Here is a 213677-nt window from a genome sequence, read left to right on the forward strand (position 1 = left end):
TTGAGGAGCTTGACAGAGGAGTCTGTGGAGGTGCAGTCGTTGGTGTAGAGAGAGTAAAGGAGAGGGGAGAGTACGCAGCCTTGCGGTGCTCCTATGCTGAGCGTCAGCGGGTCCAATATGTGCATTCCCAGCCTCACATGCTGCTTCCTGTCTATCAGGAATTTGGTGATCCACTGACAAAGGGGTTCAGGCACAGTTAACTGGGAGAGTTTGTAGTGTAATAGCTCTGGCACAATGGTGTTGAATGCAGAGCTAAAATTCACAAACAAAATCCTTGCATATGTCCCCTAGTGGTCTAGGTGCTGGAGGATGAAGTGCAGGCCTAGGTTGACTGCGTCAGCCACCGATCTATTGGCCCGGTATGCAAACTGCAGGGGGTCCAGCAGGGGGTTTGTGATATTTTCCAGGTGGGCCAGCACAAGTCTTTCAAGGGTCTTCATGATTACAGAGGTCAGTGCGACAGGTCTGTAGTCATTAAGACCAGTAATCCTTGGCTTTTTGGTTACAGGAACAATAGTGGAGACTTTGAAGCAGGCAGGGACGGTGCAGGTTTGCAGGGACTGGTTGAAAATGTCTGTGTAGACCGGTGAGGGAGCTTGAGGGAAGAGGGGGAAACATTGTCCGATCCTGGAGATGTAATAATATTGACAACATTTGCTGTAGACTCTTGCAACCTTCTATAGATGCACCGTGGAAAGTATACTGTTGGGTTGCATCGCATTAATAAATACGGTGTTAAAATAAGCATTGGAACATAGACAATTGCGGGCCAACTGGATGCATAGCACATTCAGTCATGCTGCAACTGAACAATGCTGCCCAGTCATCAGAAGCCGTGAAATATGGGAGAGTGAAAAGTACACAGTAGAGGACCAGGCCCTTCACCCCACAATGTCTGTGCCAGATATGATGACAAGAGCAACTCTTAATTGCCTGCACATAATCCATATCCATCCATTCCCTGCATATCCATGTGCCTATCTAAAAGGCTCTTAAATTGCATTATGGTATCTGCTTTTACCATCATCCCTGGCAGCATGTATAAAGGCACCCACTACTCCCTGGCTGCTCTGTCCGTGGTCTGGTCCCAGGTCTCAGGTCTATCCAGTAGTTGGTCTGGTGAGAACTGTATGCTCTCCCTCCCTGTGTCTGCCACTCCCCGTCCCTTATGCCCATTATATATACACCACCCTGTGCATCTAATGACCGCCCCAAGTGTCCAAAATAATACGGCAAGATATATCTAGACAAAATAATATAATATGCCAACAGTAGCTAGTCTAAACATAAATGACTCCAACACACCAGCGTATATATATCTACGTATATAACAAAATAATTACCAATAAACATTAAAAGGAGCTATAAAAACTTCACACATAATTTTTAAAAAAGGTATGTCCTATGTGTTGGCATTTAAACTACTTTAGTGATTCTTCAATCTTCTTCTATTCCTTATCTTTAGGGCCACCAGTCTTTGCTGTACCTAGGTCTCAGCTTCTTGGAGCAGACATTTCTTTGTTATCGGTCTTTCCAAGATGTTGTTCTTAGTCTGAGGTCGAACTGTGCGCAGAAGACCTTGTGCATCTGGTATGGTCTCCAGTATTCTGCCCATTAGCCTTGTGGTGCAGTGGAATCAGCCACCACAACAATGTCACCTGGAGCAAAGTTTCTTTATAACTTTGACCACCATTGTCATTCTTGGATTAGAGGCAAGTATTCTTGTGTCCACTGTTTCCAAAAGAGATCTGCCATATGTTGCACTTGTCTCCATCTGCGTTTAATGTGTAGTTCTTCCTTTACAAAGCGTCTAGGTGGTCAGATTGGCTTTGTTTTCAACAGAAGAAGATGTTTGATGCGAGTGCTTCCACTCTTGGATCATCAGAACTCTTGATAATGGGTCGATCATTTAAAATTGCCTCAACTTCACAAATTAAAGTTTGCAATCCTTCATCGTCCAGAACTTGTTGCTAAGAACAGAGTGCAGCATATTTCAAACCAAGCGGATCAATTGTTCCCAAACACCGCCGTGATGGGATCCTGCTGGAGGGTTAAAGTACCACCTTATCCCTCGCTGAAGCATAGCACTCTGGATCTTGTCCTGGTTCAAGCCATTGAGTGCTTCTCGCAATTCACTTTCCGCTACGATAAAATTTGTGCCATTATCTGATCTTGAAGATGAAACTTGACCTCGTCGACAGATGAATCTTCCTAATTCATGGATGCAGGAGTCTGTGTCAAGTGTAGATGCAACTTCAAGATGTACTGCCCTGCTTGCCATGCAGGTGAAGATTACATCATACCTTTTAACAAGACTTTGTCCTCTCTTGATCTCTATAGGATAGAAGTAGTCTACTCCTACATCTGTAAATGGAGGCTTGTCTGGTAGAATCCTCTCCAGGGGCAAGTCTTTCATTTTTTCTTCTCCAACTCTTCTCTGCTGCTGTTTACACACAACACAGTCTGTAATGATCTTTCTTGCAGCAGAGTTAGCTTTGATAATCCAGTATCTTTCACGGAGGCGAGACAGCATATGATTTCTTCCTCCATGTCCGAGCTGTTCATGGATATGACATAACAGTAGGTGTTGATATGTGAAGGTCCTTCGAGAGAATAACAGGATGTTTGGCGTCTTCAGGCATCGCTAGTCTATTCAGGCGACCACCTACTCTCAGAAGTCCATCATCCAGCACCGGATCTAGTTTGTACAAATGACTGCTTCTTTTGACACCATTTCTACCAGCTTCTAATACAGATAGCTCTTCTTTGAATCTTGTCTTGGACTGTAAGAGATGACTACGCTTTCTGCTTGGACAAGATCTTCAGGACATAAACATTGTCCGCGGAATGTTGCTTTAAAGACTTGCATCTCCTTTTCAACCTTTTCCTCTAGTTTGCCAGGATCTTTTTCAAAGCTATTCACAGCAGTCTGAATCTCCTTTCTTCTTCGAGTCAGCTGCAAGTGTTGTCTTTACTTTAAGAAGCCAAGCTACAGCAGTCTTCAGATTCCTCCATGATGAGAAATAGGTGATCAGAGAGCTTGTAGGGTTCAATAGATATTTGACAATGACGTTCATTGTGATGTCTTGCTTGATTTCTGGATCATTGGCAGAGATTGCAGATTCCAAGTGAGGTTTTGGCCATCCTCTGCCTGGCCTACAGGGAAACTGGTCCCTTGTTCCATCTCTTACAGCTTAAGAAGCGGTCTGCTGCTAGTCCTCTAGAGGCTTCATCTGCAGGATTTCCCTTTGTGCTAACATATCTCCATTGTGATACATTAGTTGCATCCCTTACAAAAGAGACCCTGTTTGCTGCAAATGTTTGGAAGCGTTTGGTTTCGTTGTTGATGTACTTAAGCACTGTTGTGCTATTGGTCCAGAAGATGGATTTGTCCAATTGAAGCTGTAATTCTTTTTGCAGCATTGTGTCAACTATGACAGTTAGGACTGCAGCTGTAAGCTCCATTCTGGGAATCATCATTTGTTTTAATGGTGCCATTCTGAATTTTTCCATTATGAATGCAGCATGCACTTCTTTGGTATCGTTCTCCAGTCTTAGATATGAAACAGTACCGTAGCCACTTTCGCTGGAGTCTGAAAAGTGGTGCAGCTGTGCATATCTGATTTGACCAAAGCTTGTAGGCTTCATGCACCGGTCCACTTTAAACTCTGCCATCTTGTTGAGATCTGCTAGCCATTCTGTCCATCGCTGAGAGAAAGTTTGGGGTATGTTTTCATCCCATCCAAGTTTTTTCTTAAAGAGCTCCTGCATAGTCAGTTTGGCTGGCAGAGTAAATGGTGCTAGAAATCCTAAAGGGTGGTATATAGAGTCGACCACGGACAGGATGCCACGTCTAGTGTATGGTTGTTCCTGTGCAGCAATTCTGAACTTGTCAACGCACCAGTGCGATCCCAGTGCTCTTTCCATTGGCAGATTGTCTTTGTCCAAGTCCAACTCCTTGGTCTCTTTGGCTGTTTTCTTATGGAATGGATGCCAATACAGCATGGCTGTTGCTGATCCACTTGGACAGCATGAATCCTCCCATTTGGCAGAGGGCAGTCAGGTCTCTTACCATTTGAACTGCTTCCTGTTCTGAAAGCATGGATTTTAAACAATCATCCACATAGAAGTTGTTCTTTACTTTGTTTGTCACCTCTGCTGGAAAGTGAGCTTTGTTGGCTTCAGCAGTTTTCCTCAATGCAAAGTTTACACAACTTGGTGACGACACGGCTCCACAAAGATGTACCTTCATCCGGTATTCCAAAAGATCTTGCTGCACATCACCCTCGGGCCACCACAGAAATCGCAGATTTGCTTTTCTGATACCTTGACCTGAAGAAACATTGCTTTGATGTCAGCCGTCAAAGCATCCGGTTCTTGTCTGAATCTGATGTGAACTCCAATGAGTGAGTTGGTGAGGTCTGGACCTTGCAGCAGTTGGCAGTTAAGTGATGTTCCTTTGAAGACTGCACCACAGTCAAAGACCACCCTTAAGGTTCCTTTCTTTGAGTGATACACCCCGTGATGAGGGATGTACCAGAGTTCTCCATCACTTCGATTCAGCTGGTCCACTGGTACCCTTTCAGCATAACCGTTGTCAATAATTTCTGTGAGGAAAGATGTATATTCATCATGAAATTTCTCATTCTTGCCAAACTTACGTTTCTACGTTTCAGGCTCTGGATGCGCTGCTCTGCAAAGCAATGGTTATTTGTCATGCTGGCGTTTTCTAGTTTGAAAGGTACGTCTAGACAATCGTGTCCCTCTATCATCCTTGCTGAGCGATTCACAATATCCAAGAACTTTACATCTTCTCTGGACATTTCCTCTGTTTCCTTGCTGGTTCTTTCACTGAAGTCGTGATTGTTCTGTTTGACCAGTAGCTCATCTAGGTTTACAATGGATATTCGATTGACAGCAGCAGCAGGGCAGCCTTTACATCCCTGCTGTCATTGTCTCTTCCCAGGGGACCATAGATGACCCATCCCAGTAGGGTCCTCACAGTGTATGGCCCATCCCCTTGACTGTTGACCGGCTCCCAAGGTTCCAATATCTTTGAAGCATTTGTCCCGATGAGTAGGTCAATGCCAGAGTCTATTACAGGAATCTTGACATCCTTCAAGTAAGGCTATTGTGTCAGGTCTTGTCTGGGAATGTTTAGCTGGGAAACAGGCATGGTCTTATTTGTGAACACATCAGATAGTTGAATAAAATCATCTTTGTCCAGACTAGATATTTCCAAACCTGAGATATGATGACTTGGTTCATGGTACGCAATAGTGGTCTTTTGTCCTGTAATGGTCCCTTGTTCCATTACAAGCTTTCTCATCAAGCTTTCTGTGCAAAAGGAAGATGAACTGCCGTGATCCAAAAATGCATATGTTTGCAACACTGTGCTCCCCTTGTGACTCTTTACTTGTACTGGTACAATGGAGAAGATGCAGGATGCAATATGCCCACACATATGAGGTGAGAGAACAGCATTACTCACAATTGGTTTCTTGTATGTTCTGGTTTCTTTTCTTTATCTTTTTGTTCAATGTGAAGTATTTCAGGATGATTTTGGTTGCACACATCACAAGTCAAACGACTCTTGCAGTCTTTGCTCATGTGTCCTATTTTCAAACATCCAAAACAGACTCCCTTCTTCAATAAGAAGTCATTTTTTTCTCTGTGCATTTTCTTCGTGAGCTGTGGACACTGCCCCAACGTGTGGCCACTTTTATTACAGAACAAACAAGAATCTCATAGAGCTAGTTCTCACTTAAGGTGTAATGGCAACTTTCGGACTTTTCCAGTGACTTATTTTCTACTTGCCATTACTGCACAGGAAGTAGGAGTGATCTTACCCAGACTTAATAGAACAGATCTTCCAGTCATTATTTCCATTTTAACCGGTTGTTTATTGAAGTAGTTGTACAAACAAGGAGATGAACATACCAGGCTTTACTTATTCCGCATACAAGTTGTAGCTGGCTGCTCTGTCTCTGGTCTGGTCCCAGGTCTGGTCCCAGATCTCAGGTCTGTCCAGTCGTTGGTCTGGTGAGAAATGTATGCTCTCCCTCCCCGTGTCTGCCACTCCCTATCCCTTATGCCCATATATATACACCACCCTGTACATCTAGTGACCGCCCCCAAGTGTCCAAAATAAATAGGCAAAATATATCTAGACAAAATAATATAATATGCCAACAGTAGCTAGTCTAAACATAAATGGCTTGCCTGCAGTCCGTCTGTCTTTTGTGTTTTTTGTTGTTTTTGTCTCAATTGTAGTGTTAATATGATGTAGTGTTGTATGTTATGTTTTGGGGGGGGGGTGGGAGGGAACGGGAACTGTAACTGTAACATTCTCTCTCCAGAACGGAGACGCGACCTTTGTTCTGTGCCGTGTCTCCGTTCCCGCTGCGGCCTACCACCGGCCATGCACCTGGGACCACCTGGGTCTCTGGTTCGCAGAGCCCGCGGTCCGGACTCACCACCTGCGGCGCTGGCTGCCTGCGAATGCTGCGGGAACGGCTGCGACTCGTCTCCGGAGGCTCCGGCGCGGGCCGCGTGGACGTCGGAAGCCCGCAGGCCCCTGGATGGGGGCCGACATCGGGAGCTCCGGCAGCGGCAGAGGCAACATGTTCGCCCGCCCCGAATCGCGGGGCTTGGGTCGGCCCGCCACGGACCTTTCACCATCCGGCGCGGCCTGAAATAGGCCGCGGGATTTTTTTCCACCGCCCAGCGGGGGCTTCAATATCGGGAGCCCCGACCGCCCCGACGTGGCAACTCCAACAGCCTGACCGCGGGACAAGACGGCAGGGAAGAGAAAAAGACATTCTGGCCTTCCATCACAGTGAGGAGGGACTGGAGGAGACTCACTGTGATGGATGTTTCTTTTTGTTTGGTGTTAGTTGTGATTGTATGTGTTATTGCATTTTTATTGATTAATCTTATTGGTCTTATTGTTCAACTGCGGGTAATGTTTCATTTTACTACACATTTATGTGTATGTAACAAATAAACGACTATTGACTATTGACTATTGACCTCTTATTCTTCCTATTGTATTCATCAATGGTCTGTTCACAGTTAAATGTCATCATTACTTGAAATAGTTCAAACAAAACACCAGAGGGCTACACTTGCCAAGGCTAAGATCTTAGTTTAGGTTACAGCATGGAAACTGGTGCGGCCCACCGAGTCCGCACCGACCATCAATCACCTGTTCCCACTAGTTCTACATTATTCCACTTTCTCTTCCACTCCCTACTCACTATGGGCAATCTACAGAGTCCAGTCAACTTACAAACTTTGGAATGTGGGAGGATACCGGAGCACCCGGAGAAAATCAATGCGGGAGAATGTGCAAACTCTACACAGACAGCACCCAAGGTCAGGATGGAACCTGGGTCTCTGGCTCTGTGAGGCAGGCAGCAGCTCTACCAGCTCTACGACTGTGAAGCGGCATATTATTTCCTAGCAAAACATTATCCTCTTCGTGCAGTTAGATTTTTTTAGAGATACAGCGCGGAAACAGGCCCTTCGGCCCACCGAGTCCGTGCCGCCCAGCGACCCCCGCACATTAACACTATCCTACGCACACTAGGGACAATTTTTACATTTACCCAGTCAATTAACCTACATACCTGTACGTCTTTGGAGTGTGGGAGGAAACCGAAGATCTCGGAGAAAACCCACGCAGGTCACGGGGAGAACGTACAAACTCCGTACAGACAGCGCCCTTAGTCAGGATCGAACCTGAGTCTTCGGCGCTGCATTCGCTGTAAGGCAGCAACTCTACCGCTGCGCCACCGTGCCGCAGTTTACATCTCGAATTTTCAGCTAGTAATCTACTTAATTCAGCTAGTAATCTTCATTTCTTGTAAGATTTAATGTTAAAGTTTATGACTGGGATTTATATCTCTTCATCGGGAACTCTCAAATTGTCAGCAGCGAAAGACTTGCTTTTGAAAAGTCGCCGGCAAATGGCAGTTAATTTGTGCGCACCAAGGGCGCACAAAGGGTCAGTTTCCATGCTATAAGCTCTCTATGATTCCACCTCTGACCCTTTAGTTCGCACAAAAAGGCATGAAATCCAACCATTACTAGAACCTGTTGTCAAGTTCAAAAACATGCTGAAGGCAAGAACCAGACCTGCTGTTTACTCAGCTGAGTACACATCTGAGACTCTTCACAGCTACGATTGGACACAAGAGACTGCAGATGCTGAAATCTTGAGCAAAATACGAAGTACTGGAAGAAAGGGGTGGGTTGGTGGCGCAGCGGTAGAGTAGCTGCCTTACAGCTCCAGAGACCAGGGTAAAATCCTGACCACAGATGCTGCCTGTATGGAGTTTGGACATTCTCCCCATGACCACATGGGTTTTTACAATCTGTTAAAAGGCACTGATCTCAGTGAGGAGTATTTTTTCAGTGAGGAGTATTTATCACACTGAATTTGCCTTGGTCCATTAACTGCTTTAATAGACATAGTTTAACAGACATAGTTCAATTAAAATGGATTTATTTCTGTGTTGAGACAGCATTGTGCATTGGCCCATGTATATCACTGGCAGTTATTCCTGCATCAGAGATGCAAATAGTATCTATTATTTGTAGATTCTGGCACGTTCCTCAAACGGTCGCTACTTTTCCTTCCTTCGCCTGGTTTCTTTATGGACTGCTATATGAATGACACGCATTCCTATAATCTTTCACATCCCAAATGTGTTCGACAGTCAATTAAACACATTTAAAGGACACAGAGTGCTGGAGTAACTCAGCAGGTCGGGCAGCATCTCTTGAGACCCAAAACATCACCTATCCCTGTACTCCAGAGATCTTCTTTGATGAGTGTCTTTTAACACAGTGTAAAAACCCAGTTACACACCGTGTTCCAGGCTTCATTTCTCCAGCTCTTGTTCCTCTGAAAACTAATATTGTGGGTGATGAGTCAATCGATACCAGTGGCCTAGTGCGTTGGCCAAGAAGAATTTTTACAGGGGGAAGCCAAGGGTGTAGTCAACTTTACACCCAGGTAGAATCCCCAAAGGGATCCCTGGATAACAGAATATTGATGGTATCCGAAGAAGGTTCTCTTCACAGATGCTGCCTGACCAGCTGAGTTCCTCCAGCACTTTTGTGTTTCGTTCAAAATTCCAGCATCTGCAGTTCCTTGGGTCTCCATTGAATCTAGTCCTTCTTTATAAGAGGGGCATGCTCCTGGAAATTGTTTAAAGCCAAACACATACTAAAGTTGTGAAAAATCTAATCCAGCCATTTGTTGTTCCCTACCATACTAAACCCAAGGCCAGGTTACTTTATGTGTAGGAGGGAACTGCAGATGTTGGTTTACACCAAAGATAGACACAAAATGCTGGAGTAACTCTTTTAGGTTCTAGCCTTGTACTCCACAGAAACATCAACATGGCTGAATTAACAGCACATTCATTTATAATCTGTATTTATGACTTGGATGAAGGCACTGGAGCCTCATTTGTAGACAGTATTTAGACAGGTTCGTGGATAATAAAAGTTTGGAGAGATATGGACCAAATGTGGGCAAATAGGACTAGCCCAGATGAGGTATCTTGGTCGGACAATTTGGGCCAAAGGGCCTGTTTTGATGCTGCATTGCTCCATAACAATGACAAAGATTGGCGAATTAGCAACTTATAAGAACACAAAGAACCGGTATATTGATATAAATAGATTAAGCGAGTGGACAAGAAATTGGTAAATGGCATTTAATGCGGGAGAAAGCGTGAATAAAAATAAATTGTCATTTGAATGAAGTGGGGCTAAAAAGTGTTGTACTATTAAGGGATCAGTACTGTAAAATAAACATTGCAGAGATAGCCAATGGAATGCATGCTTTTATTATAAAGGGATTTGAGTATAAAATACTGGGTCTATACATGGTTGTTTACGAGAATGAGTCATAGAGAACAGAGACAGGCCCTCTGGCACACCTGTTTCTACCTACCCTAATCACATTTACACACATTAGGTCTGTAGCCTGCTGTGCCTTGGTGATTCAAGTACTTGTTAACCATTGTGAGAGTGTCTGTCTCCACCTACTCTTCACACACTGAATTCCTAACTCCAAACACTCTGTTAAAAAAAATCCCCTCAAAACCTCCTACATTAAAGCAGTTCCCCGGGTGGCATAGTGGTGCAGCAGTAGAGCTTCTGCTTTACAGAGACCTAGGTTTGATCATGATTAAACATGTTGTTTATACATTCTCCCTCTGACCGCGTGGGTTTTCTCCGGGTGCTTCAGTTTCCTCCCATATTCCAAAGACGTGCAGGTTTGTAGGTTAATTGGCTTCTGTAAAGTTGTAAATTGTCCCTGGTGTGTAGGATAGAACTTGTGTATGGGTGATCGCTGGTCGGCGCAGACTTAGTGGGCCGAAGGGCCTGTTTCTGCGATATATCTCTAAACTAAACTAAACTAATCTGGCTTCCGTAAATTGCCCCTCGTGTGCAGGATGGAACTCGTGTGCAGTTGATCATTGGTTGATCCCATGAAACCCCACCATGAGAAGAGGATTTTTACTATTTACCCTATCTAACCCTCTCCTAGTTTATTATATTTCCACCAGGTCAGTCGACAAGCTCCTCAACTGTAGGGAAAGCAAACCCAGCCTATCCGATCCCTCCTTATGACCACAATGCGTCATTCCAGGCACTATCTTGGTGAATCTCCTCTGCATTTTCTCCAATGCATTCATATATTTCCAATAGTGTGGTACCAGAACTGCACACATACTCTAGCTGTAGCCCAAACAATGTTTTATAAAGCTGTAACATTACATCCCATCATTTATGTTCCGTGCCACAGCCAATAAAGGCAGCAACCGATATGCCTTCTCCAGCACCTTATCCATCTGTGCTGCCACATTCAAGGATCTATGTACTTGTAACCTAAGGTCGTGTAGGAAAATAACTGCAGATGCTGTTACAATCCAAAGGTATTTATTCACAAAATGCTGGAGTAACTCAGCGGGTCAGGCAGCATCTCAGGAGAGAAGGAATGGGTGACGTTTCATGTCCTTCTTCAGACTGATGTCAGGGGGGGCGGGACAAAGGAAGGATATAGGTGTAGGCAGGAAGATAGAGGGAGAACTGGGAAGGGGGAGGGGAAGAGAGGGACAGAGGAACTATCTAAAGTTGAAGAAGTCAATGTTCATACCGCTGGGCTGCAAGCTGCCCAAGCGAAATATGAGGTGCTGTTCCTCCAATTTCCAGTGGGCCTCACTATGGCACTGGAGGAGGACCATGACAGAAAGGTCAGACTGGGAGTGGGAGTTGAAGTGCTCAGCCACAGGGAGATCAGGTTGGTTAAGGCGGACTGACAGTAAGGTGTTGAGCGAAACGATCGCCGAGCCTGTGTTTGGTTTCGCCGATGTAAAGAAGTTGACATCTAGAGCAGCGGATACAATAGATGAGGTTGGAGGAGGTGCAGGTGAACCTCTGTCTCACCTGGAAAGACTGTTTGGGTCCTTGGATGGAGTTGAGGGGGGAGGTAAAGGGACAGGTGTTGCATCTCCTGCGGTTGCAGGGGAAAGTGCCCGGGGATGGGGTGGTTTGGATAGGAAGGGACGAGTGGACCAGGGAGTTACGGAGGGAATGGTCTCTGCGGAACGCAGAAAGGGGAGGGGACGGGAAGATGTGGCCAGTAGTGGGGTCCCGTTGGAGGTGACGGAAATGTTGGAGGATGATTTGTTGGATACGCTGGCTGATGGGGTGGAAGGTGAGAAAGAGGGGGATTCTGTCCTTGTTACGATTGGGGGGAGGGGGAGCAAGAGTGGAGCTGCGGGATATAGAAGAGGCCCTAGTGAGAGCCTCATCTATAATGGAAGAGGGGCCTCTGTTCATCAACACTCCCTTGGGTCCTACCATTTATTATGTCCTACCATGGTCTGCCTTCCCTAAACACATCACATTCCACTTACCACTGGAACTAAACATATTGGCAATGACTTTGTCCAAATCTTGAACATGAAACTGTGTGACATTAATATTACTTCTTGAGATACCACTGTTCTTTTATTCAGGAAAGGTTCACTTTTTATCTGAGTTTCTCAGCAAACTTAACTTGCAGTTCCTTCCTACACTCTTCATCTCTGGCCTTTGTCCAACCATCTACCTATCAAAAATCCCCCCCACTGATAGCCACCTATATCACTTGCCAGGCTTTGTCCGGCCCCTTTACAGCATTCTCTCTCCGGCCACAATCAGTCTGGAGAAAGGTTTCGACCTTAAACGTCACCTATTAATTTCTCCAGAGATGGTGCCCGACTTGCTGAGTTACTCCAGTACTTTATTTTCTATTTTGTAAACCTGCACCTGCATTTCCATGTATCACCAAGGAACTAATCATTGACTTCGGAAAAGTGAAGTCGGAAGACTGTGCCAATTTGTATTAGTATGTCAGCAGTGGAAATAGTTAGCAACCTCAAATTCCAGGGTGATAACATTGTAGATGACCTACCCTAGGCCCAGCACACAGATGATATCACAAAGAATTCACGGCTGTGCCTCTACTTCCTTAGAGGTTTACAGAAATTCAATATGTCGCCAAATACTCCACCATACTTTTACAGATTATGGTTAAAAGTATCGCAACTGGTTGCTTCATGGCCTGGTACGCCAATCCCAAAGCACAGTGGTGGTGAAGATGCTGGAGTCAATTATTAAAGAAGTAATAACGACGCATTTGGATAGCAGTAAAAGGATTGGTCCAAGTCAGCATGGATTTATGAAGGGGAAATTCTGCTTGACTAATCTAAGCTGCCATCAGTGACACTTACAGAGGAAGGTGCAAAAGTAAAGCCTGCAGCATCATGAGGGACTCCTCTCACCCCCTTCCAAGGTCTATTTGACCCGCTGCCTTCCGGAAGAAGGCTGAGAAGCATTAGCTGCAGAACCACCAGGTTCAGGAACTGCTTTTTCCCTCAGGCTGTTCGTCTACTGAACTGCCCCACCTGACTCGGTGGTGGTGGGGGGGGGGGGGGGGGGGGGGGGGGGGCGGTTAGCACCTCACCTTGCACTCTGCACTTTATAATCTCATTTAATGTGCAATTAATAATTTATCTGCTCTCATTAATGGTTTTAAATTCACCATTTACATGCTTTAAACTCTAGGTTAAATGCTTTACCTTTTACCGTTTACATGCTTTAATCCCCTGTCTATATGTATTGTATTGTATTGCACTGTCTAATTGTATTGTACTGTATCGTATTGCACTACACTGTCATCCCCTGTCGATATGTTTTGCATTTGTATTGCACTATGGCCCCCGGAGGCACTCTGTTTCGTCCCATTCGTTGCATGATCTTTAAGGAGTGGAATGACAAATAAACTTATATTTATCTATTTTATTTCTTCTGGAATTTTTTGAATATGTGACAAGTAAAATGGATGACGGAGAGCCAGTGGATGTAGTATATCTGGACTTTCAGAAAACCTTTGATAAGATCCCACACAGGAGATTAGTGGGAAAATTAGAGCACATGGTATTCTGGGGTAGGGTATTGACATGGATAGAGAATTGGTTGGCAGACAGGAAACAAAGAGTAGGAATAAACTGATCCCTGTCAGAATGGCAGGCAGTGGCGAGTGGAGTGCTGCAAGGCTCGGTGCTGGGGCCACAACAATTTACAATATATATTAATGATTTAGATGATAGGATTAAAAGTAACACTAGCAAATTTGCAAATGACACAAAGCTGGGTGGCAGTGTGAACTGCGAAGAGGATGCTAGGAGGTTGCAGGGTGACTTGGACAGGTGAGTGAGTGGGCAGATGCTTGGCAGATGCAGTATAATGTAGATAAATGTGAGGTTATCCACTTTGGTAGCAAGAACAAGGAGGCAGATTATTATCTCAATGGTGCCAGATTAGGAAAAAAGGAACGAGACCTGGGTGTCCTTGTACACCAGTCACTGAAAGTAAACATATATATCATAAGAAGATAACTGCAGATGCTGGTACAAATCGAAGGTATTTATTCACAGAATGCTGGAGTAACTCAGCAGGTCAGGCAGCATCTCGGGAGAGAAGGAATGTTTACTCAAAGTAAACATGCAGGTTTAGCAGGCAGTGAAGAAAGCTAATGGCATGTTGGCCTTCATAACGAGAGTATTTGAGTATAGGAGCAAAGAGGTCCTTCTGCAGTTGTACAGGGCCCTGGTGAGACCACATCTGGAGTATTGTGTGCAGTTTTGGTCTCCTAATTTGAGGAAGGACATCCTTGTAATTGAGGCAGTCCAGCGTAGATTCACGAGGTTAATCCCCAGGATGGCGGAACTGTGATATGAGGAAAGATTGGAAAGACTGGGCTTGTATTCACTGGAATTTAGAAGGATGAGAGGGGATCTTATAGAAACAGATAAAATTATAAAAGGATTTGACAAGCTAGATGCAGGGAAAATGTTCCCAATGTTGGAGGAGTCCAGAACCAGGGGGCTGAGTCTAAGAATAAAGGGGGCTGAGATGAGAAAAAACTTTTTCACCCAGAGAGTTGTGAATTTGTGGAATTCTCTGCCACAGAAGGCAGTAGAGGCCAATTCACTGGATGGATTTAAAAGAGAGTTAGACAGGGCTTTAGGGGCTAGCAGAATCAAAGGATATTGGGAGAAGGCAGGCACAGGTTAAAGGGCCTGCTGGCTCAAAGGGCCAAATGGTCTCCTCCTGCACGTATTTTCTATGTTTCTATGTTTCTATGAATGCAAGTGTAGTCCTCTCAGCCCGCTCCATCACGGGCACAGCTCTTCAAGAGGTGCAGCCACAAGAAGGCGGCATCTATCATCAAGGATCCCCACCATCCAGGCCACGCCTCTCCTTGATGCTACCACCGAGCAGGAGGTATAGAAACCCAAAGTCCACACCACTAGGCTCAGGAACAGCTACTTTCCATCACAAATCAACCTGTACGGGCAGCATGGTGGCGCAGTGTTAGTGTTGCTGCCTTACAGTGCCAGGGACCCGGGTTCGAACCTGACTACAGGTGTTGTCTGTACAGAGTTTGCATGTTCTCCCCGTGACCGGCCAGACTCAGTGGGTCGAAGAGCCTATTTTTGTGCTGTATCTCTAAACTAAACTACAAACTGAATCCAAGCAAGGAAACACCACCGACCGCCCTTTGCTCTTCTAATTGTGTTGTGCACCAATGTCTTGTAGCATTCTCTTCTTATTTTACTGACTCATATAATTTAAGTTTAATTTATGTTTCTGTGTTGCCTGAGTGTATGTGACTTGGCTATAAACAGGATTTCCATTGTACCTGTACCTCACCATACTTGTGCAAATGACAATAAACTCAATTTGACTTAATTTGACTAATCTACATGGTAATATTAGAAATGTCACCTAAAATACAACACTAAGTGTATTGTGTATTGAATGTACAGCATAGAATTAAGTCTAACTGGTCCGTGTGGTTATTTATGTACATGAGCCACCACCCATTCCCATTCATCCAACTCCAATCTTCAGTCCCATTATCTTTCGTTTCCGCATTAAAACTTGACAAAAACTTGACAAAAACACCAATTTGTCATTCTCCAATTGCCCTTGAGAAATTGCAGTGACCCTCTCCTGAATCAGTGCAGTCTTTCTGGCAAATGTGAGTCATAGAGCTATGCAGTACAGAAACAGGCCCTTCGGCCCGCTGAGTCTGTGCCAACCCACAAGAACCCATTTGCAACAGTTGTGTACCACAGTTTTTACCGCTCACCTACACACTGGAGACAATTGTACATAGGCGACAGAGACGGACGTGACTGTCGAAGAGTGAGGTGAAAAGGAGAGGAGAGGGAACCGGGGTCTGACCTACCACACCCTCGAGGTCAGCAGCAGGAGGTGTCCCGGGGAACAAAGGTGGACGGGAGGAGAACGCTGTGTCCAAGAAAGGCGATGGCTGGAGGCCCGCAGAAGCCTGGGGCTCGCCTGGGTTGGGGAATGCTGACAAGAACAAGAGCACAGACTGGAATTTGAAAATAGCGCCAAAACCTGGCACCTCTTGCATGCGGGCTTAGTAAACTATTTCTGTACACTTTGCTAATCGGGGATGTTGCTTCGGTATGGCAATACTTTATTGAACTGTGTGTAAGGAAGATTTTCACTGTGCGCATGCATATGTTACAAATAAAAGCACCATTGACCATTGAAGACAATTAATCTGTCCATTCCCTCCACAAGTGCTGCCTAACCCACTGAGTTTCTCCAGCACTTTGTACTTTTTGCCAATGAACAGAGATCGTTTGGCCTATTGCGGGTTGCCACTGTGTTCTGCTCATTCAATCCGTCAACAATTTGGCTTTCTTTTCCATCTCATACTGGCTGTGATTCCTTCCCTTGTTGAATATCCTCTTGCTTTTGCTGCCTCGGCACCCATGTGGCAGAAGGGTAGCAGGGTTTCCAAAGAACAATGAAACAGATGTAAAATAAATAGTTGGGACCCATTATCATTCACTGTGTAATGCTACTCGACTGATCCTCAGGGATGAGTTGCATTGTGAAATAGTTTTGGTTTCAATTAGCACTATCCTTATCTCACACCTTTTGTCTTTTCATCTCTGGCCTTTGTCCAATCATCTGCCTATCAAGCACCCCCCCCAACATCGGGAACATTTTTCCTGCATCTAGCTTGTCCAGTCCTTTTACAATTTTATACTTCTCTATACGATCCCCTCTCATCCTTTTAAACTCCAGTGAATACAAGCCCAGTCTTTCCAAACTTTCCTCATATGACAGTCCTGCCATCCCAGGGATTAACCTCGTGAACCTACGCTGCACTGCCTCAATAGCAAGGATGTCCTCCCTCAAATTAGGAGACCAAAACTGCACACAATACTCCAGATGTGGTCTCACCAAGGCCCGATACAACTGCAGAAGGACTTCTTTGCTCCTATACTCAAATCCTCCTGTTATGAAGGCCAACATACCATTAGCTTTCTTCACTGCCTGCTGTACCTGCACGCTTACTTTCAGTGACTGGTGTACGAGGACACCCAGGTCTCGTTGCACTTCCCCTTTACCTAATCTGACACCATTGAGATAATAATCTACCTCTTTGTTTTTGCCGCCAAAGTGGATAACCTCACATTTATCTCCATTATACTGCATTTGCCATGCATCTGCCCACTCACTCAACCTGTCCAAGTCACCCTGCAACCTCCTAACATCCTCTTCGCAGTTCACACTGCCACCCAGCTTTGTGTCATCTGCAAACTTGCTAGTGTTACTTCTAATTCCATCATCCAAATCATTAATATATATTGTAAATAGTTGCAGCCCCAGCACCGAGCCTTGCGGCACTCCACTCACCACTGCCTGCCATTCTGAAAAAGACCCATTTATTCCTACTCTTTGCTTCTTATAAGCCAACCAATTCTCTATCCATGTCAATACTCAACCCCCAAAACCATGTGCCAACATACCATTAGCTTTCTTCACTGCCTGCTGTACCTGCACGCTTACTTTCAGTGACTGGTGTACGAGGACACCCAGGTCTCGTTGCACTTCCCCTTTACCTAATCTGACACCATTGAGATAATAATCTACCTCTTTGTTTTTGCCGCCAAAGTGGATAACCTCACATTTATCTCCATTATACTGCATTTGCCATGCATCTGCCCACTCACTCAACCTGTCCAAGTCACCCTGCAACCTCCTAACATCCTCTTCGCAGTTCACACTGCCACCCAGCTTTGTGTCATCTGCAAACTTGCTAGTGTTACTTCTAATTCCATCATCCAAATCATTAATATATATTGTAAATAGTTGCAGCCCCAGCACCGAGCCTTGCGGCACTCCACTCACCACTGCCTGCCATTCTGAAAAAGACCCATTTATTCCTACTCTTTGCTTCTTATAAGCCAACCAATTCTCTATCCATGTCAATACTCAACCCCCAAAACCATGTGCTCTAATTTTGCTCACCAATCTCCCGTGTGGGACCTTATCAAAGGATTTCTGAAAGTCCAGATACACTACATCCACTGGCTTCATCCATTTTACTTGGCACATGCTCAAAAAATTCCAGAAGATTAGTCAAGCAGGATTTCCCCTTCATAAATCCATGCTGACTTGCACCAATCCTTTTACTGCTATCCAAATGCGCCGTTGTTACCTCCTTAATAATTGACCTCAGCATCTTCCCCACCACCGATGTCAGGCTAACTGGTCTATAATTCTCCCTTTTCTCTCTCTCGCTCCTTTCTTGAAAAGTGGGATGTTAAACATTTTAACTCCTCTTCCCATTCCCATGCTGACTTTTTTATCCTGGGCTTCCTCCACTGTCAAGAGTGAGGCCACTCGCAAATTGGAGGAGCAGCACCTCATATTTTGCTTGGGCAGCTTACAATCCAGTGGTATGAATTATGATTTCTCCAACTTCAAGTAAATCCTGCATTCCCTCCCCTCCCCTCTCCACCTATCACTTGTCATGCTTTGTCCTGCCCCTCCTCTGTTCCAGCTTTCTCCCCCCCGCCTCTCCCCATAATCAGTTTAAAGTAGGGTCTCAACCCGAAATGTCACATATCCATTTTCTCCAGAGATACTGCCTGACCCGCTGAGTTACTCCAGCACTTTGTTTAGAGCAAAATTTACTGTATGAATGTGCATCTTGTTGAGAGTGGAATAATCTTTAGCAAGCTCATTGTCTTTCCAGCTTAAATCAAAACCAGTTCGCAGATTCAGCAATTGTAGCCTATCAGGAACACTGAATGCTATTGCAAATAGGATCACAATGGTCTGTTTTACACATGCCCAGGTTCCAATAAACCGACCATTAGAAAAGGAAGGGTCGATAGGTGGCTCAGTGCAGGGAGTGATTATATGGTACTAATCAGAGCAAAGGGTTCAGGCTTCAATTGTAAACTTTAAGAGCAAAGAATCAGCACTTTTAGAGCTTTCATTAGTTTAGTTTAGTTTTGGAATCCAGGCCCTGTGGCCCACCCAGTCCATGCCGACTAGTTCTATGTTATCCCATTTTCACATCCACTCCCTTCACACAAGGGCAATTTTACAGAGGCCAATTAATCTACAAAACCACGCATCTTTGGGATGTGGGAGGAAACTGGAGCACCCAGAGGAAGATACTATCCTACAAACTAGGGACAATTTACAATTTTTACCAAAGCCTAAAAAATCTGTACGTCTTTGGGATGTGGGAGGAAACTGGAGCACCAGGAGGAAACTCACGCGGCCACAGGGAGAACGTGGTCAGTTTATTGGAACCTGGGCAAAAGTAAAACAGACCATTGAACAGGCCATCCATTAGAATTTATATACAAGCAGATCATTGCTTGCTGGTTGTCAGCAAGGTGTGTTATCAGTGCTGTCAATACAGTGTGAAGAGGTAAAGAGCATAAGCAGATAATGGAAGCAGATACCATAGTGGCATTTGTAATGCTTTTAGACAGGCAGGCACATGGATATGTAGGGAATGGGGGGATATGGATCACATACAGACAGAGGAGATTAACGTGGCATAATGTTCGATAAGAGAATAGTAGGAGTAGGCTGCTCCTGTAGCAACACTACACTCTGCACTTTGTTTATTTGTAACACTATGTTCTACACTCTACTTTCTCTTTTGCAGTGCCTGATGTTCCCATGTGCGGTATGATCTGCCCGGATAGCACGCAAAACACAATTTTTCACTGTAAGTTTGCGCAGGTGACAATAGTAAACCTATACAGATCAGACCACTTAGGCCTGCCCCGCCATTCACTATGATCATGGATGATCTGCCCAGGCCTCATCTCCTCTTCTGTGCCAGTTCCCATCCTCCTCATAGAGTCTACAACATGGAAATAGGTCCTTCGGCCCTACTAGTCCATGTCGATCAAGAGGCCCCATTCATACTAGTCCCATGTTCGGCCCATATCACTCTAAACCATTTTTATCCATGTACCTATCCAAATGGCTTGTAAATGTTGTTAACTACTTAACTACTTCCTCTGGCAGCTTGTTCCATATACCCACCTCCCTATGTGTGAAAAAGATATCCCAAAGGCGCACCAGTTTTGTACGTTTTGGCCTCTGTAAATTGCCTCGAGTGTGCAAAGGGAATAATGTAGAACTAGTGTGAATGCGTAATCGGTGGTCAGCATGGACATGTGAGCCATAGAGACTGTTTTCATGCTGTATCTCCAAGCTAAGTCTAATCCTTGACTCGGATTTGAGATGAGGACGTACTTTATGGACATAAATCTGTGGGGTTCACCAGTGCTCTAACAATGGCATCCCAATGGATTGCTATTTATATTAATATACTGGTGAGGCCACATTTTTGAGGATTGTATTCAGTTTTGGTCACCATAGGAAAGATGTTGTTATGCTGGAACGGATGCAGAGAAGATTTATGAGGATGTTGCCTGGATTCAAGGGCCTGAGCTATCGGGAGAGGTTGAGCAGGCTAATACATTGAAGGGCAGGAGGATGAGGGGTGATTTCATAGAAGTGTAGAAGATCATGGGGGGAATAGACAGGGGTAATGCACAGTCTCACCCAGAGTAGGGGAATCAAGAACCAGAGGAGATACGCTTAAGGTCAAGGGGGAAAAGATTTAATAGGAGCCTGACGAGCAACTTTTTTCACACAGGGGGTGGTGGGTGTATGGAATGAGCTGCCAGAGAAAATAATTGAGGCAGGTATGATCACAATGTTTAAAAGACATTTGGACAGGTGCATGGATAGAAAAGATTTAGAAGGATATGGGCCAAACGTGGGCAGGTGGGACTGGTGTAGATGGGGCACCTTGGTCAGTGTGGACAAGTTAGACCGAAGGGCCTGTTTCCGCGCTGTATGTGACTCTTGATATGATATGTTTACTGTTAGCTTATTAACTCTGTGATCTAATATTAAGATCTGCACATTTGCCTGCAATAAATCATTTATTTTGCAAGTGTTGAACAAATGCAGGAAACTCAACCATGTCTTTTAAATTAAATTTGCGATCACCTATTTGTTCGCACATAAATAATGTAAATGTATTTGCAACGTGAAAGAACAATTAAGCAGCATGTATATTGATTAACTGCCAGCCTTATGTTTTTATTCTGAATAAATGAAATCTCTCCAGTTTGCTTGTGAAATAGAATATCTGGAGATGCTTGATCACACAATCAGGTGCAGTTTAATCTTCTCACGGTGGGAAATGCCGAACTGCAGTTATAAATAGAGCCATAGAGTCGCACAGCACGGAAACAGGCCCTGCGGCCCAACTCATCCATGCTGACCAAGATGCCCCATTTGGGCTAGTCCCATCTATCTGCATTTGGCCCATATCCCTCTTAACCTTTCCGACCCATGTACCTGTCCAAATGTAGACTTTCGACTTGAGATCCTGTCAGGATTGAACCCGGATCTCTGGCGCTGTAAGGCAGCAACTCTATCGCTGCCCCACTGTGCACATCTTTTAAATATTGTTATAGTACCTGCCTCAACTATCTCCTCTAGCCAATTATTCCATGTACGTACCACCCTCTTATTGAATGACAGAGCAGGGCTGATGGTTGAATGACCTATTCTTACTTCCATGGTCTTCATGCAAGTGGTAAGATCACATGCAGTATGAAATGAGGCCCTTTGGCCCATGATGTCAATGCTATCCCTTTATAAGAACAACCCAAACTTAATTCCATGACCCCATTTTCCTCTTCTACCTTTCTCTGCACTAAAGAACTACCCAAATGCCCCGTAAACTGGATGGTCTCAGTTGCAATAATTGCCCTTGGTCAAACATTCAATAGTCCATATACCAGCTGTAGAATGAAATATCTCCGATATTGTACCCTCTACCTTGACAACATCAATAATTGAACCAAGCATCACAGAGTCCCCAGCCTGAGGAAGCATCTTGAATGCATTTGATCTTTCAAAAATCTTTGGAATATTAAATCAGCAAAATCTCCACAGTGTTTTCTCCTTATTAGAGTTCCCGGTACTAACAAGTTGAAGTTTCATGATATTTTTCAATGGATTTAATATAACAAGGCAATCAAGGATAACAACATCACACAGACCAGACTCCACACCGTGGACTCCATCCATTCCTTCTGCTTCCCGCTCCCATCAGGCAGAACGTACAGAAGCTTGAAAGTGCGCACTATGAAACTCAGGAACAGCTTCTTCCCCTCTGTTATCAGGCTTTAGAAGGTCATTCCATAGTATCGTAGGATACTGGCCAATTCACCTCTCCCATTGCAGACACTTGACATTGTCTCTGGAATTGGTGCGCTACAATGCTGAGAACTATATTCTTCACTCTGTATCTTCCCCTTTGCTATTGTACTTGAATTTGGCTTGATTGTACCTATGTATAATATCTGATTTGATTGGGTAGCATGCAAAATGAAGCTTTTTACTATACATTGGTAAACATAACAATAATAAACCTAAACCATCATCCAAAGTGTTCTCTATAAATATATTGTTGCTTCTGCTGATGATTTCTATACTATTGGCAGGGGCAAGAACAGGGATGGTGAAGTTGCTGCCATGGGAGCTGGCAGGCCATCGATGGCTGAATGGTTTCCCAACATGCCACAGAAATTCTGTGATCCGATGTAACCAACAAGCTAATATTTATATACGTTCACCTAACTACATTCCCTCCTTTCAAAAATTCTCACTTTTTTTCATTCACTTCCTTTATTAAAATTTCAATTCCATCTTTTCTTTCCCGAAATGTATTAATTCGATTAATCTCAATTAAACAACCCATTATGCTCATAGTTTCTGATGACTATTATTGTTTCGTAATTTACAGTTTGGAATTTTTTAGTGTTTCCTTTATCTACTTTGAACGGACCTCTCATAGGCTAAAGATGTATTCCCGATCCCCCAATCCACCTAGGTGTGGGTCTTGCACTTTTTTCCATCTGCCCTCACACTGCAGTTGTAGCATGATATTCTACATTCCGTTTCCTTTCTCCTTTTGCACTGTTGTACTCATGTACAGTTTGATTGTAGTCATGAATGGTATGATCTGACTGGATAGCATACAAAACAAAGTGTTTCCACTGTATCTCAGTACATATCTAGTTTAGAGACACAGCATAGAAACAGGCCCTTCGGCCCACCGAGTCCACACTGACCATTGATCACTCGTTCATACTATGTTATCTCACTTTCCCACTATGCGCACTAGAGGCAACTTACAGAGACCTGCCTGCGTTTGGCCCATATCAAAACCTATCTTTTCCATGCATCTGCCTAAATGTTTCTTAAACGTTGCGATAATCCCTGCCTCAACTACCTCCTCAGGCAGCTTGTTCCATACACCCAGCACCCTTTATGTAAAAAAGTTACCACTCAGGTTCCTATTAAATACTCCCCCCCCTCACCTTAAACCTATGTGGTCTGGTTCTTAATTCCCCTACTCTGGGCAAAAAAATGTGCATTTACCCCATTTATTCATCTCATGATTTTGTGATGCTGACCAGAGTTGTTCCTGAGAGCTGAACTTCGAAAAAGAAAAGCAGAATGCAGGAACTGCTCAGGGGAACAAGCAGCGTCCAAGGGGGATGGGGGGGGGGGGGGGAAGATGCACAGAGTTAATAACACAATGATGTTTATACACGCTGCTTGGACCCAGTCAGCAACTTCAAGGCATTGGAAAGAAAGCAGCCAAGAACAAAATGAGGTGAGTCCCAATGCCAACAGGACACGGAATGTTGCAGAAGGCTAGCCAAGAGTGGCACTACCTCCTGTTTCCCACAGGCTGTAGTGCCAGGATACACCTGGAGAACACAGTGGCACTTCATTACCGCAACACTGATTCTACGTTACCATTGATCCAGCAAATCGGGGAACCATGTCATCAGATCATTCGCTGCGGGTCAGTAAGCAATTAGAATTAGGCTGGAGGGGAGGAGGGTTGGGGGAGGGGGGGGGAGGGGAGTGCTGATTCATCCACTAAAGGTCACCCTGACTACAAGAATGGGTTTGAAAGAAGGGTAGAGGAGAGGTGGTGCTTGTTATGTTTGGTTTCTGCTGGAAAATGTCCTTGAGAGAAGGATTTGAGAAAAAAATAGGCACGCTTACCTGTAGAAATGAGAAACTGCAGAGGCTGGTTAATACCGAAAAGGACACAAAGTGCTGGAGTAACTCAGCGGGTCAGGCACCATCTCTGGAGAACATGGATAGATGACATTTCAGGTCAGGACCCTCCTTCAAACACATTAGCCTCATACTTCATAGAGTCATCGAATCATACAGCACGGAAACAGGCCCTGCAGCCCAAATTGCCCATGCCGACCAAGATGCCCCATCCAACAGCCCACGTTCGGCCAAATCCCTCTAAACCTTTCCTGTCCATGTACCCGTCCAAATGTCTATAAAATGCCGTTATAGTACCTGCCTCGTCTGCGAGCTTGTTCTATACGCCCACCACCCTCTGTGTGAGTCAAAGAAAGTGGAGGCACTGGCACGCCTCTTCGCGAGAGTCTGTGTCCCCAGTGTTTCTGCACTCCGCTCTCCCTCAGGTCCCAAGCCAAGAAGTCAACAGAACAATGGTAACGACATACCATCACTTTCACCGCACAGCACACTGATTAGGAATTGTGTGATCCTGACATCCATATTGAGAGTCAAATACAGGGTCCAGTAAATGTTTTCTCAGGTAATTTCCCCAGTGGATTACTTATAGCTTTCTCTCTTCTTCTCTTCCTCCCCTTCTCCCTCCCTCTCCCCCTCCCAGTATCTGTTTCTCTCTCTCACACACCCAAACATTCTCTCTGTCGCTCTCTCTGACTCTCCCTCTCTGTCTCTTTCAGTCTGTCTCTGTCTCTCTCTCTATATATATATGTCTGTGTGTCTCCCTGTCTCTCTCTTTCTCTCTCTGTAACCAATCATGGGTCTGTGATTAGCTTAATTTAGCTTTCATTGGAACAAAATGTTTGCATCAAAAGTCCCCACCATTTGCTCTGTTCCTGTAGATATTCCACAGAGCGATCCCATGAGGATACGGCAACTGTCTGATCTTTGGATATCAAGGAAATCAAGGAAACGTCAGTTTAGTTTATTGTCACGTGTACCGAGGTACAGTGAAAAGCTTTTGTTGCGTGGCATCCAGTCAGCGGAAAGATAATACATGATTACAATCAAGCCATTTACAGTGCATAGTTACATGATAAGGGAATAACGTTTAGTGCAAGGTAAAGCCAGTAAAGTCCAATCAAAGATAGTCCGAGGGTCACCAATGAGGTAGACCAGTCTGAAGAAGGGTCTCGACCCAAAACGTCACCCATTCCTTCTCTCCAGAGATGCTGCCTATCCAGCTGAGTTACTCCAGCTTTATGTGCCTATCTTCGGTTTAAACCAGCATCTGCAGTTCCTTCCTACACTGCTCACCACAATATTCAACCTCTCCTTGGCAAAGTCCGTGGTCCCTGCATGCTTCAAAAGATCCATCATTGTACCGGTGCCAAAGAATGCCTCTCCAGCGTGTTTAAATGACTACCGACCGGTGGCCCTCACCTCGGTTGTCATGAAATGCTTTGAGAGGCTAGTCAAGAAGCACATCTGCGCCCTCCTTCCTCGCAACATGGACCCACTACAGTTCGCATACCGTCCGAACAGGTCCACGGATGATGCGGTCTCCCAAGTTCTGCACACCGCTCTCTCTCATCTGGACAGCCAGGGGGGCTATGTGAGGATGCTGTTCATTGACTTTAGTTCAGCATTCAACACAATAGTCCCCAGCAGACTGGTTGAGAAGCTGCTGGAACTGGGGCTTAGCACCCCTCTGTGTGCCTGGGTCCTGGACTTTCTCACTGCCAGGCCCCAAGTGGTCAGGATGGGGGAACACACATCTAGCTCCCTCACCCTAAACATAGGATCCCCCCCAGGGCTGCGTCCTTAGCCCCCTACTGTACTCCCTGTACACACATGACTGTGGGGCCAGGTTCAGCTCAAACTCCATCATCAAGTTTGCTGATGACACTGTGGTGGTGGGCCGGATCTCCAACAACGATGAGAAGGCCTACCTGGAGGAGGTGGCTGATCTGGCACTCTGGTGTCAGGACAATAGCCTCCTCTTGAATGTCACTAAAACAAAGGAGCTGATTGTGGACTTCAGAAGGGCTAAACATCCAAGGACGTACACGCCACTGGAGATAGATGGGTCTACTGTGGATAGGGTGAGCAGTTTTAAATACTTGGGAGTCCGCATCACAGAGGATCTGACGTGGGCAACGCACATTGACGCACTGGTGGGTAAGGCTAAGCAGCGCCTTTACCACCTTAGACAATTGAGGAAATTCAGAGTGTCTCTGAGGATCCTTCATTGCTTCTACTCTGGGGCTGTAGAGAGCATCCTGTCCGGCAACATTACAGTCTGGTTTGGGAACAGCTCTGCCCAGGACAGGATGGCCCTGCAGAGAGTAGTGCGTTCGGCAGAACGCACCATGGGAACTACACTCATCCCCCTGCAGGACCTATACATCAGGAGGTGCAGATCCAGAGCAAGCAAGATCATGAGGGACCCCTGCCACCCCAGTAACGGACTGTTCCAGATGCTACGATCAGGCAAACGCCTCCGCTGTCACGCTGTGAAAACGGAGAGGATGAGACGGAGCTTCTTCCCACAGGCCATCAGGACTGTCAACTTTTATAACCCCAGAGACTAAATTTTTGTCGACACTAATAGTAACTTATTAACTTTATTTATATGCTGTAACTGTAATTCTTTTTTGTGCACAACCCGCAGGCATTGCCACTTTCATTTCACTGCACATCGTGTATGTGTATGTGACAAATAAATTTGACTTGACTTGAGATAGTAGCTCAGCACTGCTCTCTAGTTGTGGCAGGTTGATTCAGTTGCCTGATAATCCCGGATGTGGGATTCATACACATATTCAGGCACTAAAGCAAAAAACAATATATTTCCTCATCTCTGTTTTAAATGACTATGCTCTTATTTTAAATAATGCCCCTTAAAACATCTCGAATGACTTGTCCTGGGCCCGGCACATAGATGTAATCACAAAGTTGACAAGCCAGTGTCTCTACTTTCTTAGAAGTTTAAAGATATTCAGCATGTCTGCAAATTCACTGTAGAATGTATCCTGACTGGCCTGGTATGGTGATTCCAATGCATAGGAACACAAGAGGCTGCAGAGAGTGGTGGACTCAGCCCGGTCTATTTTAATATTGACTTTTTAATCCCTGGAGTGTAGGAAGCTACACAGTAACATTACAGACATATATAAAATCACGTGGGGCATTAATAAGGTGAACAGTCACAGTCTTTTCCCCAAGATAGGGGAATCTAAAACTAGAGGGCATGGGTTAAGGCCAGAGGGGAAAGATTTAAAAGGGACCTGAGGGGCAACATTTTCCAGAGATTGTGATAGAGGCAGATATCATTTTACCACTTAGACAAGTACACCAATGGCAAGGATTAGGAGGGATATGGGCCAGATGTGCTGAGGCCCATATCCCTCCAAACTAGGACTAACAAGGATTAGCTTGGTGAAGCAAGTTGATCAGCATGGATGAGTTGGGTCATAGAGTCATACAGCACGGAAACAGGCCCTTCGGCCCAACTCATCCATGCAAACCAAGATGCCGCATCTAAACTAGTCCTATTTGCCCATGTTTGGCCCATATCTCTCTAAACTTTTCCTATTATGATTAAACACACATTTTTATGTTTCAATTAAGTCAAAGAACAGATTTTGTTTTAAAAGTTTAATAACAAATTACCTTTTACTTAACCTAGTCTCTCATAGCTAATCCTCTCTATTTGAAGGAATGGATTCAGTGATCTTGCCCCAAGTCTAACTTCACAAATAGCCCACTATTGGATTGCAGAGAGGAATCTCCGATATATATTTGTGCAGAAGTATTGGACTCGTGCTTTTGATAAGGATAGCAAACTTCTACAAAAGTACCCAAAGCACTAGAGTAACTCAATGGGTCAAGGTGCATCTGAGGAGAACATGGATAGGTGATATTTTGGGTCGGGACCCTTCTTCAAACTGAATGTGCGAAGGGGGAAAATGAAAGCTGGAAAATGGAGGTCTACAAATAGAGGGGTGTCGGTAAATGCCGTCGTAGAGTGATAGGGTCAAGAACATGCCTGGCATTACTTTCTACCATCATTACCATACACTGTTTATTCCATGAGCTTTCTGCAAACAAGGAATTTTAATGTGCCCTGGTGAGTCTGATAATAAAACTAATCTGAATCTGAATCCACCAACACCTCAGGCAACTCACTCCACACTCCAACCACTGGATGACCTGATAAAAGTATATAAAATGATGAGAGGCATAGAAAGGGTAGACAAAGTGGAAATTCCAAAAGTGGAAATGTCATAGACTGGAGGGCATGGTTTTAAGGTGCAAAGGCCAAGGTTGAAAGGAGATGTCCGGGGCATGTTGTTAACACAGAGAGTGGTGGGTGCTTGGAACCTGCTGCCAGGGGTGGTGGTGGAGGCAGATATTGGTGTTTAAGAGGCTTTTAGATAGACACACGGATATGTGGGGAATGGAGGGATATGGATAACACACAGGCAGAGGAAATTGGTTTATCTTAGCATCATGTTCAGCATGGACATTGTGGGCTGAAGGGCCTGTTCCTGTGCTGTACTGCTCTATGTTCTATGTCCTCAATCCACAATGTGCACTGCAGGAACTTAGCAAGGCAATGTTGACCACCCCAACCACCTAGAACAAAGGCAGCTAGTACAGGGGCACATCACTGCCCAGATTGCCCTCAAAATTACCCACCATCCTGGCCAGGACACCTCAGGTGATGGTGATCCATGGAAGGATTCACCATCACAGAGTGTGTAGGAAGGAACTGCAGATGCTGGTTTATACCAAAGATGGACACAAAATACTGGAGTAACTCAGCAGGTCAGGCAGCATCTCTGGAGGAAAGGAATAGGTTGACGTTTCTGGTCAAAACCCTTTTTCAGACCCCGAGACTGAAGAAGGATTCCGGCCCAGAGCATCACCTATTCCTTTTCTTCAGAGATGCTGCCTGACTTGCAGAGTTAGTTTGTGTCTATCTTCACCATCATAGAGTTTAGTTTAGTTGAATTTAGTTTAGTTTAGATTTATAGAATGGAAACAGGTTCTTTCGGCTCACCGAGTCTACACCGACCATCGATCGCTCATTTGCACTGGTTCTATGTTATCCCACTTTCACATCCACTCCCTATACACTAGAAGCAATTTTAGAGGCCAATTAACCTACAAACCTGCAAGTCTTTGGGATGTGGGAGGAAACTGGAGCACCCAGGGGAAACTCATGCAGTCACAGGAAGAACATGCAAACTCCGCACAAACAGCACCCGAGGTCAGGATGGAACATGGGTCTCTGGCATTGTGAGGCAGCAGCTCGACCAGCTGCGCCACCATGCCGCCAATACATCGTCATCTTATTTCAAGCTGTCAAAATTCTCGGGCTTCAATATAATGTATGGATTTTGCATTACAGTTTCATGTCTTACTGTGCCTCCAGACCGCCACATATTTTATTGATTCTTCTCAGCAGCGGTGTGCAGAGTAAACAGAGTCATACATTATGAGGGAATATGCGTCAGTTCTATTGGCATCGACAGTGCAATGAATATCACAGTCCATCAGGCTGTCGAGACTCAGTGCTTCCCTGTAACTTATGCTTGCAGTCTGCCAAAGTTATAGCACCTGCCTGCTCAGCAACCACTGATGAATAGGTTGTCGGAGCAGAATTCGCTGGTGTCATACATTACGCAAACGGCCTTTCAGCGCAAATTGTCCACGCTGGGTGTCGAAACATGCTGCCAGTGATGGTGGTGAAGGCAGTTACCATAATGGTATCTAAGAGGGTTTTAGAGAGGCACAGATATGTAGGGAATGGAGGAATATGGATCACATGCAGGCAGTTAAGAGTTGCTCTTGTCATCATGTTCAGCACAGACATTGTGGGTCGAAGGGCCTGTTCCTGTGCTGTGTTGTTCTATTTTCTCTGCTTGAAGACGTGGCAAAGACTGAAAGGCTCATTACAGTCTGATAATATGCAGCATGCCTCAAAGCCTAGGAGTTGGGATGTGTAAATCACCTGGACAGCGCTCCTTCACTTGGCATAGGCATCATCGAGTTGCCTGTTTCTTTGGTGAGGTTTCAGTAATGTACAGTGACAGTGCACTAAATTCCATCTCAAACATTGATTGAACATATCCACTGAGGGTTTTGAATCTGCTGTTCGAGCAAATCAATTGCTTATTGCCTACTTGCACGCAACCAAATTATACAATGTCTGAGTCATGGGAAAGGGAAAAGTTCAAAGCAGATGTGCCTTAATTTACTTTACTTTAGAGATACAGCGCGGAAACAGGGCATTCGACCCACTGAGTCCACGCCGAACTGCGACCTTTCGGCCCACCGAGTCTGCACCAACCAGTGATCACCCATTACACTAGCGCTATCCAACATACTAGGAACAATTTACAATTTTACCAAAACCAAAAAGTCTTTGGAGTTTGGGAGGAAACTGGAGCACGCAGTCACGGGGAGAATGTACAAACTCCGCACAGACAGCAGCCAAGGTCAGGATCGAAGCCGGGTATCTGGCGCTATAAGGCAGCACTCTACCGCTGTGCCGCTGAGGAACTGAGTTACGGGGGGATGATTGAGCGGGTTTTTACTTTAATCATTGGAGTGCACGAGACAGAGGTATGTTCTTCTAGAGGTATAACGCTGTGTCTTTGCGGGGCAAATTTCATTACACAGAATGGTGGGTACATGGAACACGCTGCCAGGGGTGGTGGTGGAGACAGATACGATAGTGGAACCCATAGATAGGCACATGGATCTGCCTGGAATAGAGGGATATGGATCACATGCAGGCAGAGATCAGTTTAACGTGGTATCATGCCCAGCACAGACGACACTAGTTAGACACAGTGGCACAGCTGGTCGAGCCTCACAGTGCCAGAGACGCGGGTGCGATCCTGACCTCGGATGCTGCCTGAGTGTGGAGTTTACATGTTCTCCCCATGACCTAGAGGGTCTCCTCCGGGTGCTCCGAATTCCTCCCACATCCCAAAGACGTGCAGACCTGTAGATTGCCCTGTAAATTGCCCCTAGTTTGTAGGAATGGGATAAAATAGAACAAGTGTGAACGTGTGATCGATGGTCAGCATGGACTAGGTGGGCCGAATGGCCTGTTTCCATATTGTCTCTAAACCAAAAACAGATATTGTGGGTCGAAAGGCCTGTTTGTGTGCTGTAATGTTCTGCAGTGTTTGCGTGAGTGACCTTTTACGGACATGGAGCAGGGAACAGGAGGAACAGCTGGCAGCTTCGGTACATCGCTCCAGTGTGTGACTAACTGGATCATTGCTGCCAAACTGGCTTCAAGGATACAGGTGTCAGCTGTGGCTCAATGGACTCTTGAGAACTCTTGCATCATACAACATGGAAACAGGCCCTTTGGCCCACTAAGCGTGCCCTCCATCAACTGCCCAATTGAACCTATTTGACATTCATCCCACTTTCTTTTCTGCCTGCACATAATCCATGTGTAGAAATGAACTGCAGATGCTGGTTTATGAACTGAAATGAACTACACATGCTGGATGATAGACACAAAGTACTAGAGGCGTACCTTGAGGACACCTTGAGTCTGAAGAAGTCAAGTTGAGTTTATTTCCATCTGTGCAAGTATGGTGAGGTACAGGTACAATGGAAATCCTGTTTGCAGCAACAAGACAGACACATGGACTCAGAAAACACACAGAAACATAACTTATACTTAAATTATATGAGACAGTGAAATAAAAAAAGAATGCTACAAGACATTGGTGCACAACACAATTAGAAGAGCAGGATGTGGTCATGGTGTTCTCTTGCTGAGGTTGGAATCGGGTTGTACAGATTGGTTCAAGAAAGTGATGGAAAGTAGCTGTTCCTGAGCCAAGTGGCATTGACTTCGGGTTTCTGTACCTCCTGCTCAGTGGTAGCATCAAAGAGAGGCGTGGCCTGGATGGAGGGGATCCTTGATGGTAGATGCCGCCGCCTTGAGGCAGCACCTCTTGTAGATGCTTTTGATGGTGGGGAGGGCTGTGCCCGTGATAGACCGGGCTGAGAGGACTCCTCTCTTGCATTCCCTTGCTTTGGGATGCAACCAGTCGGGATATTTTCAACCATAATCTGTAAATGTATGGTGGAGTATTTGATGACATGTTGAATTTCTTTTCTGATGTCAATGATTAGTTCCTTGGTGATGCAGGTGCTGGTTTACAAAATAGAAAACAAATTGCTGGAGTAACTCAGTGGGTCAGGCAGCATCTCTGGAGAACGTGGATGAGTGATGTTTCAGGTTGGGACCCTTCAGACTGATTGTGGTTGGGAGGGGGGATAGAAAGCTGGAAGAGAGGTGGAGGTAGTTGGCAAGTGATAGGTAAATACTGGTGAGGGAGGTTTTTTGATAGGTAGACGGTTGGACTAAGGCCAGACATGAAGAGACAAAAGTGTGACATAACCAGTTTGTGTATGGCCTCACTCTCTCAATGGGGGAGGCCCAGGATAGAAAGGTCAGTGTGGGAATGGGTAGGGGAGTTAAAATGATTAGTTTAGAGATACTGAATGGAAACAGGCCCTTCGGCCCACCGGGTCCTTGACGACTAGTGATTACCCCGTACATTAACACTTTCCTAAGCACTAGGGACAATTTTTTTTACAACTTACTGAAGCCAATTAACCCTCAAACCTGTAAATCTTTGGATTGTGGGTGAAAACCGGAGCACCTGGAGAAAACCCACATGGCCACAGGAAGAACGTACAAACTCCGAACAGACAGCACCCGTAGTCAGGATCGAACCCACATCCCTGGCATGTATGACAGCGACTCTACCACTGCGCCACTGTACAACAAATGGTTTGAAACCAGGAGATCCAGCAGGCCTGGCGGATCTTACCTCACCACTCCTTGTCCTGGGTTTGCGGTCAAGGTCAGGATAGATTCGTATCTGATCGATTATACTGAACTTGGACTGGGGTCCAGAAAAGCAATTGAAAGTGTGGGGAGGTTTCTAGCAGTGCTGAAAGGTGTTGTGCTGTGTAGTCAGGGGACCTGGGATCAATCACTGTGACTCAAGGGGACATGGGATGAGGATGAGAACATCCTTTCAAGTCAGTAAGAAGGGCTGATGTGCGGCTGGGGGTTTTAATTGCAAAACAGTAAAGCTTAATGCCAGCTCAGCAATTGCAAGAAGCTGACAGAAGATAAGGGTAAGGAGAAAATACTCCAGCTGTCGCCCTGTGATTTAATAATTATCGAGTATCTGCCAGGATGCTGTGATCCAAAACCTCCCAGGCCGTCACAGATAATGAAACCGTTTACTACAAGTTGGAAATACGCAGTGGGTGAGAAGTCCATACCGACTGATTTATTTCCCCCTCATGGCTGCTGAATGGTTTGCTGAAACAAGGCACTGTAGATTTACACAAGAGACACAAAGTGCTGGAGTAACTCAGCGGGTCAGGCAGCAGCCCTGAAAACATGGATAGGTGACATTTCGGGTTGGGACCCCTCTTCAGACTGATGTGACTTGCAGTGTCTTTCCAGTATCTATTAATTTTTTTAAAACTTCAGGCTTCCAGTGCCTCTGCTACCTGAAATGTGGATTCCTTTGTTTATCATGGACAGGTTAACACATCAAGGAACATGTTGGGGTTTGGACTGATTCTCTCCTTTCTGTTCACGCAGTCTGCCCTTCGATTTATCTGGGGGAAAAAATGAAATACAAAATTAAAAAATACAGAAAACGCTCAGCAAGTCAGGCAGCATCTCTGGGAAAAAGAAATCTCTAATAAAGCGGCACTCCTTCCATACTTCTCTGTACGCCAAATTTATAATGTAGAAACAAGGAACTGCAAATGCTGGTTTACCAGGAAAAGATACAAAATGGTGGAGTAACTCAGCAGGTCAGGCAGCATCCATGAAGAACATAGATAGGCGGCGATTCAGGTCTGGACTCTTCCTTGTCACCTGAAACGTCACCGATCCATGTTCTCCAGGCAAGCTACCTGACCTGCTGAGTTACTCCACCATTTTGTGTCTTTCCAAGCCCAAGTTATATTTGAGTCACTAGATTGGTGCTCAGAGTCATAGTTATACAGCATGGAAACAGACCCTTCTGCCCAACGTCCATGCTGACCATGTTGCCTAACAGGAGGGCAAGGTTCAATGTCGACCTGCAGAGCACGGGCTGTGTGTCAGGTTTGAGATCATCCGTAAATGGAGGCAGTTGATAGAGTAGACAGATGAGGAGTTTAGGAGGTGATACACCCTATTCCTTCAAAGTTTGACCAAACAGGATCTTATTAAATAGTGCAATATGGTCAAGGACCACATAACCTACTCTTGCCTCTATTTCCTCATGTTATTATATGTGTAATTATGGGTTTAGAAATACAGCGTGGAAATACACCGTTGATCTTTATCAACGGGGCAGTGTGGAGAGAGTGTCCAGTTTCAAGTTTCTGGGCACTCACATTTCGGAGGACCTAACATGGTCCAATAACACTGCTGCGCTGGTCAAGAAGGCACAGTAACGACTGTTCTACCTAAGAACACTGAAGAAGTCTGGTCTACCCCAACGACATTCTACCGCTGCACCATAGAGAGCATCCTAACACATGGCATCCCTGTGTGGTACCTCAGCTGCATGGAGCCAGAGAGGAAAGCTCTTCAGCGGGTAGTCCATACTCAGAGGACCATCGGAACACAGCTACCAGCCTTGGAGGGCATCTACAACACACGATGCCTCAGAAAAGCCACCAGCATCCACAAAGACTCTTCACACCCCTGCAACAGTCTGTTCGAACTTCTACCATCGGGCAGACAATACAAGGCCTTCTATGCCCGCACCTCCAGACTCAGGAACAGCTTCATCCCCAGGGCCATAGCTGCTATGAACTGGTCCTGCTGAGCCGGATGGTCACATCGCACAGTGATCCGGCACAGATCTACTTGCACTTTATTCTGTTTTAAAACTGTTACAATTTGTTTCATTGGGTTGTTTAAATTAATACTGACTAGCTAATTAAATTATTGCATCGTATGGGAGGCGCATTCCCAATCTCGTTGTACCCCTGTACAATGACAATAAAGATATATTGTATTGTATTGTATTGAAACAGACCATTAGGCCCATTGAGTCCAGGATGACCATCGATCTTCTGTACACCAGTTCTATGTTATCCTACACGCTAGCGGCAATTTACAGAAGCCGATTAACCTGCAAACCCACACTTCTTTGCAGTATTGGAGTAAACCAGAGCACCCAGAGAATACCCATGCGGTCAAAGGGAAAATGTACAAACTCCGTACAGCCAACACCCTTAGTCAGGATCGAACCCAGAACTCTGGTGCAGTAAGGCAACAACCTAATTGTAGGCGAATTGCAGTGAATTGAGGCTGTTTGGAAGGTTGAAGTTGACATGTGCCATCACCAGTCTATCGAAACACTTTATGGTGGCGGATTAAATGCAAGCAGATAAGTGTTGGTCATACTTGGCACAGACATTGTGTGCTGAAGGGCTTGTTCTTGAGCTGCACTGTTCCATGTTCTAACTGTGCAGCCATTTATTTCATCACAGATTCGTGGCATATGTCTGTGGGAGGGATCACACCAGAAACACAGTATTTCAGCTCGAGCACAATGTTTAAACTTCTGTATCATTAACCAACATTTCTGACGCCATCTCAGTATCTCTCCCTACAATAATGGAAAATAGTTTAGTTTAGTTTATTGTCACTGAGGCACAGTGAAAAGCCTTTTGTTGCATGCTAATCAGTCAGCAGAAAGACAATACATGATTATCATCAAGTCATCCAAAGTGCACAGATACATGAAAAAGGGAAGACTGTTTAGTGCAAGATACAGTCCAGTAAAGTCCGATTAAAGATAGTCTGAGGCTATTCAATGAGGTAGGTAGTAGCTCAGGACTGCTCTCTTGTTGGTGATAAGATGGTTCAGTTGCCTGATAACAGCTGGGAAGCAACTGTCTATGTATCTGGAGGTGAGCATTTTCACACTTCTGTACCTATTGCCTGATGGGAGAAGAGGGAATGACTGCATTGAGACTGGTCCTTGGAGAGGCAACGTGAAGTGTAGATGGAGTCAATGGAAGGGACAGCATACTTGCCACAGCTTACTTCCAGAAAGGCAAACCAGTCCAACATCGAGACATTTTTGGCGATGGGAGCAGTTAGTTCTATGCTAAATACCCAACATTACATATGCCAAATATGTTCCAACAAACATATAAATTTGACATTTGGTTCATCAAACCTGTTTAATCTATTTGAAGAAGGATCCCGACCCAAAACGTCATCTTTTAGTTTAGTTTTAAAGGTACAGCATGGAAACAGGCCCATTTGCCCCACCGAGTCCACACCAACCATTGATCAACTGTACACTAGTTCCATCCTGCACACGAGGGACAATTTACGGAAGCCAATTAAACTACAAACTGCATGTCTTTGGAGTGTGGGAGGAAAGCGGAGCATTGGAGAAAACCCATGCGGTCACAGAGAGAACGTACAAACTCCGTACAGAGAGCATCCGTAATCAGGATCAAACCTGGCTGGGTCTCTCGCGCTGTTCGGCAGCATCTCTAACTCTGTGCCATGGTGCTGCTAAAATACATGTTCATCAAAGATGCTGCCTGACCCATTGACTTACCTCACTTTGTGTTCTTCTGTTTAGTTTGCATCAGTTTACAGATACATCATGCAAACAGGCCCTTCGGCCCATCGATCGCCAGTTCACTCATGTTATGTCACTCTCTCGTCCACCCCCTACCCACTACGAACAATTTACAAAGGCCAATTAACTTACATGCACATTTTTATTGCCATATCCCCTCATCCCCATTCCCCCTCACCACTCATTCCCATATCCCCTCATCCCCATAACCCCTTATATCCCATCCCCATATCTCATCCCTCATTCCCGTATCCCCCTCATCCCCATAACCCTTCAAATCCCATCCCTTATTCCCATATCCCCTCACTCCCATAATCCCTCATCCCCATATCTCATCCTTCATTCCCATATCCCCTCACTCCCATATCCCATCCCCATATCTCATCCCTCATTCCCATATCCCCTCATCCCCATAACCTCTTATATCCCATCCCCATATCTCATCGCCCATATCCCCTCACTCCCATATCCCCTCATCCCCATAACCCCCTCATCCCCATAACCCCCTAGATCCCATCCCATGGGGGTCACAGTTTAAGGATAAGTGGGGGAAGTCTTTTAGGACCGAGATGAGAACGTTTTTTTTCACACAGAGAGTGGTGAATCTGTGGAATTCTCTGCCACAGAAGGTAGTTGAGGCCAGTTCATTGGCTATATTTAAGAGGGAGTTAGATGTGGCCCTTGTGGCTAAAGGGATCAGGGAGTATGGAGAGAAGGCAGGTACAGGTTACTGAATTGGATGATCAGCCATGATCACATTGAATGGCGGTGCAGGCTCGAAGGGCCGAATGGCCTACTCCTGCACCTATTTTCTATGTTTCTATGTTTCTATTCCCATATCTCATCCCTCACCCCCCCCATCCCCTCACCCCCTTTCCCTCATCCTTCACCCCAATCCCCATCCTAATATCTCATATCTTATTCCTCATCCCATATCCCCCCACACCACCCCCCCCCCCCCCCACCACCACTTTCCCCAACATTTCGTATTCCACTCCCTCTGCTTCTCTTCCCCCCTCCCCTTTAAGGGGTAATGCTGCCCTCCGACGGATAAGGACGTTGCCTTTCAGAGCCGGGGGCGGGCGGACGGAAGGACGGCGCTCGGGCCCAGGCTGCGACTGCGGCGGCGGCGGCGGCGGCGGAGGCGGAGCAGCGCCATTTGTGGGGCTCTGAGGTGAGCGGCGTTTTTACCTTCCCCACCGGCCGCGGACACCCTGGAGCCGGACTCCGGCGCTCGTTCTCCCCCCCCTTGCCCTTCCTGCCCCTCCCGTCCTCGCCAATCTCACCCTCCGGCATCCTCCCCACCACAACCATCTTCCCCCTCCGCCCCCCTCTACACTCCTCACAACCCCTCTACCCTGTCACTCCCCGCCACCATTTTCCCCCTCTACCTGCCCCGCCTCTGCCCCTGTCCCCTCTACCTCACCCCTCTGCCCCTCTACCTCCCCCCCTCTACCTCCCCCTCTGTCCCTATCCCCTCTACCTCCCCCCTCTGTCCCTATCCCCTCTACCGCCCCCCTCTGCCCCTCTACCTCCCCCCTCTCTTCCTATCCCCTCTACCTCCCCCCTCTCTTCCTATCCTCTCTACCTCCCCCTCTCTTCCTATCCCCACTACCTCCCCCTCTCTTCCTATCCCCTCTACCTCCCCCCTCTCTTCCTATCCCCTCTACCTCCCCCCTCTGTCCCTATCCCCTCTACCTCCCCCCTCTGTCCCTATCCCCTCTACCTCCCCCCTCTGTCCCTATCCCCTCTACCGCCCCCCTCTGCCCCTCTACCTCCCCCCTCTCTTCCTATCCCCTCTACCTCCCCCCTCTCTTCCTATCCTCTCTACCTCCCCCTCTCTTCCTATCCCCTCTACCTCCCCCCTCTCTTCCTATCCTCTCTACCTCCCCCCTCTGTCTGTCTACCTCTGCCCCTCAAACTCCCCCCCCCCTCCTCTACCTCCCCCTCCTGCCCCTCTACTTCTCTGCCCCGGTACATCCCCCTGCCTCCTCCCTCTACCCCTGTCTCCCTCCCTAAAAGTCTGCTTCAAAATTGGATTTGACACTTTTGCTTTCTTACTGCACTTTATTTGTAGGTCTTTAAATATTTACCATATGTTGATTTTTCAGCGTTATTCAGCCTGATTTTAGTTTCCTTTTCTCTCTATATTTCTGCTAACACTTTTAAATTTGTACAATCTAATGTTCATAGAAACAGTACATCCTGTTTTTGCTTCATCCAGTAGTTCTGAAACATATTAATGTAAATGTTTTTGTTTGCAATAACTTTGCATCTGGTGGTGTTTGTACAGTAAAATGTTCCTTGAGGTTTTTTCTCAAGACCATTAATGGGTCAATAGACAATAGGTGCAGGGGGAGGCCATTCGGCCGTTCGAGCCAGCACCGCCATTCAATGTGATCATGGCTGATCATTCTCAATCAGTACCCCGTTCCTGCCTTCTCCCCATACCCCCTGACTCCGCTATCCTTAAGAGCTCTATCCAGCTCTCTCTTGAATGCATTCAGAGAATTGGCCTCCACTGCCTCTGAGGCAGAGAATTCCACAGATTCACAACTCTCTGACTGAAAACGTTTTTTCTCATCTCAGTTCTAAATGGCCTACCCCTTATTCTTAAACTGTGGCCCCTTGTTCTGGACTCCCCCAACATTGGGAACATGTTTCCTGCCTCTAACGTGTCCAACCCCTTAATAATCTTATACGTTTCGATAAGATCTCCTCTCATCCTTCTAAATTCCAGTGTATACAAGCCTAGTCGTTCCAGTCTTTCAACATATGAAAGTCCCGCCATTCCGGGAATTAACCTAGGAAACCTACGCTGCACGCCCTCAATAGCAAGAATATCCTTCCTCAAATTTGGAGACCAAAATTGCACACAGTATTCCAGGTGCGGCCTCACTAGGGCCCTGTACAACTGCAGAAGGACCTCTTTGCTCCTATACTCAACTCCTCTTGTTATGAAGGCCAACATTCCATTGGCTTTCTTCACTGCCTGCTGTACCTGCATGCTTCCTTTCAGTGACTGATGCACTAGGACACCCAGATCTCGTTGTACGTCCCCTGTTCCTAACTTGACACCATTCAGATAATACTCTGCCTTCCTATTCTTACCACCAAAGTGGATAACCTCACACTTATCCACATTAAACTGCATCTGCCATGCATCCGCCCACTCACACAACCTGTCCAAGTCACCCTGCAACCTCATAGCATCTTCCTCACAGTTCACACTACCACCCAGCTTTGTATCATCTGCAAATTTGCTAATGGTACTTTTAATCCCTTCATCCAAGTCATTAATGTATATTGTAAATAGCTGCGGTCCCAGCACCGAGCCTTGCGGTACTCCACTAGTTTCTGCCTGCCATTCTGAAAGGGACCCATTTATCCCCACTCTTTGCTTTCTGTCTGTCAACCAATTTTCTATCCATGTCAGTACCCTACCTCCAATACCATGTGCTCTAATTTTGCCCACTAATCTCCTATGTGGAACCTTGTCAAAGGCTTTCTGAAAGTCAAGGTACACCACATCCACCAGCTCTCCCCTGTCAATTTTCCTGTCAGTTTCTGCCTGCCATTCTGAAAGGGACCCATTTATCCCCACTCTTTGCTTTCTGTCTGTCAACCAATTTTCTATCCATGTCAGTACCCTACCTCCAATACCATGTGCTCTAATTTTGCCCACTAATCTCCTATGTGGAACCTTGTCAAAGGCTTTCTGAAAGTCAAGGTACACCACATCCACCAACTCTCCCCTGTCAATTTTCCTGGTTACATCCTCAAAGAATTCCAGAAGATTAGTCAAGCATGATTTCCCCTTCGTAAATCCATGCCGACTCGGAACAATCCTGTTACTACTATCCAAACGCTCCGCAATTTCGTCTTTTATAATTGACTCCAGCATCTTCCCCACCACTGATGTCAGACTAACTGGTCTATAATTTCCCGTTTTCTCTCTCCCTCCTTTCTTAAAAAGTGGGACAACATTAGCTACCCTCCAATCCACAGGAACTGATCCTGAATCTACAGAACATTGGAAAATGATCACCAATGCGTCCATAATTTCTAGCGCCACCTCCTTAAGTACTCTGGGATGCAGACCATCAGGCCCTGGGGATTTATCAGCCTTCAGTCCCATCAGTCTACCCAACACCATTTCCTGCCTAATGTGGATTTCCTTCAGTTCCTCCGTCACCCTAGGATCTCTGCCCACTAGAACATCTGGGAGATTGTTTGTATCTTCCTTAGTGAAGACAGATCCAAAGTACCGGTTCACTGGTTATTGTTGAGGCTTCAACTGCAGAATTCCTGTAGTGCTGGAAAAGCAAGCCAGACTTTTTGTCAGGAATATTTTGAGTCTGTTCTGCTTCAGGGTTGGGTGTCAATCTTCTTTTGGAAAGAACAAATAAATAAATCTATATCAATGGCAGTTTTGTGTTTTGTTATAAATTTATGGCCACAAATACAGTTAGAGATTTGGGTATTTGTGTGGCACTGCTCTAGGGGAATGAAGGTGTTGTTCCATTAGGATGTGCTTTTGCTAGAGAGCCCAGTTGGAATGGTCCAGTGAATAAAATATTTCGTTGAATGGGTGATGGTTCTGATGAGATTGTTCAGAGAAAGTATCAGGAGATTAGTGCAGACTGGTGAAGCAGATAATGATAGCCCATATTTATCAGGAAACGGCAAAGCATCAGAGTACCTCCAATTAGCTGGTGTAAGGGGGAAGATGGTAAAAGGGTAAAATTAAAGGCAGCGCTCCTCATCTGGGACATATGAGAATAAATCACTCTTGACTCTTGAAGTATCATTGGGACTATGGATGTACAGAATGACCTGCTGACCTCCCTGAAAGTAGCACTACAATAGATAGGGTGGTAGAGAAAGTGTAAGCTATGCTCGCCTTCATTAGTTGAGGGGCTGAGTGTAATAGACGAGAAGTCATGTTACAGCTGTATAACACTTTGTTATGCCACATTAGGAATATTGTGCACAGTTCTGGTTGCAAACTATAAGAGAGATGTGGAAGCTTTGAAGAGAGGGTGCAGTGAAGGTTCACCTGGATGTTGCCTGAATTGGAGTGTCTTAGCAGTTATGAGAGCATATGCTATCACATATTAGACATATGCATTAACAGGCAGTGGACAAAGGCATACAGATCATGTGCAGGAATATGGAATTATAGAACAGTAGAGCATGTTCTTATGACCTTTGGCCTATAATATTTGTGCTGGACATGATGCCAAATTAAAATAATCCCAGTGTAGGAAGGACTGCAGATGCTGATTTACGCTGAAGATAGACACAAATTGCTAGAGTAATTCAGCTGGTTAGGCAGCATCTCTGGAGAAAAGGAATAGGGACATTTTGGGTTGGAATACTTAAAAAAATAATTCTTTCTGTCTTAATTTCAGGAATTAAATTATTCATATCCTTCCATTCTCTGCATAATTATGTGCCTATCCAAAATCACCATTATCATATCTGCTTCCACCACCACCCCGACAACACTTTATCACTTTGCACAGAATAAAAACCTACCCTGCACTCCATATACTTTCTCCCTCTCACCTGAAAGCTATTTGACATTTCCATGCCTCTCACAATTTTATGAACCTCTATTGAGTCTCTTCTCAGCCTCTGACAATCCAGAGAAAACAATCCAAGTTTATTCAATCTCTCCTTAGAGCTAATACCCTCTAATCCAGGCAACGTCCCGATAAATTACTTCTGCACCCTCTCCAAGATTCCACATTCTTTCTGTAATCGAATTATTTAGATTGGTCAATGCAGACATGGTGTTTCAAAGGGCCTGTTCCTGTGATCTACTGCTGTATTCTTTGTATATTTGTGTTTAGCAAAGTACATTGAACAGCCCATATGGATACAGGCTGTACTGTGTAATGCAGAGGATTAATAATCTTGTACATGAGGGGCCTTCAGGGAAAGGGGCCTATGATGGAATTTTCAAGCCTAAAGTGTTTAATTGTCATATGTGCTGGGAGCAGAAGAATGAAATTTTTGTTGCAGCTTTACAGGCTCATTAACACAACAATCCAACAAGATAAATATATAATAAGCAATAATACAATAAATTATTAGTTATACTCGGTACCAGACCATAATAGTACAAGCCACGTTACGTATTGCAACCTACACGCTCAAAGTTCTGAGTAGTTCGGTGCTGAGGGAGGGTTGTGGTTAGGGTTGTGCAGGGTGGTTCAAAAGCTTGACGGTTGCTGGGAAGAAACTGTTCTTGAACTTGAAGGTTAACAGGGTTGACAGATGCATGAATAGGCAGGGGATAGATGGATTCAAGTCATGTGCAGACAGATGGAATTATAGAACAGTACAGCACAGGAACACCACCTTCAGTCTACTACATTCAGTCCAATTCGTGTTTGGAGGGTGGATCTTGAATCTAAGCTAAGGAAACTATGAACATATGCGATAAAGGTTGACTATGGCAGTTTGGGGAAACAATTTAAAGATATGGCAGTAAACAAACTTTGGCTAACAGGTGAAGGAACAAATACATAGTTTACACCAAACTGGAAATTCTTGATTAGTACAGGTGTCAGAGGTTATAGGGAGAAGTTAGGAGGGAGAGATAGATCAGACATGACTGAATGGCAGAGTAGACTTGATTGGCCAAATGGCCTAATTCTACTATTCCTTATGAAATGTAAACAGGTTTAAGCTAGAAAGAATGCAGGGATTTATGAGGGCGTTACCACGATTTGAGGGCTTGAGGTATAGGGAGAGGTTGGGCAAGGAATAATAGGATATTATTCCTTGTAGCGCACGAGGATAAGGAGTGATCTTATAGAGGTATATAAACATCATGAGGGGAACATATAGGGTAAATGCACAAAATCAAGAACCAGAGGATATGGATTTAAGGTGAGAGGGGAAAGATTTAATAGGAGCTGGCAACCTTTCACACAGAGTGGTGGGTAGATGGAACGAGCTGCTAGAGGAGGTAGTTGAAGCAGGTACTGTGGCAATATTTAAAAGGCATTTGGATAGATACATGGATCGGAAAGGTTTAGTAGAAATAGGGGGCAAATGGAGGCAGGTGGAACTAGGGTAGATAGGGCATCTTGGTCAGCATGAGCAAGTTGGGCCAAAGGGCCCTTTACCATGCTGAATGACTATGACTGCTGGAAATACAAAGGAGCTCAAACTATATCTGTGGGAAGCGAAATAGATAAAGTATCAGGTTGAAGATTTCCAGCATCTGCAATTTTTTGATTTTTGTTTGTAGCAAGTTGTCTGGCCCAATCTTGTACACTCTGAAGAAGGGTCTCGACCCGAAACGTCACCCATCCCTTCTCTCCAGAGATGCTGCCTGACTCGCTGAGTTACTCCAGCATTTTGTGTCTACCTTTGATTTAAACCAGCATCTGCAGTTTTCTTTCCTACACATCTTGTACACTCACCGTTGTCTGAAGTGAAAGTCCATGTGCCAACTTAAAAAATAACCGAGCCGTAGAACAGCAATCCGCATTTCATACCATTGCTAACAAATGGTTCCGCCATTGAATTTCTGAAACTTGGCAGAGGGTAACTTGAGTTGCAAATTCAAAGTGAGGAAAATATCATCAAAATGGAAAGTATGCAAAACAAAAAAAGAAGGATGTTGCTGGGTTTGAATGATAAGGAGAGGCTGCAGACACAGGATTGTTTCCCCCCCCCTATAGCATAGGTGGCTTAGGGATTACTTTATAGAGGTGTATAAAATCACTAAGGTGTATAGCCAGTCTTTTCTGCAGGGTAGCATAAAATTAGAGGGCATAGTTTGAAGGTGCACTACAGTGCTGAGAACTATATTCTGCACTCTCTATCTTCCTCTTTGTTCTACCTGTTGGACTTGAGTTTGAGGATGCGTGATGTTTCAGGTCGGGACCTTCTCGACTTGAAACGTCACCCATCTTTTTCTCCAGAGATGCTGCCTGACTCGTTGAGTTATTCCAGCACTCTGTGTCTATATCTTTGGTATAATCCAGCATCTGCAGTTTCTGCATAGTACTTGAGTTTGACGTGATTGTATTGATGTGCATATATAGTGATTTATAAACTAATTGGATAGCATGCCAAACAAAGCTTTTCATTGTACCTCGATACATGTGCCAACAATAAACCTAAACCCAAGGTGAGAGAAAGTATTTAAGAGGGGCAACCTTTTCACACAGAGGGTGGTGGGTGTATGAAGCAAGTTGCTAGAGGCAATGGTAGAGGTGGATACAATTACGCTTAAGACAGGTACGTGGATAGGAAATATTTGGAGGGATTTGAGCCAGGTGCAGGTAAAGTAGGGTTATCTTGGTTAGATGAATTGGCCCAAAGGGCCTGTGTCTGTGTGTAGGAAGGAACTGCAGATGCTGGTTTATACTGAAGATAGACACAAAATGCTGCAGTAACTCAGTGGGTCAGGCAGCATCTCTGGAGAAAAATAATAGGTGATGTTTTGGGTCAGAACCCTTCTTCGGACTGAAAATAGAACAGGCGGGGGATAAACTGGAGGCGAGGAAAGGGCAAAACAAATTATGGCAAGCAACAGATGACCTTAGGAAGGGTGGCACCCTTAATGGAATTGGCCTTTTCCCCTCCAAACCTTTCCTATCCATGAATCTGTCCATATGTCTTTTAAATGTTGGCATACCAGCTGTCTGAGCATAGAAAATAGCTGCAGGAGTAGGCCATTCAGCCCTTCGAGCCAGCATCGCCATTCAATATGATCACGGCTGACAATCCAAAATCAGTACCCTGTTCCTGCTTTCTCCACACAACCTCCTCTGGCTGCTCGTTCCATATACCCACCACCATCTGTGTGAAGAGTTCCTTCCCCCTCCCCCTCTCCGTATCTCAAAAGATTGAACAGTACTGCTATGTCTAGCCAAACACCCTTGAACCTGAGCTGAAAGCCACTCACACCCAGTCAGCTAATCACTCTAAACGTATCTGTCATTTCCCGTACATCTTGCCCATCCATTTTCACCCCATCCATTATCACTACCATCACTGGTTCTGCCAACATTTTGTCATCATTGTCCTCTGTAAGCATCGATAGAAAGTATTCCAGCCCCATGCCACATTTTGTAACACATCACCTTCTGTTTCTACGAGAAATTAGGCAGGTACTTTATTGCAAAGCTCTTTCAGCACAACAATGTCTGGACTGCTATCTTTCAAAAATGTTAAGCTAAATGCCCGGCTAATGGATAACGATGCTCTTCAAAGAACATCTAGTGTCCCTGGTGTTCTGGCTAAAATTTATCACTTAATCTGCTTATGTAGCTAGAAAAATGATCCGAGCAAATCTCATTCCTTTTTGTGCACCCTAAATTCAGGGTAACCTGGTTGTCGGGCTGCACTTGTGATATTAATGTACTTTTCAGAGTAAATGATACTACAATGCAGATCTTTGATTATCATGGTATCACAAAATGCTGGAGTAACTCAGCGGGTCAGGCAGCATCTCTGGAGAGAAGGAATGGGTGACGTTTCAGGTCGAGACCCTTCTTCAGACTGATGTCGGGGGGGCGGGACAAAGAAAGGATGTAGTTGGAGAAAGGAAGACAGTGGCAGAACTGGGAAGGGGAGGGGAAGAGAGGGACAGAGGAGCTATCTAAAGTTAGTGAAGTCAATGTTCATACCGCTAGGGTGTAATTTGATTATCACAGTCGTTAATAGTAGTTAATACTTATTTTTAGTGGGTGGCACAGTTGCGCAGCTGGTAGGGCCTCTGCCTCACAGCGCCAGAGACCCAAGTTTGATCCTGACTATGGGGGTGCTGTCTGTGTGGAGATTGCCCGTTCTCCCTGTGACCGCGTGGGTTTCCTCCTGGTGCACCGGTTTCCTCCCACACCCAAAGATGTGCGGGTTTGTAGGTTAATGGCTAATCTAGTGTTGGTCTGGGCTCGATGGACTGAAAGACCTGTTCCAATGCTGTATTTCTAAAACTAAAATCTGACGTTTTTAATTTTTCACTTGTAGTAAGTGACCAGTGATGTAAAGGAAAAAGAGGGACACAAAGTGCTAGAGTAACTCAGCAGGTCAGACAGCATCTCAAAGAATATGTTCTCCAGAGACGTTATCCAGTAATTGTCTACTTTAGATGTTATGCTGCAAGCTTGCATGCTGTATGTATGTTGCATTGTATATCCTATGGCTGCTCAAATGTTAAATTTTCACTTTAAGCCTGGTGTTACGGCCACCTAAATTTAGGAAACAACCTCGGGTATCCCGGTGCCTGAGGATGTATGGTAGATAATAGACAATAGATAATAGACAATAGACAATAGGTGCAGGAGTAGGCCATTCAGCCCTTCGAGCCAGCACCGCCATTCAATGCGATCATGGCTGATTACTCTCAATCAGTACCCCGTTCCTGCCTTCTCCCCATACCCCCTCACTCCGCTATCCTTAAGAGCTCTATCCAGCTCTCTCTTGAAAGCATCCAACGAACTGGCCTCCACTGCCTTCTGAGGCAGAGAATTCCACACCTTCACCACTCTCTGACTGAAAAAGTTCTTCCTCATCTCCGTTCTAAATGGCCTACCCCTTATTCTTAAACTGTGGCCCCTTGTTCTGGACTCCCCCAACATTGGGAACATGTTTCCTGCCTCTAATGTGTCCAATCCCCTAATTATCTTATATGTTTCAATAAGATCCCCCCTCATCCTTCTAAATTCCAGTGTATACAAGCCCAATCGCTCCAGCCTTTCAACATACGACAGTCCCGCCATTCCGGGATGATAATTCTCCCTGTCTCTAGGTATGATACAACAAAGAAGTGTTCTGATTCACAATGCCACCTCTCAATCTCCACCAGAGATGCTGCCTGACCCAGAGTTACTTCAGCACTTTGTGTTCTACACAAAATTCCAGCATCTGTAGTTCCCTGTGTCTACAGTTGAATATTGTCCAGCAAATGGCAAATGTTTGGGAGCCCTGGGTTTTATGCACATAACAGGGTGGCGCAGTGGTAGAGTTGCTGCCTCGCAGCACTAGAGACTCGGGTTCGATCCTAACTACGGGTGCTGTCTGTATGGAGTTTGAATGTTCTCCCTGTGACAGTTTGGGTTTTCTCCAGGTGCTCTGTTTTGTAGGTTATTTGGCTTCAGTAAAACAGTAAATTGTCCCAAGTGGTTTAGGATACTGCTAGTGCATCACAGGTCGGTGCGGATCCGGGCTGAAGGGCCTGTTTCCATGCTATATCTCTAAAGTTTAAAGTAAGCCGGAGATGGGTTCATAACATGTTGTGTGCAAGTTTGGCTGAAGAAAGGTCCCAACCCGAAATGTCACCTATGCGTTTTCTCCAGAAATGCTGCCTGACCGGCTGAGTTACTCTAGCACTGTAAATGGATATGCAAGGCATAAGCTACTGATTGATCCAACTGAAGAGTTATTATTCATAAATTCCAACAAGGTGTTTGGAGCCATTTACATAATAAAAACATTTCACTCTATTTTACATAAGCATAATAAAACATTCCACTCTCATAAGCAATGAGATATACAGGAAATAGCTGCGTGAAGCATACACACGTAGTTTTGTTTAGAGAAAACGCCATGCAAACCTGAGGTGGAAACTGGGCTACCAATTCCGTGTCGACCATCGATTTCCTTTACACTAGTTTTATCCTATACACTAGGGACAATTTGCAGAAGTCAATTAACCCACAAATCTGCATGTCTTTCAAATGTGGGAGGAAACCAAAGCGTCCGGAGGAAACCCACACAGTCACAGGGAGAACGTACAGACTCCATACAGACAGCACCTGTAGTCAGGATCGATCCTGGGTCTCTAGCGCAGTGAGGCAGCAACTCTACTGCTGAACCACAGTGCTGCCCCATTGGGTGGAACAGGAGTCTAAGTATGCCAGGCTACATGGAGGATGTGCTTTCTTTCCCAAAAGGCATCATTTGATCTTTTACGAAAATGGAACAGTTTCATGGTTATTATTACCGAAAACTCTTTCCTCCTTGGTTTTTAAAATCAACTTCATGCAATCTCCAGTAGCCAATATAGAATAAACTTGGCAGTACAGGTACCTCAAAGTTATTGATATTTTTTAAATTTGGCTTACGTGCATTGTTATAGCTATTAATGGTGACAAATCCTGCTAATGTTGTCTGTTGGACTGCTTCAACATATGCACAATGAGCAGTTGTAAGAGTTGCAAGATCTTAAATGGCTCAGGCTGCCAAAGGCAATGCTGCAAACTTCCCTTGATAACTAACGAGACAGAATGGCACAGTGGAGCAACAGTAGTGTTGCTGCCTCTCAGCGACAGAGACACAGCTTTATTCCTGACTATGGGTGCTATCTGTATGGAGTTTGCACGTTCCCCCTGTAACCAGGTGCGGTTCCACCGGGTGCTCTGATTTCCTCCCATATCCCAAAGGTGTGTAGGTTAATTGGCCTTCTGTAAGTTGCTCCTAGTGTGTAAGGTAGAACTGGGCGATCGATGGTGCAGACACGTTGGTCCGATGGGCCTGTTTCTATGCTGCATCTCTGAAGTAAACCAAACTAAAGGTTGCATAATCATGGTAATTTGATTGTATATTTTTACCAATTTCTGGTGAATGGATGGAAAATGTAACCAGTTAATTAATAAGTCAAGCCGAAGCAACTAGACCAATAGAGGACAACAAGGAATAAGAGCCAAGAAAGGAAATATTTAGGAAACTGCTTGATGCAGCAAGTTTGTGTAAGCTTGGAAAGAAATCTGCTCAATCTATCCAGTACAATGTGAGCCCATGAGGTGCATAATAGGACCACATTTTATATTTACCTGGATTTAGAATCAAAAAAGGCATAATTATGTACAACTAAATTAAGATGGTTTACTTTTCCCCCATTTATTTAGAGGTAATTTTTAAAGTACTCTATTCAAATACTTTTTTTTTAAAAATGGTATTGGGTAATTTGTAATAACAAGGAACCCAACAAGGATGCTGGTTTATCAAAGAAAGACACAATGTGCTGGAGTAATTCTGTGGGTCAGGCAGCATTTCTGGAGATGATGGAGAGGTAACGTTTTGGATCAGGTAGACGCAAAGAGTCTCTTGCCCAGAGTAGGGGAATCGAGAACCAGAGGACATGGGTTTAAGGTGAAGGGGAAAAGATTTAATAGGAATCTAAGGGATAACTTTTTTACTCAAAGGATGGTGGGTGTATGGAACGAGCAGCCAGAGGAGGTAGTTGAGGCAGAGACTATTGCAACGTTTAAGAAACAATTAGACAGGTACATGGATAGGACAGGTTTGGAGGACTAGTATAGATGGGACATGTTGGTCAGTGTGTGCAAGTTGGGCCGAATGGCCTGTTTCCATGCTGTTTGACTATAATATATGCGCACATATATACATTCATACACAAAAACAAACCATACTAGTAATTCTATATAACTTTTTGTTTTATTTATTTTGACCTTTTTTCTTTTTGTTTATTATATTGTTTACAGAGTACTCTGTTTACATATTTTGTTGTGCTGCTGCATGTAAGAATTTCATTATTCTGTCTGGGACATATGACAATAAAAATACTCTTGACTCTTGAACTGGTCCGATGAATAACATTGGGCTAATTTCTAGAATTGGAGAAAATGTGCTGTCCTCCAACCCATGTACTGACAGACTGCTGATCTGCTCTGCCCTTAGATTTGATGTTAAACCAAGGTCTCACCAGCTGGTTGAATCGGCATCATCTGAAGAGGAGGAAGTTCTAATGTCCTATCCATCAGGCAAATCAAGGTTAACTACTCGTGTCTTTCATTTGCTATTTGCAGGCCTTTGCTGTATGTGAAATAGCCAATGTATGCAACCATGCTGGAAAATATTGAGATTTACAAATTATTCACTGTGTGTTAATGCAAGATTTTACTGATGTAAAAACTTTGGTATTAGTCGTTTATGATGTTATTGAAATATTTATAAATATTTCATGGTTTCTTCATCTCTGCCTTGGGGCAAATGACGTTCTCGTAGTGTTGTTTTTCAGTTGTGTTGTATAGAATGAAATTAACACTTCCCACTATTTATAGCCCATGACTAATAGAAATGATTAATTGTCTACCTTCAGAAATTCACTGGTTAAGCTTACTAAACTGTATTTGGGAACGTGATTTTAAATAAGCTTCTGCTGGTATCGGCTAACAGTATTTTAAATTCAATGTAGATTTAGAAAATTATTTAGATGTAAAGGAATTTATTATTGTTTAAAGGAATAAAATAGTACCTTTTTAGCTAGGCAGGCTGTGACTAGTAAGGAACAAGAAGGATAGGTGGTTGAGACCTCTTATGCCATTTATATCAATGATTTGCTGTAGATGGTATAAGTGGAAGCGTGGTGGACTTCTGGTCCAGCAGAACGTGTAATCCAGCAAGGCTCTGGAACCAAGGGTGCCAGAAAATCAGTGGTGGAACTGTGCAATGTTATTACCGCCTAGTGAATGCAGTAGTCCAAAAGAATAATTAAAATTACTTGTATACTGTAACATTAAGTGTGGATTTGGTGTTTTTCCATTTCCTCTGTGCATTATTGCTCCCACTTCCCCCTGTCTTGCTTGGCTGCCTGACCTTGGAACAACAGGGAAACAGGCCCTGCAGCCCAACCTCTAATTACCAAGCAATCTAAGCTGGTCCCACCAGCCCATGTTTGACCCATGTTTCCCCCTCTTAATTAACCCCTTTGTCCTCTGAGTTTTAAATTTTTCAAAGTCCTCTGGTTTGCCGCTTCTGGCCAATTTACATGCCTCTTCGTTGGCTTTAACACTATCCTTGACTTCCCTCATCAGCCACGGTTGAGCCCCCTTCCCAGTTTTATTTTTTCGCCAGACAGGGATGAACAATTGTTGCAATTGTTGTTAAATCTTCACAATTGCATCTTCACCGTCAACCCATTAAGTATAATTTGCCTATAAGAAAATACCTGCAGATGCTGGTACAAATCGATTTATTCACAAAATGCTGGAGTAACTCAGCAGGTCAGGCAGCATCTCGGGAGAGTAGGAATGGGTGACGTTTCGGGTCGAGACCCTTCTTCAGACTGATTATATCAGTCAAAAGTATAATTTGCCAGTCTATCCTAGCCAATTCCCATCTCATTCCTTCAAAGTCTCCTTTATTCAAGTTCAGGACCCTAGTCTCTGAATTAACTGAATCACTCTCCATCCTAATGCAGAATTCCACCATGTTATGGTCACTGTTAACCAAGGGGCCTTGCACAACAAGATCGCTAACTAATCCTTCCTCATTACACAATACCCAGTCTAAGATGGCCTACCCTCTAGTCGGTTCCTCTATACATTGGTTTAAAAAACATACCCTATACATTCCAGGAAATCCTTCTCCTCAGCACTGTTACTAATTTGGTTGTCCCAATCTGTATATAGATTAAAGTCACCCACGATAACCACTGTACCTGTGCTACATGCATCCCTAATTTCCTGCCATGTCTCCGTAATTCCAACTATATCATATCCTTTGACTACTAACTGCACATTCAATTCATCCACCTTATTTCGAATGCTCCTCGCATTAAGGCACAAAGCTTTCAGATTAGTTTTTCTTATCTCCCTTCTACCTTTTGCTTCTGTCCTCCTTTTATGGCCCTCTGTCTCCTTGCATTGGGTCCCATCTCCTTGCCCTGTTAGTTTAAACGTGACCTTTCCTACACTCTCTTTCCCGTTAGCTGCACGGATACGCATCCACGTTGTTGACTCCACCCCTGCACCCCAAAACATCACCTATCTGTTTTTTCCAGAGATGCTGCCTGTCCCACTGAGTTATTCCAGTATTTGGGTCCTTATTTGGTATAAACCATCATCTGCAGTTCTTTTTTTAATTACATTTAGTATATCACCTGCTTTGAATATATGTAATATATATATGAAACAGTCATTTTACATTCAGAAGGATGTAATGAGGCATTTGGTTGTTAGCAGTGAATGCACAACATAAATTGTCCCTTATGTTCTTGTACAAATAATTTACATTGATTTTGCAATAGTGGAGACTAAGAAAGGAAAGAAGGGTAAGGGATTTGGAGCCTTTTCCTTTGTTAGACAAATGTGAAGCATACTAAGTGATTGGATGGCCAGATTTGTTTCAATTGCTGCTTATCACATTTGGAGATTTTATTTTTCTTCTATCCTTGCTGTCTATACTGCAATGTAGTTGAATCCTCATTTATTGTTTTGCGATATTGGGACAATCTTGCTTTGACATTTTCCCTTCGAGTACTCTTGTATCGCTCAGAGTTTACAACATGGGACTTGATACTTGAATAGGTCATTGCCATAGAAACAGGTCCTCATGCAAAGCACAAGAATATGTAGTAGGTAGCCCCTGGGAGCTGAAAGTACGCCTGAAGATGATGAATTATTGAGCTAATGTATTAGTGTGTCAGTTTGTCAGCTTGGAATTGGCTCTTGTATCCGCCAAAGCCCTCCAAACAACAAGATCCTGTGGCTGAAATTGTACAATGGCCTTCTGCTGCAGAGATAAGACTCTCCTTTGGTATTTGCTCCAAAGACTGCTATTTAATATGAAGATAGATAAATTATAGTCCATGCTTTAGGATTATGAATGCAACATGATTTTTAATGGTTTAAATAAAAGTGTAATGGCAGTTTCTATACCTTAAAGTCCAACTTTGATAGCCATTACTGCTCAGGGATGGAATGGAGGTATAGCTTACCCACACACCGCACTCTGAGATAACAAAAACGAATCTTCCAAACACTGTTTCTTGATTAATTGGTCTTTATTAAAGTAGCACAGATCAAAAAAGTAATTCATAACTTTTCGTTCTTATCAACTGTTTCTTCTTCAAACAATACAGTAAAGATCGTGTAGGAAAATAACTGCAGATGCTGGTACAAATCGAAGGTATCACAAAATGCTGGAGTAACTCAGCAGGTCCGGCAGCATCTCAGGAGAGAAGGAATGGGTGACATTTCGGGTCGAGACCATTCTTCAGACTGATGTCAGGGGGGCGGGACAAAGGAAGGATATAGGTGGAGACAGGAAGATAGAGGGAGAACTGGGAAGGGGGAGGTCTCAACCCAAAACATCACCTGTCCATGTTCTCCAAAGATGCTGCCTGACCCGCTGAGTTACTCCAGCGTTTCATGTTCAGATCATCAAAACCTAAATGTGTTCCTGGGATTCTATCACTGACCTGGACTTGGAGACAATCATTTTGGTTTATGCATTTAACAATGTTTTGTTTAGACTACAGTTCCTTCCTACAAATGGTGGAGTACTAAATATCTAATCTAGGCATATGTAGTTAAGCATTTTTAGATATTCTGCTGTTAATGTGAAATATTCAATTTTCCATCTCAAGGGAGTTATTAAGAATTTTTGATATAGTTCTTTAATAATGTTTTTGTGATGTGATCACATTCATACCTTGACTGTCAGACCCAATGACTGAAAACAAAATTGTAAGATTGCCAAGATAACTCAAATTTCCGTTAAAATCTTGTGCTATTGCACATACTGTACATGTTGCTTTTGACATTTTTTTCCTCAGCCCTGGTATATTTCAATATTTATATGTGACTGCTCTTTAAACTTGTATAATTGAGGGGCTGGCCAAACTGCTTCTAAACTCTGCCAAGGCTTCTGTTAAGCCATGAGCTCCAAGTTTTTATATTTTCTTGATGTTGCTTGCCTACTTTCAATCCGAATTGATTGAGAAAGAGGGAATGCTCGTGAAAAATGTTTCCATATTGCAGAGTGTCCTCTCTGTGTGATAACCAGCATCTCTTAAAATGATGGGAATCGAAAACAATTATGGGTGCTGGAAATGTGAAGTGAAAACAAAATGCTGGAAACATTCAGTAAGTCAGACAGCATCTCTTGAAAGGGAAACGTTTAACATTTGAGATCTAACTTGTTTGTTCTTGTTGCGTTACAGGGTTTTTGACCTGAATCTTTATCTCTGCTGCCTAACTTACATGTTTCTAGCATTGTCTGTTGTTTTTAATTAGAATGGTGAGTGGTCCCATGAACGCTATCAAACGTGGGAATCACAGATTCACTTGTCACAGGTGAAAACATTAGATTTTATAGATTTAGACTTTAGAGATGCAGCACGGAAACAGGCCCTTAGGCCCATTGAGTCCGTACTAACCAGTGAAACCCCGTATACTAACACTATCCTACACTCTAGGGACTATTTTTTACAACTTACAAAGTCAATTAACCTACAAACCTGTACGTCTTTGGAGTGTGGGAGGAAACCGAAGCACCAGGAGGAAACCCACGCACTCACAGGGAGAACTTTCCAATTCTTTGTACATGTTTTTGTAAACCAGCATCTGCTGTTCCTTGTATCTACTCCAAACTGGGCAAACATTGGTTTCCATGGGCTATCAACACTTATCAGGATTATATTCACATGAAATCTGTAATTTCACATGCTGTTCATCAGTTGATCTGGCTGTCTCTATCTTCAACCCTGACCCACTCCGTGTCAACTTCCTGCTGTTGGTTTCCTGCTCTCCGTTTTACTGTCTATATTACTTTGGTCTGCAAAGTCAACTGTTTCTTCACATGCTGATTGTTTTAGAGCTTTGTTTCAGATTTCCTAGATTTGTACAAGAGTTGACCCGTCTTGGGTTGAAAGGACCACTGGAAAAATTGCTCATAGGTCATAGGAGTAGAAGTACGCCATTCGGCCCATTGAGTCTACTCTGTCGTTCAATCATGGCTGATCTATCTTTCCCTCTCAACCCCATTCTCCTGCCTTCTCCCCATAAATTTTGACACCCGAAGAATCTGTCTTAGGCCATTGACTTGGCCTCCACATCTGTCTGTGGCAATGAATTTCCCAGATTCACCACCCTCTGACTAAAGAAATTCCTCCTCATCCACTTTCTAAAGGTACTTCCTTTTAGTCTGACGCTGTGCTCTCTGGTCCTGAACTCCCCCACTAGTGGAAACATCCTCTCCGCATCCACTCTATCCAGGCATTCCACTATTGGGTAAGTTTCAATTAAGTCCCCCCTCCTCCTCCTAAACTCCAGTGAGTACTGGCCCAGTGCCGTCAAATGCTTATACGTTAACCCAATCATCCCCAGCATCATTCCCGTAAACCTTCACCTTGGAATAAAAATATCAATGTGCACAATTTCTTCCCCTTACAAAGCAGAGAGGAAGGAAAAAAAAATAATACAGATTCATTCCTATGACTATTTTTTATTTGGGGAGAAAATCCCCCATCATTTGCAGAAACTGCTTCCTTTCACACACATGGTGCCCTGCCGCACCACTCCAAATGTGTTTTATTACAAATTGCATCACTGTGAACTTGAATGCCCATGGCATTGCCTCGTTCTGATTTAAAGGATCTGTGCAGCTTCTCTTGGGTGGAAATGAGCAGCTGCTTGCATTCTGGATTCAGAATAGTTCCCCCCGTTCTGTTTTTTAAAGTTTAATTGGCAGAGTGCATGCTGCCAGTTCTGCTCCGACTGCACTCTGCCAATTAAACTTTAAAAAACAGAACGGGGAGAACTATTTACAGAAAAGAGCTGCTGTTATGGCAGATTTTCAGCTTCCAAATCCTAAGGAAGCTTTGCTTGAATGATGGAAATGAAATATTTAAAGCATGCCTTTCAGGTGAGAGGGGCAAAGTTTAAAGGAGATGTGCGGGCAATCTTGTTTTTACAATAATTACCTATTGATTCCAAAGTGGCCCTGCTCTATTCTTATCTACTTGCTCTTTGTATACTTCTAGAACATCATTAGATGATATTTTTGTTCACCAGAAACATTTAAAATTTGGCAATAAATCAATCTTTATGAACAATTGGAATTTACATGATTTGCATCTGATTTACACATCTAGATGGTCAGAATAGTTTTTGGTGGAAATTTCAAATAGAGGGCATAGCTTAAGGTTAGACAAGAAAGATGAAAGGAGATGTGCAGGGATGTCTTCACAGGGAGTGGCGGGTGCGTGGAACGTGCTGCCAGGAGTGGTGGTTGAGGCAGATACAATAGTGGCGTTTAATAGACTTTTGGATCGACACGTGGGTATGCAGGGAATGGAGGGATGTGGATAATGTGCAGGCAGTTAAGTGATGGTCTTTACATTTATTTCAGATTTACAACATCAACAGTGTTTTGCTTTATGCGTGACATGCACTGATTTTCCAAGGACTTGCAGACTTGTTTGTAGACTTGTAAAACAGAATAACACTGAGGAACGTTAGTGGCATTTAAGACTTTAGTATAGGCATATGCACATGGAGGGATATGGGTTATGTGTAGGTAGAAAAGTGATGGCCTTGGCATCATGTTCGGCACAGATATTGTTGGCTGAAGGGCATGTTCTTGCATGGTACTGTTCTATGTTCTATTCAAAGATATCTGTCAATGTGCAGAAATTTTAAACACTGCAGGACCTTTTTTAAATTGGAACTTTTAAAAGACATTTTGGAAGCATTCGTTAAAAAGATTTCTGACCTAGCAGAAAAAATATTCGCTTTGAAGGTTCCAAAGATCTTGAAGTAATATAGTGATCATGTTTTATTCATGGATCACTTGATAGATTTATCTTTTGTACTTGAATTCCTCACAGGGCACTTTAAAAGTGTTGATTAAAGGAATAAATTGCTGATGTCCTGTGGAATAGCTTTATATTATTTCTTTGGGACAGAAGGCACAGTAGCGCAATGGTAGAGTTGCTGCCTTACTGCTCCAGAGAGCCGGGTTCAATCCCGACTATGGGTGCTGTCTGTACGGAATTTGTATGTTCTCCCTATGTCTGCATGAGTTATCTCCTGGTGCTCCGGTTTCCTCCTCCATTCCAAAGACGTGCAGGTTTGTAGGTTAATTGGCTTCTGTTAATTGTGCCAAGTGTGTAGGATAGAACTAGTTTGTAGGTGATCGTTGGTTGGTGCAGAATTGGGCCGAAGGGCCTGTTCCCACGTTATATCTCTAAACTAAGGTAGGTTTTTAGAAGAAAACCCCATGATTGGATATTGGTTTTGTTTTTGATACATTCTCACATGGGTGACCTAAGATAATCCTGGCTGGAATCTGGATAGTTGTCTAATACCAGTTGCCATTTTCATGATTTGAGTCGTAATTACAACTGACCACATTTATATGTAGCATAGTGATGCGGTTGGTAGAGCCGCTGCCATACAGTGCAGAGACCTGGGTTCGGTCCTGACCTCGGATGTTGTTTATATGAAACTTGCACGTTCTCCCTGTGACCACGTGAGTTTCTTCCGGCTGCTTTGGTTTCCTCCATCCCAAAGATACGCCGGCTTGTGGATCGATTGGCCTCTGTAAATTGCCCCTCGTGTGCTGGGAATGGATGAGAAAGAGGCATAACATAAAACTAATGTGATTGAGTGATGTAAAGGAGGGTTCCAACCCAAAATGGCACCTATGAACCAGATTTGACAAAGGAACTCACGGTAAAGGAACCGCTGGGAGGTAGTGACCATTATATGCTTAGTTTTAATCTGCATTTTGAGAGGGAGAAGGTTAAATCAGAAGTGTCAGTGTTGCAGTTGAACAAAGGGGATTATGAAGGCATGAGAGAGGAGCTGGTCAAGGTCGACTGGCAAAGGATCCGAGCAGGAATGACGGTGGAACAGCAATGGCAGGAATTTCTGGGATTAATCCAGAAGATGCAGGATTATTTCGTTCCAAAGAGGAAAAAAGATTCTAAGGGGAGCAAGAGGCAACTGTGACTGACAAGGGAAGTTAGGGATGGAATAAAACTAAAAGAAAAGATGTATAAATAGCAAAGATTAGCGGGAAGCCAGGAGGATTGGGAAACTTTCAAAGGACAACAAAAGGTAACAAAAAGGGCAATACAGGGTGAAAAGATGAAGTACGAGGGTAAGCTGGCCAAGAATATATAGTAAAAGCTTCTTTAGGTAAGTTGAGAAAAAGATTAGTAAATACAAATGTGGGTCCCTTGGAGGCAGAAACAGATGAAATTATTATGGGGAATAAGGAAATGGCAGAAGAGTTGAACAGGTACTTTGGTTCTGTCTTCACTAAGGAAGACACAAACAATCTCCCAGGTGTACTAGAGGATGGAGGATCTAGGGAGACAGGAACTGAAAGAAATTTGCATTAGGCGAGAAATAGTATTGGGTAGACTGATGGGGAGAAGGCAGGAACGGGGTACTGATTGAGTGATCAGCCATGATCGCATTGAATGGCGGTGCTGGCTCGAAGGGCTGAATGGCCTACTCCTGCACCTATTGTCTATTGTCTATTGTCTATTGACTGAAGGCTGAAAAATCCCCAGGGCCTGATGGTTTGCATCCCAGGGTGCACAAGGAGGTGGTTCTTGGGTAGAAATCGTGGACGCCTTGGTAATAATTTTCCAATATTCTATAGATTCAGAATCAGTTCCTGTGGATTGGAGGGTAGCTAATGTTATCCCACTCTTCAAGAAAGGAGGGAGAGAGAAAACAGGGAATTACAGACCAGTTATCCTGACATCGGTGGAAGGGAAGATGCTGGAGTCAATTATTAAAGAAGTAATAGCGGTACATTTGGTCGCAGTAAAAGGATTGGTCCAAGTCAGCATGGATTTATGAAGGGGCAATCCTGCTTGACTAACCTTCTGGAATTTTTTGAGGATGCTGAATAACCCGCTGAGTTACTCCAGCACTGTGTCTGGAGTTATTGGAGCTGTGAGGCAGCCCCTCTTTTGGCTACACCACTGTGTGCCTGAGCTTCCTGAATATTTTACATCCAGGATTATTCAATGCCCAATCCTGTTTCTTTCCAAAACCAAGTTTCTGTTATTGCCACTGCAATATATTCCCACATAGCTTTCTACAGGTGTTTCCACTAACTTCATTCACCACTCTCCTTGGATTTGTGTGATAACCCAAATGTAATTATTTCCATTTTCACTGATCTCTATAAAATTCTTATTCTGACCATTTTTTTCTCTCTGTTGATGTAAATTTATTCTGCCTCTTCTTGCTGGTGTGGTCTGCTCCTTCCTAATGCATTCCTCTTATCCTTGCACTATAATATTGCCCGTTTCTCCTTGCTTTTCTAAAGCCCTTAGGCCTACAGAGTACGCGCCGACCAGTGATCACCATCCACCAACACTCTCCTACACATAAGGGACAATTTACAATTTTACAAAAGCCAATTAACCTTCATACCTGTATGATTTTGGAGTGTGGTAGGAAACCAAAGCCCTCTAAGAAAACCCACGCGGTCATGGGGAGAACGTACAAACTCCACACAGACAGCAGCCATAAATAGGATCAAACCCGAGTCTCTGGCGCTGTAAAGCAGCAATTCTACTGCTGCGCCACTGTACAGCCTGGGTTATCCCTTCTGATTCTACCTTTTGGTTGCCTGCAGACTTGCCTAACTAGTTTGAATCACTTCTAATGACTCCAGGAACTAAATATTCAGGGTACACAACGTATAGAAAAGACAGACAGGTGGGCAGAGGGGGTGGAGTCGCTCTGTTGGTAAGGAATGATATTCACTCCCTTGCAAGGGGTGACATAGAATCAGGAGATGTAAAATCAGTATGGATAGAAATGAGGAATTGTAAGGGTAAAAAGACCCTAATGGGAGTTATCTACAGGCCCCCAAACAGTAGCCTCGACATAGGGTGCAAGTTAAATCAAGAGCTAAAATTGGCATGTCACAAATGTAATGCTACGGTGGTTATGGGAGATTTCAACATGCAGGTAGACTGGGAAAATCAGGTTGGTAATGGACCCCAGGAAAGAGAGTTTGTGGAGTGCCTCTGAGATGGATTCTTCGAACAGCTTGTACTGGAGCCTACCAGGGAGAAGGCAATTCTGGATTTAGTGTTGTGTAATGAACCTGATCTGATAAGGGAACTCGAGGTAAAAGAGCCATTAGGAGGCAGTGATCACAATATGATGTTTTACTCTACAAATTGAGAGGGAGAAGGGAAAATCGGAAGCGTCAGTATTACAGTATAGCAAAGGGGATTACAGAGGCATGAGGCAGGAGCTGGCCAGATTTGACTAGAAGGAGGCCTATAGCAGGGAAGACGGTGGAACAGCAATGGCAGGTATACCTGGGAATAATGCAGAAGTTGCAGGATCAATTTATCCCAAAGTGGAGGAAAGATTCTAAGAGGTAAGAGGCACCCGTGGCTGACAAGGGAAGTCAAGGACAGCATAAAAATAAAAGAGAAGAAGTATAACATAGCAAAGAAGAGTGGGGAAGCCAGAGGATTGGGATTCTTTTAAAGAGCAACGGAAGATAACTAAAAAGGCAATACGGGAAGAAAAGATGAGGTATGAGGGTAAGCTAGCCAATAATATAAAGGAGGATAGTAAAAGCTTTCTTAGGTATGTGAAGAGGAAAAAAATAGTCAAGGCAAATGTGGGTCCCTTGAAGACAGAAGCAGGGGAATTTATTATGGGGAAGAAGGAAATGGCAGACGAGTTGAACCGGTACTTTGGATCTGTCTTCACTAAGGAAGATACAAACAATTTCCCAGATGTTCTAGTGGCCAGAGATCCTAGGGTGACGGAGGAACTGAAGGAAATCCACATTAGACTGAAGGAAATCCACATTTGGCAGGAAATGGTGTTGGGTAGACCGATGGGACTGAAGGCTGATAAATCCCCAGGGCCTGATGGTCTGCATCCCAGGGTACTTAAGGAGGTGGCTCTAGAAATTATGGACGCATTAGTAATCATTTTCCAATGTTCTATAGATTCAGGATCAGTTCCTGTGGATTGGAGGGTAGCTGATGTTATCCCACTTTTTAAGAAAGGAGGGAGAGAGAAATTGGGAAATTATAGACCAGTTAGTCTGACATCAGTGGTGGGGAAGATGCTGGGGTCAATTATAAAAGACGAAATTGCAGAGCATTTGGATAGCAATAACAGGATCATTCCGAGTCAGCATGGATCTTATCGAAACATATAAGATTATTAAGGGGTTGGACACGTTAGAGGCAGGAAACATGTTCCTAATGTTGGGGAAGTCCAGAACCATGGGCCACAGTTTAAGAATAAGGTGTAGGCCATTTAGAACGGAGATGAGGAAAAACTTTTTCAGTCAGAGTTGTAAATCTGTGGAATTCTCTGCCTCAGAAGGCAGTGGAGGCCAATTTTCTGAATGCATTCAAGAGAAAGCTAGATACTCTTAAGGATAGCGGAGTCAGGGGGTATGGGGAGAAGGCAGGAATGGGGTACTGATTGAGAATGATCAGCCATGATCACATTGAATGGTGGTGCTGGCCCGAAGGGCGGAATGGCCTACTCCTGCACCTATTGTCTATTGTCCAACAAACTCTGGTGTGCGGATATTTTCTTGTGCAGTATCCCTTCCTGCAATCAGAACTGTAACCAAGCCAGAATAATGTAAAATACATTAACCTGAACAATTTAAATTTTGTCTTCCACTGACGCGTCAGCCACTTCCCCAGCCTGATTTCTCCAGAGAAGGTCGAGGTTTGCCCCTTCTCTAGTTGGGCAGTCATTGATTGATTGCAATCATTATCCTAAACACCTAACAAATGCCACCCTAACCAATGTCTTTGCCACCTTAAATGATTTGGCCATGTAGTGTGTGTACATATATGTAGAGTGTATGTATATGTAGTGTGTGTGTACATGTACATGAAACCATCTCTTATTGTAAAGAAGGGAGATCTACGATGGGCCTGCCTCACAAATTAAAATATTGCTGTAGAATTGATTTTTGAAATTAAAATACTCAATAACAGATAAATTATAATTGAAAGGATATAAAAGCACTGATTTTTGTGGGGGAAAAGTGCTATGTTTTCAACCAGATACACGTGGCCTCACAAAAGAACTTCCTTTATTCTCCAGGCCAGCCCTCCATTCTCTGCACTTCATTAACTTCACCTGTTCCAATACTTTACCTACGCCATGCACGGCTTATAAACCACTCTTGCCATAACTCGACATTAATTCTTCATCCCCAACTTCTCAAATTTTAGTATGCTTATGTTTCAGTCTACCATGGTAGTTTCTTATTGCCTGCTTCAGTACTCTGAATTCTCTCAAACACTCCCGTCCTCGGGCTTCCTGTTGCAATTATGCTGTTGACGTGGCTTGAGTTTCCCAGGATTCATGCCAGACTTTCTTTACATTTCCTTCTCTGCCCTTGGAGATTTTTTTTGTAGCCTATTTCTTTCACTGGGAGTTTGGACATTCCCTGCTAATCCTCTCTTGGTTCAATGGTACTTTATTGTTACATGATACAATTACATTTTCTTTTCTTACAATTCAGTGAAATCTTACTCTACATAAGCACAATCATGCCTAAGTATAAGAGTATAAGATTTGTAGATTACACTGAGGTAGTACACAAGAGTCACTACGTTTGGGTGGCGCAGTGGTGGAGTTGCTGGCTTACAGAGCCAGACACCGGGTTCAATCCTGACTATGGGTGCTGTCTGTAGGGAGTTTGTACGTTCTCCCAGTGACGGAGTGGGTTTTCTCCCACACTCCAAAGAAGTACAGGTTTGTAGGTTAATTGGCTTTGGTAAAAATCGTAAATCGTCCCTAGTGTGTAGGATACTGCTAGTGTACGGTGTGATCACTGGTCGGTGCAGACTCGGTGAGCCAAAAGACCTGTTTCGCTAAAGCTAAAGTTTGAGCAAAGTTTATAAAGACCTGTATCGTAAAAGCTAAAGTTTCCGGCATCTTCTTGTATTGTGTCCATTCATCCACTGGGCTTTAAACTGTGCTAACGGCATATTCATGTGGGTGGTGTAGATACCAGACAATGCTGGTCATCAAGATGTCCTATATTAAAGATATTGAATAATATTGTTGCCAAATCATTCTTTTGCTGTTTTTTTCCATACATTGAACCTGATGAAGTCTTTAATTATATTTACCAATGACAGGCACATTTGAAATTGGTGTATTACGATGGTAAAATGTATCTGGCTGTTGCTTTTGCATAGTTTTGTATTTTATTTTTGTATTCTATTTTTGTTTTGTACCTTCCTCCTCTAAGAAAATGAACCACTGGCCTCCCTTCCACTCTTGGCAGTTCCACCATCAATTTTCCCTGCCGGGGCTATATTTCTTAGGAAATCCATTTCAAGTTGAAAACTGATTTCACTGTGCATGGTCCACTAGTTGTTCATTATTTATATTTATATTGCTGATTAGGATATGAATATAAAGGGCGGCACAGTGGTGTAGCGGTAGCACTGCTACCATGCAGCGCCAAAGACCCAGGTTTAATTCTGATCTCGGGTGCTGCTTGTGTGGAGTTTGTACGTTTTCTCTGTGACTGCATGGGTTTTCTCCGGGTGCTCTGGTTTCATCCCATATTCCAAAGACTTGCAGGTTTATAGGTTAATTATCTTGTGTAAATTGTCCCTAGTGTGTAGGATAGAACTAGTGTACGGCCGATCACTGATCCGCACAAACAGTGGGCCGAAGGGCCTGTTTCCACATTGTATCTCTAAACTAAACTAAGCATGGTTGGTAAGCTTGTGGACGGCAGAAGGATTAGTGGTGTAGCACAGTGAAGAAACTTATGGGGATCTTGATTAACTGGGCCATTGGCCCAGGGATGCAGATGGAGTTTAGTTCAGATGGGTGCAAATCTCTACTGCGGGCAGGGAGGGGAGTGACAAGGGGGGTTGAGGAGGGATGGAGTGGGTGAGGGGAGGAGGGAAGGGATAAGGGGGGTTCAGGGGGAAGTGAGTGGGGGGAGGAGGGGGGGTTCAGGGGGTTGGAGTGGGTGGGAGGGGGAATGAGGGGGAGGGGGGGGGCGGAGAGGGTGCTCGACCAATGCAGGAGAGGTTTGTGTGGAAAGCTCTCCTTTGGGCCCAGCAACCCTACCAATCCATGGATCCGTTGGCGGCGAAAGCCACTTACATGTGCCCCGTGCGTGCAGCGCTGAGCGGCAAGGAACGGTGGTGACGGCCATCTTGTTGGACCCTCTGGCGCCGCGCTACACCACGAGAGGAAGGTCAGGCACGAGGCATGCTGGTCCTCCCGCTGGTTCTCCCGGGGGGGGGGGGAGCACATTTGTTAAAGTCAGTCTCCCCCCCCCCTCATTGGCTGTGACTCCCTGCCCCCCCTCCCTCATTGGCCGTCATTCGGGCGGGTCCCATTGTGATGTCACACGCTGAACATGGCAAGCAATGGGTTTAATAAGGTGATTTTTAAACTTTAAAATCTCTCTAACTTTAAAAATATAAGACCAATTTGAATGAAACTTGGATGAAACTGTCCCCAGGACAATGGTGAGTAAGGTGGTCCTAAATTTGACGTGCTATCATGTGTGTGTGGATGAAAACCACACACACAAACAGAACAAAAAAGCGCATTAGGAACGCAACACACAAGATACGCACACAGCACAAACAAGATGAGTTTTAGGGGTAGGTAGGTAGGTAGATAGATAGATAGTCTTGGTAAGACAAAACAGGCCAGGACTTGCGCAGTAATTGGTAGGGCCCTGGGGAGTGTCCAGGACAGAGACGGGTACAGGGCTTTAAATACATCGTTCTGCGATCAGAGCCACGCAGCAGAGGTGGAGGACATCGCCTGGCCAGACTGACCCCTGCAACACCAGCCCAGTACCACCACCAGGACAATAGGCCTTTATGGCAAAGTTTAAAAACCTTGAATGAAGGGTATAAAATAGTGCCTGAAATGCAGCGACTCTTGTATACTAACTCAGTTCGGTCTACTATTATACTCTTGTACTTAGTAAGATTGTACCTAATGTATAGTAAGATTGTCACTAAACTGTATACAACAAAATAATTTCACTGTGCTTGGGTATACCTGACAATAAAACACCATTGACTACATTAGGAGCTGATGATCACAATTGCTCTGCTTGCTTCCCGAAGCCTGAGGTGAGTTCACTCTTTTGGCTCCTTCAGTATAACTAAAAGCAGTGGCCATTACAACTTCTGGCACAAGCCCCGAAAGAACTGTCTGCGTGCTGGTCTGGTTTAACGAATTGGTGGGGTGGAATTACACTGAAATTTTCCATAATTCTTTTGCCTTCTCCAAAGAGAAACTCACTGGGAGAAGCAAATTGCTCTTTTAAAAGTATTTCACTATTTAACCTTTTACAGCATTCACTTCGCACACTTGGCAATATATTGCCAGTTTCATTTTTCAATTTTCCAAATATGTCCTAACATTTGTTACTTTCTGGGAACTTTTGATACTGTTGCTGAAAGTAAGCTGCATTTGAATGGATGTCAATTCCTAAGTTTAAAATGAGCATGTCCCAGGAAGTTATTTTGTTTTTGACATCAATCTTAATCTCGTCTCCGGCTGATAAGGTGGCAATTTAAAACTTTGTACCTCTTCATTACAAAATACATTACATCAGCAGAACAACCACCAGATGTTACAACATATTCACCCAGCAAACATCCAGGATATCACATCCGTTCGGATTTCGTAGAAAAGTATGTTGCTTATCAAGCTTGAATTAAATTCGGGTATAACCTTGAGTTGCAAAAATTCTACTCCAATAATAGCCAAAAGATAACGTAGTAGATGAGAGAAGAGATAAATGCAATCCCTTTTAGGGGTGGCACAGTGGCGCAATCCCTTTTAGGGGTGGCACAGTGGCGCAGCGGAAGAATTGCTGCCAGGTACAATCCTAACCGGGGGGCTGTCTGTTTGGTGTTTGTACATTCTCCCTGTGACCGCGTGGGTTTCCTCCCACATTCCAAAGATGTACAGTTCCAAAGATGTATAGGTTTGTAGATTAATTGGCTTCAGTAAAGATTGTAAAATGTCCTTAGTGTGTAGGATAGTGCTGGTGTATGCAGATTGCTGGTCGGTATGGACTCGATGGGCTGAAGGGGCTGTTTCCATGCTGAATCTCTATTAATAATAAATTATGATGTAGTCTGTGAAGCCCTTTTGACTCATTTATCCCCCCCCTCCCCTTTCCCCCCCTACCCCCTCCCCCCTCCCCCCCTGCACTTTAACTCCTCTCTCACCCGTGCCCCACTTGGAATTGCACCCATTTCCTCCTTCCACCACCCCCGTGCCCTCCCACCTGTATGCTTTCCTGTGGGTGCACAATTCGCAGCTCTTCCATCCACATCTCACTTTATTGTCTTTTCATCTCTGCCTTTTGTTCAACCATCTGCCAATCAATCCCCCCTATTCCCCCCCCCTCACCTATGTCCACATATCACTTGCCACGCTTTGTTTTCCCCCCAACTTTCTTCCAGTTTTCCCCCGCCTCCCCAACAATCCGTCTGAAGAAGGTTCCCAACCCGAAACATCATTTTCTCCAGAGATGCTGCCTGACCTGCTGAGTTACTCCAGTGCTTTGTTATTTTTTGTTTACATGCCCCATTTTGTTTGCCAGACAGAAAATACATGCTCTTTTTCTGAGACTTCTTTCCCGAGAACATTGATAATTTTTGTCACGGTTTTGGGGAAAAAAGGGATTTCCAATCTATTTCAGATTTGTCAGCAAAAACCTGAGAAAATTAGTCAATCAAAACAGCTAAATTTAGGAACTATTTTTTCCTTTTGTCGAATCAAGAAAACATATTTCAAAGTGGCAGTCAGTATAATTTATTGACAAGGTTTACAGGGATTTTTTTTTGCATATTTCATCAAACCAACAAAAATGAATCACTGGAATCTTGAGAAAATTACAAGGTGCTGGAGTAACTCGGCGGGTCAGGCCGCATCTCTGGAGAACATGGGTAGATGACATTTTGGGTCGGGATCCATCTTCTGACTCTAATGAAACAGTAATGCAGTATGGCGGCGCTGCCATAGCAGCTGCGGCTTACCTGCGGTCCATTTGTCTTTGTGTTTTTGTTGTTTTTTTGTCTTAATTGTAGTTGTGATGTGGTGTTTTTGTGTTTGTGTACTATGTGTGTATGTGGGGGGGAGGGGGGGAACTGTAAAATTGTAAATAGGTGTCCCTTCCGAACGAAGACCCGACCTTTGTTTTCTGGGCCGCGTCTCCGTTCCTGCTGCGGCCTACCATCGGCCCAACTCCTGGAGCTGTCGGCCTCCAGGGCTCCGGTTCGCAGAGCCCGCGGACCGGACTTACCATCACCGGAGCCGGCCGTCTTCGGAGGCTGCGGGAGCGGCTGCGACTCGCCTTAGGCTCGGGCCGCGTGGATGCCGACATCAGGAGCTCCGGCAGCGGCAGCGTGTTCGCCCGCCCCGGATCGCGGGGCTTGGGACGCGGACATTTCACCGTCCGGCGCGGCCTAAAATAGGCCGCGGGATATTTCTCTGCTGGGCGGGGGCTTCAATGTCGGGAGCCACGACCGCCACGACCGCCCCGACGTGCAGCGGCAGCGTGTTCACCCGCCCGGATCGGACTTATCATCGGCGGAGCCGGCCGTCTTCGGAGGCTGCGGGAGCGGCTGGGACTCGCCTTGGGTCGGCCCGCTGCGGATCGTCCGGCATGGCCTGCAACCATAACAACCTGACCGCGGGAGAAGACAGCAGGAGAAGGGAAAGACATTGTGGCCTTCCATCGCAGTGAGGAGAGGACTGGAGGAGACTCACTGTGATGGATGTTTCTTTGATGGATGTTTCTTTTTTTGTGTGTTTTTGGGGTTGTGTAATTTTAATGCCTATTTAATGCTTTTATTGTTGGACTGTGGGTGACTGAATTTCGTCCAATATTGGATGACAAATAAAGCTATCTTGAATCTTGAATCTTGAATCTTGAATCTTGAATCTTGAATCTTGAATCTTGAGTCATACAGCACAGAAACAGGCCTTCAGTGGTTCTTTATTTAATGGATAAATGGCCCAACATGTGCATGCCGACCAAGATGCCCCATCTACACTAGTCCCATCTGGCTGCATTTGGCCCATATCGATCTAAACCCCTATCTTTGTATCTGTCCAAATGTCTTTTAAATGTTGTAGTATCTGCCTCCTCTACCTCCTCTGACAACTTGTTCCATGTACGCACCACCCTCTGACTGAAAATGTTGCTCCACAGGTTCCTATTAAATCTTTCCCCACTCACCTTAAACCTATGTTCTCTGGTTTTTGATTTTCCCATCTCTGGGTAAAAGACTCTTCATTCACCCTACCTACCCCCCTCGTAGTCTTATTCATCTCTATAAGCTCACCTCTCATTCCTCTTGCGCTCCAAAGAAAAAAGTCCTAGTCTGCCCAATCTCTCCGTATAGCTCAGGCCCACCAGTCCTGGCAACATCCTCGTAAATCTTCTTACACTCTTACCAGCTTAACAACATCTTTCCTATAACAGGGTGACCAAAACTGAACACAAAACTGCAAACGTGGCATTGGACTATTTTTAAACATGGAGCATTTATGTGCACTTCAGTCATGTCCAAAGTTGAATGCTAAAATGGATGTTTCAGAATATATTTCCATTGCTGCATGCAAAATTCTAAAGCCCGAGGGGGATGTGACATAAGTGATGTTAGAGGAATGCAGCAAGAAAACGGAGCCTTCAGCCTAACACGATCACACTGACCATTTACACTAATGCTATACTGATCCAATTTTATTTTCCACACACTCCCATCACCCCTTTGGATTCTAGCAGTCGCGTACAGACGAGAGTCAATTTGCTGTAGCCAATTAACCTACCAACATGCACGTCTTTGTGGTGAGCGTGGAAACCGGAGCATCCAGGATCAATGCATTCCGTCATAGAAAGAATGTGCAGGCTCCACCGAGGGAATATCAGGATCAAACCTGGGTCTCATAGCTGTGCGGCAACAGCCTCCATTAGCTGTATCACTGTTTAAATTTGGTCCGTGCTGAAAATAGTATATTATGCCCTCGGCTTTGTCATTAACAGGGCTCGTTAACTGGCAAGCTGCTGATGTGTAATGTGATCTGCGTACATCATTGGGCCCGAATTGGGGGGGAAAATATACGGAAATAGAAGGGCTTTCCACCTCCACTTGTCAGGGCTCTCTTTAACCATTTTTGTTTTAGTTCAGTTTCTTATTGACACATGTACAGAGATGCAGTGAAAAGCATGTTCTGCTTGCTATAAAGTCTCTCAAAACATGTTCTGTGTGCTAACGAGTCTCTAACCAGTACTCGTAGTATACATGAGTACAGTAGATCCTCTTCTGGAACAGCATGCAGAGAGTCGCCACGATCCAGCGCCACCTTGCAGTTGCCCCAGGTCTCCGAGAAATCCGATCTTGGCCGAAGGAGAGATGCTGTGCCTTATTTTCTCAATTTTAGGGCTGGTGTACTGTCGGCCCAATGTCAATGAAGTAGGGGATGAAAGATATCTATTTTTCTATTTGTCAAACAAGTCAAGTTCCTTTGGGGTCGAGATGCGTCGCAGTGGAAGATTGAAACTGCGTCAATCCTCAGTAACCTGAGCCAAGCAGGGCTAGTGCTGACGTTTGACCGTCAGCCTGGCAGACTAATATAATCACGAGGGACTAAGATGTTTGTGCAGTTGGCTTCAAATAACCCTACAACCCTGTACTGGTGGTACATCCTCTGCAGGAGGGAGGAGTGCTTTGAACTGAATAGTTCTGTGGAATTTCTTTGGATAAACCCCAGAAGTATCAATGTGCATATTATCTAGGTTTAGAAGTCCATTTTTATTATCTGCTTGCAGCAGTTTGATCCAAGCCAGATCGGAGGTCAGTCAGTTTTGGTTTTGTTTTAGTTTAGAGATACAGTGTGGAAACAGGCCCTTCGGCCCACCAAGTCTGCACCAACCATCAATCACCCATACATGAGTTCTATGTTATCTCAGTTTTGCATCCTACACATTAGGGGCAATTTACAGAAGCCAATTAACCTACAAACCTGTACGTCTTTGGAGTGTGGGAGGAAACTGATGCACCCGGAGAAAACCCACGTGGTCACGAACAGACAGCATCTGTAGTTAGGATCAAACCCGGGTCTCTGGCTCTGTAAGGCGGCAACTCTACCGCTACACCACTGTGCCGCCCTTTCTCATATAATATTAACTCTCTTCATATTACTGTGGTGCCATTTTGGTGTTTTCTGTACTGTTCAAATCTCCCATTTGCCAAACCGTTCATCACCACTGCTGTGGATTATGGTTTTGTGAAATGCCTGTTTGCTGATGGGAGATCTGTTCCAACAATTGGACAATGAGTTGTGCATTTTAGGGAACATGACCACACATCCTGTTCTTAACAGGATCTTAATGTCAATACTGTTTGTGCATGCACAGGGGACATATTTTTCATTAAAATGCAGATTTTTTTTTAAACCTTTTTTCTGACGTCAAATTTATTGATTGATTGAAAGATACAGCATGAAAACAGGCCCTTCGTCCCGTCGAGTCCACATCGACCATCGATCACCTGTTCACACTTGTTCTACGTTATTCCATTTTCTCATCCACTCATACAATCATCCTACAAACCAGCACATCTTTGGGATGTGGGAGAAAACTGGAGCACCCAGAAGAAACCCACACGGTCACAGGGAGTACGTGCAAACTCCACACAGACGGCATCTGAGGTCAGGATCAAACCCAGGTCTCTGGCGCTGTGAGGCAGTGGCTCTACTGGCTATGTCATTGTGTTGCCTTGGATAATTACTTAGTTCTGAAACATGGTGCTGTGATGGCAATTAATTTAATTTCTTCAATAAATGGCAGTTTGTGGTGCACTTCTATTTAATCTCTCCTTCAGTAGCTGATGAGCCACCTAACCTGTATAACCATTACCCTGTAAGGCAGCTGTGACATGTGTAAGTTGTTCCTTCATGACGGAGAATGGCAGATTGTTTCTTCATTTCCTAAAGCACCTTACAATAATGGAGTGGTTTTGATGTGCAGATTTGAGATGCAGGGACAAGGAATCAAATGATGCGCAAATCTCCGTGTAATGTTAGATTAGAGAGCTAAATATTAAATTAAAGATGGGTTCAGGACTCCTCTTCCCTTTGAACCCATTAATGTGCCCACGTAATGGATCAGATGTGTCCCAAGTTTCCTGAGAAGGCGACATATCCTTGCTGCATTATTTGTACGTGATTATGTATATCAAGTCCTCTTTGAAAGATACTCTTTGGTCTGCCCGGAACGTGTTGGGCTCTCAGCAAAGCAAGATGTCCGTCAGGGAGTGTTGCCGACTGGCCCATTCCAGACTGCAGGAGTACGTGACAAGGGACTCGTTGAAGCTTGGTGCAAACAACACCCAGGTTCTGTGGGGGAGGACCACGGTCTAGGGTTCTATCGCTGCGGGACATTGGCGGGCAGAGTCTGGTGAGGACAGACCTCAAGGATAGGAGGAGATATCACCTCGGGACTGCATGAGTGGCAAGGGTGCTTTGTTTAATGAGAGTTTGCAACACTACCAAATATGACACTAATGAATGAATAGACGCTGAGAATGTGGGAAGAGTTTTTGCACTGTTCGTGTGTGTGTGTGTGTATGTTGATTATAGAATTTTAGACTTTAGAGATACTGTGCAGAAACAGGCCCTTCGGCCTACCGACTCCACGCCCACAAGCGATCACCCCGTACACTAGCACTATTCTATACACTAGGAACAATTTACAATTTTTACTGAAGCAAATCAACCTACAAACCTGAACGTCTTTGGAGTGTGGGTGGAAACTGGAGCACCCGGAGAAAACCCACGCAGTCACAGGGATAACATACAAACTCCGTACAGAGAGCACCCATAGTCAGGATCGAACACGAGTCTTTGGTGCTGTAAGGCAGCAACTTTACCTCTGCCCCACTGTGCCGCCCTTACACGGAGGCTCTATGATCTGAATAAAGTTTATTTTTAGGGAAAAAGTATTGTGGTGATGAGGCTTGGTGGCAATGGGTGCTTAGTCAGCAACCAGATCTGGGGAGAGGTCAGTTCATGAGACTGGGAAATGGGTTTTCATTTAAGTACATGGTTTTGATTTTCCACATGCCCTGGTCACCCTCAATATTTTCTATGGGTAACTCTGCTAAATGGTGTAGTCCTTCCGTTGAAAATGAGTTTTAGACTTTAAAGATGCAGCGCGGAAACATGCCCTTTGGCCCAAGGAGTCCGTGCCGACCAGCAGTCACCTCGTACACTCGCACTGTCCTACACATTAGGGACCATTTACAATTTTTACCGAAGCCAATTCACCTACAAACCTGCACGTCTTTGAAGTGTGGGAGGAAACCGGAGCACCCGGAGAAAACCCACGCGGTCACAAGGAGAACGTATAAACTCCATATAGATAGCACCTGCAGTCAGGACTGAACCCAGGTCACTGGCGCTGAGAGGCAGCAACTCTACCACTGTGCCACCCCATTAGTGTGACAAGTTAATGGGACGTGTTCATTTTGTTCTGCAAAGCTGATACTGCCTGTGAGCCAGTAAAGTGCATTGTACAGTATTGAGCAGTACATTACTGTTGGTCACTCTGACCTTGATCAACACGACTGTACGCCATGCTGCCACAAAGAGTAACATTTCCATCACGTGCTAGTTACTAATTAGCATATTTTTCTGGCCAGATTCCTTTGTGAAAAACTCATTCAAGTTATGGAAGTTCACAAATTGTGGAATGTCACAAAGGACTGAAAAACAAGTGTAAATGCTGAAGAAGGGTCCCGATCTGAAATGACACCTATCCATGTTCTCCAGAGGTGCTGCCTGACCCGCTGAGTTACTCCAGCACTTTGTGTCTATCCTTAGCACCTCATCAATACTTAACTTACTAAATTTGAAGTCATTTGTTGACACCTACTGCCAACCTTCATAGCTCAGGTTTTCACTGAGTTGGATCACCGGTTTAATTTGAAAACTTCTAAGTGGGAACTCTAATGGTTCACAAGTTATTTGCTCTCTTCTTTTTTTAAATATAAACCTGCATCTGTAGTTCCTTGTTTCAATATGTAAATGCCTGCGTACTTTTTAAAATAATTGTAAAGATCATGGCACTAAACCAACACTCCTCAATTCAAAAGTCCCCAAATAAAATATATTAGAATCATAGAATTGCTATGGCATGATTTTATTTTTTTTTTAATTTTTATTGTCACGTGTACTGAGGTACTTTGAAAAGCTCTATTTTGCATGCTGTCCAAACAGATCAGATTAAACTTTACATGAATACAATCAAGGCAAACTCAACTACAATAGGTAGACCAAAGGGGAAGATTCCGTGCAGATCAGTTCCATAGACAAGTCCAATGTCTGCAATGGGGTGAAGGAGAAACACAGTACACTAGCTTATGGAAGGACTGTTCAGAAGCTGTGGCACGGTACTGCAGCGGTAGAGTTGCTGCCTTGTAGCGCCAGAGACCCGGGTTCGATCCTGACGACTGGTGCTGACTACAGAGTTTGTACATTCTCTTTGTTTCCGCATGGGTTTTCCCCGGGTGCTCTGGTTTCCTCCCACACTCCAAAGGCGTGCAGGTTTGTAGGTTAATTGGCTTTGATAAAGATTGTAAATTGCCCTAGTGTGTAGGATAGTGTTAGTGTACAGGGGTGTTGGTCGGCGCGGACTCAGTGGGCTGAAGGGGCTGTTTCCGCACTGTATCTCTAAACTAAATTAAACAAAGCTAAACTCCAGCCATATGTTAGGAGAAAGCTCGACTGTGTTCAAGGGTGCAGCGTTCTCTGTGACTTTCGTATGAATAAAGGATTTGCTAAGTGTCTCAAATAACTGCACACTGCAGCACTTTGAATGACATGGTTTTCATAATGTAAGAGAAATGCTTAATGGCATTGCATGGTTTCTTAAGTTTAACATCAAGTTCAAAATTTATTTTCCCTTTCGTCATTCTACAGTTTCCTGACTATTGTTTGACCGGCTTTAACTGAGAAAGCAGCATGTTCACCTTGGATTCAACTGTCAGCTTTAGTTTAGTGTGGAGATACAGCAAAGGAACAGACCCTACAGCTCATCGTCTAAAGATAGACACAAAATGCTGGATTAACTCAGCGGTTCAGGCAGCATCGCTGGAGAAATGGATAGGTGACGTTTTGGGTTGGAGCCCTTCTTTAGGCCACTGACCATTCCATACTGACCATTGATCAACCGTTCAAATTAATTCTATTTTATCCCAATAATCTTGGGACTGGGTTTGTACTCTTTTTCCCTCAATGAAGTAGAACATAAATTTCACCTAACTGACAAAAAAAAAATGGTATTTAGCAATGTGAACACTTTTTTTCAACGTTTACTGGTGCAAGCATAGCCCAGAGGAAGTAGTGAAAAGTAGTTTTGTTTAGATAAAATATGGAAACAGGCCCTTCAGCCCACCGTGTCTATGCCGACCATCGATCACCCATTCATTGTAGTTCTATGTTATTCCATTCTCTCATCCACCTCCTATACATACGAGGCAATTTTTTTTCACTGAGGCCAGTTAACGGACAAACCCGCTTGTGTTTGGGATGTGGCAGGCAACCGGAGCACCCGGAGGAAACCCATGCAGACACAGGGAGAATGTGCGACCTCTGCAAAGACAGCACCCAAGGTCAGGATCAAACCTGTGTCTCTGGCACTATGCGGCAGCAGCTCTACGAGCTACACCACTATGCCGCCCTTGAGAAATGCAATTATAATTGAATAGGGAGAGGCCACAACAGGAGTGAGAGGATGCTGCTGTTGGAAGGGAAAATGCAGTCCATTTACCTGACTATCCTCTACATGGAACTTCTATGGAACTTTTTCCAGCTCTTGGGTCAATATAACAAGGCAAAGGTCCACAGGAATAGTAATGATCTCACAATCAATATTTGTAATATTCTTTCCAACAAGGAAACACACTTTAAATTCTGGCTTTGTCAACAAGAAGTTAAATTTATATAATACATTACAGGACAGTTCACAGAAATGTCAAGTGCATATTTAAGATGGAGGTCAATAGATTTTTAGATGCAGGGGAAGCAAAGGATATGTGGTTAATGCAGAAAATGGGATTGAAGTAAAAGATCAGCAATGGTCTAAGCAGCAGAGCAGATATAAAGGGCTGAATGGCCACCTGTTACTATTTGTGTTCTTTTAGTTCACCTCTCTATATTCCTACTTTTCTGTTACTTCACACTGGTGGAGAAGGAGGGTCATTAACAGCTTGTATTAGGAAAAATTAACAACATAAGTGCTAACTGGTTGCTTTTCAGAGTGGACAATAATAGACCATGGTGTTCTCCCAAGGGTCAGTGCTAGGACCACTGCTCCTGGATATGTGAATATAGAGTGATTACCGTTTACTATATTTGTACTGAATCTTTGTGAATCTCTGATTACATCCTCTGGTTAGGTTGCAAGTTTCAGACACCACTTTTTACAATGCACTGGAAGAGGTTGCAAAAGAGAATTACCAGAACTGTCCAAGGGATGGGGAGTCTTGAATAGAAGGCTGTATTGGTGAAACTGCATTCCACTTGTCCTTAAGGGAAGATTTGAGTGTACAAGAATGTGACAGTTTTATTAATATGTGGAAATATTATTTACATTAGTGGTGCAAGGACTGGGGACAGTTAAGGCTTTAGGTCTAAGGTTATTGAGTTGAAGATTTTTTAAAATGCAGTCATTGGTCTTGACCTGGAATACACACTATAAATAATAAGGCTCTGAGAGTATGGATGAATGGAAAGACCAAGGGGTGCATTAAATGGTGCCACAAAGGTGGTGACATAGGTTGGCAAAGAAGGTATTTGGCACATTTGCCTATATTACTCAAGGTATTGAGTGCAGAACTTGGAAAGTAATGTGGAAACATGAAACTGCAGATGCTGGTTTACATATAAAGACACAGAGTGTTAGAGTTACTCAGCATCTCTGAAGAACATGGATAAGTGACGTTTCGGTCGGAACCCTTCTTTAGACTGATTTTTGGGTCGGGACACTTCTTTAGACTGATGAAGGTCCCGACGAAGCAAGACCTATACATTTTCTCCAGCGATGTTGCCTGACCTGCTGAGTTATTCCAGCACTTTGTGTCTATAGTTGGGAAGGCATGTCGCATCTGTACAAAACGTTGGACAGGCCATATTTGGAGTACTGTGTGCAGTTCTGGTTGCCCTGCTATAGAACGAACCTCATTAATCTAGAACAATGGAAAATGGATAAACAGAAATGTTACTGGATCTGGTGGGCTTGAGATAAGCTAGGTCTTTTTTCCCTGGAGCATAGAAATCTGCGTGGTCACCCTGTTAGAGGCATATACAATCATAGGAGGCATAAATAAGGTAAACTAGATGGCCCGTTGGGTCCCGTTGTTACTCTGGGCGCACCGCCGTCGAGCCCGGGAATCCTCCCCCAACTGCGCACGTGCAGATACCAGGCCCGGCAACCCTCCCCCAACTGCAAAGGCGTGGCTGCCTTGCCCGGCCAACTGGAGTGCATTGCGCAGGCACGCTGCCGAGCCATTGAAACTCCTCCGGGGCCGAGGGGGGGAGAGGAAAGGGAAGAGGGAGCCACTCACCCCGGCCCCAGGCAGCCATCGCGGCGGACAGCAGCAGGAGAGCGGCTGCAAGGCGCTGCGCCACGTTTGTCCTGCTGGCGGCCATCTTCTTTGACCTTCTCTCTTCCGCTGTGCTGTACCACGGGAGGAAGGTCAGGCGGGGGTGAGCCGCCGCTAGGCACGGCAACCCTCCCCGTTGTGACGACGTATTAGAACAAAATGATGATCTCAAAATGGCGATCTCATATATGACCCGTTGGGTTCCCATTGTGACGCCGAACACGGAAGTATTAGATCAAAATGACTTGTCCCATTCACAGTATAAAGTTTATTAATGTTTATAAAGTGAATTACTTTAAAAATATAACAAAACGTGATGCCGCACACCACAAGTGAATGGTGAGTAAGGTTGCCCTAAAATTGTTTGTTACCCCCCCACCCTCCTCCCCTCCCCCTTAACCCCTCCCTCCCTGTTACGTCTTTTGATGATATCAATCCTGAAGGATATAGGATTGGCAAAGTGCTGACAGTAAAGTTGAAACTAACTTTCTGTGCAGCTAACAATGTAACATTTTGTTTTTAAAAATCTATCACTTTTTTAATCTTTTCCTTTGTATATCTGCTGGCCATTGGTTCCGTCCGGTAAATCCCACGAATCATACCAATTTCTCACTCGTTCTTGCTCGAGTGCCCAATTTATTGCGACTTTGGGAAATAAGTACCGGGATGGGAGGATCTCCAACTTGCTCAATGACTGGTCACCTGCCAGCGACCGTTTTTATAAATACTCTAATTTGCACTGAAACCATTCAGTCTGCCGGGAGTGAGCGCACAGGTGGATAAGCCATGGTTCCGGAGCTGGCACTGAAGGCCACGAAGAGGATGAAGATTGAAGTTGGAGCACCACCGAGAACTGTGGGGCAGATGAAGATCGACAACACGAGCCCACTGATGTCCTGAGTCCAACATATATGTTTTTTTAAGGCACCTTGCTGATGTCTGATTAAACGATAACACCTCAGTACTGGACGTTCACTTATAAACGGTTCACTGCATTTATTTTAAGTCAAGTAAGTAATTTTTTTGTGGAGGGAGTGGAACGGGAGGCATGGGATAAAACATGTATATTATCTTTAAAAATGGTACTCGCTTAGAGATTGAATTCAGGATGTACTAAAATGAAAAGGATTTGCCTTTTCAATTGGTTTTGCCTTTGTTAATACCTCTGAATTACATCCACTGAATCATCATGCCCCTTTTCAGGCAAACTAGATTTTCAAGTAGTCATTTATTCTGGTGGAATTCTATCCAGAGCCAAGTTGCAGTAGTTCCTATCCTCTGCTGATAAGATGGATGTTTTACCAACAGAGAAAAAAAAACATTCAGGTCACTCATTGTAAATCATCGTTCAAAGTGCCCAAATTCATACTTTTTGAGAAACTTCCATATGTCTTAACTGCTAAAAAGCTTTCCTGTTGTTTTGTTAAATAAACAAACAGGTGTTCAAGTCAAAGTGCATCAAGTATTTTACAAAATAAAGTGCAGGATGCATTTACTTAGCATAGAGAAGCTGTAAGTTGGATGACTACACACAAAATGCCGGAGTAACTCAGCGGGTCAGGGAGCATTTCTGGAGCAAAGGATGGGAGAGTTTTGGGTCAGGACCTTTCTTCAGCCTTTGTGGCTATCTTCAGCCTTTGTGGATATCTTCAGTATAAACCATCATCTGCAATTACTTCCTACATAGTTGGGTAACTACTGGTCTGTTTAACTCCAATGATCTGCATGTTTACAGTCAGAATTGGAAGCAAATTGTCATGTGTAATTTAGAGAATAAGTCTGAAGAGGGGCGACCTGAAACATCGCCCATCTATTCCCTCCACAGATGCTGCCTGAGCTTCTGACTTATTCTGACTTTGTATTTTACTGTATGATTTATTCCTGATTGGGAACTAAGCATAGTGTTGAAGGAAAGTAGAGAGTTTGGGAATGATCTATATATTTCCTGATATATCATGTAGTATAAAGTGTTATAAATTTCCTGAATGCTTGAAAGAATGGGAACAAGGAGAATCAATAGATTTCTGGTTGCATCTGCAGTTATTTTCTTATATACCAGCATCTGCAGTTATTTTCTTATACTATCTGGTTGTGAAGTGAATTGATGAACGTGGTTCTGTGTAAGAGAACACCGTTAATATAGACCAGTCATGAGGAATGGTGGAGCAGACCACATGGCGTACTTGGCTACTAATTGTTTTCTTGCGTTCTTGTAGAAAATGAGTGATTGGTGGCAGGGCATATTGAGAGGAGAACATTTTGTGGAAGAAGCATTACAATTTGGGGCTAGGAAATGGAAATGCAAGGACATTGAGGAACCTTTTAGAAAATGCAAAAGACATTTATCAGGATGTTGCTTGGAAAGAAGGGCTGTAATTTTAATGAGAGATTGGATAGGCTAAATGTATTCTCACTTGGGTACAGGAGGCTGTGGTGACATTGGGATTTATAAAATTATGTGGGTCATAGATAGGATATTTCCCCCCAGGGCAGGGAAGCCTAGAACTAGAGGGCACAGGCTCCGAGGGAAGAAATGTTAGGATTTAGAGATCCAAGAGTTAAAATTTACACTCAGAGGCCGGTGAATATCCGAAATGCATTGTCAAGGGAGATGGTGGAGGCAGCTACATTTATAATGTTTAAAAGGCATTTGCACAAGTACTTAGATAGGCATGTCTCCAATGACTCTGAAAACTTCTGCAGATGCACCATAGAAAGCATTTTGTCGGGTTGCATCGCGGCTTGGTTTGGGAACAGTTCTGCCTAAGACCACAAGAAATTGCAGTGTTGTAGATGTAGCCCAGTCCATCACACTGACCTGACTTCCCACCATTGACTCCATCTACATTTCATGCTGCCTTGGAAAAGCAGCCAACATAATCAAAGACTTGTCCCACTTTGGTCATTCCGTCATCTCCCTGCTCCCATCCAGCAGAATATACAGAAGCTTGAAAGCGTGCACTACCAGACTCAGGAGCAGCTTATCGGACTTCTGATCAGTCTTACCATAAGCTTGGGTACTGTCTAATTCGCATCTACTCCGTTGCGGACATTGGACTTTGTCTCTGGAACTGAAGCACCACAATGCCGAGAACTATATTCTGCACTGTGTATCTTCCCCTTTGCTCTACTTGTTGTACTTGAGTTTGGCTTGACTTTGTTAATGTATAGTATTATCTGATCTGATTTGATGCAAATGCATGCAAAACAAAGCTCGACATGTGAGAATAACAATAAACAGGACTAATGTAGGAAAAAGGGATTAGTGTAGATGCATCACGGTTGGTAGGGATGAGGTGGGCTGTGCAAGTGGCACAGTGGCGCTGCCGTGGAGTTGCTGCCTTACAGCGCTAGAGACCTGGGTTCGATCCTGACTACGGGAGCTGTCTGTACAGAGTTTGCATGTTCTCTCTGTGACTGCGTGGGTTTTCTCCATGTGCTCTGGTTTCCTCTTCACATATCCCAAAGACACGCAGGATTGTAGATGAATTGGATTCTGTAAATTGTAGGATAGAACTAGTGTACATGGTGATCGCTGGTCGGCACGGACTCTGTTTCCACGCTGCATACCCAAGGAAGTGAGTCTACATTTGTTTTTGTGTGGTTTAGAGATACAGCACGGAAACAGGCCCATCACCCCACCGAGTCTGTGCCGACCACCTTCAATTGCTGTTAAATGCAAAAATAGGAGATTGGCTCCCCTGAATGCTCATCAATTTTCACCGTGTACGGTGCAGGAATGAGCATCTTGGTTCATTTGGCCTGTGGTGTTCATGCTTCTCGGCGCTCACTAGATATCTGAGCCCAGAAATTAGGCTGAGATTCAAGCATTGACCCGGCTGTCTGCTTAACGGGCTGATAGATGAGTTTGCATATATAAATTTAAATCCCCTCGTTGAGTTATGGCTGCGCTATCAGTTACCATTTTTGGAAAACACTTTAAGCTGAGACCTGCCTGATTTCTCATGGGGAATGTATAAGACTGTAAAACATCGGAGCAGAACTTGGACATTCGGCCCATTGAGGCTGCTCCAGCATTCGATCATGGTTGATTCATTTTTCCCCTCAACCCCATTTCCCTGCCTTCTCCCTGTACCTTTTGACACCCTTACTAATCAAGAACCTGTCAATCTCTGCTTTAAAAATATCCAATGACTTGGCTTCCACTGCCGTCTTTGGCAATGAATTCCACAGATTCACCACTCTCTGGCTAAAGAAATTCCTCGTCATTTTCATTCTAAAGATACGCCTATTTTTCGAGGCTGTGCCCTCTGGTCATCTCCCACTCCTGGAAACATCCTTTCCACATGCACTCCATCAAGGCAATTATTCAGTAGATTTCAATGAGATTCCCCCTCATCCTAAACTCCAGCGAATACAGGCCCAGAGCTGTCAAACGCTTCATACATTAACCTAATCATCCCCAGGATCATTCTCATAGAACCCTTCCGGACCTTCTTCCATGCCAACACATCCTTTCTCAAATATGGTGCCCATAATTGTTCACTATATTCCAAATGTGGCCTGACCATTACCTTATGTAGAGAATCCCATGAAGTTATTTTGAAGTGCAGGGGGATTATCCCCTGTGATTGGGTCAATATTTATCCCTCAATTGGCATTTTAAAGAGAGGTTATTTAGTCATTATCACATTGCTGTTTGCTGGAGCTTATGCACTAATTTGCTGTCAGATCCTTAGGTTACAAAAAGCCACTACATTTCCAAAGTAATTCAAATTCTGCTAAATAGTTTAGAATGTTACGAGGGTTAAGAAAGGCATTATATAAAGACCTAATAGTACACATAATCTATTATGCACACTTAATGTACCTACTGTATATAGTGCATTTTTTGTTACATGTTTGTAAAAAACAATGCTGGCAGAACTCGGGTCAGGCAGCATCTGTGGAGAGAAAATGGACAGACGAGGTTTTGGGTTGGGACTTCACCTGTAAATTGAATGCTGTCAACATTTTCACTTCTATCTGTCAGTTTGACTTTCATTTTATCTCAACAATCTAATTTCACTTGTATTTATAACTTTTCTAGATAGGGTGGTACAGAAGGCATTTAGTATGCCTGCCTGCAATGCTAAGGGTATTGAATATAAGAGTCAGGAAGTCATGATGCAGCTCTATAATACTTTGTTTAGGCCACACTTGGAGTATAATGTGCAGTTCTGGTCGCCCCATTGCAGGACAGATGTGGAGGCGTTGGAGAGGGTGCAGAGGAGGTTTACCAGAATGCAAAATTAATTACAGGGTTTCAGCTTCAGAGAGAGGTTGGATAGACTGGAATTGTTTTCTCTGGAACGTCAGAGGTTAAGGGCAGATAATAGAAGTTTATAAAATGATGAGAGGCATAGATTGAGTAGACAGTCAGAACATTTTTCCCAGGGTGGAAATGCCCAATACAAGAGGGCATAGCTATAAGGTGAGAGGGGGAAAGTTTAACGGAGATGTGTGTGGCAAGGTTTTTTACACAGAGTAGTGGGGGCCTGGAACATGTTGCCAGGGATGGTGGTGGAGGCAGATCGGTTAGTGGTGTTTAACAGGCTTTTAGATAGGCACATGAAAGTGCAGTAAATAGAGGGATATGGATCATGTACAGGCAGATGAGACCAGTTTAACTTGGCATCATGTTTGGCACAAACATTGTGGGCTGAAGGGCCTGTCCTATGGTGTACTGTTATATATTATTCTATGTTCAAGCTGCATTTAACAGTTAGACATTTTTATTTACTTAGAAAAGTATTTTTTTATTTATTGTGTTGCATCTTATTTAATAATGTTAGTGATATTATTGTGCTTCCGACTCGAATTAGTTCCTTCATTTTAGTTCCTTTAGTCCTTTCCTGCAGAACAGTGGTTATTCTGAAGGGTCTGTTTAATGGGCTCATAGGGGCATTCTTCGAAACAGATGAGCTTGCATATATAAATTTAAATCCCCTCGCACTCTCGCAAAGTTGTACCTTCACCCTCCTTCCTCTGAGTAGTTTGTTCACGTGCTGCTGAGGCATGAGCGTAAGGATGTGCTGTCACTGCGTGTGTCAGAATCGGTGCAGCAGAAGGCTGGGGGTGAGAAAGATTGAGTGGGGAGTGGGGGCGGGGGGGTGGGAGAGAGATTATACGATTACAGTATTTCAAGATGAAACATCTTTCCATAGCAAAGCAGCTTTGAGTTTCAAAAGGGATCAATACAGCAATCTTGCCAACAACATGTTCTTTGTTCTGATCTAGGTGTGCACAGAGTGTATACCGAGATGGGGGTGAAGATTCGCCCGCAATGCTACTTCGACGTGGAAATAAACAGGGCTCCAGGTAAGATCTTTTTGTTTCCCTCTTTATTCCCAGCAAGTATTATTATCTTGATTAAATTTAGTCAATTTTGCATGTTGCTCATTCAACCATCTACAAATAGATCTTGTGATGTTTCCTGTTGTAATTCAGCCATGTGCTAAACTGCTTCATGTATATAAAATATTGTTAACTCGTGCTGAGTATATAAACTGCATTTATGCAGTACATAGACTGCATTTTCAAACACCTTAACCCCATGGACCAGTAAATGAATTGAACAGTGTTTGGCTTTTGTTAAATGATTCGCACTGACTTTGACACTAGTGCCCACTGATTTAACTAGTTGTATTAGGTCCTGTATCGGGGAACCAGTTACTGTGCAATGGCTTGCTGCCTCTAACATTGCTAAGTTGCAGCACGGGAAATAAATCCTTGTTTTAATCATATGATAACTCGTCCTAAGTTCTGGAGCTTTGACATCTCCCACAAAGTTGCAACTTCAGGTGAAAACCTGTGAAGAAAAGGTCAATTTAGATTGACATTCCTTACCTTTGCATTTAAAAACAAGTTTAAAAAACACAACTATTTTAGTTTTGGTTGTGTGATATTGTGCAAGATTCGTTATTTTGTTTTTTATCAACTTTGTTCCTCAGTTATTTACTGCACTTGAAGAGAAGATCAGAAGTAGAACTCTGGCAAGTAGCAGTTCAGAGCTGCCACTTCACTGCGCTAGATACCTGGGTTCGATCTTAACCTTGGGTTCTATCTGTGTGGAGTTTACATGTTCTCCCTGTGACCGCGTGGGTTTGCTCCGAGTGCTCCAGTTTCCTCCGACATCCCAAAGATGTGCGGGTTTGTAGGTTAATTGTCCCTCGTGTGTAAGGAGTGGATGAGAAAGTGGGATAACATGGAACTAGAGTGAACAGGTGATCGATGGTCCACGTGGACGTGGTGGGCCGAAGAACCCGTTTCCATGTTTTATCTTTCAATCATTCGGTAATCTTTTCTGTGTCCTTTTTGCCTTTTGCCATGAGCTATCTTCTCTCCACCGCACCCCCCCCCCCCCCCCCCCGCTTCAACAAAGATAGAAATGCATTCATTCTTCGAGTTTAGTTTAGAGATACACCGTGGAAACAGGCCCTTCGGCCCACCGATTGCATGCCGACCAATGGTCACCTGTGTACTAGCACTATCCTGCACACAAGGGACAATTTTTAGAAGCCAATTACCTACAAACCTGCACATCTTTGGAACGTGGGAGGAAACCGGAGCACCCGGAGAAAACCCACACGGTCACAGGGAGAACGTTCAGACAGCACCAAGTCAGGATCGAACCCGGGTCTATGGCGGGTCTATCTCTACCGCTGTGCCACTATGCTGCACTGACAGTTATTCTTTCTGAGTGAACTTAAACAGTCATGGGGAAAGGCAACCCTAATTCACCAATAGATGTACATTTTCCATTTGGAGCCACTGTACAATCAGCACAAAATTTTACTCTCGCTGAAAGAAAACAGTGCTAGAGTAACTCAGCAGGGCAGGCACCATCTGTTGAGAATATAGATAGGTGATGTTTCGGGTCAGGTCCCTTCTTTGGACTGATTGTAGTTGGGGAGAGAAAGCTGGCAAGAGGCGGGAGAAGGGGGACCAAGCTTGGCATGTGATGGGTGGATACAGGTGAGGAAGCATTTGATTGGCAGATGGGTGAACAAAGGCCAGAGATGAAAGGAAGAGAAAAGCTGAGATATGGAGAGAAGAGGCACAAAATATTAAGCCAGAGGAAGGGATATAGGTGGAAGGGGACAGGGGTCGGGGAAAGGGGGAGGGAGGGCGGGATAGTGGGAGAATAGCTCAAGGGCCTGAGCTATAGGGAGAGGTTGTGCAGACTGGGACTCAACTCCTTGGAGCGCAGGAGGATGAGGGGTGATCATATAGAGGTGTACAATATCATGAGAGGAATAGATCGGGTAGGCACAGAGCCTCTTGCCCAGAGTAGGAGATTCGAGAATCAGAGGACATGGTTTAAGGTGAGGGGGGAAAAATTCAATTGGAGCCTGAGTGGTAACTTTTTCACACAAAGGGCAGTGGCTATATGGAAGATGCTGCTGGAGGAAATAGCTGAGTCAGGTATTACTGCCACGTATAAGAAACACTTAGACAGCTACATGGATTGGACAAGTATAGAGGGATGTTGGTTGGTGTGAGCAAGTCGGGTCAAAGGGTCTGTTTTAGCGCTGTATGACTCTGACTCTAAATGGGTGCGCATCCAGGTGGAGCATAGGGAAGAGAGGAGGAAAAGAGGAGCGAGGAGGGTTGTTGTTGGTAAGTTACCTAAAAGTGGAGAATTCAGTGTTCATACCGTTGGGTTGTAAGCTACCACTAGTGTACACTCACTTGTTGGTTAGATCTACATCCCTGACTACATCAATGAAGTTAGCTCATGGAATTGTTGAGACCATCGTGCCTATTAACCAGTTACCTTGTCTTTCCCATTGCCTGGATGGTTTTTTTCCTCAACACAAATTTGAGATCAATCTTTTGAAAGCTTCTATTAACTCTCGCTTCGATCGGCCTTTTGCGCAGTTCCTTTGAAAGCACATATTCAGTGTTCAGCATCCTGGCACAGACTAGCTAAATGAGACTAAAAATTGATCCACGGCCTTTGTGGCCAGTATGGATTAGTATAGTTTAGAGATACAGCATGGAAACAGGCCCTTCAGCCCACTGCATCCACGTTGACATCTGTACTCTAGTTCTATCTTACACAATTTACAGAGGCCAGTAAATCTGAAAACTTGCACATCTTTGAAATGTGGGAGGAAACCGAAGCACCTGGAGGAAACCCACGGAGTCACAGGGAGAACATACAAACTCCGTCACTGCACCACTGTGCCGCCCGATGTACAGGTTCTAACTTTTTACCTTCATGGCAATTTGAAGTTTTCTTTTTAAACTTGGAGTTTGGCACTAGAGGACTTATAGAGGTAAATAGCTTCTCATCAGCATAGTAAACTTTCCTCAATCAATAACTTCAGTGAGTCTCAAATAATTTGCTTAATTGTATTCGTTGGTTCAATCCTGTTGGTTAATTTGTATGATTGACTTCAACTGAAATTTTGCATTCGGCATTCATACCATTAGGTTCTAAGCTACCCAAGCAGAATATGAGGTGCTGTTACTCCAATTTGCATGTGGCCTCACTCTGGGTATGGAGGAGGACAAAGGCCAGAGACAAAAACACCAAAAGTGTGAGATGAAGATCGAAGAGGTGGGAAATCTAAAACCAGAGAAGGAATATAGGTGGGAAATGTCGGGTGGGAAAGGGAGAAATGGAAAAAAAAGACACAACGTGCTGGAATAACTCAGCGGGTCAGGCAGCATCTCTGGAGAAAATGGATATGCAAAATCTTTATGGGAATGGGAATTAAAATGGTCAGCAACCGGGAGACTGTTCCTCAGTATACAGGAAACACCAAAAGCTTGATACTCCAGAACCTTTGGAATTTACTTAACTTAGGTGATCTCATGAGGGTAACATCACAAAACGGGTGCAGAAGAAGCAGTGGAACTTGACTGGGGGCAACTCTAGGCATATATTCGGTTTAAACCAGCGTCTGCAGTTCCTTCTTACACTTATGGGTTTGACCGCTAGGGTGCTATCGCGCTACAGCCTTAAAATTACAAACCACAGCCGAGATTCTGGTTTCAAAGAACTGCAGCTCGTATGCCCCTCTGGTGTATCTTCCTATTTAATCTATAACTGGATTGAATGGTTCTGATTCATTCCTTTTAGGGTAATAAAATTGATGGATTTTGTAAAAGCACTTTAAAATTTTGTACAGATAGAATTTATAAATATCACTTAGCATAAAAAGAGACTTCACCACATTGTCGTAGCTCTTAAATCGCCTGCCTTATCTTGCTTGGTTGTCTTGTTCTGCATTTCCATGTTATAAATCAACGTTCCAAAGAATTAAGTCTACCTTAATCCCCTCCATGCTCCCTTTAAAAAGGTCTTGTGACTGCTGAATAATGGCATGAATGAGGGAATTAATTTGAGACTGAAAAACCCGAATCAATGTCATTAGTCACATTCTGGGCATTAAATCCTGGAGTTCTGCAATTGTTTGTAGGTTCAGCTCCCTCGTGCTTCCGGGTTCAGTAATTGTCACCCTTTATTAATATTATCAACACTCACCGCTCGGACAAGAAATGGAAAGATGTTTCTGTAGTTATCCATAAGGTAACTGGGAGAAATTTGTAGTAGTTTCACAAATATCTTTTATCTGTTGGCATTGACTGATTTTTGTAAATCAAAAACAAATCTGCACAGTCAAATTGATTTGCCAGCTGGAGAAGACGGAATGAGACACTAAAAATCAATCAACGTGGCATGGGATTCAAGTGGACTGTGTTTCAGCCTCTCCCCATAACAACTTTCTAAAAATTCGAAATAGGAAATATTTTGAAATCTGGTGACTCTTAACATGCTGATCCCATATCAGTGTCTTCCCCATTGCTCTACCCATTTAATTTGATTTAATTGTATTTATAAGTAGTATTATCTGATCTGATGGCATGCAAAGCAAAGCTTTTCCCTGTACCTTGGTACATGACAATAATAAACCTAAGCCAAAAGAACCGTCTAATACAATCGCTCCACTCTTTTAAAACTTCACTTCTGGACAGCTTGATTATGTGTAGTATTATCTAATTTCATGGGATAACATGCAAACAAAAGTTCTTTACTGTATCTCGTTACAGGTGACAATAATATACCAATACCAATAAAAAAAGAGCTTTACTTGGGAAGAAGCAGTGATCTACATTAAGTCAAAATTGTTACATTCACTGGGATTATAAATGGTTTGCAAATTAGGAAACAATGACGTATGGATATCCAAATGTTTTATCCTTTCTGATCTTTATCAGAATATTCTGTAGGGTCATCAGCCTGAAATGTTAGTTCTGTCTTTCTCCTCAGATACTGCCGAACCTGCTGGGTATTTCCAGCAAAAAGCACCAAAAGCTTAGCTGGTCAGGCAGCATCTGCGGTAAGAAATGGTCAGATATATGGAACGAGGTGGCAGAGGAGGTAATGGAGGCAGATACTATAACAACATTGAGAAAGCACTTGGACAGGTAGATGGATAGGAAAGGGTTAGTGGAATATGGGCCAAACGCAGGCAAATGGGACTGGCTTAGATGAGGCATCTTGGTTGGCATGGACGAGTTTTCCCAAAAGGCCTGTTTCTGCATTCTTTGACTATGACCATTCTTCAGACTGGGTCTTACCAACATTGTTTTATTTCAGACTACCAGCACCTGCAGTATTTTCCTCTAAGGTAAAGTTGCTGATTTCTTATTTTTATTGCAGTTTGGTTTGAATAATGGAAAACTGAGCTCAGATGAGCTGTAGTTTAACACAGGTATAGTTCCTCCATTCAAATGAAAGCCATTCCATTTGTCAGTTGCTGCTTACTTGAGAACTGAGGAACCTTCTGAAGCTGAAGAAGTATTGACACAGCTGTGCAAGAAGAAGCAATTTATCAACAGAGTTTTAAAATATAAGTTAATCTTAAGCCAAATTGTAATGTGTGGCAAAAATATGCCTTGCATTCATGGAGTTTGATGGAAAATCAGTTAAGAAATAAAATTATGTGGGCTGGTGCATTATCACTGAGTTGAGTTTTCACTCAACACAATCTGCCCATCCCACCCTGGCCATCCCACCCTGGCCATTCCTTCTCCCTGCTCCCATGGGGTTGAGGGTACAGAAGCTTGAAAGTGTGCTCTACCAGATGTGGGAACAGCTTCTTTCCTCTCTGTTATCAGGATTCTGAACAGATATTCCATTAGGTAGGGCACTGTCTGATTCATCTCTACCCCATTGAAAACATTAGACTTTGTCTCTGGAACTGATGTAGTAAAATGCTGAGAAATATATTCTGCACTCTGTAACTTACTCTTTGTACCTGATTTTGAATTGATTGAGCGGTAGAGTTCCTGCTGTATATTTCCAGAGGCCCGGGTTCTATGAGCGGTATATCTGATCTGATTGGATAGCATGCAAAACAAAGCTTTTCACTGCACCTCGGTACACGTGACAATAATAAACCTAAACCTAAGCTGGTCACTGGTAGAGTCAGTGAAATCCACATCAGGGGCAACACAGTGGAGCAGCGGTAGAGTTCCTGCTGTATATTTCCAGAGGCCCGGGTTCAATCCCGACTACGGGTGCTGTCTGCACGGAGTTTGTATGTTCCTCCTGTGTAATCCTGTGTTAATTGACTGCTGTAAATTGTTCCTCATGTGTAGGATAGTGCTAGCGTACAGGATGATCACTGATCGGCATGGACAAGGTGGGCCGAAGGGCCTGTTTCCGCGCTGTATCTCTAAAAGTCTAAATCACAGACACTGGCCCATAGGGCCTAGTTTATCCATGCAGATCATATCATTAGATATTTATGCTAATCCCATTGGCCTTCAGCTGTGTAGTCATTCTAATGGACTTGCAGCCCCTTGTTCTCTCTGCTCCACAACATCCCCAGGCCCTTGTTGTTCACTGTGTATGTTCTCTATTGCTACCACATCCTTCCTGTGAAGCAGGAATTAGCAGTGTGCAAGTGCAACCTGGCCAATGTTTGAACAGCTGCCACATTACATCCCAACTGTTATACTTAATGCTCCAACCTATGAAGGCAAGCATATCCTTTTTCGTCTTTTTATTTAAAAATATATTTTTGCCATTGTAGATAGAAATATCCATCTGCTTGCCATTCTATGACTTGCTATCACACAGAACATAGAACAGTACATCACAGTACGGCCCACAATGTCTGTGCCAAACATGATCCCATGACCAAATTTTATCTACCTGCACATAATCCATATCCTTCCATTCCCTGCATATCCATGTGCCTATCCAAAAGTCTCTTAAATACCACAATTGTATCTGCCTCAACCACCACCCCCAGCAGTGCATTCCAGGCACCCACCACCTTATGTGTAAAAATAAAAACCTGTCCCGCACATCTCCTTTAAACTCTGTCTGTGGTGAATAACAAGATCCCTGCTGAGCATAATGTCAAAGCCATTTCTGCTCCTATGTCTTATGATCTTACAATCTCTTATTAAGTATCGTTGATAAGGCAGTAGACATGAAGAGCTGCTGCTGATTCTTTGGCGCTGTAAAAACAATAAACGAGTATTCGAGATATTCAAGATATTCAGTCACTTTCCTAATTGGATGTCTCCTTGTGTTAGGCATCTGTTTCTGTTTCTCAGTGAAGTGCTTTGGGAAGTGCCAAATAAATGCAATTGGAAAGTAAATGAATATCTGCTCCGACTAATTCTCCAGGCATGTGGTGAAATGTTTGCCAATTTCACCTCCAGCCTGATGATTTTATTGCCAGTTATGTATGTCCACTGATTACTCATCCTTCCATCCTGTTTCTCCTGGTTCACTGAACAAAACTGAATTTTGGCTTCCTCTATTATCTTCACTGCCGTAATGAGAGCAATTCCAGTTGCCCTTAGCAGCCATATAACTGAATTATTTGGTTTTAATAGACTGCAAATATCTCTGATTGTAAAAATTAGAAACTCTTGCTCTTACCTTTATGCTGTTGTGTATGGATGTGCTTGTCAATGGTCATTGGTGCTTTATTATCACGTGCAAATGCACAGGGATTTTTTTTTTTTTGCATATAGTTCAGTAAAGTATTGCCATATCTAAGCACAATCCCTGATGAGCAAATTGTACAGAAATAGTTTTCTGAGCCCACATGCAAAAGGCGCCAAGTTTTCAAAGGCTAGCCTGTGCTCTAGGTCTTATGAGATGTCTTTGGCACGACATCTACAGCTGCCTTCAAAAAGTTGTGCTAAGCCATTTGAACCAGTGAAACCGCAGGGAATGGAGGGATATGGATCAGGCAGTACTGTTTGCATGCTCTATCTCAAAGGTTAGTGGCTTTCTTTTAATTTTTTTCCAAAAGGTCAGGTGGGCTTCAAAACCAATTACTAGTAAAGGACATGTAGGAAGGAAGTGCAGATGCAAAGATAGACACAAAATACTGGAGTAACTCAGTGTGACAGGCAGCATTCTGGAGAGAACAAATGGGTGACGTTTCAAGTCAAGAAGTCTGCAGAAGTCTGAAGAAGACCTTAAATGTCACCCATTCCTTCTCTCCAGAGATGCTGCTTGTCTTGCTGAGTTACTCCTGCATTTTGTGTCTGTCTACTAGTAAAGTACATCGGAAGATGAAGCTATTCCACAAGAGTACAATTAACTGCTTTGGGGGTGGGTGGGAGAAGGTGGAGGAGGGAATGTTCTTTTTTTTAAAATGAGTTTTCCATCACTTTTTTATAAATCCCTCAATATCTTACGATTACTTTCCGCTGCAGTTTGTTCTTAAAACTGTTCTAACCAGAACTTATTGCTAATGTTTTTACAGATGTTTCGAATGGAACATGTGTCATAGAGTCAAACAGCATAGAAACAGGCCCTTCGGCCCATCTTGCCCATGCCAACCAACGTGCTCCATCTACGTCCCACTTGCCCTCATTCGGCCCATATCCCTTTAAACCTATACTATCCATGTACCTGTCTGAATGTTTTTTAAATGTTGTGATAGAACTTGCTTCAACTGTCTCCTCTGTCAACTTGTTCCATATATATATACCTCCCTTTATATTTAAAAAAAGTTGCCCTTCAGGTTCCTGTTAAAACACAGCCCCCTCATCTTAAACCTATGTCCTCTCGTTCATGATTCCCCTACTCTGGAATTGTGTGCATTTACCTTATCTATTCCTATTATGATCTTATACACCTCTCTCAGATTACCCATCATTCTCCTGCACTCCAAGCAATAAAGTCCTTACTCTGGGTGGGAAGATTTCAAAGCACACAGATTTAACGAGATTCCCCACAGATAGAATGTGACTTGCTGCTTACGGTGTGATTGATTGATCGATCGATTTATTTGATTGACTGAAAGAACAGCATGGAAACAGGCACTACGGCCCACTGATTCCAGACCAACCATCGATCACCTGCTCGTATTCGTTCTATATCATTCCACTTTCTCATCCACTAACTGCAAACTCGGGAAAACCTGCAAACACGCACGTCTTTGGGCTGCGACAAAATGGATAAATTTCCAGTCCTCTCTCAAACGTTAGGCACAAGAGTTTAGGAAATAAGCATTAAATATGATCAAGTGATATGGGATTATATTTCACATTTATTGTTCTTATTTTATTCAGTAGATAGGAAGCATCTGTGGAGAGAGAATAGTATATATTTTAGTGTTAAGTTATCGAAATGTTCATAGTCATTTGACCCGAGACATTAACTTTCTCTCTGATCCACTGCCTAATTCTCCCTATGTCCGTGTGGGTTTCCTCCTGCCTGCTCTAGTTTCCTCCCACATCTAAAGACGTGCGGTTTTGTAGGTTAATTAGATTACCTTTAGTGTGTAGGGAGTGAATGAGAAAGTGGGATAATATAGAATTAAGGGGCAGCACAGGATCAGCACAGTGGTGCAGAGTTGCTGCCTTACAGCGCCAGAGAACCGCGTTCGATTCTGACTACGCTGCTGTCTGCATGGAGTTTGTACGTTCTCCTTGTGACCTGTGGGTTTTCTCCAGGTACTCCGATTTCCTCCCACACTCCAAAGACATGCAGGTTTGTAGGCTAATTGGCTTGGTAAAATTGTTAAATTGCCCCTAGTGTGTGTAGGATAGTGGTTGTGCACGAGGTGATCGCTGGTCGGTGCCGAAGGGCCTGTTTCCATGCTGTGTCTCTAAACTAAGCTAAAGCAGATTGAAGTGAGCAGCGTGAGAGCAATGTGATCAGGCAGCTAACAACCGAGCATGCATGCACATAAATCACACTTAACAGATTCTCGAGTGAATTCTGTGCATGTCCAAATTTGTGGGTTGGAAGTGGGAAGAGGTATGGAGTTGCTGGTAAAATTATTAAAAATAGATTGCAGTGATTTAAAGGACTTTGGTTTGGCTGCATTTGGAATACTGTGTGCAGTTCTGGTCGCCCCGTTACAGGAAAGATATGGAGGCCTTTGAGAATAATGCTTTGATTTGAGGGTATTAGCTACAGGGAGAGGTTGGGCAGGTTGAAGAGTACCTGGAATGCACTGCCGGGGGTGGCGGTGGAGGCAGATTCAATAGTGGCATTTAAGAGACCTTTGGACTCTCCTCTCCCCTCCTCTCCCATCTTCTCCCCTCCTCTCCCCCCTACTCCATCCCCCTCCTCCCTCTCCCCTTCCCCCCCCCCCACTCCATCCCCCTCACCCCCCCCTTATCCTCCCCCTCCCTTCCACCCCCCTCCCTCCCCCTCCCTTCCTAGGAGAGAGATTTAAACTTTAAAATGTGAATAACTCAAAAAATATAACACTGATTTCAATGAAACTTCTTCCATTAGCACCAAAGGGACGATGGAGAGTAAGGTGGGCCTAAACTTTTTGCGCTATCGTGTACAGTTTTGGCTGTAGTTCAGGAACAAACAAAAACAAACGAGAGTTTTAGTATATAGATGGGTCATCAGCATGGAAGGAATTGCACAGATGGGGGTGTTTATTTTTGCCTTGTTCTCTTGCCTTTTTGTTGCAATGAACCTTGATAATGAAAACAGTGCAATGGCGTAGGAACCTAACAGATGAGCAAATGTGATACGCAGATATTTTTTTAAAAGCACAGACGGTTAAAAGAAACTAACATTTACTACTTTCATTTGGAAAGAATCTCTCACAATAGTGTTTGAAAAAGAACAGGCAAAAATGTATCCATCAACCAACAGTGGGCGGCGCTGGGCGGCAAGAGGCCCGGGTTCGATCGTGACTCTGGGTGCTGCTTGTATGATCTCCCTGTGGGTTTCCTCCCACATTCCAAGGAAGTGCAGGTTTATAGGTCAATTAGCTTCTGTAAACAGTTCCTGGTGTGTAGGATAGAACTAGTGTAAGGGGGATCGCTGGTCCGCTTGGGCTCGGTAGGCTAAAGGGCCTATTTCCACGCTGTATATCTAAAACTAAAATACATTGCTGATTTGCCAAGCTAATTACATCTGTTACACTTTATGTACAATGGCTATGAAATGTTTTTGTGATGTTTCGTCGCTGTCTATTTCATAATAAGTAAAAATTAAGTAAGGCTTTTGACCAATTCTAGGGGCTCTTCCCTGCTCTGGTTTTGACCAGCATCTTATCCATGGGAGCAATCAGTTCCATCGATCCTATTCCCAGTGTATTGCTGACCACATTCATTCTTGGCTCCTTTGCTGTGAACCTGCCACACAGTAAGCAGATTATTTTCCTTGGTTTGGTTGTGATCATCCATCTCCTCAATGACATGTTTTCATTATATCTAGCCTTACAAGTACCCATCATTCACCTCCACTGTTTTCAAACTCTGTGGTATATTGATTTCATTTAAATCAATGTCCATCTTTTCTGCAACTCCATCTTTCAGTCTCTCCAATTGACTTAACATTCCTGTCAGTCCTGAAGCAATGCAGGTTTAGTTTAATTTCAGGTTCCTATTACATATTTCCCCACTCACCTTAAACCTATGGTTCTTGATTCCACTACTCTGGGTAAAAGATTGTGCATTCACCCTATCTATTCCTCTCATGATCTTGTATACCTCTATAAGATCACCCCTCATCCTCCTGCGCTCCAAGGAATAAAGTCCCATCCCCGTGAAATTTGTAACCACGATAGTTGGAATGTTTTATTTTGGTTTGAAAATTAACTTTTTAATTCACAATGGATAGTTTCATCGATATTGAGAAAGATCCAGCACAACATCAACTCTTCATTTTAGGTGGGCCTACTTCACTGTGATGAAACGTTTAATACTTTAGTTTTTAGTTTTAGTTTTCAAGAAGATACAGCACAGAGACAGGCCTTTTGGCCTACCGAGTCCTTGCCGACCAGCGATACCAGTACACTACTACTAACCCTAACCCTACGCACTAGGGACAATTTACCATCTTTACCAAAGCCAATAAACCTACAAACCTGTGCATTGGAGTGTGGGAGGAAATCGGAGCACCCAGGGAAAACCCATTTGATCACGGGGAGAACGTACAAACTCCGTACAGACAGCACCCATAATCGATCGAACCCGGGTCTCTGGCGCTGTAAGGCAGTAACTCTACCGTTACACCATTATGCCGCGCCACTTGTCAGGAGTTATGGGGAGAAGGCAGGAGAATGGAGTTGAGAGGGAAAGATAGATCAGCCATGTTTGAATGGCAGAGTCGATTTGATGGGCCGAATGAACTAATTCTGCTCCTACAACTTATGAATTTGTCAAAGTATATTTGTAGAAAATCACACTTTAAATCCCATTCCTTTGCAGTCTGGTGCTTTTATTGGCACAAGAGCTACTCAATCTGATGACCCAAAAACATTTCAAAAACAATGCATGCTTTGACTCAACTAATTGTAGAGTGGATAAGCTGCATCAGTCATGAATTTATGGTATTCACTTAACAACCAATTATTTGTATTGTGAATGATTATGCCAAATATTTTTTACTCTTTCCATCACCCCACTCCTGCCTAATGGAAGCTTTTCACTGTACTGAAACGTTGATTACCATTTGTTGACAAATGTAGATCAAGAACCAGAGGACATGGGTTTAAAGTGAGGGGGGAAACATTTAATAGGAACCTGAGGGGCCACTTTTTTACACAAAGGGTGGTGGGTGTATGGAATGAGATGCCAGAGGAGGTAGTTGAGGCAGGTACTATCACAACGTTCAAAATACATTTGGGCAGGTACATGGATAGAACAGGTTTAGAAGGATATGAACGAAGGTAAGTGGAACAGTGTAGATGGGACATTTTGGTTAGAATGAGCAAGTTGGGCTGAAGGGCCTGTTTCTACGCTGTATGATTCTATGGTTACCTGTGTTAAGTTACAAGGTCACAGCAGACAATTACAGGTGGGGTAGGTAGTTGTAGCGCAGAAGGCATAAACAGACCAGATATTAATGCAGCACAGTGGGCCGGCGGTAACGTTGCTGCCTTACAGCACCAGAGACCTGGGTTTGATCCTCACTAAGTGTGCTATCTGTACGGACTTTGTAGGTTTTCCCTGTGACCTCGTGGGTTTTCTCCAAGTGCTCCATTTTCTTCTCACACTCCAAAAACATACAGGTTTGTAGATTAATTGGCTTCTGTAAATTGTATCTAGTTTGTATGATAGTGCTGGTGTAGGCGGTAATCACTGGTTGGCGTGGACTCGGTGAGCCGAAGGGCCTTTTTCCGTGCTGTATCTCTAAAGTAAAGAATGCTAATATACCTGTAGACAGCAGTTCAAGTGTTATATATACCTGGTGAGCTGTTAAATTCTAGTAGAAGATAAGACAGACTTGGATTGGGGTTTTTCTGGAGCATCAGAGCCTGAGGGGATGACCTGATATAATAAATGTATAAAATTATGAGGCATGGATACGATAGATAATCGGTCTTTATCCCAAGGTGGAAAGGTGTTTGTTGCAGCATGGTACAATTCTTGAAAGTTGCTTGAGGGAACAACAGGGTCAGGTATATCGCTGTGCCAGAGGCTATGGGAGTGCAAAACATTTAACAACACATTGAAGCATTTCCCTTGGCTTGTCACCTCTTGAGATGGAGTATTTATTTCTTTATTGTTTCCACTTCCTTTTGTCATGTATCTTCCTCCAGACAAGAAAGAGGCTAGAAATCTGTCCACAGACCTCTTCTCTATCAACAGCTTATGTAGCTTGAATAGATGTCTATCTTACTCCAACTCACTGCTGAGTAGGAATTAGTTTAGTTTAGAGATGCAGCATGGAAATAGGTCCTTCGGCCCACCGAGTCCGTGTCAACCATCACTCTAGAGTTATAACTCTAGTTATAGAGTCACACAGCGTGGAAACAGGCCCACCTGCCCATACTGACTAACATGGCCCACCTAAACTAGTCCCACCTGCCCACGCTCGACCCATATCCCTCTTGTTCCATGTTATGCGACTTTCACATCCACTCCATTAACAGCAATTTACAGAGGCCAATTAACCCACGTCTTTGGGATGTGAGAGGAAACCGGAGCACCCGAAGGAAACGCACGGGGTCACAGGGAGAACGTGCAAACTCCACGCATAGATAGCACCCGAGGTCAGAATTGAATGCGGGTCTCTGGCACTGTGAGGTAGCAGCTCTACCAACTGCACCACTGTTGAGGTAAAGCATTATTTGTTGGAGCTGCTGATTTTTGCCCTCTCCCCATCATGTGTGAACAGAAACCAGAATGTCATCCATCTATTTTAGTTCAAAGTTTAAAGTAAAGAATACTAATATCCCTATAGACAGCTATGTGTCGGGTTTACACGTTCTCCCCACAACTATTTTAGTTCTATTGTTTAGACGGTATTTAGTGATTAAATGGAAAACGCTCCAAAACAATAGGTTTTTGTAAACTCTACTGTCGAGCTTCATATTTTGTTTGCCGTAAGGTATAGCAATTGCAATATAACCATGGCTCATTCACACTGTTTGCTTTGTTAGCCCTTGTGTTAGAGGATCTGGGAATGGTTCCAAATAGAGGAGTTTGTACACCACAGGTCCTTTTTCCCGGTTTCATTAAACATGCTGCTTATGGAGTGGTAAAGTATACAGGATGTGAAAATCAGGAGCTTCTGATTTTTTTTTTGTCATATCAATGCTTCTGGATTAATTTTTAACTGTTAATAGTGCTTGAATCTTTCACTTTTGTTTCAATTAATTGCAGTTAAAGTGAGTACTTAATATGAAGGAAAATAGTGTAGGAATAGACTGACGGAAACCCTCAGTCTGAAGAAGGGTCTCGACCCGAAACGTCACCCATTCCTTCTCTCCTGAGATGCTGCCTGACCTGCTGAGTTACTCCAGCATTTTGTGAATAAATACCTTCGATTTGTACCAGCATCTGCAGTTATTTTCTTAAAATAGTGTATTAGTTTTTAAGAACATTAATTGTACTCATTTACATCAAAATACATTCATAATGGTGCAGCTGGTAGAGCCGCTGCCTCACAGCGCCAGATACTCTGCTTCGATCCTGACCTCAGGTGTTGTCTGTGTCGAGTTTACACATTCTCCCCGCGACCCCGTGGATTTACTCCACATGCTCCAGTTCCACACAACATGCTTGTTCTTTCATCAGTTTTGTTTTTATAGGACATAAACTGCTGAGGTAACTCAGCAGTCAGGAAGCATCTCTGGAGAAGATGGATAGGTGACACTTTGGGTTGGGAACCTTCTTCAGTCAGGGTTTCCTGGCACGAAACGTCACCATTCTACGTTCTCCAGCAATGCTGCCTGAGCCGCTGAGTTACTCCGGCACTTTGTCCTTTTGTGTAAACTAGCATCTGCATTTCTTATTTCTACATTTTTTTCCTTTCCTTTGTTCCTGTTTGAATTTACTAGAAAATAATGACTTGAATAACTGTGAAGAATTAGATTAAATCATTGAGATTGACTGATAAGTGATGGTTGTGAATTTGGAAGAATTCTAACCGCCCTGTGAGTCGCATTGATGTTGCAGCTCTGAGTACAGTCTCTTTTATTCTACAATGCACAGGTACTCCTCGATTTACTTAATAGGTGATTTACGTAAACCCGCACTTACGTAAATTATGTAATTATTTAATCCAACTACAGTGTCTGATTTGCAAGCCAGGGGAGAATATTGCGGCCGTTTCTGCAAACCAGTCAGCTGGTCTCATGGAAGTTCCCTCGTGGTCTCTGCATCGGAGCTTCCCTGCGTGGTCTCCCCCTCCCCCTCCCCCTCTTCATGATCCCCGCGTCGGAGCTCCTCCCGTGGTCCCCACGTCGGAGCTCCTCCCGTGGTCCCCGCGTCGGAGCTCCTCCCATGATCCCCGCGTCGGAGCTCCTCCCTTGATCCCCACGTCGGAGCTCCTCCCATGATCCCCGCGTCGGAGCTACTCCCATGATCCCCGCGTCGGAGCTCCTCCCATGATCCCCGCGTCGGAGCTCCTCCCGTGGTGCCCGTGTCGGAGCTCCTCCCGTGGTCCCCGCGTCGGAGCTCCTCCCGTGGTCCCCGCGTCGGAGCTCCCCTGTGGTCCCCACTGGACCTACACAGTAAGAATTGTAAATTTACACAAGCGCAGTAACACTACCGTTTCCGACATACGTAACATCTGATAAACGCATGACATAACCCTTGCGTAAATCGGGGAGCATCTACCGTTCAGAGTTTGATCCCCACTTGTTCTCCAAATGCATGGGCTCGTTGTTTAAGAGTTTGCACAGACATCAGAATTGAAAGGAAAACAATTATGGTCTTTGCAAGTTCACTGGAATTAATTGACCAAAACAATTACCAAAAAATAGATGGAGAGAAATGTTTATCAGTAACTTTACACGGCACATTATTAATGGAGTGTTTTTGTGCAATACGGATGTGCTATCATGTGAAAACATGCACCTGTAGCAAGATTGAGATTTATAGATTGCTACTTACTCCAGCTATAATGAATTTCTGTGCAACAGTGCTGACCAATCACATAGAATATGCAATTAAAAATTGTAATTAGTAAAATGGTGAAGGATCAATTTATCTTGTCTTGAAAATTGGCTGACTGAACACGTTACAATCTCAATTCCCTGATGATTTAGGTAATCTGATATTATTCTGCTGGACCTGTGATTATTGCAGTATAAAAGCACTACAAGGTTTAGTTTAGAGAGACAGCATGGAAACCGGCTCTTTGGCCCACTGAGTCCACGTCGACCATCGATCACACGTTCTCACTAGTTCTATAGTCCTCCCACATTCTCATAGACTCCCTACACGCTAAGGGCAATTTTACAGTCAATTAATCTACAAACCCTCACATCTTTGGGATGTTGGAGGAAACCAGAGCACCCGGAAGAAAAAACACCCTGTCACAGGGAGAATGTGCAATCTCCACACAGATGGCACCTGAGGTCAGGATCGAACCCAGGTCTCTGATGCTATGAGACAGCAGCTCTACCAGCTGCGCCACTATCCCAGTTTGGGTTGGGTCCGTGATAGTAATGCATCTGGTTGCCCCATTACGGGAAAGATGTGGAGGCTTTGGAGAGGGTGCAGAGGAGGTTTACCAGAATGATAGCTGGATTAAGGAGTATTAGCTCCAGGGAGAGGTGGGACAGACTTGAATTGTTTTCCCTAGAATGCCGGAGATTGAAGGGAGACCTGATAAAAGTATATAAAATTATGAGAGGTATTGATAGTGCAGAGAGATAGAACCTTTATCCAAGGTTGGAAATGACAAATACTAGAGGGTATTGCTCTGAGGTGTAAGGGCCAAATTTTAAAGGAGATGTGCAGGGCATTTTTTTAATATACAGAGGGTGGAGCGTGCCTGGAATGCGCTGCTAGGGGTGGTGGTGGAGGCAGATGCAATAGTGGCATTTAAGAGACTTTTGGATAGGCACACGGACATGCAGGGAATAGAGGGATGTGGATGATGAGCAGGAAAGTAAGAGTTAGTCTTGGCATCATGTTCGCACAGGCATTGTGGGCTGCGGGGCCTGTTCCTGTGCCTGAACTAGTCTGTTCTATTTAAATCTCTATCCTGTGCTGTGGCCTCCTGCTTCTCTGCATCTATGCAGCATCAGCGCTTTGATGTTGAATTGAGTAAAACCACAGTCTGAATTATTCACGACTAAATTTAGATTGTGGTGCAGACAAATTGAACAGTCGTTGCATTAATCCAGCCAAATTTCTATTTTAATTTAATAACAAAATAACCTGCATTTGTTCATTTATGTATTTGGTCCAAAGGAAATGGCAGAGTTTGATTGAGATAAAGCTAAATTTGGTCGGTTGGAGGAAATGCTACTGTTATTGTGCTAATTAAACAAAACAAGTTACCTGCCTGGGTCATTCCCATTTATGAACATGTTAATAACTATGTTGCTGTTAACCACAGATCAGCTCATGTTCTTTGTGTGTTTCTTTCCCCAAAGCCTGTGAGTTGACTTTTCTCTCTCTCTTTCTCATTTCAGTGGGCCGCATTGTCTTTGAATTATTTTCAGATGTCTGCCCCAAGACCTGTAAGAATTTCCACTTTCTCTGCACAGGTATGTTATGAAGTTACCTTTGGATAACAATTAGTGTTTAAGAGGCATCAGCCGCGAAAATGGGTTGTTCAGAAAACACAGGAACTACACAGCAGCTTTCAAGGGATAAAAGAAGAAAAATAATTGATGTCTATGCGCAGTTATGATAAAATGATCTTTTAATCTTGTTCATTTAAATGTATGTCAACTAATATTTGTTCAGCATCTTTGTCTTTAATTATGATTTTTTTTCCCCCCTGCTCTCGTAGAGGGAATGAGGTTGGGGGGGAAACAAATCTTCTCCCTTTTTCCAAACCAAGGGTGGTGGGTATGCAGGACGAACTGCCGGAGGATATGGGAGAGGTGGGTAAAATTACAGTGTTTAGACAGATACATGGATAGGAAAGGTTTAGAGGGATAAGGGCCAAACGCAGACAGGTGGGACTGGTGTAGATGGGTAATCTTGGTCGGCATAGGTAACTTGTGCCGAAGGGCCCTCTTTCCGTGCTGGTACAGGTGGGTACAATTACAGTTTTAAAATCATTTGGACAGGTACATGGATAGGAAAGGTTTAGAGGGATATGGGCCAAACGCAGGCAGCTGAGACAAGTGTAGATGGGGCATCTTGGTTAGCATGGGTAAGTTGGGCTGAAGGGCCTGTTTCTGTGGGGCTGAGTGACAATGTAGTAGAGATGGGTACAATTACAGCTTTAAAAAAAACCATTTTGCATAGAAAGGTTTAGAGGGATATGAGCCAAAGAGAGACAAATGTGCCTGCCTCAGGTAGGTAACTTCGTCGGCCTTCGTGGGCACCTGGGCCGAAGAGCTTGTTTCCATGCTGTATCGCTCTCTGACTCGATCATTTGTCTATGGGGAGCCCAAAAGCTTTAACTAACCGGTGAGCTTCCCTGCCAGCATTATTGATAGTCACTGCTGCTCAATGAAAAACTCACTGTGCTTGGTGGGATTTGCTGTCTCTGCTATCATTTTTCTTTCTTTTCCTCCACTCAGTAATTGCTGTCCTAGTATTGATTAGCACTTAGGGAAACATCACCGAGGGTAGCTCAAGGAACCTAATGATGGTTCAGTCTTCATCCTTGGTGAAGCTGTTGGCTTTCAGCTATAAGAGATGTTTGATTGCCGTTCCAGTCTTTTAATACATAACTAGGGTACATTGAAGCAACACATTTTCGTAGAAAATGTTAAGGCATTTGTAGAGTATTAGACAGCAAGCCCCAAAATGCCAATAAAGAATCAGTTTGGTATTTTTCTGTATATTTTTGGTATATTTATCAACTTGTTCTCCTGAATTATTCATTGTTAAAGTCTGACATTAATTGTCCCATTAAAAGGCACAGTGGCGCAGCGGCAGAGTTGCTTGCTGTCTTACAGCGCCAGAGACCCAGGTTCGATCCAGACTACGGGTGCTGTACGGAGTTTGTACGTTCTCCCTGTGACCGCGTGGGATTTTCCGGTGTCCTCCCACACTCCCACACGTGCAGGTTTAGGCTAAATGGCTTCTGCAAGTTGTAAATTGTCCCTCGTCGGCTATGGGAATGGATCTACCGGCTCAGGCCGGGCTGGAGTACCAAACTCTGTGGCCGCTGGGGGCAAATTCGACCCGCCAATCAGCCGCAGAAGTTCCGATGAGGTTGAGATTGGCGGCCTCACCCGGCCTGGGCGCCACATCTCCGGAGGGACTTTCAGGGGGGATTTCAAATGCACTTTTGTGATTATTTTTTTCTGGATTAAAGGAGGTGCTGCACCACCAGTTGCCGGAAAATCAGGAGTGGACCTGTAGTGCAAAAGAATATTAGGACACAATAATAGAATTGAGGTAGAGTTAAGAGTACGTGGGGACACTTGTGGGAATGATGTGTGAAAAAGAGTGGTTCAGAAGTCAGATAGCATGGGGGAAGAAACTATTCTTAACTCTGGATGGCAGCACTTTCAAGCTTCTGTATCTTCTCCCATAACAGAGAAAAGGGAATAGCTAATGTGACACGCATCCTTACGATACTTCCAGCCTCCCAGGTGCAATCCGCCACAGTTGGGCAGTGATAGAGTTGTTGCCATTCAGCGCCAGAGACCCGGGTTCGATCCTAATTACGGGTGCTGCCTGTAGGGAGTTTGCACATTCTCCCTGTGACCGCGTGGGTTTTCTCCAGTTTCCTCCCATGCTCCAAAGGCGTACGGGTTTGTAGGTTCATTGGCTTTGGAAAATTTGTAAATTGTGCCTATTGTGTAGAATCTTACTCGTACACAGGGTGATCGCTAGTCGGTGCAGACTCGGTGGGCCAAAGGGCCTGTTTCCATGCTGAATCTCTAAAGTGTAAAGTCTAAACCCATCGGAAAGATTCACTGGATGAAAGCAAGTGACCAGTCTCTGTTGGACTGGGTGTCTTCACCACTCTCCGTAGGATCAGGCAGTCAGAGCAGAGCACTTGCCACCCCAAGCTGAGATGAATGCTGTCAGAATACATTTATTTATTTAGTTTAGTTTATCGTCACGTGCACCAAGGTACAGTGAAAAGCTTTTTTGTTGCGTGCTATCCAGTCAGCAGAAAGACTATACATGATTACAGTCAAGCCGTCCATAGTGTACAGATGCAGGATAAAGGAAATAACGTTTAGTGCAAGGTAAAGTCCAATTAAAGATATTCCAAGAGTCTCCAATAAGGTAGATGGGAGTTGGTGATAGGACAGTTCATTTGCCTGATAACAGCTGGGAAGATATTGTCCCTGAAGCTGGAGGTATGGGTTTTCACACTTCTGTACCTTTTGCCTGATGGGAGAGGGGAAAAGAGGGAGTGTCCAGGGTGAGACTCGTGGTTATTCTGATATCTCCGATGCTGAAAAAAGCAAAAAAGCACTTTCTTGGTCACCGCATCAGTGTGAAGCGACCGTCCGATGATGTGGATGCCTAAGGGCTTGACGCTGTTGACTATCTGTACAGCAGCTCCGATGATGGGGTCAGGATTGTGTTCACCCCTTTGCTTCCTTAGGTCAACAACCAACTCCTTTGCCTTGCTGACGCTAAGGGCTAGGTAATTGTCCTGTCACCATGACACGAGGTTCTCAATGCCTATCCTGGGTTTCGTCAATCGATGTTGTACATTCGTCCAACAACAGTGGTATCATCAGCGAACTTAAAGGATGGAATTGGCGTTGTACTTGGATTCAATGTTATGGATGTATAGAGAGTCGTATAAGGCACTGAAGCTCACAACCATGAGGGCACCAGTATTGAGCGTCATGGTTGTGGTGCAGGAAAGGTTACGACCAATTCATAAGTTCATAGATTCATCAGACATAAGAGCCAAATTAGGCTATTCGGCCTTTCAAATCTGCTGCGCCATTCATTCATAGCTGAACTATTATCCCCTCTCAACCTCATTCTCCTGCCTTCTCTCTGTAACCTTTGATGCCCTTACTAATGGAAGTGGCGGCGCTGTACAGCAGCTGCAGCTCACCTGCAGTCCGTTTGTCTTTTGTGGTTTTTCTTTGTCTTAATTGTAGTGTTTGGATGTGATGTAGTGTTTTTGTGGTTGTGTGCTATGTGGGGGGAGGGGAACTATTAGAAATTCCGTACAGAATCTTCCGAACGGAGACGCAACCTTTTTTCTGGGTCGTGTCTCCGTTCGCACTGCGGCCTACCATCAGCCTAACACCTGGAGCTGGCGGCCTCCAGCAAGGACCACCTGGGGCTTTGGTTTGCAGAGCCCGCGGACCGGACTGTACTCACCATCTGCGGAGCTGGATGTCTTCGGAGGCTGTGGTGGTGCTGCGAGTGCGGCTGCGACTCGCCTTCGGACGCCTCGGAGGCATTGGCCGCGGATTGCGGGCCCTGTGGACGTCGGAAGTTCGCAGGTCCCTGGGTGGGGGCCGGCCTCGGGAGCTCCGGCAGCGGCCGCGTCTTTGCCTGCCCCGAATCGCGGGGCTTGGGTCGGCCCGCGGCGAACGTTCACCGTCCGGCACAGCCTGGAATAGGCCGCGGGATTTTCTCCGCCCGGCGGGGGCTTCAATGTCGGGAGCCCCGACCACCCTGACGTGGCAATTTCAACAGCCTGACTGCAGAAGAAGACGGCAGGGAAGAGAAAGACATTCTGGCCCATCACAGTGAGGAGGTGACTGGAGGAGACTCACTGTGATGGATGTTTTTTGTTTTTTGTTTTATGTTGGTTTTGTGATTGTGGGTTTTATTGCTTTATTTATATTGCTTCTTATTGTTGACTGTGGTAATGGCATTTCGTCGAAAAACATGTTTTTGGATGACAATAAAGGCTATTCTATTCTAATCAAGAACTTATCACTCTCCGCTTTAAAAGTATGCATTGATTTGGCCTCCAATGCTGTCTGTGGCAATGATTCCACAGATTCACCGTCCCCTGGCTAAAGAAATTCTCCTCATCTCCATTCTAAAGGTACGTCCTTTTATTCTGAGCCTGTGCCCTCTGGTCCTAGACTCTCTCACTAGTGGAAACATCCTCTGTACATGCACTCTATCTAGACCTTTCTAACTGAGTGAGATGACCAATGTCATTGAGAAATGTTATGACCAATTCTAACTGACTGAGAGGCAGGTCCAGAAGCCAGTTACAGATGGAGGCCCCGAGGCCAAGATCCAGAAGTTTAGGGATGAGTTTATTCAGGAGACCATTGGAAGTATTTAAAACAGGAAGTAGATACATTTTTGTAGGCATGGGGAATTTTTGGGCAATGCACAACAACCACAGAAGAGGAGATGATGGTGGGGGCAGGTCAGCCATGATTACAATGAAGTACAGGGCAGGTTCGAGGAGTTGTGATATTCTCTTATTTTCTTATGTTGTGTTCTTATGCATCTCACCGCACTTCACAAATCATTATTGAGGACTGAATGGAGAGACAAGGAACTGCCGATGCTGGCGAGGACTGAATCCTGAGCCATGGGAGGGAACGGTGACTGAAGGGAAAGAACACTGTGACTGAAACCCGTCGTTCATTGTGATTTGAAGCCCTGTCACAGATGGGGGAAGAAACGGTCCCCGGCAGGAGGCCAGAGTTGAAGGGGAGAATGGTTGGGGGAAGTTACGGTGATACAGTGCTGAAGAAACTCAACACGCAACACCCAGCACTCCAAAGAAGAAGTGTCTTGACCCGAAATGTCACCTATACCTTTTCTCCAGAGATATAGTCTAAGCCGCTGACTTACACCAGCATATCCTCGATGTAAACCAGCATCTGCAGTTCTTTCCTACTCCAAAGACGTATAGGTTTGTAGGTATATTGGCTTTAGTAAAATTGTAAATTGTTGCTAGTGTGTAAGGTAGCGCTAGTGTACAGGGGCGACCAATGGTCAGCATGGGCTGAAGGGCCTGTTTCCGTGCTGTATCTCTTTTTTTTTTAAATCAAGAGTCCAATGTAGCTCAGCAAGAATGAGCTGTTAGCAATGTAATGTGGTTTTAACTATTTCTCTTTTGTTTGTTTTATTATAATTAATTGTTGTATGATTGCAATGAAGAGCAACTGTTTTCTTCTTCTCCTTTCTCAGCCACTGTAAGTCACTGGTTTTCAAACTGGGATACCCCCATTCTACAGTGTCTGTTGGATGAGGCCAAGGGGTCATCTGGACCCAAGGACACCATTTTAAAATTTAGTAGAATCTTATCTCTGCCATTGTAAACCATGCTGTGAAGTGATCTTTATAAGTAATTCCCGCTGTCACATCGCACATTCTTCCATTGTGTAGCCAACAGTATCTTCTGGAAGCTGAGACAAGGGATCCTCTGAGTATGCCAGTACTTGCAGGTAAGTGCCCCAGGAACGTCGAGAGAACTCTGGCAATATGATCGCACTTGCAAGGTCGTCTCAGCAGAGCAGCAATATTCGCAGGGAGTCCTGGGGCATTAATATTTCTACCAACCCAAATAAAGTCGGAAAACTAGTGTGAAATGGTGTCCTTTGCTTTACCATTTGTCAGTCTGCATCCCATTTAGTGCACACTAAGATTATTCTATCTCTTGCAGGTGAAAAAGGATTAGGAAAAAAAACTCGAAAGCAGCTTTGTTATAAGGGCTCCACTTTCCATCGTATTGTAAAAGAATTTATGATCCAAGGTGGTGACTTCAGTGAAGGTGGGAAATATGTAATTTTTAATATATTTTCCTCCAGCTGATGTATTGTCAAGACAATTCATTGATGTGGACCGTTGTGATTAATAAGAGATGATAGTTATCACAATTGAAATGATGCAACTTTGACCAAGTATTTTTGCAATTTATTTTAGCTATGCATGATTGAAGTGCTTAATATCTAAAAAATGAGGATGCTTGTTCTGCAGTTCCTTAGTTCTCCATGCTGTTCTTGCAAATTTGTTTTTTAATTGTCACCAGATCTCGAGCTCAATTTGTCTAAGTTGTGACTGAACTATTCTGTTCACAAGCAGAAGACTCCCAGTGGGAGTGAAGTATCTAAGGGATGAGCAAGAAGTATGTACGTTGTACATACTTGTAAACGTCAATCCTGGTGATGCTCTTCTTCTCCCTTTCCAACTTAATAAAACGGGGCACCCCGAACTGCACACAGTACTCCAAGTGTGCTTTCACCTACAACTTACACAGCTGTAACATGATGCACAGCTGTAGCATGTCAACTGCCTTCTTTCGCCACCCTGACCATCTAAATTGTCACTTTCAGGGAACAATGTATTGGATATCTCCATTCTACAACACTGTCCAGGGCTCCACCATGCAGTGTACCAAGTACTGTTTAAGTCTTGCCTTGATTTCACCTACCAAAGTGCAACACCTTGTCGGAGTTAAATTCCATTTTTCACCTTCCCAACTGATCTAGATCCTACTATAAACTTGGATATCCTGCCTCACTGTCCACTATGCCACTAATCTTGGCATCACCTATATACAGTGCCCTCCATAATGTTTGGGACAAAGACCCATCATTCATTTTTTTGTCTCTGTACTCCGCAATTTACACAGCTCTACATGGTGAAACCCAAATGTATAAAAATGGCCTTTATTAAAATCTGACGATGTGCACTTTAACCACATGTGATTTTTTTCTATTACAAATCTCAAATTGTGGAGTACAGAGGCAATAACTAAATGATGGGTCTTTGTCCCAAGCATTATGGAGGGTGCTGTATTTACTAAGAATGTTAACTGCATTGTTAATGTAGACTGCTAACATGTCTATCTGCATTCTAACATTAACAATACATTGAACCCAGCACCGTCCCCTGCTGGTCACGGGCCTGTAATCAGAAAGCCAACTCTCCAATCGGAAAAATAACCCTCCCCAACTACCCTTTGACTCCTTTTCCAAGCAAAGTTTGTTTCCAGTTGGATAGCTCTCTTTGGATCCCATGCGATCTAACCGTCCAGGCTAGCCAATCCTGAAGGACCTTGTCAAAGACCTTGCTAAAGTCCATATAAGATGTCCACTGCCCTGCTTCATTAATCCTCTTGGTAACCTCTTAAAAAAAAAACTCTTCTCAGATTCGCGAGGCACAATTACCCCCAATAACGTGTTTGCTTTTTGTTTCCTGAAACTTCAATAGGGCTGAGGATATCATGCTTTGTAAAAGCCTTTTGGCTTTATCCTTCCATCTTTTTTATGTATATGAGCCCCGGTCTTACTATCTGTGTTTTGGTTAGCATATCATTCAATTTCATTGTGTATTATAGTTACGTTTTTCTTTAAGTAGCAAGGATTTAAATCTTGTCATTGTCAATGGTAACATTGTTGAACAAGGTATATTTTTCCACGAACTGAGTACATTGACGATGTGTTGGAACTTTGAAGATGTTGATCTTGTTGTTTTAGTTTCTTCAAAGGCATCTGTAAATTTGAATGCATTCTCTATGCTCTGCAAACAAAGTAGAAGATGTATTTTCTACTGGTGATGAGAATTATATATTTTAGACGGGAATGGGATCTAATAGTTGTTAAGTGAAGTATGCTTATTGTTCACTATTAAAACATGCCAGGTCCATTGTTACCAATGCAAATTCTGAAATAAAATTAAAATGCTGGAAATACTCAGCAGGCCAGGCAGCATCTATGGAGAAAAACAGTTATCCTGCTGAGAAGCATAGGTCATCGGCTTAACTCAGCAGGTTTGGAAGCATCTCTGAAGGAAAAGGATAGGTGATGTTTCGGGTCGGGATCCTTTTTCAGAAGAAGAGTCCTGACCCGAAGCGTCACCTATCCTTTTCCACCAGAGATGGATCCTGACCCGCTGAGTTACTCTGGCACTTGGTGCCTATCTTTGACCTGAAATGCTAACTCTTTTTCTCTCCACAGGTGCTGCCCAGCCCACAGAGTATCTCTGGCGCTGTATATTTTTATTTGCACATGCATTGCTGTGCATTTTTGGGTTTTGGTTGTGAATTTAAACTTACTAATGCCAATAGTTTTGTTCATTTTATGTTCACTTAACTTTCTTTTCAGTCTTGTTAGAATTAGGGAAAAGCACTGTGAATGTTTTTTGGTATCTAAATGTCTGGAGTGAATATAGAAAACTGAAGACATTTCACCTAACTCCAGTCAAGTGGTGGACATTAAAGTTGTTATCAAAGACCTCATGTGTTCACCTTCCTGGACATGTATGTTTTCTTAATAGTATCGAAGCTTTTGATGTAGCGCCTAGTGTTACTTATGCACCTGTGGTTCTTAGGTAATGGACGAGGAGGAGAGTCTATTTATGGCGGATACTTTGAAGGTAGAGACATCTTTTTTAATTTCCATTTCAAAGCCCAAATTAATCTCTCAATTTACTAAATAGATGAGTCCCTCTAACAATACGTGAATAACATTGCTTTTAATTCCCTCACCTGTTGCATGTAGCTAGTGCTTGAAATGTTGCATGCACAAATAGATGCATGAATTTGGGCTAATTGTTTCTTAGCGTTTTCACTGTTATCTACAAAAAAAAGTGAATTAAAAGGTAAATTTTTATGCAGTAAGCTCGCAACTTGCAGCATGGAGGTTAGGCAATTTATTCATGAGAAAACCTATCATCCTGCCTAAAACTTTCAACATATTCTTTTATTTATAGAGAATGATCTTTTGCAAAATGAAAAGGTAAGAAAAAAAAGCTAAGTAACATAATTAAAACACACTTCCTTGCACCCTCCCCAGCAAGTATCATTATTGGCAGTGAGTTGGTGGAATATATGGTCCAATTTTCTTTATTGCTTGCAGACCTTAAAAGGGATACAGACACACACCCACCTAGACACACACAAAGACACACAGAGCATTTAGTGCTTTAGCTTCAGTACTGGTAATGTAAAACAAATTGAACTTTGCTTTCTTCCTTGACACGTTACTTTAGTGTAAAGCTGTGGTGAGGCCTAAAGCAAGGCTGTTACTCTTGTTGGTGCAGTTGGCCAATAGGCTGCTTTTGCCTCCATGGGGCCTTGAAACTGACCAGTTATTCCTTTCTTGAACAGATGAGAATTTTGTGCTCAAACATGACAGGGAGTTCCTGTTGTCAATGGCCAACAGAGGAAGGGATACCAATGGCTCCCAGTTCTTCATGTGAGTACCACTCTTGATCATCTTACCTGTTTCACATAGTGAAGTGCCATTCATCAGAAAGATGATAATCCACAGACATCGATGCCTGCAGATGTTGAGCGGTTTGCATTTTGTTTTGCATCTAAACTTTTATTTGGACAGAGTAAAGCTTTCTGGTTTTGCATTCCATCCATTTGCCATTAAGAAGCTCTCTAAGCTGGGGATTTCCGCCGTTCTTCAAACCACAAAAGATGCCAAACAGTTGTATCAATTCCTTACAGAGCCCAGATCTCTAGGAATTATCCAGTTCCCCTGATCAGCAGTAACCATTTTCGAGTGATGAGAGAAGATCCCCTATTTGGCCACAGCTACCCATGTCTTTTTTTTTTGCCTCTTGAGACGTGGGAGCACAAGAGTATGTTTGTGACACAAAATCCAACAGGTTCTATGAGCAAAAAATAACATTGAGGTTGGTCTTTAACTGCATTGCAAAAAATTTTGAGCACTTGTCAAGATTGTGAAGCAAGCCTTGTAGCACAGGCAATCAAGCCCTGTCAGTCCAATCTAGATTTACAAAAGGCAATTCTCAAAGATTTCAAAATTACATAGTCCAGTTTCATTATTCTCTGCCACCTTAACATTTCATTTGTCCTTATTTATTGCATAATTTGGCGAGGTGCTTCTGCAGTACCATACCCTGGTACTAATAAGCAGTGATAAAATGATCCCTCCATGACAGTCCCTTCAGTGACTGTGCTCCAAAGTTTCTTCAGAGAGATGTATTTCCTATTCCGCCCCCCCGTTGATCACGAGTACAAGTTCTTGTGAGGTGAAGCGTCCTGCCTATCTATACATCCTTAAATAACCTGCAGTTTCACTCCCAATCCAATTCTTTAACATTGAACAGTATGGCACAGGATTAGGCCTAACGGCCCAGAGTGTTGTGCCGAACATTTCCACCCTGCGGAAAAAGATTCTGCTGTCTATCCTATCTATGCATCTCATAATTTTATTTACCTATCATGTTTACCCTCAACCTCCAATGTTCCACAGAAAACAATTTATCCACCTCTCCCTGTTGCTGAAACCCGTCTAATCCAGGCAGCATTGTGGTAAACTAGGTGGTTTTCTTGTAAATGATGCATGAATTTTGTCTAATTGCTTCTTGGCATATTTACAATTTTTTTGTCAATACTACCTGATTAAGATTACCAATGTGCAGTTATGAAGCACCTTAAAAGTCATAAAAACATTCCAAGGTACTTCACATGATGCCTATCATTGAAAGTTTGACACGAGAGCAATATATGATAACAGTGCAGAGCTTAATGGGGCTAGGATGGGGAGGGAATTCTGGTAATTAAGGTGGTGAGATGGTAAACCAATGGAAGAGGGGGATACACGAGGCCCAATGAACATGGAGAATTGTACAATCGAAGGAGATTGCAGATGGAGGTCAATGGAAGGGTTTAAACAAGGAGATGTTAATTTTAAATGATGCAGTGTTCGACTGGAACCAAAGGGATGTGTGCACAGCAGTGCACATGTATGAGAATAATGCTAGGACTCAAGGGCCTGAGCGAAAGGGAGAGGTTGAGCAGGCCAGGACTTTATTCCTTGAAGCATAGGAGGATGAGGAATGATTTTACAGAGTTGCATAAGATCATGCGAGGAATAGGTAGGGTAAATGCACAGAATCCTTTACCCAGAGTAGGGGAGACAACAACCAGAGGACATAGGTTTAAGGTAAGGGGAGTTGGAAAGATTTAATATGAACCTGAGGGGCAACTTTTTAACACAAAGGGGCTGGTGGGTGTATGAGATGAGCTGCCAGAGGCAGTAGTTGAGCAGGTACTATCACAACATTTAAAAAACATTTAGATTGGGACATGGATTAGATAGGTTTAGAGGGATATGGGCCAAACGCAGATAGGTGGGACTAGTGTACATGGGATATCTTGGTTGTCGTGGGCCGAAGGGCCTGTTTCCACGCTGTATAACTCTATGACACGAGGATATAGATGAGGCTGGTACTAACACAGTGTTTAAAAAAACATTTTGAAAGGTGCATGTCTAGGATAGGTTTAGAAGGAATTGGGCCAAACATGGACAGGTGGGACTAGTGTAGATGGGGCTTCTTGGTCAGCTGGGCCGAGGGACCTGTTTCCATGCTGTATGACTCTAGTTGATGCAAAGTAGAAGTTTGTTTACGGTTTCAAAGAGATTGCATGGTATGATACAGGGCTGGGTTTTGTCCAAGGTGTTTGTTATCATTGTGCACCTTGACCTGTGGTTTATCAGTCAGGTTACTTTTTCACTGTTTGGAATTCTTGTATGAATCTTGGGACTGACTTTACTTTAACTTTCCCATGGAATCTAAGTTACATTTCTTAATTTTAGCTTAGTTTTACAACATATATCAGCCATATCTAGTTAGCATTAAATTAGTCAAATAATGTTTTAGGATTTAGTTTGGTCCAAACGTGGGCAGGTTGGACTAGTGTAGACGGGGCTTCTTGGTCAGCGTGGACAAGTTGGGCCGAGGACCCTGTTTCCATGCTGTATGGAAACATGGAGTTTTTCCATGAGAAACTGCGTGGAAACAGGCCCTTCGGCCAAACAGGTCCACACTAATGATCACCCTTACACTACTTCAATCCTACGCACTAGTGTCAATTCACAGAAACCATTTATCCTACAAACCTGCACGTCTTTGCAGTATGGGAGGGAACTTGAACACTCGGAGAAAACTCACGCGGTCACAGGGAGAACGTACAAACTCCGTAAATGCAGCACCAGTAGTCGGGATTGAACCTGGGTCTCTGACGCTGTAAGGCAGCAACTCTACCACTGTGCCACTGTACTCCACCTTCTAAAGACCCTGTCAATTATAACACTGTAAATATCTGCTCCCTTTATATTGCTATCCTAGTTACTGAATTCTTCAAAGGCTGCAAAAATGCAATTAAATTTCCAGAAGTACTAAGTTAATGGTGCTGCAATATATCTACTTCAAGTACTGCATTATTAAATTACAACCAGCAAGCCCGTAAAGTTGTATATTACCCGCAAATGAACAGGACAACAGTCTTTATACACATTGGCAAGTTATAAATTCCACTTGAAAAAGATTCATAATGTACAGAACTAAAATAGATCTCCTTTTGCTATACCTCACAATTTAATATAGCTTTACATTGCCTTTTTCTTCTCTCCTTCTCTTAAATGCACCAAACCATATACTATCCACCTCAATTATCCCATGTTATAAGAACTTCCAAATCATAGTCATTCTCTGATTATTAAAACTTCTGAATTCCCCCCAACCATACCCATCGCTCACCACTCAACCCACAAAACCCCAAAGCCTTTCAACACATTTTAAAGAACTCTGTCACTGCCAATAACTCTTCTCTCTCTCTCTCTCTCTCTCTCTCCCTCTCTCTCTCTCTCTCTCTCTCTCTCTCTCTCGAAATAAGTACCAGCCTGTTAATTGTTTGTATGGGGTGAATTGGATTCCCCTCAAGCGTTATCCTTACAAACAAGCTAAGATGCGAAGATTTTAATGATTTTTAAAATGTTGTTGCCTTGTGCTCCGAGCCTATCAGCTGTTGTGCTGAACCTGGCTTCACCGTAGAAATTGTATTTTTTCAGTAGACCTTTCCAGTTGGAGTAGAATACTAGTTGGAGTGCTGGAGTAACTCAGCGAGTCAAGCAGCAACTCTGGATGACATGGGTAGGCGATGTTTCTAGTTGGGACCCTTCTTCAGACTGAAATCTCCTCAACGTATGCCTACTTTGAAGAAGTTCTAGTCTGAAGAAGAGTCCCGACCTGAAACATTACCTATCCATGTCCTCCAGAGATGCTGCCTGACCCACTGAGTTACTTTGTGTTCTGCGCAAGGTTCCATCATTTACAGTTCCTTGTGTCCACATTTGCCAGTTGGAGTATTCCACATTGCCTTATCTATTAAATAACCAATCACTGTGGCTTTCAAATCATTATGATCCCTGGTTTGGTCGACAGATGCATCATATTAATTGATTTCATCTCTGCCTAGGGATAACATGTTGTTTGGCTGCATTGTGGTTTTGTCTGGATATCTGCTGGAACACGTGACTGAAGTTTGCTTTAGGTTCAGGTGTGCTACTTCCCTTGATGAAATAAATTGACGGTTTCTGGTTTGTGTTAACTCTTGAAGAACAATATTGAAGATTATACTGTTCCTCGGCAAACCAGGCCACCTGAACTCAGAAATGTCTGAAATTGGCAGAAGAAATGCAGTTGGTCCATCAAGTTTACTTTTTTAGTTTAGAGATACAGCATGGAAACAGGCCCTTTCGCCCACTGATTCTGCGCCACCCAGCAATCACCCATGTCCTATCTTAACACTTGGGACAATTTACAGACACCAATTAACCTAAAAACCTGCACGTCTTTGGAATGTAGGGGGAAACTGGGGCACCCGAAGAAAACCCTTGTGGTTACAGGGAGAATGTGCAAACTCCGTACAGACAACACTCAGTCAGGATCGAACCCGAGTCTCTGCTGCTGTAAGGCAGCAACTCTACCGCTGCGCCACTGTGTCGCCCCTATTCAATCATAGCGCAACACTCAGTACTCCTTCCTCTATGGCCATCTAACCTGCGTGGCATGACAGAAGAAGAGAAATGCATCAGTTATTAAGGGTAAAAATACTTCTGGAAGTTCTTGGCTGATCAGACATTGGCAAAATGTTATTGATCAAGGAAAATCACGGGATAAACCCATCAGTTGCCAGAACCTTGACCTGCACAAAGATGGTTATGACTGTTGAAACACCTTAGCTCTGGACGAGACTGCAGGATTTGCTCCAGGAAGGGAACTTGATCTACCATCTTCAACTGGTACCTCAATGCCTTCCTTCCAACATAAGGTCAGAATCAGGGATGTCTGTTGTTGAATGCTCAACCTTCACTTCCATGCCCAACTCTGGAAAACGAGGCATGGGCTGGTATGTGGCAACTTCACCCACAAAAATACCAGGTGATGATTCCCTCTAACAAGAGAAAGTCAAGCCACCTATGCTTAATATTTAATACAAAAATGGCTAAAAGATAGGTGTGAGAAATAGTGCAGCTGTGTTCCACGTCATCTTCTACACTGTTTCCCAAACCCATGACCTCTAAACCCAAGGATTAAAGCAGCAAGTGCTGTGTCAAAACGGCTTCCATTGATTTGTGGCAAATACTTCTGTTCATCCTGTTACCCTATTTTAGTTCATCTTAGCATTTAGAGTCGAGTCATATGGCACATAAACAGGCACCTGTCCTTTCCATGTCTATGTTGAGTTATCAAGTTCCTTTCCATTCTAATCCTACCTACGAGCATATCCTTTAACACCTGGGCATTCAAGTGCATATTTAGATGCTTCTTAAATGTTGTGAGAGTTTCTGTCTCCAGCACACACATCCATTCAGGGTTCTGTGGGGAGGCTGATGGGTGCCTGAAATCATTTTCAGCCCCTACCTTACCAGAAGAAGGGCATTCCAGATAAACCCATCTATTCACTTCATGGGGTAGGTCTGAAGCCATGGCACCCACCAGCTGCCCGATCCTACCCACCCATGGCTTACTTGTATCCACCTACAACATGTAGAAACAAGGAACTGCAGAGGCTGGTTTACCAAGGAAAGACACAAAGTGCTGGAGTAACTCAGTGGGTCAGGCAGCATCTTGAGAACATTGATAGGAGACATTTTGGGTCTTCTGACCTAAAACGTCACCCCTCCATGTTGGAAGAAGGGTTCCAACCTGAAACGTCACCTATCCATGTCCTCCAGAGATGCTGCTTGACCTGCTGAGTTACTCCAGCACTTTGTGTCTTTCCATCTGCTCGTACAGGAGCTTGCAAGATTTGTTGTTCAGCTACACCAGTTCAGTCCCTGCAAGAACATTATCCTTTGGGCTCTACACTTCTAACATATATGTTTATTGAACAGGGTCTTAACCACAGAAAATTAAAAAGAGTACATTGTGACCTGAAGAACTGTGGAAATGTAAAATGTAGCCTGTTTCTCTAACGTGCAGACGAAGAAGAGGAGTTAGTGAGGTGATTACGTAGAATTTACAACATTCAAAAGAGTGGCAACTGGTCATATTCTGTAAGCTTCCTCCCTCCCTTTTAGCATAATCTTTCGCATCTTTCTCTGCTATATACATCTGCAGAATCATATGGTCATATGTACCGACAACAAACAATGAGGGGCGCAGCGGTAGAGTTGCTGCCTTATAGTGCCAGAGTCCCGGGTTTGATCCTGACAATAGGTGCTGCCTGTGCAGTTTGTAAAAGCATAGGTGACGTTCTGAGTCGAGACCCTTTTTCGAACAGGCAGTCTGAAGAGGAGTCGAGACTCGAAACGTCTCCTATTCTTTTTCTCCAGAGATGCTGTCTGACCCGCTGAGTTACTCCAACTTTTTGTGTCTATCTTAAGTCTGCAAACAAGCCTTTTACAGCTTCATCTGAGAGACACACCACACAAATAGGTTTTCCTTGATGTGCCCCACTTAACCAAGTGTAGATCCCAGTAAAAATGATATTTATGAAAATGGGGAGCTTCTTTTTTTTCTCCAATGAAATAAGGAATTCGATGCATGTCCACCATCTCCATTCAGTGTTTGGCTATTTACATTCTCTGTTAGGTTTGGGCAATATCGCTTTTACCATCTTTCTTGTTGAAATTAGATGAATGGCACCCCACTATACTTTATTTCACATTTGTCCTACTAAGGTAGGTTATTTTATCATGTGCACCTGAACCCATTTACATTTTTCTTATTTTACTTGTTATAGAAATTAAGTACGCCCAGGTATGAATAAATTGATTAATTTTCATTTAAGGTGAACAAATTTCATTTTTCAGATTTGAAAAAAAACCAGAAGCTAATCTCTAAGGGCTCTAAAATTTCCATATCCTGTTGCCTTTAATTGATGAGGGGCTGCTTTGAGTAATTAATATAGTGCTGTATATCTTTGTAGTGCCTAACGACATGTTTTACAAAGTAAAGAAAGCCAGGAGAAAAAATATTGAATTATTGGGATGCATTATTTAAGTATATCTTAAATTGGGGGGAAATAAAGCACAGATTTTAGGTATTCCAAATAGCATGTAGGTATTTCAAGTAATTTGGTCACAAGTGAGTGCATTCAGTTGGTTTTGTGTAACTTATTTAGCACAACTTTTGTCTCTAAATGAACATGTATGGACTTCTACTGTGGAAGTTGCACTTAATTGCCATGATAATATTCACAGAAATGATCGAAAGTTGATTTATACCTTATTTATTTAAAAGATTGAAAGTTTTTAAAAAAACCTCCATGAATTAATTTGCTGCAGACCAAAGTATTGTGAACTAGGTTTACCTGTAACATTTATTGACAGACTTAAACATTTACAATTAGTGGGTAAAGTTAGTTCCTTGAAAAGATACTGATGAGAATAAAAGAAATGTGTATGTGTGCGTGCGTGACCAGCTTATGTATAAGATTAATTTCTGAGGTACATTGACAGCTGAATTTATTCATGGCAACACTTAAACATCTTTCGATGAGGCAACTCCTTTTTTTCAACACTCAATTTCTGTGGCATCATTAAAAAGTGTTTGGAACATTGAATTTCATCCTGGAACATTGAGTTAATAAGTGCTCATAGTGGTGGATAATTAGGCCAAGACAATTGATTTTGTAGCATTTTTTCCAAACCGGTTTTAAGGTTTGGATGGGTATGCAAAGGGAGTGCAGAGGAATTTGAAACATTTTGAGCGACTCTGGCTGATAACAGTTCTAGAAATTAATATAAGTAAGGCAATAGGTGTTAATATGGCTTCTAAAAGGTGTGGCACGGTGGCGCAGCGGTAGAGTTGCTGCCTTACAGCGAATGCAACGCCGGAGACTTAGGTTCGATCCGGACTACGGGTGCCGTCTGTACGGAGTTTGTACGTTCTCCCCGTGACCTTCGGTTTCCTCCCACACTCCAAAGACGTACAGGTATGTAGGTTAATTGGCTGGGCAAATGTAAAAATTGTCCCTAGTGGGTGTAGGATCGTGTTAGTGTGCGGGGATCGCTGGGCGGCACGGACCCGGTGGGCTGAAGGGCCTGTTTCTGCGCTGTATCTCTAAATCTAAAAATCTAAAAAATCTTTTAAAAATCTTAAATCTAAAAACAAAGTTTTTATTTATGAGGTAGAAAGATAAAATATTAAAATGTAGGGCTCCCTTTCATTGATCCTGGTCATTCTGAGAATTATTTGGATGCTCAAATTGGATGGACGGTGTCCGGGACAGATGAGGAGATAGGTTGAAAGGATGGGGAAAGTCCAGTCTAAAGCTAACCCAAACACTGGAAAGGATCAAAAGGGTGATACAGCAAATGGCATTGAAATGATAATGAATCTTCAAATATGTTTATGTTAAAATTGGGTTACGATCAAATCCAATAGAAATATAGACTTTTGAAAATTGAGGAAGAACATCACAAAAATGGTTCTAATCTGAGTAGCAATGGAAACTTTTTAAGCATCACAGCTTGACTAAACATTAAGAGAGAGAGGAAGAAACTGGGCATGCTATAATGACAAACTGACATTGCCCAGTAGACTCGATGGGCCAAGTGTCCTATAACTTATGAACTTATTAATACTTTTTTGAGCTGGTTGAATGTTGTTCTAACAGTTCCGAAGTTTAAATTATTTAAGAGGCTAGTCACAATAACACAGGATAGCTAAAATCCATGAGGATTCATTACAAATAAGTAAACAAAATATGCTGTAAAATGTAATTTCATTCACTTTCTTTCAACCCTATCCCATATGAACACCAATGCACTCATACTCACACTGGGATAACAGGTAGATTTAATGAAGGGTGCTGTAAATGCTAATCACAAAAATGTGGAGCTTCTGTATCCAAAAACTTGCAGCTGGGAGCTATGGTTTAAATATGTTCCCGAATCTGACCAACTGAGTCAATTTCCTATAAATGTATCTGTTTTCTCAATGTTTCCTTCATCCCTGGGAGGAGTCCATTTTATCCCAACCAGTTCATTGTCTTTGTAATTATTTGAAAGTGGATGACGATAATAAAAACAATTCTTGTTTCTTTGAGACATTTTGTTAAACATTTGCAATGCTCCCTTTAGTTTGGTTTAGTGATCCAATATGGAAACGGGCCCTTTGGCCCACCATGTCCATGCCAATTATCAATTAGCCGTTCACATTACGTCTATGTAATCCCACTTTCTCCTCCACTCCCAACACACCAGGGGCAACTTTACAGAGGCTAATTAATCCACAAACCCGCATTTTGCCCATCCAAAGACCCAAACAGTCTTTCCAGGTGAGGCAGAGGTTCACCTGCACGTACTCCTACCTCATCTACTGTATTCGCTGTTCCAGGTGTCAACTTCTCTACATCGGCGAGACCAAGCGCAGGCTCGGCGATCGTTTCGCTGAACACCTTCGCTCAGTCCGCCTTAACCAACCTGATCTCGCGGTGGCTCAGCACTGCAACTCCCACTCCCATTCCCAATCTGACCTTTCTATCCTGGGCTCCCTCCATTGTCGGAGTGAGGCCCAGCGCAAATTGGAGGAACAACACCTCATATTTCGTTTGGGTAGTTACAACCCAGCGGTATGAACATTGACTTCTCTAACTTCAGATAGTCCCTGCTTTCCCTCTCTAGCCCCTCCCCTTCCCAGTTCTCCCACTAATCTTCCTGTCTGCGACTACATCCTATCTTTGTCCTGCCCCCTCCCCTGACATCAGTGTAAAGAAGGGTCTCAACCCAAAATGTCTCTCCAGAGATGCTGCCCGACCCGCTGTGTTACTCCAGCATTTTGCGTCTACCTTCTATAAATCCAGCTGAGATACCTAACATGTGAGGTGTTAAATTGCACAACCAGAAATCCAGGATGAATTGACCTGCAATTGGAAAGCAATGAACTAGTAAATCAAATTCATTGTGGTTATTGAAGGAGAATTATGAGACTAACTTTGTTCAATTTTTTGCTAAAATAATGCAGGACGCAAATAGTGAATAGAGCACTGGTCGTGTTTATGGGCTTCTGAGGAATAGCACACAGGTTGACGTGAATGATATTTAAAGCTCACGCGATCAAGAAATTATGGCTGGGGCTTTGGAGAGGTTGAAGAAAAGGCTCACCAGGATTTTGCCTGGATTAGAGTTTTAGCTACAAGGAGAAGTTGGACAAAATTTGATTATTTTCTTTGGCATGTCAGAGTCTCAGGGGCGATCTGATAGAAGTATATAAAATTATATGAGGTGTACATAGGGTAGATGGTCAGAACATGTTTTCCACAGTGGAAATATCATGGACCAGTGGGCATAGCTTTAAGGCGAAAGAGGCAAATTTTAAAGGAGATGCACGGGGCTTTTTTGTTTTATATGGAGGGTGTTGAGTGCCTGGAATGCACAGTCAGGGGTGATGGTGAAGGCAGATACAATAGTAGCTTTTAAGAAACTTTTGGATTGGTACATGGGTATGGAGGGATGTGGATTATGGTGGAAATATCTAAGACCAGAGGGCATTGCTTTGAAGCGAAAGGGATAAAGTTTCAAGGAGACGTGCGGAGTAACTGAATTGAAATTCATTGGGATATGGACTTGCTGACGTCTACAAAATGGTTCTTTGACATATGTTATTTGAAAATCCATAAACAATCAGAACTTCACCTTTGCGACACACCCTTTAAGCCTCAACTGCTGTGTGTTAAATTATGAGCACCACAATTTGGTGAGTGTCTTGAAATGGGTGTGGAGAGAACTTGCACGAATGGATTTAATACGAAGGACATCATTTACGTGGAGAGATTCCAGAACCTGTGTTTGGTACCTCTGTAGCAAGGAAAGTTAAGATGTTTGAAAGTTATGAACGGTGTTGACAGAAGAAATCGGGAGAATTTTTTGGGAGATAGATCAATGACTATCATATACAGTTTTGGGATTAATCTGAGGATTTGTTTTGTGAGCATTTAAGTTATTGACGAGAGTAGGCTGTTAAAAGTGTGGTATAGATACAAAATGCTATATTAATTCAGTATCTCTGGAGAAAATGGATGGGTGACGTTTTGGGTTGGGACCATTCTTCAGACTCAAGTGTGAATAGAGGTCCTGACCCAAAACGTTACCTATCCATTTTATTCAGAGATACTGCCTGACTCGCTGAGTTAATCCAGCCGTTTGTGTCAATCTTTGGTACCTGCATCTTCAATTCCTTATAATTACATGCGGTAGAAGGAGATACAATTGGAAAATTCAAAAGAGAGTTGGATATTTACAGTATAGGAAGGAACTGCAGATGCTTGTTTATACTGATAGACACAAAATGCTGGACTAATCCGCTGAGTTACTCCAGCATTTTGCGTCTAGGATATTTACTGTAAAGGAACAACCATTTTAAGACTGTATTGCCAGAGCAGTAAAGTGATTAATTGGACAGCAATACGAAATAGCCAGCACCGGCACAATTGACTGAATGGATTCCTTCTGCACTGCACCATCCTGCCTCCGTTAAGCCCACAGGTTTTGCCTGCCAGAATCCAGACATACGAGGTCCCGTGGTTGTAAGATCGCAATGGCAGGCTGGCATCTTAGCAACCAATCAGACAGTTAATTTAAATGTTTTATTGCACAGAACAAATCATAAGTGACATTTGTTCCTGTGGCATTAAATTCCCTGCACCGATGAGATATCACAGGCACAAATTGAAACTTTCCATTGTTTAGCTTATCTTGGATACAAGTATAATTCTAAACTGTCAAGAATCATGTTAACAGTTATGAATTCATAACTATAATGCTGACAGGTTGGCTGGGAGATCACTTGCTATTATGATTAATGCTTTTTCATCCTTCACAGTCGTAAAAAATCTTATTAGTGCAAATTTTTTTCTGTAGTTTTATTTATCAAATTTCAGGAATCAAAGATATTTCAGTGGACGAGTAGAATCATTCATTTCATTGTGCATGTGTTTATGGTTGAGGTACATTATTTTATGATTGTGTACAAATGCACTTTGTGCTAGGAATTTTAATTTGTCTTCAGGCCAACAAAATAATAACATTTCATACCTTGAGAGAGTGTCATAAGACAAAGGTACCGAACTTTGCACAAAAAAAAACCTGACACTGATCAAAGATAAAGATACTGAACTTTGCAAAAAAAACTGACACTGATCATGGAAGTAACAATGATCTCTGACATGTAAGAGCATTAATAAGATATTTACATCTCCTGGTTAATGTCCACTACTCCTTCCCGTCAATAGTGACTTGCATTTTGTAGGGCCTCATGTAGCAATTGAAGTTAATAGAACATAAAACAGTACAGCATGGGAACAGGATCTTCCACCCACAATGTCCTTGCCAGACACAATGGCAAAAGATAAACTATTCTCCTCCGCCTGCACGTGATACTTATCCCTCCATTCCCTGCAAATCCATGTGCCTATCCAAAAGCCTCTTAAATACCCTTACATCTGTCTTTACCATCACCCCTGGCAGCGCATTTTAGCACCTATCACTCACCGTGTAAAAATAATCTTGCCTCGTACATCCCCGTTAAATTTCGCCCTTCACCTTAACGCAGCACTTGGAGCACAGCTCTTGTGATGTGCACTGAACAAGGCTTTACTTAATATTTTAGGGCAGTGGTTTTCAATCGGTTCGGAATACAGTCTATCCAAGTGGATGTGGAGAGTGTAGGACCAGAGGCCATAGCCTCAGAATAAACACACGTACCTTTAGAAAGGAGATGAGGAGGAATTTCTTTAGTCAGAGGGCATTGAATCTGGAAGTCATTGCCACAGACGGCTGTGTAGCCCAAGGCAATGGATATTTTTGAGGTGCAGTTTGACAGATTCTTGATTAGTAAAGGTGTCAGGGATTATGGGGAGAAAGCAGGAGAATGGGGTTGAAAGGGAATGATAGATCAGCCATGATTGAATGGCGGAGTAGACATGATGGATTGAATGGCCTAATTCTGGTCCAATGACTTATGAACTTCTTAGTTTTTTTCTTTATCGTCCTTTTGTCCTGTTCTTCAAAATGCACACTTGCCCATTATCCCTGGCCTATTGCTGACCTATTTTTAATTTGTTTTCAAAGTTTCAAATTTAACATCTTGGTTGTATTTAGATTCTTTCTGGGCTTACTCCTCTTATCCCTATGGCGTTCTTTGGCCCTACAGTATTTTTGGGGAAAAACCCTCCAATTCAGGCAGCATTCTGGTAAAATTCCTCTGCACTCTCTGCAAAGCATTCACATCTTTCCTGTAATGGGGCGACTAGAACTGCACTCAATGCTCCAAATGTGGCCCAACAAAGTACTTTAGAGCTGCAAGAGGTAAAGGAAGTGTTAGAAAGTGGGAAAAAGTATCCGGGTTGGGAGGAGGATGGCAGCATCTCAGGCAAGGTGACTGGAGATCTGCATGGTGGATTCAAGTAGTGATCCAGATTTAGATGTAATTGCAGAGGTGGGTTGGAGCATGACTTTCAATTTACATAAAGAAATGTAAAAATGTTGATATGTGCTTAAAAACAGCAAACTAGAGGAGTTGTGAAGTCATGATAGCATTTTTCTAGACTTCAGACCTCTTTGTAAGTTGCAGTTTGGCAGATTTATTCAGAGCACCGGAAGTGCTGGAAATGTCAATGGATGTTGTTAGCAGTGGGTCACAATTGCTCCAAATGCAATTAGATTTTTTGTTTTGGTGTTTTTGTTTTGATGTTGAACTTTGTTACTCACATTTGCATTTGAAAGGCATTAATGCAACTTTTCCATTTTCTGAAAGGTAGAATAATGCCTCCACTGTGGGTATAAACCATAAATCAAGACCTGGTTTATAGTTAAATGAGGGTGTTTAGTTTAGAGATACAGCATGGAAACAGGCTCTTCGACCCATCGAATCCATGCCGACCATCGATCACCCATTCACACTAGTTCTATGTTCTCCCACTTTCTCATCCACTCCCTTCACACAAGGGGCAATCCTTTGCAAAGATCTTATTTTGTTCCTGATTTGTTATCTTCACTTATAATATCTGTTGCACCAAGATCCTTCTATCCAATCTGATTCTAAATTGACTGTTTGATTGAAAGATGCACGGTGGAAACAGCACCTTTGGCCCACCGAGTCCATGCCGATCCGACACACTGGAGGCAATTTTACAAAGGCCAATTAAGCTAAAAACAAGCATGCTGCATAACTTTCTCGTTCCTACTTTTGTAGTTCCCATCTCAACCAAGGGATGCTTGGGACAGATGGATAGAAGTAACACATTGTATTTGGCCAAGATAGACTCTAACGCTGCTGCCTTACATGCCTCCAATTCTGTCACACTGATGTGGGTACATTACGAACTAGGAAAAAGTCTATTTGGTCTTGCAAAGTTCATCCCTTCCTGTACCTAGCAGCTTAAAATGCCTTGAATAATGTTACAGCCAGTCCTATTGGCAAATTATTCCAGACTTGTTTTCGAGACCCCAAAGTACAATGGTGTCTCGATTTATACTTGTGCATCATTGCAATGATGATACCTTTGGAAAGCAAGTTTGCGTTCTGCAAGACCCAAGGACAGACTTGCTACATTAGCAGCCTGCAATGGACATACTGAGCTAAGTTTGGGATGTGGGAGGAAATCAGAGCACCTGAGGAAACCCACTCGGTCACTGGGAGAATGTGCAAACTCTCTACAGACAGCAACCAAAGTCAGGATTGAACTCGAGGCTCTGGTACCGTGAGGCAGCAACTCAGCCACTGCACCTTGTTCATCTATTCACTGTGAGGGATTTGAACCGGATTCCTTTACCAACAGAGATCAGTGACAATCTGGGTTAAGTGTTGGCTTTAATTATTTCAGGTAATGGATCATACTCTCGTTCTCATCAAGATATGAAATAATTGTTTGATGGTTCTCCCTCTGCTATGTCTGTGATATCAGTAACAGATGTCGGTAATGAATAGAACATTTTGTGTTAGGTCAAGTCATGATGAATACTCTCAGCCTCTCCTCACTGATGCTCACATAACTGCCAAACAGTTACAGATGCATCTTGACAAGATTGCAGATCTGGCATTCAGAAATCTTCAACTCAAAACCATTCAACTCCGATCTGGATTTTATCTTCATGATCCTTGTTAACTTGCAGGAAGGCCACTGTCATCCAGGTGCCAATGAAAAGCAAGGGGGCGTGCATTAATGACTGCCCTCCAGGGTTCTGACATCCACCACCATGATGTGCTTTGAGAGGCTGGTCATGGTGCACATCAAATCTAGCCACCCAGACTGCCCTGATTCATCGTCTAGACTCCTATTGATTGATTATAGCTCTGCCATCAATACCCCAGTCCCAACCAAACTCATCTCCAAACACCTGGACCTAGGACTAAGCACCTATCTCTGCATTTGGATTGTATAGGAAGGAACTGCAATGTTAGTTTACACCGAAGATAGAAACAAAATACTGGAATAACTCAACAGGTTAACAGTAACTCAACTCAGCGGCATCTCTGGAGAAAAAGAATAGGTGACGTTTCGGGTAGCGACCCTTCTTGAGACCTTCTTTTCTCCTGAGATGCTGCCTGACCCGCTGAGTTACTCGAACATTTTGTGTCTATCTGCATTTGGATTCCTGATTTCCTGGCCATTAGGCTGCAATCATGAGGATAGCCGACGACACCGCTACTTCCTCAGAAGGCTAAGGAAGTTTGTCATGTCTCCAATGACTTTTACCAATTTCTACAGGAAAGCATCCTATCCGGATGCATTAGTGCTTGGTATGGCAATCGATCAGCCCAAGACCGCAGGAAATTGCAGAGAATTATAAAACTCAACCCAGTCCATCACACAAACCGACCTCCTATCCCATCAACTCCATCTACACTTCACGCTGCCTCCCGATAGCAGCCAACATAATCAAGGACCACTCTGGTCATTCTCTCTTATCCCGTCTCCCATCAGGCAGAATATACAAAAGTGTGAAAGCACGTAGCATTCAGAATCAAGAACAGAATCTTCCTCTCCTCGTACTCTTGAATGGACCTTTTGTATGCTACAGATGTATTCATGATCCTCCAATCTACCTTGTTGTGGCCCTTTCACTCTCTTCATCTGTGCTTTCTCTGGAGTGATTACACTATGTGCTGCACTCCGTTTCTCTCTGTTTTTGCACTGTTTTACTCCTGTATGGCATGACATGCCTAGATAGCACGCAAAATAAAGTTTTTCACTATCTCAATGCACGTGACAATAATAAACCAATAACATGTTCTAGGCTCAAACTGCAATTAGAAAACATAATCTATCAAGATGTTGACTTCCCATTCACTTGATTGTGAATCCGCTTGCTATGATAATGCAAAAACCAGCTATCAAATGGATCACTGAGAGGAGCCATAACCATCTGCAGGATACGGAATCTTTTCCATTATAGAAAAATCAGCACCTGCTCCTCTTCGAAAATAAATCAGGCTGAAAGCAAGATCAGCTGATGACTTCAAAGCCTGTTTTAATGCAAATGTCCCACACAAGCCCTGACCAGCCCCACACAAGCCCTGACCAGCCCCACACAAGCCCTGACCAGCCCCACACAAGCCCTGACCAGGAAGAACTGTTGAGGAAAGCAAATGTAGAACAAAGGAAGTGCTTTCTTCATCTTGTTGACTGCATGCTCGATATGCTGAGTACCTCCAGCAGGATGTTCCTTGTCCCAGTTTCCAACATCTGCAGTCTCTTGTATCTACTAACACATGGGATTAGTTTGATTGATGACGTCACTCTATCCAGACCTTTCCCTGTTCTGTGTTTCAATGAGGCCCCCCCTTATCCTTCTAAACTCTGATCTTGAACTTCCTGGATTGTAACTCCATATTGTTTGACAGTCCTAATGGGGCTTAGAGGCAGGACAAAGCATGGCAAGTGATAGGTGGATACAGGTGAGGGGGATTGGTTTGATGGGCAGATGGTTGGACTAAGGCCAGAGTTGAAAAAAATAAGAAGTGTGAGTTAAGGAGAGAAGAGACATGAAAAGTGAAACCAGAGGATGGAATATAGATGAAAAGGGGTGGGGTGGGGGGGGGGGGGGGGGGGTGGGGGATAGAGGAAAGGGAGAAGTGGGTGTGCATCACAGGGAAAAGGAAGGAACAAAAGGGAAAGTGTAGCAAAACAACTCTGGAGATCTCTTCAACTCTTTAACTGAAGCGTGGCGACTCTGCTTGCTGGTCCCAGAAGAAGATCTGCTAACATTCATTACGATTGCTCCACTCTTTTAAATCTTTATTTCAACACCAGCATTTCTTACACGAACGCACCAAATGTACCCTTTAAACTTTATCTTTGCACGGTGGACTGCTTGATTGTATTCATCTATAGTCTTTTTCTTGACTAGATAGCATGCAAACAAAAGGGTAGGAAAATAACTGCAGATGCTAATCGAAGGTATCACAAAATGCTGGAATAACTCAGCAGGTCAGGCAGCATCTAGGAGAGAGGGTATGGGTGACGTTTCGGGTCGAGACCCTTCTTCAGACTGATGTCAGGGGGGCGGGACAAGCAAAAGGGTGTCAGTGGGTATGGGGAGAAGGCAGAGGAATGGGGTTGATAATGAAAGATAGATCAGCTATGATTGAATGGCGGAGTAGACTTGATGGGCCGAGTAGCCTAATTCTGATTCTTAACTTTTGAACTTATGAAAAGCTTTTCACTATGAAACATGTGACAATAATAAACCAGACTAAAGGACTGGCCCGCTATTCCTCCTTGGTTGTCAGCTGTCTGCGTTCAAACTCAAGGATACAAGGATTTTATTATTCTTACCACTTCAGTCCAAGACGTTTCTTTCAGCTGAATCTTATTCCAGCGCCTTTCCTTGTTTACTTCATCAACCGCTAAGCCTCCCAATCTTTATATTTAACTCAAAGCCAAGCATGGCCACTGCTGATTTCTTGTACTGATGATGGGGGTGTTGGGTTTTGCATTCCTGCTTGTGTGTTCACACCACAAAGCTGAGAAGAACACTATGTACACCACTTGGCTGTTGAAGTTCCTGTGAGAATGAACATATATTACAGTTATAGTTTGTTTTGGGGTTGCGTTCAACATGATAATGATTGCAGTAACTACTGCTCATACTTTGCTACCTTTGCTAGGTACCTTAGCTACCACCATTCATTTCTTTTGTTCGGGCAATCTCCCCGCCTCAAGTTGCCTTGCCCACCTCTATCTTTCATCTGAAGAAGGGTTCTGACCCGAATGTTACCTATTCCTTGTCTCCAATGATGCTGCCTGACCCGCTGAGTTACTCCAGCATTCTATGTCTTATCTTTGCTACCTTTGTTCATTGGCTGCACAAATACCTCGCACCAAGGCAAAAGTGTAGTTAATAAGCATGTACTAACCTGCAAACACCACCCCACCCCCCTTTTCCCTTCTGGTTTTCCCAGCGTTCCATCTGGATGCGCTCCCATTTCTCCTATTGTATAGTGCCCTGGTAAGACCACATCTGGAGTATTGTGTACAGTTTTGGTCTCCTAATTTGAGGAAGGACATCCTTGTAATTGAGGCAGTGCAGCATAGGTTCACGAGATTGATCCCTGGGATGGCGGGACTGACATATGAGGAAAGATTGAAAAGACTAGGCTTGTATTCACTGGAGTTTAGAAGGATGAGAGGGGATCTTATAGAAACATATAAAATTATAAAAGGACTGGACAAACTAGATGCAGGAAAAATGTTCCCAATGTTGGGCGAGTCCAGAACCAGGAGCCACAGTCTTAGAATAAAGGGGAGCCAATTTAAAACTGAGGTGAGAAAAAACTTTTTCACCCAGAGAGCTATGAATTTGTGGAATTCTCTGCCACAGAGTTAGATAGAGCTCTAGGGGCTAGTGGAATCAAGGGATATGGGGAGAAGGCAGGCATGGGGTATTGATTGGGGACAATCAGCCATGATCACAATGAATGGTGGTGCTGGCTCGAAGGGCCGAATGGCCTCCTCCTGCACCTATTTTCTATGTTCCCCCGTACACCCCCATCCCCCTTTTTTTCAACCTATTTTCCTTCCTCTGGCTTCACATTTCATGCCTCTTCTTAAATCACACTTTTTGGCTTTTCAACTCTGGGCCCATGTCCAACCAATAATCAATTCCCCTCCCCCCCCCCCTCCCCACACTTCTCCTCCAGTTTTCTCCCCCCTAATACAATCAGTCTGAAGAAAGGTCCTGACTTGAAACACAGCCGTCCATGTTCTCCAGAGATGCTGCCTGACCCGCTGAGTCACTCTGGCACTTTGTAAACCAGCATCAGCAGCTCCTTGTGTTTAACATAGAAACATAGAAAATCGGTGCAGGAGTAGGCCATTCGGCCCTTCGAGTCAGCACTGCCATTCCATATGATCATGGCTGATCATCCAAAATCAGTACCCCTTTCCTGCTTTTTCCCCATATCCCTTGATTCCTTTAGTCCTAAGAGCTAAATTAACTCTCTCTTGAAAACTTGAACTAATTTTACGAAGTATAAAATCAGGTGTGAAGGGTTCAGTGGGTGTTTCAAATAAAGTCTGCTTGTAATATCAAATTAAAAGATGGTGAATTGAGAGGTCTGTTATTTTTGTCATTCTGATGAGTTTTAAAAACAAAGGTGCTGTGCATCTAGCAAGCCATCTTAGCCATTTTAAGGGGCTGTCAACCTTTCTTCATATGTGATGTAGTTGTAATCGGATGTCTGTTGCATGGAATGGACATTTTTTTTACCAAACTCCTGAGTGTCCCCTCTTTCCCTTCCTGACTGGTCAGTCATAGAGTCATACAGCACGGAAACAGGCCCCTTTGGCCCACTCGTTCACACCGACCAACATGCCCCATCTAAGTCCATTTGCCCGCATTTGTCCCATAGTCTCTAAACCTTTCCGATCCATGTACCTGTCCAAGTGTCTCTTAAACTTTGTTATAGTACCTGCCTCTGTAACCACCTTTGGTAGCTTGGTCCATTTATCCACTACCCTTGAGTGAAAGATTTCCCCTCGGGTTCCTATTAAAGTTTTTTCCTTTCACCTTAAATGTATGTCTCTCCAGAGATGCTGCCTGTCCCGCTGAGTTACTCCAGCTTTTTGTGTATGTCCTCTGGTTCCTGATTCCCTTACTCTGGGTAAAATTCCCTTACTCTGTGTATTCACCCTTTTAATTCCCCTCGTGATTTTATGGACCTCTATAAGATCGCCTTCTGTGCTCCAAGGAAAAAAGTGCTAACCTGCCTAATCTCTCCCTTTCACTCAGGCCCTCGAGTCCTAGCAACATCCTTGTAAATCCTCTCTGCACTCTTTCCAGCTTAACGACGTCCTTCCTACAGCAGGGTGACCAAAACTGAACACAATACTCCAAATGCAGCCTCACCAACGTCTTGTCCAGCTGTAACATGATGTCCCGACTTCTATACTCAATAGCTTGGCTGATGAAGGCCAATGTACCATAAGCCGCCTTTACCACAGTGAATGGAGTTAGGTGGGGCCTTAGCTGGAGTTATGGTTTCACTGTTATCAAACACCCTTATGTGACCATGTGGTGTTCCTGGAAGTTCTCTAGCTCTTCTTGCCAGCACAAACTCAGAGAAGCATTGGCAAAGGAAGGCTAAAGGAAGGTCCACGTTGGTTTACCAACCTCAAAGCACATGAAGGTAGTTCTGTTGTATGTGGATGTGGGTGGTGGGAAGGTAGAGAAACAATAGACACCAAAAAAACCTTGGTAGCAGAAAAGGAAGAGAATAAATAGATTTTTTTTAAAATTGTGAGCTTTGTGTAGAAGTTGGATAAAGTAAGAAAAATTTTAGAGCCCTCTGCCTACAAGCTTCAAGTACATTTCGTGCAATCTGTTTTTGTGCATCGCATCTGTTTTTTGACTGATTAAGAAAACTATCCTATAGTGTTGTGTTGACTTTTGATGTGGCTTTTAATATTATATGTAAAAAAAAATGGATTTTTTGTCTGGAATGTATTACAATTTTTCTCTTGCCATTTTTGTGTAAAATTTACAGAATCAGTGTTACATCCTTCGCTGCTAAGGTAATGTGCCATTACTATAAGGCTGTCCTTACTTACTTACAATGTTGATTTCTTTTGAACGAAAAAATGTTTTTAAATCATTGATGAGGGGAGCGATAGTGTGACTCGTTTTAAAGAGAGAAGTCTTCCTGTCACAATTTGGAATTGGGTGTGGTGTTCTTTTTTTGCTTCTGGCCAATTATCCACAGAACTACTGCGAATATGATCGTTATCAAATAAAATGGTCAAAACAGTTGCAGAGTCAGTCCACGTGTCTGGAGAGAGAGGTAGGTTGGTTTAAAGTTCCAGGTTGATAAGCCTTTATCAGAAATAAGGACCTGAAACATTAACCCAATCTTCCTTTATCCAAAGACACTGCTGAAATAATTTTCTGCCGTTAAAAGAGCATTTGCTTACACTACATACTCTGTATAGGAATTTTAATCATTAAATTGCCATTGTGGAAGAGGAGGGGCTCCTTCACTAACATAAATAAACATTGCCACATTTACCAATGCAATCAGCTGAGAAACCCAAGTTAAAAATGGCTTTCCATGTCTTTGACATCAGCAAAGTCCAAAGAGTTTACATTTTATTTAATATTTGCTGCAAGATTGGCACGGTATAAAACCACCCATTCACTTTGAAAGGCTCTATCGAGTCTGCAGTGACTTTACCTAGGACCTGATCACTGGAGTCTTGCAAAATCATTGTAAAACTGGTAATGGTCTAATCTTTGTACTTATCTCTGAATCCGTTTGTTTCACCATGACTGCACCAGTAATCCATCTTCAGTGCTTAATAATAAAGTTGAAATTATTTTTTAATTATTAAAAAAAAAATATTCAGAAAGTTCTCAATTCTAATTGAGGTGCTCTGGTTGATTAGAAGTTTGATAGGGTAAATTCATAGAAATGGTATCCTCCGATGAAGACATTAGGCACAAGAGGGCGCAGCCTTCAAGTTATAGTCAACCTTCCCCGTGATATCTGCCAATACCTCTTCACCAAAAGAATAGTAGATATGTGGAACATTTCCCCTCAAAAACTGAACCCCCATTGGATTAGTTGAAAATTTCAGAGCTATAAATGATGGAATGTTTCTTAAATAATGTTCTTAAATGTATGGAATTGTGGCTTTTGAATGACTCTAACCTGCAAATTAGCCAATGGATGAACAGGCCAGTGGGGCTGAATAAACTCCTCCCGTTCCTTTGTTTCAAAAATTATTCTATGATTGTCTTCGTCAACCTTTCAACTTTTCAGATATTTGTGTGGTACAGACACTTCAATCCAAAAGCACATCCATATTAACTGATCTGGATTTGTTTTTTTTAATTCCTAAAATACAAATCCAGTCAAATTTAACAACTATTTCATTAGAATTCTTGATCCATCTGCAGTTCAAACTTATGCAATCATTAGCTAAAAACAATCTGCATATTTAAACTGGTCTACAATGGCCCAGGCAAGATTTCCCAAAGAAGAGATATGTGTACATTGAAATCTGTTCCCGTAGCTCTAATGTTGAAATCGTGAAATTTAATTTATGGTTATAATCTCCATTTATAAAAGTGGCACAGTTGAAGATTTTAGTTGCTTTACTAGATCAGCAGATCCAAATTTTACTTTGGCCTTTATTTTCGCCTGGTGCTAACCTTAAATATACGTTAATATAGATTTTTCATGGCTTAATTTCTATAAAAATTAAAACAAGTTGAGGAGATAGCTTCTTTAAAGCCTGTTATTTATACATTATGAAGGGAAAATTCTTGTGGAGATTATATTGTGGGATAGGATAACATCTTCACGTAGGTTTATGTGGAATGTTCCTGCCTAGCTTTGGATTAGAGTGTCTGTAACCTGCTTTCTAAAGTGATGAACATTCTTCACTGGTATACGTCAAGTTACTTAATCTACAACATGTCCTTGCTCTTTAACTGCATAGAGTCCAGAAATAAAGTAAAATCCTGACCATTTTAAATTGGTAGGCATTTTTGAGAAAGGTAGAAAGCAGAAGTTCTGACTTTTGAGGTGAGAAAGGAGGCATAGATGAAGGTGTTTTTCCAAATGGCCCACTATTCCTTTACTAAACACTGCTTTCATGTACAATATGTTGATGTGCATAACTAAAATCTTCTGAGTCATTGTTGCCGATGGTGTCTAAATTTTTAGTATGTTCTAGCATCATGCAGCTGCAACCTCCTGATGTTTTAATTCCAGATTTCTTTCAAACACTTAGTGTCTGAACATTCTCACAACCACAGTTCAATTAATGTCTCTTCTCTGTAGCATTAATATTATGCTTGGAGATGCTTAAATACTCTGGTCCCTTTCAAACCACGTATCCTTACATTGTAAACGATTTCAATCTCCAATTGGTACTTAAAGTAGGTTTAATTAATGATTAATAATGGAATATAAAAATACAGCTAATGATTTTTAATAATAAATAGTAGTTAATATAAAAATTCCCTCTATTTCAGCATTGTTTTCCTTTGTAGCAATTTTTATTCAGCTTCAAGGGGTGTCAGGGGTTATGGGGAGAAGGCAGGAGAATGGGTTTGAGAGGGAAAAATAGATCAGCCATGATTGAATAGCAGAATACACTTGATGGGCCGAATGGCCTAATGTTGCTTGAGTTCAATCAGGGTACGCCACTTCCATTTCACGAGGGTGCTTCACATTGGCACTCTATAAAATGAAGTGGCATATCTTGCTAATCCAGCAGGTGGCGTATTCTGCAGATTGCACTCGAGTTAGTGCAGTGAAGCTTGTGATGCGATAGATATAACATCAAGGGGAGAGCAGTCATTAAGTGTAGAATGTAAAGCAGCACACTAAATTACTGGAAGATACCTACTTACTATCCAGTTTGGTATTCTTAATAGTAGCTAACTCATAAAAACAAATCAAAAATTTTCTCTCCAGCACTGAAAACAAAAGGTAGAGCAAGAACTAAATTTCACACCAGAGAGAGGAATCAAATCTAGTATCATTAGAAATTATTGCAATTTCCAATTTGAAACTTACTACTTCATAAATAAAAGTGAAGAAGTTTGAGTTTAGTTTATTGTCACGTGTACCAAGGTACAGTGAAAAGCTTTTGTGCGTGGTAACCAGTCTCCAAAACCAGCCAAGGTTTTTTTAACATGCATTGTCAAGTCAAGTCAAGTCAAGTCAATTTTATTTATATAGCTCATTTAAAAACAACCCACGTTGACCAAAGTGCTGTACATCTGATTAGGTACTAAGGAAAAAATTAAACATACAGTAGCACACAAACATAGCAGCACATACAAAACAGTTTACAGCGCCTCCTCAATGGGCCTCAAATGCTAGGGAGTAGAAATAGGTTTTGAGCCTGGACTTAAAGGAGTCGATGGAGGGGGCAGTTCTGATGGGGAGAGGGATGCTGTCAGTACAGTTAAGTCGCTGCATATTATCTAACATCTAAACCATCCAAAATAACATTTATTTCTATCAAACCAAAGTAAATTTAAAACAAGCTGCAGTCAAGCAAAATTGGCAGAGTTGAACGCCAGTATTAACATTGGCATGGCTTTACTTATGTGGTTATGTACATTCTGCTGTTAAAAAGAATACTATAATTTTGAGATATTTAAATTTGCACATCTTTTATGAAATATCTTCACAAATAAATAATTCAGAGGCATTTCAGGAGAAATAATTTGAGTGTCCTCACGCAAATGTGAAAATTCCGCAGATATCTATCATTAGAGCATTGAATAAATTCTACCAATGAATATTTTACCATGAAGGGAGTGGAACGTCATGATTCACAACTTTTGTTCTTTGGTCACTGGAGTTGATTGAGAACCATGCAATGTTAACTGCTTCAAAACTCCCTTTGCATGGTGCCTGGGTTGGAGGTAGTGTTTGAATTAGATGCCCTCAAAGCTGAGAGCAGCCCATCTGACATGGAGCAAAAGGCATCAACATGCCATTGCCAAAGCATGAGACCGAGACCCCTGACAAATGCAAATGTATAATGTGGGGCAAAACTCAGTGAAATCAACCCAGCGCATGAAAAATGATTTGTTTGTTTGGTAACTGAACAGCCTTTTTAAGGGCAATTGTTTGAAGTAACATTTTTTTCTTTTCCTTTCATATATTTAAATATTCTTCAAAACTGACATAAAAATGATCTCTACCTCTGTGCCTGAATTCGTGACATCCTTCCTATTCTTTTTCAAATCATCCTTCCAAACGGAACATCTTTCAATGGAACAGAACTACAAAACCAGCGCCTCATCTGGATGGGTATGTCTAGCTTTCTTTTATTTGTTGGAAGGTTTTTGAATTGTCCACATCTATTAGTACGAAGCAGAGAACTAACTTGCTCAACTTTTAACACGAGGTTCATGCTTGCCTGCTGAAATGGTTCCAAAATATTTTTCATTCCAATTAAGGAGGTGATTTGTAATTTCATGCTACCTTCCAAGGCACCTTTTTAAAATGATCTTATTGTGGTAGAACGTCATCCATTGATAATTTAAAATTCTTATTGGAAAGGAGGTCTGCTGTCTGCAAACAGTTGAATGATATTTGAGTGTTTTAATGTGCAGATACTCGTTTAAACCGAAGTTAGACAGAAAAAGCTGGAGTAACTCAGTGGGACAGGCAGCATCTCTGGAGAGAAGGAACGGGTCTCTGAACAAGAGTCTCGACACGAAACATCACCCATTCCTTCGCTCTCCTGCTGCCTGTCCCACTGAGTTACTCTAGCTTTTTGTGTCTATCTTGAGCGTTTTAATGTTGGATTGTTTAGTTTATTATCGCCACATGTACCAAGGTACAGTGAAAAGTTTTGATTTGCATGCTATCCAATCAAAAAAAAATTATGCATCAATACAATAAAGCCATCCACAGTGCAAAGATACAACATTTAATACAAATATATAACATTGAAGTCCGATTAAAGAAGGTTCAAACGTCTCATAGGGCAGCACAGTGGTGCAGCGGTAGAGTTACCAATCTCCTATGTGGGACTTTGTCGAAGGCTTTCTGAAAGTCGAGGTACACCACATCCACCGGCTCTCCCCTGTCAATTTTCCTAGTTACATCCTCAAAAAATTCCAGTAGATTAGTCAAGCACGATTTCCCCTTCGTAAATCCATGCTGACTCGGAACGATCCTGTTACTGCGATCCAAATGCTCCGCAATTTCGTCTTTTGTTATTTAATACGACTGCTTTTCACTGTAACTTCGGTCATGTGATAATAATAAACCGAGATGAGGTGTGTCCAATGGTGATCTTTAAAAGATGCTGCATCCCATTCTCCAGGGAGCTGATGAATAAATATCAATGAAGCATCTTGACTTTCACACAGAGGATGGTGGGTAAATGGAATGAGATGCCAGTGGAAGTAGTTGAGGCAGAAACTATAACAACATTTAAAAGATGTTTGGACAGGTAGGTAGATAGGCAAGGTGTAGAGGGATGTGGGCCAAACGCGGGCAGGTTGGACTAGTTTAGATGGTCGGTGTGGGCAAGCTGGGTCAAAAGGCCTGTTTACGTGCTGTATGACTCTATGACTTTATTCAACAGTCTCCTGATGTCAATTGTTGGAAAAATGCTTTATTGCCATGCGGAAATCACAACACAAATTCGGCTGCTTTGATTTTCAGTGTCCATGTTGTCTTTGGCCAAGTGATAACTGGTTTTGATGCAATTAAAGAAATCGAAAACCTGAAGACGGATGCTGCTAGCCGTCCGTACGCTGATGTCCGAATTATTGATTGCGGAGAGTTTGTCCCAAAATCTGCAAGTCATGGTGATTATCTCGTTAGTTTATGTTAGTTTAAAGAGGAAGAGTCTGTGTTTCATGGCACTTTCAGTATTAGCATGCCCCTGGTCAAAATATGTGTCAGTCTTATTCAGTCCATTTATATCTGCTTGTTAGAACCGATAGTCTTCAACATAGAACATTGATTGATTGATACTTTATTATCACATGTGACATGTCACAGTGAAATTCTTTGTTTTGCACACCGTACACAAAGTATACAAAGAGTCACCATGTATAGGGTGCTGACGAAGTTACAAGTGTAGAACCCAATGGACCCTATTTGTTCTCGCCCCCACCCCCCCCCCACCCCCACGCCGGGGGCATTCTTGGCGGCCAGTCCTCGACCGACCTCCAACACCCACCATGGGCATACAGAACATAGACTTAAGTACAGCACAAGAACAGGCCCTTCGGCCCACAATGCCTGTGCTGAATATGATGCCAAAACCATCAGACATCTTCCTGCACATAACCCATATCCCTCCATTCCCTGCATATCTAAATGTTTATCCAAACCCAGATTACAGTTTCAGGACCCAGCTCAGATTACAGGTTCACTCCTATATATCGGTGAGACCAAGCGCAGGCTCAGCGATCGTTCCGCTGAACACCTCCGCTCAGTCCGCGGACACCTACCTGATCGCCCAGTTGCCAAACACTTTAACTCCCCCTCCATTCCCACACTGACCTTTCTGTCCTGGGCCTCCTCCATTATCAGAGTGAGGCCCAGCGCAAATTGCAGGAACAGCACCTCATATTTCGCTTGGGCAGCTTACACCCGAGTTGTACGAACATTGAGTTCTCTAACTTCAAGTAACCCTTGCTTTCCCTCTCTCTCCATCCTTCCCAGTTATCCGACCAGTCTTACTGTCTCTGACTATATCTTATCTCTGTTTGCTTTGTTGTTACCTTCTCCCAACTAACAATGATTTATTCTACATGTTCCTTGATCTTCATTCCCTTTGTCCTGTTTTCACACCTTACTCTTCCTTATCTATGTACCTCCCTCTCCCCTGACATCAGTCCGAAGAAGGGTCTCGACCCGAAATGTCACCCATTCCTTCTCTCCAGAGATGTTGCCTGTCCCGCTGAGTTATTCCAGCATTTTGTGTCTTATCTGCTTATCTTTTAAATGCTACTAATGTATCTACTTCAACCACCATCGCCAGCAGTGCAATTCCCTGTGTAAAAAGAACGTGCCCACACATCTCCTTTAAACTTTGCTCCTCACACCTTAACACTATGCCCTCTAGTATTTGATTAATCCATCCTGGAAAAAATATTCTGACTGGGGCAGCACAGTGGCACAGAGGTAGAGTTATAGCCTTACGGCGCCAGGGACCCAGGTTCTATCTTGACCTTGGGTGCTGTTTGTATGTGGAGTTTGCACATTCTCCCTGTGACCTCGTGGGTTTTCTCCGTCTGTTTCCAAGCCATATCTCTGAAACTACCTTTCTTTTTAATATCACCTGGATAGGTGTAGAAAGTGATATGTGTATATGGGACAAAATGTAGAAACAAAGAACTGTTGATCGGTTTATACCAAAGATAGACACAAAGTGCTGGAGTAACTCAGCTGGTCAGGCAACATCTCTAGAGAAAAAAGAAGGGTGTCGTTTTGTGTCAGGACCCTTCTTCAAACTCAAGAAGTCTGAAGACTCAAGTCTGAAGAACGTTCCCGAACCGAAACGTCACCCATCCTTTTTTCCCAGAAATTCTGCCTGACCTGTTGAGATACTCTGGCATTTTGTGTCCATCTTTGTGCATATTGGACCTTTAACTTTGTCTTGTGTTGTCTTTCAGTGACAGTACGCAAGAGAAAAGTCACCATCTCCTACTCCTCGCACGAGTCCATGACCAGCTCAGGTTCTTCAACATCTTCCAAGTCCTCCGACTCGGAGTCGGAAACCGAAGAAGAGAGAGAGAAGGGAAGGAAACGGAAAAGGAAGATGAAAACCAAGCACTCGAAAAGACGAAGAGAAACCAAGAGCAAAAAGAGAAAAGTCTCATCCAGCCAGAAGAGGTGCAGTATTTTGTTTTTCCTTTTTATCGGGACAATGGACAGGTGTTTTCGAACCTCACTAACCCGGGAAGCAATTGGCACAGTGGCGCAGAGGTAGAGCTGCTGCCTCACAGCACCAGAGACCAGGGTTCGATCCTGACCTTGGGTCTGCCTATGTGTGCAGTTTGCACCTTCACCCTGTGACCACGTGGGTTTTCGCCGGGTACTCCCTCCCACATTCCAAAGACATGCATGTTTGTAGGTTAATTGGCTGCTGTAAATTGCCCCTAGTGTGTAGGATGCGAAAGTGGGATAACATGGGTGGTCGATGGTCGGCATGGACTTGATGAACCAAAGGGTCTGTTTCCACGCTGGATTTCTAAACTAAACTAAACTGATGGAGCCCAACCTGATATTTCTACTGAGTTTAGACATTTAAAGCCGTCTTGGAAATGAAATCTTGTGTGTACTTTTTCCTGGAGTGGAAATATCTATTGCACTATTACAAGTCCTCACCAGCTTATTAGATGCCCCACTTGCATGCATTTCATACATATGAGGAAGCTTTTGGGAGATCAGTGATATGGATTTGCCAGCTCCTGGAAGGATTCAGGCATCTTCATTCATGTGGGGACTCAGTTCATGGCCGGATTTCCAACTCGGATTATGAACAGTTCACAGGAACAGAACCTCACTGATCCAGGGACAACTCATACTTGAACATCAAATGATGTTCAACCCCTTCAGGGGTTATGGGGAGAAGGCAGGAGAATGAGGTTAGGAGGGGGAGATAGATCAGCCACGATTGAATGGCGGAGTACACTTAATGGGCCAAATGGCCTAATTCTGCTCCTATCATTTATGACCGTGCTTCGCTTCCATAGCTTGCTTTCACTCTGTGAATTGCAGTTCATATCTTGTTGCCATTAGCATAAAGTTGGCTTTTATTTTGTTGAAAGCAAGTTATAGTACGGAAGTCCAGTAAAGCTTTGTAGAATAATTCTGCTCAGGATATAATGGAAGTGATTAGATGTATTCTGCCAAGAAGATAACAACTGAGCAAGGCTAAAAATAGATATTTCAAAAAGTAGAGCAATTATGTTAAACTTCCTTGGGAATGGGGCAAGATCAAGTGAAGTCGAGTTTGTTCTTATATGTTGTGTGCAGTGAGGTAAAGCAGCAATGAGAATCTTGCTTGCAGCATCACAGGCATACAGATTCAGACAACACACAGAAATATAAATTATACATAAGGGCAGAACGTTAGTAGACAAATGCTCTGCATGTTGCCTTGAGGACTATTGAGCTGAATAGCTTGTGTCTGTGTTGTAAGCACTGTACTACTCAAAACTCGCTTTGCTCAGATGGAGCAGAGATGGCCTTCAGCTACAGGATAAGATATTGTGAATGTAAACGTTTTATAAGGGGCACTTGAGGCCAATCTGCTCATGTTTTTAAGCACCTTCTTCAAACATTGTCACACCTCTTTATCATGACTTGGTTGTAAAGCACAATGACCGCTGTTCTAAACGGAGGCAAATAAAACAAGGGATCTTTAGTCTTGTCTGATGGGTGAGGGGAGAAGAGGGATTGACTGGGCTGAGACGCTTCAGTGATGATGCTGGTGGCCTTGCCGAGGCAGCGTGAAGTGTAAATGGAGTCAATAGTGGGGAGATTGGTTTTTGCAATGGGGAATCATAACAATGGTTCAGTGTTATTTTATTGTAACATAAAGGTACAGTGAAATTCATTATTTGCATGCAGTTCAGTAAAAATCTTATGAAACATAAGCACAATCAGAGTATACCAGAGCATAAGAATAGTAGATTACACTGAGGCAGTACACAAGAGCCTCCACATTTCCAATGCCGTCTTGTATCCTTCACAATTCAAAGATGTTAAAGATGTAGAGTCTTGACTTGACCTTAAAGGCCCGTTGTCCTGCCGATGGCATTGGGTTGTAGTTGCAAGCATCGGCCTGGCCTGGTACAGCAGCTCAACTGGTTGAGCCACTGTCTCACAGTGCCAGTGACCTGGGTTCAATCCTACCCTCTGGTGTTGTCTGTGTGGAGTTTGTTCGTTCCCCATCGTGATTCCGTGGGTTTCTTCCGGGTGCTCCGTCTTCCTCCCACATCCCGAAGACATGCGGGTCTGCAGGTTAATTAGCCTCGTAATGTGTAAGGAGTGGATGCAAAAGTGGGGTAAGATAGAATGAGGTCGATCGATGGTCGGCGTTGACTTGGTGAGCTGAAGGACCTTTTTCCATGCTGTATCTTTCAAACAATCAATCTTTCAATTAATTTTGCGCTGTCCTCCACCGCATCAAATAATGCGTCATTTTGATATTCTCTAATTGTTAGTGGTTTTGGGATGCATTTAAATGTGTTTGTACACACATGTTGGTAAATCCAGTGACCTACAAACTATCTTTTATCCTCCAGCAGCCACAATGGCGTGGGCGAGGAAGATGAAAAAGATAAAGATCCAAACCCAAAGCGACATAAACTATCAGTAAGACCCGAGGAGATTCCTCCGGTACCAGAGAACAGATTCTTGCTCAGGCGAGATGTGCCAAAACCAGGAACAGAACAGTGAGTAACTTGCTATCACACTGTTTTACATTGCTACTGTTTCTTAAATTTAATTATTACCGAGTGAAAAGATCAAAAGTGATTTTAAATGTATGAAATTGCCAATGCTTTTGGTGCTGTTATGAAGTGAATAAACAGCCAGTAGAGCCACTGACTCACAGTGCCAAAGACCTGGGTAATCAATCCTGATCTCCGTCTGTAAGTGGAGTCTGCACGTTCCCCTTGTAACTGTGTGGGTTTCCTCTAGGTGCTCTGATTTTCTCCCACATCCCAAAGAAGTAAGGGTTTCTAGGTTAAACTAGATGAATTGGACCCGTTGGGCCCAAACCTCTCCTGCATTGGTGCAGCACCCTCTCCTCCTCCCCTCCCCTCTCCCCCCCCCCCTTTCCCCCCTCTTTATTTCTCTGTTTCTCTGCTGTATCTTTCAATCAGTCAATCAATCAGTCAATCAATTTTCGTCTAGAATTTTATACTTGCTATCTATTGGCTGATAAATAAACATTTTAATTTTTTGACTGCAACACAGTTTGCAGAGAGACATGTAACAATCAATAATTACAGATTTTTTTTCCTAATCTTTGCCAATAAATTCTCCCATCATTTAATTGTAACTTTATTGTATTTTAGTTTGATTTGCCAATTCCTTTTCTGTCCCCATTCCACAAGCCAAACTATGTTCTTTTCCTTGATTAGGCTGATAATTTCTTTGCAAGTGCTTCTACTTATCACATTGTGTGGGAATAGAATACTTTCTTCCCCCAGGCTCCCAACATTGGCTCCAGTGTAGAAGGTTATTTCACTCAACCCGGCAACCAGTTTTATTACGGGTTGACCATCGATGTTCTGGCACCGTTGGGTCCAGAACCCTTCTGGATTGTTGTTTTTGCTGGACCAACAGTCCCCCCTGCGGCCAGTGCTCTGGGACTCCAACCTGGCCGAAACCGGCAGATCTGTTCCCATAGCTGACTTCCACGGCCAATTGAATTTGCCCCCTGCGTTTGGGGCTGTGGAACTCCGGCCCGACTGGAGCCGATGGATCGATTGCCGCAGCCAACTTCCGAGGCTGGTATCTCGGCTCCTCGCTGCCTAGGTGTGCTGTATTATAAGAAAATAACTGCAGATGCTGGTACAAATCGAAGGTATTTATTCACAAAGTGCTGGAGTAACTCAGCAGGTCGGGCAGCATCTCGGGAGAGAAGGAATGGGTGACGTTTCGGGTCGAGACCCGAAGAAGGGTCTCGACCCGAAACGTCACCCATTCCTTCTCTCCCGAGATGCTGCCCGACCTGCTGAGTTACTCCAGCTCTTTGTGAATAGGTGTGCTGTATTGTTCTATGTTGAAATTGCTCATTACAGTTCAAAGATCAGAATAACAATGCATTCTCTACATGGGTACCATGTATCCAAGGCTGAAAAAAGACACGGTCCACGAATTGAACATTAAACCTTTGTATTTTTGAAGAACGTGCAATTGTGTAGTGTTGAGGTTTTCTTTTAGCTTTGATTATTTCAGATTCTATTTTCATCCTCAAACAGAAAGCTGCAGGAACCACCTGCAACAGTCGGTGAGCAGAAACCAGTGGTGTCAAAATCTGGCCGTAAGATTAAAGGCAGAGGCACAATGGTACGTATTTACTTTGACCTCCCTGTAATTCTCATAAACGGATTGTTGTGACTGACATTTCTGAACTTCATCTTAATCCTTTACCAAACTCCAACTGTAATGATGCCACCTTCCCACAGCCTTGCAGTATGAAAACATAAAACCATAACCCATTCCCAGTTTAACTCATTCTTTCTCATCAGCTCAACACTAAAAAGCCTTGCACCCACTTCATCCCTTAGCTTTTGGAATGCTGCTGGTGCTTTATTAACAGAGCATTGCATTTTCCAGGCATATTTCTCCATCTTGTCTTCAGTGCAACTCATTTTGTGCTTCTATGGATGAAAGTCCATGTTCATCATCAACATTAGAAGGACATTGAGTTGCACAAAGGATACTCCCTGATTTACCTATTCCAAAATGTTTTGATATCTAAAATAGTGTTATCATATCGACAGACTTGAATAGAAACTATATTTTTAAAATCTGTTGATAGAACTGATGTCTGTGTGAGTTGTGCGGTACTTGTCCATCAATGACTTGTAATATACTTGTGGGTTCCTTAAAATGAACTATCTTTGAGAAGGCAATCAAGATCTTTACCTTGAATTCTATACCTCGCAATGGCAGGATACAGTTCTTCCCCCTTGGCACCAGATAACTCCGATAGCGAGTGCAATGTAGCTTGGTAGCATTTTGTTTTGCTCTGAAGTTACGTTCAGCTAAACCTTGGCAGTGCTTCTCAAGTATCTCTCTACGTTGATGCTGTGCTTAACTCTGTGGGTGGGAGAGGTTTATTCTTTCGGCAAAATGACAAAAGTAGAAAGTAGTGATTGATAAAAACATCTCTTGATGCTCCTGAACACATCATCAGTGATGTAACCTGGGGTCATTGGGTGTTTCAGGTCTTTCAACATCAGACACCCTCGCTTGGGCGACCCAGCTGTGGTTGATCAGACCACGACTTGTGGTCAGGTGGCATTCGCTCCTCCCCATGGACCTCCTCTCCTGATCCAAAGCCATCTCGAGGCTTTCTCTGCTGCCTCTGTGGTGTTCTTGATTGCTCTACTCCTCTCCATTCCGGTGATGTCCAGTGCACTCAAGGCCTTGTAGAGCGATTGCCCTGCAAAACCTCTACAGACAACCTCGATGGGCATACACCTTACCTACCAGCCCCGCTTACAGCAGTCTATGACCAGCTCTCCGTACTTGGTCTTCTTCCTCTCATGGGCCTCCTCCAGACGGTCCTCCCACGGCACTGTCAGTTCCAACAAGACAATGTTTTTGGTCGCCTCTGAGACCAGGAGGATGTCTGGCCTCAGGGTGGTCGTGGCAATGTGCCGTGGGAACTTCGCAGGACTGGCACAGAAAGCTGCCAGTCCTGCGCAGTCGCCATGATTCCTGACGGATTCTTGGCTGCTGTGGTTTTTGGCAGCTGCAATCCAGCCTTTACGAAGGTGATCATCTGGGTGGTGGGGGGTGCTTGTCTGCATTTGCTGATGGCTTCTGCAATGGGTTTCAGAACCTGGTCGTGACGCCAGGTGTACCGGCCCTGCCCAAGAGACAAACGTAGATTTTTTTACGACAGGGGAGGAATAGTCAGGGGATTCTTATGTTGGATTACTTTATATATATATATTATATATATATATATATATATATATATGTGTGTGTATGTTTATATTTAAATATATATATTTACCAATAACACAGGTCTTAGTTATTATAACACATTTAATAACATGCAGGTATGTTATAATTCATTATAATAACACAGTTGTTATTATAATAACACATATATATATATACTGACCACAACGTTTTCAAAGTTATTGACCTCAGAATGAAATAGTTAGCTGGCAATCACAATTTAAATTCAGATATGGATCAAACGCAGGCAAATGGGACTGGCTTAAATGGGACATCTTGATTGGTGTGCATATGTTGGGCCAAAGGGCCTGATTTCCATGCTGTATGATTCTGACTGTGAAGAATGTACGTGTGTTTGTAAACAGCCATGAGCTGCCAAGTCGTGCACCATTAGCTATCACTGGAGATTACGTCAATGTTGGGTTGATCTTCAGGTTATGCTGGGTGGAGCAGACTTTGGCTTTCTTGATAGAGACATGCTGCAGGTGAAGGAATCTTAGATACAGGATGAATCAGCCCAGCCTCTTACCTTCCACCAACTTTCACTGTAAATTATTCTAGTGTGCACATTGGACAAGGGCTAAAAAACAACAATTTGTGAAGAAGGGTCTCGACCTGAAATGTCACCTATTTCTCATCCAATTATGAAAACTTCCAACACATAAAGGGGCTGTTAGCTCATTTTGGCACGTGTTGAGTTCTCCATAGAAATGATAAGAAGTTTGGACAATGTGCAATGCTAGGGCTTCTGGCCTTGCAACAGTGCAGACTCAGTTTGTGTGACAGAATCACAGGAAGAAGAGCCCAAAAAGGGGAGAGGTTTTACGGGTAGTGTAGCAGTAGAGTTGTTGCCTTACAGTGCCCAAGATCCGGGCTTCTTCCTGACTACAGGTGCTGTTTGTACGGAGTGAGTATGTTCTCCCTGTGACCGTGTGTGTTTTCTCCAGGTGCTCCGGTTTCCTCCCACATTCCAAAGATCTATAGGTTTGTAGGTTAATTGGCTTCTGTAAAATTGAAAATTGTCCCAAGTGTGTAGGATAGTGCTAGTGTATGGGATGATTACTGGTCAGTGAAGACTTGGTGGGCTGGCTGAATCTCTTAAGCTTCAAGTTCTAATGTGCAGAATTGTCCTTCCAAGTTACAAAAGGTCCAGTAAATTGCATTTCAATCTTTGATTTTGTACCTTTTTTTCCCCCGGGTCAGCGTTATCGTACTCCTTCAAAATCTAGATCACATTCGGAATCGGAACAGGACAAGGAAACCAGTGAAACGCCACCTCACTGGAAAGAAGAAATGCAGCGAGTCAGAACGTACCGGGCGGCCAGCTTAGAGAAATGGACCAAAGGAGACAAGTAGGAACTCTATAAAATGGGGCTTGAAGCAAGAGGGTTTTTTATTTTGGAACCATAATCCAATGTATCAAGTGTACTAAAAACAGTAGTGGTGAAGTACTCGGGTCAGACAGCATCTGTGGTGACAGAAACATTACTTAATTCTCTGTCCACAGATATCGACTGATCTCAAGTATATTTTGTATCATATTCCATTTTTATTTCAGATTTACAACATCTGCAGTGTTTTGCTTTATATGTGATGTGCACTGATTTTCCAAGGACTAGTAATTAAGCATGTTCTCAAGAACGTTAGTGGCACTTAAAATACTTTTGGATAGGCACATGGATATACAGGGAATGGAAGGATATGGGTTTTGTGCAGGTAGATAAGTGATGGCCTTGGCATCAAGTTTGGCACAGACATTGTGGGCTGAAGGGCCTGTTCTTGTGCTGTACTGTTCTTTGTTACGATAGTGATAAGATTTCAGAGATCTATTTCAGATTTGCGATCTATCACCTGATGATTGCCTCTTTTGTGGATTTGAGCTGTGCTGTTTGTCTCTGATATGCATTCATTTTAACTTGATTACATCTATTGATTGTAGGCTTGCCAAGCAAATGGAGTAACATAATTGGATGAGAACAAGAAGTAGAATATACCGTAAATGTATTGAAAGACATACTCAAGCTCATGGGACCCATCTGGTCTGTTGCAGCTATTACTTGTATTTGTAACAATAGGTTGTTATTGGTTTATTATTGTCATAGACAGTGAAAATCTTTGTTAATTATACTATCTGGAGAAATCATACCGTAGATGAGTACATCAAGTAGAGCAAGCAAAAATAAACAGTGCATAATACAGTGTGACAGCTACAGAGAAAGTGCAGATTTTAAAATGTGCAAGAACCATAATGAGGTAGATTGGGAGATCAGGAATTCACCCTTGGCAGATGAGAGGTTTGTTCAAGTGTCTGATAACAGCAGGGGATGGGGGGAAGTTGTTCCTAAATCTGGTAGTACGTGCCTTCAAGCTTTTGTATCTTCTGCCTGACGGGAGCGGGAAGAAGAGAGAATGACTGGCGTGTGATTATCCTTGATTATGTTGGCTGCTTTCCCAAGGTAGTGTAAGTAGTAGGTGGAGTTGATTGGTTGGGGGTGAAGTGAGGTGGCAATGGACTGGGCTCTGCATTGCTCTGCAATTTATTGCAGTCTTGGGCAGAACAGTTGTCATTATCAGATTGTGATGCATCTGGATAAGATACTTTCTTTGGTGCTTCCAATTTACAGATTAACAAAAAATTAATGGTAGTGTGCAGAGCAAAAAAGGTTGTCGGACTTCAGTCATGGGAAGAGATTGGATAACGTGCTTGGAGCAAGCTGAGGAATGAGCTGAAAGTATATAAGATTATAAGAGGCATAGATGGGGTAGATAATTAAAATGTGTTTCCCATGCGAGAGGTATGAAAAGGTAGATGCCTAGTTTTAAGGTGAGAGGTAGAAGGGTTTAAAGGGGATCTGAAGGGCAGGTTTTGCACACTGGTTGATATCTGGAATATGCAGCCAGAGAAGATGGAGGAATTGGATGCAATCTTAATGTCGGGAAATGGGATTTAATGGGCAAAAAGGTCAGTGTCTACATGGTGGGCCAAAGGCTTTCTGTGATGTGCACCTCTATGAATCTATATCTCTAATAACTCTTCAGTTTGACTGGATTTCTCTTAACTACACCTTCAAAATCACATTTCCGCAAAAGGCACTCTAAACCAAAAAGCATTACATCTCAAATTGAAATGCAATTTAAAAAATGGGAAGGTTGTAAATATATTATATACTTAGAATAACTGAAGTAAGGAATGTCATCTTTCATTAATTAAATGTTGAATTAGGTAGGTTAGAAGGTTAGCGGGCAAGATTTTTACACAGTGAGAGATAGGTGCCTGGAAAGTGCAGCCGAGGATGATGGTGGAAGTAGATATGATAGTGACGTTTAAGAGGTTTTTAGATAGGCACGTGGATATCCAGGGAGTAGAGGGATATGGATCACATGCAGGCTGGGGAGATTAGTTTATCTTGGCAGTTTATTTGGCAAAGATATTGTGGGCCGAAGTGCCTATTCCTGAGTTGTACTGTTCTATGTGCTAATGTTAATTTTAAATTGCCTCTTCAAACAAAAAATTGAGTATCTCTTGTGATCTATAGGTTGAAGTCCGAGTCACGGCGGTGGAGTGACAGGTCTGCCTCACCGTGGTCCCGATCCTGGTCACATGATGGGTACTATTCAGACGACCGCAGGAGGAGAAAGTCCATCCGCTATAAGAGATCTAAAAAGGAGAGGCGTAAAATCAAAGCGAAGAAAAAATCCAAGAAACAGAAGCATTCCAAAAGGCAGAGAGGCCACAAACATAAAGCGAAGGAGATCTCTGTGCCGTCAGAATCAGTTCGCTCATCAAGCTTCAAGACCAAGTCTTCACTTGAGCATGAAAAGAAATCACCGTTGACAGCTTCTTCAAGGCACGCTTCAGATAAAGTATGGTCTGGATCTTCGAGCCATCTATCTTCTTCAGCCAGTACAGTATCGCGGTCCTATTCCAGATCAAAGTCAAGGTCCAGGTCGAGATCAAGGTCTCATTCTAGGACGAGGACCCGATCTAGGTCCAGATCTAGGTCTAGATCTAGGACCAGGTCCAGTTCCAGATCAAGGTCTAGATCCAGGTCCAGATCCAGTTCGACCTCTGTATCATCTAGAAGTAGATCCACATCTCGATCAAGTTCCAAATCCAAGCACAAACGGAGGAGAAGGTCCAGATCACATTTTGAACATCCAAACCAGAAGAAACTTGAAACATCGAGGGTAGGTTCAAAAGAAAATGAGAAAGTTGTTGCCCATACAGCTGCAGTCGAAGCTGTCCCTGCCGTCCCATTAAGTGAGAGTCCTCCACCTTCAAGGTGGCGACCAGGACAGAAGCCTTGGAAACCTTCTTATGTTCGAATACAGGAAGCCCAGGCAAAGCTCAGTGAAACAACACCTACACTGAGCAGTAGAGATTCCAAATGCTCCAGAGAAGATGACCTATCTCCATCTTTACGTAAACAGCATCGCAAACCAGAAACGAGAAGGCATTACAATTCCGACCACGAAAGCAATCATAGTTCAACTTCAGGCTACCAGAAGAGTTCAAGGAGTAAAGGCTTCAGTTCCAGGTCAAGGACTCAGTCCTCTTCTGGGTCAAGGAGCCGGTGTAGTTCTAGGTCGCGGTCTGTGACTAAATCCCCATATCGTGAGTCCTCTTACTCCAAATCATCCACTCGTTCATACGAGTCTGAAGAAGCTGGTGTGGCCAGCAGTGAAGAGAAGCGTGGAAAATTTAAAAAGAAAAACTCCTCGTCGAACAAGCAAGAGAAAGAGCAGCAAGCGAGCTTGACAGCCAACAGCGCAAACAAAGAGCCCAGCAAGGCAAAGAAATTGGAAGGCATTGAGCACAGTGTGTCATCCTCGCATTGTTCAAGCGAGAGTGATTCGGACGAGTACGAGAGAGAAAAGGGAAAATCAGAATCAAAGAGGTTCGGTGTGAAAGAGAACTCGAAGACAGAATTTTCCAAAAAAAATCGAAGCAGCAAAAAATCGGACGGAAAGTGTGACCGTTCCAGCAAAAGTTCTACCAAGGATCATTTGAAAGTGAAGACGAGCTCGTCCCATGATCAGGTACAGAAACCGAGGAAGAAGTCTGCAAGGAACAAATCCTCAGAGAGGAAATCAACTTTGGGGTCTCACAGTAAAGGTGAGAAAAGCACAAAGAAAGTGCACAAGAAAGCAAAGTTGAGATCTGATACCGAATCTGAAACTGAACTGAGTCGGGGCAGTAAAGTGCAGTCTGGCTCCACTTCGGAAGAGGGAGAAGTGGTTCAGAAATCTGACGCGGCGGGGGAGAGTGAAGGGAAGGCAGCCGGAAGAGGAACGAATTTGACGGGGCCTGAGGTTTGCAATGCGTCATCGGGCTCCGAAGGGGGCGTCAATCATCCGTCAGGCAGAAAGGCCACAGCTTCCAGCAGCTCCTCGGGAACGGCGAGCGAGAACGAAAAGAGGCGAAAGAAGAAGGTGAAGCACAAGCTGAAGAGCAAGAAAAAGTCAAAATCCAAGAGCTCGAAGTTCAAGAAGAAAAGCGAGAAGAGAAAGGTCAAAAAAGTGCAAAAAGCAAAGGAGAAATTCCACTGGCAACCTCCATTGGAGTTCGGGGAAGAGGAAGAAGAGGACCCAAAAACTGACGGGCCTGCCACATTCGACGGTAAATCTAAAGTCAGGAGTACACAGCCCAAAGTGGGAAGCCATGACACGGAAGCCAGAGCAGTAAATTGCGCTGCCTCAGTAAAGGTCTGCCAGCCGGCCAAGGAGAACGCAGAACCAGGTGAGTCGCCCCCCGTTACCTCAAGTCACAGAAAAGAAGTGGAATCGAAACAGAAGGGCGACTCGGTGAAGGCTGAAGGGGCAGGAGCAAAAGCACTCGGAACTGCAACGAAAGTCAGGATCGCGCACCAGAACATCAGGAGCTCCACGCCGGAGGAATGCTCTTCCATCTCTGCAGCGCAGAAAGGCAGCGAGGATGCCATGCACGCTGGAGCTGGCGACTGCAAAGGAGCAAAGGGCACAGGAGGCAAATCGGAAAGTAGCACGTCAGCAGAGAAAGACAAACAGAGGAAGAATGAAAAGGACATTGCCGAATCTGCCCAGCCTCCTGACATCAACGGGAATGTGACAGAAAGTACCACAAAGATGGAGAATGAAGTGGCAGACAGTAATAAATGGAAGCCTCTGAAAGTATTACCAAATGTCGCAACTGCCAGCCCTGGAGTTAACACGGAAGTTAAAGTGGAAGCTACCGAGTCCGATAGCAAACCCCAGGGACTGAAAATAGAAATCAAAAGTAAAAATAAAGTCAAACCTGGCTCTCTCTTTGATGAAGTGCGGCGCACGGCGCGGTTAAACCAAAGGCAGAGGCACCAGGAAACGTCGAGCGAGGAAGACTCACTGTCGAGGGAAAGCAACAGCAGGTCCCGGAGTCGAAGTACTTCGCGTGGTCACTACAGGTCCAGCTCCCGGGGCAGAACACATTCCCGAACAAGGTCTCGGTCAAGCAGTAGGTCAAGGAGTCGCTCGAGAAGTTACAGTTCTTCTTACAGGTAGGTGTGCTCCATATTGACTTTGGATTGGATTGTGCTGTCAGGTTGTAATCTTTCCAATGGTTCTTATTTTACAGTAAACAAATTATGAGGGATGACTTTATAGAGGTATATAAACTCCTGAGAGAAATACAAAGGGTGAATGCACAGTCGCTTTCCTAGAGGGCATAGGTTTAAGGTGAGAGGTGAAAGATTTAATGGGAACCTGAAGGAGAATATTTTCACAGAGGGTGGTAGGTATATGGAACGAGTTGCCAGACGAGTTACTTGAGCTAGGTACAAAAAAAACCATCCAAAAGAGATTTGGGCGGGTACATGGATAGGAAAGGCTTAGGGTGACAGGGGGCAAACGCAGACAAATGGGGCATCCTGGTTGGCATGGATGGGTTTGGCTGAAGGGCCTGTTTCTGTGCTGTTTGACTCTGATTCTATGTAGTTCATTTTCAATAACAGTGAGTCTTCTGTTTTTTTCTACCACTAGAACATACACTAATGTCATAAGATTCCACAAGGAATGGCACAGTAGTGCAACTGGTAGAGCTACTGCCTCACAGGGCCAGAGACCCGGGGTGATCCTGATCTCGGGTGCTGTCTATGTGTGCAGTTTGCACATTCTACCAGTGACCATGTGGGTTTCCTTCCACATCCCAATGACGTGAGGGTTTTAAAATTAATTGGTCTCTAAATAGCCCCTAGTGTGTAGGAAGTGGATGGGAAAGTGGGATAACATAGAACTAGTGTGAATGGGTGACAAGTAGTTGGCGTGGACTCGATGGGATGAAGCACCTGTTTCCGTGCTGTATCTCTAAAATAAATGTGGAATGTTTCAGATGCACTTTATAAATAACAGTCGAGTATGTTGATTGTCATATATACCACAACTAGAACAATGAAATTCTTACTAACAGCAGATGTCCGTAAACGCTATCCACACATATAATATATAATGACACAAAAAATTCAATAAATTAATAAGCACAATACTGCAAAAAATGAGAGTTTTATCAGAGTGCTGTGCCTTTTTGAGGCAGTACCTCCTAGAGGTCCCTTCGGTGGTTGGGAGGTCAATAACTGTGATGGACCGGGCAGGGGTCAGCCCATTACTGGAAGGATGTGGCGGCTTTGGAGAGGATGCAGAAGAGGTTTACCAAGATGCTGCCTGGATTAGAGGTATTAACATTTCGGCGAGTTTGGACAAACTTGAATTGTTTTCTCTAGTGAATCAGCAGTTAAGGGGAGACGTGATAGAAGTACATAGAATTGTGGGAGGCATTGATTGGGTAGACGTTAGAGATACAGCGTGGAAACAGACCCTTCGGCCCACCAAGTTCACGCTGACTAGTGATCACCGTACACTAACACTATCCTACACACTAGAAACAATTTACAATTGTACGGAAGCCGATTAACCTACAAACCTTTACGTCGTTGGAATGATTAAACAGTCAGAATTTTTTCCCGGGGTGGAATGTCAAAGACTAGAGGGCACAGCTTTCAGCTGACCCAGGCAAAGCTGGAAGAAATGTGCCAGGCAAGATTTTGTGGTGGTGGCGGAAACAGATACGATAGTTGCGTATAAAGGGCTTTAAGGTAGGTCCATGGATATGCAGGGAATGGAGGGATATGGCTGGCATGCATACAGAAGAGATTCATTTGACATCATGTTCGGCACAGACGAAAGGCCTGTTCCTGTGCGGTATTCTATAAAGAAATATGGATATACATGGGAAGCTCTTTAGCACATGTTAAGAATGTGTAATGTGTCATGTAAATTGTACTTCTTTTTCTGCCATTTTCTTTCCTCCTACCTTTTTAAGTATCTCTTCTTTCTCACTCTTGTACTTTAGAATTAAGGGAACCCTTTATGATTTTTTGGAACATAATCTTTCCATTGTTGGAGTCATAGTCGTAGAATCATATAGAGTGGAAACAGCCCCTTCAGCCCAACTTATTCATGCCCATCAAGATGACCATCCAAGCTAGTCCCATTTGCCTGCATTTAACCCATATCCCCCTAAACCTATCCTGCCCATGTATCTGTCCAAATATCTTTTAGCATTTTCTCTGGCAGTTTAGTCTATGGACATACCATGTAGCTTTAGTCCTCACCGCAGGACCCAGCAATCTTACTGTTAAGTACATCGGTATTGCTGGCAAGTTAAATATCTACAGTGGGTAAAATGGTATCCTGTGGTAATTTGAAACTGCGCTCAATATTATGATTAATTCTAGGTCACGGAGTTACAGCAGAACTAGAAGCAGACGAAGACACAGCAGAGATCACTCAAGTCACAGCAGTTCCTACAGAAGCTGTAGAAGCCATAGGTAACTTAATTTAAAATGGCATTTATAAATGGCATCAGCCTTTAATACCCACAGCCATATTACAGAGATATGCTTGATCAGTTCCAAAATGAATATAATTTTAAATGCTTTTATTTTGAAGAGTTGTTACCGATAATAAAAAAATTAGTGGTGATCTGATTGCACAGGGTCTTTTACCAAGGGTAGGAGAATGAAAAACCAGAGGATATAGATTTAAGGTGCAAGGGGAAAGATTCAATAGGAACCAGAAGGGCAACTTTTCCACCCAGAGAGTGGTGAGTGTATAGAACGAGCTGTCAGAGGAGGTAGTTGAGGCAGGTACAATAACAGTATTGACAAGACACAAAATGCTGGAGTAACTCAGGGGGTCAGCAGCATCTCTGCAGAACACTGATTGCTGATGTCAATCATTGCCAGAACTGTACCTTACCTGAAATCTTCAGTTTGTATGAAGAAGGGTCCCGACCCGAAATGTCACTTAACCATGTTCTCCAGTGGTGCAGCCTGACCCAATGAGTAACTCCAACATTTTGTGTCTTTCCTTGGTAAACCAGCACCTGATGTTCCATGTTTCAGCATTTAAAAGACATTCGGACAGGTACATGGATAGGAAAGGAAAGAGGGATGTGGCCGAAACGTGGGCAAACGGGACCAGTGTCGATGGGACATCTTGGTTGGCTTAGACGAGTTGGGCCAAAGGGCCTGTTTCCGTGCTGTATCATTCTATGACTCTAAATACAATGTTTTAGAATATCTTGATTTTCAGAGTAACTTCTTCATTTCATTCTGAAACTTGGTCGTATCCGAGTCAGACTGGAATTGGAGGACTGTGCCCTGTCTCTGATTACAGTGATTATCCAGGATCACAAAGGAGAGGTTTTGCTTCATTTGTGTAAAGCCTTGATAGAGCTTCTAACTGGTGAACTGCATGCAGGGTTTCCTACTCCACTTTTATTAATCTGTGGATCTGAAATGTGTCAAGAGTCACAAATATTTTATTGTCATACGCCCCGAAACGAAACAATGAAATTCTTACTTGTAGCAGCACAACAGAATATGTAAATATAGTACTCTGTAAACACCATAATAAACAAAAAAGTCACGTGTGTGTGTGTGTATGTATGTATATATTGTGTGTGTGTGTGTGTGTGAATATGCATGTATACCTGGGGATGTTTTAACTAGTAGGAGAGACCAGGATCAGAGGGCACAGCCCCAGAATAAAAGGAGGTGCCTTTAGAATGCAGATGAGGAAGAATTTCTTCACCAGGAGGGGTGGTGAATCTTGGAATTCATTGACACAGATGGGGTGGAGGCCAAGTTATTTTTAAAGTGGAGATTGATAGGTTCGTGATTCGTAAGGGTGTCAAAGAAAACAGGAGGATGCAGGAGAATGGGATTGAGAGGGAAAAGTAGATCAGCCATGATCGAATGGAGGAGTGGACTCGATGGGCCGAATGGTATCTATTCTGCTCCTCTGTTATTGCAATCTGTAGTCCACTTTCTGTAGGCCCTACAAATTATTTTTACTTCCAATGTTTATTAAATCGGTGCAAATTGCCTTTAACTGTATTTCCACCACCCTATCAATTAAGACCAGGATGGCATATTCTTAAAATTAGTGTCTGAGCAATTTGATGGAGAGCCAGGATGTATGTTTACATACACAAAGTACAAATTTGGAATCTCTCCTCTAAAGATTGCAGTTGCTTGAGGAATTGTGGCTTTCAAGGGGTGTGGACCCTTGGCAGTTCAAGTGCGCGTCAATCATGGCTTAGACACGAGAAACTGCAGTCGCTGGAATCGTGAGTAGAATATAAAGTGCTGGAGTAGCTCAGCAGGTCAGGCAGCATGTCTGAAGAAGGGTTTGAAGAAGGTTCCCGACCCAAAACATCGCCCATCCATGTCCTCCAAAGTTGCTGCCGGAACCACTGAGTTCCTCCAGCACTTTGTATTCTCAGCTATGACGTAAATGGCTATACAAACAGACTTGAGGACTGAATGACATTTTTATTTTTGTGTTCGGTATCATGGTTCATTGCTAGTGAGAGCAATGAACTCGCCCCTGGTGCTGGAGAAAATTGAAAAGCGTAATTAAATATAGCAAAAGAGGAAATATCACAATATCCAACAGGGGAATTTCCCTTGGTTGATGTGAAAGGAATCATGTATGGAATAGATCAGGTGGATGCACAGAGTCTCTTGTCCAGAGTAGGGGAATCGAGAGCCAGAGGACATAGATTTATGGTGAGGGGGGAAAGATTTAATAGGAACCTAAGGGGTAAATTGTTCATACAAAGGGTGGTGGGTTTATGGAATGAGTTGCCTTAGGAGGTAATTAAGGCAGGTACTATCGCAACGTTTAAGAAACATTTAGACAGAATACAGAATACAGAGCTTTATTTGTCATTCGGTACCAAGGTACCGAACAAAATTACATTAGCAGTCACACAAAAAAAAAGAACACAAGACACATGACCCCAACACAAACGTCCATCACAGTGACACCAAACACCCCTTCACTGTGATGGAGGCAACAAAACTTCCACTCTCTTCCCCACGCCCACGGACAGACAGCTCGTCCCCAACCGACCCGCACAGTCCCCACAAGGGGATGAGAGTCCCCGCGGCCGAGCCGCACCGGGCGCCGAAACGTCCCGCGGCCGAGCCGGGCGATTGAAGGCCCCGCGGCCAAGCCGCACCGGGTGCTGAAACGTCCCGTGGCCGAGCCGGGCGATGGAAGGCCCCGCGGCCGTACCGTGCGCTGCTAAGTCCCGCGGCCGAGCCGCGCCGTGCGATGTAAAGTCCCGCGGCCGCGCCGGGCGATGTTAGGTCCCGCGGCCGAGCTGCGCCGTGCGATGTAAAGTCCCGCGGCCGAGCCGCACCAGCGATGTAAAGTCCCGCGGCCGAGCCGCGCCGTGCGATGTTAGGTCCCGCGGCCGAGCCGCGCCGGGCACTGTTAAGTCCAGCGGCCGAGCCGCACCGGGCGATGGAAGGCTCCGCGGGCGATGGAAGGCCCCGCGGCCGAGCCACACCCCGCGCAGTGAGGAAGAGACCTAAAAAAGAAAGGTTTCCCCCACACCACCCCCCACCCCACCCACACCACCCCCCACCCCACCCACACCACCCCCCACCCCACCCCCCACACATACACAGCCAAAAAACAAAAACAAAAACCATCCCAACACCGACACACAACAAAAAAAAAAGGAAAAAAAGACGAACAGACTGCCAGCGAGCCGCAGCCGTTAGGCGCCGCCACACATGTACATGGATACGATAGGTTTAGAGGAATTTGGGCCAAACGCAGGCAGGTGGGACTAGTGTAGATGGGAGATGTGGGTTGGTGGGCAACTTGGGTCAAAGAGCCTGTTTCCATGCTGTATGACTACAATGTAATGGAATAAAGTAGATGAATGCGGGCAATACTTTCATATAGACCATAGAACAGTACAGCACAAGAACAAGCACTTCAGCCCACAATATCTGTGCCAAACATGTTGCCAAGACGATCATTTATCTACCTTCACATAATCCACATCTCTTCATTCCCTTCATATCCCTGTGTCTATCCAAAAGTCTCTTAAATCCCACTATCATATCTGCCTCCACCACCAAAGGCAGAGTAGCAGCATATCCGTCTATGACTTACAAATCAATTTTATAACAAATACAGGCATACATTTCTTTACACAGAGCATTTAGCGACTGGAATATGTTTTCCAGGAATTCATTTTTAAGCCAATGCGCTGGACTCAATTAAGAAGCAGTAAATTGCGGTACAGGAATGATGAGATCCCTCATCAGCCTGTCCAATAATTGGCAGTGGTGGAGGAGAATTTTGTCATAGCAGTCAGTTTGCTAAGTCTGGTTCAAATTTGCACTACATTTTGTAAAACTGGCACAACAATGGATTGCATGCACTTCAGTGAAGAAAAAATGTCAATTGATTAACTTGAGATTAACTTGAGATATTTCAAATGAATTATACTTTATTTTTGAATGAAACGTTCATAACGTTGTACATCACAGAATCATTCCCTACGGCCCACCATATATGTCCTTGCTGACCATTGTACTTGTCTATATCTGTGCTTTAATGTTCTATGTTCTAAACAATCTATTTTGTGGGTTAGGTTTGTGGGTGTGAGTTTTAGACATGGATCATAGAGTCATACAGCACATACAGGAAACAGGCCCTTCAGCCCAACTTGCCCATGTCAACCAGGATGCCCTATCTATGCTAGTCTCCCCTGCCTGCGTTTGGTCCATATCCCCCTAAACTTTTCCAATCCACGTACCTATCAAAATATCTTTTAAATGTTGTTATATTACCTGCCTCAACTACCTCCTGAGGAAGGGTCTCGACCCGAAACGTCACCCATTCCTTCTCTCCTGAGATGCTGCCTGACCTGCTGAGTTACTCCAGCATTTTGTGAATAAATACCTTCGATTTGTACCAGCATCTGCAGTTATTTTCTTATACTCCCCTGGCAGCACGTTCAATATATCCACCACCCTCTGTATGAAAAGACTGCCCCTCAGATTCCTATTACATCTTCTTCCTCTCTCACCTTAAACCTCTGGTTCTTGGTTCTTGATTCTCTTACTCTGGGTAAAAGACTGTGTATTCACCCTATCTATTCCCCCCCATGATCCCAAACACCATTATAAGATCACCCCTCGTTCTATGCTTCAAGGAATACAATCCTGGCTTGCCCAACCTCTCCCTATAGCTCAGGCCCTCAAGTCCTGGCAACATCCTCAAAATCTTCTCAGCTGTGATCTAATTGTACGGTGAAAAAACTTTGGAGATTGCATTCAAGAGAGACCAATAAGGATAGCAGAGTCAGGGGGTATGGGGTTGAAGGCAGGAACGGGGTACTGATTGAGAATGATCAGCCATGATCACATTGAATGGTGGTGCTGGCTCGAAAGGCCGAATGGCCTACTCCTGCACCTATTGTCTATTGTCTATTCAATACATTACTATATTTGTATGTATACGGAATTTTTCACAGGGGATAAAGTCTTAATTGGCTCAGATGAACCTTTGGGATGGGGAAAGAATGCCTTGTTACAGATCCCAAGCATGTAATGAACGCCCGAGAAAATGAAATTTTCAGTTTATCTGGAGAAGCACTAAATAGAAATGCAAATAAGTAATGGCAAACAGGTAGATTGCCTTTGCATTGTCTTTAATTTGAGGGGCTGCAGTTACGAGTAAAGATTTGAGACCCAAGGGCACTAAAACTTTACGTCGAGGATATGACTTGATTGGGGTCTGAGGTTGTGGAGGGTTATATTAAGTGAAACAAAGAAGGTTGATCCACTGAAGATAGACACAAAAAGCTGGATTAACTCAGCGGGTCAGGCAGCATCTCTGGAGAGCATGGATAGGTGACATAGAAACATAGAAAATAAGTGTAGGAGGCCATTCGGCCCTTTGAGCCAGCACAGCCATTCATTGTGATCATGGCTGATCGTCCCCAATCAATAACCCGTGCCTGCCTTCTCCCCATATCCCTTGATTCGACTAGCCCCTAGAGCTCTATCTAACTCTCTCTTAAATCCATCCAGTGATTTGGCTTCCACTGCACTCTGTGGCAGAGAATTCCACAAATTCACAACTCTCTGGGTGAAAACGTTTTTTCTCACCTCAGTTTTAAATGGCCCCTTTATTCTAAGACTGTGGCCCCTGGTTCTGGACTCGCCCAACATTGGGAACATTTTTCCTGCATCTAGCTTGTCCAGTCCTTTTATCATTTTATATGTTTCTATAAGATCCCCTCTCATCCTTCTAAACTCCAGTGAATACAAGCCTAGTCTATTCAATCTTTCCTCATATGTCAGTCCCGCCATCCCAGGGATCAATCTCGTTTCAGGTTGGGACCCAACTTCAGGCTGCAAACACCGTATCCTAGTAATCCTAGCATCCTAGTAATCTCTTTTGCACCCCTCCTACGCCACCACATCCATCTTCCAGTGGGGCAACCAGAACTGTACCCAACACCCCAAATCCTTTATAAAGCTGCAACATGACTTCCTGACTCTTATACGCAATCATTCGATGAAGGCAAGCATACCATATGCCTTACAAGTTTATAAAACCAAGTGTGGCTCTAGCACTTTGTATTCTTTTTGGTAAACCAGCATCTGCAGTTCTTTGTTTCTACATATAAAATCGTGTGCTTTGAATTCACCTCAATATAGAGTCATTGTGTCATACAGTGTGGAGGCAGGCCCTTCGCCCAACCTGCACACACCGACCAACATATCCCATCTACACTGGTCCCACCTGCCTTCTTTTGGCCCATATCCCCCTAAATCTATTCTATCCAAGTACCCGTCTAAATATTTCTTAAACGTTACAATAGTGCCTGCCTCAACTACTTCCTCTGGCAGCTCGTTCCATACACTTACCAATCTCTGGGTAAAAACGTTACCCCTCAGGTTCCTATTAAATCTTTTCCCCCTTACCTTAAACCGATGTCCTCCGGCCCTACTCTGGACATGAGACTCTGTGTGTTTACCCAAACTATTCCTCTCATGATGTACACTTCTATAAGATCACCCTCATCCTCCTGCGCTCCAAGGAATAAAGTCCTAGCCTGCTCAACCTCTCCCGATAGCTCAGACGCTCGAGTCCTGGCAATGTCCCCATAAATCTTCTCTGCGCCCTTTCCAGCTTGGCAACATCCTTCCTTTATCATGGTGACTAAAACTGAACACAATAATCCAAATGTGGCTGTGGCCTTACCAACGTCTTATGTAACTGCAACATGACCTCCCAACTTCTATACAATATTCTGACTGATGAAGGCCAATATGTCAAAGTTTTTGCACATTGGGTACAGGATCAATCAAGCAGAGTCCCAGCCTAATCATGAAACAAGCATCAATACATACCCTGTAGTCTGTGTTAGAGAATTTGAAGCATCGTTAAATAAAAGGTTCTATAATCATTGGGCTATTGGATTCTGTCATTTTAGGACAGTAAAGTGATGATAATCCACTATCTGATTATTCATATATCTCGACGTTCTGTATCTGAGTAAATATCCTTAACATAAGCTTTTATTCACTGGAAAAATGTATTTATACTGTAATGGTGTCAAAGGTTACGGGGAGAAGGCAGGAGAATGGGGTTGAGAGGGAAAGATAGATCAGCCTAATTCTGCTGCAAAGGCTTATGAAACTTATCACACTGTGTAACATCTAACAAAAAGAGAATTTAAAGCACATTGAGGTATTAATAGAAATCACATTCGGTAGTCTGGAAAAATCTGCCATCAACAAATATTTAACATTTTGGATTATAGATGTTTTACGTTTTTTACAAGTGGAAGGAACTCACAAAAGGATATTAGGGGGTTTTCCTTTGGTGAAATCAAAGGAAATCACCCTAATAAGCATATGTAACATATTAGAAGCAGAATGGGGTGCCTATCAGAGTGAATCCCTTTCAGCCTTACGGCACAGTGGTGCATCTGGTACAACCACTGCCTTACAGCGCCAGAGACCCATGTTCAATCCTGACCTCGGGTGCTGTCTGTATAGAGTTTGCTCCTTCTCCCTGTGACCACGTGGGAATCCTCCAGGTGTTCCGGTTTCCCCCCACATCCCAAAAATGTGCGGGCTTGGAGGTTAATCGGTCTCTGTAATTTGCCCCTAGTGTGTAGGGAGTGGATGCAAAAAAGTGGGATAACATAGAAGTAGTGAGAACGGGTTATCGATGGTCGGTGTGGGTGGGCCAAAGGGCCTGGTTCCATGCTGTATCTTTCAATCAATCAATAGGATATTCCACCTGGCCCATGTTAGATTCCAAGTCTACACCAATTTGACTTACACTTAATGAGGCCGAGTGAACCAGTTAGACAAATAAGGGATGTGATTAATGTTTGCGTGGGCCCCGAGTCCGAGTAGAAAATAAATAATGAAACAGTGTCAACATTCATGGCTTAACTACAACATTGCACAGAACCTACCAGATTTGCAGAAAATTATATTTTTGTCACTCGTATAGCATTTTTGTCACTCGCATCGCATTAGCCTGCAGGCAGTGCCTGGTTGTTGATGAGCTGCGAAATGGGTCAAGGTGTTGTCCTGAGCGGACCTGATCTACCTCAGGGCAGTCGGTAGATGTTTGTTTCTTGCCTAGCAGGGTCATGCACTCTCCCACCTGCCCTGTAGGATACAGTCTGCAGTGTTGTCAGGTAAGCAGTATCACTGAACACAAGGTCAAAATATGTCCTCCAAGAATCGTCATTTATTCCTGGCAACCTTTTAGATATGGCGCAGTAACATTTTTGTACATGTTTTTTTTTTATTAACCTCCTTCAACATTCTCCACAATTTTTCCCAATACCTTTACTGAGACAAATCTGGTTTATTATTATCACGTGTAACAAGGTACAGTGAAAAGCTTTGTTTTGCATGCTATCCAAACTGATCAGATGTACCGTACATAAATACAATCAAGTCAAACTCGAGTACAGGTCCACAACCGATTTTCCAGCACCCTTGGTTCCAGAGCCTTTCTGGATTATCCATTTTGCCGGAGCAACAGAGGTCACTGGCTCCGAGAAGATTCCAACTGCACCGGCATAGTCTGGATTGCTGAGGGGCTTGGATGTAATCTGAGGGCCCGCAAAGTCAGCCTCAGAAGTCGGCTATGGGAACGGATCTGCCGGCTCCGGCCAGGCCAGAGTTCCAGAACCCCGGCCACAGGGGCCAAATTCAACTTGCCGATTGGCCACAGAAGTCCCAATGAGGTTTAGATCAGCCACCTCACCCGGCCGAGATGCCACATTTTCGAGAGGATTTCCAGTGTGCTCTTGTAATTTTGTCCGGATTAAAGGAGGTGCCGGACCACCAGTTGCCGGAAAATAGGTGGTGGACCTGCACAATAGACAGAGTAAAGGGGAAGATACAGAGTGCAGGATATAGTTCTCAGCATTCTAGCACTTCACTTCCTGAGATAAACTACAATGTACGCAATGGGATAGAGTTGATCAGACAATACCCTAACTTATAGAAGGACCGCAAGGACTATCAGAAGAATGTTACATCACCAAGCTCTGTCCAGCAAGACACAACACTACCCGAATCCCACTTCCCAACATAGATCACCCAAGAGCAAAAGAATGGTTGATTTTGACCCAAGGTGAGATTAATGTTGGAATTCTCCTGTTGCTGCTAGGATTCAAATCAACAAACCTGGCACAGCCAGGGGCTTGCCATTCTAGGAAAGAGTGTTAAAACTAATAATGTATTATCGGTGTGCATTATTATATTTTCACAAAAAGCTCACCACACATTAACTCCTCCCCCTTGTTTGCTGAGTAGGTTTTAATTCATCCAATTTTTTTTAAATGTTGGAACCAAACGTGTAGAAATGGTTCAACGACAATTCCCATTGATGTGAACCCACCAGCAATTAAAGCACTGTTTGTTCAGGTGGCAGGTTTGTGCAGGCAATTATTTCCACTTACACTGGACACTTGGCACATGCAGTCACTTGAGACAAAGAAAAATTGCTCCGGTTCTGCTGATGGCAGTTGAAAATTAAGAGATATTTTTAATACATTTTTCCCCCTAGGTTGAAAACAAAAGCACTTGACTCTATGTTGCCGAGCTTTAGTTATCGCTACCTTATGTGTAAATAAGCATGTCTGCGTTCTGTGTGTTTGTGTATGAGATACTTTGCATGCAGGGAAAATAGCTGATATAAGTTGTCAGTGACTTGACAGTGACTGATTGCTTCAATTTGTATGTGGTTGTGTGCCACAAACTCCAGGTTTCTGTTTTCCCTGTGTTAAAACCCTGCTTTTATGAAGAACACACAGTGCTGGAGTAACTCAGCGGGTCAGGCAACATCTCGGGAGAACTTGGAGAGGGAACGTTTTGGGTCGGGAGCCTTCTTCAGACTGAAGAAGTGTCCCCACCCGAAAGGCCAGTCTAAAGAAGGGTCTCAACCATATCCTCCAGAGATGCTGCCTGACCCGCTGAGTTACTTCAGCGCTCTGTGTTCTACGCAAGATTCCAACACTCCTGCTGTTCCTTGAATGAATGAATTATATTTTATTATCATGTGATATGTGAAATTCGTTGTTTTGCATACCATGCACAAAGTATGCAAAGAGTCGCCACGAAAAGGGCGCCGACAAAGTTACAAAGTATTAATTATAGTCCCAATTGTTCCTCTTCATTTTCGGCGGCCCCCCACACCGGGTCCAGCTTTGTACTCTCCTTGTGTCTCGTGCTTTCGTGAAGATGTTTTCGATTATCTGAAGAAGCATTTGTCCCCATCCAAACTTTTTCCTGGAGACTCAACTTCAATATATCTTGTCTGATGAGTGAACAAATCCCCTATTCATTCAGAAATTCCTGGCCTATGCAGAATGTTTAGTTGGACAGAGAAAAAAAGAATGCTTTGATATTGGACCTTCACGGCATTAAAGTGAATCAAAATGCTTTACTGTCAAGGATCCCACTGATAGTCATGAGGTAATGGCCCAATAACCTCTATTTACTAGTGAACTAAATGCTGGAGTAACTCAGCAGGTCAGGCAGCATCTCTCGAGAAAAGAAATAGGTGACGTTTTGGGTCGAGACCCTTGTTCAAACCGAGAGTCATGGAAGAGGGAAACTGGGGAGGAATGAAGAGAGAGGAATGCAAGGGTTATTTGCACCAGCGATATGAATATTGATTTTTCTAATTTCAAGTAACCCTTGCATTCGCTATCTCTCTGTCCCTCCCCCACCCTAGTCGACTTGCTTGTTTCACTGTTCATATCCCCTCTTCCACAGCCAACAATGGACCATTGTGGGCCCACCTTTCCTGGGTCATCGGTACCGGCTCTGAATGGTTCTGTACCTTTACATATTTCTCGTTTCCATCTCCCCTGAGTCTGAAGAAGGGCCTCAACCCGAATGTTCACCCATTTCACTGCTGTTTGACCGACTGAGTTACTCCAGCATTTTGTGGGAATCTCACTTAGAGGAGGACAGGGTCTCCTTGCCCTGCCACACCCCAACGGCCCAGACCTCCCATGTTGCTCACAATCTCTGAATGCAGGAATCAGCAGCAGAAGCTGCGCTGGACAAGGTGGTGCTGGGCGGCTTTCTTGGACCACTGCGCTCCGTGAGGGGAGGGAGGTCCCACTAGGCTCTCAGTGGAGGGGCTCCAGTATTCTGACCCGGCGCCCAGGCAGTGACGTCAATAGGGGACAACCCCTCACTCTTAGAGCAGACAATTAGCAATAACGGACACCATTTCCCCCCTGTGGTCCGTTACAACGAAGGTTGACTGTATTTAAACTAGACATTTGGTGGTGCATTGACAGCTGACATGTGGTTCTGTTCCTCCAACAGTAGAACATACAGTCGCAGCCGCACAAGAAGCCCATCGTCCAGCCGTCGCCGGAGATCTCGGTACGTACCCAGTGTAAGCTGCGTCCATAGACACGCACACAGAGTGCTGCCACCTTATCCTCACCTGGGTGCATTGTAGGGTGCTATAAACAAGGAACTGCAGGTGCTGGTTTACCAAAGAAAGGTGCTAAGTGCCGGAATAACTCAGTGGTCAGGCTACATCCCGGGAGAACATGGATAGGTGAGTGTAATAGACAATAGATAATAGGTGCAGGAGGAGGCCATTCGGCCCTTCGAGCCAGCACCGCCATTCAATGTGATCATGGCTGATCATTCTCAATCAGTACCCGTTCCTACCTTCTCCCCATACCCCCTGACTCCGCTATCCTTAAGAGCTCTATCCAGCTCTCTCTTGAATGCATTCAGAGAATTGGCCTCCACTGCCTTCTGAGGCAGAGAATTCCACAGATTCACAACTCTCTGACTGAAAAAGTTTTTCCTCATCTCAGTTCTAAATGGCCTACCCTTTATTCTTAAACTGTGGCCCCTTGTTCTGGACTCCCCCAACATTGGGAACATGTTTCCTGCCTCTAACGTGTAGGAAGGAACTGCAGATGCCGGTTTACACTGAAGATAGACACAAAATACCGGAGTAACTCAGCGGGGTGGGCAGCATCTCTGGATAGAAGGTATGGTTTCTCCTCGAGACCCTTCTTTAAACTGAGCGTCAGGGGAGAGGGAGACACCGAGATATCAAAGCGTACGGTGTGAAAATGAGACATCAGAGGGGACGAAGATCAAGGAAAATGTAGAATAGATCATAGATCGGAGAACTAGGATGGGGGAGGGATGGAGATTGAGAAAGCAAGGGTTACTTGATGTTTGAGAAGTTGATATTCATACCACTGGGTTACAAGCTACCCAAGCAAAATATGTGGTGCTGTTCTTCCAATTTGCGTGTGGCCTCACTCTGACAGTGGAGGAGGCCCAGGATAGAAAGATAAAAATGGGAATCGGAGGGAGAGTTAAAAGTGACGTTTTGGGTGGGGACCCTCTTGTGAGTTCCAGAACACCCCCACTCCTAGACTATGTACCACACAGCCGGCGCTATAGATTTTGGGGCTGCGTGGTGCAGGAATAGATCTTTAGCTTTTTCTTTCCTCGGCACAGTAGCGCAGCGGTAGAGTTGCTGCCTTGCAGCACCAGAGATTCGAGGTTGATCCCAACTACGGGTGCTGTCTGTATGGAGTTTGTACGTTTTCCCCGTGACCTGCGTGGGTTTTCTCTGAGATCTCTGGTTTCCTCCCACACTCCAAAGATGTACAGGTTTTTAGGCGAATTGGTATTGGTGTAATTGTAAATTGGCCCTACTGTGTGCAGGATGGTGTAAGTTCGGGGATCGTTGGTCGGCACAAACTCAATGGGCCGAAAGGCCTGTTTCTGCTCTGAATCTCCAAACTACACTAAACTAAATAGTTTTGGTATCCACCAGTCGCATAAGAATGGCTGACCTAGCTGGATAATGGTCAAATAAAAAAGAGCTGTTGAAGGAACTCTCAACACCCAAGACGTGGGTTCAATCCTGACTTTGGGAGCTGTTTGTGCGGAGTTTGCATATTCTTCCTGTGACCGCGTGGATTTCCTCCAGGTGCTTCAGTTTCCTCTCACACCCCAAAGATGTGCGAGTTTGTAGGTTAATTGGCCTCTATAAATTAGTGTGTAGGGGGTCAGATGCAAAATTGGAATAACATGGAACTAGTGTGAACAGTTGATGGATGGTCACATGGACTCAATGGGCTAAAGGGCCTGTTTCTGTGCAGTATCACTAAACTAAACTAAAATAACCAAATAATGAAGGATGGACTCAACAGTTCAGGCAGCATCTATGGAAAGAGAACTAAAGTTTAGAGATAAAGTGATCAAGATGACCTTTCATCAGAACTGAAAAATGAGAAAACAAGTTGAGATGAGAGAAATAGATTGGGTAGATACACAGAGTCTCTTGTCCAGAGTAGGGGAATCAAGAACCAGAGGACATGGGTTTAAGGTGAATGGGGAAAGGTTTACTAGGAACCAGAGAGGTAAGAAGAAACGTCGCCCATTCCTTCTCTCCAGAGATGCTGCCTGTCCCACTGAGTTACTCCAGCATTTTGTGTCTACCTGAGAGGTAACCTTTCCACACAGAGGGTGGTGGGTGTATGGAAAGAGCTGCCAGAAGCGATAGTTGACGCAGGTACTATCATAAGAAGGGTCTCGACCCGAAACGTCGCCCATTCCTTCTCTCCTGAGATGCCGCCTGACCTGCTGAGTTACCACAGCATTTTGTGAAATAAATGATCATAATGTTTACAAAACATTTGGACAGGTACGTGGATAGGATAGGTTTAGAGGGATATGGGCCAAACATCGGTACATGGGACGAGTATAGATGGCACATGTTAGTCGGTGTGGGCGAGATGAGCCGAGTATGTGGGCAAGTATATGTGAGCAGCATCTGTGTTCCCTGCAATGAAACTGTCACTGCAGCTCACACTGTATAAATCGATTCACCGCACCATTAGTGTGGTGGTGGCGAGTGCTCCATTAGGTTGTCCTGTAAAGTACGGCTAATGGTGAGACCGTATTAATGGGTGTCCGAGCTCCATCTCTAAAGCCTAAAGTGTTGTCACAGTACTTATACTAACGGGCAAATGCCTTGTGGTAATGGCTGTGATTGATTTCTTTTGATTCCAGGTCTGACTCATACGATAGTTACGACAGTAGGAGCAGGAGTAGGACTCGAAGTCGCAGTTATCACAAGTCCCGACGGTCCAGGTAAAGGTGTATTCCTGCTGTCTGCATTAACCACCTCTGCCACAGCCCCTGCCTGTTTGCTAAGCGGTTACCTTTCTCTGGCCCACCCACCTCTGCACATGAGTGTCAGCAATATCAGGTACAGGCATATTCCACCTCGCACACATCCTGAGGCCACACGCAAACTGGAGGAGCAGCACAACGTGTTTTGCTTGGATAGCTTACAGCCCTGCGGTACGAAGTTTGAATTATCCAATTTTAGGTAACTACTACAAACAGCTCCCTCTCCACTTCCCTTAAATTAATTCATTGAATTAAATTAAGTGAAAGGTACAGCATGGAAACAGGCACTGGCCCACCGAGTCCACGCCAACCATCCATCACCCATTTACATTCGTTTTGTTTATTGTCATGTGTACCGAGATACAGCGAAAAACTTTTATTGGATGCTAACCAGTTAGCAGAAAGACATTACAGGGTTGCAATCGAGCCGTCCACAGTGTACAGATACAGGATAAATGGAATAACGTTCAGTGCAAGAACAAAGGTGGACCTGGTGTGGGTAGATCACCGTGAGGTAGGGGGAGGGGGAGGGGGTGAACAAAGGAGGACCTGGTGCGGGATGTTTTGTAACTTTGTAAGCGCCCTTTATGTGGCGACTATTGCATACCTTGGCTATGCAAGCAAAGAATTTCACTGTGACTTGTCACATGTGACAATAAAGTATTCATTCATTCTCATTCATTCAATCATTCAGAGTCCAGTAAAGTCCAATTAAAGATAGTCTGTGGGTCTCCAGTGAGGTAGATGGTAGCTCAGTACCACTTGTGATTTGGTGGTAGGATGGTTCAGTTGCTTGATGACAGCTGGGAAGAAACTGTCCCTGAATCTGGAGGTGTGTTTTCACACTGCTTTACCTCTTGGCTAATGGGAGAGAGGGGAAGAGGGAGTGACCGGGGTGAGACTCATCCTTGATTCTACCTAGTTCTGCGTTATCCCACTTTCGGATCCACTCCCTACACACTAGGGGCAATTTTGCAGACGCCAATTAACCTGCAAACCCGCACAGTCTTTGGCATGTGATAGGAAACTCACGCAGGTCATGGGGAGAATGGGCAAATTCCACACACGGACGCAATGCCTGAGGTCAGGATCGAAGCCGGGTCTCTGGCGCAGCGAGGCTGCGGCTCTAAAATGTTGCTGGGTCCGAGGCCAACCGTTGTCCTTTCTCTTCCCCCCCGCCCCCCAACCCCGTCGTTGCGGGTAGGAGCCGGGCCAGGAGCTACAGGTCGTACCGCTCGTACAGCAGAAGCGACCGGAGCTATTCTCGGCACCGGAGCCACAGTGAGAGCAGCAGGTACAGCTGATGGACGAGCCTCCCATCCCACCCCAGTGGAACACTTGCCTCCTTCGCCTGCCCGCCCACACCCGGAACTATTTATTGCCCACCGATTCATTCAAGCCTTTACATTAAACGTCGGGGACAAACTACGACAAGGCGGAAGCTGGTGGATAACACCGCGGTGAGTGGGTGGGTGAGAGGTGGAAGGGGCTCCTTCTGATTTTCTGTAGGGGGTTTTCTTTTGCAAAAGTAATGAATTAAACTCTTTGCATCTCCTGCTGAGAGGAAACATAATTTGTACCTGCAGTTTTGTATGTAAGCAATAACATTTACATTTATGTACTGTACTTAGCTGCATTATTCCGTCATAGTTTAAAGGGAAAAAAAAGTAAATTTTCATAATTCTACCTGGTCTCTCTTCATTTTTGTCTTCAACCCTGTTCATTAAAAGGGTAGATCTCAAAAAATAAACATTAAAAGGTATATTTTGAAATGATTTAAACATATTTGTTTGGAATTGTTATTGTGGGACTGATGAATTGCAGAATCATTTCCGGCATTTGATGAAAAATCACAAGGAAACAAGACAATGGGAGCAGGAGTAGCCACTCGGTCCCTCAAGACTATCCCACTACAATGGCCTCAACTCCTCTTCTCAATGGTACAATGATTCGTTATTGTCACATGTACACTGCACAGTACAATGTTTTTGCATAGCTCATGCATGCACAAGTCGCTCTATTTTGGCGCCATTTACAAAAAGTCTGGTCCACATGCTCGATGTACTGGAGCGGCTTACGATCTAGGTGTGCCCCAAGCCACTGCAGGGACTCCTCCATCGCCCTCGACCGGCTCAGCCCTCGAACCGACGACCCTCACCTAGTCCCACCGCCTCTGTGCGCCTCTTGCTGCCAACCTTGAAGGCAGTGGAGGCAATACCCCGATCACTCACCTACCGGCCCACTCCTCGCGTTTGTCATTGCCAGCAGCTCCCTCCTCCGTGATTCTCCAGTCATCGGGGCCGAGCTCGGCAGCTTCCGAGCTCCCCCTTGCAGGCAGCGGCCTGCCGGGTCTTCCTTCACCGGTCCTTCTTCGTTCGCTGTCCCAGCGCATCCAGGGAGCCTTCTGCTGCCTTCGTGGTGCATCCCCACTTTGCACTCTTACCACCTGAATGCTACAGGGGTGGCACAGTGGTGCAGCGGTAAAGTTGCGCCAAAGAACCTGGTTTGATCCTGACTGTAGGTGCTGTCTGTAGGTTTCTAAGTTTCACCCGTGACTGCGTGAGTTTTCCCCAGATCTGGTTTCCTCCCACACTCCATAGATATGCAGGTTTGTAGGTTATTTGGCTTCGGTAAAAATTGTAAATTGTCCCCAGTGTGCTGGTGTACAGGGATCGCTGGTCAGTGCGGACTTGATGGGCCGAAGGGCTTGTTTCCGCACTTTATCTGCAAACCAAAGCTGTAATGAACCAAGTCTTATAATCATTGCCCAGACTAATGAAGGGCAGCATGCTAAAATCTTTCCTCACTACGCCATGTATCTGTGACACCGCTTTCTGGCAACTATATACTTGTACTCTTAGCTCCTCAGAATCCTCTCCAGCAACTTATCCACCACTGACATCAGCCTGTACTTCTCTGACTTGTTCTTCCTGCCCTTGTTAAATAACGGTATAACATTTGCCACCTTTCAGCCTTCCAGAATTTTGCGTGTAGTTAGATGATGAAAATATCTCTGCAATTTCTTCCTTAGCTTCTCGCAAGGTCCATGGATGCATTTGTTCAGGCCGTGGGCAATTTATTTTAGTTTAGAGATACAGCGTGGAAACAGGCCCTTCGACCCACTGAGTCCACGCCGACCAGTGATCACCCCGTACACTAGTCCTATCATACACACTCGGAACAATTTACAGAAGCCAATTAGCCTACAAATCCACACATCTTTGGAATTTGGGAGGAAACCAGAGCACCCGGAGGAAACCCACGTGGTCACGCGGAGAACATACAAACTCCGTACAGACAGCACCCGTAGTCAGGATTGAACCCAGGTCTCTAGTCTGTCAGGCAACAACAAGATATCTCAGTTCATTTGCCTCTTCCCAATGTGTATGACCTAACACTTCCCCACGTTGAAGTCTATTGTCCCCGTTCTCAGCAAAAACTGTTGACGTTCCTGTGGCAGAATCGCAATGTCCTTGTCACCAGATGCCCTTTTGCCCATTTTCATATCATCAGCAAACTCGGAAACATCGCATTTCATTCCCTCGTCCAGGTCATTATTGTCACAACATAGAAACAAAGAACTGCAGATGCTGATTAATATGCAATAGGACACAGTGCTGGAGCAGCTCATAGGCCAGGCAGTATCCTTGGAGAGCATGGATAGCTGACGATTCATGTCCAGACCTTTCTTCAGTCTGATGTTCTCCAGAGATGCCAACATACCTGCTGAGTTATACCAGCACTTTGTGTCATTAATGTAAGTGGTAAACGATTGAGGAGCATGATCTAATACCTGAGGCACTGCACTGTCCATCCAGCCTGAAACGGGAACATTTATTCGATTTCTGTTTTCTATTAATCGATCTGAAGGTGGCACGGTGAAGGTGGCACGGTGGTGCAGCAGTAGAATTGCTGCCTAACAACACCAAAGACCCGGGTTTGATCCTGACTATAGGTGCTATCTATACGGTGTTTGTACGTTCTCCCTGTGACCTTGTGGGTTTTCTCCGAGTGCTCCGGTTTACTCCCACACTCCAAAGACGTACAGGTTTATAGGTTAATTGGCTTCTGTAAATTGTCCCTAATGTGTAGAATAGTGCTGGTGCACAGGGTGATTGCGGGTCGGCACAGACTCGGTGGTCCGAAGGGCCTGTCTCCACGGTGTATCTCTAAAGTCTAAAAGTCTTTCTTCAATCTGTGCTAACGCACTTCCCCTAATACCATGGGCTTTTAATTTATGCACCAGCCTCTTGCGTGGTGCCTTGTGGTGGAGGAGGCTGTGCGTGGGAAAAAGCTGGAAGAGAGGCATCTCTTCAGACTTTGTCCTGTCCCCGCCTCTCTTCTAGTTTCCCCACCACACCAAAACTACAATCAGTCTGAAGAAGGAGGGTCCTGACCAAAAGCATTGTCTCTCCATTTTCTCCAGAGGTGCTGCCTGACCTGCTGAGTTATGCCAGCACTTTGTGACTTTTTTGGTAAATCAGCATCTGCAGTTCCTTATGTTTATTACCTGAGGCCACTGGATAAGGTGTGGCTTGGAATTTACAAGACAGAAACAGACCATTCATCCCACCTGGTTGCTCCAGGGATGCTGGCTGACCCACTGAGTTACTCCAGCACTTTGTATCTATCCTTGGTATAGACCAGCATCAGCAGTTCTTTGTTTCTGTTCTATTTGTTCATTCTGACAAACCTCTTCCGATCCTATCTCACCCCAGCCGCATAAATTCCTGTTTTTTCTTTCCTCTGGTACTATAAGATTGGGGATCCCAAAATACTTTCCAGTAGTGACCAGCAGAGGGCACCCCCAGGCTGAATTTAATACTGGGGAGTTCAGGATAGCCAGACTCTGTCTACTGGCAGCCAACAAGATCATTGGGGATCGGACGAGAGCAAACAACCTCGCCGAGCCCATGCCGACTCGCGATCACCTGTTCATATTAGGTCTATCCTACACTCAAGGAGCAATTTACAGAAGCCAATTAACCTACAACCGTGCACGTCTTTGGAGGAAACCGGAGCTCCCGAAGAAAACCCAAGCAGTCGCAGGGAGAACGTACAGACAGCACCCGTAGTCAGGATCATACCTGGGTCTCTGGCACTGAGGCAACAACTCAAATGCTGTGCCACTATGCTGCCCTTGCAGTTGCCAATGCAGTGAAGCTACAGTGCATTCAGAAAGTATTCAGACTCCTTCACTTTTTCCACATTTTGTCATGTTACAACCTTATTTTAAAATTAATTAAATTCATTTTTTTTATCATCAATCTACACACAATACCCCATAATTAAGAAACAAAAACAGGTGTTTAGACATTTTTGCAAAGTAATCAAAAAGAAACAACTGAAATATCACATTTACATAAATATTCAGACCTTTTGCTATGACACGCATGACATGTTCATCCTGTTTCCATTGATTATCCTTGAGATGTTTCTACAACTTGATTGGCGTCCACCAGTGGTAAATTAAATTGATTGGACATGATTTGGAAAGGCACACACCTGTATATAAAAGGTCCCACAGTTGACAGTGCATGTCAGAGCAAAAACCAAGCCACGAAGACGAAGGAATTGTCCGTAGACCTCCGAGACAGGATTGTGTCGAGACACGGATCTAGGGAAGGGTATAAAACAATTTCTGCAGCATTGCAGGTCCCGAAGAGCACAGTGGCCTCCGTCATTCTTAAATGGAAGAACTTTGGAACCACCAGGATTCTTCATAGAGCTGGCCGCCTGGCCAAACTGAGCAATCGGGGAAGAAGGGCCCGACTGAGTAATCAGGGAAGAGTGACCAAGAACCCGATGGTCACTCTGACAGAGCTCCAGAGTTCCTCTGTGAAGATGGGAGAACCTTCCAGAAGGACAACTATATATGCTGCACTCCACCAATCAGACCTTTATGGTAAAGTGGCCAGACGGAAGCCACTCCTCAGTAAAAGGCACATGACAGCCCACTTGGAGTTTACCAAAAGGCACCTAAAGGACTCTCAGACCATGAGAAACAAGATTCTCTGGTCTGATGAAACCAAGATTGAACTCTTTGGCCTGAATGCCAAGCGTCACGTCTGGAGGAAACCAGGCACCGCTCAATCACCTGGCCAATACCATACCTAGAGTGAAGCATAGTGGTGGCAGCATCATGATGTGGGGATGTTTTTTAGCGGCAGAAACTGGGAGACTAGTCAGGATCGAGGGAAAGATGAACGGAGCAAAGTACAGAGAGATCCTTGATGAAAGCCTGCTCCAGAGCGTTCTGGATCTGACTGGGGCGGAGGTTCACCTTCCAACAGGACAACGACCCTAAGCAAGACAACGCAGGAGTGGCTTCGTGACAAGCCTGTGAATGGCCTTGAGTGGCCCAGCCAGATCCCGGACTTGAACCCGATCGAACATCTCTGGAGGGACCTGAAAATAGCTGTGCATTGACGCTCCCCATCCAACCTGACAGAGCTTGAGAGGATCTGCAGAGAAAAATGGGAGAATTTACCCAAATACAGGTGTGCCAAGCCTGTAGCGTCATACCTAAGGAGACCTGAGGCTGTAATCGCTGCCAAAGGTGCCTAAACAAAGTACTGAGTAAAAGGTCTGAATACTTATGTAAATGTGATATTTCAGTTATTTCTTTTTAATTACTTTGCAAAAATTTATAAACACCTGTTTTCGTTTTTTATTATGGGGTACTGTGTGTAGATTGATGATAAAAAATGAACTTAATCCATTTTAAAATAAGGCTGTAACATAACAAAATGTGGAAAAAGTGAAGGGGTCTGAATACTTTCTGAATGCACTGTACATGCATTGGGGATAATAAAAGCTGGAGGGCACAGGTTTGAGATGAGAGGGAGGGGTTTTAAAGGGGATCTGAGGGATATGTTTTTTTTAAACACATAAAGTGCTTGATACCTGCAACGTGCTGCCAGTGGTGGTGGTAGAATTATAGAACAGCACAGCACAGGAACAGGCCCTTCGACCCACAGTGTCTGTGCCGAACATGATGCCAAGACCAACCCACATCTGCCTGCATGTGATCCATTTCCCTCTATTCCCTACATATCCATGTGCCCATCCAAAAGTCTCTAAAATGCTTTAAACCCCACCACAGGCAGCATGTTCCAGGCACTCACCACCCTCTGTGTAAGAAAGATTTCTCATACAACTCTTTTCAACTTTGCTCTTTTCACCTTAAAACTGTGCCCTATTTGATATTTGAAAACTATTTGATATTTCCACACTGGGGCAAAAGGGCTCTGACTATGTATCCTATCTGTGACTCTCCGATATGATTACTGCATTTAAGAAGCATTTCAATGGTGACGCAGGGAACTGCAGTTGGTGGAATCTTGATCAAACACACAAAGTGCTGGAGGAACTCAGTGGGTCAGGCGGCATCTGTGGAGGGAATACACAGGCAACGGTTCAGGAAAGCTGCTTCAGACTGAACAAGAACCTTGACACCATCCTGGACAACACAGCTCTTTTGATTGGCACCCCATCCACCATCACAGCAAACTTCTTCACCATTTGTGAAGGTCTCATGTTTAAGGTGAGGGAGGAAAGATTTAATTGGAACCTGAGGGGCAACTTTTTTATACAAAGAGTGATGGGTATATGAAACAAGCTGCCAGAGGAAATGGTTGTGGCAGGTACAATCGCAATGTTTAAGAAATGTTAGGACAGGTACATGGATAGGATAGGTTTAGATGGATATGGGCCAAGTGCAAGCAGGTGGAACTAGTGTAGAAGGGGCATATTGGTCGGCATAGACAAGTTGGGCCAAAGGGCCTGTTTCCAGGCTGTATGACTAGATGATTATGACTCATTGCACACAGTGGCTGCAGTGTATGTTATCTCCAAAACACACTGTGGTTACTCACTCAGGCTACACTGACAAATACAAAGTGCTGGAGTAACTCAATGGGTCAGGCAGTATCTCTGGAGGACATGGAGAGATGACGTTATGGATCAGAACCCTTCTTCAGACACTGTCAACAGGTCCCAAATCTGCAACATGGGAGGGGTGAAGATTAAGGTGAGGGGGGAAAGATTTAATAGGAACTTGAGGGGCAACTTTTTCACACGGAGGGTGGTGGATGTATGGGATAAGTTGACGTACATAGTATGACAGCATTTAAAATATATTTGGACGGGTACACAGTTCGGAAAGGTTCAGAGGGACATGGGACTAATGTGGGCAGATGGGTCTAGTATAGATTGTGTAGGAAGGAATGGCAGATGCTGGTTTAAACTGAAGATAGACACAAAAAGCTGGAGTAACTCAGCAGGACAGGCAGCATCTCTGGAGAGAAGGAATGGGTGGCGTTTCGGGTGGAGACCCTTCCTCAGACTGGTTAGGGATAAGGGAAACGAGAGATATAGACGATGCACAGAGGGGGAGCAGCGAGGAAGGATCTTGCAGAGATCTCAATGGAGAGGGGAGGAGAACTTCTTCAAAGTAGACACACCTTGGTTGACGTGGGTGTTGGGCCGAAGGGCTTGTTTCCGTGCTGTATGACAAGATGTCTGGCAAGGACAAAGGGACTAACAGTTTTTAAAATCAAAATAAGTTTTATTCAGAATAAAAAATGTATACAAAACAAGGAATGTGCAAAAATTCTTTCGACATTTTAGGAGGATACACATACTTTCATTTGCGTTGTCTATCAGAGTGTTGTTCACAGAAATATCATTACACCGGCACCCTTGCCACTCTGGGACCACATGTCTCCAAATCACACACCATCCTGACTGTAAATTATATTGCAGGTCGATCGTCTATCTTGGAACTCCCCACTTTCTCAAGGGCAAGGATCAATGATAACTGCACTGCCAAGGTCCTGTGCATGAAATTAATAAAAGATCTCACGCTGAATTTTCTTCCCAGTGCTCTCTGTCCTAGTATTTCCTTTCTTGCTCAACGGTAAATTTTGTCCATCTGTGGCTTTGGTGTGATGTGGATGAATCTTGTTGAAAATCGTGTGCCCACAGCGGCGGGCAAATTCCGCCTCGCCGGATAAATGAGGCACTGTGTCCGGTTCAATCCACCAGCTGAAAGCACACAGAGGTCGCAGAGAGTGGTGGACCCAGCCCGGTCCATCACGGGCACAGCCTCCCCACCATCGAAAGCATCTACACCAGGCACTGCCTCAAGAAGGCAGCACCTATCATAAACGATCCCCAGCATCCGGGCCGTGTACTCTTCTCACTGCTACCGTTGGGCAGGAGGTACAGAAGCCTGAAGTCCCAACCAGGTTCAGGAACAGCTACTTTGCTACAACCATCAGGTTCTGCACAAACAACCCTAATCCTACCTCACAACAGAACATAACGAAACCCCTTCTTGCACTACTGTGGGTTTTGATTTTTTCTCTAATTACTTTTTTGTATTGATGTCTCCTTTTTTTGCAGTCTTTTTCTTCTAATTATGTTTTTACGCTGATTGTCATTGTATTTGCAGTCTTTTTTTAGAATAGTAAATGTACATGTATTGGTTCAGTGTGTTGTCTGAGTCTACTGTATATGCCTGTGATGCTGTTGCAAACAAGATTAACATTGTACCTGTACCTCACTGTGACTTGTGCATATGACTATAAACTTGAATGATGAATGTTGACCCAGGGCCCATGTAATCAGGAACAAAGTCTGTTCTTGCCTTTTACTTTTGATGGGCAAATTCCATTCCGTGGGGGTTTAGATTTTGACCTGACCACTCCGTGTTTTTGCTCAGACCGCTCCCTCTTCCATCATCAGCCAAAGGGGTAGCTGAGTGCTGTCGCAGAACTTTAAGTGCCGAGGTTAAATCTGCCTGGATTGGAGGGTTTCAGCTAAAGGGAGAGGTTGGATAGTCTTGGCTTGTTTTGGGTTTGTTTGGTTCAGAGATGCAGCGTGGAAACAGGTCCTTCGGCCCACCGAGTCCACGCTGACCCGTTCACACTACTTCTATGTTATCCCACTTTCTCATCCACTCCCTTCACACTAGGGGCGATTTATGGAGGCTAATTGACCTACAAACCTGCCCCCGTCTTTGGAACGTGGGAGGAATCCGGAGCACCCGGAGGAAACCTACGCGGTCACAGGTAGAACATACAAACTCTGTACAGACAGCACCCGCAGACAGGACTCGTGTGTCTGGCGCTGTCAGGCAGCAACTTTACCGCCGCAATACTGAGCCGCCCTTAATGTTTCGGGAACGTTGGAGGTTGAGGGAAGACTTGAAGGAAGTGTATAAAATTATGAGAGGCAAATGAGAGAAATTATGAGAGAAAATTATCAGAACCTTTTTCCCAGAGTGGAAATGTCCAACACCCGAGGGCACAGCTATAAGGTGCGAGGGGGAAATGTAAATGGAGATGTGCGGGGCAAGTGTTTTACAGAGTAGTGGGTGGTGCCTGTAACGCATTGCCAGGGGTGGTGGTGGTGGTGGTGGCAGGTATGACAGTGGCGTTTAAGAGGCTTGTAGACGGGCACATGGATATGCGGGGAGTAGAGGGATACGGATCATGTGCAGACAGATCACATCGGGTTAACTCGGCATCATGTTCAGCACAAACAATGTGGGCCGAAGGGCCTGTTCTATGTTCCACGGTATAGATGTGGCCCCTGAATGTGTCTCGTCTTCCCCAGACTGAAGAAGGGAACCGACCCGAATTGTCACCGATCCATGTTCTCCACAGATGCTGCCTGACCTGCTGAGTTACCCCAGCACTTTGTGTCTTTTTTTTGCACACCAGCATCTGCAGTTTTATTGTCCCGCTAAGTTGCTTCAGCACTTTGTGACTTTTCTTTGTAAACCAGCATCTGCAGTTCCTTGCGTCTACAGCAAATGAATCCTAATGTTCCTGTGCTGTACAGTTCTATGCTCCAGGGTCTAGATGTTGACTCTGGGAGTATCCCATCGGCCGCTCACCCACCAGGGGTGGAAAAGCAACCAGGAGTCGCCGGGGACAAGTTTTAAAATTAATGTCGCTTGGACTTATATTTGGCAACAGCACCATCTGGAGAGCGGCTGAGGGAGCGAGGGAATGGTTGTCACACTGCAGGATCCATCTGGGGATCATACTGGGGATTTGAGGGAGCTGAGTCTTGATTCTCCGTGTTCCGCTGTCCGCCGATTATAGCAGGATCCTCCCGGACAGACACATGGACAGGGGCTGGAATTGGTGGTGGAGTTGCTGCCTCCCAGCGCCAGAGACCCGGGTTCAATCCTGACTACGGGCGCTGTCTGTACGGAGTTTGTACGTTCTCCCCGTGACCGTGTGGGTCCAGTTTCCTCCCCCGCGACGTGGACGCTTCTGCTATGGGGCCTGTTCTCCACTGATGCTGCCTGACCCGCCGAGTTACTCCAGCACTTTGTGTCTTTCCTTAGTAAACCTGCACCTGCAGCTCCTTGTGTCACAGATCCGCTGAGTTACTCCAGCACTTTGTGTCTTTCCTTAGTAAACCTGCACCTGCAGCTCCTTGTGTCACAGATCCGCTGAGTTACTCCAGCACTTTGTGTGACTTTTCGTTGTAAACCAGCATCTGCTGGTGTCTACTATAAATTAATCGTGTCTACTATAAATTAATCCTAATGTTTGATAATGTCCTAGCTGTGATCAGCTGCCCATTTATGGCACATAGGTTCACAAGTTCATGAGCAGAATTAGGCCATCCGGCCCATCGTCTACTCACCCATTCAATCATGGTTGATCTGTCTCCCCCCTCAACCCCATTCTCCTGCCTTCTCTCCATAACTGCACTAATACATCATGGTGATAGCTTCCTTTGCAGAATGCCTTTGTTTATCGTTATGGTGCGTTTCATAAAAACAGCGCCGCCGATCGACAGTCAGTAAAACGATTGCAACGCGAAACAAGTTGGTGTGGGGGCTGGGACGCTGCAGAAAGACCGAGCCCCGCCCGCCCCTGGCCCCGAGTATCTGTAACTAACAATGCGGAAGTGCTGCGGATTTTCGCAAGTTCCAAGCAGCAAAGGTCTTGCCGCTTGAGTGGGAAGAAATCGGGGCAGAGTTTTATCCTTTTTGTTTGTTCGCCGTGTTTTGATTTGAACCATTGACGACGACGGCACTTAGCCCGTTCACTCCGTAGGGGACAGCCTGGGAGTTTTGAGCACTTGGTTTTAATTCCACACCTACATCCATCCATATTTGGTAAGTTTTTTTTTACTGTGATCCTCCCCAAACCTTTCTCTCGGCAAAAGTTGGAGCAGAACGATCGGTTAACACTTTAAATGCAAAACAAAAAGAAACTTAAAATGTAGCTTTTATTTCCTCTTCTTCCAAATAATGGTGTCCCATTACTGCAGTTATCCCCATAGGAGTGGTTCAGGGTTTTGGTTGTTCATAACAAGAGACGTATCTTCGGAGATTTTGATTCCCTCCAGCGCCATCTGGTTCAACGTGTCACTGAAATTACTGTACTGTAACTCTTCAGAGTATGATGGACGGTTCCTTGCTTTCACCTCAGTCCAAGCCAGCGAGCGGGATTAATTTTGATTTCTCTAACTTCAAGTAACACTTGTATCCCCCCTCTCTCCGTCCCTCCTCCACCCTAGTCCTCACACTGGTTTCACTATCATCCTGTTGAGTTTTACGGTTTGTATAACTCGTTATCACAGCCCGCATCCAACAATGGACCATTGTGGGCTCCACCTTTCCTTGATCATTGTTGCTTTTTGCCTATCTTTCAACCATTTGTTCTGTACCTTCTATATCTCCCATTTTCCCCTCCCCTGACTCTCAGTCTGAAGAAGGGCCTCGACCCAAAACATCACCTATTCCTTTTCTCCAGAGATGCTGCCTGACCTGCTGGGTTACTCCAGCAAATTGTGTCACTCCTCAAGAGTTCAGGTGTTGAACTTGGGCTGAACCGTGTCACCATAAACCTCTTTCCAACAAGTTTAAGATGCGGTGGTTTCCATTTTGAAGTGTTTAGTTTAGTTTAGATAAAAGACAGACACAAAGTGCTGGAGTAACTCAGCGGATCAGGCAGTATCTCTGAGGGAAATAGGATAGGTGATGTTTTGGGTCGCAACCCTTCTTCAGACCCATTTAGTGTAGTTTAGTTTGTTGTCAAGTGTACCAAGGTACAGTGAAAAGCTTTTTGTTGCTTGCTATCCATTCAGCAGGAAGACTATACATGCTTACAGTGTACAGATACAGGACAAAGGGAATAATGTCTAGTGCACGATAAAGTCCGGTAAAGTCCAATTAAAGATAGTCCTAGGGTCTCCAGTGAGGTAGATAGTAGCACAGGGCTGCTCTGTAGTTGGTGATAGGATGGTTCAGTTGCCTGATAACAGCTGTGAAGAAACTGTCCCTGAATCTGGAGGTGTGCGTTTTCACACTTCTGTACCTTTAGCCTGATGGGAGTGGGGAGAAGAGGGAGTTTTCTTAAAGTGGGACCAACAGTATTGGAAATGTGAACCAGAATTGGCGACTAGCCCCTGGCATCAACTGGTCACCTTCTCAGACACCGGGAAACAATTAATAGGACAATGTAACCTGATTTGCCAGTTAATAAATTGACAAGAGTTGTGTATAACGTTGGAGTTATGCCAGATCTGGAGTTGCATAGTTAGATTTCCAGTCTGAAGGTCAGGCTTTAATCTCTGCCAACCTAACCTTTTGAAGTGCCACAGTGGTAGAGTTGCTGCCTTACAGGTCAGAGACCCGGGTTTAATCCTAGCTACGGGTGCTGTCTGTACAGAGTTTGTACTTTCTCTCTGTGACCGCGTGGGTTTCCTCCGGTTGCTCCAATTTCCTCCCGCACTCCAAAGATGTACAGATTTTTAGGTTAATTGGCTTTAGTAAAAATTTTCATTGTTCTTAGTGTGTTGGATAGTGCTAGTGTACGGGGATTGCTGGTCGATGTGGTCTCTGGGCTGAAGGGCCTGATTCTGCACTGTATCTCTAAACGAAACTAAAAAAGATGCTGGTTTATACCAAACAAAGACACAAAGTGCTGGAGTAACTCGGCGGGTCAGGCAATATCCCTGGAGAAAAAGGATAACTGACATTTCGGGTCAGGACCTTGCTTTTGATTAATATAAATTGGAAGTTTCATCAGCACAGAAACAAGAGTCAACGGAAATGAACAGAAGCTGGAAATCTTAATAAAAGCTGAGAATGTTAAAAATACTCAGCAGGTCAGGCAGCATCTGTGGGGAGGGATGAGAGACAGGAGGAACTGCAGATGCTGGAATTTTGAACAAAACACAAAGTACTAAGTTGGAAGCGCAAGGATGTTCGCAAATTTGTGAAGTGTTCCATATTTTTTTTCACACATAGGGTGGTGGGTGTGTGTGGAACAAGCTGCCAGAGGAGGTAGTTGAGGCTGGGACTATCCCAACGTTTAAGAAAAAGTTAGACAGGTTCATGGAGAGGACAGGTTTGGAGGGATATTAAACCAAGCGCAGGCAGGTGAGATGAGTGTAGCTGGGACATGTTGACTGGTGTGGGCCTGTTTCCACACTGTATCACTGTATGACTCTGTGCTGGAGTAACTCAGCCGGTCAGGCAACATCTGTGGAGGGAATGGACAGGCGACATTTCCCGATTAGGACTTTTCTTTTGATTAGGGGAGAAGGGGGGGGGGGGGGGGGGGGGGAGGGTTGTAGAAGAAAGGTACCCTCTGTGATGAGACGAGTCGATTTGGTTCCTCAAAGCCGAACTCCAAAAGCATCTTGTGTAAGTTCCATTAGTCAATCTCTCACTTTAAAATGCAGCAAACTTGATTTATTTATTCTCATGGGCAGTTGGTTCCAGATTCCAACCGCAGTTTGTGTGAAAGAAATACCTAAACAGATCTGCTTTAACTCTTTTATTCCTTCCTCAAAACCTATGCCGTCTGGTTATAGAGGTCTCAAGAATCAAGAGAGTTTCATTGCGATATGTCCCAATTTGGAACAATGAAATTCTTCCTTGCAGCAGCACAACAGATATGTAAACAAAGAATCTGTCAATCTGCACCTTATAAATACCCAATAACATGGCTTCCACATCTGTCTGTGGCAATGAACTCCACAAATTCACCACCCTCTGGACTAAAGAAATTCCCACCCATCTCCTTTCTAAAGGTACATCCTTGTATTCTGAGGCTATGGCCTCTGGTCCTGGACTCTCCCACTAGTGGAAACATCTTCTCCACATCTACTCTATCCAGGCCTTACATTATTCGGTAAGTTTCAATGAGATCCCCCTTCATCCTTCTAAACTCCAGCGTGTACAGGCCCAGTGTCGTCAAATGCTCATGATATGTTAACCCAATCATTCCTGGCATCATGCTCATAAACCTGCTCTGGCCCCTCTCCAATGCCAGCACATCCTGATGTTAGGAGGTTGCAGGGTGACCTGAACAGGTTGAGTGAGTGGGCAGATGCGTGGCAGATGCAGTATAATATAGATAAATGTGAGGTTATCCACTTTGGCGGCAAAAACAAGAAGGCAGATTATTAGCTCAATGGTGTTAAGTTAGGTAAGGGGGAGGTGCAGCGAGACCTTCTACACCAGTCACTGAAAGTTGGCATGTAGGTGCAGCAGGCAGTGAAGAAAGCTAATGGAATGTTGGCCTTCATAACAAGAGGATTTCAGTATAGGAGTAAAGAGGTTCTTCTGCAGTTGTCTAGGGCCCTGGTAAGACCACATCTGGAGTATTGTGTACAGTTTTGGTCTCCTAACTTGAGGAAGGACATCCTTGTAATTGAGGCAGTGCAGCGTAGGTTCACGAGATTGATCTCTGGGATGGCAGGACTGTCATATGAGGAAAGATTGTAAAGACTAGGCTTGTATTCACTGGAGTTTAGAAGGATGAGAGGGGATCTTATGGAAACATAAAATTATAAAAGGACTGGACAAGCTAGATGCAGGAAAAATGTTCCCAATGTTGGGCGAGTCCAGAACCAGGGGCCACAGTCTTAGAATAAAGGGGAGGCCATTTAAAACTGAAGTGAGAAAAAACTTTTTCACCCAGAGAGTTGTGAATTTGTGGAATTCTCTGCCACAGAGGGCAGTGGAAGCCAAATCATTGGATGGATTTAAGAGAGAGTTAGATAGAGCTCTAGGGACTAGTGGAATCAAGGGATATGGGGAGAAGGCAGGCACGGGTTATTGTTTGGGGACAATCAGCCATGATCACAATGAATGGCGGTGCTGGCTCGAAGGGCCGAATGGCCTCCTCCTGCACTTATTTTCTATGTTTCCTCAGATATGGTGCCCAAAACTCCAAATGCAGTTTGACCGGTGTTTTATAAAGCCTCAGCATTAAATCCCTGCTTTTAAATACTAGTCCTCTCAAATTAAATGCTAACATTGGGTTTGCCTTCCCTACTACCGATTTGACTTGACTTTAACTTTTTGGGAATCCTGCACCAGCACTTCCAACTCCCTTTGCACCTCCAATTTTTGAACTCACTCCCAATTTAGAAAATAGTCCACGCCTTTATTCCTACTATCAAAATGCATGACTCCACACTTTGCTCTGCGGTATTCCATCTACCACTTCTTTGCCCATTAATATAGTTGTGGTGTTTAATAGCCGCAGTGCATCAGAGTTCTAACGACCTACCCTATCTATGCCCCTCATTTGGTACACCTCCGTCATGTCCCCTCCAGCTCCTCTGCTCTGAGGGAAAACACGCCCAGTCTGCTGGTATCTCCAATATTCCATCGCAGGCAAGGTCCTAGTAAATTACCTCTGCCCATCCCCAGCCCCTTCATCCACTGAGTTCCTCCAGCACTTTGTGTTCTGCACAAGATTCCAGCACCTGTGTTTCCTTGCATCTCCAGCATGTTCATGGCAGTGTTGTGACCGGAACGGCACTTCATATTCCAGCTACAGCCTTTAACCAAAGTTTTTTTTAATGGTATTATCTTCGATGGTGGGGTGTGCCCATGTCCACACTGGGCAGAGCACACAGTGCTGGGGGAACTCGGCAGGTTGGGCAGCATCTGTGGAGGAAATCGACAGATGATGTTTTGGTTGACCGTTTAGTTTAGTTTAGTTTAGAGATACAGCGCAGAAACAGGCCCTTCGGCCCACAGGGCCCGCGCCGACCAGCGTTTCCTGCATATTAACACTATCCTACATCCACTAGGGACAATTTTTACATTTACCAAGCCAATTAGCCTACATACCTGTATGTTTTTGGAGTGTGGGAGGAAACCGAAGATCTCGGAGAAAACCCACGCAGGTCACGGGGAGAACGTACAAACTCTGTACAGACAGCGCCCGTAGTCAGGATCAAACCCAGGTCTCCAGCGCTGCATTCGCTGTGAGGCAGCAACTCTACCGCTGCGCCACCGTGCCATTCTTGGTGTGGGCTCCAATATATCGGCGAGACCAAGCTCTGACTGGGGGAGTGGTCCTTCATTATGGTGGTGGCCTTGCCGAGGCAGCGTGAAGTGTAGTAGATGGAGTCAATGGAAGGGAGGTTGGTTTGTACGATGGTCTGGGCTGCATTGACAACTCTACAATTTCTTGCGGTCTTGGATGGCGCTGTTCCCAAACCATGCTGTGACGAATCCTTATCAAATGCTTTCTACAGCGCATCTGTAGAAATTGGTCAGTTATTGGGGACACGCCGAACTTTCTAAGCATTCTAAGGAAGTAACGGCATTGGTGTGCTTTCTTGGCTTTAAACCATTCCTACTGCAGCATCATCAATGTATACTGGGGTGTGTTATTTATCCATGTCCTCCAGAGATGCTGCCTGGCCCACTGAGTTAATCTAGCACTCTGTGTTCTATACAGCTTCTTGTATCAACATTTAAAATATATTTGGACAGGTAAATGGATAGGAAAGGTTTAGAGGGATATGGACATTTGGACAGATAGAGTCATACAGCATGGAAACAGGCCCTTTGGTCCAACTTGCCCACACCGACCAACATGTCCCATCTATACTAGCCTCACCTGCCTGCATTTGGCCCATATCCCTCTAAACTTGTCCTATTCTTGTACCAGTCTAAATGTTTCTTAAACATTGCAATAGTACCTGCCTCAACTTCCTCCTTTGGCAGCTCGTTCCATACACCCACCACCTTTTTTGTGAAAACGTTACCCCTCAGGTTCCTATTAAATCTTCCTCCCCCCCTCAACTTAAACCTATGTCCTCTGTTTGTTGATTCCCCTACTCTGGGCAAGAGACGTGCATTTACACTATCTATTCATCTCACGATTTTGTACACATATAAGATCACCTCTCCTGTGCTCTAAGGCATAAAGCCCTAGCCTGCATAATCTCTCCCTATAGCTCAGGCCCTTGAGTCCTGGCAACATCCTTGTAAATCTTCTCTGCACCCTTTCCAGCTTGTCAGTATCATTCCTATAATATGTACATGGATAGTAAAGGTTTAGAGAGGGAAGGGTAGATAGGAAACCATGGCCAGCATGGACGAGTTGGGACGAAGGGCCTGTTTCTGTGCTGTGTGACTGAGACCCTAGTATTGACCTTCCTCCACGACTCCGCCAGCTCTGTGTCCCACAGCCTGGACATTCGCTCTACACAGAACAGTTTTTTTTCCCTGTCACCACTGGACAAGTACTAGCTTGCTGGCTTTAATGAGGCAGCGGAGCGAAGCTATGAGAGGCATGCGGAGGGAAATAAAAGGATTGTGGTGCACGGCATGCCTTTTCGCACCAGAGGAGGATCGCTGAGAGACAGGCCCTCCTCTGCTTAGCATCAGGCAGACCTCACAATGGCCCGCAGAGGGCCAGTGAGTGACCGGTTAACCCATGCCTGGATCATGGGTGGTCCTGCTGTCTATCCAGCAAAACTATCACTAAGCCCCATTCAATATACCTCAAACGCTAAAGCCCCATTCAATATACCTCAAACGCTAAAGCCCCATTCAATATACCGCAAATGCTAATGCCCCATTCAATATACCTCAAACGCTAAAGCCCCATTCAATATACCTCAAACGCTAAAGCCCCATTCAATATACCTCAAACGCTAAAGCCCCATTCAATATACCTCAAACGCTAAAGCCCCATTCAATATACCTCAAACGCTAATGCCCCATTCAATATACCTCAAACGCTAAAGCCCCATTCAATATACCTCAAACGCTAAAGCCCCATTCAATATACCTCAAACGCTAATGCCCCATTCAATATACCTCAAACGCTAAACTACAACAACATTTAAAAGTCACTTAGACTTTAAAATGGATAGGAAGTGTTTGGAGGGATATGGACATTTATGTAGGAGCATGGCCAAGAAGGTTTAGAGGGATATGGAGATTTGGACAGGTACATGGTTTAGTTTAGGTTATTGATTCATGGTTAGGAAAGGTTTAGGGATATGGACATTTGGACAGGGACATAGATAGGAAAGGTTTAGAGGGATTTGGACAGGTACAAAGATTTAGACATTAGACTTTAGAATAGTGTTCACGCTGTGTCTCTAAACTAAACTAAACACTGATGCAAGTTGTAACTCTTGTGGTCTGGCATGTTTAGAATCTGTGGTACAGATCAATACTAATTAACTAGTTATTAACTAAGATCTAAAATTAACTGAGATTGTTACTAATCTGTGGCTAATTAACCTACCAGTGCAACTTGTTGGAATCTTGGCTGTCAATGTTTCCGATTTTATGCAAAGTTTGGGTTTGGACTCTTCTTGGAATTTTTGATTAATCTGGGAGTGGCTATACGTAAAAGAATAGTTCTCCTCTGAATGATTAAGTGCAATTCCTGTGCTTCGGATTTTCTGCGGCTCCAGATTTTCTGGCGCTCCGGCACCAATCGGATACCAAGGATGCCAGACTGGAGAGAATGGATGTTCTAGATAAACCTTACACACCTTTTATAGAGGTGTATATGATCTTGAGAGGAATAGATCAGGTAAATGCACAGTCTTTTACCCAGAGTAGGTGAATCAAGAACCAGACGACATGGGCTTACAGTGAGGGGGGGGGGGGATATTTAATAGGAACCCAAGGGGCAACTTTTTTTACACAAAGGGTGGAAGATCAATGGAAAGGCTTGAACAAGGAGATGATCAGTTTAAATGAGGTTGTGGAGATATAGGATGTACGTCTAAATAGCTCTGCACCTTGCCGAACAAATCACGTCAACAAAAGAATAAAAGAACAAAACAGTTCATTTAGCAACGTATCCACTGGTTAAACAGCTCATTACTGATACGCAATTTTACAAAGAGGAGCGGTAAACAGACCACAATGCCACCCAAACAAAGGCTGAAAACAGACGGGGAGGAAGGCCGTGCTGAAGCCCCGAGCTCGCCTGAGAAACAGTCCTGTGAAGAGACAACAAACCAAACACCGGTCTTACAAGCCATTGAAATTCTTCGCCGAGAACTCTCTGCAGTGAAGCAAGAAATATGTGCCAAAATAGACTCTCGCATTGAAGAGGTAATCGCGAACCTGAGAGGGGAAATTTTATGTCTAAAAACCGACATCAACCGTAAGCTGGAAACTACTCGGGCTACTTTACTCGCCCACAGTAAGACTATCCGTGCGCTGGGAATAACGGCTACAGCTAGCTCTGATGCTACGGACGAGTTGAAAGTTGAAGGGGAGCGCATTTCCGGCTTGGTATCAAAACTATCAGAAAAATGCCTAGATCTGGAGGGGCATTCCAAGCGTCAAAACTTGAGAATAGTCGGAGTGAAAGCAGGTAAAGAGTACGGTCAAAATGTCCGTGACTTTACAGCACAACTACTTAAAGACACACTCACTTTAGATGAGAAGCCCGTGCTCAACCGAGCACACAGAACTCTGAGAACCCGGCCGGGCGACAACGCGCTACCGCGACACCTGATCCTGCGGGTGCATTAGTCATGTCCTGGAGGAAATACTTCGTAAAGTGGCCAAGGATAGGAACATCATTTCAAGGTCAACGGATAAGGATCTTCAGGGACTATCCCCCTGAAGTCGTTAAAATAAGAGCACTCTTTTCCAAGACAAGAGGAATACTGAGGGACATACCAGGAGTTCGATTTGGATTATTATACCCGGCCAAAGTCCATGTCACACATGACGGTGCTGAATCCCTCTTCACTGACCCGAATGAAGCTTTACTGTTTGCCCAGAGCATCACCGGAGTCGCCAAGGGATAAGTACTGGCCTATAGAGGCTATAAATTACTGGCTCGCCGCTTTGTAATATGGTAGAAATACTACTGACTGAAAGATAACTATTACGAGATCCATGTCGGTTAACTATGTATTGTTACCTTGACGACTCAAATTTTGTTACTGGTGGAGACTCCAACATCCAAAGACTCCAACATCCAAAGTGTATTTCTTAATTATCTGCTGAAACGCAAATAGGACGAGCTTTGACTTCTTCCACACAATATGCCATCCTATAGAATGTTAAGTAGAGTGGAATGTTAAGCCTTTAAAATATGGTTCTGTTTAGTTCTTTAACACGTTATAGGTGCAGGGTTATTAAATAAGTACAATACTAGTATTAGAAGTTAATTGTAAGGAAGGTTACCTTAACTTTACTGCCGTTGCGAGGAGTTTGTTAGCGGCGTCTCGATACCTTGTTCCTTTTTTCTTGTTTTCTAATTAGCAGAAGATACATACACTAACTATGCAAGATGATGTAGCAAGCAAAACTGGGGGGAAAGGACTTACCTTTTGTAGTTGGAATGTCAAGGGTGTGAATGAACCAATAAAAAGGGGTAAAATACTAGCTCACTTAAAATCCCTTAACACTGACTCCAGGAGACTCACCTCAAGAATGACTCACACAACAGGCTGAGGTGCAGGTGGATTGGACAGCTGTACCACTCCACCTTTCCCTCAAAAGCCAGGGGTACCGCAATCTTAATCCGCAAAGGTACCCCGTTCAAACATAAATCTACAATAGTTGATAAAGAGGGCATGTATATCATAGTGATCGGAGAAGTGTATTCAACCTCATTGACTTTGGTGAACATATATGGTCCAAATTTTGATAACCCCCAATTTTTCAATAAAGTATTTAATTTAATCCCAGATATGTTCCAGTCCAATTTGATAATCGTGGGTGATCTAAATTGTGTATTAGACCAATACTTAGTCAGATCTTCATTCTGTAGAATAACTACATCCAAGTCCAGTGAACGTTTGAATATGTATATAAACAACACAAATATAAAAGATGTATGGAGGATTGCCAACCCCTCAGGAAGAGAGTATTCTTTCTACTCAGGTGCCCATAAAGTATATACAAGAATAGATTATTTTCGGGTCAATTCTAAACTTCTGCCATATACCCACAACCCAAAATATCACAATATTATTATTTCAGATCATTGTCCTCTTACATTCTCTGTGAAACTGGAAGGAATGGCGAAAAGTCAGCCGTGTTGGAGATTTAATCCACAAATACTCGCAGAGGCTAAATTTTGTGAATACCTGAAGTTACAGATGGAAATCTTCTTTGAGACAAATGACACCCCTGGCATTTCTCCAACATTGCTTTGGGAAACCTTTAAAGCCTTCCTTGGAGGCTGCATTATTTCTTACCAAGCATTGCAGAACAAGCGAAGAAAGGCAGAGCAACAGGAACTAGAAAAACAAATAAAACAGTTGGACTCAGAAAATGCTGCCGACCCATCCATAGGAACACATAACAAAATAGCTGCACTTAAATACAAATTAAACCAGATACTCTCAGCAAGAATCAGTAGGGCATTTTAATTTACCAATCAAAAATACTTTGAATTCGGCGATAAACCTCATAAACCTTTAGCAAATTAGAAAATGACCATGCGATACATAAAATTAGATCGGAAAAAGGAGAACTACTTTCACTGCCCAAAGATATCAACAAAAGATTTCAACAATTTTACCAAACCCTTTACTCATCTCAAACAACAGCCGACTCAGTGATGATGCAGACTTTTCTGGATAAGTGCAATCTTCCAACCCTCAGTGAGACCGAATGTAACGAGTTGGGTTCAGAGATAACAGTTAAGGACATTTTAGAGAGTTTTAAAATAATTGAAAAATTGAAAAACTCCTGCCCCAGATGGGATCAATAATGAATTTTACAAAAAAATTAACGATATAATCTCCCCACGTCTACAATGCCTGTATATCCAAGCGTTCAAGAAGCAGACTCTACCGCACACTCTAGCAGAATCAATTATTACATTAATTCCGAAAAAAGATAAGACTCTAGAAGAGCCGGGATTGTATAGAGCAATTGCACTTTTAAATACCGATCAGAAGATCCTAGCCAAGACTCTGGCTCGTAGACTCAGCCTAGTCATTGGCAAACTTGTACACTCAGATCAAACCGGGTTCATATCTAAACGACACTCATTCTTTAATCTGAGACGTCTGTTTAATATAATTTACTCACATAGAATACCGAATGAAGACCTCACAATCATCGCATTGGATGCGGAAAAAGCCTTTGACCAAGTTGATTGGTCTTATCTTTTCACAGCGCTGGGAAAATTCCAATTAGGCGAAAACTTTATCTTATGGCTGAAGCTTTTATATGGGAACCCGAATACCAGAATATTAACCAATCAAACCCTTTCATCTAAATTTTGCTTATTCAGGAGTATTTGACAAGGATGTGCTCTCTCCACGATGCTATTCGCATTAGCCATGGAACCACTTGCTGAGAGCATCAGGTCCCACCCAGGCATATACGGATACAATACTAAACATACTACGAACAATATTTCCCTCTACGCAGATGATGTACTATTATACATCACTAACCCCCGAACTAGTATCCCAAATTTACTATCCATTATAGACCAATTTGGCATCTTCTCTGGCTACAGAATTAATTGGAATAAAAGCGAAATTATGCCAATAAATAACAAGACGTTACCCGGCTCCAACAGTTCCCTTTTAGAATTGTTACCGATAAATTCAGATATCTCGGAGTTTACGTTATCAGGAAATATTCCCTCCTATTTAAAACAAATTTCCCTCCATTAATTACAAAACTTCATACTTATATTCAATTTTGGAAAACACTGCCTATTTCCCTCCTTGGCAGATTGAATGCCTTAAAGATGATTTTTCTTCTGCAGCTTTTATATTTATTTCGGACAATACTGATATATCTTCCTAAATCTTTCTTTGAAAAAATTGATTCCATTGTTTTAACTTTATATAAGACTACAAAAGTCACCGAATACATAAACGACACTTGTGCAAATCCAAAGAGAATGGACTAGCTTTACCCAATTTTCTTTCTTACTACTGGGCAACGAATATTAAAACCATAATCTACTGGTTGGATGATTCATACCAACAGGCCAATTGGCTAAAAATGGAAAGAGATGATTGTTTGCCTTGTTCCATAGGCTCGATTGTCCCGTCTCCAATAACCCCGAATAAGTCAATGTACGATTATAACCCTATAATTCATGGTACTATTCGTATCTGGAAACAGTTGAAGTTCAGTCTTAAATTGAGAGACATGTCTCTCCTTCCTATTGCAAATAACCCCTCTTTTAAACCCTCTACTTTAGACGGTGTCTTCACCCAATGGAAGAACAAAGGAATTAATACTGTGGGCGACCTATACTGGAAGGGGACTTTTTCCTCCTTCCAATAGTTGCGGGTGAAATACGATTTGAATACGAATATTTTTTTTTAATATCTTCAGGTTAGGGACTATGTGAAAACATACATGCAAGACTACAACACTGCAAGTCCAGACAAACTTGACGAATGTTTGAATAGACATGCAGATACAGGGAAGTTGATATCCTACATTTACAATGTTCTTCAAAACATTAACTCCCCATCATCTGAAGTTTACAAGCGTGCATGGGAAGATGAGATGGGTCAACAAATTTGCAATGATACATGGGACGAAAGCTTACAACATATCCATACTTACTCCTTAAATGCCAGACATTGCCTGATACAGTTCAAAGTGCTGTACAGGTTATACTATTCAAAAACCAAATTGAACAAAATTTTCCCCAGTGCTTCTCCTCTTTGCGATAAGTGTCAATTCCAAGAAGCCACTTTAATCCATAGTTTTGTACTATGTACAGAAATAGAACGTTTTTGGACGGAAATATTCAACGTCTTCTCCAATATACTGAAAGTCCCATTAGAGCCAGACTCAAAACTGATAAAACTGGGAATGTCAGAAGCATGTAGTACATTGACTGTTTTTCAGTGATGCTTTGTCGGCTATGGACTAATATTAGCAAAAAAACTCCTACTTAAATTCTGGAAAAGTGTTGAAGTTCCTCCAGTGAAGATGTGGAATACAGAAATGACGGATACATTACATTTAGAGAGAATTAGGTTTATCTCGAATGACAAACTAAAGTAATTTTTAAAAATATGGTCACCTTTTCTCGAACAATACAATATTTGAACACAATTCAAAATCACTCGTAGGGCTGGGTGAGTGGGCATATGGGTGGGTTGTCGGGTATATCTCCCCTTCTTTCTTTTTTCTTTTTTATTTCTCTTTTCCTTCTTTCTCCCTCTTTTTAATTAAATGCTCTTTTCGAAAAGTGTTAAAATTGAAGTTGTTCAGAAAGCTACAAAATTGTCATGTTTTTTTTTTACACAAATGCTTCCAATAAAACATAAATAATAAATGAGGTTGTTTTGGACTGGAGGCAAAGGGATGTGTGTCCAGCAGTACACATGTATGAGGATGTTGCCAGGACTCAAAGGCCTGAGCTATAGGGAGGGGTTGAGCAGGCTGGGGCTTTATGCCTTGGAGCACAGGAGGATGAGGTGTATACGATCATGAGAGGAATAGATAGGGTAATTGCACAGTCTATTACACAGTGTAGAGGAATCAGGAACCAGAGGACATAGGCTTAAGTTTCTTCCCAGCTGTTATCAGGTAACTGAACCATCCTACTAACAACTAGAGAATGGTCCTGACCTCCCATCTACCTCATTGGAAACTCTCTGACTGTCTTTAATTGGACTTTACTGGACTTTATCTTGCACTAAACGTTATTCTCATTATCCTGTTTCTGTACACTATGGACAGCTCAATTGTAATTATGTATTGTTGTTCCGCTGGCTGGATAGCACACAGCAAAAAAGTTTTCACTGTACCTCGGTACACGTGACAATAAACTAAACTACAGGTGAGGGGATAAAGATTTAATAGTAACCTGAAGGGCAACTTTTTAATGCAAATGGTGATGGGTATATGGAATGAGCTGTCAGAGGAGGTGATTGAGGCATGTACTATCACAACATACAAAACCCATTTGGACCAGTACATGAATAGGTGATGTTTTGGGTCTTTACAAAGGTTATTCGGTTTGACGAAGGGTCTCAACCCGATATGTCACCTATTCATGTTCCCCAGAGGTGCTGCCTGACCCGTTGAATTACACCAGCACTTTTTTTTTGACCAAACCAGCATCTGCAGATGCTTGTTTCTCCTGCATTACATCGAGGTTCTGTTTGCAGATTAGCCTGAGGGTGAAGGGTTATGTTGAAGAAGGCCTGGAGTTCTAAAAGACCTCTGGGTGTTTGTGTGTGTGCATTTATACAAGCAATAATTTCCTAGAAGATATAAACATCTAATTTACTCAGTAAACATTATGCATAGCCTCGTGTGTTCTTGTGTTTCTCACACACCAGATACACCCACACAAAGTCCCAATCTTCTTTAAATGTTAACCACAGATTTGCATGTAAACTAGAACTCTTTCGATGCATAGATTTTCCAGGTCTTTAGCAAAGATCAATGACCCATTTATTCTTGTTTTACTTTATTTGCATAAAGTATTTTGCAACTTTATCAGAGTGGTCTATCTCTTGGTTAATTCAGTTTAGTTTATTATTGTCACGTGTACCATGGTACAGTGATAAGCTTTTTTTGTTGCATGTTATCCCGTCAGCGGAAAGACCATATATGCATGATTATAATCAAAGATGGACACAAAATGCTGGAATAACTCAGCAGGCCAGGCAACATTTCTGGAGAAAAAGGATGGGTTATATTTTGGGTTGGGACCCTTCTTTAGATTTAGACGTGTACATGTGTGTGTCTGTCTTTAATTCTCTGCTTTTAATGGTAAAATATTGACCAGCACATCAAGACTACTCGAGTCTGAAGAATATATATAGTATAAGAAAATAACTGCAGATGCTGGTACAAATCGTATTCACAAAATGCTGGAGTAACTCAGCAGGTCAGGCAGCATCTCAGGAGAGAAGAAATGGGTGACGTTTCAGGTCGAGACCCTTCTTCAGACTGATGTCAGGGGGGCGAGTCTGAAGAAGGGTCTCGACCGGAAAAGTCACCCATTCCTTCTCTCCAGAGCTGCTGCCTGACCTGCTGAGTTACTGCAGCATTTTGTGTCTATCTTCGGACTGTTTCATTAACTTGACTTGGATCCTCTGCCTGCGCTGATGTAATGGAAAGAAGAGCTTTATGAGAATGCCAATCGAGAGTTAGTATTCGCGTGGTCTTGAACCGAAAACGTTCTAACTCGAGATGGTTTGAAAAGGAAAGGAAGTTCCCATTTCTGTTGTCCCTTTTGCACTCGTCTCAGAACATGCCAAGATGTTTGCAGCCATTGAAGTTCTTTTTGAAGAGCAGTCATGCGTTAGAAAACGTATTGACCGACATATACACAGTAAGCTCCCACAAAGTGCAAATTTACGATAAGCAGAATTTATTTGACGAGTAAGTTTTGACCAGAGCACGTTTTTCACTAAAAAAGTAAATAGAGTTCATTGTACGTCTACTACCCTGAACATCACTTTACATGAAATAAAATATTTGTTCAATTCTAGCCCTACCTGTTCTGTGCTTTATCTCTCTAGTTACTCAGTTTGCATAAACCTCTGTGAAAGTATGTCTGTCCCTGTTCCCCTCCCTTCCTGTGTGTAGCTCGCTCTCACTTTATGTGTGTACACACACACTGCTCTCTCACCCTGTGCGTGTCTCCCCTCTCACTTTCTCCGACTCTGTCTCTCTCTTTCACACACTATACCTTTCTCTCACTGTCTGATCCCCTCACTCTCTCTCACATTGTCTGCGAATGGCTCTGTTGTCTGTATCTCCCTCTGTGTGTGTGTCTCTGTCCCTGTGTGTGTGTGTGTGTCTCTGTCCCCGTGTGTGTGTGTGTTCCCGTGTGTGTGTGTTTCTCTGTCCCCGTGTGTGGGTGTGTCTCTGTCCCTGTGTGTGTCTGTCCCTGTGTCTGTGTGTGTCTCTGTCCCCGTGTGTGTTCCCGTGTGTGTGTGTGTCTCTGTCCCTGTGTCTGTGTGTGTCTCTGTCCCTGTGTGTGTCTGTCCCTGTGTCTGTGTGTGTCTCTGTCCCCGTGTCTCTGTCCCCGTGTGTGTGTGTCTGTGTGTCTCTGTCCCTGTGTCTGTGTGTGTCTCTGTCCCCGTGTGTGTGTGTTCCTGTGTGTGTGTGTGTCTCTGTCCCGGTGTGTGGGTGTGTCCCCGTGTGTGTGTGTGTCCCTGTGTGTCTCTGCCCCCCCCCCCCCCCGTGTGTGTGTGTGTGTGTGTGTGTGTGTGTGTGTGTGTGTCTGTGTCTCCCGCGCTGTGCAATTTGCCGAGTTGGGGAGCGAGGGAATTGGCGGCGCTGAAGCCCCGACATCCCTCATCTGATCGCCCAGGTCCAATCAGCGCGGCCAGCAGCGGCTCCCGGCCAGTGCGCCTGTGTGTGTGTGGTGTGTGTGTGTGTGAGAGAGTGGGAGCCGCAGCCGCAGCGGCCCGGGACCCCGGCCCATAGCACCGGCATCATAGACCCGGGACCCCGACCCACAGCCCCCACCACAGCCCGGGACCCCGGCCCACAGCACCGGCATCATAGACCCGGGACCCCGGCCCACAGCACCCACCTCTGCCCACATCCCTCCCGGCCCCCAGCCCCGGTAACACAGTCCCAGCCCGGGACCCCGGCCCCTCGCCGCCCGCCCGCCAGTCTACAGCCCCCGGACCCCAGGCTCAGCGAGCGTCGGCTGGGGACACAGGCTGCAGACTACCCCGGCACATGGACAGCTCCGGGCGGGACACGCTGCCTCAAGATGGTACTAAGCCTGTGTGTGTGTGTGTGTCTATATGTGTGTGTGTCTATATATGTGTGTGTGTCTATATGTGTGTGTGTGTCTATGTGTGTGTCTGTCTGTGTGTCTATATGTGTGTGTGTCTGTCTGTGTGTGTCTATATGTGTGTGTGTCTATGTGTGTCTGTCTCTGTGTGTGTCTGTGTGTGTGTCTGTCTGTGTCTGTGTGTCTATGTCTATGTGTGTGCCTATGTGTGTGTCTGTCTATGTGTGTGTGTATGTCTGTGTCTGTCTGCCTATGTGTGTGTGTGTCTATGTGTCTCTGTGTGTGTGTCTGTATGTGTGTGTTTTTGCGCCGGGCCGGGGCATGGAGGGAGGGGGGGGTGTAGGGGGTGTTGGAGGGAGGGGGGGGGGTGTAGGGGGAGTGTTGGAGGGAGGGGGGGTGTAGGGGGAGTGTTGGAGGGAGGGGGGGGCGGTAGGGGGAGTGTTGGAGGGAGGGGGGGGGGTGTAGGGGGAGTGTTGGAGGGAGGGGGGGCGGTAGGGGGAGTGTTTGAGGGAGGGGCGACTGTGATCTGCCTCAGTGGGAGTGGTTTGTGGGGGGGGGGGGGGCTACAATGTGGGTCTGTCTCTGGGTGGGGAGAAATATCACCGGGGAGAAGAGGTTGGGGAGGGGGGAGGTTTGTTTGGGGTGGGAGGAGATTTATCTGGGAACAGGGTGATCTCTCTCTAGGGTGGGGAGAAGAGTCTGACCCTTGTATGTGTGTGTTTGGTGGGGGGAAGGAGAGAGATATCTCTGGGGAAAGAGGGTGGGGGAGACCAGTCTCTCGGGTGAGAGGATAGTCTGTCCCTGTGGTGGGGGAAGAGAGGCTGGCGGGGGTAGGGGGGAAATCAGTGTCTGGTGTGGAGAGAGGTTGGGGGTGTGGAGAGATCTGTCTGAGGTGGTGGGGGGGAGGGGGGCTGGGCAGGGGTGTGGAGATATCTCTGGGTGTGGGGGGGGGGGGAGATCCGTTTCTGGAGTAGGGAGAGGCTGGGTGAGGGGGGAGAGGGTGTGAGGAGAGGGCAAGGAGGAGGGGGGGAGAGATCTGCCTGGGAGGAGGGGGATCTATCTCTGGGGTGGGGGAGAGAATGGGGAGATCAGTCCCGAGGTCGGGGGGAGATCGGTCTGGTGGGATGGGGAGAGGCTGGAGTGGGTAGAGAGGGGGTAGGGGAGAGGCTGGGGATGGGGGGAGAGGTTGGGTGAGGGAAGGGAGGAGAGATTAGAGGGTGGGGAGAGGGCAGGGAGGAGAAGAGTAGGGGTGGGGGAGAGGGCAGGGAGGAGAGGTTGGGGATGGGGGAAATCTGCAACACTGCGGTTTCTTCGGGGGGGGGGGGGAAAGGTGCAGTCGGGTCATGTTTAGTGTCTCAACCTCTCCCTCTCCCTCTCCCTCCTCACCGTCCCAGGCAGAGACTGACCCTCCCATCACCCCAACGCCCTCCCTCCACTTAACATAAAACAAAGGGTTAAATTCCTGAGGCCGGGAATGCCGCGGGGGAGGGGGCGGGGACGGGGACGGGGACGGGGACGGGGACGGGGGAGGCAGCGTCGCGGCCCCGGCTCTGGCTCTGGATGGACCGGGAACCGGCAGCAAGAGCAGTAATCGCCCCCTCTCTGTACCCCGAGGCCGCAGCCGCTTCAACAAGGACTACGGGGCTTCCATTTCTCTTTTCTCTACCTGCACTATCTCCCCCCCCCCCCCCCATCCCATGTCCCCTCATACCTTTCTTCCCTATCTGACTCAGTGTGAGCTCAGCCTGTCACCCACATCCCTCCCCTCGCTCAACATGAAAATCTAACAAGGGCCCTAACTCCCCTTTTGTGCTGGTTTCCTGTTCATCTGCCTGCCTGCCTGCCTCCCTCCCCTTGTTGTTACCTGTGTTGTTCAAGGTCTTTTGTGCCAAATTATAATTGTCAATGAGTTTAGCTACTGTGTGGACTGGGTTACAATTGGTTGCTCATTCTTAATGTGCCCATGTTGAGGGTTTTAGTCTCTCAATTTCATGATGTACGATATCTTTCTAAACATAAGAAGAAAATCACTTCTGGTGGGTCTGTAAGAACAGATTCGCTGGCTGGCGTCTGATGTACCTCTGAAGTATTATTGGTCAATGATCAAGAAATTGTGTTTTAATAGCCTTGCAACCTTCTTTCTCCCCCACCACCATCCTCCTCCCCCCCCTTCCAACCCCCTCCTCACCCCCCTCACGTCTGATTCTTTGGCAAGAGTACTACCTGCTGAGCCACTGTAGTTATCCATCCACCAAGAGCCTGCCTCCCATGCAAGCCATTTCACTAAGAGCGGTGCTGTTCACATTGTTGGGATTCGTTTAGTCTATTATTGTCACGTGTACCGAGGTACCATGAAAGATTTTTTTTGCGTACTATCCAGTCAGTGGAAAGACTAAACATGCTTACAACATCGAGCCGTCCACGGTGTACAGATAAAGGATAAAGGGAATAACGTTTGGTGCACGATAAAGTCCGATTAAAGATGGTCCAAGGGTTTCCAATGAGGTGGATGGGAGGTCAGAACCGCTCTCTAGTTGGTGATACGATGATTCAGTTGCCTGATGACAGTTGGGAAGAAACTGTCCCTGAATCTGGAGGTGTATGTTTTCACACTTCTGCACCTCTTGCCTGATGGAAGAGGGAGTGACCGGGAGGTGAGACTGGTCCTTGATGATGCTGGTGGCCTGGCGAGGCAACGTGAAGTGCAGATGGAGTCAGTGGAAGGGAAGTTGGTTTGTGTGATGGTCTGGTCCGCGTCCATAGTTCGCTGCAATTTCTTGCGGTCTTGGATGGAGCTGTTCGCAAACCAAACCGCGATGCACCCCGATAAAATGCTTTCTACGGCACATTTATAGAAGTTGGCAAGGGTTGTTGTAGACATGCCTAAGCCTTCCAAGGAAGTAGAGGAGTTGGTGTGCTACCTTGGCCATTGCTTCAATGTGGCTAGTCTAGGATAAGTTGCTGAACCGTCAGCATGTTGTGCGCTGTTCTCGCCACCAAGGAGAAAATATCTTGGCTCACGAGGCATTTTATCTTGACTCCCAAAATTTAAACCTTAACGCTCCATCATTGTTGTTTTGTCATTGTGCTGTCAGATGCAGGCCCACCGGCCCATTGAGCCTAGCGAGCACACAACTGAATGCTGAAGTTTTGCTTTGGCCTTCCATTGTTTCTGGTTTAAATAATAAGCGGGGGATTTGATAAGGGTCTGGGAAATTTGTATTGCAATGAGGTGTTTTCTGCATTCAAATTCAGGGCGGCACAGTGGTGCAGCGGTAGAGTTGCTGCCTCACAGTGCCAGAGACCCCGGTTCAAAGCTGACTATGGGTGCTGTCTGTACGGAGTTTGCATGTTCTCCCCCTGATCTCCTGGGTTTTCTCCGGGTGCTCCTGTTTCTCCCATTCCAAAGACGTACAGGTTTGTAGGTCTGAAGAAGGGTCTCGACCCGAAACGTCACCCATTCCTTCTCTCCCGAGATGCTGCCTGAACTGCTGAGTTACTCCAGCATTTTGTGAATAAATACCTCAGGTTTGTAGGTTAGTTGGCTTTTGTAAATTGTTCCTGGTGTGCAGGATAGTGCTAGTGAATGGGGTGATCGCTGGTCGGCATGGACTCGGGGCTGAAGTGCTTGTTTCCATGCTGTTTTTCTAAAGTCTAAATTCTAGAGAAATTAGTGTATTTCTACACTAATTTGTGTGCGTGTTTGTGTGCGTGTTTCTGGCCAAAAAAACAAAAATGAGGCTCATATTTCACTGGGACTTTCTCATTAGAGACAGTGTGTGGATGGTGCAGCCTCTTGCTGCATTCAAAATCAAAACCCTGTTTGTTTCATCAAGTTGCATCATGACTGCTTCGTCTCCAAATGTCTTTGGCCCTCGCCGATCATCAAGCCTGAAGCATATTTCAGATCCTTGTACAGATTTTGCAACAAAGCTTCAATGCATGTTTTGGGAGCTGAGCCTAAGGGAGTAAGTGAAGGGGGGGGGGGGGGGGGGGGGGTTGGAGAGGGGGGTGCTGTGCAAGGTCTGTGGACAAAGGGCTTTGTCTTTGATACAATCAAGTCAAACTCAAGCCCAATAGATAGGGCATAATCACAGAACAGTCTCACCCCAGTCATTCCCTCTTGTCCCCTCTCCCATTAGGCAAGAGGTACAGAAGTGTGAAAACGCACCCCTCCAAATTCAGGGACAGTTTCTTCCCAGCTGTTATCAGGCAACTGAATCATCGTATCACCAACTAGAGAGTGGTCCTGACCTCCCATCTACCTCATTGGAAACCGTTGGCTTATCTTTAATCGGACTTTATCTTGCACCAAACATTATCCCCTTTGTCCTTTATCTGTACACTCTGGACAGCTTGATGGTAATCGTGTATAGTCTTTCCGCTGACTGTATAGCATGCAACAAAAAAAGCTGTGACTGTACCATGGTACACGTGACAATACTAAACAAAAATATCTGATGTGTTTGGATAACATGCAAAACAAAGCTCTTCTCTGTACCTCGGTACACGTAACAATAATAAATGAACCTAAGTAATAATATCCGGTCTGTTTGGACAGCATGCAAAACAAAGCCTTTCACTGTACCTCGGTAAACGTGACAGTAATAAAACTAAATCTACCGTTATCACCACGTCACCAATGTTGCCAATCATGACTAATGTTTAATTAGAAAGGTAACTTGCCAAAAATCCTCCCATCTACCTGCAGTGTGTTAGATGTTGTCCAAAGAGATGTTGTATCACTGGGTCACGTTGACTTTGACATTATTGCATGGATGTCATTTGACCTGATCTTGGCCCCTCCATGTCACTGAGGGATTTATTTATCTGCCTGTAATCATGCCTTCCTTTGTGTGTCCACCTTGGTCTTGCGTTAAGGCTGTGGAATGGAGGGGGGTGAACAGTGCACTGTTGTGGATTGAGAATTGGGTATTGGGCAGAGAGTGAGATCCCTCTGGGGTTGGCAGGCGGTGTCGAGTTGGGCAGAGTGTTGGCAGGTGGAATTTAATTGATTGATTCGATACTTTATTGTTATGTGTACTTGGTGTATTTCTTTGTTTGCATAAAGTACACAAGTATGTAAAGAGTCGGCAGGTAAAGGGCGCCGACAATGTTACAAAAGTATTCAATATATCAAATCAAGTCAAGTTTATTTGTCACATACACATACACGATGTGCAGTGAAATGAAAGTGGCAATGCCTGCGGATTGTGCACAAAACCCGGCGGTCCCTCTTCCTTCTCCCTGGCCCCCCTCGCTGGGTCACTCTCTGTTCTCGGCAGCTCCCCCACGCTGGGTCACTGTTCTCGGCAGCTCCCCCACGCTGGGTCACTCTGTTCTCGGTGGCGTGTCCTCGACTGCCGGGGCTCCCGCGGTCCCTTCCGCGACCGACTGCTGGCGCTCAACGGCTCCCCGATGGCGTGAGGTGACACATTTCAGGAAGTCAAATATGTTGAAGAACGTCTACAGTTAAGGGTAGGGCATTGAGGAAGTTTGATGAACAGTGAGACCTCGCTGTCCAAGTCCATAACTCCCCAAAGGTGGTGATACTGGGAGACAGGGCCGTCCATAAGTCACATGGTTAGCTTGCCTTCATAGGACGGGATGTAGAGTATAATTATTATGGGACGCTCTGTTGCAACTTTGCAAAGCACTGGTTAAATCAAACTTTGAGTATCGCGTGCATTTCTAGTCACAGCATTCCATGTAGGATGTGGTTGTGCTAGAGAGAGTGCAGGGAAGATTCACCGGGATGTAGAAATCAGGAACTGCAGATGGTGTTGTACAAAAGAAGGCACAAAGCTCTGGAGTAACTCAGCGGGTCAGGCAGCATCTCTGGAGAACATGGATAGGTGACATGTTTGGTTGGGACCCTCCGTTAGAACCCGACCTGAAACGTCAACTATCCATGTTCTCCAGGCTGAGTTAATCCAGCGCTCTCTATTGTTTTCACCAGGATGTTTCTTGGATTACAAGACACATTATGGGGAGGGATTGGATAGGCTGGGCTTGTTTTTCCAAGAGCAAAAGAGGCTGTGGGATTGCGAGAAAGGGATATGTGTGAAACTTTAAGAGACATAGTTTGAATAGAAATTCTGATTTTTTTTTCCTCTGGTATGATATCAAAAACAAGGAGACATAGGTTTAAGGTGAGAGGAAGGAATTTGGGTGGACATGAGATGGTGGTTTTATACAGAGAGGAATAGATAGGGTTGATGCACAGTCTTTTGCCCAGAGTAGGAGAATCAAGAACTATGTCTGGAATGTCTTACCAAGAGAGGTGATGAAAAACAGCCACCACATTTATGAAATATGTAGACAGGCATTAAATAGAGTTGTGGATGTAGCACACTCTGTCACACAGATCAAAACCAGCCCATGGAATGTTAGTCACACAGAGTGGAAACAGGCCATTCGGCCCAACTTGCCCGCACTGACCCACATGCCCCATCTACACTAGTCCCACCTGCCTGTGCTTGGTCCATATCCCTCTAAACCTGTCCAATCCATGTACCTTTCTAAATGTTTCTTAAACGTTGTGATCGTACCTGCCTCAACTACTTCCTCTGCAGCCAGTTCCATAAAACCACCACCTTTTATGTTAAAAAAAAAAGCTGCCGCTCAGGTTCCTATTAAATCATTCCCCCCCTCACCTTTGTCCTCTGGTTCTTGATTCCCCTTCTCTGTGTAAATGATTCTGTGCCTGTCCTCTGGTTCTTGATTCCCCTTCTCTGTGTAAGCGATTCTGTGCCTTAACCTTTTGTATTCCTCTCATGATCTTGTACACTTTATAACACCAATGACCCAAATGCATGGAATGAGTACGGTGGACAGTGTAACGAAGGTGTAGTATAGTTGCAGAGGAATTCTGCCTTGGGGCAAAGCTCAGTGTTACACAAAACACAAAGTGCCGGAGTAACTCAGCGAGCCAGGCAGCATCGGTGGAGAGAATGGATAAGCGTCGTCTTGGATTGGGACACTTCTTCAGATTGATGAAGGATCCTGACCTGAAATGTTGCCAGCCCATTCCCTCCATAGATGCTGCCTGACCCATTGAGTTATTCCAGCCTCTGCAGTTCCTTGTGGGTCTCTCTGCAACACATCCTCTCCTCCCCCCCCCCCATCTAACCATGCACTTGTCAACACTGAAGAAGGTTCCCAACCCAAAACCTCACCTGTCCAGGAATGCTGCCTGACCTGCTGAGTTACTCCAGCACCTTGTGTCTTTTTTTAGCTATCCAGCATTTGCAGTTCCGACTCTGAAATTGGGGAAAAACAACTTAACAGTGGGGATCACTGAAACTGGAACATTACAAATGCAGTGCAGATTCCCTCCAGCTCCATGAAAAGGAAAATATTGTACTTGCAAAACACGCTACAACATGGCAGAAGATATGCGAGAACCGATAATTTCCTTTCAACAGAGAGTGCAGAAACATGCTCGCTCTCTCTCTCACTGAATCCCATCTGACCTTGCAGAAGGGTCCCGACTCAAACCCAATCCTTGTTCCCCAGGGATGCTGCCTGACCCGCTGAGTTACTCCAGTGCTTTGTGACTGATGCCCATGGTTCAGATGGTCAGTGGATAATTTTTTGAAATCTTCATCCTTGCATCTGTGACTGTCCATCCCTGATCTTCAGTTCAGAGATACAGTGTGGAAACAGGCCCTTTGGCCCACTGAGTCCACGCTGACCAATGATCCCCCGTTCACACTAGGAACAAGATACGGAAGCCAAGTAACGTACAAACCTGCACGTCTTTGGGGGTGTGGGAGGAAATCCCATGCAGTCACAGGGAGAATCGGCAAACTCCACACCGACAGGACCTGAGGTCAAGATCAAACCTGGGACTCTGGCGCTGTGAGGCGTCGGCTCTACCAGCTACGGCGCTGTGCCTCCCGTGTTCTAATCTAAAGAGAAATAATCCCAACCTGGATAAAAAGTTAAAGCCTTCAAGAGAATAAGGAAGAGGTTAGCGAGGGTATTTATTTCACAAAATGCTGGAGTAACTCAGCAGGTCAGGCAGCATCTCAGGAGGGAAAGAATGGGTGACGTTTCGGGTTGAGACCCTTCTTCAGACCCGAAACGTCACCCATTCCTTCTCTCCTGAGATGCTGCCTGACCTGCTGAGTTACTCCAACATTTTGTGAAATAAATACCTTCGATTTGTACCAGCATCTGCAGTTATTTTCTCACGCAGGATAGGTTGAACAAGGAACTTTCCACCATGCCTGGTCATTATTGGGAAAAGAGGAATATTGAAGGATAGTGGGCCGGAGCACCTGGAGGAAACCCACATGTGGTCACAGGGAGAACGTGCAAACTCCACAAGGGCAGCCCCCGTAGTCAGGAACCTGGGTCTCTCGCGCTATAAGGCAGCAACTCTACCGCTGCACCGTCCTGCCTCCTTTTCCTGTAACCTGTAACTCCACTTTCCTCCTAAGCCCCTCTGCCCTCCCCCCCCACCAAACCCCCAACTCGTCGTGTATCCTGCCTCTTCCTTGTGAAAGTCCTGGAGTTGTGAAGAAAGCTTTGGAAAGACTTGTACGGTTCCATTTGGAGGTGTAGTGAGAGAGTGAAGCTGGTTTTTGTTTTGCTTCCTCCGTGTTTGATCTGAACAGATGTTTGGGGGGCATTTCTTTAATAGCCATGCTTGTTAAGTTTGCAGCCTTAAATAATTATCAAAAGGTTTCACTCGAAATCGACAGCAGCCTTGTGCCTGCGGTGTGTAGTTGTTTAGCTTGTGGTTGTTTTTGAAAACTCCTACTCTATAATTTGATACTCTGCTCACAAGCAACATTCACTTGCATTTTCTTAAAGTCTTTATCAGTATGTGTTCAGAACACCAGCCTAACGCTGCTTGTTGTTGTCTGGATCTTCTTGGTTGCAAATATTCTAAGATCAGAGATAATGAGAGGGGAAAGATTTAAAAGGAGACTGAGGGGCAACTTTATCACAGAGGATGGTGGGTCTATGGAATGTGGGACAAGCTGCCAGAGGAGGTAGTTGAGGCAGGTACTCTAACTACATCTAAAAGGTATTTGGACATGTACATGGATAGGAAAGGCTTGGAGGGATATGGGCCAAACGTGGGCAGGTGGGACTAGTGTAGATGGCATCTTGGTCGGCATGGTCACGTTGGGCTGAATGATCTGTTTCTGGCTGTGTGACTCTATGTGAACACATATGGACTGATTGGATAGTATGCAAAACAAAGCTTCTCACTGTACCTCGGTACATGTGACAATAATAAACGTAAACTCTCCTGTGCAGTGCCAAGGGAGTGTGGCATTGCCATGGAGTGCAGTGTCTCGAAATTGAGCCTGTGAAAGGGACTTGAAATTGAGCCCATTGATTGTCCTGAATTGTCATGATTGTCTGAAGAAGGGTCCTGGCTTGAAATCTCGCTATCCATTTTCTTCAGGGATGCTGCCTGACTGCCTGACCCTTTTTTATTACATTATATTTTGTGATTGTGTTTTTGCTGTATCAAAGAATGAAGAGCTCCATTTATCCCTCAGCCAGATTGCTGCAGTTGATTCATTGAGTTATACAGCAGGAAACAGGCCATTCAGCCCACACTAACCATTGGGCACCCGTCTTCATTAATCCCATCTCCCTGCACTTGGCCCAGGGCTGTCCATGTGTTGGTGATTCAAATGCTACACTGGACATTTTTTCAATGCTTTCTGTGGCTCTGGTTCAGACATTCTCAGGCAGTGCATTCCAAGCGCTCAGCACACTCTGGGTTAAAATGGTTTCCCTCCTAACCCCTCTTAAGTTCCTTCTCCCAATCTCCTAAATTTGAAAAAGAAGGGTTCTGACCAGAAATGCCACCCATCCTTTTTCTCCGGAGATGCTGCCTGACCCGGCTGAGTTACTACAGCACGTTGTGTATATTTTCCTCTAAATCCACGCCCTAGCTGCAAACAGTTTCCTGCAATCTGTCTAGTTTAGTTCAGTTTTATAGTTACGTGTATCGAGGTACAGTGACAATAAAACTAGTTTAGTTCAGCTTTATTGCCATGTGTACCAAGGTTAAAAGCTGTTGTGCTGTCCAGCCAGCGGAAAGACCTTACATGATTGTAATCAAGCCGTCCACAATGTACAGATACAGGATAAAGGGAATAATGTTTGGTGCAGTAAAGTCCGATTAAATATAGTCCAAGGGTCTTCAATGAGGTAGATTGTAGCTCAGGATTGCTCCCTAGTTGGTGATGGGATTGTTCAGTTGCCTGACTTTAGAATTTAAATTTTAAAGATGCAGCATGGAATAGGCCCTTCAGCCGACCGCGTCTACGCCAACCAGTGATCACCCCGTCTACCAGCACCATCCTACACACTAGGGACAATTTAACAAAGCAATTTAACCAACAAACCTATACATCATTGGAGTGTGGGAAGAAACCGGAGCACCGAGAGAAAACCCACGTGGTCACAGGTAGAACGTCCGTACAAACAGCCCCCTATAGTCAGGATCGAACCAAGGTCTCTGGCACTGTAAAGCAGCAACTTTACCGCTGCACCATCGTGCCGTTCCAAATCCCGCCACTTCACGCCTCTCTCCTGTTAAGATGCTTCTTGAATCCTACCTCTGATCAAGTAGTTGTTAGGAAGCCTGATAGCAGAGGGGAGGAAACCCCCGAGTCTGGTGGAAGTTTTCAAGCTTCTGTGCCTTCTGCTGGACGGGAGCTGGGAGAAGCAGGTATGACCGGGGTGGGACATGACTTTGATTATGTTGGCTGTTACTCTGAGGCAGCGTGAAGTGTAGATGGAGTCAATGGTGGGGAGTCTGGACTGTGTGGGGGACTGGGCTACTTCAACAACTCTCTGCAGTTTTTTGCGTCCTTGGGTAGAGCTGTTCCCAAACCAAGCTGTGATGCAACCTGAAAGTACACACCGAGAGTTTGAAATCTGACGTGGACTCTACACAACAGTTTCTGTTTTCTGACTGAGAGTATTTGTGTGTCCGTGCTGTGGGTTAACTGCAGTAGAATGTTTGCCTCAGCAGGGTGGCAAAGTCCAAGTTGCAATGTTATCCTTGTGGTTCTGACCTGTTCTATTTCCTTCCTCGGTCAATCGGACACGAGGAGATGATTAGCAGCTGCAAACTCGCCAAGTGAGGATTGTGGGCAATTTTAAGAGTCACAGCTCAAATACACCCCACTTCCCTTGCTTGTACCACTCCCCCCCCCCCCCCCCCCCTCCCCTTCCTCCTATAAGCAGGGCTCCTACCTTCTCTAAGCATTAATGCAAGGGTTGGCACCGTAACTCCAGCGTCGCAGGTTCAATCCTGACCTCGTGTGCTGTCTGTGTGGACGTTCTCCCTGAGACTGTGTGGGTTTCCTCCGGGTGCTCCGGTTTTCTCCCATATTCCAATGACACCAGGTTTGTAGGTTAATCAGTGTCTGTGAATTGTCATGGGTAGTACCATGAGTGGTAGATTCTAGGGGGGAAATAGAATCGTACAGCATGGAAACAGGCCCTTCGGCCCAACTTGCTTAGACGACCAACGTGCCCCACTTGCCTGTGTTTTGCTTATATCCTAAACCTATTCTATCCATACCTGCCCAAATGTCATTAAACATTGTGATGGTACCTGCCTCAACTACCGCTTCTGGCAGCTGGTTCCATATGCCCACCACCCTCTGCCCTGAAGGAATGTGGGGAGAATAGGCTATAGGGAAAATGTCGGTGAATGTGAGAAAGCTTAGACTGGATAAACGAAAATGACCACACATGTTTTAAGGAAAGATGGATATTGGACGACATAAGGGATTGCAGATGCTGGAATCTTAGGCAACGTTGTCTGTCCGTTTCCCTCCACAAATGCTTCCTCACCTGCTTAGTTCTTGCAGCACTTTGTTTTACGAAAATAACACGCCTAGCCGTTGTCATGTTTCTGTTTAAGGTTGGAGGGAATAGATTTTAAAGGAATCGGAGGGGCAGGTTTTCCTCACCATAGAGGGTGTGGCTACTATATGGAATGAGCTGCCAGTGGAAGTGGGTGGCACACTGGTGCAGCGGTAGAGTTGCTGCCTTACAGTGCCAGAGACCCAGGTTTGATCCTGAGTACGGGTGCTGTCTATACGCAATTTGTACGTTCTCCCTTTGACCACGTCTGTTTTCTCCGGGTGTTCCAGTTTCCTCCCACATCCCCAAGACGTACAGGTTTGTAGGCATCGGTATTTGGCTTTGGTAAAATTGTAAATTATCCCTAGTGTTAGTATGCGGGGTGATCGCTGGTTGGCGCGCACTTGATGGGCTGAAGGACCTGTTTCCACGCTGAATCTCTAAAGTCTGGGCACAATTACAATGTTTAACAGACATTGGATAGGTACATGGACAGGAAAGGTTCAGAGGGATATGGCCAAATGCATGCAAATGGGATTAATTTAGTCAGGAATCTTGGTTGGCATAGAGGAGTTGGTCTTTATCCATGCTGCATTACTCTGTGAACCTATTTAAATGCTTGTGAGTACAATGTAGAAACGAGGAACTGCAGATGCCGGTTTTTCAGGGAAAGACACAAAGTGCTGGAGTAACTCAGCAGGTCAGGCAGAATCACTGGAGAACATGAATAGGTGATGTTTTGGGTCGGGTCCCGACCTGAGACGTCGCCTATCCATGTTCTCATGAGATGCTGCCTGACCTGCTGAGTTACTCAAGCACTCTGTGTCTTCGCCTGCCAAACTTGATGACTGGAATTAATTTTGCAGCAGGTTTAGCATTGAATTACTGGTGACAAGCAGTACAGCACCTCCTATTCCACTTGGGCAGCTTACAACCCAATGGTATAAACATTGAATTCTCACATTTTAAGTAAGGTACCCACTAATGGCAGCCTTCCACTTTCTCCCCCAAGACCATCCCTTTATGTCTCCCACTCCCCTTCACTGAACCCTGGCTGACCGGTTTCTCCCCCTCCCCTTCCATCGCCTGCACAATTTGCAACCTTTCTCTCCCTGAGCTTAATAATTCGCAACTCTTTATCCTGTCGGGTTCACACCCGTCTTTTTATCTCTGGCCTTTGTCCAACAATCTGCCTATCAACTAACCTCTTTGCCTCTGTTCACCTATTTGCCAGGAATGCTCCGCCCTGCCCCTCCTCTCTTCCAGCTTTCTTTCCCTTCAATCGGTCCCGACTCGAAACGTCACCCATCCGTGTTCTCTGGAGATGCTGCCTGACCCGCTGAGTTACTCCAGCAATTTGTGCCTTTCTTTGATAAACAGGCATCAGCAGTTCCTTGTTATTGCACTGCATTACTGGTAGTGTCAGCATCGAGAGTAATTTGAGGTGCAGAGTTTAGAGCATCAAACCGGAAACATATTAGCACCGCACTGGTGTGTGAGATGAAACCTCTCTTCCCTGCAAGGTGTGATTTTTCCATTCTCTATTGTGCAATGCCTGCCATAGGCATTGATTGGGTTAATCAATGATTCCAACGTTACCACAGTAACAACCCCTTTGAAGAATGTATATGGCTGTGAAATGCTTTGGGATGTCTTGAGGTCACGAGAGGATGCTTTACAACCCTTTTCGCTGCTTTAATAGAGTTTTGAATGATCTTCGCAGGCATAGGTGGTGCAGCTGGTGGAGCCGCTGCCTCTCAGCGCCAGAGACCCCGGTTCGATCCTCACTACGGAGTGGTGTCTGTACAGAGTTTGTATGTTCTCCCTGTGGCTGCGTGGGCTTTCTCCGGGTGCTCCGATTTCATGCCATATTCCAACGATGTGTGGGTTTGTAGGTTAATTGGCTTCTGTAAATTGTCCTGAGTGTGTAGGATAGTGCTAGTGTACGGGGTGATTGCTGGTCAGCACTGACTCAGTGGGTCAAAGGGCCTGTTTCTCTGAAATCTAAAGCATAAAGGGCAACTTGCCCATTTTAACACCCAGCCCTATTCAGATGTTCATCAGTAAAAGCTTGACCCGACAGGACAGGTGACGACGAATTGTGTAGGAAGGAACTGCAGATGCTGGTTTACACTGAAGATAGACACAAAATGCTGGAGTAACTCAGCGGGTCAGGCAGCATCTCTGGAGAGAAAGAGTGGGTGATGTTTCGGATCGAGGTTTGAGGAAGGGTCTCGATCAAAACGTCGGCCATTCCTTCTGACGAGACAATTGTTGTGAGGTGCAGGGCAAGGTTTGCAGCTTGGTGGGCTGAAAGTACAAAGTTGAAGCAGCTGTACAACAGGGCAGTGTTGGAGAGACAAGCTTCAGATATAGAACAAGGAAGATGAAGCTTCATGGAGCATAGAACAGTACAGCACAGGAACAGGCCCTGTGGCCCACAAATGTTCATGCCGAGCATGATGCCAAGTGTCTGAAGAAGAGTCTCGACCAGAAACGACACCTATCCATGTTCTCCAGAGGCGGACACAAAAAAATGATGGAATAACAGTGGGTCAGGCAGCATCTCTGGAGACGTCACCTATTCCTTTTCCTATTCCTTTTCTCCAAAGATGCTGAGTTACTCCAGCATTTTGTGCCTTTTTGATGCCAAGTTAAACTAATCTCCCAGTTTGCCATCCCTAGCTCCTGCCTAATAATGTTGGAATCTGCCCTACCCCTAGGCCCATATTCATCCATATTCATAACTATCTTAAAACCTATGGAGAAACGTAGAACTGCAATTGCTGGTTACTAGAAGGCCACAAAGTGCTGGAGTAAATTAAGCAGGGCAGGCAGCATCTCTGGAGAACATGAATAGGTCTGAAGATGGGTCTCGGCCTGAAACCTCACCTATCCATGTTCTCCAGTGATGCTGCCTGACCCCCTGAGTTACTCCAGCACTTTCTGTCCTTGAAAGCTTATGGAGTTGTGTCATAAAACCTGCGGAGTTGTCTATAAATCCAGCACGTTGCTGTGGTTGAACTGTCTGGAGAACATGGATAGGTGACATTCTTAGGTCGGGACCTTTCTTCAAAGATCTTCGATCACACTGGCTACTTTGATGAGGCAGCGTGAAGTGTAGGTGGAGTCAATGGTGGGGAATGTGGTCTGTGCGATGGACTGGGCTACATCCACAACTCCCTGCAATCGCTTGTGGTCCAGGGCAGAGCTGTTGGTCTGTAGCTGTATTGCATTGAGCCAAGATCCTGAAGTGGTGCCGTTTCACTCTGCTGGTGCTTAGGCAGTTCAACATCTACAAACGCTGAGTGTCTTGAATTTAACTTGGAGGTACAATGAACATACAGCAAGCTGGCTGGTGCTGAACAAATAGAAGGAAAGGTTCCTTTTTGAGTAGATGCTGCCAAATACTAATCTCCCAAAGGAAGCGAGCACACCTCTCATTTTAGGATGACTGGTCCGCAGTGCGTTTCCTGCAGTTCCGTTTTATGCCTGGTTGTTTTTCCCCTGGCACTGTGTTATGGCATCTTCTCCTGAATCAAGCAGCTCTCCGTGTGCTCAGTTCCACAGCTCCCTTTGGCTTTTTCGACAAAGCAATGTCAACATGTGACTGACTTTAAGATTTGGCCTGAATGCCCCCTCTAGCAATTCAGTAACTTTGAGATCAAATGGAATCATAAGTTCATAGGTTGTAGGAGAAGAACTAGGCCATTCGACCCATCAAGTCTACTCTGCCATCCAATTACGGCTGATCTATCTTCCCCTCTCAACCCCATTCTTCTGCCTTCTCCCCATAATCCCTGGCACCCGTACCATTCTTTATTCTGTCTTAAAGCTGTTACAATTTGTCTCGTTGGGTTGTTGTTGTTTAAATTAATTAAATTATTGCATCGTATGGGAGCGCATTCCAATCTCGTTGTACCCCTGTACAATGATA

At 44.2% G+C, this 213677-nt stretch overlaps 2 protein-coding genes across 8 annotated transcripts in view; both read left to right on the plus strand.

The window, feature by feature from the left end:
- The first annotated feature begins 37805 nt into the window (after positions 1-37805).
- nktr (natural killer cell triggering receptor) lies at positions 37806-170646 on the plus strand. 6 transcript variants are annotated; one of them, XM_078423799.1, is made up of 18 exons: positions 37806-37893; positions 50391-50483; positions 83395-83475; positions 101502-101576; positions 107564-107671; positions 110233-110277; positions 111011-111098; positions 136420-136449; positions 137818-137963; positions 139782-140001; positions 142422-142571; positions 144108-144195; positions 147028-147176; positions 149361-152336; positions 154569-154661; positions 166038-166097; positions 168771-168851; positions 170098-170646. In XM_078423799.1, exons 3-18 carry the CDS (start codon positions 83418-83420, stop codon positions 170195-170197), a joined length of 4467 nt encoding a protein of 1488 aa, XP_078279925.1. In that variant the 5' UTR covers positions 37806-37893; positions 50391-50483; positions 83395-83417; the 3' UTR covers positions 170198-170646. The 6 variants fall into 6 exon arrangements, with proteins under 6 accessions (XP_078279925.1, XP_078279928.1, XP_078279937.1 ...); XM_078423802.1 differs by having other exon boundaries at positions 142425-142571; XM_078423811.1 differs by lacking the exon at positions 154569-154661.
- Positions 170647-181020: 10374 nt separating this feature from the next.
- Positions 181021-213677, plus strand: part of zbtb47b (zinc finger and BTB domain containing 47b) — a 165102-nt gene continuing 132445 nt past the window's right edge. The window contains exon 1 of one of the 2 annotated variants that reach the window (XM_078423896.1): positions 181021-181041. Coding sequence is in view for 1 of the 2 variants with exons in the window: in XM_078423891.1 (XP_078280017.1) it covers positions 197861-197863 (3 nt within the window). In the remaining variant the exon portion in view is untranslated. Of the gene's footprint in view, positions 181042-197552; positions 197864-213677 lie in introns of those variants that run through there. The other variant, XM_078423891.1, reaches the window with a different exon arrangement.

This window comes from Rhinoraja longicauda, chromosome 2, assembly GCF_053455715.1.
Source record: "Rhinoraja longicauda isolate Sanriku21f chromosome 2, sRhiLon1.1, whole genome shotgun sequence".
Lineage (NCBI taxonomy): Eukaryota > Metazoa > Chordata > Chondrichthyes > Rajiformes > Arhynchobatidae > Rhinoraja > Rhinoraja longicauda.

Bases quoted from the DNA above. Each gene is read 5' to 3' on its own strand.
- nktr (XM_078423799.1), top strand. From the start codon at position 83,418: ATGGGGGTGAAGATTCGCCCGCAATGCTACTTCGACGTGGAAATAAAC. The intron at 137,964-139,781 runs GTGATTATCTCG...GTTGTCTTTCAG, and splicing joins CCCAAAATCTGCAAGTCATG to TGACAGTACGCAAGAGAAAA. The intron at 168,852-170,097 runs GTAAAGGTGTAT...CGTTGCGGGTAG, and splicing joins CACAAGTCCCGACGGTCCAG to GAGCCGGGCCAGGAGCTACA.